The 243,262-nt window shown below is 41.2% G+C and overlaps 14 protein-coding genes across 23 annotated transcripts; 8 read left to right on the forward strand and 6 right to left on the reverse strand.

Moving 5' to 3' along the window:
* Nucleotides 1-10,515: 10,515 nt before the first annotated feature.
* On the reverse strand, nucleotides 10,516-18,316 carry tmem130 (transmembrane protein 130). The gene is made up of 8 exons (XM_018761668.1): nucleotides 18,115-18,316; nucleotides 17,563-17,699; nucleotides 17,293-17,464; nucleotides 16,952-17,094; nucleotides 16,539-16,623; nucleotides 15,506-15,708; nucleotides 13,759-13,874; nucleotides 10,516-11,156 (listed from the first exon to the last, which is right to left on the reverse strand). Exons 1-8 carry the CDS (start codon nucleotides 18,123-18,125, stop codon nucleotides 10,992-10,994), a joined length of 1,032 nt encoding a protein of 343 aa, XP_018617184.1. The 5' UTR covers nucleotides 18,126-18,316; the 3' UTR covers nucleotides 10,516-10,991.
* Nucleotides 18,317-20,873: 2,557 nt separating this feature from the next.
* On the forward strand, nucleotides 20,874-53,787 carry baiap2l1a (BAR/IMD domain containing adaptor protein 2 like 1a). Its single transcript, XM_018762041.2, has 14 exons — nucleotides 20,874-21,682; nucleotides 27,660-27,735; nucleotides 27,999-28,085; nucleotides 36,689-36,750; nucleotides 40,443-40,514; nucleotides 40,698-40,832; nucleotides 44,194-44,346; nucleotides 44,905-45,060; nucleotides 45,359-45,470; nucleotides 45,767-45,980; nucleotides 48,974-49,033; nucleotides 49,331-49,466; nucleotides 52,495-52,535; nucleotides 52,637-53,787. The coding sequence occupies exons 1-14, from the start codon at nucleotides 21,632-21,634 to the stop codon at nucleotides 52,707-52,709; spliced, it is 1,428 nt and encodes a 475-aa protein (XP_018617557.1). The 5' UTR covers nucleotides 20,874-21,631; the 3' UTR covers nucleotides 52,710-53,787.
* Nucleotides 53,788-54,638: 851 nt separating this feature from the next.
* On the reverse strand, nucleotides 54,639-58,501 carry bri3 (brain protein I3). The gene is made up of 4 exons (XM_018761612.2): nucleotides 58,374-58,501; nucleotides 57,861-58,119; nucleotides 55,716-55,830; nucleotides 54,639-55,188 (listed from the first exon to the last, which is right to left on the reverse strand). The coding sequence occupies exons 2-4, from the start codon at nucleotides 58,048-58,050 to the stop codon at nucleotides 55,056-55,058; spliced, it is 438 nt and encodes a 145-aa protein (XP_018617128.1). The 5' UTR covers nucleotides 58,051-58,119; nucleotides 58,374-58,501; the 3' UTR covers nucleotides 54,639-55,055.
* A 948-nt stretch (nucleotides 58,502-59,449) lies between these two features.
* On the forward strand, nucleotides 59,450-82,051 carry tecpr1a (tectonin beta-propeller repeat containing 1a). 2 transcript variants are annotated; one of them, XM_018762127.2, is made up of 25 exons: nucleotides 59,450-59,602; nucleotides 66,087-66,319; nucleotides 66,580-66,762; nucleotides 69,300-69,422; nucleotides 70,228-70,347; nucleotides 71,187-71,361; nucleotides 71,978-72,078; nucleotides 72,312-72,413; nucleotides 73,852-74,000; nucleotides 74,139-74,665; nucleotides 74,774-74,919; nucleotides 75,104-75,259; nucleotides 75,552-75,701; nucleotides 76,477-76,634; nucleotides 76,993-77,120; nucleotides 77,237-77,339; nucleotides 77,422-77,518; nucleotides 78,157-78,236; nucleotides 78,447-78,503; nucleotides 78,612-78,786; nucleotides 78,908-79,043; nucleotides 80,568-80,660; nucleotides 80,855-80,961; nucleotides 81,205-81,324; nucleotides 81,571-82,051. In XM_018762127.2, the coding sequence occupies exons 2-25, from the start codon at nucleotides 66,095-66,097 to the stop codon at nucleotides 81,730-81,732; spliced, it is 3,573 nt and encodes a 1,190-aa protein (XP_018617643.1). In that variant the 5' UTR covers nucleotides 59,450-59,602; nucleotides 66,087-66,094; the 3' UTR covers nucleotides 81,733-82,051. The 2 variants fall into 2 exon arrangements, with proteins under 2 accessions (XP_018617643.1, XP_018617644.1); XM_018762128.2 differs by lacking the exons at nucleotides 59,450-59,602; nucleotides 66,087-66,319; nucleotides 66,580-66,762 and having other exon boundaries at nucleotides 69,351-69,394.
* A 1,906-nt stretch (nucleotides 82,052-83,957) lies between these two features.
* Nucleotides 83,958-87,615, reverse strand: bhlha15 (basic helix-loop-helix family, member a15). The gene is made up of 2 exons (XM_029246791.1): nucleotides 87,590-87,615; nucleotides 83,958-86,451 (listed from the first exon to the last, which is right to left on the reverse strand). Exon 2 carries the CDS (start codon nucleotides 86,419-86,421, stop codon nucleotides 85,873-85,875), a length of 549 nt encoding a protein of 182 aa, XP_029102624.1. The 5' UTR covers nucleotides 86,422-86,451; nucleotides 87,590-87,615; the 3' UTR covers nucleotides 83,958-85,872.
* A 2,189-nt stretch (nucleotides 87,616-89,804) lies between these two features.
* On the reverse strand, nucleotides 89,805-138,976 carry lmtk2 (lemur tyrosine kinase 2). 2 transcript variants are annotated; one of them, XM_018761837.2, is made up of 14 exons: nucleotides 138,893-138,976; nucleotides 119,220-119,338; nucleotides 118,926-119,076; nucleotides 116,907-116,980; nucleotides 115,587-115,705; nucleotides 114,821-114,908; nucleotides 106,189-106,313; nucleotides 102,767-102,851; nucleotides 102,206-102,327; nucleotides 101,017-101,166; nucleotides 96,504-99,549; nucleotides 96,208-96,340; nucleotides 95,770-96,021; nucleotides 89,805-92,483 (listed from the first exon to the last, which is right to left on the reverse strand). In XM_018761837.2, exons 1-14 carry the CDS (start codon nucleotides 138,921-138,923, stop codon nucleotides 92,455-92,457), a joined length of 4,524 nt encoding a protein of 1,507 aa, XP_018617353.1. In that variant the 5' UTR covers nucleotides 138,924-138,976; the 3' UTR covers nucleotides 89,805-92,454. The 2 variants fall into 2 exon arrangements, with proteins under 2 accessions (XP_018617353.1, XP_018617352.1); XM_018761836.2 differs by lacking the exon at nucleotides 138,893-138,976 and adding an exon at nucleotides 122,410-122,618.
* On the forward strand, nucleotides 131,599-134,141 carry LOC108940041 (parvalbumin-2). Its single transcript, XM_018761840.1, has 5 exons — nucleotides 131,599-131,983; nucleotides 133,109-133,184; nucleotides 133,414-133,546; nucleotides 133,636-133,745; nucleotides 134,010-134,141. Exons 2-5 carry the CDS (start codon nucleotides 133,124-133,126, stop codon nucleotides 134,033-134,035), a joined length of 330 nt encoding a protein of 109 aa, XP_018617356.1. The 5' UTR covers nucleotides 131,599-131,983; nucleotides 133,109-133,123; the 3' UTR covers nucleotides 134,036-134,141.
* Nucleotides 138,977-139,181: 205 nt separating the features above from the next.
* On the forward strand, nucleotides 139,182-141,190 carry pvalb3 (parvalbumin 3). The gene is made up of 5 exons (XM_018761839.2): nucleotides 139,182-139,279; nucleotides 139,922-139,987; nucleotides 140,539-140,671; nucleotides 140,850-140,959; nucleotides 141,153-141,190. Exons 2-5 carry the CDS (start codon nucleotides 139,927-139,929, stop codon nucleotides 141,176-141,178), a joined length of 330 nt encoding a protein of 109 aa, XP_018617355.1. The 5' UTR covers nucleotides 139,182-139,279; nucleotides 139,922-139,926; the 3' UTR covers nucleotides 141,179-141,190.
* Nucleotides 141,191-148,452: 7,262 nt separating this feature from the next.
* On the forward strand, nucleotides 148,453-153,281 carry pvalb9 (parvalbumin 9). 3 transcript variants are annotated; one of them, XM_018761572.1, is made up of 5 exons: nucleotides 148,453-148,870; nucleotides 149,590-149,657; nucleotides 150,839-150,971; nucleotides 151,257-151,366; nucleotides 153,071-153,281. In XM_018761572.1, exons 2-5 carry the CDS (start codon nucleotides 149,597-149,599, stop codon nucleotides 153,094-153,096), a joined length of 330 nt encoding a protein of 109 aa, XP_018617088.1. In that variant the 5' UTR covers nucleotides 148,453-148,870; nucleotides 149,590-149,596; the 3' UTR covers nucleotides 153,097-153,281. The 3 variants fall into 3 exon arrangements, with proteins under 3 accessions (XP_018617088.1, XP_018617089.1, XP_018617087.1); XM_018761573.1 differs by having other exon boundaries at nucleotides 148,453-148,693; XM_018761571.1 differs by lacking the exon at nucleotides 148,453-148,870 and having other exon boundaries at nucleotides 149,529-149,657.
* Nucleotides 153,282-155,584: 2,303 nt separating this feature from the next.
* ccz1 (CCZ1 homolog, vacuolar protein trafficking and biogenesis associated) lies at nucleotides 155,585-170,934 on the forward strand. The gene is made up of 17 exons (XM_018762173.2): nucleotides 155,585-155,709; nucleotides 157,597-157,671; nucleotides 157,813-157,909; nucleotides 158,154-158,251; nucleotides 160,498-160,591; nucleotides 161,513-161,593; nucleotides 161,775-161,822; nucleotides 161,913-161,996; nucleotides 162,256-162,431; nucleotides 164,028-164,109; nucleotides 164,485-164,546; nucleotides 166,247-166,358; nucleotides 166,961-166,994; nucleotides 167,305-167,422; nucleotides 168,608-168,766; nucleotides 168,878-169,005; nucleotides 169,780-170,934. Exons 2-17 carry the CDS (start codon nucleotides 157,658-157,660, stop codon nucleotides 169,833-169,835), a joined length of 1,443 nt encoding a protein of 480 aa, XP_018617689.1. The 5' UTR covers nucleotides 155,585-155,709; nucleotides 157,597-157,657; the 3' UTR covers nucleotides 169,836-170,934.
* A 219-nt stretch (nucleotides 170,935-171,153) lies between these two features.
* rsph10b (radial spoke head 10 homolog B) lies at nucleotides 171,154-185,361 on the reverse strand. Of its 5 annotated transcripts, none has more exons than XM_029246991.1 (17): nucleotides 184,920-185,359; nucleotides 184,677-184,752; nucleotides 184,504-184,572; nucleotides 183,088-183,261; nucleotides 182,915-183,000; nucleotides 181,905-182,025; nucleotides 181,639-181,815; nucleotides 179,544-179,688; nucleotides 179,242-179,402; nucleotides 178,354-178,775; nucleotides 178,161-178,240; nucleotides 177,827-177,975; nucleotides 176,623-176,730; nucleotides 175,874-176,017; nucleotides 174,242-174,305; nucleotides 172,587-172,842; nucleotides 171,154-171,679 (listed from the first exon to the last, which is right to left on the reverse strand). In XM_029246991.1, the coding sequence occupies exons 1-17, from the start codon at nucleotides 185,201-185,203 to the stop codon at nucleotides 171,487-171,489; spliced, it is 2,709 nt and encodes a 902-aa protein (XP_029102824.1). In that variant the 5' UTR covers nucleotides 185,204-185,359; the 3' UTR covers nucleotides 171,154-171,486. The 5 variants fall into 5 exon arrangements, 4 of the variants coding, with proteins under 4 accessions (XP_029102824.1, XP_018617021.2, XP_029102826.1 ...); XM_018761505.2 differs by having other exon boundaries at nucleotides 179,242-179,369; nucleotides 184,920-185,358; XR_003797176.1 differs by having other exon boundaries at nucleotides 171,574-171,679; nucleotides 174,219-174,305; nucleotides 184,920-185,361.
* A 1,789-nt stretch (nucleotides 185,362-187,150) lies between these two features.
* Nucleotides 187,151-195,331, reverse strand: pms2 (PMS1 homolog 2, mismatch repair system component). Its single transcript, XM_029246994.1, has 15 exons — nucleotides 194,943-195,331; nucleotides 194,198-194,337; nucleotides 193,725-193,811; nucleotides 193,496-193,598; nucleotides 191,676-191,859; nucleotides 191,092-191,259; nucleotides 190,774-190,871; nucleotides 190,485-190,584; nucleotides 190,300-190,384; nucleotides 190,055-190,207; nucleotides 189,145-189,976; nucleotides 188,876-189,043; nucleotides 188,258-188,358; nucleotides 187,969-188,138; nucleotides 187,151-187,593 (listed from the first exon to the last, which is right to left on the reverse strand). The coding sequence occupies exons 1-15, from the start codon at nucleotides 194,963-194,965 to the stop codon at nucleotides 187,450-187,452; spliced, it is 2,556 nt and encodes an 851-aa protein (XP_029102827.1). The 5' UTR covers nucleotides 194,966-195,331; the 3' UTR covers nucleotides 187,151-187,449.
* Nucleotides 195,332-196,795: 1,464 nt separating this feature from the next.
* eif2ak1 (eukaryotic translation initiation factor 2-alpha kinase 1) lies at nucleotides 196,796-214,534 on the forward strand. Its single transcript, XM_018762111.2, has 15 exons — nucleotides 196,796-197,189; nucleotides 201,177-201,344; nucleotides 201,646-201,782; nucleotides 201,897-201,940; nucleotides 203,170-203,269; nucleotides 203,397-203,477; nucleotides 203,663-203,759; nucleotides 204,267-204,324; nucleotides 204,420-204,783; nucleotides 208,567-208,678; nucleotides 209,242-209,348; nucleotides 212,726-212,846; nucleotides 212,977-213,056; nucleotides 213,397-213,630; nucleotides 213,996-214,534. The coding sequence occupies exons 1-15, from the start codon at nucleotides 197,057-197,059 to the stop codon at nucleotides 214,101-214,103; spliced, it is 1,944 nt and encodes a 647-aa protein (XP_018617627.2). The 5' UTR covers nucleotides 196,796-197,056; the 3' UTR covers nucleotides 214,104-214,534.
* Nucleotides 214,535-215,311: 777 nt separating this feature from the next.
* usp42 (ubiquitin specific peptidase 42) lies at nucleotides 215,312-232,699 on the forward strand. 2 transcript variants are annotated; one of them, XM_029246872.1, is made up of 18 exons: nucleotides 215,312-215,832; nucleotides 220,977-221,223; nucleotides 221,698-221,907; nucleotides 221,990-222,100; nucleotides 222,214-222,313; nucleotides 222,756-222,823; nucleotides 223,121-223,191; nucleotides 223,626-223,708; nucleotides 224,372-224,483; nucleotides 225,005-225,145; nucleotides 225,557-225,657; nucleotides 226,155-226,308; nucleotides 226,753-227,457; nucleotides 227,617-227,744; nucleotides 227,882-228,961; nucleotides 230,340-230,605; nucleotides 230,976-231,101; nucleotides 231,426-232,699. In XM_029246872.1, exons 2-18 carry the CDS (start codon nucleotides 220,986-220,988, stop codon nucleotides 231,461-231,463), a joined length of 3,732 nt encoding a protein of 1,243 aa, XP_029102705.1. In that variant the 5' UTR covers nucleotides 215,312-215,832; nucleotides 220,977-220,985; the 3' UTR covers nucleotides 231,464-232,699. The 2 variants fall into 2 exon arrangements, with proteins under 2 accessions (XP_029102705.1, XP_018617022.2); XM_018761506.2 differs by lacking the exon at nucleotides 215,312-215,832 and adding an exon at nucleotides 215,905-216,674.
* The last annotated feature ends 10,563 nt before the right edge of the window (nucleotides 232,700-243,262 follow it).

Genomic DNA, 243,262 nt, shown 5'->3' on the forward strand with positions numbered 1-243,262 from the left:
AAAACAATGTTCTGTTCATTGCAGACTTGTCAGCTATTGCTTTTTTTATTGTACTATTTATGAAGAGGGCTTCTGCAAACATGTTTGTGTGGGACTGTGTGTATGCATGTGCGTATCTGTTTTCCTGGGATGATAATTAGTCATATTGATGAGCTGCAACAATCAACTAGAACTTTGATCTGAATGCTGGTTTCATTTGTTTTTTTTTTCTCATTTCATTATAGTAGTGCTAACTAGAAAGCATATCAAAAGGGACAATATTGCACTGATGATGTGTTTCCAATAACATATGACAACATGACTTATTGCATAATAAACTCCTTTTCCATCAAATGATTGTTGCAACCAAAGTTAAAAAATATATATCATCCGAAAGATTCATTATTTAAGAAGTTATACATACTATATGTACAATATGCCAGTGATTACTCTTGAAAAAGGATGATCATCTGAAAGCATATTTGAAATTTTTAATTGAGAAACATTCATTTATCATCAAACGCTGGCTTCTTTCAATGAATTTTTACTTTGCCAAAGAAAGATATTAATCAAAAAATGAAATATTTAGCACTTTATCTTTTCCTAATGTCCTGTTCTTGTAATGACATGTGGGATGAGTGCTTCAGGGAGCAGTTTCCTGTCCGCTCCTACTTGCGCTGCAGCAATTTTTTTTCTATTATTACGTTAAAAAACAGATGCTACCGCATTTAATTTTCTCTGTAAAACTGATATTCCTTCATTGTATTAGATTTTACCCACTGTGCTAGAGCTGAAATCAATACAACAAGGATTTGTGGTTTTGTGATGTGCCTGTGTTTTAAGGTGCTGACATTTGTAGTAGTTTGTCATTTTAATAAGCCCATGCTAAGTCTCTAATGAACTCTGCTCTGGTACACTGCTCCAGTGATGTCACCATGTACTCTGGTATAGCTGTGCTTGGGATTAGGACAGTGTCAGACTCCCATTTTTCTTCTGGTTGGACACAGCCCCTGCAGATTATGCTCCTCCAGAGTTAACCAGTATTCTCTAAGAGCTATTAAGATGGTTTTCACCACTAACTGAACATCCACACCTCGAGGGCACAATTTATTATTATTATTATTATTATTATTATTATTATTATTATTATTATTATTATTATTATTACTATTAGTAGTAAACATAACGTATGTGGTACATTGTATAGGGTCTTGAAAACACAGGGTGTGAGGTAGAGTATACCCTGGATGGGATGCTATTCCATGTCAGCTGCAGTCACACACACATTCACATTCTATAGACAGTTTGCAGTCAACAGTTCACCTGTCTTTGGACTGAGGAATAAGAAAGAGAAAATTACAGCATTGCCCCTCTATTTAATTTAAGTACTGACCCCAGATTTAAAGAGTTTTGTATGCAGAATGTACTGTCTGTAATGTGCATGAGTGTTCACGTACCGCGATGTATAGTTGATTCTTCTGTGCGCAAAGCCAACTGAGCAAAAATAGAAATATATGCTAATCCATTGGTCAAATTATATTTGGTGTGGCATTTTTTTCAACTCATATTCAGCATCATGTTACAAAGAGTATTACAGGGGATTTTCCAAAGGGAATCCAAAAACTGAAAATACAAAGCCACTCAGTTATTCCCTAACCAGATGTAAAGATGCCAAATAAGAAAATCATAATAACACTTCATAAAAATGCACTATTGATTTATGCCTCTACCCATATAACTTTCTGAACAAGTATTGCATGTGTTGTGTACTGGAACTTTCAATAATGCAATAGCATTTCCACGTGCTTCAACCTCTATTCTTTCCCTATCAGTGATTTCTACCAGAGAGTATTTGTGCACTTTAGTAAAACTGTGTCTCGTACTGCCTTGCCCAGACAAATACCAATTAGAAGCGCCGTGTCTTTGCTTGTAGTGCATTAAAGGGGCGCATGTCAGTAACACTCATGCATTTCACACAGCAACCAAGACAATCAAAGCAATAGCATAATAGCATCCATGGTCCAACTGGCTAATTCAAGTTATACTAACAGTTTGGCAATTACTTTCTCTGACCTAAGAGATCCTGAGGGTGTGAGCTGATTACAGCGTCAGGAGGGGGGTATGTGCATGGAGTAATCCTATCTCAAACAAGAGCTGATTAGGGCACATGTACAATTCTATTGTCAGTGGGAGGTACGGAGCACGTACTGTAGGCTCATCAAGGGAATCGCCACGTACCCCCTAAACCACCGCTGCTCATGTGTTACTACGATCACTGTAGAAGAACAAGTAAGGATCCACGTGACATCTTGAAACATCTCTTCATTTTGCCCTATTACTTCTCCTGACAGTTAAAGAGGTGACCAAGTAAATAATTTTTGCCACTTCAACACAGTGCAGTACACTGTTTTTTAGATCGCAACCGAAACAACTGAGAATATGATTTCATGCAGGTCAGCACTGTTCTTTGTGCTTTATACCACCATGTGCTCTTGTTACACAAACTATACATCAGAATCCTTATGCTAGACCCTAACCCTAATCTTAGACTTTGACTGCTCTTTACGCTTACTTTATAGACACCTCGTTCTCATTTTGAGGTTCATTTCACGCTCAGCACTCATTTTTCTCTGAATTTCTGTGATCAAATGAGATGTTTCTCATTAAAATTGTTTTGGTGGGAGGGTTTGTTGTTGTGTTCTTGCAACAGTAACCCAGGAAACACATGCAAAAAATGTATGTAATGCCTTCTAGCTCAAGGTCATTGCTGTCACTTATGTATTCCTCTTGTGTATACTTTGACCCAAAAAACGTGGTTGGCACAGATGGCTAATTCTCCTGATCACATTTATCATACTGCTAATGGCAGATGCCATTGATCATTCAGAGGTGATTCAGTACCTCACAAGCCCTATAATTCTTCAGAGGTCACTGTGGAATGCTTTCACTACTGCAGTCTCTTGTGTAGTAGCAAAACACTCACATATGTCGACATTGTTGAAGAGCATCTATGCTTTGTTTTATGGATTGTCTGTAATTTTTTATAAATCCCAACAGTTTTGTTTCTAGGCACTTAAATATTATGGTGGGATAGGAAATATTCTGCATGTATTTTGGTAAGTATACAGTGTTGATCTGGAAACGAATCATCCATAGTAACGGAATTGTTAATTTTTTTAATGGAAACTGACAGCATTTATATAGGCATTTAGACTACGCTCAGACCTGAAGGACAAAAATATGAAAAGATGCCTTTGAATTCTAACCTTCAGCATTTACCTTTTTTCTGGAAGAGGCTTTCTTCGATCTAAGGATTCATGTGAAGGTCATCACTGATAAAGCACGAGCAGCCTCGGTGAAGGTTTGCATGGGCCTGCTTTGTGGAGTGGTCCACAAGCTCTATGGGCCTCTCAGCCCTCTGCAGACAGCTCTGCCATACATCCTCCAGAAAGCTTCAACAAATGGAAAATAGCTTTATGACAGAGGGAAAATTTCAACTTTGACTTATCTAGGTCTACGGTTGTATTTTTTGTGCCAGCTGTAGGAACTAATAGAGATTGCTAAATGATATTGTTATAGGTTTGGCCTATTTGGCACACATAGATGAACAGATGTAAAGAGTGTTAAAGGGATTTGCTGGTGCAACATGAAAAAGAATTCAAAATGAATATAACACAAAAGGAAAATGAGTTGTCTTCTTTTAATCTGTGGAATTTTATAACAAATTTAATGCATTTAAAATTTCAAAGTAGCTTTGTGACAGAAGATTCGAGAAGTGCGTGTGGCAAATTACTGATTTCCATTTCAGAGGTAGCAAGTCAACCGCAACACCAAACTTTGAACAGACATTAAAAAAATTATTATTTAGCATAAATGTGAACGTGAATTGAGTTATCCTTTCTCGTAAAAGGTTTTAGGAGACATAGGTTAAAAATAAAGTGCAGTGCTTCAAGAAAAACAATGTTCCTGTAGGGCTCCTTACTAAACTTTAACATGACAAGATGAGTCCTCATCAAGTCTTCATTATTATGGCCAACAAGGCATACAGGGGCGTACGAGACAAAGTGGTCTCTATTGCACTGAAAGCTCTACTGTAACCTAAGAGCCACAATTTACTATTTGTGAATACAGCATTAAATGTGCCCCACAGGGTATCAGAGTATATATTGGGTTGTCACAACACGTAGAACTGGAATTAAGATAGTCTGGTAATTATTGCAATCATTTTAAATATGAGGCACAGTAAATGGCAAAGAGAAAATGTAAATAAAAATCAAACAACCACACACAGTGGGACACCTAAGGGTATAATTAGACGTAATAGAAATGTCAAAACTGTTCAACCACTTATGTGGCTTAGCTTGCTTTAACAGCCAAATTACAAGTGTTTAAAGATGGAAAAAGTTGTCAGGACATGAGCACTTTGTCATTCTTATGCAACAGTTATTCCAAAAGTAAATGTTTACCAGCAATAAGTCATTAGTATTCTCTTACTCGATTTGCTACAGAATTATCAAACATTTGTTTGAAACTTTCAGAAAAGGTGTGTTTTCACTTCTGCGTTTCAGAGCTGAAATCCTCGCTGGAACACATTTCGCCTCCAGCAACGAGGAGGCCCAGGCAGCAGAGGTTCGTTGTTTCTCCCTGGTGTGTGAAGGTGAGACATTCTCTCTCCCTGGTCGCCCACAGTCGGCCGGGCACCTAGACGGAATCGGGCAAAGACACGTGTGTTACGTTTCAGCCGTCAAGCCTGCCCCCCAAACTAAGGGGTGGCTCGCGGCATGAGTACTGGGGGATGTGTGCGCCAGCGTTCCCCGTCTCGAGATGCCACTGATGTCTTGTAAGGAGTAGTCATAAGAAGCGGCAAACCAGGCACAACTGAGAAATGAATGTACTATGAACAGTATGTCCTGATTTAACTGCAGCAAGAAGCAATAGTTTCTGATTCCCACATATAAACTCTGTTGAAAAAAACATTTTAAAAACCATCTTATGTAACATTCTATCCAATAAACAGCACCGTGGAGCCAAAGCTGGCTTTGAAGTATAAACATAAATCTTAAGTGTAATGTGGTTGATTTCCAAGCTGCCATCTGGACTAAAATGAGATTGTTCCCAAAGTTTTTTTTTTTTTTTTTTGCTTTTAAATGTCCATTTCAATTACACAACACTTTTGCATTTTAGATCTCAGAATACATATACGCATACAAACAGTCTGAAGCTGCTTGTCCCAAGCAGGGTCACGGCAAACTGGAGCCAAACCTGGCAACACAGGGAACGAGGCTGGAGGGGACACACCCAGGGAGGGACGCCAGTCCATCGCAAGGCACCCCAAGCAGGACTCGAACCCCGGACCCACCAGACAGCAGGACCCGGCCAAGCCAGGCTGCTCCACCACAGCCCCCAGGATGTAAGGGTATGAATGTAATATTTTTTAAAAAAATGAATGCGTGCAAAATATATCTAAAAGGTGGAAAAGCATTTCTTCAGACCTTGCCATGATGCAATAACAAATGGTGAGTATCAGAGGCCCACAAGCAGAACACATAATATCTATCAAGAGCTGCTAAACTGCTGCTGTGCTTCAGAGTTTGTGGTGTGTGCACCCTGAGGGGTACTTAATCTCATCAGAGCTATGAAAGGTATATTCTAAGGAACAAAATGTCTTATATTATGCAATTACCATAACTAGTAAATGTCACCATTGCGATGGAGCGTGCAGAGTATTGCTGTTGTGTATTTTGCATATTCCCTGCCTATGACACGTGTCACCGCGGTAATGAAGCATTATTTTTGCTTAGAAAAACACGTTAACAAAGGCTTAAAAATAGTTAATTTTTAAAAGTGTCTAACTCCCGCTCTGCTCCTTCCTTCTCCGTAAGTTCTTTGCTCTAATATCTTTGAGCAAGCTTCTCTCGAGAGATTTTCTCAGCGCTTCTGAAAGAGCCGGGAAGAGGGGCTCCCGTCGGCAGCCTCGCAACAAAGAGCACCGATGCTATCAGGGCTGAAAGAGCACAGCAGGCAGGCGGCGCACACAGTCACCTCTTCGAGAACGGGGACGGCCGCCGTGCCATCTCGCATCGGTAAGCTGCGTTCCTCGTAGTGTTTCGTGCGGCCAGATGTACGGGGGAGGGAGCAGGATGGCTGCTCTTACGGCCCGCTCCGTGCGTCAAGATCACCTCCCGGCAGTCGGCTCCGGGAGACAATTGCCCATCAGCACCATGCGAACAACCCGGGTTACATTGCGCTGCAGCCTGCCTGCCCCATCACTTGCGAGATGAAAAAAGGCTGAAGGAACAGTGCAGCCAGTAGCCCGTTGTCGTGGTGTGTGCAAAACGAGAGCAGTGATTATGGTGGACCAGACCACAGCTGGGCCTGCTGAGCCCACGCCGCTGCCCTCTTTCTTATCCATTACTTTCAAAGCTTTTCTTACTATAAAGTACTTGCTATTTATTTATTTATTTACTTGTTATATTCTGCTTGTTTTTCATGCGTGGATAGAATGCGGGCTCTGTTGATGCAAATTCCATGGTCTCATATGTCGTTCAGCACGTGGGCCATAGCCACCAAAACTGCTCTCACAAATTGCATTTGCCATTAAATTACATCTGTGATGCCAGTGGCATCTTGCTGATAGCCTCATATAGAAAACCTTCGTATACGATGCATTGAAGGGATTTTTAAATACTGCAGATGTGATAACTGTTCTAAACTGCAACTAATTTATGAAATAAGCGTATTCGTTTAAGTGCGCGGCGTATGAGATAGCACTTTGTGGACACAATGCCAACTGCACTTTTTCCATTTACAAAGAGGCGAGACTCAGAGACACTTTAAGCAGGGAGACACCAGCGTCTCCCAGTCTATACCTATTTTCATATCAGGCCATTCCCAGCTCCACCCACTCAATCTGTTAACTGTGCCAATACTTTACTGAAAGAGCTGCACGCAAAGTGTGACATTCATATGTGTGTGTGAGAGTCGTTGCTTTCTCCTCTATATGAACAAAAACACAAATGCATGATCCGTATATACAGTTGATGGAGGAGGCTGACAGAGGGTGGGGGGTGCAGTGGTGCAGTGGGTTTGACTGGCTCCTGCTCTCTGGTGGGTTTGGGGTTCAAGTTCTGCTTGGGGGTCCCTTGTGCAGGACTGGTATCCCGTCCTGGGGTGTGTCCCTGGCCCCTCCAGCCTTGTGCCCTGTGTTGCCAGGTTAGGCTCTGGTTCGCTGTGATTCTGCTTGGGACAAGTGGCTTCAGACTGTGTGTGTGTGTGGGCTGACACAGAAACTTGCACATACATGGCCTACAAGGAACTGAGTTTGACACCCACAGTGTATTTCGTCAGCTCATCTTAAATGGTCTGATACGTAATCAAAGATGTGCCTTCAAATACTGAATTCTTGGATCTGAGCAAATGGACAAAGTACTATTCACTCCCTCCAAAATTACACACACAATGGCTGAAGCTGCTCATCCTGGGGGGGGGTCACAGCAAGCCAAAGCCTAACCCAGCAACACAGGGCATGGGGCTGGAGATGGGGGACACACCCAGGACAGGACACCAGTCCATTGCAAGGCACCCCAAGCAGAACTCAAACCCCGGACCAACCAGAGAGCAGGCCCCGGCTAAACTCGCTGTGCTGCTGCACCACCACACCCTCTTCCCTCCAAAATCTTCCTCCTAAATCAGCTACACCATTGTTTGGTCATTGTGACTGTATTCACCGCAGTAAAAATAATCACCCTGCTGTTTTCAGCACTCATCTACTCTAGGTAAACGCCTCCTTCTGTAATTACGTAAGAAGCGGCATCATAATGAAATAAAGTAAACAAAGTACCTTGAATATGTTTCTTTTTTACGTTGGTGGCAAGGTTAGTATGTGTGGAAACACTTTTCAACACTGAAAGAGTACATAAGATGAAAATATAAAGGTGTCTGTCATGAAATGTATCAAACAAACCGAATAAATAGCAGAGTAATATTTTTAAAAATGCAGTTAAAAAAAAGAATAATATTAATCACCGGCACCGCCACAGTTTTCAAGGGACTGCTGATCTTCAGCATCTACCAACGGGATGCACGTTAATCACACATCAGTTGTTGTGGAATGACGGGGATTTAATAAACCAATTAGATTAAGGGGTGATTAGATGTCCATATTGAGAGAGCCAGATTGAGAACTTGTTTAGGTCACCGGGATTAAAACGCCTACTTCTCCACAAGTGTCTTTAGTGGCTGCAACAAATGGGACCCTTTAACGTTGCCCTGTGCATGGTATCAATAAACATTAGACACTTGTTAACTGTTAATAATTTACATTCCCCCTCCGTTCCTTGATTTAATGCTTCGCGTCAAGGGAATTAGGGCTGTCTGGCAGCATGTTTCGAAAGAACTGCTCACTTGCTGGGATTTTTAAAAATGTATGACTGAAAATGTCTGTGTAGAATTTGGGGGGAGAGCTAATACGAGCCACGGCCGCGTCCGTTGTGCCCACGTCATTTCGCTTCTTGTCCTCCGAAGGGTTCTAAAGATGCTTCATTGCATTGCATTTCTCCAGAGTCAGCCATTCCCACATAATAAGAACGCGGTGCCTGAAATCTTTCAGGGAATAAAATACGGAAAGAAAGAGAGAAAGAAAGAACTCAAAATAAGTTTCTTGCTGAACTTCATGATTTTTATTCCTTGCTTGCCGCTGGGCGAAAGGAGCTGCCCTTTTTGTGTTCCGCGTTTCTCGGTTTGTGAAGACGACAGCCGTTGAACAATGACACGGCCTTCTGCGGCACGCTACATCTTCCGGCCGAGGCGTCAGAGCGTTGCTCCCTCCCTCCCTCCCTCCGCGCAAAGGCGAACGCGCCGTACGCTCCGAAAGCACGGAGAGCAAGGCGCCGAGAGCCGTAACGCCGCCGCCCAAGAAGGTTAAAAGGTTTCCTTGACAAACCCTGTGGCCTTTTCAGGTGTCATTTTGGGCACCGAGAATAGTGACCAATTATAATGAGCTGCACCTTTCGCGTTCAGTTCTGTCCCTTTCGTTGTGAAAGTTTGGCCCTAACAGTCGAAGCAACGTGCGGTGAAAGACAAATAACTCAAATAACGCACCCCCCCCCCAAGGACTCTGATATTTACAAGTTTAAGAAACGTGTGCTGACATTTAAAACATACCGATGAGCAGCGTGCGCAGATTTCAAATGAGCTGCCAACCGACATATCACACGATTTTAATTTTGTTATGTGCATGAGATCCATTTAGATCTCAGTCTGGTGAAACAGGCAAAGGGTTATTTCATATCGCGGTGTTTGCAGAATCAAGATTCGTCCACTTGAATTAATCCTAAAGAGGGTTCGAGAAAGGCACTTCACCGTTTTCGGAATCTGAAAACCTGCGTAACACAGTTTAAAGTATTAAAATTGAACTCAGTCTAATACAAAAGGTTTAGCTACAAATTATCACCGTAGTATGTACAATTTAAAAAAAATCAAAGGTGTTGCTTTGCCAAGACAAGCGTTTTCTATAATCTGTCAGCACTATTTCAGACTATGTGAGTGAAGAAGGTCCAAGATAGCTTTCCGGAGTAACGGATCTATCCTTTATTTGTACTTATTTATTTATTTCGCTGGAGCCATTCTCCAAGGTGACTATGTCAGGACTGTAAAATAAATCAAGGTTTTTGAGAGTACGGTATAACTACGTGATGAAGTATACAGTACTGCGGTTAACACGTGATAAACATAAATGAGCAAGAAAATCAGAATGCAACAAAGTCAGTCTTTAACATTGTTTTATTTATGACAATGTAACAATTTATTAGTACAAGCAGTTATGAGCTGTTTTGTCTATTGAAATTACTCTGAAAATCTAAACTGCAACACCGCAATACAGTATACAAAAGAAATACGTAATAATAATTGCATCATTCAGACATTTTGAAAAATAACTGAAAACAGTTGCAAGCACGCAATTGAAGTTTCACAGTACAGTAATAGAAAAATTTGACAGTGCACATAAAGACAAATGTATAGGGTACATGTAATGTCTTAATACTTGAATATCATGGGAGAGACAATGTGCAGGGAAACATGGTAAATGTATCTTCTTATGTCCTGATGTCGCTGTTTGTTGCGTCGCACCCAGTGCACATCTGAGACACTTAACATTGATGCTTTCAAGGTTCAACTTTCTTATCAGGCATCACATGCACATTCTTTTCCTACTATGAAAATCCCTACAATGTAGATTTAACTATTTTACATATTTAGCAGACACTTTTCTCCAAAGCAACTTCCAATGAACTCTGTGTAGTGTTATGAGCCCACACACCTTATTCACCGCAGTGACTTGCACTGGGTCACTTGTCCATACATCAGTGGAACACACTCTCTCTCTCTCTGTCACTCACACACTATGGGGAACCTGAACAGCATGCCTTTGGACTGTGGGAGGAAACCAGAGCACCTGGTTGATACCAACACAGACAGAACATGCAAACTCCACACAGACTGAGGAGGGATCGAACCCACATCTTCTCATACCCCCCAGGCGCTGTGAGAGCAGCACTACTTGTTGTGCCACCGTGCTGCTGTAAATTTAATTTACGTTTAAACAGGCAATGCATAGTGTTGTGCCAATCCAGCTCAGCCAGTATTGAAAACAGAGGGCTCCAGAACAGGGAGGACAGACTGTGCAGCAGAAACAAGCGGCACTAGTGTGAAAAACGAGTGGTTTTTCACATGGCATCTGGTGACGAGGGTAGCTCACACCGCATCAACTCTTTGGTAAAACTGAATACTGCATATTTGTATTTCCTCTCTTAAACCATACTCGTGTTACCAAAGCTCATAATGAATTATTAATGTACAGTATGAAGCATAGAATAAACCTTAGCAATGATGTTGATTAAAGCAACTGCCTTAACATTAAAATTAATGGACGTTTAATGACCATCATCTCTCCGCATGCTTCTGTCTCGAAGGAGTGATGTCAGACCCAGCAGCTGTGGGGGAAAGGGAGAGGTTTACAGCTCCGAGACGCAGGTTGGGGAGGACGCTCCCTGAGAGCGGAGGAGAGGCTGGGACTCGCTTTTCCGCAAGGATGAGGGGGGAGGAAATCTCAGGGCACTCCGGGAATCAGGGTCCTTCATTTCCAGGTTAACATGGGGACAGAAGCAGAAATTTGCCACCTAGGGAGACACACAACGCTGGAATTTTACTAAGTTCTTTATTCGGAACTAAAGATTTGCAACTACGGCACAGTTTTGATGACAAGAATTATGAAGCTAAGACTTTTTGATCAATTCCCATCACCGCCCACATTCCCACCCTCAGCCAGTCTACTACGCATTATAGTTTGTGGCATTAGCTCTGTTACGTCAATCCAGCCCATCTGAGATCTCCGTTCAATTAAATTCTCTTTATTTCTCCTAGTACCTTTCCCCAAAGGATGTCTCACAGCGTTCCCTCCCTTCCACCATCCTCTTTAATCCACGTCCATCGCAGATGTCATGCTGTTTGCACCAACAGCACATGTAGAGAATGCCACCTGTACCTGGAGCTATCAATCAGTTTAGCAACGGTCACTGCTCAGCCCAGAAATGGTCACTTACCAGTCCAGACCAGTTCGACCTGCTTTGACAGGATCATAGTTCTCGTATTATACGGCATGTTTCACATTTGCTTTATACATTGTCAAATGCGTATTAGATTTTACAAAGTGCGCACGGTATAAATGAAGCCACGCTGAAGCTTTGTAGGACCTGCTAACTGCATACTTGCATTTCTTAAATCATATTCTTGTTGTCAGCACTCTGAAAGGACTATAAATACTCTATTAGAAGAACACCACAAAGCTGCTGATCAATGCCATTAAAATTCCTGGTTTAGGACAGACTAACCTCTATTTCTCTGAGTAATATGGTTGTTTCTAACTATAGACTTCAAAGCACATTTAAACATGTCCTTTAGAGCTACATAGCAGTACACACACACACACACACACACACACACACACACACACACACACACACACACACACACACACACACACAGAGTAGCCTTTCCATGATACTCGTCTGTCTCTGCGCTAATGTGCGGCTCTTGTGCGCCCCCTCCTGGCTACTGAGCAAATAACTTTAAAATGCTCAAGGAAAATTTTTTGATGCAAATGAAAAGTCTCATGTTTTTAAAATGTTCACTCACAGCTTAAAAAGCACAAGTTCTAAGGATGTCTGCTCTTGGAAATAAAATTAAGCTGTGCCACTTGCCAGATGATACCATATTTGCTTTAAGATAAAGACGGAGTTACAAAGGCAGCTGCTAGTGGAGTTCGCAGCATTTCGGGATTAAAAATCAATTTTAATAAGTGTTTCGTTTCCAATCGAGGAATGTGATATGGAAGTGATGTATGCAGTCTCAATTAAAGAGCAAAATTCTTATGAGTACTAATTTCTAAGGATAAGGGACAAATGAGGTATTGAATTTTTAATCCGGCTGTTGAGAAAATTAAAGTTTAATCACCAGTTAATGAGACACACTTCATTATTGGCTGGGTACTGCTGTCCAAGGAAGAAGGGATATGTAGGTCAGTATGCATCTCTACATGTGCATATTTCTCGTGAAGCACCATAACAATGTATAAAAAAATACTAAACAGTAAAAAGCATCGTGGTCTAGAGGTTTCAGATTTCACCAAACTCAACAATACTTTGAAAGATAAACTGACTACAAAATCCCTTAAAAATAGAAAAAAAAATAAAAAAACCTGCATTGGGAACTGAGCCGGGGGGGTGCAGTGGCACAGTGGGTTTGACCAGGGCCTGTTCTCCGGTGGGTCTGGGGTTCAAGTCCTGCTTGGGGTGCCTTATGACGGACTGATGTCCCATCCTGGGTGTGTCCCCTCCCCCTCCAGCCCTGCACCCTGTGTTGCCGGGTTAGGCTCTAGCTTGCCATGACCCTGCTTGGGACAAGCAGCTCCAGGCTGTGTGTGTGTGTGTGTGTGTGTGGAACTATTTCATTCACCAAGTGAGACTACATTTTTGCCAAAATGCAGTTTCCTTGGTGCCAAGATCCCCATGAAACTTACACAAGATGGCTTGGGCATCAGTATATAAATATAACTTTTCACCACATGGTCATTCTTTTAGAATAAGAAACATATGTTTTAAAAATCCTTCCTATCACATACTGTTTGGCAGTGCAATGCCGGCAGTTGGGTAATAAACACCCGAATGTGTTGGCAATGGTGAAATGTCTTGATCAATTAAATTTTAAATTCACACATACATATAGAGTATATAGGTGGTTATGGATTCACTCATATTATACGTAGGACTGGACAAAAGAAATTTTGCAACACTGCACTGAGTACACGTTTAGTTACTCTTCACGCAACAACTCCTGAAAAATAATACATAAATACCATGAATGCGCTTCCCGTGACCTTTGAAAATGTTCAAAATACGAAAATGATCGTGTTGTAAGATTCACGATGATTATTAGGAAAAAAACATGTTACGTTTTACTTTAGACAGCTTTCGTCCCAATGCAGAACTGCGTTCTTAGAAGTTTCCAGGACGTTATGGCAAAATGCCTCAGACAGCACCTTATAATATAGCTTATAAAGAACTTTTATTGGAAACACCTGATACTCTCATCACAAAAATTCTGAACATTATATTGTGAGTATATCTGTCTCTCTCTTTATGGACTGTATATATTTGGGGCCTTTTTGAACCGCCACACTGCAGGTCTGCTGTAAAAGGGGCCTTGGTGGCTAACGTCACGTACCTCCACCTCGGTCCTGACCGGTGGCCGGACAGGACGGCACACCATCACGCCGATGAAGACGAGAGTGGCCAGGATGAGGGCGGCACACGGCAAGATGAAGTACAGGTTACTACCGTCTATTCAATAGCAGAAAGAGACAAGATGGGTTACGCACGCATTAAAAATATGGAAATACCTCTTTTGAGAAGCAGCTCTTTACAGTCCCCTGCTCAGCCAAAACAGGGAAGTAACCCGCTTTTTTCGAACCTGTCAACGCATATTACAAGGCAATAAACATCACAGTAAAAATAAAACGCTTTTCTTATTTTTTTACAGCACAAGTGAAGTATGGGCTGTAAATCCTTTTATGACACACGCGCTAAATTTCACAGAGAGCATCCGTAGCCTTTATCGGTTTTGCTATATCCGGAGAATTTATTAAAAGAATTAAATAACAGATAGGTTGTTTTTTTTTCCTTCTAGAGAAAAGGCAGGAATTCACAAAGTGATGCTTCTTAAACTTCCCACTGTATTGCATCTGAGCTAAATTCACCCCACTGCTGTCACCGATATTTTACATAACCTTGTGTGTGTGCGTTTTGCATTGTGTATTCATACCGCATTTTTAGACAACAAAGCAACTGCCAGTCACAAAGTCTCTTGATAAATCGCCAGCCACACACAGCAGGCTGCAACAATACTGTAAGCTTCCTGCAATTGAATTAAAAGTAAATCTGCCTGAACTGACTTGCTAATTGCGTGTTTACAGGAAATTATTCAGACAGATCCTCAAAACCGTGATGCAACAGTTAACTGCATGTAACCGAGTAACCGAAAATATGCCCTTCTAAGCCCCTTATTATCTGAAACGATGTAATGAATTTTAACGTGAAAAGAGCAAAGCCAGAGAAAAACCTTAAACTAGAGTTCTTATGCATCTATGAAAGTGTAATTGTAGCAATTATATATTCTTACATGAACTAAATACATTTGTATGCATCAATGTGTTAGATTTTCTTCACCTACGTGGATAAATATGCAGTTACATACAAAGCTGTTTTTTTTTACTCTTCTAGAAATTTTGTTCAGTGTGCGTCGACTAAAAACTGGCTTTCTAAAACACCTTTAAAATGTCTTCAGTACTATTTAGCTCCTATATCCACTTATGAGTACACTTAGACAACGGTGTAACTCACATTGGATGGGATAAATTAATACTAAGAGTAAAATTATCCTCCGTATTTCTGGTTTTTGTTTTGGATCCGATACAAGCACATGGTGAAGTCTGCATTCATGCTTATAACAAGCCCAGCAACGTGACATAAATTGCAACAGACATGCCTTTGTCATCCGTTTTCTCTGACATTTTACTTTGATATGCATAAATTAAGTCACAAGATACATTGCAGAAATACATGCATGCCCTTAATTTGCTGGGAAAAATCAATTTAACAGCACATCTCTGGATGTTGAGCAATCTTTTTCTTCTTTTTGATTCATCGGGAACTCAATTCATATTCAAATGATTCATAACCTAATTCATATTCAGTAATTGAGCTCAATTACTTTCATTTACTGCTAACTTGTTGTGCTACAGCTGGCTCCCATTTGCACCACTAAAACTGGAGTACATGTGGCAGAAGGAAAGAAGTTCCCATTTACAGCAGTTAAATCATCACTTTATGGTTTAATGATTGTCCTTCATAATCTTGCCCAGGACCACCCTACTGATGAAATGATTTTCCTCGAAGGTTGTGATCAGACTTACAATCCCTGGTGACGAAGATGCTGTAGGATGTCTGTGCCACGCTGATGTTGTTCCGGAAGGAGAGGTTCAGGCAGTACCTGCCCTCAGAGGTGAAGGTGTAGTTCAGGCTGAACGTGTTCTTGTACAGCTCAACCATGTGGCAGGAAGCAGGGGAAGATGAATAACAATTGTGCTCCATCCTCCAGCACAGCAACATGGGAGTGCTGACCCCCCCCCCCCGGTGTGGAAGATCAGGGACAATAAGTCAGCTTAGCGAACAATGTTTATCGCTGAAAACTGACCAGGAATCTCTCACGCGCCTTACAGTTCTGAATATTATTTTAAAAATACTAAAAAAAAAAAAAAAAATTGCTGTAAAATTCTAACACTGCTTTACATTTACATCAGTCTTTACTGTAGGTAGTGTGCATCTACACACACACACACACACACACGCGCGCACACATCGTCTGAACCGCTTGTCCCATACGGCGTCGCGGGGAGCCGGAGCCTAACCCGGCAACACAGGGCGTAAGGCTGGAGGGGGAGGGGACACACCCAGGACGGGATGCCAGTCCATCACAAGGCACCCCAAGTGGGACTCAAACTCCAGACCCGCCAGCGAGCAGGACCCGACCAAGCCCGCTGCGGCACCACGCCCCCTTCAGTTCTAAATATTATTTTAAAAATACTAAAAAAAAAATTTGCTGTAGAATTCTAACACTGCTTTACGTTTACATCAATCTTTACTGTAGGTACTATGTATCTCGTCAATGTGTAAGTGAGGCACACTATTATGTGTGAACACACACACACACACACTGAAATCGCTTGTCCCAAGAGGGGTCATGGCGAACCGGAGCCTAACCCAGCAACACAGGGCATAAGGCTGGAGGGGGAGGAGACACACCCTGGACGGGACGCCAGTCCATCACAAGGCACCCCAATTGGGACTCGAACCCCAGACCCACCAGAGAGCAGGACCCGGCCAAACCCACTGTGCCACTGTGCCCCCTTGTGTGAATACAAGTATATAAATTCCTGTTACACTCACCTTCCACCAACAAAGAAGGACAGGCTGGTATTTTCAGCCACATAATAACGTGAAGGGCTGTTAAACTCAATGCCCTTGATGGCATCTGAAAAACATCAAGGGACAAATTTAAAAAATGAAAACCAGAGAGACACTAAAACGTAAATGCGCTGCAAATGAACTATCAATATATTCCTAAAACAACTGTCTAGAGCTACTAGTGGCAAACAAAAAGGTTTTTCATTACAATGCCAGTTTTAAGACGTATATTAAAAAACACGCTGTGAAAACGCAGCTGTATGGAAGTACTCAATGCACAAACATCTTATTCACTTGAACATCCCACCGTGCTCAAGTGACTAACATACGTAAGTATACCACAGCGGCATTACGTAGACCCTTCCAGAAGAGTTTAGGAGGCAACGAGGACATACCGAGGACTTCAAGGTCTACGCTGTAGGTCCTTGTTAGGTACGTGTGGCTGTCCCAGGTGACCCCCACTTCCAGCTTCAGAATGTAGTTCCCAGATGAGCTGTAATTGCATGTGACGTAGGACTCCGCGCCCGAGACCGCTTCTCTAAAGACAAACGTTGAGATGGGGGAACGAACAGAAAACGTTCATCATTCCAAGAAAACCTGCTGCTGATTATTCACTGTGTATTGCTCATTTGCATTTCATTTTGTGTGTGTGTGCGTACACTAAAGAGATCAGCAATTCTTTTCTGCCCCTCCTGGAGCCAGGTACTGTACCGTAGTGCAGCACTATGGTACGTACCCGTTGCCCAGATCCCAGGTGTACATAAAGGTGGCGGAACGGAAGCGACGCTGGGGGTCCAGCAGCTCGAAGACGGCCTCGGCCGGAATGTCCGAGGCCAGCTGCCCCCGGCTCCCTTCGTACGTGACGTTGTCCACCGTCTGGCGAAAGACGAGTCTTCCGGACACCTTGTCTGGACGGAGGCATTTTGGACAGGAGCTCTGTGAGTGACCAGAGCACTGAAAAACGAACCTCTGGATCCTGGTGGTGGGGGAGAAATTGTGGGTGTACCTGGTGGTACATTGGTGGAGACCTGTGGAGCTGCCGGAGCCGGCAGGGGCAGGAGGAGGGGCAGGAGGAGGGGCAGGAACCGGAGCAGGAGCTGGGGCAGCAGGGCGGGGAGGCGGCAGCGCCGCGCATCCTTAAGCCTGCATCAGAATTGCATGTCGGACTGCGTTCATTTAAAGACAAGAAGTTGCTCGGCAAAATAAATTACTGCTGCATCACTCGAAATGCGGTATTATATACTGTAAAAAAATGAACTGATATTAAATGTGTATATTTCTCGAGAAACTTTTTTTTGCGGGAGGGCCGACTAAGAACTGGCGGATCTTACTAACTAAGATACCACCATAATAATTGGCATAAAGTTACTAAAACGTTTTTACGTTGGTAACTTTAAAGAAACAAGCTGTAAGAATCACACGTCTACGACTTCGTTCTCAGACTCTTGTCACAATGAACGAATGCACAAATTTCTCTGAGATGACGTCGTACGTCGCTTTGAGAAAAGCGTCCGCTAATGAAAATGTAAATGTAAAAGGCAGCGAGAGAGACACTTACCGACACATCATGTGGACCCCCGAACTCCCCCGCCCCCCCCGGCCGGGTCACAGGAAGAGATCGGTCGATGCCGAGACTGAAGAACGGCTTCGGAGCGGCTGGAAGCAGAGAGAACGCAGTGAAGAACATGTCCTCGCGCCGAAGTGCACGCGCTGCATGAGGAGCGCTGCCACCGCCACGTGACAGACCCCCAATTGCGAGCGACGACAGTAACTCACTACGCCGCGCGTGGACATTCCTGCAGCGAGCGAGCAGCCGAATACGGGCTGGACGAAGCTAAACCTAAACAAGTCTCAATCATTACTAGAACCCTTATTGCTGTTTTTATTATTGATGATGATGATGATGATGATACCAATAATAATAATTGTTCACACAGCAAAAAACATTATACAAAACCATTTGTCAGGGACGAACACTGGAGTGGAGACAGGTAGGTGGATGACCCAAGTGCGGGTGAGTTTTTTATTCAAGCAACCAGGTTCAGGGACAAGGCAAAATCAAGGTCGGGGACAGGCGAAGGTCTGAGAGGCGCAAACGTCATAAACGGGGTAATCATAATCCAAGTCGTGGTCGAGGAGAGCAGGCAAAGGTCAGGACCAGGAAACAGGCAAGGCACTAATGTAATGGCAAGCCCGCTGAGACCGCAAAGCACGATGCGATTGCGAGAAGCCGCGCCCAAGTGTGGACGCGGAGCCCTTATGCCCGGTCTTCTTGAGTGGACGCAGGTGCGGCTGCCTGGCTCCTTCCCGGGGGCGGGACACCATCCATTCTGCTGAGAATATATATAAACGTGTAAAGCTCCAGTGTTAGAAAAATTGCAGGGTGTTGAGGAAACATTGGTTAGAGAAATGCATTAATGATTAAGTGGCAGGCGGTGGCGAGCAGCACAGTTCTTTCTGCTGACAACGTCCAGTGGGTCATATCCCCCAAGAAGAATCTGAACATTGTCAGAATCGTAATCCGATTTATTTGGCCAAGTATGCACACACATACAGCGAATTTGGCTTCGGTTCCCAATGGCTCCTAGTGTAGACAAATAAAAACACAACATACACAAACACACATAATATATAAACATACATACATACTCTCTTGTTTTCTGACAGATCTGGTCTGTACAGGAGTCCTCCATGGCACTGGACTGAGCCCTGTAATGTTCTCTGTGTATAAAAATACACACACACACACATTTTCGGAACCGCTTGTCCCATACGGGGTCGCGGGGAACCGGAGCCTACCCGGTAACACAGGGCGTAAGGCCGGAGGGGGAGGGGACACACCCAGGACGGGATGCCAGTCTGCCGCAAGGCACCCCAAGCGGGACTCGAACCCCAGACCCACCAGAGAACAGGACCCGGTCCAACCCACTGCACCCCCTGTATAAAAATATTTTGATCCAATCCCAGCAAGTCCCAGAACGTCACCATCAACAGTATGGTATTTGTGGAAAATATTCTTAAATTTCTAGTTCTTTTTCATAAACCATAACAGCACATGATCCCTCCTACCAAGCTATGACTTAGCAACTTGTTAGAGCCATTCAATCATTCCCACTGGCACTGCTGAAACTTCCTTCAGATTCTGTTTGTGTCGCCCAGTCAGGTTGCAGTACATCACCCTGTTATTAGTATGACTCTCTTAATGTTCCTATTGTGCTGATTTGTTGGTAACTTCATTATTCTGGTTCATCATACTAGCATCCAACTATAGCGCCGTTGCAGTGGATTGACCTGTACATTTACTAATTGTCATCTAAAGCAACCTGAAGAGTGACCTAATCAGGTTATTCCTGAATGGACACATCTAAGGAAAAATTACATTGTGGAAATAGTCCATGTTTGGATACTAATTTGTGAATTTAGCATCTGAGTCTGTTTATTACTTATGTCTACTTGATGTACGGACTGATTTTGATATTTTTGCATCTGCTGGGGGTTTGACATTTTGCGTTGTTCTGGGTATGTTGATATTTATGTTATATTGATTGTGTCCTAGTGCTGGTGTCTCACAGTGCATGGGTTGTGCAATCAGATGAGGGACATGGGTTCACATCTGTGTGGAATTTGCATGTTCCACATGTATGTATAAATTTCCCCGGGTGCTCCTGTTTCCTCCCACAGTCCAAAGACATATTCAGACGAATTGGTGACTTTAATGTGAGCATAGATTGTTAATATGCGAGAGAATGAGTGTGTTAGTATTGTGTCGCATCCATGATGTACCTTGTTTTCTGCCCAAAGTTTCAAGGACAGGCTTCATACCGCTGCAATCAAGCAGTGAAAAAGTAGTTGGTGACAGTTTTTGAATCTAATGTAATGAATGATTTTATTCTGGACAAGGATAAAACACTGCATTGTATATTTAAATAAAGAATGTAATGTTTTATTTTTTCACACCTTCCCAGAAAAGTTTTTTTTTTTTTTTTTGTCTGGTACATTTGACATGAAATGTCGCAAAGTTCTCTTGATACAAAAATCCTTTGCAAGAGCACATTCCATTTGATTTTAAGTGGAACGTTTTCCCTTCTCACGGAACGTTGCGATCCTTTTGCGTCAATGGGCTACTGATCCACTGGGAGACAGGCGTGGTGGCACTATGTCAACGAGAATGGCTGTGATCAATGTCGAGTTGCGCATCTTCTTCCGTAGTTCCATGTAAACACCTGCCCGTGATTGGCAATGGAAACAAAAACTGTGGTACCTGTAAATAAATTTAAAAAAAAAAAAAAAAAACCAGCTTTCCCAGCAACTTCCCCTGTATAAAAAATAAAGACTGGCAGATTGGGCATGACATGTATTGATCACAGCTGTACACGTGTGATCGATAAAAGACGATAGGGATTTAAATCACTGAAAGGTTCTGTAATACCGGAGGTACAAAATGTTCACAGGGGGGGAACGCTGTTTGAGGCAAATGACAAACATTTCGCTCACTGCATGTATTACTTATTCTGGCTACTTTTTTTTGTCTCATCGTGTGACTCGCTTTGTTAGACCATCAACGTTAGTGATGACACGGTAAGTACGTTATACCACAGCAGGAGTAGGATTCGAAGCAGGGAGCTTCAACTTGAAAGGCGACACAGCCCTAACCGCTACGCCCCCTGCTGCCTCGGTGTGTGGCTCTGATGTACTGGCTGGCTACATCGAAATTCAAATAGTTTTTTATGCCATATATTATATACGGCTAGCTCCACAAGGTTGAAACGAGGGTTTAGACTTACACGCGGACGCCTCTGGGGAGCGCTATTGGAAGGCTGGAGCGCAATCCCGAAAGTGCATTAGGAGCCCATGACGTCAGAGATCTCACCTTTTGTGCTCGCACACGCAGAAGTTTGACAGTTCGTGTCGCGCACCACTTCAGGGCCGCCTCAGCTGGCGACGTTAAGAACACTTACTTATATCAAGTCGGATATTGTGAATGGTCCTGACGTTTTATCGCTTAGTTTCCCCCCTCCCCAGCTGTCGTAAGGATAGGAGCACATTTCGGTAGTGGAAATTAACAGGATCCAGCGATGTCGAGAGATCCCGAAGAAGTGAACAAGCTCACCGAGAGCACTTACAAGGTAAGACACGCTCGAAAAGTGGCGTTTTTCTTCTTTTTCTTTCTGCCGGTTACGCTGTACTTGGGGAAAGTGCTTTCAAAGGTTGCCTTTCACGTTTGCCGTTTTAATTTCTTTGTTACTTATTTGTTTTCCCCGTTTGGAAACGTAGGTGCGTCCGGGTGGTTCGGGGCTGTTTAGCAGACGGTGGAACAGGAACCACTCAGGTGTTTGGCGTCGCGTCCCGCTGAACTTCAGCCTGAAGAACCCAAGACTCAGTCAAACGTGCCTCGGTTAAATCCCGAAAGACTTACTTGAATGCGCTTCCTCTAGGTATAACGGCCTGCTCGTGCGGTTCATAACAGAATAATGATAGCGAGACCTTTAGCTACTGAGGAAGACGCAGTTAAGGCCGCTGCGCAGCAGACGGACAGACGAAGCCGGCTTCGTGTCTCTCTCTCCCGGGGGAAGTTGTGGCCAAAGCTCGCGGTCCCGACGGCGCAGCCACGTCTGTACGGCGCGGAGACGTCCTATTATTAACATACCGCGGCAACACGTGCTCGTTTTTACCACACTTTTTTTTTTACGCGTAATTGGCGCGTTCTTGGTAGTTGTCCGGTGAAACTTTTCGGGTGTTGATGCGAGGAGGAATGAAGGGGAAGGCGGTTGAGGAAATGGAGGGAGTAACGTTCGCTCGCTCGCTCGCTCCCGCGCTGGGTGGGTGTAGGGCTCGCGCGCGACATACCTGGCGCGCGACATTGTTCGAAGAGGGTGTGTCCTGGGAACTGAAAGAGCGCCGGGGACGTGTCTGTCTGTCTGTCTGTCTGTCCGTCCGACCGACCCCCCCCCCCCACCCCGCCCCCTGTCTGTCTAGCACTGATACTTTGCATTTTTGATCACGTTTCTACGACCCTGACAGGCTGTTAAGCCCCTGGTTCCACGGAGCGCGTTTTCGCCTCCTGAGACACAGCTGGTAGCATAGCGGCTTAGAGCCGCTAGGTCGTAGGTTCGAATCTTCAAGTGTACTGTGTAGTACCCTGGCCTAGGCAAGATCTTTACCGTAGTAAAAATTACCCAGCTGTGCAAATCAAATGGGTGAGTAAATTGACAGTAACTCGATATTATTATTATTGTAAGTCGCTTTGGAGAAAACCGTCTGCTAAATAAATAAATGTAACTCGCAGAGAAGGACTTTGCTCTTAAAGAGCAACACGTAGTACGTGGGAAACAAAGCGGCGGGTTAATTATTAATGTCATATTGAGTGTGATATACTGGCACCCGAGTCGTCGTCTTAAAGTTGTTTACGATTCTTCCATTGATTTAAAAATAAACATTAGGATTGCTTGCAACATCAGACTCATAGACAGACAGTTAGAGGTGTTCTATAGCTTCAGTGCCTCCCAGATGGGGGGAATTAGTTTGTCTTGAAATGTGAAAATCAAATTTGACAAATACAGGCCCAAAATCATGGATCATGTTTGCAATCCGCAATGAATGTTTGTCACAAGCCTAAACATTCATCCCCTAGCGGATGGCGTTTCTCTTTAGTGGATTATTTTCTCACACTTTTCACGTGTTTCAGGTGAATGAGCCAAAGTGAGAAGAAACGGTGTGCACATGATCATGTGGTTTCGAGCTCGCTGTGAAACTCGTAGAAAGGCTGCCTATGGCTTTTAGATTTAAGGCGTTACGTAAGTATGTGATACGTAGTCTTTGAGAATGTAAATGTGTACTTTTTTTTTGTTTGAACTCTGCGTGTGGGCCATCAAGGCGTTCGAGTAAGGTGACCTGTGCCATGTCTAGAAGAACTGATATGCAGTTGTTGGAAGACCCTAGTGTTACGCACAATGTTTTAAGTTGTTTCCTTTTTTCCTTTTGTCTTTTCTCTGTAAAAAGGCACTTAGACTTGATTGTCTGTAGATGTGATCTGTGTTGGAACCAAACAAAATTCTGTTGAAGCGGAGACTGAAAGTAGATGACAAATGAGAGGTTGAAACCTGAAGATCCTGTCCAGACTTGTTTTCTGATCAGTGACCCCTGCCCCCGCTTCCTTGAAGCCGAGAATGTCGGCGCTGTTACCCTAAAGTTGTCTGTGAAATACCAGGTGCTCTTTCATTTCCCTGACCAGTGGCAAATACCTCAGTTACAAGTGCACGCCCCCCCTTTCAGGCATCAGCATTTTGCAGCTCTTGGTCTCCACTAAGATGGAACGTGGTTGCTTGCATTTAAGAATGGCACGGTGGCACAGCGAGCACCGCTGCTGTCTCAGAGCGCCTAGGTAGTGCGAGGGAGCGTGGGTTCGATCCCTGCTCAGTCTGTGTGGAGTTCGTATGTTCTCCCTATGTCTGTGTGGATTTCCTCTGGGTGCTCTGGTTTCCTCCCACAGTCCAAAGACATGCTGTTCAGGTTCAGCCTTAGTGGGAGTGTGTTCCACTGATGTCTGGATGAGTGACCCACTGTAAGTAGTGTATCTAGCAGTGTAAGTCACATTTGGCGAATAAGGTGTGTGGGCTCATAACACTACATGGCATCCATTTGTAAGTCGCTTTGGAGAAAAGCATCTGCTACATGAATAAATGTAATTGAAGAACCTGTCTGAGTATAAACTAAGCAAAAAATCCAAAGATTTCTCAGACATCTTAAACTTGGACTCAGTTGTATAACAAAGTGGAGTAGTGACTTTGCAGACGCTATCAAGAATTGAGAATGGATTCATGTGCAGCGTTTGACCTTCAGAGAAACCTCCCCCCCCCCCCCCCCAGCAGTTAGGACAGATTTCAGTAAAGTTCTACTGCAAGATGTTGCATTGTTCCAATAGGCAAAGTACTTGAAGCAGGCTCTTGTTGGAACCAGAGTTTAAGGGGGCTCACTGCTTGAAGGCAGCCTGAAGTGTGTGTCCTAAACTCAGAATGAGATTTGGTAATGTGATTTTCAAGGTCTTGACACAGCACAGTGGTTTGTCCTCTATCCAGATAATTTATGGCTTTCATATAGAACTGTGCTATATGACCTAATGTATTACAAAGTGTGGTACAAGTTATATAATTGCATTTTAAGTCCTTTCCCATCTTCTCTGAGCTCTGGGGCTGCTGATTCATTGTTAAGTAATTTCTCATCAGGCAGTTTCTGTGCCTCTTAAAGCAGTATATCTGCACCGAAAGAGCCACTTGCTGCTCAAGGGGCTTGTCAATTTCATGAAAAATGTTTCACAAAAAATTGATAGACCTTTACTGAGAGTTCCTGTAGGTGTTAACTGCTATGATTTAGAATTTTTTTTTTTTAAAGCTGTAACACTTTTTAACAAGGCCGCCCAGCTACATTTCCAAATAATTTGAGAACCACACTGGATATTCTAACTTAAATTGAACTGTCCCATTGTACCATTATTTTACATATCACTGAGAGATCTGCTTGTGAAAACCATCACATTTGAAATGTCTTGCACAGCACTGTGAGTGGTAACTAGCGAAATAATGCAAAAAAGTAGGGCCTTGTGCCTTCACATTTGAACAAAAGTATTGGTTCCTTTTCAAAATGTTAAACTGGCCTCATAATGTTGGCAGTAAAGTGTTTGACTTATGAACATTAAGCTTAGAAATCTACTGTGACATGAGCACAACTGTCCGTATGTCTGATATAAACAATCTTGGCTGTAGTATCACTAAATGGAATTTGTCAGCATTGCAGACTATCCCATCATTTTCATCATTGCCAGTCAAGGTAGCCCCATTCACACTTTTGTGAATTGGAAGTCATGTCACTCTCTTAATTTTGTTGTTTTGTGTTTAATAACCCAGTAGAACATGTATGAAAACTCCTGATAGTGTTTGCGACCCCACTTGGGACGAGTGGTTTCAGACTGTGTGTTGCCACTTGTTAATTTAGTGGACGCTTTTGTTCAAAGCAACTTGTGAATAACTTGCTATACACAACTAACATAAGTTATTTATTTACTTGACTGGAACAGTTTAGACTGAGTACCTTGCACAACAGTACTAAGGATCGAGATAGGATTCAAACCTCTGTATTTTAGTTGCAACCCAACAACTCAACACTCTGCTACCTTCTGCCTTTTACATTTCCACATTATTTGCAAATTAAATGAGGGTGAGTTCAGATCAGTGCATGATGACTGAGCTATCATAATTATTTTTGTTATCCTTGTATTTTTTTTATATATATTTTGTTAATCAGGTATACCAGTCAAAGTTTGCTGTCATGGTTGGTGGAATTACTGTTTCAAGTACCAGTACCCCTTACATGATCTGCAGGTTTTGCAGAAAGTAAAAAATATAAGTTTGTACCAGTTTTTGCTCATGGTCTTTGACTGCCACTGCAGTTGCTAAGGTAAGAGTTAAATATACCAAAATACAATGTATTTGTAATTTAAAATATTGTTAATAAATATTATTTTCCTGATTTGATCACAGGGGATTATTAGAGAATGGTGCTTGGTGAAAGTTTTGCTTGACTTCTTCATCAACAATGTAGTATGTGAGAACAAAGACAGGCAATTGCAGATTACAGACTTTGTCACTGTTGTATTCAGTGTTTTATTTTTCTCCCTTAGCCATACTCCTCCCTAAACTATGCTGGCTTCTGCAGAGACTGTAATGAAATTGCTCTTCACTACATCACTGAACAATGAGGCCATTGCCTTGCAAATTCAAGAGAAAGAATTGGGTCTGCGCTCACTGTGCAGTAGAGAAAGACTCTCATGCAGGCCTTTAGATATATGATACATGTAATGTAACTGATCCAGTTGTGCTTTTTGACTGGAGCTGATGTTACGTGTGTGTGTGTGTGTGTGTGTGTGTGTGTGTGTGTGTGTGTGTGTGGAGCCAGTTTTCTGGGCCTGAAAATGTACTAGCAGCGCTTCCTTACACTGAAGGATATCACCTCATACTGTCTTCATTTTCTCTTTTAATTTTCCCCTCTTGATTATTTCTGTCCCGTGTTCTCCGTTCATGCACCCCTCGTGCAGAAAGATCAGCTCTTCTGGTTTATAGAGGGCACTTGATGGACCTCCAGAATAGAGGTCATATAACCATGCAAATTCACATTTAGGATTGACTGTCTTGCACTTCGAGATTGTCCTTGATCATACTGGACTTTGGTGAATGTAGCTGAGCATATAGAGATTATTCTCAAAATATCTCCATGTGATATGTCAGAACTACTGACCCATTGCAGTCATTTGTCAGTGCACACAATGCAAATATTTTACTTGATGCAAACAATGCTTTATTTTTTTAAAAAGTGAAATCATGTATAACCATAAATCAGCATCATTGTGCATGTAATTATGACTACATTTAAGATCGAAAGTACTGCCAGCTCATTTATAAGGAGGACCAGCTTTTTGTGGCATTAGTAAAATATATCCATATTTCCACAATCTTTTTGGTGGCAGCTGATATCATAGTGGATAGATCTGCCGCCTTGAAGGTTCTAGGTTCGAATACCACCTACTTCTGTAGTACTCTGGAGCAAAGCACGTACCCTAAATTGCTGCAGTAATAATTACCCAGATGTTTAAACGGGTAAATATTGAAAATAGCCTACCATTGTAAGTCACTTTGGAGAAAAGCGTCAGCTAAATGAATAAATGTAAATATCTGTATCTGTGGGTAAAAGTATACTATTTTGTGTCCACGCTTGTAAGTTGCTTTAGCTGAGGCAGCTGCTGAGCAATGAAATTGACATTTTTGGGAAAGATTACATAGAATTTTTGTCTAGAGTTGTTCTGAAAATAAGTAGTGTGGGTTGCTTTTGACAAAGTTCCTCCAAATCTTTACTCAAGGCTTCATGCGAACAATGAATGTGTAACAAGACCCGTACAATAGATTTTGGGTTTACTCCATAGTGGGAATCTGCAGGTTTAACGCTGTCAGCAGCCCTCATCTGACATTTTAATGAATTCTGCTGCATTCACTTTGATGCGACTGCATGGTTCAGCTCTCGCTAACCACATTTCTTCACTTTCTTCCTCCTGCACAGAATGTCATGGAGCAGTTCAACCCGGGGCTGCGGAACCTGATTAACCTGGGCAAGAGTTACGAGAAGTCCGTGTCAGGTATGCGATCTCCCAGTTCCGTTCCCACATGTTAAACAGTGCATCCATGCTGCTCCCTAAAATCTGTCCAGCCAATATTATCTGTACATACAACATTACAGAAGTGAGCTCATGTTTTATTAGGCAATACAGAGCAGAATGAAGTAGTTTCAGAGAGTCTGGTGTCGGGTGTTTCGGGGAGGGAAAAAAAAAAACACTAAACAAAGAACACTGAAGTGGCAGCTCTCTGACACGTAAACACATGTTTATTTGTTCTGTTGCAGCGATGACCCTTGCTGGGAAGGTGTACTTTGATGCAGTTTCAAAGATAGGGGAAAATGCTGCAGTGTCACCAGTCTCCAGGGAACTAGGTGAGTCTTCGAAGGATTCATTAAATACACCCTAAAAATGCACTTACCCCTGCATCACGAACCAATATAAAACCATGGAGTAGTATAGGGTAGCATTTCTTTTCTTATTTTTTTAAACCTAAAATATCCAATGCAATTAAATGATTTTGATATGTTCTTCCGGTACTGATGTTTGCATTCAAGCTTAACTGGAGATGAATTACGGGCTGAGATTAGGCCCCTTTTTTTTCTTTAGTCATTACAAGGGCTTACGGAGTTTGCTTTGTTTTTTATCTGCTAGTTCTGATGCACTGAATCATATATACAAAGTATTTTTTTTCAAAAGCATTTCTGGTAAATTTTGTTATGCTTTTTGTTTGTGCTCCTCTGGGCTTTGCTGCTCACTTTTTTTTTTCCCCTCCCCCCAGACTGAATATTACAGTAGTTTTTGCATATATTTATGTTCCTTTCCCTCAAATTGGAACAAAGGGAAACGGGGAAGTAACATTTTAAAATGCCATCCCACCCCCCCCCCCCACCCCCCCATCCTGCCATTCTTAATCACCCAACTGAATCAGTCTCCTTAATTGAAGATGAACATCCTATTTATGGTGTGCCAAACATCTGTGTTTGGTACACAATGGATGATTAATTGAGAAAATGGATGATTCAGTTTAATGCCCTCAGAGACTAGATTTGATGCGTTGTTTTTATCAAGTTCCTACTGGCTCCTCATTGTTCTCTGTTATGGCTGGGCTGCAGTAATAATAAAGTGCAGCCGCACTGGGTTGGTGTCTGGCCATGGTGCCAGCAGGCCCGGGCTCTCCTGCCGCCTGCCCGCCAACAGGGATAACGCAGACGGTCACGGCACAGTGTGAATTCTCCAGTACGCAGCACAGCGGGCAGTGCGCACAAGCGCGCGCGCACAAAATGCACAGAGAACAGGCAGCCAGACAGAGCAGTGGTTCTCTTGCCCTCCATCTGCCACACTCAGCATGGCCTGTCTCCCTGTGCCAAATGTGGACAAGGCCTGCTCTCAGAACCAGAAACAGCAAAGTCTTGTGTGGAAGAGGTTTCCACCATTGATTATATGGGGTTATCTGTTTATCTTTGTCGGTGGAAGACTACTTTGTCCGTCAGCCTCAGGCACGGCGTGCTTTTTCACTAAGTGTACTTTATCCTAAGATAAACAAGGTTGTCAGTATAAAAATATAAACTTATATGCCATTTTTATATGAGCCAATATATATATCAGATCTATTTGTATTTGGACTTTGTCAGCTTTTTTATATATTTAAATGGCTGCAAATTTTTCTTATTTTTTGTGTAAATCAGTTTTAGCATGGTGTGGAAAAATGGATTATGTATTACTTCTCTCAAGTTACAGGTCTGAACTCATTTTTAAAATCAGTTTGGTCTTATAGATGTCACTTGGCACCAACCACTTGTTTCATTCAAACTAATATACATTTATCGTGGTATGATTTCATCTGACTTTGTATAAGCACAATAAAACATGAGTGGATAAAATTTTTATTTCCCCCCCCCACACACAGTAAGGAAGGTATCACATGATGTGCAGTGGCATTACAAAATGCTGTTATTTATCTTTTGGTGGAAAATTTGAAATTTTGTTTTAGGCTTTAGATTTTTGACTGCATAAGAAATTTATTGAAATAAGTTGGAAATAGAAACCTGATTGGATGTCTGCATACTCTGGTATACTGCATTAATGCACCTAGTGTTACTAAAGAGTGGCAGGAATGTAGTTAAGGTGCACTCCAGGTGTTATGGGCTTCCTGGAGCTATGACATCTTTGATTATCAGCATGTGCACTCTGTGTTGGCTTAGTGGTTTTCTAACAATGCATTATTGCCTTTAGTTCTTTATGACAAGTGACACTTTCCACAAAACAATATTTTACATGTTTTCTGCCCAAACACAGGATTGTCTTTGAATGAATTTTTAACTGTATATGAAAAAAAAACGGGTGTAACTGTAAACACACTATACTCGACACTTGCTTGACCGTAATAAACACTGAATTATTTTTGTTGTCATGACTCCCATTTGAGTTGTGGGATTGATAATCTGTTGAGCACAAAGTGACCTTGGCCTGGTACAGTCCTGCTGAGTGAGGGACCAAACTGTTTTATAGTTACAGTAGTTACGATTTAAGTATTGCACAGCAGGCAGTATAGTGGTTAGAGCTACTGTGCTACCCTAGACCAGGTGTTTACCATGAGCTGCTTCAGTAAATTGCACAGCTATATAAATGAGTCAGTTGTTGTAAATAGCTTGACACTGTACGCCACTTTTGAGAAAAGCGTCTGATAAACGCATGTAAATGTAAGTAGTTAATCACTTGGTTAGCATACTTGCTGTAAACAACACAAGCTAGTGCCCTTGGTTCAGTAAATGGTCAAATAAACTGCTTTTATTTATGGCTTGTTTATTCTATTGTCTTGCAAGTTTCCAATCATTCTGCTGTTTCCAGAACAGGTGTTTTAGCAGCTTTCTAGTTATTGTTAATACTAAAACATTAGGAAGTCTTGATCAGCCAATCGTATAACATTGTAACATTTATGTGCTGGCAGTTCTGTTCTTTAGTGCTACCCTGTCCTGTTAGAACAGGACCTGAGGAGTGTTCAAGCCATTGTCACAGCAACGTACACTAATGTAATTTAGCATTCCAAAGTACAGTAATGATGACAAAACTGTGTTTATGTACAAAATCAGCATTTGTCAAACAGTTTGCGAACCTAATTTCATCTTTTCCTAATGACATAATTTCTTGCAGCGGTTACATATAGATCTCCTCATACTTTTAACATTACATGTCAGTTATTGTTAAATATGTTGTATGACCACGGACCACTTCATCTGATTGGGTTACACATACTGATTATTAAAAAAATGGGAACGGCAGCAAATCTTGATGGCAAGGTACATGTTGTACTAAGTCATCTTTTTGTGATGTTTGAACTATCCAGATAAATGGAGTTTATGGGGTACAGTGAGATTTGACCACTTTTTATATAATATCTCGAGCCAGGATTGCCTCCATTGCCTTTTGTTGACCCAACAACTAAAGGCATTTGGTAATGCATGCTGCTTTGGCTGTTTGTTGTACATTTTGTGTTCGTGTCGTCTTTTCCTCCACGCCGAATAAATCTTTCAGACAGCTCAGTCTTCTAGAAGCATGAGGAAAGACCGGTCTCCCCAGCAAAGATAAAATGTGTGTGTGTGCGCCACAGTTTTTGATAGTAGGATTTAGATTTGTTGAGTAGCATTGCTGTCACCTTTCCATTATGTAAAGGGTTAAGGGTTGGGCTTTGCTTGCATTTAGATAAATATTTTTCAGTAGGTTAGACATTTGAAACTTTTTTTTTTTTTTTTTTTGGTAAATTTCTTTGGAGTATTTCCATGTGTGTTAAATGCTGGCGCATGCATCCATCCATTTATTTTTGTTTGCTGTTTTGTTCAGGCCTGCAGTAAAGTGGAGCCAATTCACACAGTTCTATTTAGTAAATGCACCTGTTAATTCAAAGAACAGTTCTTTTTGAAAGCCATTGTAAACAAGCATTGTGTTACATAGTGTTTCAGTAGCTTGCGTTAAATACGGATACAAATCATAATTTTTCTCATGGCACTTGAGGGTGTCTCTGATGATAGGCTGGATCCTTCAGCGTTTCCAGACCATGCATGCTGCAGGGGTTATAGGCTTATCTCACTTAAACTCTTGTGCTGTAACATTGAGAAATGCAAATAGCATTTCTGCTACATTGGTCATCTTATCTGGCATAGATAAGCTGCCTTTCACAAAAGCAACAAACTGTAAGATAACACATTAGCACCCTGAGGTTTTTTTTTTTTTAAGAATTGTTTAGGTTTTCTGACAAACGACAAGAAACTCATTTTCTCTAACCACTCTATTTGTTGTGGAGCCTTACTACCTGGGTCAGAATATTGCAATGTGAGGGTTAAGACCTCCCCTTTGCGGTGACACGAGGAGCCTGAGCCTTCCGCTGTCAGCATGTGCGGTCAGCAAAGATGCAAATGTCCTTCTGAGCCATGTGAACAAGGTACTGTGACCTGGCTTTACAAACAAACCTCAGAAAAATGGCAAGAGGAGGAGATCCCAGACCAGCCGTCTCCTTCCTGTCATTGAGGGTCCTAGAAAGCCCCCCCCCCCCAGGACTGTACTCTGTGCCCTTCTTGGCACATGCTGCTCTGTATAATAAAACTGGTGTCCAAGCAATCCTCAGCTGCTCTTAAGTGGATGAGCACAGCTCCTTGTTAGTCGTTCAAAATGAACACGGTCTGTATTGCAAACACTTGATTGCCTCATATATAACAGTAACAGCACGTACGTATATCATTGGTATTGCACTTTCGTTTAGGAGGGCAGAGAATTCCTTCTCAACACTGCCGAGCCCTCTTGCACAGCTGATAGTGTAATATAACTGCAGTATATCTCCATTCAGCTTCAACCCCTTCACCTTTTCTTAAGGCTGTTTTGATCACATACACCTAAACAATAACTGCAAAAAGAATGTGTTTTTCTTACTAGGGGGAAAAAACAATACTGTAGTTAAGGAAGGGGGGCTTCCTTTGATTGTGCTTCTAGTTTTGTTAAAGGCACTCTTTTTTTATTAGGAGTGTTATGTTGCTGATGCTGGGACTTTGCTTTCCTTCTTACCCCAGAAGGACTGTTCAGCAAGGCTGTCTGGGATGGAGATGTCCCACCGCTCCCACATACGGTCTCCCATAGCTTTTCTGTAGGTGTACACTATCAAGCAGCCTCTTCTTTGGTGGCATCAGCAATCACAGGATATACTTCTAAAGTGCAGCCGTAATGGGTTTTGCGTCTCGCCCTTCTTCCCAGCAGCTACAGTGTGGTACCCTTCCTCATCCCTGTCACAGCAACTACTGTGTAGGTGTCCCCATCCCTATTACTCTTCTGCTTGCTTTAACCAACTGTGTCACAATTAACTACCATAGCAACGACCCCAGTTATCCTGCTGTATTGCATGCGTTTAACCAGAAAATGTTCTTTGACTCATAAAATATTTGCATTCCTATTAATAAAATAACTACTTCAGTATTGAAAACCGCTTATCCTAAAGACAGGGTCGTGGCAAGTCCACATCCTCTTCATAGAGCATATGAACATTGGCTGATGGGGAAAATATTTTGTACAAGTGCAGTGATCTCTCAGGGAAAGTATTGTTTCATGGCTGACCTTTTTTCCTCATATTCAGCTTTTAAAATTTTTTTAATAAAGTGAATATTTTAAGTCCAGCTCTAACCAGTCTTGATGTCTGCATTGTGTTTTTGGCTTTTAATTTTCTTTTAAAGATGTAATAACTTCCAGTGATTACAAAGGATGAATTGCTACTTTTTTCCTTTTCACGGTTTTGTTCCTGTCTTTGTTTGGAGCAACACTGCTCTGGGTTATTCATCCAGTATTCAAAATGAGACACTGTAAACCAACCCTCTCAGCCAGGACACATTCAGGCAAGCCCAGGTAGATCCATCACTGCAGATGTTTCACAGTTGGACGTCACTCTTCTTTTTGGTGGAAAAGAATGCAGCCTGGTGAACTGTGTTTGTCCAGACAGCGATTTGTGCTTGTGGTGGCGGAAATGGGTAAGAGTCATTCCTCAGGTCTCAGGGTGTGGACACTGCAGGATCCTGTTCCCTGATGACAACACCCTTCCAAGAGTACAGCAGCCAGTGAGCTGGCTGTGTGTCACGGTGTTCACCTACAGATGGTTCTGTGTACTTAATCTCTCTCTCTCTCTCTCCGGGGAATTGGAACTGCAGTGTATTGTCTCAATTTATATTGGGTAGTTCCTTAGAGACATGATGAGAAATAGGATTACTATTATAATGGTTCTGCCTGGATGCATTAGTTGGCATTAAATAGATATGTATTTTAGTGTTTTGTTACAATGGGCAGGTACTGAATGTGAGCTTTGATTTTGGAGATGGTGTGTTAGGACCTTGCCATTATGAGTCATTGTAATGTAAAATTAACAGAAGCAATTCATCCATAGCAACCTAACAACACTAACAAGACTCCCTATCCTGCAAGTCATAGGGAGTGTAGTTTACTGTGTATAGTCTAACTCTGACGTGTTTCTGAAGGTGGGGCCATACTGGAGTTGGGTGTGTGTCGACAGAAACTCCTTCTGTGCAAATGCATGCAAAATTAACCACCATTCTAAAATAAGGACAAGACCTCCTAAAAAAAAAAAAACATTAATTGCTACTGAGATTAAATGCGTATATTGAGAAACAGTGGTGGGAATATACTCCGATCAACGAAACAATGAATATATACTGAAAACTTTGTATTTATTAACTTTTCTTTAAGGAAATAGAATGACTATATTGTCCTTATTTATACCATGAGCGTTGTGAGCATAAAGGAAGTACTTGCGCAATGGTTAGTCATACAATAGGAGATTTAATCAGCAAGACGTGTTTGAACTGAGTTTAGCACTATAGTATTAGTAGTTTTGGTTTAGGTTTTGACACGTTTCCTATTTATTTTCCTAACTTTGTCCAAGGATAGAGTTCTGTATAGGGACCTGTTGCTGACTCTCTATTTACAGTGTCATACTTTATTATTGAATAACTGGTTGAACACATGTATTCAAACCACAAATAATTTAATGTTAAATGTTGCGGGTTAGTCATAATTCAGTGCATGTTTTGAGAAAGATTTGATTTGCTATATTGGCATGAATTTTGCACTGTTTCTATGAAAGACAATCAACAGGGCTTTTCATGGATCCTGCTGGCTTTTTGCACACTGTAACCTTTATGGGTGTCCACACCCTCCAAATTGTTTCTAGTGCAGTGAAAACACACAATCCATGATCAGTGTTACACAAAGGCAGCATTTACCAGGATGTCCTGCTGACCTTTAGATAGTGGTCCTGCTTAAGCTGCAGCTGGTCAATTGCCAAACCTATACTTACACATGTGCGCTGTTTATTTATTTATTTATTTATTTATTTAAATATACTGGGTTAAATAGCAGTAGTAAAGAGAGAATGCTACATTTTAGATTTTTTTTATTTTATTTTTTAAAAAACATTGCCATAAATGATTGCTATGGGCAGTAAAGTCACTTCAATGTTTTTTTCACCACAGTACCAGAAATAAATTTCTGTATTCAGTTATTCAGCAGGTAGGATAGTGGGTGAAGCTGCCACCTTTGGAGGTACGAGTCCCACCTTATGCTGTAGTACCTGTGAGTAGGGTATTTACCCTCAATTGCTCATGTAAAAATTACAAACCTTTAATAAATTTTCTAGAAATGGATATAGCATTGCAAGTAGCTTAATGCTGTAAATTGCTTTGGAGAAAAATCTTCCAAATGAGTAAATTCTTGTTGACACTAGCAGTTAACGATAACATGAACTGAAATGATCTTTTGTATTTGCTAACATTGGTTTCTAAGAAATGGTTTTTACATTGTTTTACTATTGTTTCAAGAGGCAAGGCTTTTCCAATTGTGGTGTTTAAGGGTGGGGAAGCCTGCTAATCTATCTGAAATAGTCCATTAGGAAAACAGTGGCTCATTTTCATCTATGCACAACACTAGTCCTTTAAAATTTAAAACCAAAGCAATTACATGCTGAAATTTATGCAAGAAAACTAAGCCATTTAAAAACTTGATGAGTCACACCATCCCTGTAGCAATGATAATGGAGAGCCACTGGAATATTCCCTGTCCTTATAGCACATGAGCTTGTTGTTGTTCCTGCTGATGACACAGCAACACTGTTTGTCCAACTGGACATGAACTGTTGATCTGTGGATCTTCAACAGTCTCCCCCTACTCTCTGATCCTGTATTTGTATGGTCTTTTCTCTCAATTAATGGCTGCCTTTGCTGTTCTCTTTTCTTTTTATACGGTAGATGTTACACTCTAGGTGTTTTAGTGAACCAAAAAATAGAAGATCTGGATTCTGTTATTTTACTGATTTGGATTGTTAGGCAGATTCAAACATGTTCTACTTCCCAGAATTCCAACCAAGCGTTCAGACAGCAAAAGGAAAAGCCCAGAAGCCTGAGCAGCAGAACCAAAGGAAAGCGTAGCAAGGCAGGTTAGGGAATGCTTTTGAAGCCAGAGGTGCCTCATTAAGAGGTGCCCCGTGACGTTTCTCAGGAATGGCAGCGCAATAAGTACCGCAGCATTACAGTCCTAAAGGTCATCGTTTGGCTTTTTTCAGCCTTGCTCCATGTGGCATTTATTTTTTCATAATAAGGGTGAAACTGTTCAGTGTGTCTAACTGAACCTGAAGACCATACACACTTCTTTCAAGCCAAATCTCTTGTCAGGAGAGAGCAGTTTATCACAGGCCTGAAAATATATAAGGAAAAGGTCAGCATGACTTTTTTTTTTTTTTTTTGGTAACATCTGTTGAGCAGAGTTGGGGAAAAGCCCCGTATTAATAATAAGTTGAACTTAATTGAAGTTGAGATCTGCACTTTGTGGAAAATTGTAATGTTAGTGCAAAATAAGTAACAGACATGCAAGCTGAGACTGCAAATTTCAATTTTATTGCCATTTATGTCAGGACACACATGATCTGTCTCTCCAGGTGTGGTGCTGGCAGAGATTTCGGAGGTGCACAAGAAAATTTTCTTTGAGCTGGAGGAGAATGTAAGTATGCCCATGCTCCAATGTATAGGGTTTGCATATATCACTGCAACTGTTCCCTGTCCATTGTTCGTCTTGCTACCTTCCCCCAGAGCCCCAGAATTTAATTCCTGCAAAAACCCTTCAATAGCACAGTCAAAATGCAGTGGGTTGCTTGGTGTCTTCAGAATACTTTTTTTTTTTTTTTTTTTTTTTTTTTTTTTTGCTGTGTTGATTTGAGGTTTATGTGCTGCTTCGCTCTCATGGGAGGCATGGGAGCGGTGGTTGTTTTTCCGGTTGTGGAACGGGAAGGTGTCTAAGCATGCCCTTTGCTCTGGCACCTTGGGAACACACACGCAGCATAAAGTCACATGCACAGCACAGCTGAATCTCATGCCTGTCACTTGAAGTGCAAGTAATTTGCAATTAGAGACTCCGTGCTATGCACTTTATTTTTCTCTCTGCATGTCGGCTTATCAGCGTTGAAATGTGTGTTCTCCTTCAATGTTTTGTGCTGTTGCTGTGATACCAGTATTACCTTTTATCTGAGTCATGGATGAAGATATTGCTAAGCCTTTCCAGGAACGTACAGTATGTTTACATACTGATCCCCCACAGTGTGAAGAATTATGGAAAGTTTGTGAAATGTAAAACTTTGTCATATGTAAACCTGTAGATTCCTCAAATTGGAAAAAGTGCCAAGTTCCTCAAATTGTTGACCTTTCATCAAAATATTATTAGATGCCATGTTACAAGTAATGATTTTTCTCACGTTTGCATTCTACTTAATTTTCATGACTTCTAAGGCTCATTAGGGAAAAATCAGCAGAAAAAAGATGAAGAAAATAGCAGGCACATGGTAGAGCTGTAGTTGAAGAAATATGAGCCCCCATCTTCTATGAGTGCAAAGGCCCAGACCTGCCCTGCAATACATTACCTGAAATTGCACAGATAAAATACCATAGTGTAAAAATGGGTCAAATAATGTTAAATAAGATGCTTTTGGTGAAAACATTAATTGAGCAACAAGACTAATTATAATATTTCTGATGTTTGTGTTCATCAAGCAATTTTTGATCATGGTCTTTTGAGCCTGTGTTTATTTTCTTTTGTGCTTAACTTAATTGTCTTTGCCTAAAAGTCTGATAGAAAAAAAAATAATTCAAATCACAGTAAACTAAAGCCATTACATGAGGACTTACTAGACTTTGTACTCATAGAATAATACATAATGGTAAAAAGATGAGTAGTCAGTCTCTTAGTCAGTTGTCAGTATGCACCTTTTTGGTTTGAGTTAAATGGTCCTTTTTAAATTCTGTACCAAGTTAATCTGCTCTGTTTAATTAATGAGCTGCTAAAGGATAGATATTAGTAAAAATACACCTACAGTTTGATATTCTCTCTGTAAGGGGTATTTCTCCATATGAACTTTGCTTAACTCTTGAAAAGTTCTATACTAATGAATTACATTTTAAAGTGTGAAATGTGTTCAATGAATAGCTCGATAAAGACGAGGCAATTAACAGTTCAAATACAACAAAACCCAGCATGAAAAAAGCATTCACCAGTACCGAATGGAGAAAAACTGTGCTAATCCTTCATTACTGTATGAATCAAGGTAGCAGTGTGGTGATGGCACTCCCTGCTGATAATGAGTGTAATTCATTAGACTCATTCTTCAGTCTGTGCCTCATCATTGCTACATCCCAGTGAAATGCTTCAGTTTTGCCTAAAGAAGATGAAAGCCTGCTGTCAATGTGTATGTCAAGGATAAAAAAAAAAATACCTCTAAAATATGATAAACTGTTTCCTCATCTTGCATTTCATGGTATTTATTGGAACCATTTCCATGGTAGGGCAGGGCAGTGATGTATAGAAAATGAATGCATTAGTACCTCACAAATAAAAAAAGGTTTTATGAAATTGGTGTTTACATTTAGTCATTTAGCAGATGCTTTTTTCCAAAGCAATGTACATCTCAGAGAAACACAATTTGTGCATTACATTAGGAGAAAGGGAGACGTAGTTGCAGATGTATGATTCTTAAGTTAGTTTCTTTCCATTATATGCACCGATGTTCATTACATCACCTTCCTACAATTTTTTTTTTTTTTTTTTTTTTTTTAAATGTACATCAGCATTTATGTACAATACAGGAGTTGTGGCTGTGTAAAGGCTTATCTGAGCACGATCATAAAGTTATGGTGCATGAACATTTAGACCTTACATGACCTTAACAGATTGTGAGCGAAGTGAGTCTGGAAGAGGTGAGTTTTCAGACCCTTCTTAAATGTGAACAGAGTTTGAACAGTTCTGAGTGAGAGGGGGAGATCATTCCACCACAACGGGGCTAGAACTGAGAACCTCCGTGCTTTACTTTTTGTGCGTGGGACCGCCAAGTGGGCAGAAGGAGCGAAGCGGTCTGGTGGGGGTGTAGCAGTTGATCAAGTCTTGTAAATGGCTAAGAGCAGTTCTGTTGATGCATTTGTAGGCATTAACCAGGGTCTTTGATCTGGGCAGCTATAGGAAACCAGCACAGAGAAATGAGTAGAGGAGGATACATAGGAATGCTTTGGCAAGTCAAACACAACTCATACAGCAGCATTCTGTATCAGCAGCAGAGGTTTGATGGCAGTAGTGGGAAGGCCACACGAGAGACTAGCCCAAACGAGATGTCACCATGGCCTGGACAAGTAGTTGGGCAGAGTCAGTTGTGAAGTAAGGACAGATTCTGCGGATATTATGCAGGATATATCTGCATGTCCGGGTTGTGACTTTGATGTGCTGAGAGAAAGAAAGACTTGAGTCAATCATCAGTCCCAGACTCATAGCCAAGAAGGTAGGCAAAACGAGAAGAGTTGTCCAGTTTGATTGATAGATCGTGATAGGAAAACAGGCCAGCTGGGAGGTGAAGAATTTGTGTTTTGAAGAGGTTGAGTTGCAGGTGGTGATCAGACATCCATGTAGAGATGTCTGACAGGAAGGCAGCAATGCATGATGCAGAAATGTCTCATTCTCCAGGGGGAAAGGAGAGGAAGAGCAGGGTATCATCAGCGAGCAGTGATATTGGAATCCATGGGAGGTAATGAATGGACCGAGGGAGGAGGTGCAGATTGATAAGAGCAGAGGACCAAGTACCGAGCCCTGCGGGACACTGGTTGAGAGAGGCAGAGGAAAAGAACAGGAGCTCCGCCAGACCACTTGATAGTATCTGCTAGATAGGTAGGACTCAAACCATTGTAGTGCCATTCCTTTGATCCCAAGCTGACTGAGAGAGGAGAGTAGACAGTGTTAAGTGCTGTAGACAGATCAGAAGATGAGGACCGAGGAGAGGGAGGCGGCTCTAGCCGACTGGAGCGCATCAGACACTGCCAGAAGCGCTGTCTCCATGAAGTGAACAACTTTGAAATCAGATTGATATCCATTGAGGAGATGTTCTGGGTGAGGAATTCACAAAGTTGACCACAGGCCACCTGCTCTAGATGTAGACAGGAGGGAGCCGAGCAAGACTGGTTTGTAGTTTTGGACTGAGTTTGGATCCAGGGAGGGTTTCTTTAACAGGGTGAAATGAAAGCAGCCAGAGGAGAGTGAGGAGCTGATTTTAGTGATGAAGGTGGAGAGTTGTAGGGAGATGTTCTGTGTTTGCATGTTTTCAAGTCTATTTGTGGTTTAATCAGTGAGCTGTTTGTGGGGTGACACTTCATGTACTTTTGCAGTTCAAAAGATTTCACAAGGAGATCATAGCTGAACTGGAGCGCAAGACAGACATGGACGTGAAGTACATGACTGTGAGTAATGCTTAATGCTGTAGCCTGTGTGTATAACGTTAAGGAAATGAGTTGAATGAGCATCCTGTGATGCTCAACACATCACTAAAAAATGGTGAAACATTAATAAAATTATTATACTCATCAGTTTAAAAACACTTAATTTCAGATTACACACAACACATAAGGGTTTGTCTTGCACAGGCCACATTCAAGCGGTACCAGACGGAACACAAACTGAAACAGGACTCACTAGAGCGATCCCAGTCTGACCTGAAGAAACTGAGGAGGAAAAGTCAAGGCAAGAATGTCACCAAATATGAGGCCAAGGAAAATGAGGTGAGTCTGCCGATTCGTTGCTACACAACCACCACTCCATTAGAATAACATTTGCATTTGCTGCAGTACAGTGTTTGCATTCACATTATGAACTGTGTGACACAGAATATTCTTTTGAAATGTTGTGTGTATTGTGATCAGGAAGAGACCTTTTAAGATGTTGCCCTGTGAAAAGCAGACCTACCCAGTCCTGGGACAGTGTCCCCACTGTGGAACAGGCTCATACAAAGAGCCCAGAGCAGTGTTGGCCTTAAAATGTAGCACCCAAAGGATCCTGTGTTTCTGAGTATATAGTAGACACAAGGAGACTGTGTTTACAGTAGCTCTGTAAACAGTGTCACTCATCAGGGTGTGGCAAGCCAGAATCTAAAGCATTCCGTATGTTATGGTTCATTTAGTTAGTGTTAAGATTGTCGATTTAACAAAGCAGTTGCACCCTTGTGGATGTAAACCTCCAAAGTCAGAGGGTCAGCAGTTCCATTCCAAGGACCAAGGACCAAAAGTGGGTGTGTGCTGGTTTCAACATCAACGCTTAATGATCTTATTGTTTTGACAATAAGTCATCTCAAGTATAAATCGGTCACTAATTCAAAGGGGAATTCAGGTTAAACCAAACGATAAAGCTGTGGCCCTCTGAGATAGGCACTAGCCTTCTGCTGCTCTGGGGCAATTCGACAGCTTCTGATCCTACATTAAACGCTCAAGATTCATGACTACAAAGCAAATATGCCAGTAGCCCCTTGTTGGGCTTTACGGATTTTCACCTTCTAAAATAGCGAGCAGATGAATATGCTTTCCGACTGAAAAATTGATTAAAATTTTGAATGAGAGGCATGGGTTCCCACTGATTTCTTTCCATCTTGACAAGGGAATAGAAAGGAAACTTGTTTATGGAGTGGTAAGATGAATTGTGAGGAAAGAGTCTCCAGGAACAGTCTTGGCCTTCTCACTTGCTTATAGCTTAGAGATTACGTCAGGCCTGTATACCTGTGTGAACATGTCAGCCATTCTACTGATTGAGTAACTTTGTAAAACCCGGCCTGCGCTGCCACCTGTTGAGAACAAAAACATGTGTTGCTTTCTTTACTCTCCCCTGTTGCATTGTACATTATGTTAGAAGTCACTTTAGTAGCAGGAACTTGCTAAATTAAGATTAAGATAGTTTGTCATTGTGTACAGTACAATGAAATTTTGTGTGGCAACTCTCAGAAACCAGCAGCAGAAAGAATGGGAGGGGGTTAGAATAAAAGTTAGATTAAAATATACACGCATATAATATGTATTGCACATCCATACGATGAGGAAATCTACTGTGACAAAGTGCTTGGAGTGCATTAGCAGCAGTTAGAGGTGAATGTGCATGTTTGGCTTACTATATTTAATTTAATACTTATTTAATATTTGGCTTAATATGGATTTATACATTTAGTACTTTTCTTGACTTCAGCTTCATCCTTTAATTTTGTATGATTCCTAAGAAATGTTTATTGCTAGAGGTTTGCTTTTCACTTGGAGCATTTGAATAGACCCAAATCATCACGTGTTTAAATATTCATGACATGCCAAAATCCACAAACCACTTGCTAAATTGTTCTTGCATAAAGTAGGAAATGTGGTTAATTTTGAAATATAAATGCATTTGTAATTATTGAAGTTACTTAAATTTTTCAAAGGACACCAAATTTCAAACCGCTTCCATCGAACAATGTTAGAAAGTAAAAACACAAAAAAGTGAAAAGAATACTATCAACTGGCCCCACCTGTTTCCATCAGTCTTCTGTATGGTGAACATACGCACATTGTTCTTCCTCATTCAGGTTATTAAAACATCATAATAGCTGTACATTATACAAGCTTCTAAAAGGGATTTATGCCCTCCCAAAGTGACAGACCTATACTATCCTCACCTCTGCACAGTATTCCATCTAATTTATCACTTCTTAAAGGACAGTTTCAGTACTCGGTTACTTTACAGACCTAAGTAAAGCAGTTTTTAGACACACTGCTCATGCTGTAAACTATACATTTATCTTTTAATAAGAACAATTTTCTTAAGGTAAAATCACAGGGATATTATGAGCAGTTTTTCGACATTATGCATGCAAAATAACTTCATTGTCAACTGGTTTTAAACCATCTTGCTGTGCCTGTACTTTAGCATATGGTTGCACATGTATGTGTACGGAATATATGTTAGACTATGTATGCAGGTTTGTTGGGTTACATGGTATGACAGTGTTTTTCCCCACCTAAGTTTCTCATTTGCATGTAGAAAGGAGGCTCATTGTGACTGTTAGAATGCTGCAGATGGCCGCATTTGAAAAGACTTGTATCTCCAGCTGAAAGCAGATCCGCTGGAGTAGTCCAACACTCTAAAGGGGAAATTGACAGAGAGGCTGAACAATAGAGATTTACAATGATTCTTCCCCTAGAGTATCATGAATTGTTTTTATTGTCACATGTAGTACATCTATTCTGAAAAACAGCAACAGGGTCAGCCTCAGCTGTGCAATTCTACATATCTGGAGGCTTTAAGACTATCAAAACCATTACAAGAGTCTGGAAAACATTTAGTCTCACTCTTTGTTAAACTGAATCAAGGTGCTTGTGTCTAATTGGGGTTATAATTAAACACTCCTAAACAAATATATTTTAAGGACTCTGGATTAACAATATATTTACATTTCTTCATTTAGCTGATGCTTTTCTTCAAATTGACTTACACTGTTAATCTATCTACAACTATGTACCCATTGTACAGCTGAGTAATTTACTGGAGCAATTTAGGGTAAGTTCCTGGCTCAAGGGTACTACAGCCAGAGGTGGGATTTGAACCTGCAACCTTTGTGTCCAAAAGCTCTACTATTTTACCAGCTGTCCCTTGATTCATGGAAAAGTAGTAGAGACCACATGCTTCCTGTTTTATTATTTAGCTCACTGGGTGGTTGTTCTGCATTAATTAAAGCAACATGGGTTGTATATTAATGTTGATATAGGTGTGTCTCTTCAGAGGAGACAGCCGAGACATTGGTGTGGGGTGGGTTGAAACCGAAACCGCGGTGACAAATGACTTTTACGATCACCATGACAACCCTGCAGGAAAAAAGATGAGTGGAGACTGCCCAGCACTATATGCTTTGTTTGTTTCTTATGTGAGATATCTGATGGGTATTGGCTTCCTATTTAAGTTCAGATGTGCATCTGTGTGTGTCTCTAAAAATGCAGCCAGTATAATTACCACAATGTCTTTGACAGGTAAGGTATAAATTCAGAGTGATACGGTAATAAATCCATATTCAAAACAAACTGGCAATATCCCTTAACAGTCAGTGTGATGAAACTGTGTTACTGGACCCCACAGTGCCTTGAGGCAGTCACCACCCGTCAGATGGAAATACAGAAGTTTGTTGCGGACGGCTGCAGGGAGGCACTTCTGGAGGAGAAGAGGAGGTTCTGCTTCCTTGTGGACAAGCACTGCATCTTCTCCCATCAGATCAGCATGTTCCATGACAAGGTGATTTTGTAGGTCTCCTGCCCCATCCTGTAAACCCACAGACCTTATAAGTCTGGTGGGTGGTATTGCTCAAGCAATCTGCAAAGGGTTGATTTTATTTTGTATTATCTGCTTCTGTGTTTTTCATTCAGCTTTCTTTTCCTGGGCTAAAGCAATGATTTTCTTTTCTTAAACCTCCAAGGTGACTTTTTTTTTTATTTTTAAAATAAAAAGTTCCCCTAAGGACAAATGTCTTTGAAGTACATTGTGAAAACACTAGGTATAAATGTGCCGGAAGTGACTCATTATTAGTCCTTTATTCTGTCGGGTCGGTTAGTTTTAGCAGTTTTGCACTAAAGGTTCATGGACGTAACATGTCTTTTGCATGACTGTGTGCACTTCACATTTACAAATTGATATGCTTAATGTTTGTCACCAAAATTCAAGTGTCCAAGCTTTGTTTTAGTCGCGCCAGTTCTGTGAAACGGAGTGAGAAGAAAATAAGGCACTTTGAAAGGCTCTCCGTGCTAAAATGTTCTTGGCCCTTGTTTTATCCCTCCTTTGCCCTGTTGTGTGCAGGCCAAAGACATGCTTACCATGCAGCTGCCCAACTGGCAGGACAAGTGCAGCGATGCCACCAAGGTGCCTGACAGCGTGATGTCCATGATAGAGGGCTTGCGCACACCCGTGTCCATCACGCCTCAGCCTTCACCGCCCATGGACCGCTACAGCAGGGTGAGCTCGATCTCAGACTGCCATGGTTCCTGAGACCATGTGGTGAATTCTTTGATTTTTTTGAATGGCAGTGTTCAGTTCTAGGTTTTTTCAGCTAAAGTATAAAATAAACTTTAGACCGATATTTGGAAGTTTTGAAACATTTCACTTGTATTGGATCAGCTATTTTCAGTTCTAAATATAGGGCGTTCATCATCCTACTTCACCTGTCACCAGTGCTGTATCAGGTTAACACCTTTTTGTATGTTTTTTTATTTATTTATTTTTTTTTAATCCCTTGGATTGTTTTTAGACCAACACGGACACGGTGATCCCACCCCCTGCCCCACCACTGAAGGCCAACACCAGCCCTCTTGCCAACATGTTCTCTCAAGATGTTCCAAAGCCTATTACAGTACAGCAGATCTCAGGTGAGGACCATTGTGCCTTATAGTGGACATGGCTTGACATAACAACCATGCCAAGAGGTCTTGCCTTCATGATGAGGCATGCTGAGATTCTGCTAATGTTAACACCCCAATTTAAAAAACCATTGGTACACACATTCCTTTCATAGCCATGTAGGTTAATATTACAATGAACACAAGAATGTAATATCATTTGCTTTGTTAAATGCTGGGTCTGTGTCTCATGTCACTTCATTATCACACTTATCTATGTACTAATAAAGCAGTCTGCAGAGTAATGATCATTTTGTCACCAACAGATCACAACAGTGGTGAAGAGGGCAGCCTACCTAGATCTGTATCCGTGTCCACAGGGCTTAACATAGTCAAGAGGCCCAAGGTGCGAACAATCTTCCCCCACACAGCTGAGAGCAATGATACACTGCTGAGCTTTGATGAAGGAGACATCATCACACTCCTCATCCCCGAGGAGAAGGATGGATGGCTGTATGGGGAGCTGGAGAAATCAAAGCAGTAAGTTGGAAAGAGAGCGAGAGCCTAACCTAAAACTGAAAGGCAATGGCATTGAACAGTTTTTCACAATCTGCTTGACACTTCATAGCGTTGTGTCATGAACAAAACACTTTCTTCATCTTATGATAACAAACAGGTCTTTTCCCTTATTTAGAGATCCCTGTAGTTTTAGAACTCTTATTTCTAGATGCTTTAAGCAAACCTTGGGCCTTCCTGCATAAGACTTAACAGCAGCTGAAGTTTCTTTCAAATATTAGATCTCATGCAAGAACTTGCTCTTGAGTATTGATACTCCATTTTAACAATTAAAATTGTGTACATAAGCAACATAATACACCAGCATTTTCGAAGAAGGTTTTTTTAGTTAATTTGGCATTTAGAAAATACTTCAATGGACAAAAGAAAACACCAGATACAAATAGTCTCCTTAGATGTCACATTTCTTAAGAAGGCAAAACAATGTATAAGTTATATGCGTAATAAATGTTTGTCTGATTGTCAAGAAATGAACAAGGAAAAGTGAAGGTTTTTGTCATTGGAAAATATGACGACACTTGTCAGTGGGATTTTTGTTCTTGTGGAAGAAAAATTGAGTGGCAATGAAGAAGGATAACAGCAGGCTTTGCTACAGAGGCAGGTGGTGTCTAAAATACCCATGAACATCTGAAACATAAAATATGTATAGTTGCATATATATCTTATATTCTGCAAGTGTTACCTCTAGATGCATTATTCCTTTTATCATAAGATGCTTAGTTATATGGGTGCGGAGTTTCAAACAACTGGTATTTCTGTGCTGTGACTTTACAGAACTGAAAAAAAACTCTGCGGTCTTAGTCGTGAGCCATCACAGGAATCTCTCCCCAACATACTGGACTGTGTCGGGCTTAAATGTTAATGATTACTATGTGGTAGTAGATATGGCATCATGGCTCGTATATTACCAAAGTACCAAATGTCTTCCACAGCTGAATCAACATACACTGGATAAACATTTCTTGAATTAGACACTTTTTTTCAACAGCTCCTATTAATGTGTCACACTCTGGTTTCTATGCCATTTTGTTATCAGTGAATATTTCCTGATTAATGGCATGGCCATATAGTACTTCCTATTTTTAATTATTAATTTTTAAAAGCCTGATTTGATTTGCTTGCATTTTAGTTGGATATAATATGTAAGGATAGTAATTTCTTCCAATATGACAGTAAGGCTGGGCAAAGGAGAAAGCTGTTAGTGTAATTGTAGGGAAGGCAGTAACGAAATGATTGGATGAGGAGACTATTCAATGTTCAGATATTAAGAAAGTAGTTTCTTAAGCTTTGATTTTCTTTTTTTTGGACCTGAAAATTCTAGACAAAATGGTTAGCATGCAGCAAAAAATGTTCATAACCAGTATCATCTTTGAAAGTATAATTAAGGGAAAGTTGTCACCTTCGCTTATCGCATAACCCGATTTTTGGTTAATCATGCTATTACTAACGGGGATAATGAGAACATGTTCCAGAAAGAGATTCCTCCTTCAAAGTAAACATCTGCTGGCTCCAACATTTGTTTCTTAGCAACCAGCTCTTCTAGATGTTCCTCACTGAATTTTTAGTCTTTTTTTGTTCATTTCTATGCTCTTGTATTTCTGCAATTCCTATTTTACGAATTAATCATAAGAAGTTTTCATGTAAAGAACCCAGTACTTCAATTAGTATTTTTTTAGTCCTCCTACACTTCCTTCTTTGTGACATTCAGATTAAAGCATTCCTCCTTCTGCAGGACAGACGCACACCATACTGACACATCCACAGATATTTCAGGAAAAAAATACTTATTTTAAGATCATCTCTCCCCCCCCCAATGTCTATTTTTGTATTCAGTACTGCCGGTTGTTTGTTGATTTCCACTTCTGGACTTTGAGTGATCACCCACCATTCAATGCCCAACCCCCTTTATTTTTTGGCTGCATCACACAATCTGTGTCCAGCATTTCTGGTACCACCCCATAACCTTGTTTGATATTTGATTATTTTATTTTATTTATTCATTTATTTCCTTATTGAGATCAATGCCATTTAAAAATCTGGTGTGGTTAAGTAATGATCATTTCAGATTTGATAGTTTTCCATCCAGTTGACCACAGCACAAATCAGGAGGTGTAAATGTTTGCAGTACATCATATGTTCCATTTTGAGGAGTATGTATCATGACAGGGTTGCTCCTCAGTTTTGTGCTTTGGTACGGAGTTGCTGGATTTGTCAGGATTTCTCCTTAATTGCTTTACTATATTTTAATAACAGGCATTGTGTATGGCCTAAGGGAAAGAAAATGTGGATATTTTTAACCCACCAAAAACATTAGTGAAAATTTAATTCCAGTGGTTCCTAGAATCATACAATAAGAGCTATGTTTGTGTCGTGTAAGGTAGTGTTTCCGTACTGTTTGTTGTTGTGGGGGTGTTGAAAAGGGCTGTGCCAAACTGAGCGGGATTTGGTGCCTGGCATGGGGTCAGTGCTTTAATTAAAATGTTGACAATTTCACAGTCTAATGTTCCACTGGGCAGCTGACCTTCATTCAATATCCAGTTTTAATTACATCCTTTAGCTACACATACTGTGCAGAATATTACATGTTGTGTAAATGTGTAGAGGGGCGCGGTGGCGCAGCGGGTTTGGCCGGGTCCTGCTCTCTGGCGGGCCTAGGGTTCAAGTGCTGCTTGGGGTGCCTTGTGATGGACTGGCGTCCTGTCCTGGGTGTGCCCCCTCTCCCTTCAGCCCTGTGATGCCGGGTTAGGCTTCGGTTTGCTGCGACCCCACTTGGGACAAGAGGTTTCAGACTGTGTGTGTGTGTGTGTGTGTGTGTGTGTGTGTGTGTGTGTGTGTGTGTGTGTGTGTGTGTGTGTGTGTGTGTGTTGCCCAAGTAAAACCTCAATCCTAGACAGTATACTCTTCACATGATTTTGTCACTTTTTTTTTTTTTTTAAACGCATTGTCTATGTCTGCAGGCGTGGTTGGTTTCCATCTTCTTATTGCCGCCCTTATTCGGAGCCAGTGGTCAAAAACAGGTGAAATTTTTTTCTTTCTTTCTGGAAATGTCCATGATTGGGCCACATAATGCAGCAAGTCCAGTTTTAACTTATTCGTCATTTCCCCTCCCCTCAAATTCTGAGACTTTTCTGTTTTCAGTGAGTCAAATCTGAACATATTGCTGGAAACACATTGTGAGAATTACATTGCTTTGCAGTGCCAGCAGTCTGCTCACAACTCTGTCACTGTGTGTGTGTGTGTGTGTGTGTGTGTGTGTGTGTGTGTGTGTGTGTGTGTGTGTGTGTGTGTGTGTGTCCATGCATGTGTGCACACAGCGTGGGGACACCAGCGCGTAGCTTGAGCGTGGCCAATTTGGCAGAGCAGGAGCAGGCCGCCATGGATCTCCCGCCACCGGACTACAGCAACTCTCCCATCAAGAGTTCTCCGTCCACACCTTCCCCGGAGAATACGGTGAGCACACGGAGCCCTCGGACCCCACCTCTCCCGACCTTCATTTCACCTTTCGCTGTCCTGTCCTGTCCTGTCCAGCTAATTGCAGCCTTAAGCTTTGGTCCTGTCTCTCCTCTCCAAATTGTGATCATCTCTTTTCATGAGGAAAAACTACTCTTGTTTTCTCTGTGAGCAAAGCACAGAACTTAAATCGTAGGTGTAGTAAGAGGCCTAGTAGCCAGGGATATCATTATCCCTCACAAGATAGAATAGTGTACAAGAGTGACAGATTCAGATCAGGTCAGGACACGCATCTTGTGCAGTTCACAGGTAGCAGAGCTGAAAGCAGAAGTCAGTTAGCAGAAGCGCCATGAAAACTGCCAAGTTTGTACCTCTACACCAAGCTGTTTGCATATTGTGACCCCATGCATGCTTACAATTGCCCATCAAAAACACACCGCAGTGGAACTACAGGTCAGCTATGCACTGCAGACCTAGTAAAACAATCTCACAAAAAACAGAACTTAGTAACACATCAACAAGGAAAAAAAAAAAATCTAAGTTCTAGTATTAGATTGTTTGATATTAGGCCTGTGTTAATATCAGTTATGACGTTATGCACGTGTGTGTTCTGTATGTGCATTGCTGTTTCTTTTTACTGAGGACTGTTGTGTGGAGAGAGTACCTCCACAGTTCCCTACTGCATACTTCATGTTTGATCAATAGAAACCCACACAAACTATGCAGTCAGCTACATCAGGATAGCCAAAAACTTTGAAAAACAAGTCTCATTTTTCCAGTAGTTACTGGAGTTTCTTTGCTTTTTTTGGCACTACTAAAACTATTATTGCTTATCCATGTATATGCAAAAAAGCAGAACAGTCGTGCTGTATTCAAACTGATTTTAAACAAGGTAATTTATGAAATTATTTTTGTATGTTTATGTCACTGACTTATTAAACTTGCATATCTTTAAATTGTAAACCTAAAATCAGTGTACTATTTATTTTGCATCAGCAGTACTGTAAGAATATTGGTATAATTCATTTATATCCACCTGGGACAAGACATTGCCATTTTCAGCTATTTAATGCCTTAAGTTAGTCCGGAGTAAGTGGTGTAAATGTTTAGAAATGTACTGCTGAAGGAAAATCATAAGTCATCCCAATACAATATTTTTCTGCACAAGTAGTGTCACTTTCCCATTGATATGATATATAGCTGTTGCTTTTAACATGATTAGCTGCATCCCAGTGTGTGACTTCCCTGAGGATATGCGGTTAATGCTGATTATCCTCCCTCCTTGTTGCTGCACTAACAGTCATTGGAGGAGGCTCATTGACAGTGGAAGCCCACCAATTTTACCTTATACCTGCTTTGATTTATGGCATTTGCATTGGGAGCTCAGAGGACTTTGAGCCTAGAAAGACTATACCCACGCCCCGTGACGCAGTCTGAAATATTAATCAGTTCAGGGCAATCCTGTCCGCTACCACCCAGCGCTCCGGCCCGCTCACCTTACAGCAGCCAGAGGCCGAGTAGTCGGTGAATGCTTGAGGCACATGGCTAGAGTCACAGTACACGCAGGGTCGCTTGATGAGCAGTGTCATGACCTGTTAATCATGTTCAGGGAACACAAGCACAGTAACAGGTAAACCGTGTAGTTTCTGCACTGTGTGGCCTGGACAATGTGCTTTGTCACAAGTGCTCTTTACCTTGTCGTGGCCACGTGTTCTTACATAGGGTTTGTTCCTTCTCGGACGAGCTGTGCGCACGAGCACGTTTACTTTGACTTCCGCTCCCCGATGCCTACATTGCAAGCCATTGGCAGAGGAGGCCGTGAAATAAGGGGAATAACGATTAAGTTGCTGCTTTTCATACACATGTGGCCCACTGTAACACATACAAACGGTTAAATAAATAAAAAAATTTTTGCTCAGCAGATAGAAGAATCCTAGAAATGCTGTAGCTTGAGATGGTTTTCCACTAGTGTGATGTGCTAGTACAGCTAGGTACATGGAGGCACCAGAATTGTCATGGTTCTGGTCATGTTAGAGGGGAGAAAAATTTAAAAAAAAATGCCCCCAGCCTGGTTTAGTCCCTGGGAGGTATGAGCAAGAATGCATGTATTCAGTTCTCGTGCCTGCATGGCCAGAGAGGCAGCATGTCAGATGATTTTGCAGCAAAACAACTGGGCTCTGGGGAGAAGCCTGTTCCACCGATGGAACCTCCTTTGCCTGGAATTGCTATCTAAGGACTTTACAGAAGCACTGTTGTTTTGGGGGAAACATATCAGACCGAGGGGTGTGTGATGGCGCAGCAGGTTTGGTGGGTCTGGGGTTCGAGTCCCGTCTGTGGTGCCTTGTGACGGACTGGCGTTCCCTCCCGGGTGCGTCCCCTCCCCTTCCAGCCTTGCGCCCTGTGTTGCCGGGTTAGGCTCCGGCTTGCCGCGACCCCGCTTGGGGCAAGCGGTTTCAGACTGTGTGTGTGTGTGTATATATCAGACCGCAGAGCGGACTTGCCACGCATTCATGTGACGTGCCACAGGTGACCTGGTTCCCCAGGGGTTGTCTTATCACGGAGCTCAAGCTCCAGCAGCTGACAGTGTTTATGGGAGCGTTTGCCCTCTAGTGGCAGGTGGTGAACTCTGCACTTTTCAGGGTGGAGAAATGAACTTGTCAGTGCAGTTTTTTTGTGTGACATTTAGGTCTTTCAGAGGGATGGTGTCTTTCTTGATGGTTAATTTGACTTAGCTAATGTGTTGTGCTGCTGTCTCTCCCGAGTTACATTACAAACATGTTATTTTAACAGAAGGAAGTAACGGCTGCCATTTTTAGATGAACGTGCAAGCAGTTTTAAGTTAAAATGTTAAATATTCATATAAATTAAACACTTTTTAAAGTAATGTAGCTTTTTACAACCAAAGATCTCTAATTTTCCATATTCTCCTGACTTTCCAAGATGCTTTGAGTTGTTTCCCTTTTTGTAAGCTGTGTGAACCTGGTCTACTTTTTGATCTCTTAGAAATTAATGCAATTTTCTTTCGCAGGTATCCCAATTAAACGGTATTGCAAAGCCTCCTTTTCTTGGGTGAGTAACAAAGTAAAATGACCTTATGCATCATAAGTGTTGCTGAAGTCAATGGTGGCCTTTGTCTGTCCATAATACGCTACTTGTGCTTGCTGTCCCAGTGGAGGAAATCCCTTTGCCACCGTGAAGCTGCGGCCCACAGTCACTAACGACAGATCAGCTCCACTCATCTAACACACATCACATGTGTGCAACCCAGACGCATGTAATCTTCATCCAGCATCCGTCTTCTCTAAGAATCCTCAGCATTACCCCGTTTCGCGTGTGGAATCTGCAGACAAGAGGTGAGGTGCCGCTTAACTGGGAACGCCCGCGAAAAGGATCGCACTGGAGGATCTCTGGTACAGATGCTGTGTTCATCTCAAATATTTTAAGACTACTGATGCCCACACTAGCGTTGAGATGCAGACTATTTATGTGCTTTCAAAACAGATTCAGATTTATTTTAAACATTGTTTTGAATGACTGTACACTAGTTGCCTTAAAAGTAAGTGTTCAAAGATATGCATATTTTGTGTTTTAAATGGAAAATTTTGGGTTATTCAGTGAAATATCCTGCTAAACCCTTTTAATTTGCCATAGGATTATAGATGAAAGTATTGTATGGAATACAGGTTGGTCTGTTTTCATTACTTATTGTATGTTAAAGATGTTACTGTGAAGGTGCAGATGTTTAAGGTGAGAAGTCTGTGCTTCACTATTGCTGTTGTCACTAGTTAGACCTTCCAAGTAGGCTTACAGTATCCAGGCACACATTTGCTGTAAGAATACATAGGATTAGTGTCTAAGTATGCTTTACATACATTGTGCTTCATGAGGAAAAGGTAGCATAGGCATTGTAACTCAGATACATATACTTTGAGCATAACCCCAATTTCTGTTGATAGTACAATATGTGAATTTCACCTTGATACTGAATTTTGAGATGTCATTTTGACTGTTGGAGATTTAATTATGTAGTGCATTTTAAACATTAAGCATGTGTGGGGATTGCCTTAACTACATTTTTTTTCCCTTCAGCAAACTCTTTACTAAACTTCAGTAATCAGATTTTGGAACATGGAATACAATTCTGCACAAATGCTAGGTACCCTTGTTTTAGTGAATTTTTTTTTTCTTGCACAACTTTGAGTTTATGAACTTAGTTGTTGCTCATTGCTTTTCTGGGAATTTGGAAATATGTTACTCAACTGCATTTTTTTTCTACACCTTTTCTTACAGCTACCACCCCTCTTTGCAATATTCTTTGTCTCTTAGCATTATATATTTTGTGTATGAAACTTTTTTTTTTTTGTCCAAATAAATCTGTTGAGGAAGGTTGATATGTTCTGTAACTTTTAATTTTACCAGAATAAAACATGTTTAACCTGTCATATTGTAATGATTTGTAACAAATCTGGTTTGTCAATTTAAGCCTAGACCAACAGCATACATGTTTTTATTTACAATTCTCATATAAAAAACTTAAATCAGTGGCAAGTTTTAGTGTACTTCAAAGCCAGAAAAGCATTTTAAATAATTACATCTTGACATTAAAATGAAAGCAACACCAAGTAATACGCTTGATTGTCACAGAAAGAGGTCTTACTAGCAAGTGGAATTCTGCCCTGTATACTTAAGCCAGTACAGTTACTATTCAAATAAAGCTGACTACTTCCCTTCATTAAACAAATCCTCACATCTTCAGTGAACTGTTCAGTGATGAAATCACTTCCAAAATAATTGCAATCATCCAGTAGTTCCCAAGATCAAAACAGGTAGTCCTCTGCTTGCTAATGTATAAATGATCAATGCAGGGGGGGGGAGAACAAGAATCTGTAGAACCCAACAAGAGCTAGTACTAATTCCCACTGTCACTTTTGACCAGCAGTAATTGCAAAAATTCATGTTTCCATGAAAGAAATCCAGAGCAGGACAATGTAATACATGATCAATCTGATTACTCACACTGAAATCAAGTATTCCCTATCTTCAAGCGGAAATTAAATGGAATGTTAACCTCAACCGGAAGACACAACCTACTTTAAAATATTCAGCAGCAGACTTACCCCATTCTGGTGCTACTGCTTGACAGGACTGGACTCATTATAAAAAAAAAAAAAAAAAAAGATCACTATGTTCCTGGTTACAGTTCCTGAATGAATCAGCAGTTCATTGGCACTCAAGATTATCAACTGCACATTCATTCTGAAATTCTGGATCTTTAAATTCCTATCACTTGCATTACTTTCTAGAAGTGCTGTATTTCACACACCCCTCAATTTTTTTTTCCAAAGGCACCATTAACTAGCTAAGAGATCAATAAAAGATATTACCTTCAATCCATGCATGTGAAAGGGGAGGGGAATGAGATTTTCACATGCATCATTTTCATTGTTTGCCACAGTACACTTCAATCTTAAGCCATATGTAGGAAATGCATGGCATTATCTGTGTACTGAGTGATTTTGTAAAAAGAAGAGACAAAATAACAGTGAAGTAGAAACAGAGGTGGGCCTTTCCAGAGGCTGTTTGACCCCTCTACCCAAATGTGGCTCCACAGTTAGGGCAGCGCCTTTGACGCAGAGCTAGGCAGAAGAGGATCCCGATTGGGAAGAAGACAATGGCACAAAGGATTCCCAGGCAGGTGAAGTCATCCTCCAGCACCCCAACCCTAGGGAAGAACATCTGTTAGCTGTGGCACCATCACTGCCACCGCTAAAGCTCAGAGGCTCTACATAATTTTATGTCCAGTTTTAAAATTCCCTTGAAACAAAATTTGTAGGTGTAAAAGATAAATCTGCAAAACAAACATCTTAAGACGCTTTCTAAATATGTTAAAGTTGCTGTTTGAGTTCAACAGGATCAGTTATGCAATCAAGGAATTCTTTAATTCTGCATGTCATCCTTAAATTACAGATTACAGGCATCACGAGATGTCATTTACATTTCACATCACATTTTTTAACCATGAGAGGAAGCTATGAATCCCTAGAAACATGACTGTGTCCCATACAAAACAGTGTTACCGTGTGCAGAATTTATAAAGGAGTTATGTTTAATGCATTGCAACACCACAAGGATACAACAAAATATGACAATACCAAAAATATTTAAAATTGGACAGCACATATTAGATCGTAAACAAGCAAATATAACATTATCCTTCCCCCACCAGTCTGTATACAAAGAGATGCTCACCTACAGGCTGGGCAGCCTCCTACCACCACCACAGACGGCTGGATGATGGTGTACGTGCTCGCATAGTTTGGCTGCTGGGCAACAGCGGGTACTGAGGGGCAGGCCTGTGTATACCCTGCATGTAGGGGTGACATAGCAGCTATAAGTCTTGGCTGACATACCATCATATCATCTCTGGGGTACAGAATATAAATTACTTCTGTACAAGTCATAACTGTACCCATTCAACATATTCCTGTTATGATTATCTTAAGAGAATGCTATAGGCCTATATAGTTTACATTATTCATTTAGCAGATATTTTTCTCTCAAGTGACATACAGAGCAAACAGTATACAAGGACAGCATAACCATTTACAGCCAAGAAACATACTGATAAAACCCCATTATATTCAAACAATCAGATAAATAGTGCTACATACGTGCATAATCAACTGGAGCATTTGTACTTTTGATTAGTTTTTATGGGATGGGTTCAAACTTCAACCCTCTTCACACCAATGATATAAAGGAAGGTCACAGAAGCAGCTCCTATTGTGCTGTGACTATGTCAAAGACATCACCCGCATTTACTGCAGTCAGGCTCAAATCACCTTCCAGAACTTGACCTCAAATTCAAGTCAGACTAGACTGCCAAGGCAACATCAGCAAACCAGTGCAGTCCAATGGCTTTGCGCACAAAAAGAAAAAAAAAAAAATTAAACCACAAGCTTGGTAGTGTAGTGGGTAGTGCAGGGCTTATGGTGCTTTGGATGTGCAATCGACTGTGGGTTTCATCCCCCATCCTGTACAGTCTGCATGTTGTTTGTATATTCTCCCATATTTAGATGTGTTACATCCCACAGTCCCTAAGACATGCATTTCAGGTGAACTGGTGACTCTAAACTGCCTTTTTTGTTTATGTGACAGAAGTGTAGCTCTGGTGTGTAGATGTGTGAATGACTATAGGGAGTTTAGTGCAGTGTATCTAGGCACTGTAAGTCACCTTGGATAAAGGCTTCAGCTAAATACTAGTTAATCACTGTAAGTGGCTTTGGAGAAAACTGTCTGCTAAATGAAGAAATATAAGCTTGAAGTCGCTGGTTCAAAGAACTAAGCACTAGACAATTTCACATTTTAATCTGATATTCCTGAAACTGCAAGCGGTTCTGAAAATGTGTGTGAAATTTAAAACAGAAATATATAACAAATCAATAATTAATATATTAAAACCAATCTGCTCATTTCATACAATTATATGTCAAGCCACTCAGAGAAGACACTCTTCAAATTACATAGACTTACAGATTATGTCCCCACACAGCATTATAACATGTAACGCTGACACGCCAACATACATAGTATTCAACAAGTAATTAATACGGTGAAAACAGCTACGCTTTTGCTCTACTCCCATCACTGATGCTGCAATGTGTCAGCGTTTACATGTACATCACATGTTAGCTTCCTGAAAGGGGATTGAGGAACTGGTTTGGCAATATTTTTTCCCCTCACAAAACCAAAAAAAAAATTATAAAGTGTTAATTGATGATAAAATACAATTCTAAAGCTGTCTATGTTTACAAAAACACGTGTGAACAGCAAAAGCCTATGATCTGAGCAAATGCTTCAAAACAATTCAGATTCTTTGTTAATGAGCCACCAATATATCACACGGCAAATTAATAATCTGTGTCACAAATTCCTGTCAATCAATAGACTAGGTGATGACAAAACAATAGTTCAGAATGCACTTGATGTGTCCGCATACAGAAAGTCACTTTCTAACTTAATGCAGGCAACTGCTGCACAGCTGTTGTTCAAAGCTTGCAAGGATTTAACTCAATTTCAAACATGACCACCAACATCTGGCCTGCACACCATGTTCAAATAAAATTCACGGACACGGAGCCGATGGAATTGTGCGAATGCTCTGCGCTGGACCAGTGTCCCCTGACCCAAGCCCCCAGGATAGGCTGCGGACCACCACGACCCTGCACACAATCACAGTGAATGGATGGATGGATGAATGGATGGATGGAGGAAATGTTCACAAAACAAAAGTCACGCAGTGAGTGACTGAGCTACTGAGCGGTAAGTCAGAACGTGGCCGCGGAGCAGAGCTACGGCACAAAAAGACACAACCGAGACGTCACACGGTCCCACCTGGATCCCCCGGATAAGGGTAGGGAGGCGGCGGCGGCTGCTGCTGCTGGAGGGCCGGAGCCCCTGGCGCCGTGGGTGGGGGGCCCGCTGGAGGAATCGCCCCGTAGTTGTGCTGTGGTCCGTATTCATACGCCGCCGGGACGGCGTTGTAGGCGGGCGGTCTGCCCTGCAGGAGAGGTTTGCTGTCCATGACCGTCCGTCCCGTCCGACGTCGTGCTTCTAAAACGGAGCCACGAAGCTGGGGTGCGTCCTGGGTCCCCTGAGAACGACAGAGCTTTTGGTTAAGCGGCGAAAGAGAAACCCGGCGCTTCCCCGCCTTCAACTTCCTGACCGACGCGAGTCCGCGCCAAGAGACTCAGCTGAGGCGGCGGCGCTCCTGAAGCAACAGAAGCACAGCGCCGACATTGATTGATTCACACCTCCGCGAAACTTAAGTCTCCTTTTTTAATATCACCGTTTCCTCCCTTCCTCAACGTAGAGAAACATAACCTGCCCAAACGCTTCCTTACTTACTTCGTATTAGATCTCAGCAGCATTGACTTGAGGCAACTCGGTCAAGAACTCCCGAAAATTGTGTTTCTGCTCCTGATCCAGTCACGAGACAACAGTCATGTGAGACACTGCGGAGCGACTCCTCTTCCTCTCCGTCTGTCTTTTTTCTGGTCGAAGCGGACGCTGCAGCGGCGCGCCCTCGCCACCTAGTGGCGTGGAGGCGATTGTACAGCTTCGCCTTGGCCAATCAGGGGTCGCTAACAGGCGAGCCTCGGCGAGTTTGCTGGAAACGGTTTTCATGGATAAAGCTTACTTTCCTTTAAAAGAAAAATAGCCGTTCTTGAACAGGCTGACTGATCATATCAAGTTACAAAACCTGAACAAGTAATTCTACCTGCTGCTCAAAATATAACAATTTATTATCAAAGGAGGAAAAGGACTTTGATGGTGGTACAAATACTGTATACATGTATCATATAAAGTGACCCTTGCCACATAGCAAAGCATTATATGGCATAATATGTGTGAACTCATTCTAGCAACACAATATTTAGGACTGAATACGGAAAAGTAACCTGACAAGAAGAAAAATGATAATGACATTAGTTGCGTGCGTCTCAATAAGAGCAAGTTGCACTGGTAATAACAAAAACACACCATTAAAAATGTATAAAAGACGACAAATTAGACTTATTATTCTAAACACGACATATTTGGATAAAAGGTACAGGTAGATGACACCGGCCGAGAAGCGACAGCCGGGTTCAGAGAGGCGGCGATTAAGGATTTGATACGTCACAACCAAGAGGAGGAAAAAGGGGTGACTTCCGGTTGCGAGCAAGGACGCGACAAACCGTGAGACGAAATCTTGGGATAATTGTCGACAATTTTGAATTTTCCTTTTTAATACTAATTAGAACATAATTTCTAAAATAAATAATTATTTTGTATTTTCTTTGGGATCACCGGGGTGGCGAATTGTACAGGTTTTAATAGACAGCCTTAGGCTTTTATTTTGAAATCAAGTAACGAGCTTTCGCGCTTATTGGTGCTGATAATGAAGGGTTTTCACTTCCGGGGTCAGAGAGTCTGTCGGCGAACGCTGGATGAATGTACTTACTCGTGAGCGTGGAGCTACTGTAGTGCTGGAAAAGGAAAGAAGAGACAGTAGCAGCAGCGTTGTCGCTCAGCTGTGGTCACTCTTTTTTTTAATTAATTTATTTATTTAAATCGTGTATGAGAGGCAAAAGGTATGTATTTGACTTCCTTGCGCGTACCTTTCTTTGTTAATAGCTGTGTGTTGTTGTGGTGGTTTCGACCAGTGTGTACTCTGTGCGCGCGCGCGCGCGCGACAACCGCCCTCGTCGTTCGCATCGCAGATCGCTTCTGCGCGCTCCTCTTTCTTTGCGCCGTGGATGAGGTGTCTGCTCATCATCATCATGTCCCTCACCGCTGACAGTCACTCTCACACACCGGCGGCGTCGTTGTCTAGTAGTCAGTCGCCCCGCCGAGACCGGTTTTCTTCAGTTAGTTTTCACACCCGCCCTCCCTGCTGCTGCTGATGATGGGAACGCGTCGCAGTTGGAACTGCGCCCAGTAACCAGTTGTTTCACGATGGATCTACGCGAGGATGTTCGTCTCTAAGACTAAGAGTGATCACGATGCCGCTCTAGTTTAAAATGTCTTTTACAAAGAAAGAGGTCGCTGCCGTCGGTCGGAGAGTCGTGATCGGGCGTACCAGAAGTCTTCAGCTGTCCATAAGACATGAATTACCTTCATCTGTAGCCCCACCAACCAGTAAATACCATGTGAGAAATAACACCTGACAGAGACTCTCACTGTACATTCTTTTCTTCTTCACCCAAAAAAGTAAGTGAACACGCAGGAGCCTTTCTGTAATTCAGCAGAACCCCCTTTGACAGCAATAACTTAATTGTTCTGTATGACTTGGAGTGTCTTACCGCAAAGACACTAAATTAATCCCTAAAAGTGCTTCACCTCTTTGATTTTTTACATTCATTCATTTAGTGGATGCTTTTCTCCAAAGTGACTTACAATGTTAACTGTATGTTTGTAATAACTGTAACCTTATTTACCCATTTGTACAGCTGAGTCATTTTACTGGAGCAATTTAGGGTAAGTACCTTGTTCAAGGGTACTGCAGCCGGAGATCGAACCTGCAACCTTTGGGTCCGAAGGCTGTTTAGCTGTTTAAGGCACTTGTTTACATGCAGCTCTCGTGAGGGTTGCCATTCCATAAGCCACTTCTTTTCTTTTCCATCCATTCACTCATAGATCTACTGGTGTGCTTAAGGTCATCATCCTCTTGCATGAAAAGGTTTCAGCCAAAAATTAGCTGGCAGGTGGTTTCAAGTTTTCCACTGGAATGTGCTGGTATTGAGAGATAGTCATGAAGGACTCAATGGTCCCAGTCCTGTAAAGCAGCCCTGAAACATACCTTTCCACCCCCAGGCTTGGCAGTTGGTACGAGCTTTTTGAGTTGATACCATAGTGTTTGGATTTCACTGAACATGGCATTTGTATTACAACCAGGTAACTCATAAGTGATCTCACCTGTCCAGAGGACAGCGATGTAGCAGTGTTGTGGTTCATCCAGGTTCAGCTGGGCATATCTAAACCATTATATGATGATGTTCTTAAAGAGAAGGCATTTTCTCCAGGCTGTCCTAAGCCAAGACTTGTTCAGTCTTTTTTCAAAGAGGAAGTCATGAACTTTAACATTTATTTACTGTTGGCAGAGGCCTGTAGAGCCCTGGACACCCCTTTTGAGTTCTTTAATGTTTTTGTAAGCATTGTACTGTTTTTAATGCGGTGAATTTGCTGGGACACTCACTGCAGTCATTTGGCTCTAGTTTTGAATGTGCGGTGGTGCTTGAAAGTTTGTGAACCCTTTAAAATTTTCTGTTTCTGCACAGTATGACCTAAAATGTGATTAGATTTTCATGCAAGTCCTAAAACTAGGTAGAGAACCCCGTTAAACAAATGAGGCAAAAACATTACACTTCATTTACCGTATTCATGGAGGAAGATGATTCATGTTATATATCTGTGTGTGGCAAAAGTATGTGAACCTTTACTTTCAATAACTGGTGTGACCTCCCCACCCCCCCCCCCCCCCCCCCCCCCCCTTGTGCTGCAATATCTACAACTAAATGTTTCTGGTAACTGCTGATCAGTCCTGCACATCAGCTTGGAGGACTTTCAGTCCATTCCTCTTTAGAGAACAGGTTCAACTCCAGAGTGTTGGTGGGCTTCCTCACATGAACTACCCACTTCAGGTCCTTCCATAACATTTTTATAGGATTAAGGTCAGCACTTTGACTCAGCCTTTCCAAAACATTAACTTTCTTCTGCTTTAACAATTTTTTGGTAGAACGAATCGTATGTGTAGGTTCATTATTTTGCTACATGACCCAGCTTTTCTTGAGTTTCAGTTCACAGATGGATACACTGACATTATAGAATATGAATATAGAACTTGAGGCAGCTGGTAGCATAGTGGTTAGAACAGCTGCCTTTGGAGCCAAAGGTTTCAGGTTTGAGCCTCAAATCCAGTTGTAGTACCCTTGAGCAAGGTACTTACCTTAAAATTGCTCCAGTAAAATTACCCAGCTGTATAAATGGGTAAATAGTTGTAATTACCTTAACACTGTAAGTCACTTTGAAGAAAAGTGTCAGCTAAATGAATAAATGTAGAATTTGCTGGTACAATTCAGAATGCATAATTCCATCAATGATGGCAAGTTGTCCTAGTCCAGAAGCAACAAAACAGGCTCAAACCATGATCCTGCCACCACCATGTTTCATAGACGGGATAAGATTCTTATGCAGGAGTGCAGCATTTGCCTTTTGCCAAACATAACACTTCTTGTTCAAGACAAAAAGTTCTATTTTGGTCTCATCCATCCACAAAACCTTCTCCCAATAGCCTTCTGGCTTTTCCATGTGGTCTTTAGCAAACAGACAGGCAGCAATGTTCTTTTTGGAGAGTAATGGCCTTCTCCTTGCAACCCTGCCATGCACACCATTGTTGTTCAGTGTTCTCCTGATGGTGGATTCATGAACACTGACATTAGCCAATGCAACAGAGGCCTTTAGTTCCTTAGACATTACCCTGCGTTTCTTTGTGACCTCCCGGACCATTATACGCCTTGCTTTTGGTGTGATCTTTGTTGGTTGACCACTCCTGTACTGTATACAGAGAGTAGCAATGGTGTTGAATTTCCTCCATGTTTACATGATCTGTCTGACAATGGGCTGGTGGAGCCTAAATTCTTTAGAAATGATTTTATCTTTTCCAGCCTGGAGAGCATCAACAACTCTTTGCCAGAGTTTAAACTTTGACACACTTCCACAAACCTATGTTGTTAAGATCAGACTTTGATAGTGAAGCTCTAGATTTATGTTCTTTAAATAAGGCCACCAACCCCACCACCTGATTGTCACCCCATTGAGTGAAACACCCGACTCTAATTTCCCCTTCAAATTAATTGATAATCTTAGAGGTTCGCATACTGCTGCCGCACACAGATATGTAACAGTGGATTGTTTTCCATCAATAAATAAATGAACACATATAATGTTTTTGTCTCATTTGTTTAATTGGGTTCTAGTTAGTTTTAGGACTTGCATAAAAATCTGATCGTGTTTTGTTTCATACAGAAATAGAGAAAATTCTGAAGGGTTCAGAGTTTCAAGCACCACTGTACCTCATTTCTTCAAATAATCTTTTTGACTGAGGAATGATGGATGTCTTACTGTTTGGAGATAGGAAATGCAGTGCATTAGCCATTCCAGAAACCAGAGGTTAATGTGGTGCTTCACATGAGCTCTGCTCTCTCTTAGAAGAGGGTGTGCCACTGATTAACACATCTTCACGAAAGTCCTTCCTAATTCACTTTGCATCTCTCATAATAATGTATGTTTGTGCTCTTCATAAATTTGGACAGTTGCAGGCTAAGTCTAAAAGTCGATTGGAAGCTTAAGAAATTTTTTTTGGGTGCTGATAAACAAGGAGCTCATAACCGTAACCCTAAGACCAATACATTTTGTTGCCAACAGTAATATCAGTGTATATCGTGTTTTCATTTCTTTCACTGGCCACATGTCATTACAGTTACAATTTATTTCCCAAATTATATGCTCAGTGCTGTGACTGAGATGTATGGAACTCCTACAACCGTATCAATTCACCTGGTTGCCTTGTATAATAAGTTTGTATTCTAAATTATATTTCACTTTGCTACATTATATATTTTAACCCAACAATATGTTTTTCTATGAAATGCAATAAAAGCTATTTTTTTCCTTATTATTTCTGTTTTCATGTCTGTATGCATCCACAGGATTTGATTTGCTTTATGTCAACATGAAGTAAAACTCATAATTTGTAGAATTCAAGTGAAAAGCTGCTCAAGGTATTAATGAGGAAATATTGGTCTGCTCAGTCAGATGCCATGTTATGATCCACAATGAGTAATGCTAGGGACATCTTTTCATTCTCTACCCAGGTGATTGAATCTTGATTGCATCAGGTGCAAATTTCAAATATCCCAGTACTGTATCCTCATGTTCTTAGTGAGCATGCCTTGACTCAGCACCTCCTCGGCAAACTTAAAAAAGGATGGCCCCAAGACGTTCCAACAGGAAGGACTAAAAGTCCACCAGAAGGCTATCCAGGGCTGTCACATTACCATGGTGATTTTATCAAGCACTTTTTACAGCTTTCCTAAAATGATGGGGCTCTTTAAGCTGCCCATAGTGTCAACAGGAGGAAGTTCCTTTCCATCAGTTTCCTTAATGTTTAGAAGGTTTTTTTTTTTTTTTTTTTTTTTAAATTAAATGAAGAATAGTTGCAACCTGCAGCATCTGGGCTGTGTCTTTATCTTGCTGGTTCCATAGAAAGTTCAAACCTCTGACATTTTAATCACCTTATTAAAAAGTAGGAGGTGGACTTTTCCTTCTGCACCTCCTCAACTCTGACACCAAATGAAAAGGCTTTGGCCTGCTGCTCAGATACGTGCCTTAAGGAAGCCTTTACTTCTGCAGCCCTGTCATGATCAGAAACTGTTGTGTTGGCAAGAACAAATTCCTTGGGGTTCCTTGAGTGACCTGATATCATAATGCAGCAAAACAGCTTGTCAGATACAGTGCTTTTGATGGTGAAGATCTTGTTTTTCACCTTAACTTCATATCACCAATCAGCCACTGAGGTTTAGAAAAATGTGGATTCCTACTACAGAAGAAAATTCTCATGAAAAGTCTGTATACTTCTTTGGAGCCACCGTAGTGACAGTGAGTGACAGTGTTCAATAGCGGCATCATCTTTGCCTTCAAGAACAGTGCTAATCACCTCCTCTTATTTGGTGCCACTTTGTTGCACAGTAAGGCACCATTTTTTTTTCCCAGCAGGTCCATCCAGAACCTGGCCTCTATTAGAGCACAGAGAGAGACAGCTCCTATGTGCTGATCTCATCTCCCAAAGTTCACTACCAAAATTGTATCTGTATTATGTTCTCTCTGTATTTTCCTATGTATTATACATGGTCTTATGTTGCCTTCCCAAAATACCAGGGCAGCAGTTCAAATTGGGCCAATATACCTGTATGCTCAGGAAATTTGGATTTCAAATGAAAAAGGAAGATGAGACAAAAGCAACAAAGATCCTCTTTAATCTTTTGTTCAACTTCCTACATTTTAAATATCAATAAATATTGGAAAAAGCAGGTTTACTGATTTCTAATTACCTAGCTGCTTCAAATTCCAAACATTTTACGAACAAAAAAAAGCTGCGGAAGAACCAGGCATGGTTGGATTTTTTTTTCCACCCAGAACTCTTTTCACATGGAAAAATTGTTTAGTGAATGTGGAGACTAGAGGACAAATGCGGTGATTGACAAAAAAGGAAGTTTTTGTAATAAAAGAAAATGACCATTGAGGAAATTGATAAGACTCTTGACACTGAAAAAACAACAATTGTGGATTTTCTTGAAAAGGAAACTGGATAAGTCAAGTATAGGCTGAGAATAGGATGCTCAAAAAGACAAATGTAGTGGATGATGGGGAAAATATTTCTTAGAGAAACTGCCCAAAATTACTGTTAATGAACTAAAATAATCTCCGGAGCATGGGGTACAAGTCTCAATACCTCAATATGCAGAAGACATCACAAGATAAATTCAGAGGCTGAACTAACTGCACTTTGGAAAAACAACTGAGATGATGCATAGAGCTTCTCTAACAACAAACAGATGAGATGAAAATAAATACCTGCTGTAGTGATGGAAAGGTAACATCTAAAGTTCTATAATTCTTCAGTAATGCATGGTGGAGGAGTACCATCGCGTGGGAATATATGGATGCTTACATATTCTGTGGTCTCCATTAGATGGACATAATTGAATTCGGCAGCAGCAGGATGAATTCAGAGATTTGTAAACAAATCGTATATTTGTTTCTAGAACATTCTTTACTTCAGTTTCAATCTCAGGTCAGATCTTCGAGAGGAAGTCCTCTTACTTCAATGGCTGTGATGTTACTTGAACATTTTTCTTGTATCCCAGGCTTTCTTATCCTTTCTTTTCTTCCTGTGTTGTGAATCGCTGCCTGAGTGTGATTTAATTTGGCCGGGTACTACAGCCTTGTGGTGACTCCGTATGAGATGCTAGGACCTCAGCATGATATGGAGCTCACTCTGTGTCTGTTCTGTGGCAGAGCGCACCATGCCTAGCTCCCTCCTGTGGGCAGTGGACGTGTTCGGGAGGGTGTACAGCCTGTCAACCGCGGCCCAGCAGTGGGACCAGTGCAAGGAAGCACAGCTGGAATTCAAGCGCGTCACCGCTGTCCAACAGTGCTGCTGGGCCATTGCTTGTGACCACCAGATCTACTTAAATGTCCACGCCAGCGATGTGCCCATCCGTTATAAGGAGGAGACGTACGAGAATCAGGTGCGTCCAGCCAGATGTATTTAGATGCGTGCTCAATTATGTGTCTCAAGGCTCTTGTCATTGCGAAGTACGGTAGTATCAATGGAACATGCTGTGGCAGCAGCGGTTGTGATGGCCGTGCTTGATCTTTTGGGTGTGTCATATCCTTCTGTGTAGCTAATTGCACAGTATCGTGTGTCATCTCAGCATAAGAAAGAAACAATAGGATGTTGCATACCTGATCGTGTTCGTGACAAACAAAATCTTCTCAACTTGTTCAGCGGTGGAATCCAGTGGATGGTTTCTCAGATCGGCTCCTGCCCAGCGACCGCTGGCAATGGAGCGATATGACTGGGCTGAAGCACCAGCCACTTGACAGTTTCCAGCTGCCCTCAGAGAACTGGGAGTGGGAGGCAGACTGGTATGTGGACGAGAACTTTGGTGGAGAACCCACTGAGAAGGGGGTAAGTGTGGCACCCTAGCAGTGAGTTGATGTCGCTGAGGTTATCATCATTACAGCCAGACCCCTTTGTCCACACACCTGCTATCTGGATGTTCAGTTATCAGGGTCGAAGAGCTACACTAGCTCCTTATGGTACAAGTGGTCAAATTATGAATTTTCAAAGACACAGAAATTTCCTGCTTTATTTAATTTTACTTTTTTCAGAAATATATTTTGTAAAATTGCGATTTATTACAGAGAGGAAGTGGCCTGTATTGTGCTGAGAGAATGCGTTCATTATTATTTTTATTATGCATTATTGTATTATATTGTTATTCAAACATCAGGCCAGGAGATTTTCATCAGTGGCGTCTGAATACCAGGGTCTGGGTCTATTGTTTTTTGTTACCATCATCATGACTCTTTAGCTTGTTTACCTAAAGGTACTAACAATAATCCATTTAAACAGGTGGTATACATAAGGTGAATAATATCCACTCACTCAGGAGATCTTATTAAAGTTGAAAGGCCTGACATAATCAAAATAGCTCATCGATATCAATATCAAATACCAATATTTTACATCAACAAAAGCAAAATCTTCAATAAGAGTGTGTAGCCTCTTTCTATCCACCGTAGTTATATAAATTCTGATTTGGTAGTCTCTTAAAACGGTTGAAACGGTTTTGGAGCTACTTTTTGGTGCTGGAATCAGTCACTTTTTGGGTTAAAGGTCTGTGGCCTTAGCCCCTGTACATCTCCCTGTAGTTCAGGTCATCAGCATCCACTCATTGCTGTACAACGTCTCCTTAAATAATAAGTGAGAATCAGCTCATAATGCAAATTCACGTAAAACACACACACACACACACACACACACACACACACACACACACATTTTCAGAACCGCTTGTCCCATACGGGGTCACGGGGAACCGGAGCCTAACCCGGCAACTCAGGGCGTAAGGCCGGAGGGGGAGGGGACACACCCAGGACGGGACGCCAGTCCGTCGCAAGGCACCCCAAGCGGGACTCGAACCCCAGACCCACTGGAGAGCAGGACTGTGGTCCAACCCACTGCGCCACCGCACCCCTCAATCACGTAAAACATACTCTATTAATTTAAATGTGAAAGAAATCATTTGTTCCTCACCCACAAAAGTTCACTCTTTTTTTTTTTTTTTTTTTTTTTTTTTTTCTTCTCCCCCCCCCATCAAACAAAATTCCTGCTTATCTTTTAAACACAATGTAATTCAAAACTAGGTTGAGGTTATCAAAATTAATCTAGACTCCTTCACCCCCAGGCTTAAGACATATTCAAAATCTCTTATACACACATGTTTATCCTCTTTCATACCTTTTCCCTCTCATGTATCTTACTATTTACATTTACATTTATTCATTTAGCAGGCGCTTCTCCAAAGCGGCGTACATCTCATAGAAAATACAATTATACTATTATATTCTCATAGAAAATACGAATACTGTTATATTCGCTTTTTATTTTATTGTTTTATTCTGTTGCTCTTGGATGGTACGGTGGCAAAGGATGTAGCCCCAGTGCCTCACTGTTTCTGGACCGCATATTCCGATAAGGGTTTGTATTTTTTGTCTGTGCCTACAAGGGTTTCCTCCTGGTTTTGCAATTTCTTTTCACAAGCAAACATATGTTTCAAAAACAAAATTCTGCCTCTAAATTGGCTTTAGTGTGTGCATGTATGAGTGAATGAATGTGAATGTAATTGCCTTGCCATGAGAAAAAAATTGTTCAATTTAAATGTCTCTTTCTGCTAATGTAATGCACAAATTGTATCCTCTATAAAATGCACGTCGCTTTGGAGAAAAGCATCTGCTAAATGAGTAAATGTAAATGTTAAACAAGTGTTACTAAGTTTTAACTTGATTCATAGGCATATTTGAAAAATATCATTAAATTTAATGGTAAATCAAATCACACTAAGTCATTCCTAATAATATTGCCTTTCAAGAGAATCCTGTGCAATTTATAATTTAAAGTTTTAAACTGGTAGTTAAGGCTTTCCTTTGCTTTTTATGCTTCTTTTAGAACTTTCTGTAAAGCTTTTTTTTTTTTTTTTTTTTACTTTAGATAATGCGTTTACACAATAAAACAACTTCTTATGATTTCTGGTAGATGCTTTTCAACGGGCAAACTGTAGCTGAAATTAGATAACTGAGATGCACAGGAGAAGCTATAGGGGGGCATGGGGTGGTCTGCTTACCTTCAGTGATGCTCTGAGTTACCAGGGCTTGTATTTTGAATAGAAATTTCTGTTTTTGTGAAGTGTGTGTCAGTTCTTAGCTTATTATGTGAATTTTTGTGCACAAATGTGCTGATTCATAATGCATGGATGGGAAGTCTGTCACGATTGCTGAATGTAAAATGTTTATTAATTTATAAGAATAGCAAGAAAACAATTGATAAACACTTGTATGTTTTTTAATTTTATTCAACGTGCAGAAATGTTTGTACTAACATTTAGTCTGTGGAGCTGAATAAGTTGTTTACTATAGTAATGTAGGGTTTTTTTTTCTTACCAGGGCTGGACATATGCTATTGACTTTCCTGCCGCCTACACCAAAGACAAGAAGTGGAACTCCTGTGTCCGTCGCAGGCGATGGATTCGCTACAGGAGGTACAAGGCATGCAACACCTGGGCCAAGGTTCGTGAATAGATTACTAGAGAGCTGAGGGAAGCATCTGAATTGTAGTCAGAAGTTGTCATAGGTTGTAGAGTACAACTGTTATTAACTTAAATAGTTTTAATCTAAATGGATTTTTGGGTCGGCTAAGTGTTTAGAACCATTGTTTTGCTCCCAAAGGACCAGAGTTTGAATCCCTTGTTCAGCTGTAGTGTCCTTAGGCGAGGTAATTACCAGAAGTTGCTTCAAAAGTTACCCAACTGCATGAATGGATAAATACACACACACGCACACTGGCTGAAACCACTTGTCCCAAGCCGGGGTCGCGGCGAACCAGAGCCTGACTGGGCAACATAAGACGCAAGGCTGGAGGGGGAGGGGACACACCCAGGATGGGACACCAATCCATCACAAGGCACCTCAAACAGGACTCGAACCCCAGACCCAACAGAAAGCAGGACTCGGCCAAACCCGCTGCACCACCGTGCACCCCAATGTATAAATAGTAGTTATAAAATAATTATGCCGTTGTTATTGCACAGTTCTAACATTATAAGTTTCTTTGGGCTAAAGCATCTGCTGATTAATCCTTAAAAGTGATGATGAGTTGTGATAAATTATGACATGCTTTAGTTTAAATTTAATATTAAAAAAGGTAGTACACTATCATTCAAGAGTTTGGAATCACCCAGACATTTTCTTGTCTCTGAAAGAACTGATACTTTTTTTTTAATCAAGGTACCATTTGTTGGACTATTTATTTTTTACTTACTTACTTATTGGTTCTTTGACCAGACTTTTGGTGTTTATGTATGTTTTTGAGCAGGTCCCCTCTGAGCAGGCTGGACTCCCTGACCCTTTCAATGACATCAGCTGTGGGGGCTGGGAAATCAGCGATGAGCCCAGGGGTCAGATGTCCCTGTGGGCTGTCTCTCTGCAAGGAAAGGTAGAGACACCTTGAAACAGTGGCCAGGAAAATTGCAGTTTTAACACATGACCACTAGAGTTCAGTGTAACTTCATGGTAGTCTGTGGTCAAGCCTGCTGCAGTGGTGGAGGAACTTTTAGTGTAAAATTAACCAAACACCCGAGTAGTGCAGGTGCCTCACAGTGCCTAGACTGTGTGGTCAGCCATAGCTTTGGTCGCGGGTTGCGTGTTCTCCCCCAGTTCGTGTGGGTTTCCACTAGGTGCTCTGGTTTCCTCCCACAGTCTAAAGACATGTGTTTCAGGTTAATTGGTGACTCTGAGCTGCCTGTAGTATGTGAATGTGTGATTGACTATCATAGTCCGTAGCACAGGTTCTGGATCCCTGGGATCCTGTTTTAGGATCAATTGTTATTGTGAGTGTGTGAGTGCGTGAGTGAGTGAATGATAGACAGACAGACTGTGGCAGCTGGTAGCGTAGTGGTTAGAGCTGCTGCCGAAGGTCCCGGGTTTGAATCCCACCTTCAGCTGCAGTACCCTTGAACAAGGTACTTGCTCTGAATTGCTCCAGCAAAATTACCCAGCTGTATGAATGGGTAAATAACTTTAAGCAGGTTAACAACGTAAGTGGCTTTGGAGAAAAGCATCAAATAAATGAATAAATGTAGCGTAAATGTAGATAGATCAAAAATGTTTCGATAATTTTAGCCTGAAAATAATGCCAAAATAATATGAGTGTATTATAAATATTTTAGTCAACAGACAATTTTGCAGCTGATTTTCTTGTATTTCAGTGCAGGGATTTGGTATTTTAAGTACTTACATTAAATCTTTTCTTTCTTGCTGTGTGGGTTGACACAGGTGTGGTTCAGGGAGGACATCCATCACCTCAACCCAGAGGGCTCGTCTTGGGTGGAGGTGCAGGTCCCCGGGGAGGTGGTGCAGATCAGCTGTGGAGCAGGGGACCTGGTGTGGGCCGTGCTCTGGGAGGGACAGCTGCTGGTTCGCGAGGGTATCGGCAGGGATTGCCCCAAAGGTCAGCGGTGCCAGTCCCTTTTGCAGTGCTCTGCAAAATCACTCGGGCATCCCCTCTAGGAGCCTGAAAAAGCCCCCTGATCACTTTACCTCCGCTTGAGGCCCTGCTTCTCTCTGCTAGCATTAGTAGTATTGGGTAGCAGCTCTGGGGATTAGACCACATCACATATAGTGCCTTGAGATGTATATTGATTGATATTTAAATTAGATATCGCATTAATAAATTTATTTTAGTTTCTTCTTTTCATGAAGTATCCTGCATTAAGAGCTTTTATAATTTCCCTGCTCATAAAAATTAAGTGCAGCATTCAGGCACAGCAGTAGTTCTGCCAGTTCACACATCTTGGGTTCTGAGTTTGGACTTGGGGTTGAATTCAGCTCAGTCTGAGAGGATTTTGCACGTTTTCCTTGTGTTTTCTGTGTGATTCCTCTCACTGTTTTCTCCCACAGTGCAGACACATATCAGTTAAATCAAAATTTTCCATAATGTGTGACTGTGTGTTTCCGTAATCTGTGTCTCTTTAGAGTTCTAAAACAGATGAACAGTTTATTCTGATGTGTGAAATTTTGGCAGATGTGCTGGCAAATGATGTGTAGTAATAATCCCAAATCCCCAGGTTCCTCATGGGTGGTGGTGGAGTCCCCAAGCCCAGAAGTTGGAGCCATCCATGTAGCAGTGGGTGTAAATGTGGTGTGGGCTGTCACAAAGGATCATAAAGTAAGCAAGTATAAAGTCGAGTTCATCTTTTCGTCATGTTTGTGAATTCATCGTGTTCGTCTTTTGCGTGTATGTGTAGCGCATCAAAATTTTGCACGTCAAATTAAATGCTTGAGGAAGTGATGAGAGAAAGACTAATAATATCAATAAATTTCACCATTGCTTTGTCCAGTTCTGCATTTATAGAGTGTTGTTCCTGTAGCTAAATACACACGGCATAATATCATTGCCAGGTGTGGTTTAGGCGGGGCATAAATTCCCATAATCCTTGTGGCTCCGGCTGGATCGGCATGGTGGGAGAAATGGTGATGATCAATGTTGGACTCAGTGACCAGGTGAGAACATATAACAAGATTCCATAGTCATATTTCTCTTAAGATTCATCTTTTGTACTTTTTGTTTTGTATGGTTGTACTGTTTCATAATGAGAAAAGTCCTCTCCTGTTAGTTACACAATTCGAAATATTTGGGTTATGGCTTTGAAATGGGGCGAGTTGCACTGTTGTCTCACAGCACCTGGGTGGCGGCTACCCTGTGATCGACTGGTGTCCTGTCCAGAGTGTACCCCTCTCAGCTTTGAGCCCAGTGTGTCTGGGATAGGCTCCAATTCACCGCGACCCTGCCCAGGACAAGTCGTTACCGACATTTAAATTACTGGGGACAGCTGGTAACGTAGTGGTTAGAGCTGCTACGTTTGGATCCAAAGGTCGTAGGTTCGATTCCCACCTCCAGCTGTAATACCCTTGTTCAAGGTATTTACCCTTAAAAAATTGCTACAGTAAAATTACCCAAGTGCATAAACAGGTACATTATTTAATTTTAAGTATCTTTGCTTTGCAAGTAGCTTTGAGAGAAACGTCAGCTAAACTAATAAGTGTAAATAAATTTGATGGATGGATGGCTTTGAAATAAGTACAATATATATAGCATATATATCCAATATAAAAAGAGATAAAACTTAGTCCAGTATCACCGTTTCTGCTGCATATAGAATTAGAAAAGAACAGAATTACAGAACTGGTGAGCAGACCCTGGCCCGCTCTGTGTCGCATTCGACTAAAGAGCTTTTCAAGTAACGCGTCAAGTCTCGGTCCAAGTGAAGCTTGCAAGTAGGGGACCTGCTGTATTTTATGCGCCCTGTCAGAGTGCTCATACTGAGTGTGTGTCTGCACTATATAAAGCAGACAGGGCCGTCCCTGTGCTGAGTAGGACAGAAGCCAGTACTCCTGTTACGCTCTTGTTTGCCAATGTGACTTTGAAACTTGGGTCTTGCTAAATCCATCCTGCAGGCTACATGTCAGTGTGTTACTCCCCATCACCGGGTTAATTTCTGCATCAATTTTATTCATGTGCTGGCACACACAGGCAGGCAGCATCACATTACCCTGGGTGTGTGTTTCTCTGGATCTCCGATGCAGAGTCTCTGACTGGACTGGCAAAGGCTGCAGACGTCCTGCTGTCCAGCATGCTCCTGTTGAAACCCTAGCCAGAGTCTCGGTGTGACTGCTCGGCGGTGCCAGCACTTCGACTGGAAGCCTAATAAATAGACATCGTGGAGAAGTCCATACCCAATTTGGCTTGAAAACGTTAACATTGGTGCCACAGTATGCGTCCGAAATAACTTGAAAATATTATTTTGTCTCAACATCTCAGATGCCGTAATAGATGCTTGCGGTAAAAACTTGCCGTCGCCGAGTGAGGCCTGCCTGCATTTATGTAAAATGAACCACTGGCTGTTCAGTTCCGCTTCTGAGCGTTCCTGTGACGTCGCAGGTGTGGGGCATCGGTGCCGAGGACCGGGCCATATACATGCGGCAGGGTGTGACGGCTAACGAGCTCAGCGGCAAGGCCTGGAAGGCATTACCTTCGCTGCGGGACAGTGACCGTGCTCACTCCAGCGCCAGCGCGAGTAGCCTGCCCAGGTCAGTTGACTCAGTCGGTTAGTGGATTTGACCATGAAGCGGCAATAGCGTTCCCTGCACTATGCTTTAAATCACTGGCTGCCGTACCCAGACGGCGATGTTGGTAACAACAGGCGCTCTTGTGTGTGCCCTTTGCAGCGCTGGCTGTTTCTTCAGCGGCGAGGTCAGAGTGCAGTCGCGGGGCTCCGTAATCGGCGACATCGACGCAGGGCAAGAGGCTTCATGCGAAGCTGCACCGCTCCTCCACGGACAAGCAGACGCGCCCAAGCCCCTCATCCCAAAGGTCACGAGCGACAGCTTCATCTCGGAGTTGGTGTCCGACCGGGACAGGCGAGAGGGCGCAGTTTCGACCCCCATCCCGGAGGAGGACCAGGGGTCCGAGCAGGATGACAAGGCCCCTCCGGCCCTCGTTCTCTCACATAGCCCGTCTTGCGGGCCGGACCCCCAGTGGAGCAACGTGGACCTAGAAGAGGCACAGACGCACCTGGCTGTGGGTGCTGCTTCCGATGCAGCCGAAACTAGCAGCCTGTCATCTGTGGCCACCTACAACCTGGGGCTGGAGGAGCCCTACGGGCCCGATGAGCACCCGCTCTGGGCCTGGGTCAGTGGAGGTGGCTGTGCCGTGGATTCACACTCGCAGCTCAGCTGGTTCAACTCCTCAGCAGGCGAGTCCAGAGAGCGCAACGAACATCGCGCTACGAATGCGTTTTACTGCCAAATCAGAATTATTACAAAATTCCTATTTGACATGCTGCACTGTCCTTTTCCCTCAGGGATGTGCTCCTCCATGCAGTCCATGTCCTTGTCTGTTAGTCCTGCCCAGACGGCCGCCTGGCGCAAGCAGATCTTCGAGCAGCTCAGCGAGCGCTCCAAGAGGGAGATGGACAACTTTAGGCACTACGAACAAGCTATAGAGCAGGTTGCCACGTCTAGCTCGGTCGCTCCGTCAGATCTTCTCAGTCCTGCCATGCTGGCCATCCGATGTTTTGTTTGTTCACTGTCCCGTACGGTCATGCTGTTCGGGACTGTTCAGCTGAGGAGGAGAGCTGTGTTTGTCCACCCAACAGTGTCTCATCCCCCCCTTTCCTGGACTCTCATTCCAGACCGTGTGGGTGAAGAAGGGCACCATGCAGTGGTGGAGGGACTGGAAGCCCCACAAGTGGGTGGACGTGCGCTTTGCCCTAGAGCAGTACTGTGGCACTGATGGCAGTAAGGAGGGCATCCTTTTCATCTACTACACTTTCAATGAGGAGAAGAAGGTGAGTAGGACGTCAGGACCTTCTGCACCCCGTGCCCCTGACTGCAGTTACATCACTTATATTCATAAATGCTTAGTGTGGAATCAGTACTGTGTGAGGTCAGTCTGTGGATTAGAGCAGACATTTTTTACAGATTATGGATTTAAATTTACTGTGTGGGAGGCTGAAGTTGTCAGTAAGGGATAATGAACATTTTTTGAAACCAGTAGATCTGCTGTATATTGTCCACGTTAGTTCTAATTTAGTAGCTCATTTGAGTGCGTATGTTTTTATTTCTCCTGCTTTTCCACAGTACCTCCATGCTTTCATAAATGAGGTGACCATCCTGGTGCCTGTGCTCAGTGACTCCAAACACACCTTTGCAATCTACACTCCAGAGAGGACCAAGCAGAGGTGGCCCATTCGGCTGGCAGCATCCACGGAGCATGAGATGTTTGACTGGGTACGACTATTCCACGGCCCGATTCCTCTGCACTGCCGGCGTGCACGAGGCCAGTTGTTGTTTTACCGATAGCGATGCCACATGGGAGCCCTGGTGGCCTAAACCAAGTGCGGTGTGCACAAGCTGTTCAATTTTATCTCAGTTCTTGCCTCCATCAGAAATGTGCTCTTGCACTAGAGGACGGACAGGTGGTGTTCCGCTTGAGTTTTTGCTTAAAGTTGCTCAGGGGGATGGGGAAGGAGATAATTATGTGTATTCGTTGAGGAACACAAGTATTTTAAGTAGACATTATGTCATTTTATTTTAAAGCAATATGTCTAAAATGCTGATCTTTAAGTGTGGTTTCCTCCGAGATTAAGAAAGTTTTAAGATGACTTTCTGTGTAGTACGGTGTAGAACTTTGTAACCCGCTTGTCTAGACTGTGTGTTTTACGTCTGTGGTTCTGCTGTTCTAGTCCTTTAAATAGTGAGACAGTCAGTATTGCTGTACCCAAATGATATGGAAGACCACAATATGTAGTCGATTCAGCTACAGTGATTCCTGCTCACCCAGTAAACTGAGAAGCCGTGACCCCTCTAACCGATTTCAGCCAAAAAAGCCGCAGGTGTGTGCAAATCCAGAAGGTGCTTGCTGATTATTTTGGTCCGGTGTGTTAGTCCTAAATGAGGTATAAATGTTCAGGACCTGGATCAGACGAGTAGGGATGCTAAGAAACAGCACAGTCAGGCTGAATCTGACAGTGACACTCAGTGTTGGTGTCCTGGTTCCCTGCAGCTGGCACTACTCACTATGTCCTGCTGTGACTCCAGGGGCGTCCAGGGCCCCCCTTCCAAACAGGCCATCTGGTCTGTCACCTGCAAGGGGGACATCTTCGTCAGCGAGCCTTCGCCGAGCCTAGAGGCCTCACCCTACCCCATGTCATGTGATCAGATGTAAGGTGCTGCAGGATGCTCTTAGCCTATGGCTCATTTATTATCATTATCATTATTATTATCATTATTAAGAAATATATTCATAGTTGCTTAGCGGGCAATTTTATCAAACGTCAAACCTTTTAGTTACCCATCTCTTTCTTCTGCGCTGCCCGCAGCCCCACGTGCTGTTCTTCATGCAGTCAGTCCAGAAGGCAGTGGATTCTCTTTATGCGCTTTCCACTATATTTTGTGTACAATAATGAATTTCTAATAATATACGTTTGACTATACATCCCTTTGGCCTTGTTTTCTCTTGAAGAATCCTCGTTACATTTGTGGTATCTGTTCAGTATGAATGTTCTGCACTGTTCCCCAGGTTCTGGCATCAGATCGGGGGCCATCTTCGTACCATAGAATGCAACAGTTTGGGAGTGGTGTGGGGCATTGGCTGTGACCACACAGCCTGGGTCTACTCTGGGGGCTATGGAGGCGGCTTCTTCCAGGGTAAACTCCCCTCCTGCGTGACAGATGGCAGAGTCTGATAACCAGTATAATGCAAACGTGCACTTTACTGTGTTTTAGGCGAGCATTTCACAGTGTGTAAAATATGCTGTGTGCAGGGCTAGCCAGCAGTACAGACAACATCTATACGCAGACAGACGTAAAGAGCGTCTACATCTACGAGAATCAGCGCTGGAACCCCGTGACGGGATACACCAACAGGTGCAGAACCCCAGCCCAATAGGGACTAGTGTTTGTGACCTGTTGAGCTACATTCAGGTGACACACGACATCCCTTCTGCAGGGGCCTCCCCACGGACCGCTACATGTGGAGCGATGCGTCGGGACTGCAGGAATGTACTAAGGCCAACACCAAACCTCCTTCTCCACACTGGACCTGGGTGGGCGTACTAGGATACCTGATGATCCCTAGATCTTCACAAATTTATACAGCGCTGCTTGAAACTATATGATACCCTTGTACCCCTTAGCTTTGCCAGGAAATGGCTATTTAATGAGATTCAGTCTTTCTCATCTGACATAATAGGTGTGTAATAACATTCCATATGTTGCTTTAGAGGAAATCATGTGTGTAGTATAAAAACAGAAGTAATAAAGGTGCAAAAATAAGTGAACCCCAAGTTGCATTGGTTACACCAAGTAGAAAAGTAGAATCAGGTGTGTAAATCAATAAAAGTTTAAGATTTAGGTTTTGGAAGTTTATTTTAATATTTTGCACAGAATAATGGCCAATAATGACTGTAGGGTTCACATACTTTCAAGAAGCTCTCTGTTTACTGTACTTAACTTTGATCCCATCCAGAGAGTCAGAAATGTATTGCAGACTTAATTTTTTCCTTCTTTGATGCAGCAAAGGCAGTGCAATTCCACTGTTTCATTTGACTACTTCTGTAATTTTGACTTTTTTTTTTTCATATATATATATAATAAGGTTCCTCTCAAACTAGAAGCAAAGGCGGCATGCAGGCTCTGCTTCTGCTTCCTCACTCAGTTGTCCTTAACTGTTGTCTTCCGACAGGTCAGTGACTGGACCATTGACTACAATGTTTCTGGAGGGACGGATAGGGAGGGCTGGCAGTATGCAGCTGATTTCCCTGCGTACGTGTGCTCCATACTTCAAATTATGCTGTCTGTGTTTTGTGCTTTCTGAACAATTATTTTGCTTGCATATACAAAGCTTTGTTTTTGAAGTTCAGTTTAATAGTAGCAGTACAGCGCTGAACTAGATGATGTAGTAGTGTCAGTATTAGTAAAATAGTGTGCATCATATTTTTTAGCCCTACTTCTCCAAACTTTTACATCATGCAGGTCATACCATGGTTCAAAGACCTTGAAGGACTTTGTTAGACGGAGGCGTTGGGCCAGGTATTGTGCATTTATTTGTTTCTTCTTCTTCATGCGAACAACTCTTTCATTTGCCCATCTTCTGCAGCTCGTTTTGGGTAGTTTTTAGCTGCTCTTTTCCTTCCCCAGGAAATGCAAAATTACCACCACTGGTCCGTGGCAGGAGGTCCCACCCATCCCGCTGTGCGATGTCACCATCCTGCCCTGTATGGCGCAGAGCAAAGTGGAGCAGGTGCTGCTGTGGGCCATCAGCAACAAGGGGGATGTCCTGTGTCGCTTGGGTGTGACCCCAGAGACTCCCGCTGTGAGTATTTCTGCCATCATCGCTCCTTCATCCGCTCTCCGTACCCACTGTAGACAGGAACTTGCAGGAGCTGTGCTGGTGCGCAAACATGTCGCATGTTGAAGTTGTGCCATATTCTCAGGGAACCTCTTGGCTTCACGTGGGAACAGACCAACCTTTCAAGTCCATCTCCATAGGGGGCGCTCACCAGGTGTGGGCAATCGCCAGGGATGGCTCTGCTTTCTACCGGGGCTCTGTGTCCCAGCAGAACCCTGCAGGTGAGACATTATCCTGCCAAATGGAGGAGGGATGAACTCTAATGTCCGTGCAGCATTTGTGGCTTTTACATGCAAAGTTTGCACTGTTATCTTTCCATTCAGTTATGCCAGTTATGCATGTAGATCAAACAGTACTTGCTTGTTGCATATAAAAATTTGCTTTGTAGCCCCACTAATAAAGATTGGCAGGGAATTTTAACTGAGAGTAACCGGCTCATTCAAAAATGGCTGTGGGTACGAGTATCGCTGTCATTCCCAATGCTGTCGGTCTCTAAACTTCACCCAGAGACAAAGTTAAAATAAGTTTATCTAGTTATGATTATTAATAAACACCAATAAAAGCTACATGTTCACAGAAAGAACAGTTACAAAAGATTAAATATAAAAAACAAATTCAGATGTCAAAGCCAAGACTTCTGTAGGACTATGCGAACAGCACGTAACTGTTTATAGACTTCCTCAGTGGGGCCCAAAAAGTGGAGATATTTGGTTTTATTTTGCCCTTGTCGGGTAAAGGTAAAGGACAAGAGCAGTCCTTCAGACGCTTGAGGAGAACTCTCGTATTGCTGGCACTGCTCCTAGGAGAGCTGAGTTGAGAGCCCCAAAACTAGTTTGGTGACAAAACCCCGAAAGGTGACCCATCAAGTAACGAGGGATATGTCACGGTTGGCTGGGGGTTCACAAACGCCCCATGTGTCGGCCGTCAAGTTGATCCGCTCTCTTTACAGGTGTAATCATTTGTGCCAACACAAGAAACCCCGTGACCGTAACTCACACACATCATCTGAAATCGCTTGTCCCATACGGGGCCCGTGACCGTAACTTTCATAGCGAAATCAATATAGAAAGAATAGTGTTCATAAATAGTGTAAAGCCCAAACCATATTTCCAAAAATATTAACTAGTTAACTAATATTAATTACTTGACATTAATGTTAAATAATTCTGCTCTTATGATTTTAGGTATATATAATGCAATTATAAGACGGAACATTTTATTTCCATGGAGAAATAAGGGATGTGTCGCAGGTGTCGGCCTAGTCTGTGACTAAAAACTTAGAAATGTACGCAGGAGACCTAGTTTCGTGCTCACTAAGAGAGAGGGAGCGAACCACTTAAAGGAACAGCTTATCCTTCGCACAAAATGTGGTAAAGAAGAGCTCTAAAAACCGATAACACTTTTGTGTAAAGAAAAGGAAATTTGACTGGGGTTACAGTTTCTTATCTTTCAAGTTCACACAGCTGAATATCACAGTTTGCTGAAGTACGTGCTCTGATTAAGAGGCACTGAAATATTTAGATGTCTTCTGGATTTGAATTGTCAGAATCTTTGGTACAGTAGGACGGTAAAACAGAAGAGTTTCCTTCCAGGAATGAATTTGTTCGGGCTTCTTAATTGCTTTCCCTGTGACTAGCAGTGGTGTTTCTCAGTGCCCAAAATCCATGGTGTCATATGAAGACGAAATGGGTTTGCATCCTTGCGTTCACCACTCTCCTTTGCCATTGCCGTTGCGTCCCTTCCAGGTGATTGCTGGTACCACATTCCATCTCCTCCTCGTCAGAAGCTGAAACAGGTGTCAGTGGGAAGAACGTCTGTTTATGCAGTGGATGACAATGGTCAGTCCAGAAATCTGCACTATTTAAATGTGTATGTTTTTACTTGGGCCCTTGCTTGTAAGTTAGAACTGTTGTTACATTTCAGCAGTGATTTTATTATGGCACCTGTTTCATGTCACCACTTTAACAATTTATTACTAGTGCTTAAAAAATTTCCGAACAGCCTAAATGTCCTGCTCCGTCTCTCTGTGCAGGTAACCTGTGGTACCGACACGGGCTGACCCCCAGCTACCCACAAGGTACCACCTGGGAGCACATCTCCAACAATGTGCGCAAAGTGTCTGTTGGGCCACTGGATCAGGTCAGGATTTGCTGTCTTAGGAACATGCCTCTACTGATTTTGATGTTCATTTGGTCAAAGTAACAAGCATAATAAAAGTAATAAAAGTTACTGTATAGTTTTGCTGAATAGGATTTTTTCTTTTTCAGATCCAAACATGTGAGAAAGTGCAGAGCACTACAATAGCCATGTAGTGTTATTTCCATTGTTGTGCATCCTGTAGGTATTAATGTCAATATAATTGTGCTTTCTTTGCTGCTCCAGGTGTGGATCATTGCAGATAAGGTGCAAGGCAGCCATAGTCTGAGCTGTGGCACCGTCTGTCACCGGCTCGGCGTGCAGCCCATGGAGCCCAAGGGCCAGTCGTGGGACTATGGCATCGGGGTAGGCCTCCCTAAACTGAAAGACCAGTTTACAAGCTACAGACACCCTTAGAGCACCACTGCTTTAGCAAAACGAGTGATGTTGGGCAAGAAAACTGAGTTCAGATGAATTTTAGTATTTGGGTCAGATGGCTAAAAGCTGCCTCTGTGTGTGTGTGTGTGTGTGTGTGTGTGTGTGTGTGTGTGTGTGTGTGTGTGTGTGTGTGTGTGTGTGTGTGTGTGTGTGTACGCACGTGCTTGCTCCTAGGGCGGCTGGGACCACATCACTGTGAGGGGAAACTCCCTGGAGGCACCGCGTATTAGCATGGCCATGCTGTCGGACAGGCCTGTCCCAGCCAGCAGCACCCCCCACAGCCCCCTGCCGCTCAGGAACCCGGAGGGGATGAACGGGAACGTTGTCCAGTCGTAGACGCTGTCGGTGTCTCCGCTTATGACAGTGAGCGACTGTCCCCATCAAGCTACTCCTTTGTCCCTCGAACGTAGATTGATACTGTGCTGCCCTGGAAACGTGACAATATTCCTATTCCAGTTTGCTGTTCACTCTCCAGTCATTCGCTCTTTTGTTTTCTCTCTTCTCTCTTTTGTTTTCTCTCTTCCGGGATTGGCTTTTTGTGTTGGGCATTTCTAGGTATTTCTCAGTCGCTGTTTTAGTCTTTCCTGGAGTTGCTTTGTTTTTTTTCCCTCTGGTGTGGGTGTGTGGGTCTGTGTGTCTTTGGTTTTTTTGTGTTGTGTTAATATTTTTGTTGTTTTGTTATTGATGTTCATGACATTCCATTAAATTCCTTTTTTTTGTGAGTGAAATACATAGTTCAGCAGCTTGTGAGGTACCACAGGTAGGCATATGTGTATCCCAGCTCTACTTGGAAATTTATTTTTTTGTTTCGTACACAGTTTGGTTTTTCTTTTTTGTTGTTTTTGTTTTCACATGGCATTCATACGAATGCATGACTCTTTCTAAATTCTTTGTATCTTATGTTGAGTACAGGAAAACACATTTCAAATGACAAAAAACAAGCTGAACTGTTTGGTAAGAAAAGGTTTCTTTCCACTAAGAAATGGTGTTGGAGGGAAATGTAGTAAAAGCATTTAATGCCAGTTGCTGGCAACGGGTATCTTAGTTTTTATATTAGAAAAGATGTTGAAGAGGCACTTTATAAGGGGAATTATGGCGGCTGTGTAATATGGAAAAAGCTCATTTTATCTGTATCAGCTGAAAATATTTATGTCTGTTTTGTTGTGTTTCTCGGACTGAGTTTTGCACTTGAGCTTGGCATTCGTTACAAAAAGGGTATGAGGCTGAACTTCTGAGGAACAGTCCTTCTGTAGATACATAGGACCAGAAAAGTATAGCTTTTTAAAGGTAGACACTGGGGTTGTCGATGTTTATTTAACTTAAAGGTTTATCTGTAAAGTAGAACATAAATCATTCTCATGTGTAATATAATACACGCACACCATAACTGAGTACATGGCCAGAAACTGTAACAGTCATGTTCACTTAAATGTTTTCACAAGGATTATGTTTGCAGGTGTGTATCTGTGTTTATCTTTTTTTTGGGGGGGGGAGGGGGTGTTATAACTGAACAGTTTACATTTTAAAACTTGAGATCACTACTAATTTAAAGAATAGTTTCATAAGTATAATTTATTGAGCAAAATGAACACGAATGCCGAAAGGAAGCACAAAACAATCTGGGCCTGCTGGGGTCATAGGAATAAGAACAGAGGTACTGTATGAGCCACGTTTTAATTGAGGGATTATCTGAACAGGAAGCTGTCTTGTACCATCCTTTTACTCATGTTATCAAGGTTCACAAATAGGGCTAAAATTTGATGTAATCATCCCCATATAAGCTATCCGTTCTAGGTGAGGTTTCTGTTCTTCGGGGCATTAAATGCCAGTAGGCATTCCAGACTAAAATGTATATATGTTCTAGGTGTGGTCCTTATTTAAAATAAAGATTACACTGTACCACAGTCTGATGTATCATGACAAACCAGCCAATCTGGTATAACAGTACTGTAACACACCATACAAGTATAGGACCATGCGTTGTGTGTATTCCTCCCAATGTGCATGTTCAGTATATCCTAAATAAATGCTCTATTGATAATCTTCTAGTTGTTTCGTTGGCTTTTTCTTTGTTACTCCAAATGCATTGTCGTGGATCACCTCTAACTTAAGTCTAATATATGAGTGATGTCTTTATATGTTAAGGGCTTCTAAAATGTTTACTAGAGCTATTTACAGAGGAGTCATTATAGGGCGGACTCTTATAAATACTAAATAGTAGGAGTCCTTAATTGCAGCCCATGAACAATAATTCACACAAATAATTTATATGGTCGAAATAAGTCTGCCTGTTACATTTTGAACGTGATTATAAAAAGTGTTGTGTATGATCAAATTCTGCACAAGCAAATGTACAGCAGCATATTAAAGAGCCATGTTTTTTAAACTGTTTTGCTGATTAGTTAACCTGTAGAACCAACTTTTGTTGTTTATTGTACAGCTGCTCAAATGTTTCTCCTTTTTCTCTCAATTTTTATTGTTCAAACATGTTTTTACTTAATTCCATTTTTAAAAAATCAGTTATATTTTGTCAATTCATTTGGAATATCAGTATATCAAAGCTAGAACCTGCAATTTTTGTATTGAAATGTGCAGCACTACATTTCCAAAGCTTTTGTAAACTGTTTTGGTTCATTTTAGCCTGGACTTAAACAAAACATACAAGACTGACTAGAACTGACATTAAAATATTGTCTGATCTTGTACAAAACTTGTACACAATCTAAAATGATTTAGTGGTCCCACTGAAAACAGCCATATATTTCAGAAAAACCCAAATAACTTCAGTAACAAAATCCTTTGCGATGAGTTCCATCCAATACTGCAGAGCAGGGATCTGTTCTTTGCTGGTGGGGTTACGTGCATTTCGAGGACAACGTCTAATTGAAACCACCATCTCGACGTACAGTCATCTATTTGCTCTCAGCAATTGGGCTGTCAGTATGAGGAGATCTGAAGATCCGACTTGTATGAAACAAGGAAAAGTTCACGGACATGTTAGTGTGTCTGGATTACTGGTACCTTTTGTGTTTCTATTTAATGTATAAATGATTGAAATGAAAATGTTCAGATGAAATGTAAGAAGATGCACCAATATTGAAATACACACTAGAAATATTTTTTTACATTGTGGCTGGACAACAAACTTCCCCTTCTTACATCTGTCAGTTCATGTAGAAAATGCGGAAATCATTCGACTCCAGGAAAATCGTCACAAACTAGAGCAACACAAGCTGTGTCTGAAAATACATTGTTGCCCCTTTACCTGAACCGGGAGATGAGGGTCTGGATGTCAAGCAAGCCGTTTCCATTATTACACAAGTTCATTCTAAATATTATTATAAGCACTGATGCTTTTGTATTACCATTCTTCTTTGGTTCTCTTGTAAAGAGGGGTCTCCTTATCAAACTAGTTGTTCCTATTAAATAACGCGGTACTACCGGTGTAGTTTGACGCGACTAAAATGGTTTCATGGATTTTCTGCCAGCAGAGTGCAAGTTTCATCACAATTTTCACAGTTACAAAGAAACAGTAGTACAGGACTTTTTTTTAGCTTATTTGTTGGTTGTTCCAGGAATTTATGTGTAGTCTGCAATTTAAATGGAATGTCAAAGTGAAAAATGTAAAAAGAACAAATATAAAAGAAACAGTAGTTTATCAGGAGCCAGAGTGAAGACTTAACTATGATATAATTTGTTAAAAAGCGGGAAAACTCTTCTACAGCACTTTTCCCGGTAGATTGTAGTTAGCGCCAATTTTTTTGGTACTCTTTTGTGGGATTCGGTGTCCTTCAGCAATGAAAACACACAGAAGAATACAACGTAAGCAAGTAAACACAAACTACGACGGTATCGTACCCAGAATCCTCGGCTTGTACACGCAGCCATTTGAGTACTCATCTGCAGCGAACTGTTACTGATCTGAGCGTACAGTCTGTATGGACAGCGGTCACGGATTTGGTTAAAAAATAAAAAAAAAAATTAAAAAAGACTGAAAAGTCCATCCCTTCTACCGTGGTGAGCGGTACAAATTCTCGAAGTCCGGATATGTGGACGTCTCTTATATGTTTGTGTTTTCTGGGACTGGTGTGTCTTCATTGATATCGGTCTTCATATTAATGCTTTTTAAAAGGATTTAAGTACATCTACCTTCCACCGAAAAAACCTGAAGTAAGCATTACAGACATCGACAACAGTGAATTTGTTAAAGCACGTTACGGTATGTTCTCGAACCTCTTACTAGGTACATTAAGCAAAAAAAGACTTACGGCGAAACGAAAACGTCAAAACATGAGCTGGAGGAGTAGGCTCGTGTCCTTTCAGCTGAACCTGTTCCTTCCAGAACCTGCCGTGAAGGACTTTCAGATCCCTCAGCAAACAGCTCCTTCTCCATTTGTTTGGTTTCCGTCTCGTGATCTGGCTCCGGACCAGCACCAGACCTCGGTGAACGTGTGCGCCAGCGCACCGGTCCTCAGGCTAACTGCCTTTGCCGACGGTGTGGATCTGAGTCAGGTACCTGGACAGACTTTCTTCACCCTCCTCCTCCAGATGATGCTGGTAGCACTGCAGCAGTCTGGAGGCACTCACCTGAGCCTGGCCCTCACCATGTGGCAGGCAGCTGCCTGACATGCCCAAGACGATGGCGGTGAGGGCTTTGATGTAGTTCTTGGCCAGGGTGAGGGTCTCGATCTTGGAGAGCTTCTTGTCTGTCCTGACGTGCGGGATGGCCTCGCGGAGGGCCTGGAAGGCATTGTTCAGCTTGTGCATCCTCTGCCGCTCTCTCTCGTTGCTCTCCAGCCGCCGCACATTGCGCTCCTTCGCGCCGCCGCGTTGCCGCCGCCGCGCGGAGCCCGGCGCGCCACGGCCGCGTTCTCCGCGGACCGCCCTCCAGGACCGGCTCAGCTGCAAGGAAACCTCGGAGCCCTCGTGTTCGCTGGACCCCGGCTCCGTTTCCAGCGGGAAGTCGGGCTCCGGTTCGACCCAGCGCTGCCGGCTGTGTTTCGCGGCCTTCGCCTTGGATTTCATCCTTCAGCCGGCGCTGCTGAGGCCCTTGACCTGCAATCACAGCGGGGCAACGGCAGGGGGAGCGCTCCCGTCACAGCGGGCACATCATCGGGTCAAAGCACCTCCGCGGGGCCGTGACGTTATTTGTACGACTGTCCGCGTGTCAAGAGATCAATTATGTCAGGAAGGAGTTAAACTGCTTTAAGAGAGGAACGACGAAGAGCCGAGCGCAGCGAAAGGTCAAATCTATTCTTACATGCAGTACTGTAAATATTCTTCGAGACGTTGCCCCCCGCTTTTAAGCTTCATAACACAGGAAAGTTTTGCACCTGAAACGCTCATTAAGTGGAGGATATATTTACAGAGCGCAATGCACAACTGCACTATCTAATCAGTTTATGTGAGAAAAAGGCCCTAATCTGTATTCCTTATCCCGAGGCATTTGCGATAGTTGCCGCTTCAAGGTTATTTCCTCGCAGTTTCACAGACTCCGGGGACTCGGCCAGGATTCTCCGTGACTCCTGAAGGGGTTCGGCCTCGTGTTCCGCGCACTTCTGTCTGAACTTGGCGTTTTGGACTCAAAACATTTTTAAAACTGGATCTTATCCCTTTTAATTCAAAGACCTTACCAAATCACATAAGAATAAAGTTACTTTTTGTCCTTTAAGCACAACATAAACACAATCTGTAACGCACTTCCTTTATATATCTCTATCTATATAGTTATGAATAACAGATTATTATTAAGATATTAATATATTGATTATTTTTATCATTGATTATTTTTTATTATTTATATGTACACCATGATATATATGTATATATATATTGATATAAGTAACAGATTTCATCATAATTTATTTGTATTTCAGAAAACTCAGTTTAAGACATATTTTGATAAAACGCAATATCCAAAAGGAGACGGAAAAAACGAAACAAATTTACAACTACTAGTATTACATCATGGGGACAAATGGCTAACTCACTGTACACTCACTTGTCATTAAGTAGTCGAGTAGAAAAAATAACACATTTCAGAAATGATTTCTCTCTTTTTCCTCATCATGACGACAACGATCAAAACCATCCATCATCAATCTGCCAAGTATGTACATTTTAATTTTCTACTTGTAAGCCAAAGAAGAATAATTAATGTAATTAAATAATTAATATAATGCGCTATTCTTACCTGTAAAATGAAAGTTTTAATTTAAAATGAAGAAAAAAAAAAAAAAAAAAAAAAAAAACAACTGTAAAGGTCTATTTTACTCTTCTCCGGTCCGTAACAAACGCTCCTCAGTGGCAGAGAGTGTGAGAGCCCTAGAGCGCGCACACCTGTTGCCTCTGGATGTACACGTGGCTTTCGTTGGCCAATAGGGGGGCTCCAATCAGCCGCTGACGTCCCGTCGGCCTGTTTGCGTTCGAACGGTCCGCCGCTTTGTCAGAGGGAAGCCGCGTGGTCGCAGCTCGCGCCACGCAGCTCTCGTGTCCCTTACGTTCGCGCGAGCGTGACCGTGCGTTCACCACAGTCGGTTTTGTCACGTAAAGAACCGGTTTCCTTTTACTACTGGCCCACCGCCATTATTTCATCCATATATGTATGCAAGAGCAAAATATTGATGGGAGAAATTAAAATAGCCAGTTTTTTTGTGCATGGAAAAATTATAACAAGATGTGGAAAATGTTTAATAAACTTTACTGGAAAACTTAAGTCAGACATGTTGAAGAGACAGCCTTTCTGGAGGAGGGTTGTAATGAAATGAAAAATGAAGTGTAAATGTTTGATAGGGGATGGCGTCTCCTCACATGCTTGGTATTAGAACAGTTTTACAAGCCACTGTTTTTAGTTCAGGGCAATTCCTTAACTTTTTAAACATTATTAAGTAGTAGTATATAGTATTACTGGTCTACACAGGTACTTCGCCTGTCTTGACAACTTCAAGACGAGCGCAACCAGCTAAAATTTAAATATTTGCATGTTGGTATTTGCATTGCCACAGGGTGTTACTGCGCTGTATGTGTGTGTGTGGATTAGCTCCTTAATGTCCCTCAAACAGCTACCCAAAGACTAGTATAGCAGCATACCAGCCACAAATACACAAAACTGGGCAGGAAAATGTTACACAGCTGTGTACTTGTGCCAATAGGTCACAACAGTCAGTTTGCCGTTTTCATGGTAAACACCTCAACTGGTTTAACTAGTTGCATAGTAATTAAGTATTTTTCTACATTTTCCTATTTCCACTAAAAAAAAAAAAAGTAGTTTAAAAAATTTCAGCATGAAGCCTAGTTGGAGAAAATAAGGTAACGGTTGTTTGAAAGGGAAAAGTCATACCTGTTACTAGTACTACTCACATTTTTCCGCACGCACGCATCTTACAAAAAAGCTACGCATTGAACATGCTGCACTGTTGGCCCGAAGTGCACTGTCAGCATGAGAATTCATATCATTAAATAAATTAGTTATCACCATGACCCTCACCAGGATAAGTGGTTTTGAAAATATTTTATCACTGAAAACTTCACACGTACATGTCACACAAAATGGTAGACTACCACCATATGTGTAACTCAGTACTAAAATAATCATGCAAAACCTCAGTAACCTTAAGTAGATGCACCTTGGTAACAGGAAACAAAGAGAACCCTGCACCAGTAACAGCCTTCAAGTGAACTTTGAAGATTGGCACTTGTGTGCCATGAGCTCAAATAAAATGCAAAAAATGGGCCAAAAAATTGAGCGGAAATCAAAATTAATGTGACCAAATTTGGCCAAAATTCAAAAGAATGTGTACTTTTTATCTAAATTGGTTGTCAAATATTGTATGAAATTCCAAGAGGATGTCAATAAATTGAGGTTTGTGGAAACTGATATTGCATTGCATCTTCCTACCCACGTCACACCTTGGTTTTATATTCTTCAGTTTGAGAAATGAGATTGAAATCCAAAGTGTTAACCGATTACATGATTGAAATTTGCATTTACAGGAAAAACAGCATGGCAGTGAAAAATATTAGCAAGTTTCTCATAAGAAACACAGACAAACAGCTCCTTAAAAGGACTTCGATTTTCTCCTACATTTAGCCTGCTGACAATGTGCTTCCAGCACATAAAAATTACAGAAGTCATAAGATCAGCAAATAAACAATTGAATTAAAAACAACCTAATAACAGGCTACTCTTCGGCAAATAATGCAAAAGAAAACATGCTTAAATAAGCCTTAAAATTTCACACAACACAAAGTATATCTGCTTTAACTAGTTTATGTAGAAAACAAGACCATAAACAGAGATAAGGTTTACAGTATGAGAATAAAATACAAAAGACAATTTTTATTTATTCTGAATTTTAAATCACCGTAGTGTATTTAATTTAACAATTCATAGAATTACACTATGCATGAATCAGTGTGAAGTAAAAATCATTTTTAGAAATTTACAGCTTTGTTTTTCCTTCCGCAATATCGTTGTACTGTACTATACCATGTGTTCTTAACCATAAAATACTGCCGACTGGCAGCCATTCAGTTGAAACTTCCTATGATTTCATTACATCGCTCTTCATTTACAGACATATTAAACATTTATATACATTAGGACAATTTAACATTGTTACGCTCTGCAGATGTGCAAGGTTTAAACACGTGTATATAACTTAAAGGTCAAATAAAATTTCAAGTCTGACTGTAGCACAGGCTGCTGGTATTGCAGACATTTACAAGAGTACCTCTTCAACTACAATACTGACATAAAAAGGGATTTATGGATTGGGTGTTTATTAAAAATAAAAAAGAAAGAAAAAAAAAAAAAAAAAAAAAAAAAAAAGAAAAAACCCACACAGAACCAAGCTAAAGTGCAGTCAACTTCTACGACAATCTTTGGAATCCCTTCTTATGTTCACTGTGAGAGCACGGGCAACGACAAGCACCAGGTCACCTGCTCCTTTTCCCCTCCTGATTATTATTAATGGAGGTGACCATGTAGTTGTAGATATGAGACAGCCTGTGATTGTGGGCAAAATGTTGTAGCCAAATAACCAAAAATAACCACAAAATACTTTGTGTTGCTTAAACAGGTTCAACACCTCATCATTAAAGTCCTCTCGTCTCACTATGCTAAGTATTGTTACATTTGTTCTCATTACTTGCACATGAGGGGCATGGTAAAAACCCTGTACTTCCAGACTAATGGACTCAGCTAAAAGTATGTTACTCTGGAGTCTGAAACAGTATGCTGATAATGTACCAGCACATTATCAGTGTACTGTATCTGTCCACAAACATTATTTCCTAAAGCTTCTGTCTCTTACATAATTCAGTGTGCACAAAATTCAGGCAACCTTCATACAGAAATTAGACAAAAGAAAATATATCTTCATTGCACATGTTTCCTGATCATTGTGTCTAACTATAGTACATTCTGGCATTTAAATAATAAAAAAAAGCCCTGTCTTATATGTCACACAATACACCTTGTAAATTAAATCATGAAGGACAGAGGGAGTTAAGCAACCTCTCCGACAGTAAGAACCACAAGGTCGCTTGTTCCGTATTTTCTACATTATCTCTACAAAACACATGCAGATTTTGACAAAGATTGTGTTCGTGGGGAATCCTGACCAGTCTCTATAAATTTTCCATGGTTGTTTGAACCAAATACATCTAAATATTAGGAGACGATTCAAAGATACTGTAACAGGACCAAGTTTCTTCTTGCTGTTAATGCTTGGCGTTTCCATAGCAATGGTGATGAAAAGCTGAGCACATTGTGTTTTGTGTAGGACAACTCAATCTCCTACCTAAACACATCATACAAATGAATCTTGGGTCAATACCGAAAGTTTGCATGGCTAATTTTTCCAGTTCTACTACTGTTTTGTTTTTTTTTTTTACTCCTAGCAATACAAACACCAGATGCTTCTGGAAATTACATAATGTATCTTTGGTAGATTTTAAATATTTGACAGGATAATTTTCAGACAACAGGTACTGCTAGCAAAGCAGACATGTATCAATTAAGGGCTGGGACACAAAGAAAACACACTTCTACAGGTCTTTCAGGGTATGATTGCCCACCATTATTCTTAGTTTTATAATGAGAGGTCACCACAGACCAATTTCTGCTTCAGCTCTTGATTTATCAGTCGTTATTTAGTATTTCCATCATAAATAATGTAGTTATTAAAACCTATAAGACGACTGTTCTTGATTGAAGCTGGTCCTAACAAATACAGGAACTGGTCCTTTAAATTACTGATAGACTGAAATTTGGACTAATTCTCTCCATATGTAATATCATGGAGGGAAAGAAAAAAAAAATGACAATTTGTAAATCACTGATGTTATTATATCGATGTTTGCTACTGTACACGTACCTTGATCGTACCCATTTATTTATTTAAAAAAAATACAACAAACAACAAAAAAAAAACTGACAGGATCAAAGGTCTCTTTGTCCAGGTGCCTGTTGTCCAACCCAAATTAGGTTTTCCCCAATAAAAGAAACACTCAGATTATCTGTAATTTGCATGGACTACAAGAAAGCAAATAGTGCTTGCCTTTATCTCTCTCCTTTTGCAAGTGGATCAGCCCATACTGAGCAGACTCCATTTATTTTAAACAAATGCACTGTGTCCATTGAACTGAACCATATCTCCATTCAGCACTCAGTGCCTAAAAAGTATTACCTTGGGTGAATTTCAGTCATACTGACAGAAAGATTACAACTCCTCAATAACTGCTCAGCTAAGACCAAATCTACAGGTCCATCTTTACCAGGGAGACCTTGGAATAGAGCTGGCAGCATGTAAAAGCTAGTAAGAATCACAGTTAGTAAAAGAAAATATAAGCTGTAAAAACGAGAGTTCTTAGTGTACAAAGAGGGTTGGGGGGGTCATGGGTAACTATGGATGGTCAAACATCTACACTCTGTTTTCCAGTTTCATTGCACTCGCTATAAAGAAGCAGAAGCTCCATTTTCCGTCCAGTAAAATCTTCTTGAAAGCAGTGTGCCCTGCATTATAAACTCCAAGGTCTGTTTTGACCATGCTCTGCTCAGTCCTTTTCTCCATCTTCACTGCTCCCTGGAATAAAAACCAAAGCAAATATTATACACTGACAAAATTAAATATTAAGACCATTCTTAAGAAACAATTTAAAGACACCTCGTTGTAACGTAAATGTTTATATGCATCTTTTTTAATAAAACTGCTAGGAAGGTGATTAGGAATCAGCAATATTCTGGTAAAGTTTTATGCAGCTACTTGTGTGATGAACATCGGTGCATATGGCGAAGGAAACCAACTGTACTTAATCACACATCTGCAGCTATGTCTTTCTCCTAAGGTAATGCACAAACTATTTTTGAGAAAAGCATGTGCTAAATGAATAAATGTATAAAATCAAGTTATCAATAGGGGTAGACAAAATAAACACCACATGAAAGTTTAGTTTTGACAAAGCAACTAAATCAATAACACAGCTGCTAAGGTGAGCCATATTAGGACTATTGCCAATTAGCAGTGTGTGTCAGCTAGAGGCCTGACAACGATCACTGATATGACAGCATATGCAAAACATGGACAAACTACATCAAAGAGAAACAGTAGTTCCAAGCTGAAGCTCACCGACATGCATAGACAAATACTCCACAGGACAGCAGCTAAACGCTACATAAGTAAGGCCTCAGAAATTACCACAGAATTCAATTAGCACCTGTGTGACCCCTTATCAACAAAAACTGTATGTCATGATCTTCACAAAGCAGGAATTCATTGTGAGGTTGCCATTCAGAAACTGCTTGTATCAAAGGCTAATGCACAAAGATGCAAAACCTGGCATAGGAAGCACAAAACTCTCACTCCATTTCCTACATCTGGACAGGTCTGTTTGGAGAAAGCAAGAATGCCTTCTACCTAGAATGTCTGCTGTCAACTGCTAGGGTATCTGCAATGGTATAGGCAATTATCTTGTGGGGATCATTTGGTCAGATGACCCTTCTGTGTGGTCCTTCAATAGCCAAGGAATAGAAGGCAATTTTACAGGACCACATGCACCCTATGGTGCAAACACTGTTCCCTGATTACAGCATGATAATGCCCCCATGAATACCGGGATGAAGTCAAACGGCTTCCATGGCCTCACCAATTACAAGACCTAAAACATCACTGAACCTTTTAGCAATGTTCTGGAGCAGAGCGGGAAATAGATTTCCACCTCCTCAATCTCAAAGAACTGGATGCTTCTCTTATTGAAAAAATGGTGCAATATGCCACTAAAGACCGTTCAGAACTTGCATGAATGCTTTTCTACATGGTTTAGAGTTGTTCTAAAGGCAAAGGGTAGCCCTACTCCTTATTAGATCTTTTATATTAGTACATGATTATGAGTTTCCATTATTTTGTATGTATACAACACATTACTTAAGTTGACAGTTAGGAGGTGGAGGACTGAAGGTGGCCTCTGCCGGAGGTGTACTGGCCCATATATTCACACCTGAAGAGTTCCCCGAGAGCTGCAGAGAGGGACTGACTCCCACCTTGTCCTGATGTCCTTGGTATATTGTATGTTAACACCTTCACCAGGAGAATTTGACCTCCCTTCTCCAGCAGCTTGTATCTAATCAGCCTCAGCCATGCTGGACTGGATATGGAAATTTTCCTGCACCCCTCCATAGCTGGCTGGGTTCCTTCAGAATCCTCACCTGGTCATAGTACCATACAGGCACACGGGTTGAACACACAACTAACTGAAGCATTATGAACTTTCTGCATTTCTACACATTTCAAACCAATGCATGGGTTAAAGATTTTCTCACATACACTTCACTGAAACCACAGTATCAAGGATATCTTCTTACGCAGAATAATATTCCGTACATTATAAAAAAGAACCTGTGAAACGCAGAACCTTGCAAGTCTGTTAATATTTCCCCTTCTGTCTCTCTCAAAAAAATATGCACTTCGAATTAAGGTATAGAGCTTTACAAAAAAGGAAAAAAAAAAACCCACACACACAAATAAGTTTTTCTAGTTGTAACAATATTCAAAATGAGTTCCCTTATATTTTTGCGCTGCAAGTAAATAACCTGCTGTGAAAACAGGTTCAATGCAAACTGCTGAATTCAACACCCTAAAAAGATAAATGGGACCAAACTAGTTTACACATTGAGAATTACTCCAAACCTCCTTTACCATTTTTCCCATCAAACTGCTAGTACAAAAAAGACAAATACTCTATACACTGCTCACATACCCAAAAGCAGATATTTCAAAGTAAACAGATAAGTGTGACCCAAGGTCTGTGTAAAACTGCAGTTCAGTGCAGCTGCTCAAGTGGTGTCTCAAATGTTCCCTGTTCAAATGCAGCTGGAATCAAGGACACACCTCAAGACCAAAAATACTGTATGATTCCAACACCAAAATACAAAACTGAATCTACCTACAAGGACTTATTCCACACCTGCATGCTGTGTCTTAAATTTTACTCTGTACAGTTAGGAAAATACCTTATGATTACTTAATGATAATGGCATATCTCCAGAACTGCCTGATGTTTTTGATATGCTAATTTAAAGATGAAAATGCAATGATTCCCCAAATGGCGCATGAGTCGTTCATCCATTTGTGTTTTATTAACATGAAATGCTATTTCATCTAATAAAGCAAGTGACCTAAAGAGAGAATAAGGGCACCAAGAACCCTCCCCTTGCCAAGCACTATGACGTAATCAGTCCTGAGACACAGGCTAACAAAAACCAACAGATGTCTCAGGAGGGTCATATCTGGTGGAAAAAGGAGTCCAGTCCTATTCATCACACAGGCCATTAAGCACTGACTCATAGAGAAATCTTTTTTTTTTTTTTTTTTTTAAAAAAAAAAAAAAAAAAAAAGCCACAGTGCAAGTCACTGTTTCCATGAGCTCATGTCCAGCACTGTGAGAGGAAAACAAGCACAACATCCTGTGTCATTGTGGCAACAGAGCTACCCCATGATGGGGGGGCGGCACCTGGCTGGAACAATAGCAGTCAAGGTCCCCACTGCTACAACATCACAAATACTATCGCCATACTATGCAGATAATCAGGAAAAAAAAACTACTGGTGTAAAAGCTAAACTGTTACCATATCTGTGACAATCTCAAAAATTACTGCAAAAAAAAAAAAAAAAAGTGACTACATGTGTAAGAAAATTTTATAGTTTCTCACCAATAACATTTAAGATGTGTTACTGCAACTAAATATAAGCAAGATGTATGAAAGCCTCACAACTCAAGATGTTCGTGAAATTACAGCTGAGCTGTATCAAACACGTTTAGATGAGCAAAGATTGTCTGAGCAAGAATACATGTGTTTCTTTAGGTGCTACTTGCCTCCCTGTTCCATGTCAGAGTCGGTCAGGTGGGTAAGCGAGAAGCTGGCAATGCTGACAGGAGAAATGGAGAAGCGGGAGTAGGTGGAGGCATCAGTCCAGCTCTGCTCTGCAGTGCGCACAGCAGGTGGTGGGGGGAAGGAGCGAGAGGCTCCCGAAGGAGCCATCTTGGACGCTGAACGATTATTGGCTACCCTGTTGTGGAAGGAGGGCTCTGCCAAGGCAAAGTCATCATCCCACTCAAACCCACCACCTGTAGAAGAAACATACACCTTTTATAGCCTGCTTCCCTCAGTGAAAAAATACTTATTAGAAGTACTGATCCATGGGCGCAAACAGGTGTAATTATATATATATATATATATATATATATATATATATATATATATCAATGACATTTTCAAAAATAGGTGGTATTGTTTGGTGTATGCTGCCATACCTTCTTCATCAGTGGAACTCTCAGAGTTAGTGAATCTGCCAAGATAATTGAAGGGAGACACTGGAATGCTGGACTCAGGTACTGGCTCACTGGACTCCAACAAGTGGTCACTCAATTCCTTGGTGGGTGTATCCTGTGGATGCATATTACAGTGGGTTGGTTGGATATGAATGGTTATTTGTCCATGATTTAAAGTTCAACTTAATGGGTATACAGGATAAAACTCAACCAATGTAAACGAAAACTAGGAAATGTTACAGAATTAGCAACCTCAGTTACCGAACAACGAAACCAACCTGGTCAAAGAGGTAAACTGTGACATCATCAAAGAACGATACAGTCTTCATCTGTTGAACAGAGTTTCCACTTCCTAGGTGTGAGGGCTTGCCAGTGCATGCTGAGGTTTTCTTCAGCAAGCTTCTAAGACTGCAAACCTCACTGCTATCAGTAATGATGATGGGCACTCTATCAACAGTGTCATCCTCACTTTCTGAACTGCAGCTGTGCTGCCGGTAGACGCCCATGTCGTTCTCCCAGTCATCGCTATCATCATCATCTTCCTCATCAGCATCTGTATCATCTTCAAGTCTGCCTGGCACAGCCAGGTTGTCCAACTTGCCCAAGTACCTGCCCTCAACATCAGGTTCCTTTAATCTGGTTGATTCTCCTGCTGAAGACGATATCAATTTTGAGGGCGCTACATTATCCTCACTGGAGTTTGACATTGCAGATGAGATGGAATCCTTCGTTGACTCACACTCTGAGGTAGAATCATTCAAACGAGCAGTCAAGCCAGACCTGGTCTCTGAAAGTGCCACTTTCTTAGTGTCACTGATGGACAGTGAAGCTTCCTTGTCCCAGTTCTCCTCTATAACAAGGTCTGGTGCACCATTACTCTTTACAAGCATGGAATTAGATTCCTCTTGAACATATGTAGCTTCTGTAGACTCAGTCTGAACATCAGCAGGTACCTCTTCAAGCTGCTCCTCCTTCTCAACAACTCTGGTAAGAAGCATTGTAAGTGCAGGGGAACTACCAAACTCAAGAGTGGAGTCACTCAAGATCTTGTCAGGTTCCAAATCATTATCAGAGAAATAAGCAGAATCTCGGTAACTCTGGTTGCCCCCACAGTGGAGTTCAACATCAGATGGAATAAGAGGTTGCTCCTGGGCGACATCCACACCATTCTTCTGAGGGTCCTGCACACAATCCGCTACTGATACAACAATGTCTGGGGGAGACTGCATCACCATCAGTGGTTGTCCAAAGTCCTGAGTACTCCTTTCTGCGTGGGCATCCTGGAGAACAGTTTGGGAGTTCCATTCAGGAGACTCCAAGTTCTCAGTTTCATAGCCACTGTCTGCTGTTTTGTAAGAAATCTGAAGTCTCTGAGGCCCAGTGCTGCTGAGAGCCTCTGCTGGATGCACTGCTTCAGGCAAGTCCAGGGAATCTAGGGAGTCAGGAGTTCCCACTGTACTTCCAACACTCAAAGTGTTTGGCGTGCTGCTGTCAAGGTGATTGTCCTGACTTCTCTCGTTCAGTTGCGACTCAGAAATCTGTACTTCAGATTTATCAGAAGGCAAATATCTTGTAAGCCTCAAGAAAGGATCATCCACACTACTGTCATTAGTTTGTGGAACTTCAAATGATGCAGTGTCTGTACCATTAGAAACTTCCCTAAATGTATTGCTCACCAAATTATTAGTATGCTTTACATCACTGGCTAAAAGATCTTTCACATCTTTCAAAGGGGGGGATCCTTGCCTGTGGTTTTCAGAGGGTTTAACTCCTGCCCAGTACATATCCCCCTGGGATGTTTCAAGACTTTCTACCACATTAGAGGTTTTGGCAACTGTGCACACAATGTCTTTATTGGCACTATAACAAGATTCAGGGGACTGGTTATTTGTGGAACATACAGGGACTTCAGGGCTTTCAGGCAGTTGAGAGGTAGAAAAGTCATAAACAAAATCAATCCCAGATTCAGAGGAATGCAATAGAACATGATCTTCAGAGGAAGAGCAAACATTTAATTGTAGCTGGTCATTAAAGTTTTCTCCTGCAACCAGTGTACTTGAAGGCACCAGTGATTCACTTATTTCTAAATCATTTAAATCTAGATTCAGGAAGTTTAAGAGTTTGTCTTTTGGTGAAACTGAATTATCAGCAGATTCTAAAATGCTTACAGTCTTATGTTCACCTGAGACAATCTCATCTTTATCCCCACTAAATTTGTAGTGGTTTTCTGGACTGCTGCTCAAACCAGCTGCTGAAACATCTTCACCCAGATCCTGGTGTCCCTCTGATAAGCATGGGCCATCTTTCATCAGACTCTTCTCTTTGAGAAACAGGAAGTTGTCCATCAGTCTCTCTGTGCTGAGCAGATTCGTAGAATTTGAGTTCCTTTCTGTGTTCTCTGAATAAAAAGCCTCCAAGTCTTCACCCTGAAACAAACTGCTAAAGCTCTCCCTTTTCTGCAGGTCTCCCCTCTCTAAAGAATTTTCACCATCACTTGCCCAGCTTTTGGTACTGATATTTGGCAGTTCTAGAACACTCCTGCTCCAGGAGTCTGAATCATAATTCTTCGAGCTGGTCTCACAAAACAGACTAGTTCGATATGGGCTCTCCAGATCGCTAGAGGACCACTCCTGGCCCTCTTGTGCATTGGAATCCTTGGAGTCTACACTGCTGCGGAAGAAATCAATGTCAGTGCTGGACTCCCCCAGTCTACTGTTGTGTAGAACTAGATATTTTTGCTTATTCACATGAGAGAGTTCCAGTTTCTCACTGGGGTCTGGAATATCACCTGTGTCAGACACCTCTTTACCGTTCCCCTGCTCCTCCAACTGAATATAGTGTTCTTTTGTGGTGTCCAGCTCCTCAGCTTCAATCATGGACTGAATCCCAGGAACCCCCATGGAGACACTTTGATTGTCCACATCAGCACCAGGGCTTGACAGGACAGACTTGTTGTACTGTGAAACTGGAAAGAACATGCTGCGGTAGTTCAGCGTAGTGTCCTGGCCTGTGTGGCCCTGACCGTAATGGTCATGTTCAGCCGCCTCCCACACATATTCGAAGCTCAGGCCTTGGCTGGTCTCAGTCACCGTAAGCACCTCGTCCATTCCCCCATCTACAAACGGTTTGAGGATGGGGAAGTACGACTGGCTGGTGGTAGCTTGGCGATTTGCAGGATTGGGCTTGAGGGCATTCCAGCGCTGCTCAAAGTCTTCCTCCATGTCTCTCTGGCCCTGCATGCGGAGGTAGGTAAGCAGGCGGTGCACCTCCTCTGCTGTGGCCCGCCTGTCTGCTGGAAGCCAGCAGAACTGCAGCACCTCATACCTGTATAGTGAAGAGCACATATAAACCATCTTTAAAAAGAAAAAACGCATAAGCACTACCATGTAAATGTTAGTTTGATTAAAGTGGGTGAAATATGAAATACCCAAAAACATTAACTGATGAAAATTCCTGCTTTAAAAGAAAAAACATTGGCACTTAAACAGTATTTGTTATTATAGCTATACAGGTGGTCCTCAACTTACCATGGGGTTACATTCCGTGCAACCCATCGTAAGTTGAGAATATCCTAAGTCAAAAATGCTTCAATTCCCCCCAGCACACACCTCTGAGTGACAGACAGAGATGCAGATCACTGCCATTGCCCAGGATCGCGAGAGAGTATCGCACCGCATATTGCTTGCACGGGAAAAAAATTAAAATTCGAAGTACAGTTCCTACTGAATGTCTATCGCCAGCTCACCATCATAAAGTCGAAAAATGTCATAAGTCATGGACCACTTGTACAATATTGAAACTTACACACCAAATTCAGACAAATGAATGAGAACTTTATCCTCAAAGAAAACAGTACATTATTAACTAAAGTACAAGTATGTTTAAAAATACAAATGTGACTTTTCTCTGAGACGCACGGAACTGATAAAACATTCAACCGTCAACCTGCAATGGTACACACTATAATACAGGATGTGCAAAACAGATTACTAAGCACTTGTTTTCCATGCACAAGTAAACATTCACTCCATCATTACAGAATTTCTCTCCATTTTCACTTCCCCTCCTGCAGGTAGTTAAATAAATATTGAAACTGTGGTGGACATCAGTGCATACGCAAGAGGAACCATTCTCCTCTTCGGTCACTAAGCAACCTTAAAAGAGTGACTGAAGAAACGAACACAGAGACACTGACTCACTGATGCTGTGACGGGCACAGATTGCTCACTCATGCACAAAATGACAGAAACAGACAATGCTTATGGCTCCACGAGCTGAAGTTAAGTGAATTTAGCAAATGTACTAAATTCCAGCATTTAGTAGGTATCCTTCTTGTATATGGTCCCAGTAAAAATTATTTATATAGCAGACAATCTTTAGGACTGCATAATTGAACATGTTTGTGTTTTATTCAGAACATTAACGCCATGTTCAGTACTACTGCATGGCCAGTGTCTTTATGCAATCTGCTGGCAGGTGACTGCATTAGCTGAGGGGCAAATATTGCAGTCTAGTGCCAATACAGATAGCACAAAATTTAATTTGCAAGCAAGAATTCTGATTTAAACACTAAAAAAAAAAAAAAAGGAATAATTTGTTGATATTCTTCTTCCAGAGTCACCTAGGAGCTAGAATTCTTCTTATGTGTTGAAAACATTGACATGTAACCTCCATAATAAAGCATAAGAAGGTTGTACAAGCACAAGGGAACTTTGTTAAGGAGCCTTCTAATCCAACACATGCATGAAAACACACACACACAATTTGCCTATCCATTGAAAACAGGCTCACCATCTGTCAGAGTAGGGCAGCTCCAGCTGTGGCTCACTAAGTGTAACCTGCTGCTCCTTTATCACGTGGATTAGCACCTCTCTGTCCGACAGGTGTGCATAGGGCTGGGCAGCACTCGCAAGGAGCTCCCACAGCGTCACTCCCAGTGCCCTGCAAACACAGTGTTCACATTTTTTTCCATGCAAACCAATTGCAAACTAAACACAAGAGGTCCTTTACAGTCCAGACACAATGACACTCCAGAGTGACCTTAATCTGCCAAAATGGAGAATACATTCATTATGGTATTAAAAAGCTTTTTAAAAGACACTCCACAATCAGTATTCAAACAGCAAGTCTCCTAAACATACAGATGCATAAAAATGTTTACTTTATTTCACAGTCAAGCTATAGTTCACAAAACTCAACAGTAAAATTAAAAAGCACAGAACAAAAAAAGCCTAACTGCACATTCGTTACAGATTTACCTTTACTCTGAAGGCATTACCCTTCTATCTGTATTTCATTATATTTTCATAAAACTAAAATCAATTAGTGGTTTCCACACATAGACAGATTATCAGGTCAAGTCAACAGTAGCTTAATTGCAGTTCAGAGGCACCACCCTAGATGTATTCTTAGGGAGCCAAAAAAAAAAAAAACCCCCGAGCTGACTCTGATACACAAAGCAGGTGACTTCTGGAGACAAAATCATGTCTGCCACCTGCAGTGGTATCACGGGTATGCCGGTATGGCAGTGAGGAGCTAACTCTAACCTTGGCATGAGTGCTAGTGTTTACTCTACTCTGTCTTGCAAGACACTATGTCAGTTAGTAGCACTAAACTGAGTTCTGGTTTCAGTAATAGTCTTTTGTTTGAACAGATGAAAACTCAGTCATCCAACTGTCAGACGGAAATCCTCACTATCCACACCTATTTACATTTCGCAGTAGAGACGTTAAACAGTGCCTCTCATGCTGTAAAAGAGTAACCGCCAGAAACTCTGTGACACTCCTAAACTCACCGTTTTGATTCTTCACCAAAAGCAGCTTGACGACTCTGACTTTAAAACCTTTGCAACTGACGATTGTGAATACTGCACAGTCCTGAAGTCACAAGATTACTTCATATTCTACCCTAAATATTTCTAGTGGCTATTCAGAAATAATTCCCAAAAGCCACAGAACTGAGGATGCAAAAGGAAACCTACCAAACGTTTCCAGGCTTGGTTTGATCCTCTGTAATGAGAGCGCCATGCAGCTCTGAAACGAGTTCAGGAGCCATCCAGCGCAAAGGAACATAAATCTCTTCCTTTGTTGAAATATAGTCCTCCTGATAAAGAAGAACAAAAGCACAACAATGGGAGTTTAGACACATTCATATTGTCACTTTACCACTGAAAGCATTCCGGTTGTCGAGCAGATTTATAAATTATTATAACATAGTTCTCACATAAATTTGTTCCTTTTCTACCTGTGTGAACAGCTACGTGTAACACAGTAGACATTCAATGCGCTGCCAGATTTTCATATTGATGCTGTACGTTCGTTAAAACCTTATTTGCAGAAGACTTGGTGTTAAGGCAGACGAAGGCTTTCCAGACTTAACGCAGATCGCAACAGCTGCTTAACATCATAAATACTTCAAAAAAAGTGTACCTGGTGAACCTTGGACTCTGCAGAATTCAGTGTGTAAATCCAAACTACTGAGCAGCAGTAGGCAGAATCTCCACACCACAACAGCCCTATCAAAACCAACGTGAAAGTCGCACCTTGTATTTGGAAGGGCCGATTCCGTAGTCTCCGATTTTCACCGTGAGGTCTGCAGACACAAAGCAGTTCCGCAGTGCCAGGTCACTGAAAGAAGGTGAAGAGGGGAAAGATGGGATGAAATGCCCGTGCGTGAACCACTGTGACCTGGATGGACGTCGACAAGCCGCTGTCCTGACCATACAAGAAAAACAACTTGCTCTTCACAATTACGCAAATAAGTTACTGTAACTTGTACTTCACAAAATGCCTTGCTTGCATTAAAAACCATACATACTCATCCACAAACATAAAAACTTTCAAGGTGGTAGAGAAAGTGAACAGTACCGCTTGCTGTTTTTACTGACATACACCACCACCAAGTGGCCCTACAAGTGTATAACATTCCAACAGATACAGCATTTACATTTATTCTTTTAGCAGATGCTTTTTTCCCAAAGCCACTTACAATGGTAAACTACTTACAATAATTTACCCATTTATACAGTAAGGCAATTTTACTGGAGCAATTTAAGGTTAAGTACCTTGCAAAAGGGTACTACAGCTAGAGGTGGGATTCAAACCTGCCACCTTTTAATTCTAAAGGCAACAGCTCTAAGCGCTGCCCAGAATCAAATTTATACCAATTTTTTTTCAGTGCCTTTCTTCTCCTTAAACTTCCTAATTTATCTGACACATTTTGTGAACTCACTTTACAATGTTAAAGTTGCTTACATGCTTATTTATACAGCTATGAAATTGTTACTGCAATCTAAGGTGAACGCATTTCAGAAGGTAACCATTACACTACCTGCTGTCCCACAATACAGCCACCCATAACTGGACAGTTCAGCCACATTTATTCAGTGAATTCAAGCTTCGTTTACTTTGTTTAATTTGTTCACTTGTCACCAGCTACAGCCTAGATGCTAATGTGAGAGCAGATGCTAACATTATTACTGGGTATGAAATAAAGTGTACATATACCCTACAGAAGGTACAACGCAAAGTAGAAATGGACAATAAGTGGAAGTACAAAGTAATAAGCAATTTCCCCATTTCAAACATTGGTGAAATTAAATAAGTATCCTTCTGGAGATTCTTCCCTTTCTAGACTGCTTTTCACAATATAATTTGAATGGTGGTAGAAAAGACCGCCTCCACCCCTTGATGGCAAGGCAGGTTCAAGAAGAGCTGGGCATGACTGGGCAACGTACAGAGGTCAACTCCTTGACCACTCATTGTGTGTCAAGCTTCCCGGCCTTCTGCCTGCAACCGTTCCCTCTCTCCACCCTACACAAACAAGCCCTGACTGAGAGGGTGTCACCTGGAGCCAGAGGGACAGGGATTAGGATCCAGCAGCTTTCATTCGCCCCCTCGCAACAAAATCACTGATGCTGGAGCTTTTTCCCATTCCGCTCACGAAGCATCGGGATTTTGTTCCCAGGGAGGAACACAGTCATCACGTGGAGGGGTTCTACCAAGTTCTAGTTCAGGTTGGGCAGACGGGGGCGGGGAGACAGAAGAGGCAGGATGGGCAGGGCTGAGCAGATGGTGCATCATTCAGACAGCGGATGGGTGAGGATGGAGTTCAGGTTTCCCCTCTGGCTCTGTGGTGCTCTTCACCCTGGCCTTGAGGAGCACGTCCCTCTCCGGCAGCACAGCTGCCACTCAAGGGAGCTACTGTCAGGCCCGTAAGATAAATGCCCAGATATTTTTAACTCTTCCTACATTGCACTATACAGTATAGCCACAGTGAACCAGACCAGTCTTCTACCCCTACAAGGTAAAGTGAAGCCAGACTGGATGTGCAGGGCAAGATCTCTACTGTAGGACTATTTACTGAGCAGTGGGTGGAACTGGTGTTTGGGTTCAACGTGAGGAGAAAGGTGCAAACATATGTGTGATGTCTGTTCTTCAGACAACTGACAAACTATAGAGAAAAGCAATTAATTGTACTGCCTAAAAGTGCCAGACAATTCAGAGAGAAGTGTGGCATTATTTCTCTCCAAAATCTTATGTACCATAACAAATTGTAAACCCACAAGTGTTCAAAACATGTACCCCTGTAACAGTCCGAAGGGACCTCAAAACACACATCTTTTTCCTTTCTGTTTGAGTCTGCAGCTCATAGACTATCACTGATCATTTCAGCACTTCTCAAAACTTGAACAGAATTGCAGAATACCTCTCCTCCACTGCCCTACATGCTATTTTTCAACACATGTAACGGAAGTAAAACCTTTTTTACTGTGATTACCCCCTTGCTGCCTTTTTTTATAATCAACAAGCTAAAAATAGCATCTAGACACTGTCTTGGTTATAGTCCAGATGGCTGAAAGCAGTGCTACCACAAGGCATTGCTTCAGAGGGAGCACCAGTCCATGTGGAGCTACAGTGGGCGGACTGGAGGGTGGACTGTAAATCAACTCAATACCAAACCCGGACCACAGCACTCCTTTCATTGGACCGCTGTGATGTGCCGCCTTTTGGGTTGTACAGGGGGGAAGATGGGGGAGAAAAAAAAAAAAAGAAAAAAAAAGAAAAAAAACAGTGCAATAATATCCTTTTACATGAGAACTGCAGAATCATCATATCCCTCCAACAGACAGTAAGTGACACCCAGCAATCTGTGGGAGCTGTGCAATTTGACACCGTCAAGCTCATTTGAGCATGCAGAGCGGAGACGACACACTAAGCGCCCAGGTCACACTATACCTCCCTCCCTCCCTCATTCGACTGGATACCTATAGCTCTTGGGGTAAAAATGAATTTGAAATGGCCACTTCAGCGGCCGTATCCTTTTTTGGAAGTAGCAAGAAACCCATGAGTCTGATAGTCAAGAGGAACAAAACAATGAAGTAACAAATCTGGCCTAATTGGACAGCCTCTTGAACATGATTAAGTCATTATCCTCCATGTGCATTTTCCACCAAGTGTGTAGTTCTGACTCTGACTTCTATCTAGACTTCTTTCTCAAAGAGGATGATATCTTGTGTGCTACACAGGGGGCAATCGCATTGATTCACAATTCTACTAACAAACTCTCAATTGAAGACATACAAAGTACAGTACAGTACCCAACAGTATGGTCTACCTACTAAGTACTATTCCCAAAAAAAAAAAAAAAAAAAACCAACTGGCAGAGTAAGTTTTCAAAGCCCACCCAATAGCTGTCCATTTACAGAATAAAGAGGTTTACACATATTAAAAAATGGATTTATCACAATTATGCAAGGTACTCTGTACAAAAATAGTACATTTGAGTGAAATTATCAGCAGAACATACATCTCCAAAGGCATATCTAAGTTTGCAGGATTTTTAAAACAAATACTTTTGATAGAGAAACATTTTTCTAACTACAAAAACAAAACCTCATATGACAATACGACTGCACATGAGTGCTGGATGGCCTGGTATTGTTGCGATTTGAGTCATTATTACCTGTGTAGGAAGTTGTTCTTGTGGAGGTGGGTGACACCAGCAGCGATCTCACAGGCCATCTTCTGCAACAGGTCAGTGCTCAGAAGCATCCGGTCTTGCTGTACCAGGTAGCTCTTCAGGTCACCCTGCAACACGCCATAGACAGCTTTGCATCAGCTCACACTTGTGTTACACTCCATACAGTAACCTACAAGGCCACATATGCAGCCAACAAAGGCATCATTCCCACCTGTTCTATTTACTGGAATATACTCAAAAGTAAACCACAAAGTCAGCTGGTATAGTTTATGCCCCCAGTTTTCAGTGAGGAATCTTTAAAAATGTTTTCATATTCAAACATATACACAGACATCAGTGGTGATGAAATCAGACTGATTACTGTCCATTTCTATCAGAGTAAAGGAAGTGAAATGGAAAGAATGTTCAGGTGTTACCAGTTGCTATTAAATACATTTAACAGTCTACTATCCCTTGACATATGCATTTATAAAATGCACTATTAAACTAAAATGCAGAAATCATACCAGAGGCCCAATGTAACCATTTAAAGGGCAATGAGATTGGTGAGAGTGTCAGCACATGTTTCAAAAGTGATCCATGTATGAACTTGTAGTGTGTAGAAAGAGCCACAAGGGGGCAGTAGATGCTCTCTCAACAGAAGGAGTGTCAATCTCCCTCCATGACAGAAGATCAAAACCAAAGGGCAGCTTTACCACTCTAAATTGGGCCTTATATGGTAAAGGACATTAAATAGATTATGCTATATGCTGTGTCACTGCAATTTAAAAATAAGAGGGCCTGCCAGCCTGGCAGAGGCTGCAGTGCTACTGCAGCGAGTCAGGTTTCCTTGACCAGAGGGGCACAGACCCCAGTTTGGGTAAAGGAACTGCACACGCAACACATGGGCCCCTGAACTCACACTGGCCTGAGTGAGTCAAGTCAACCCAAGACAAGCAATACAGACAGGTAACAAATTTATAATGATGCGTGTATTCCGTCTCAGGCAACCTGTGTAGCAGCATAGTCATTAAGGCACTGGACTCCACTCCTGAAGGTTCAAGTAGGGATCCTGCTTTAGCACCCTCAGGGAAAGTATTTCATTTGACATGCTCATCAAAAATATTAAGCTACACCTGATAAAAGCTGAGAAGTTATTATAACTCAACTATGGTCTACATAGCACAACTGATTGTGTTACTCCATAAATGCTGGATCCTAATGAATGGCACTTTCAAATGTTCTGTAATCAAAGCACAGCTATCTACACTTAAGATTAAATATGTTTTCTTTTATCATCATCATCATGAATGCATCAGGTATGTAATGAAATTCAAAAAATATGCAGAATAAATTCAGGGTTACATTATGTTTATGCATTAAGTTACTGCCATTTTAATGCACACTGAGGAGTCATGTTGCTTTACACTAATATTTAAACTGGCAAACTATAAATCTTTTAAACTGACAAAGGTGTTTTGGAATAGCGGCTTATGAAGCAAAAGGTTTGTTGTGGCAAAGCAAAAGTGTAATCGATAACCGATAATCCAAGGGCACCACAGCCACTTCCTCCACCTGGCATAGGGAGGATGTTCTCAAATAATGATTAAGTAAGTTTCTAAGAGAACTACTCAAAACCCACATACCGTACCCAGGGTAATAGTGCTGTCACAGAAAAGGAAAATATTAGCATTAAGCAGCAGCCTGCTGTGCAAAGGGCACCGGTGGCTAAACATTGAAGGTGTAGTTTACCAAACAAGTGTTCCTTCACTTCCTGCCTCCTACTAGGCTAGAGAAACCGAGGGGGGGAAGGTTAGGGCAGAGGGTTTGAAATTCCAGCTGGCAATACTGACTGAAGAGGTCAGACCAGCAGTCTGAGCGTTTACTTGTAGTCTACAAGTTCAGGAAAAAAAAATACCCGCAAATTAAAACATTACAGTTAACATGGAAATAAGTTCCTATCGGAATGATACGCCGAAACATTTTAAGTGACCGTTATTCAAACACCAGTGACGGTTATCCCAACAAACATGTGCAGTGCAATCGCAACTTACATGCATTTGACTTGCTGGTTTCATAAAAAGGGTATTTTGTATGTGACCTCCCCTTCTCTTTTCATGAAAAGCAAACAAAAGTAGACTTCCACAAAGGAATAACACTTGAAGAAAGAAAACTATATGCCCAGCTCAAAGTCAACTTTGTCACTTCCACAATATGTTTAGAACATACATCTGAGTTAAACAGCGTTTCTCTTGGACCACGGTATGACACATAGGACAGCTCAGCTATCACCCCTCTCCAGGCAACCCACGGCAGCCCCAGCTACCCTCTCATGCATCTTGCTCCTTCCATGTTCTCCTATCAATGACTACCTCACAAATGAATTTCTCATAAGCATGCCTATTATATGTACTGTTTGGTGTAAGTGCAAACTGATGGCAGCACGACAACCTCCAAATCTCCATATATATCGTGACTCCAGTATACTTGTGCCAGAGGAGAAACCATTATGTTCCACAGCAATGAAAGTTCTCTCATCATAACAGCATGATTAATGACAGCACTCACATGAGTTACAGGAATGTAGAACTGATTAAAACGTTTGCATGCTCTCCTATCTAGTTACCAGATTAGTCACACAAGTGCATATGTAGCTGTCTAGTTATGTGTCAGCAACTCCAGCACTCGGCTACCTAATGACAGAAAGCCACAGAAAGCAGCAGATATGCTGCTACTAAGCCAGCGAGCTTCACTGACCATAACCTGAGCACAAATCTGACAAAAGAAACCCGGTGAGCCAAATCCTGTGATTACTGGTCCTGATCAAGGTGACCCCCATGAATAAACTGTTTACTGCAGAAACCAAAATCATTTGGTTGACAGCACAGCTAATGTAAGTGATCCTTATTGGATGATGCATCAGGTGAAACCAACTATCATCTGCTTTAGTGTTTGCAAAGATTTATGTTTCAGTGGTCTGTTGCTTTTTGTCTTTAACATGCAACACCACTGTACCTGCTTACTGTTCACTCAAGCCTCATCAGTTACAAAACTGGACATGCAAAACAGTACAGTATGCAGCTTGTGCACCCAGTCAGTCAGAAAAGGGTATTGATGAGTCAGTTTTCACAAAATATCTAAACATCCCCTACCCAAAAATGTTGTAATACTGCACATTCAAGTTTATTTACTAAATATGTACACCTTTACATACAAGGTACACAGCATCACATTACCCATTTTGCAAGTTTAACCCTCTCCACACAGACACCGCAAATTAGCATTCGGCTGGTACAGATTTTTCCTACTACTACTATTAATTTGGCCCCAGAGGGTTAAATAATTTGAGTCTCTTCTTTCAGGAGTAAACATAACCGTGTTACTGTTAGCTACAAGCAAAATACACACTCTGTTGCATTGAAAAGGGGTATATAAGCCATTGTAGTGTTTTTTTCACCGTACAGGACCCTGTTGTATGAGGTCTCAGTGTATATGTTACCTAATTAAGTAACAGTTCACAGCTATTGTGAGAGCTGCTACATACACAACCTCATAAAATCTGTGGCTCACACCAAGCCAGCCTTGTGCAGTGTTTGCAGGAGTGCCAAGCCTGACTCAGTAGTTTGAAAGCTGGTCCAAAAACAACCTGCTGCTTCTCGCCTAAATACACACAACAAATACAGTCTGCAGTACAGTGGCTGTGTAACAAAACTCTTGCGGGGTGGGGGGGAGCCTGGAGAGAAATTGCAATGCTGTTAGTGGGGATCCCAGGGCTCCTGCCCCATTGTTCCATGGACTTTGCCTCCTTTTAATACAAGAGCCCTTGTCAATACAGACCTGGAACCCCCCCCAGGCCACCACAGAAAAGCCCAAGCAGAAACCTGAGGTGGAGAGAAGTGTCAATCATTACCGTAGCAGCTGGCACCCAGTAGAGCTGCTCCAGTTGCATAGGGCAGCTATATTTCTGTCCAAAATGCAATGAGTCAGGGTTACCGCTAGTAACCAGTTCAACACATGAGGAAACAGAGGGCTACTGCCGTGCTCTCAGGGACGTTGTTGTTGCATCGACAACCTGCGGCACCACAACAACACTTTGGCACATCCATAATCGGGAAGAGAATGCCCGATGTCTAAAGTAATTAGAGTTCAATTACACCTGTGTCATGTTTGCCATTCAACAATTTGACGAGCACGCGATGGACCAATCTACCCGGAGATAGATTACAATTTCTATTTTCACACTCATGCCACAGCGTTAATCACTTTAAGTGCAGAGGATGTGTTGCTTCCGGGGAAATTAATTGTAAAACTGCAGTCAATTTCTTGTCTCAGATTCCAACGATGATGGGACAAACAAATAAAACTTGCACAAATACTTAAGATATTAAACACCTCAACTCATTAGTTCTACATTAATTACTATAAGAAGTTTCCATCGATAATGGTCTCCAAAATTAACAGCAACGATCAGAGTACAATCTGAGCTTCTAAGGCTGAGGTTCTTAACCTTTTCCAGGGCATGGACCCCATTTAGAAATGTGATGAAAACTAAATACCCCTCCAAGAAAAATGTCTAGAAATAATTTCAGAGAAACCACCCTCGGTTTATTGTACTGAAAATTGTCTACCTTCACACAGAATGTCTGTAATACCATGGTAACGTTGCTTACCCAATTTTTAAGTTTCACTTAGTTACTGTGTGCCATTTTCACATAAAGCCTGTTCTTCACAGACTCCCAGTAGCTCCATGTTAAAAATTCCTGTTCTAAATGTACCAAATAATTCAAGAAATTTCAGATAGACTCACAAAGTAATTTGTTAAGGCAGTGGAAACCCGAACTCTTAACACCCAATCCCTTGGGAGGGTTTAGAAGGCCCGATGAGTTATATCTTATATTCACACCATCTCCCTTGGGAAGAAGCCAGACCCTCTCACCATATCAGCAGTCTTAAAACGGTCAAAAGGAAAGGCTATGGCTGAAACTAGCAATGTACCGATATATATATTGGCTGTGTTTCAAAGATATCTGCCCCTAAAAGGCCAAAATGGTTGAAATTCATTTCTGAACTTCTGTACCACCTTTAACGCTGTCCCTCTGCCACACAGTCAATGAGTTCCACACGGTGAGAAGATAATCATCTCAGCAACTACTTCACATCAACAACTGGTGTCATGTAAGCTCCTTCCACAATCTTCTCGATACCTGGCAACTCGAAGTCCAAGAATGTCTTGGTCTAGGCAATGAGGTATAACATTCCTATAAACCCCTTTTTGAAATTAAAATTTGAGTGAACAGTTCATTTCATGTTTGATTTCTCAGGCCATCTACCTCATAAACAGCTAAAACCCCCCTAGAGAGTAAACCAGTGCAATACACAATGCTGTTTATATCTATTTATCACATCATATCTCTTACTCACATTCCCTTGCATTTGTATAGAAAATACCTGTACATACATATAATGTACCATGACTATTTTTGTATATTGTGTACTAAATATTTTTTTTTATCCTTTATTCACATATTCTATCTTCTCATCTGTGTCTTGTCACTGTAACCGAGACAAATTCCTTGTATGTGTGAACATACTTGGCAATAAAGATCGTTCTGATTTACATCATTTAATCAAACAGACACTTTTGTAACTCAAAGCAAAGAGAACTGCATTTCACAACGCAGCATTAGATATACACACATACACACGATTGTGAAAGTTAGTTTGATCCCACCACTCTATACAATTGCGCCAGACAGAAAACACAAAGGTGATTCTGAGAGTGTGATGCAAATTCATGAAGCTGTTTGGACAACAGGAGAAATGTATGTCTGAAAGACATGGGTTCTGAGATCTTTCATGAATGCTAAAAGGGATTCAGCAGTTCTGGGAGAGAGAGGGCGTTAATTTCATGCCATCAGATCTATTAAGAATAAGATGTAGCGTGTAAAAGTTGAAAATGCAGTCACTGGCACAAGTACCCAAAACATAGTTGGCGATATTTTGTTTTTAAATTACAATATGTGAAATTTGCAAAGAACGCTGTCCATGTGTAACCACATTTACAAAAAAACACTAAGAAATTAATTCTAATTTTGCCTAAATTTTAAAAAAAAAAAAAAAAGCAGGGTGATTCATTAAAATGAATATCAGCTACAGTTAAAATCTGCAAAAAAATAAACTCAGCAGCTGCTATATTCAAGCGTGCTGGAATTCACGAAAGCAGCTGCTGACAGAGGGCCGCAGAGGGAAACACAATCCACGACATAAGACGACCAGCTCAGTGGAACACTGCTACTGATAGTCCAGGTGGCGTTATGAAACATGCACACCGCTAGACAAGATCACCTTGAATGGTCCAACAGCAGCATACCATTGTCAACTACTGAAAGAGCTTCAGTCCAGACTGCACATTCAGCTGATCAACAATGCAGCCACTTACATTTTGGTTCTCACTTTCTAATTAAATAGGATTTGTGAAGTTAACTTGGTAAAGAAATTTTCTGGTAATACTTTAACCTGAAACAAACTGTAAACATAAAAAGAAAAAAAATGAAAACTTCTCTGTAAAGTTAAAGGTTAGGAGCAACAGTGAGTGAGTTTTGTTAATGGGAAAGAAAACTGAAAAAAGCATTGCTTCTTTCCTTTGAATATAAAGGAATCAACCAGCCCATTTTGTGCAATTTAATTTCAAGTGCTTAATTTTACATGTAACTAGTTGTCACTCTTCCTTTTTTCGAATTTTTTTTGTTACCTACGCAAAACGCAAAAAAAAAAAAGGTAATCCAAAACAACTTCAGTATCTTGAACTTCACAGCCACTCGTTCTTCCTCATTAACCCTAAATTTTCAAAACATGTCATAATTCATATCATAACTCTGATATTTTGCCAGCTACAGGGGTTAGCCAGCAAACATCGGTGCTAGGAAACCAAAGCATTTTGCTCGCTCCAACAGATGTAGCTGCTGAGCTTGACACCGGAAATGTTATTTTCCCCCCTCCTTTTGTCAGCTTACAGGGGACAAGTAATACCATTAAGTCCAATTAATGTTACTATAGTGTTATGGATAGTTTTTTTAATAGGGTTAGTTTTTTTAATGAAAGTACTATTCTGTTTCAATACGTTCCCGAACAGCATTTGTATTTTTTGTTCAGTTCAAGTATTTGTCATATGGATATTAGTGATTACTTAAATTATCAGTCTTCTAAAACAAGTTATGATCTTTCAGTTACTGTATCTACTCCTTTTGTAGTCATTTATGCCCCTTATATCTGTATCTGATGCCAGTATCCTTTAATCTGAGTATACCATATGAGAAGGGAAGGCACTGCCCACATAAAGACTTTTCATAGCTGGAATATGATGAGAAAAGTGTGATAGAGACTGTAGTACAGTGTAGACAATCAGTTTTAACAGTCAGAGCACAATTATCATTAGGAATGCCACACCTAATTCCATGACAGTGATTCATTTTTAAAATCATAATTAAAATTATGGTTACAACACAATTATGGAAACAGTAACAGAGGTCATTTGTAATTTTCCTGTTGGTATGATTAACTATAAATTTTATAATATCTTGTATGTCTTTTTGTTTATTACCTGCCTTCCTGAACTACAATATTTTCAAGTTAAATTGTTTGCCGTCGGAAAAGACAAACTTTACAGTTTTATTTGCCTGAAAAAATTCACCGAAAAAAAATCTGGTGCTACTGAAGGGAAAAGTAAATTTCTTAAAGTTAGTGTGGGGAAGAAATAAATATAAACATAACCCTGAACTCTACCATTTTGCGATATTCTAGATAAATATCCAGAAGCGGGCTGGGGAGACTCAAGAGCTTATAAAGTCACACTTAGGAGGCAGGGGGGAAAGAAAAAAAAAAAAAATCATAAAATCATAAACTCATACATTTGTGGGCAGGGATTGGTACTAATACAGGGTGTGTGAAGTGTTCTGTAAAAGAGGCCTGTTCCAGCTGAATCAGAGAGTACCATCTGCAGGCCTGCATCACAACCTGTCAGTTAGAAATAGATTCTAGTGTAACTGAGCCTGAGGGTACAGGGAGAACACTCGCCAATAAGATATTTAAAGAAAAAAGCACGGTCAGTATAACTACAAAAATATTCAGAAAGTTGCATGTTTTAACAATACACAGGGAGAGTTAAGTATTTTTGTTAATGGAGCTGGTGAGACAGCAATGGCACTGATATCATGGAAAACAGCAGAAACCTGATGAGGTGCCTGACTGACAGAAGAGGTAAGAAGAGCTTGCTTAGTTCTCTGAGATATTAGGCAATCTGAGAGCTCACTGCTGTAAACCCCACACAACTGAATGCTCCATAAGGACACTGAGAAACGACCAAAATAGACAAAAAAAAAAAATTCTGACAAGTACAACACATCCAACATAATGTAGGCCATCTTGACCCTTCAACACTTTATTGGAAGCAAAGCTTTCCTACTAAACCAAAGAAGTCAATGATTTTCCAAGATTATGACTATCAGCAAATAACCAAACATAGAACAGACACTACGTACAATTTAAAACACTATGCAATTTTTTAAAATACATACAATATATGTCTCATATACTCCAGCATGTATTAATGGATGGTTAATGAAATTCAAGCACTTACCAGCTCACAGTACTCGAAGACTGAGAGGAAAGGAATGGCCTCCATGCATTGTGCCAAACACTGCAGGATGTTGGGATGCTGCAGAACTCTGAAGGGCAGCAGTCCATGTGTTATAAACAGGCAACACACAAAGTCTCTGCCAAAATTCACATACCCAAGATGCACAATGAACACACTGAAACATTAAACATTGTCATTCATTAGTATTTAGCCCATGTCTTTGTCAATAGTCATATTCTAGACACACACACACACACACACTCCTATTCCCCTGAAACCTATCTTTTGACTGTGGGAGGAAACCTGAGTACCCAAAAGAAACCCCAGACAAACATGGAAAGAACATGCAAATTCTTCAGTCTGAGACAGATTTGCACCTATGTCTGAAAGTACAGCATAGGCACCATGAGGCACCACTATCGGCTGCACCAACACGTCATTCAGTTTTACTTTAGATACAATGAAAGGGTGCTGCTTAACAGCGTAGCAAGGAAACTTTTAAACTAAACATAACATATATAACTCAGAACAATGGAATCTGAGCTTCACACTTGCTACAGTTTGCAAAGCTAGTATGCCGTTAAGCAGGCTCCATATCACTCTAGTAACATGTGTGGTAAATTAACTACAATATTTGTTATTTAAATTTAAATATATTAGTTTCAGCTACAACATACAACTACTTTAAGGTGCTAAATATTCATAAAACTAAGTCCCAACCTCTCTCTCTTTACAGACACAGAGCCAGGTTTAACTTCTTACTCACCGATATGGGTCCGCTTGCTGTAGGAAGTCATTTTGCTCTTTGGCACAGGCATTAGCCTTTAGCTCCTTGACCACAACCCTGGCCACTCCTGGGTCTGAGTAGATCTCACCGAGCAGGACCTGGAGCAAAAGGCAAAAGAAGATTAATTAAAAAAAAAAATAAAAAGGAAAACAGGTGCAAGAAAGAAAACAGAACTTTTATACAACCGCTGCATCCACCCTTCCATCCCCTCCCTACCAGCAACTGCTTCACACAGGAAACACGGGCTTCCTGCAAACAAGCGCCAGCGTGTGGAAATGGACAAGGCCAGGGGACGGGTGCATGGGAGGATGTTTAGGCCACAGCTTGGGACCCCATCCTGCAGGGTCCAGAAAGGAGGGGTATGCAAGCCTCCATCCTGAGGAAGGAGCTCCAGGAAGGAAGCCCACATCACTCTGGTAATCAGTAATGACCTACAGGAGCAGCCGCTACAGACCAGCACGTGTGCATACAAGGACAAAGGCCATACACAAGCACACTGCACAAAAGCTACAACAATGAAAAAAAGCTCAGCTCCAAAACTTTCAAGGTCAACGTGTTCCTGCTCCTCTACTTTTGTGCTGATACTCATACAACTTCACAGCAAAAACAAATGAAGAGATGTGTGACCACCTTAAAGGAGAAAACATGACAGTCACAATACAGATTAACAAGCCGTCTAATATCAAAGCTTCTGGCCACCAGATGCACGACTGGATATATATATTAATAAACCTCAGCAACATTATGAAATACTTTTAATACTTAACTCACATCAAACTGTTTTGTCATTTACTGTGGATAACTTGAAGCCATCTAGATTTTTTGGATTTTTTATGGACAAATACAATAGTTCAAATAGAAAAATGACAAATTCTGTTTCAGTGTAAAAACAGAACTTAGTCACATGATAAGTCATGATGTTGGAGCCTGGTCTATATCCATTATTTAGTACTGAAACAAATTTGTTTGATCTATCAACCTAAAGGCTATGTTACATTTAAATAAATTTTTTTTTTTAAAAATTGAAAAAAAATTTTAAAAAACTAATGAGCTTACATCTGGCTTGAGAGTGAAAAGTGAGAAGTGAAAATGCCATGGGTTTTGTGCTTGCAGTAGAGAAGTTTATTATCTTACAAGCTGTGTCCTCAGCAAAAACGTGCAAAGTACATTGTAAACAATGACAACACATGTTCTATGATGGCTTTGAGACAATAAAGGCCCTTGACGCAGACATGGCTAAAATAAGGCGATCTGGAAACTAAATTCCAAGCAAAGCAGAGCCAGACAGGAAGTGCATACCTTGCCGAACCATCCGCTGCCGATTTCCTGGATGTAACTCAGACGGTGACGGGCCACCTGCAAGCCTGTGGCTTCTGAAATGAGAAGAGGCAGCGCTATGTTTCTCCATACTGTATAGACAGTAGGGCTGGCTCGTCCGCCACAATGAAGCTTCTCAGACATCACAGTTACACAAGCAAAGCTTTGATCAACTTTCACAGCAAGCTGTATATTTCAATGTCAAAATTCATATTAGGCATCTGTGCAAACTGTATCAGGAAACTGGCTCCTGAGAAAGAGTCAAACAGGGCCAACAAGACCTATTCATATTACTGGTGCAAGGGTACTCAGTATACTACAGTAAATCTGAGTTATCAAAATGACTGGAATGAGATCCTTGTATGTAAATTAATCATAAATTCAAAACACTGACAAAACCTGCAAGTAACTTATCACCGTTGGGGTTGGCACCCTTAACTCTTTAAAAGAATAAGCGAAGTCCATTTATAAGGTTCCTGCTGCTTCACAATGCTAGGGGGGGGGGAGAGAGAGGAGGGAAAAAAAAAAAAAAAATCCTTCTCCCAACTGGTCAGAAGAGTACAAATCTGATTATGAAAAAGCAGGCTCAGTAATAACAAAATACAAGCAGCCATTTATGAATTCTTATATTGACAAATTTGTTGCACTGAGGGGTGTCCCTATAACAGGATTGAGCTGAAAGTTTTGTAAATGATTCTATCATCTACATTACTGGGCTTGAATTTTAAATGAGGACAGCTTGTAAAATAGTCAACTGACATTTAAAGTAAGAGCCATTAAATTAAGTGTTTAAAACAAGCATACTCTTAAACCAAGATTATAGGTTCCACAATAAGTACAACTCTGCAGTTGCACACTGATATCCCAGCAGCCAGATGGGAAACCCCTGGAGCAACAGCCAAGCTAAAACAGGATGTTTACTGGAAAACTGAGCCAGGGATTGTCACTGAAAGGTTTTACATCTCTGTAAGGAAGCACATGAGCAAAGATGGAACCATGCAGTACATGTGCCTAAGCCAAATAAACCAGTTATTCTTTGGTCAACTGGCAACAGGCCAGTGTTCTTGCACTTTGTCCCCTGTTTAATGTCAACTCGGAGACAGAAACATATATGCACACAGAACTTTATTAGACCTGTATGTGCCAATGGAACATACAAACACTACTACAGAACTTCCTGTTCTTTCCACTGAAAATACACATACTTTAATGTCATTTTCCTGCACCAGTTAACAAGACATCCTTTCTATTGTTTATGCTTAAATGTTCTGCGTTTGTTGGCTGTCAGCTACACAACCAGTATCGAGTCCTGGTCCAGCCAACCCGCTGTGTATGCTGGTTTTTGTTTAACTTGGATTTGTAATTAACTTTGACTCAGCTTTCCAGTGAATGAATTTCACGAAGTAAACCACCTTACAATGGAATCTGAGTTTCACACTTGCTACAGTTTGCAAAGCTGATATGTTGTTAAGCAACTTCCATGTACTTCTAGTAATGTTAAAGGCATTTTTTGACATTTACATTAAATGTGTTTGTGTTTATATAGCTCAATTTTAACATGTGTTGACAAACAATTTGCTCGCAAGTACCTGGCAAGCAAAGTACTAAAACATTGCTTACATGCACAGTAAACACTATGCTACTCTGTTCTTTGTGGCACCATGGTCTCCGGAGAAAGGACATTTTGTTCCACTGTATACAAGCTACATGGAGGAATGACCATAAAATCCACTTGAACTTGAGCATGTCCGTCTTGTGCAGGGAACTGACAAACTGAAGATGATTTCTATACAATTAACCAATTTTTTGAAGTTTGATTATCTTAAGCTGAGTGTACTTTTTTTTTTTTTAAAATCAACTGCATCATACACATTTAAGCAAAAGTAGCACTACAATTCCAATAAAAAGTACTTCTGATCCTGAAAGAGCAGTTTAATATACAACCACTGCTTCTAGTAAAGAGCCAGGAAAATGTTTAATTTAACTGGGTTTTATGCTCACGTGTAGTTGTCAATAGCTGGAGGTGTGGTGGTCCAGGAAGTGCTATTGGGGGCACAGCCAAAGTGTAGACCTCAGCACTTGAGTGCATGGAGGGAGTGTCCTCAGCAGGGGGTGTGAAATCCAGGTCATCCTCAAAATGGTCTTCAAACTCCTAGGAAACAAAAATAAAAACTGAGACTAGTGCAAAACATATGAAGGAAAATACAGAAAACCAGATAGCAACACATATTGTGACTTAAAAGGATCAGAGGAGAACACAAAGAATATATGCATACATTTTTAAGAGACTCATACCTTGAAGTTGATCTCCTGGCCCTTGCAGCACGTAACACAACTGACCAGCAGAACCACCAAGGCCACCAAGATACATAGAGATACAGCCAGAGAAAGATACACCTCATATCCTGTTGCTCCTGAAAGGAAAAAACAGAAGTGTTGACCTAAATTATTCAAAGGTTTGAAGATTCATTTGTTACACATTCAAAAGTACAATCAACATTCAAATGTTGTACATATGCAGCTATATCAGCGACATATTAGCTAAACTGTTCATTGATGCACTTCCAGGGTAAGAGAAGTAAAAAAAAAAACAAATATTACATTAGAGATTTTAGAAATGTATACATTGTGATACCGGGAAAAGGATAAACAAATTTCACCAATGAATTCATTGTATGAGTGCTGTCAATAGAAAAGCATCTGCTTGGTGCTCCACCAAGAGGTCAATCACCCATGTAGAGTTAGTATACGGTAAACAAGCAAGTGAAGAAGAGGATTCTGGGGGAAAAAGAAACTGAGATTTGGCAGCACAGTGATCCTAAAAAGGTGACGTGCCCAGCTATGACAAGGCAAGGCAGAATAAAACTACTTATTTTACCAACCACTGAAAAAATGCAAGTCTCTTAGAACAGCAAAGGTTTTTCTTGAAGCAGTTTCCACTATATTTATACAAAATTTGCAACCCGAGCTTGTGAATGTTTTGGTTTTTAAAAGTCATCAGTTATGGTCCTTGTGGATTAAAGGATAAGCTTTTTCCGAGGAGAATACTGAAATTACTATATTTAGATTTTGACTAAAACGATTGCACTACTCATACCATATTAAAGTGTACAGACTAGCTGGCAAGTCCAAAAAGACTTCTACATGGCTTTAAAATCAACCTCAATTTTAGAAAAGTGAGCATCTGTATAAAAAGTTCCATTTATGTGCTCATGTGCAAAACCACAAAAGAAGAAATTAGCAATTTGTTAAAATGTATCAATCATTCAGCACTCAGAATTCCATGAGTGATAAGAACTTAAAAGGGTAAAGCAAAATGAAATCATTTTGACAGGCAAAAAAACAAAAACATCTTTACTAAAAATATACATTAGACTGCTTCTCCTCAACTGATATTAAAGGAATAATAACAAAGTTCAACTAATTCAGCTTTAAATGGTTTCATCATATGATATGTTCAAAGTCTCAATCAAGGTTGTACTTAAAAAAATAACATATAAAAATAATAATAAACGCTGCCACCCTCAGCAATGGACTGTACCACTGAACAGTGACTGTTACTATAGCCACCTTATGCACAGGGTTTTAAGCACTTCATAATTATCATGTCAGGCACTGACAGCTTCATTCAAAAAATTACATTAGTCATTCCCGATTAACCCTACCTAACACCGTTTCAATGACTTGTGTTATACAGTGCCTTAAGGATGTAACATATACAGCCGAAGCATCGCAAGAAAAGTGTTTTTATAACACAAGGTGAACACAAAATTTAGCCCATGATTTTTCAATCCACCAAAGAAATAACAGGAAATAAAGAAAGCAATGAGTGTTAAAAGTGTAGTTGTAACAGATATGGCATAAATTGTTATGAATTGCTGGAATAACACAAATTCTCTTTAGGAGATGCCTTAGGTGACATTACACACAGTTCGAGTTGAATTCCTCACCAATCAGATCTCATGTGAAACAGAGCATCGTCATGGGAGTGCAAGTCAGGAGAATAATGTGGGCACTGCCTTTTCTTTTTTTTTTTCCCCTTTTAATTTTTTTATTATAGCTGTACTTTTCTCACCATTGTTACAGGACCATGAGGTTAAGGAAGTTAACCAAGGATGTGAACTGAAAAAGCACATCCGCTGCTACAATGGGAATTACACAGCTTTCATTCACAACTTTTGTTTTGAAATTCAGTAGTTGTAAACATACGAGAACGAATAAGAAAAACTGCCCGCATGTCGACCACAGAGCCCTGAACTGACACTGAGAAGTGCAGCAATGTTTATTAACGTTTATCAAGCCTTTTCAGAGGTGCTTTCCTCCAAAGCGACATACAATTCAGAGGCAATTTAATAAAGCATGCTTTCCAAGACCTCGTTAAACTTATCCACTACATGTCATGTTAATGCACATAATGTTGTCAGTGACAGCAACGGAAGTTCAGTTTTCTTCTGGAAAAAGACACTATTCACAACCAAGAGTCTTCAGCTAAGGAGGTTAATATTTACTTTGTCCTGATGGTGCATGTGGTTTCGTATAAAAAAAATAATTAGCCAGTGCTTATGTCTAAAGGTCACAGGCTTGAATCCCACCTCCAGCTGTATTACCCCCCTTGTGCAGAGCACTTACCCTAAACTGCTCCAGTAAAATTACCCAGCTGTATGGGTAAATAATTGTAAGCAGCTTGACACTAAGTCACTTTGGAGAAAAGAGGCAACCAAATAAATATATGTAAATAATCTAGTTGGGTATAACTATAGGGTGCCAACACAAGCATCCTCAGGCTGACAGCAGGCAGCTGTAAAGTGTACCATTTCTCTGAGTGGCAGAAACACTGCAACAACACACCGTGATGCGCATAAACAGCACGAATAGCGAGAGCAAAGACCAAAAAGGCCCTTGACCCAATTCACAGATTCTACAGAAATCCATCAAAGCAGCATGGGAAGCATCACCGGCTGCGCTGAGGGAAACCAGGGCCCCGCATCATCAGCGTTGTTCATACCTGCGCTCGAAACACACATTCAGCGCCCGCGACACGCCCGCAAAACACACTTCCTGAAAGGCACCTTAAACAAAACATTTCTGATAAATAAAAAGCTTGATAAAAGGAAGCAAAAAAAATTAAAAAAAATTGTTTTCCTAAGTAACTCTCATCAGGTAGAGCCGCACCCCAAAAAGTCTTGCCCCATTTCCAAGTGAACTTTGTCTGCGGGTGAAATATGGCCTGACCACAGTTCTGTCAACCATAAAAGTGGCAAAGGACACAGCGGTGTGGACACCACGCAGCATATGCCAGGACAGACACAATGACAATGTGCTTTCCTTCAGGGGAAAGAAAGAAAACAAGAACAAAACAAAAACTCCCCTGTTTCACCACACACTCACTCAGCTGTCCAACAGAAACAGTTTCACCTGGTCGCGCCGACGACGCGGTGTGAGGAAACAGGTGTGTGAGCGCTGACGTCCTGCGGAGGAAACATACCTGCACGATCTGAATGCGGAAGCGGCGCACCTTGGACCAGCAGCAGCGGCGGAGTCCCGATGATGATAATGATCGCACACAGCAAAAGCCCATAACCGTTCTTCATCCTACCCGCCTGGCTAGCTGGCTAACAGCAGCTACTCACACTCATCGTCAGCAGGGCAGCGAAGAATCAACAATAAATAAGTCGCCTAGTAGCTGGGTGTGTGAGAAACTAAGTATAAACAACACAACCACCGCTCAGGGACCGGGAGTATGCGCATATTTTTCGTCCTTTCTTAATTAGTAATTACGACGTTGTATTCTACGTGGAAACGTTAACAGCTCGTTAGCCTGTTCTATAACAGCCAATAAGGTATAATAAGCCAGGTCACTGTTAGCCTCTGACTGATATGATAGCTTCAACTAGCTAACAGAATCCCGTCTCATCATCACATCATCATGATCATGTCCGAGTTCCTTCGTTCAAAATATAAATAAAAGACTCACTATCTACATTTAGTAGACTAACGTAGTTCTGCTCGTAATCTTTACCGACATTAAAATGCTCATAACAAACCTGACATAAAACGTAATGTTTATACAGGTCTGTTCTCCGGTTACACACAATCAGCCACCACCATTCCCTGACAGCGCCATGTTACGCTTGCGTCATCTGGGTAACACGTGATGAGTGAGGGCTCGTAACCGGCGGATCGGCGTTAAGAAGATCCAATAAGATGCCCCACTACTGATACGCGACACATGAGTGTCCAATCACAAGACGCTTTAATATTGGAACTACTGTATACCGGAGATCTGAACGAGGTGGAGCCGAACGAGAGAACGAGTTGTTTTTCTCCTCGTCGACATGCGTAGTCTCTTATCATTGGTTTAAATGAGTTGAGGTGCGCACATGTCAGCGACGTTGATTCATTTATTTATTAAACAGAAGCACAAAGCTTTTAATAACTGGTTTTCAGTTCTACACTGAATTCGAACAGTTTTGTTTTTTAACCTAAAGTGAGATTATAAGTATGGTTTTTAAATTACTGAATCAAATAGGCTACCTTAGACTTAGTGTACTAACACTGCTGTAACACGGTTTGTTCTACTAAATCTCGGTTTACCAACACCGCCGGCTGTCTGGTCGTACATCGACTGTTCGATCCAGACATTTTTATTACTAAATAATAATAAATAAAACCTTAATAACACAGACATCCCTTCATTCATTTGATGATTAGATTCTACAAAAATCTGATTAAGGTAATCCATTTGCTGAAAGTGATTTACAAAGATTGTCATACAACCCCTGCCTATTCCAAAAAGTTGGAGCAATGTGGATTATGCTAATAAAAACAAAAAGAAGTAATTTTTAAATCTACTTTGACTTGCATTAAAAGAAAAACAGTAAAGTCGTGGTATTTCATGTTTTGCCTAATCAGCTGCATTGTTTTTTGAAGATATACGTTTACTCCGAAATTGATGCCTGCAACACATTCCAAAAAAGTTGGGACGGGGTAGTTCAGGACTAATAACTTTGTGTCAAGTTGAAATAACAAGGTGATGTGAAACAGGTCATTTTAAACAGGTGAGGCATTTTTGTTACACTATATAAGGAGCCTCCAAAAAAGGATGCATTATGGAATAATCCTGCACTTCGAGAACAATGTTTCCCAAATACCAATCGGTAGGCCTTTGGGCTTTCCACTTCTGTAGAACAGAATACAGTATACTTTATTGTCCCATTTCTGGGAAATTTGTCTTGGACAACCATGACACAGCCAGTGCACAACATTGGACTCACATAAACAATACATGCCATATCATAGAATAAATAAGAAGAAATAAAACAACAATCAAAATATATTAAAAATCTACCAAATACCAATCTAAAATCTCAGTTTTGGAATTCTCTATTCTATTCTCAGTTTTGGAATTCTATTCATTTAACCGCAGATGGAACAAAACAATTTTTATAATGACTTGATTTACACATCAAAATCCTAAATCGTCGTCTCCCTGAGGGCAACAACCCTATGGTGCACAATATAATGACAAGATTCAAGGAATCCGGTCAAATCGTAAAGGGCAAGGTCAAAAACCACTTCTGAATGTGTGTGATCTCCGATCCCTCAGACATCACTGTCTTAAAAACAGTCATGTGCCTCTGATGGATATCATGACATGGGCTCGTGAATACTGCGGTAAACCTTTGTCAGTCAACACCATTTACAGTTGCATCCACAGATGCAAGTTAAGGCTTTACTTGCAAGTAAAAGCAGAAGCCATACATCAACACTGTACAGAAGCGTCCAATAACTTCTCAGGGCTCGGTCTCATCTAAAATGGACAGTACCACAGTGGAATCGTGTTTTATGGGCCGAGTGAACATTTCAAATAGTTTTTGGAAAAAAACAGCCATCATGTTCTACGGGCCAAAGAAGAAAAAGACCATCCGAGCTGTTATCAGCATTAGGTCCAAAAGCCGGTGTCTGTTATGTTGTGGGGGTGTGTCCGTGCCCATGGCACGGGTAACTTGCACGTCTGTAATGGCACCATTAATGCAGAAAGATATGTACAGATATGCTGCCATCCAGATGTCGTCTTTTCCAGAAACATTCCTGCATTTTCCAGCAGGATGACGTCAAACCACGTTATGCCCGGATTACAAGTGCATGGCTGCGTAAACTGAGATTCTGGGTACTAGACTGACCTCTCTGCAGTCCTGACCTGTGTCCGATTGAGAATGTGTGGAGCTTCACGAAGTGCAAAATACGCCAATGAAGGCCCTGTACAATTGCGCAGCTGAAGACTTGTATAATGGATGAATGCCAGAAAATTCCGCTTGCTAATCTTAGCCAGTTGGTGTCTTCAGTGCCCAAACGCTTCAGTGTTATTAACAGACATGGTGATATTACACAGTGGTAAACACTTGAATGTCCCAACTTTTTTTGGAATCTGTTGCAGGCATCAATTTTGGAATAAACAAAAAACAATTTGGTTAATCAGGTAAAATATGAAATACCTTGTCTTTATACTGATTTTGAATACAAGTGAAAATAAACTTACAAATCACTCTCTTTTGTTTTTATTAGCATTTTCATACTGTCCCAGCTGTTTTGGCATTGGGGTTGTAAAATGATGTATGAAGTGATACAGCTCGGTAACTTTTCACCAGAGTAGATTCAGAGTAAGTATGTTGCGCAGGAAGGATTTGAACTATACAACAATAATAAAGACTAATAAGTGTAAATTCTAACAAAAGCATGTAGTGGGAAATCATATAGCAGGGGACTCAACGTTTTCACTTGTAAATGCATAGATTCACTTTGACTTATTGAAAACACAACTTTCATTTTTAATTTGGTAAGAGGAGCACTTAACAGAAGTCCAGATAAATTTTGTTGATATTTAGAAGATGCTGGAAAGACAAAGGAAAGCTTTACTGAAAAGTTAACTTAGATGTGATAAAACGCACAGAATTCTCTTGAAAGGCAATACATCCACACATGTCTTTGTGTGACTTCATTTACTATTCATTTATTGCAACTTCTGCTTTACAAATAGTTTAGCAGAGAAGGATTATGCACATCATCAGTGATTACAGTAACTACAACAATTCCTCATTATGTAGTGTTCTAGTAAGGATAATCTCTATGTAGTGAATTTAAAAGTTCCTTCTCAAACTGCTAATAAAAACAACAATTTTGGGTTTCCACTCCAAAGAATAGAAATTTACTACAAATATTAGCATTTTAAAATGACAAAAATCAACGTGAATTTTGAGTGAACTGAATAAATCAACAAAATAAAAATAACAGAATCTAAAAAAATTACATCAATGAAAGAACAACAGAATCCATCCGTCTATTTAGAAATAAAAGCTTGTCCATCACAGGGTCTCAGGGATCCAGAGACTGTCTGGAAGCATAGGGGATGACACAAGGTACACCCTGGACAGGCTGTCAGTGTATCATAGGGCAGTCATTCACATTTATTCCTTGCACATACACACGAAGAGAAATTGAAACACCCATCACCCATTCACCTGCAACACATCTCTTCTCTTAAAGATGTGAAATACCAGTGCTAGCAACTGCATGACTGTGTCACCCAGTCATAAATAATTTGTGCCAAAAATCCAAGTTTACTAATATACAGTGCTGCTTGAAAGTATGTGAACCTCTTGTGCACCTTAGTTTTACCGCAAAATTGTTATTTAATTAGAACCAGTCTTTCTCTTCTGACATAATAGGTGTGTAATGACCAACTCCATATGTTACTTTAGAGGAAATCATGTGTAGTATAAAAACAGAAGTGGCACAGGTGCAAAAATAAGTGAACCCCAAGGTTTCATTGGTTAAACCAAGTAGGCAAGTAGAATCAGGAGTGTGAATCATTGTTACTGATTTATTTTATACATTTACGATTTAATATCTAGATTTTTTAAGTTTATTTTAATGTTTTATACAAGAATAATTATCATAGCGTTCACATATTTTCAAGCAGCACTGTATATGGAACTGTGGGAACTGTGGAAGAAGCAATCTTAAGAGGAAAGTTTTGTTCTTGGGAGCCTTATTTCATACATGGTTTAAAAAGTGTGACATTGGTTGGTCTGAATAAAGATACATATGACCATTCTTTGTGATCAGTAAGTTTATTAAAACTAGTGATGTTTTAAACTGTTTAATTATTTCACTGGATACAGCGCAATACAAATATCCACACTTTATAATATGTGAAACATGTATTTCAAGAACAACAGTAGTAAATTAAAGCCAAGACATTTAAAGTGCAGCAATCAGAGTTAGGCACTACTCTTCAATGGGCAGAGGCAGCAGCATCTGGCATCCAGCCTGGACAACTGCTGCAGGACTTGGACTGAGCAGCGACTCTGGCCCTGATCTCGTCTCAGACGTAGAGCCAGCCAGGGCCATCTAGACATCTAGCCCAAGAGCTCGACCAAAAATCAACCTTACCCTTGGCCATGGGACCTCCAGTAACACAGATTGGTTTTGAATCCATTTCTTTTTGTTCCACTCTGGGCTAGTTTAGAGCTACACTCCAGGTCTCCTGATGCCACATTCTTAACTATCTTAGAACCCAGTGTTCTCCTTCTCCCTGGCAAGAGGCATCAGTTCTGCTGGAAATGGTGGGATCATCAGAGTTCAAAGAGCATACTGAAGTTAAAGGACCCAGCCCTGATCTCGCTGACTCCAGCTTCTCAAACGTTGTTATGGTGCCTTTGACCAAGGCGTCAGCTAAATAAATAATAATAATCAAAAGTTAAGGACCCCAAACCAAACACTCTCCCCTATTTTGAGCTTTTCTGGACTCCTTCCTCCCCAGTGTCCTCAGGCGAGTTTACAGCTCTACCAAGCTGCAAAGGACTCTGGGCAACAGCACGTCTTAGCGCTGGCAGGAGTTTGGCTCAACTCATCCCACCTGTTGCTTGTGCTGCTACTCCAGCTCTTGCTGAAGGGTGACGAGGGCATTGATCCAAGGCATCAGGCATGTAACCATAAGGTGTTAATGCACAGTGCAGCAGGTGCACCATGTCATCTCTCCAATCCCATAACCTACTATTTTTTCTGGCAGTTGTACTGCATCCCACGCTTCCACTATGGTTCCCACCTTGCCAGGCTGGTCCACCTTACCATCCTTCTTCCAACACCCATAGGTCCCAGCCAAAAAGAACCCCAGGATCTTCAAAAAATTTCTTAAGTTTCTCCTATGATGCTTGTTTTCCTTATATTTGTGATCTTCAAAAGGGCAAAGAAAAAACAAGTGTCAAAATACAACAAAATAGTATGAAGAATATAAAAATAAAAATTAATTTCCCTGCTTTCACCTATTCAGGACTCTGGATACATTTTCCTCTAAGTTGTGACAGATTGTGGGGCAAAGGTAGCTACATATGTGGGTTAAAAAAATCAAAGAACAGGAGAACAGAAAAAAGGAGTGTATAAGAGGGATAATGCACTTTTAAGTGATATTAGTGGGGGAAACTGAAACCACCTGGTTAATAAAACTGTCTTAATAGCTCATTTAGAGGCAGTTTGCTTTCTTCCTCTAGAGGTTAGCACAGTGCAGGCTATACACATCCCACTCATGTGTAATGCTTGTTATTGGTAAATTAGAAACACTTCTGTATATAAATGTAATCTCAAATTGTTTTTATACTTATTAATCCATATATTTTCAGTAATCATATAATTTATTAATTTTCAATGCTATAGTTAACATTGAATTAAAAACCACAAATTGAATAAAAGTCATTACAAATTCCCAACCGACACAAATAATGACTGATAAAGGTATAAGGCTCTGTAAACTTAAAACAAACAAACCTGATTCATATAAAGTATAGTATAGGCCCTTTAAATTACAGTAAATCCTAAAACTCCACTGCCTCCAGGGGTATAACATCTTATCAGCTATTGTGAGGGGACCGAAATATATTAGTAAGAGTGCTCAAAGGAGTTATGCGCAAATATGTCGGGTGCAGTAGGTTTGCTTGAGCAACATGTTGCACAATTTTTATTGCCTCACTAAGCGTTGTCAGGGACTGGAAACAGATATAAGGCATAGAAATGTAATAGCTGTTCAAAGGTTACAGATTAGAGCACATAGCCTTTGGTCCATGATACTACAGTCTGTCAACTGTTAGGGTACGAGGTTACATCAGCTGAAGTCATTTATGCAACTGTACACATCCATGTATCAAGAGCCTATTCTGAAAGCATTAATATCATATGACAGTGTTGCTAAAATCAAATTAGGTTACAAACAAACTTCAGTGTTTCAATAACAAAATAAGAATTTTGCAATCCTAGATGAAAAATGTGATATACAGCACCATACATATCACACAAAAAAATGAATCAGCTATGAGTAAGTCTGGATGTACTGTATATCTGAAATGGAAGCAATTTTAATCAGGCTGTCTGCTGTAGCGTGTCTCTCTGAACCGATTCACCTTCTGCACGAATTCACCTTTGGCCTCTACCGACCCGCTAACAAAAAATTATCTAAATGTACAAGATACGAAGGAATCGTAAAGACCTAGTAAACAGACTGACAACGACTAACGCAACCAACAGGTGATATGAGCGGGCCATTGCAAAATGCATCATGCGTTGAATTTCATCTCCATTTTTGTAAAGCACCCATCATCTTGAATCTGGATTGCCACCAATTTACTGTTTGTCAAATAATCAAAAGAACCACAATTGAATACTGAACACCTTTGTATATATAAATGACAACATGCTAAGGTGCTGAAAGAAACTGGCTAGTTAAATATCATAGCTCCTTGTGGAGAGCTCTCATTATTAACCTCACTCTATGCAATCATGTCCACCTTCACTTTGAACCTGGAGCTCTCCAGATCAGCCCCATAACATCAATTAATTAGAACTCAGTTGGGCAGCTGGTACTGTAGTAGTTAGAGTTGCTGCCTTTGGACCCCAAGGTTGCAGGTTTGAGTTAAACCTCTAGCTGTAATACCCTTGAACAAGGTGCTTATCCTAAATTGCTCCAGTAGAAATTGTAGGTACATTAACATTCTAAGTCGCTTTGGGAACAAATGTCTGCTAAATGAATAAATGTAAGTCCTAGACCAGGCATGAGCATAATGCAATTCCAAAATTCTTACATCACTCACTCACTTTCCGTAACTGCTTGTCCTGGTCAGGGTCACAGCAGCCCAGAGCCTATCCCAGAATGAATGTGCACAGTGCTGGGGTACACCTTGGACAGGATACCAGTCCATCAGAGAGTAGTCACGCACAAGCACATGGTCACTCCTCCAGTCACAAAGTAAGGGCAATTTGGAGTGGTCAAGTTCAAATACACAGCATGTCTTTGGACGATGGAAGGAAACAGAGCATCCAGAGGAAATCCGCACAGCCAGAGAGAGAACATGCAAACTCCTCACATACACACATCATCTGAAACCGCTTGTCCCATATGGGGTTGCGGGGAGCCGGAGCCTGACCTGGCAACACAGGGCAAAAGGCTGGTGGGGGAGGGGACACACCCAGGACGGGACGCCAGTCCGTCGCAAGGCGCCCCATGCGGGACTCAAACCCCAGACCCACCGGAGAGCAGGACCCGGGCCAATCCATTGCGCCACCACACCCCTACATGCAAACTCCATATACGCTGAATTACTGGATTGTAATGCCCTATGCCCAAACAGCCCAATTCTCACATCAGTATCTGTAAAAAATGCAAAGCTGTTCTATTTCCATTAAGAAGTTTAGGTGCAGTATAGCTGACAGCAACACACCTAAAGTGTGAGCTTTCCTTCCAGCAAAGTGAAAACAGAGGAGCTGCTTCAGAGCACTCTGGCGTGGAGCCCCTTTATATAGTGTAGCGCCTCCGTTAACAGGAACTAAGTGCAATGGATATCCTATAGATGGTCGAGTGGGCAATGGAATGCCACATAAAATTTTATCACACTTTCTCCAGATACTCCAAAATCAAGTCAAACTCCCACATTAGCTAACATTATGAATTGCATTGTCCATCAAAGACTCAAAATTACAAGATGTGGTCAGTTTGGTCATCAACAATGTAATGCTGACAACAAAATATGTATGATGGCTGGCAGAATGCCCGCAAGTGAAAAATAAAGCCGTTGCTGTGCTCCTCGAATGGCCCCTATCCTTATTGGGTGGTCCTTGAGATTGCTTGCAAAGTAGACTCAATTACTTTTTAAATACATTCAGCTTGCTCATCTCTCACCAGAGCCACAGCCTATTCCCTTCCTTGCACTGTAGCAGAATTCTATATGATGCATACCTTCATGGAATTAAGATTCCTTATCCCCCCGTGTACGGATTGTAGTATATACTGTATACGAAAGGACTTCTTTATACAAAGTTGTCTAAACTTTAATCGCAATTTGGTTTTATTTGCATAATCATATATTTCATCACTAGTGTTGTCTTGGCTACAGGCCCGCTTTAACGGACATTCTGAGATGAAATTGCATGAAGCCTATGTTTTTATTTCCAAAAAAAAAAAATCCAGTGTTTTCCTTCTCAACAAATCTGAATAGCCTATATTTTAAATGTGATCATCACTTTCAGTGATACCAGTGATGAAACTTTTTAAGAGAAACTGTGTACTGGCCTTTTTGTCCTGTTATTGAGTTTAATAACACTTTAATAAACATTTTGAATCAATGGGCAATAATGCTGTTTAACATTAGAACTAAATCACTATATTAAGTGAAATAACACATTTTATTACAGTAGGCCTACCTGATGAGCACATAACAGATTTTTTTGCCTCATGCGTTCAAATTTCAAGTGGGTAAGGTGCTGTAGGGCCCCCCTCTAGTGTTACAACATATGGTTCTGAGCATCCTCGTGAGTGCAAAGATAAAAATAGCACAATTTCACAACTGGACACATTTTTTTCCCGAAACGAATCCTTGCCGATCCATAGGATATCGATTGCAGATAACTCCTGTGAGCGGCTGCAAAAACACTATATAAAGGGCCACGGCTGGGAGAGGTCTTCAAGCAGCTCCAGTCATTCTTCTGGTCTTCACTTGCCGCTGAGGTGGAAGAAGGTGAGTTGAGGGATGAGCGAAGGAGCCCACGGGAGTTCCAGCAGGTGGACCTTTCCGACTGCTTGCGCGGGAACTGCGCCTCCTTCAACAAAAAAAGCCCTTTTTTTCCTTTTTTAAATTCAGCAAGCGAAGACTTTGTTGGAATATGCTCGTTCTCGTGACTGGTGCACGAAGATGTTTCATTTGGACGTTTTGGAGTGGGAATTTAATGCGTGCTTTAGTTTACCGGCAACTGAGAAGCACTTTTTAACAAGTTGTGAAAAAAATGGCAAGACGTTGACGTGCGCTTACGCTTGCGCGCCACAGTGGACGTTTCACCAGAACCTTCGCGCTGTAACACTTAGGGTAACTGCACTCAGCTTTAGTTAACGGTACCGTCGGATCTTTTCAGTACACTTAAAATGGGGAGACCTTAACTTGGCGGCCGATAATCCAAAGAAAATGTTAAACGCAGTTTTGTCGAAAGTAATCAGTAACACCGCCTGGTCCCAAATGCTCACTAACTAAATGGTGTCTTTATCCAGGCTGGGCAGGTGACGCACCCTGTCCTCGTCACTTGTGCGCGGCGAAAATCACAGTAAACCCGTTGATGGTGCTCAGTTGTACATACTTGTGCAGAAAGTCTTCATCCTAAAAGCCAACTGCTATTTTGTTAGCAGTCTGACTAAAGGCTCGCTGCTTTGCCAGCACTCTTCTCACTGTGAAGCATTATTTCTCTGTCAAGTATTTAAGGCCCAGGGTCGTGAGGCTTCTTTTAAACTTAAGAGGGAAACTGTCTTCCCAAATTTCAAGTTTGTGCAATAATTTACTGGCAGCGGTCATGCACAAAAGTTTAATTGTCTGCTTTCCTTAGAACTTAGACCTAAAAATGAGTGCAAACATGGAATGTGTTGCAAAAATGCTAATTCTGCTGGATCACTTATTCAAACTTTAGAGGCTATTAAAAGTCAGATATGGTGATTCTATATCTAAAATAATAAAACTGACAATCTGTGGTATTAGCTTGTAGATTGGGCTTCAAAGGTGTCCTCAACTTTTGGGAACCCTCAGGGGAGGTCCTTAAACTGATTGCATGTCTACTGTTAGACAGCCTTGTCTATAACAGCAACATTTTCTCTCACACAGCTTGACAAGACAAAAATGGCCTTCACTGGTATCCTTAAGGATGAGGATGTGGCTGCTGCCATCAAGGATTGTCAAGGTAGTGTCTGCCATGAAAGATGACCTTTTACAAGCTGACAGTATATGGTGAAGCATCATAGTATTTCTCCATATCATTTGAATGGGCTGATGATACTGCAGTAACCTAATTCAGCTGGACAATTAAGGTGGTTACAAAGCAAAGCGCAACTGGAAAACTAAGGGATCTGCTGATGCCTGTGAGTCTCTGCTTTGATTTTCTTACAGTGATTTAAATGTTGTCCCCACAGCTGCAGACTCTTTCAACTACAAGAACTTCTTTGCCAAGACCGGCCTGAGCAGCAAGTCTGCCGATGACATCAAGAAGGCTTTCTACGTCATTGACCAGGACAAGAGTGGCTTCATTGAGGAGGATGAGCTGAAGTAAGGGGAATATTCCTAAGTTAATTCCTTTTTTTTTTTGTGGCTTCACGTTAGAACCATTCTAACTGTTTGTCTTCAACTGCCACCAGATTGTTCCTGCAGAACTTTGCTTCTGGTGCCAGAGCTCTGACTGATGCAGAGACCAAGGCTTTCCTCTCCGCTGGGGACAGCGATGGTGACGGCAAGATTGGAGTCGATGGTAAGCATATACCCATAGCATTCTGAAAAAGATTAAAAATGTTTGCTTTAAAGTGACTACTGTGAGGTTATGGAAATAATTAACTCAATGTTTCAAGCTAATGTGTAGCACTGAGGTGACTTAATCTTGAAATGAACATTGTAGAGCGCAGATGGCTGAGACAAAGAATCTGAATAGTTAAGCATTACATCTTGGGTCAAAAGTAGAACCGTAACTTTTATAACAAAATGGCAGCTGACACTTCTCTGGTTTTCTTTTTAACAGAGTTTGCTGTTCTTGTTAAGGCATAAACATTAAACTCTTCATGGGAACCACAAGACCTGCTTGCTGTTGAAAACCTCTTGGCTCTTTCAGCTGAACTAACCTGTAGATTTTTTATATTTTATTTATGAACTACCAACAGACTGTTTCTTGCTACAGAGCACAAGTACGCTGTCCTCAGAAGTATATTTACTGTTAATGTGCATAGATGCCTTATGTGTTCTAAACATGTTTTGTGCAAATGTAAAATCTTTTGTGCATTGTTGACAGGAATAAATATACTTTTGGAGTAAACTGTGTTGTGAATTCTTCTAATCTGATGGTCATAATTGAGACCATCTGAAGCTTGATCCTCTAGTTCAGTTAAAGACTTTTGCAGCAACGTCTGCTGAGTTCGAGATAGACTGGAGCTCAGACAAAAAAGGCACAACTACGAAACACTCACAGCTCATAAAGATTGTGTACAGACACAGGATCACATTCATTAACAGGTGCCCTGCTGCAAAAAGAACATCTGCCATCGTTACTCTCTGGGAACATTGGTATCTATGGGAAATGTGCCCAGAGCTGGCATGGACTCTGTAGCTGGAAATTCCAGGACATCCATGAGTTCCATTCATGGGGTTTGGCAGAGGATAGCTGACATATGTTGAATTAAAGACTTGTCACAGTACACTATTCAGTTTGCCAAGCAGTGATTTTTATGTAGCTCGATGCAGTTCCTAAACTGATTTTTAATTTCTTTGAAAGAAGCTAACATGGGACAAGTCTACATAATTGATCAATTGATTATTTTGATCAATTAGAAATGTTTCACCAAGCATGCAGTGTTCCAAGAAGTTAAGTGTTGCAATTACACTGACTACACAAAACTAGTAATCAGTCAATGTTTGCCTTGTTTTCAGATTCTTTACTACAGAACTCTACTGCGTTCTACTATAGAGCAGTACTGTATGTCAAGTGTTTTGTAATATCCTTGTTACTGCATTGCAATGGAAAAGTAATCATTGGCAATTTGTATTTCAGTGGAAAAACAGGAGCTCTGAAAGTAACATATCAACCAAGGAAGGATGGTTACAACTGCCATCCATTTGTCCTGGTCTTGTCTGTTTGTCCTGGTCAAGGTGGACCAGAATCTGTCCTGGAATCATTGTGCGGAAGGCTGGTGGGTACACCCTTGATGGGACATCAATCCATTGCACTACTTAGCCACACACACACACACACACACACACACACACACACAAAATTAGTCACATACTACAGGAAATTAAGTGTTGTCAATTTATGTGAACTGCATGTCTCTGGGAGAAAACCCATGCAAATACAGGGAGAACATGCAAACTTCACAGAGTGAGTCAGATTTGAACCTACACCCAGACAGCTCAGGTGCTGTGAGGCACCACCGCTGCCCATATCTTCTACATTTCAAAGTAATTTACGAGTAGCTTGCATTGAGCCAGCTTTAAGCCTGTTATATGTATTTATGTATAATGGGAACACTGAGAAATCTATAACATACATTACAAGATGTATTATTCTACAAATATTTATAAACAGCAGAAATTTAATGGTTTGAGTATTGTATTACTACCGAATCTGTATTTGGGCTGTATTTAAAAACATTTATTGATGATATCAGATTTATTGTGTGGTGGCTAGGGGGTGCGGTAGTGCAGTGGGTTGGACCAGGTCCTGCTCTCCAGTGGGTCTGGGGTTCGAGTCCCGCTTGGGGTGCTTTGCGACGGACTGGCGTCCCATCCTGTGTGTATCCCCTCCCACTCTGGCCTTATGCCCTGTGTTGCCGGGTAGGCTCTGGTTCCCTGCGACCCCGTATGGGACAAGCGGTTCAGAAAATGTGTGTGTGTGCCAAGGCTTTTTAATGGTCAGGTGGGGAAGTGATCATCCAAAGCACAGGCTAAGCCTAGTCAAGTAACCAGGCGTGGGGGGATGGCAGGGTCTGGATGACGAAGAGTTTCAATTAGGTAGGTTATGTCAGCTGGCTGTTGCATAAGTGCTTCGTCCCACATCTCTAGTACTATTTATGCTCTGTAGTGTGTAAGGAAAGCAACCGGCTTGGCAGAGGTTTTGTCAGATAAATACAGATCCAGGCAGCCTGGTGGGCATCATGGACAGTCATGTCCACATGTGACTAGAACCAATGTGCATTGTATTCAAGAATCTATTGCAAATATTTCCTTTTCAAAAATACCAATACTAGATTATTTTTGTATTTCAAAAGTAATTAGAGCCATAGAATTTAACAGAAATGTATAACAATCTGGGGGGTGCGGTGGCGCAGTGGGTTGGACCACGGTCCTGCTCTCCGGTGGGTCTGGGGTTCGGGTCCCGCTTGGGGTGCCTTGCGGCGGACTGGCGTCCCGTCCTGGGTGTGTCCCCTTCCCCCTCTGGCCTTGCGCCCTGTGTTACCGGGTAGGCTCCTGTTCTCCGCGACCCCGTATGGGACAAGCGGTTCTGAAAGTGTGTGTGTGTATAACAATCCATTTAATTTTTACTAAATATTTTGACAGCTGCTGTCTTGCAGTGCTAGTTTGATGTGTGAGGACGTGGCTTCGATCGCCGCTCAGTCCGTGTGGAGTTTGCATGTTCTCCCCGTGTCTGTGTGGGTTTCTTCCAGGTGCTCTGGTTTCTTCCCACAGTCCAAAGACATGCTGTTCAGGTGGACCGATGACTCTAAGTCACCTCTAGTGTGTGAGTGACAGAAAGAGTGTGTTTCACTGATGTATGGATGAGTGACCCAGTGTAAGTAGTGTGTCTAGCACTGTAAGTCACCTTGGTGAATAAGGCGTGTGGGCTGGTAACACTACAGAGAGTGTCTGGTAAATGTAGTACCGTAACTTCCAAAACGTAATGAACATTACGTAGTAGTGTCAGCCCACACTTTATTCTCCCAAGGTGATTTTTACAAATGTTAGATACACTACATACGATGAGTCACTCATCCATATGCCAATGAAACACACTTTCAGTCTGTCACTCACACAGATATACACATATATATCATGAGTGATTTTCTTTTTCACCAATCCCCCCATGTCTTTGAACAGTGGGAGGAAACCCACAGAGACACGGGGAGAACATGCAAAGGCCACACAGAATGAGCAGGATTTGAACCCACATTCCAGCATACCACCAAGGCACAGTGAGATGACAGCGCTACTCAGTGCCTACAACCTCCATGACAGCATTGTTGGTAGTGACTTGGTAGCTAGTTAGCTGCCAAGTACAATCTAGTATGCCAACAATATTTTGTACAACAATAGATGAATGGCAATATTTAATGACGGTCCTTTGCTTGTTTCATCCCACAAATAGATAAAACAAGAGGTACATGTAAGTACTGCCACCTGCTGTCCATGTCCCCATCTCCCATCGGGGTATTTGCTCCTGACTCAGTTCAGTGCACTTGAGTTTTTATCACACCATACGTGTTTTTGGGTCTGAGAAGAGCTTGATGTCCTTTAATTTCATCACTGAGATTTTGATATATGGGTGTATGTGAAATTTAACATAGCAGCTTAATGTATGTAAAAAAATTAGGAATATTTATTTTGTTCACCGAAATGTCGGTTTTCTTGGTAATTGACCTTGGAAAGGTTATTAATCAATTTTTAATAAAGAAAGTTTGAAAAACACATTAGCAGACATAATGTAGTTAAATCTTTCCCCAAAAGGCATCCAGGAGATACATCCACCACGCTTGTGAGTCAGGGTAAACTGCGCAGCCCTTGTGTTAACATGTGACTGAATGGGCCTCTCATCACGTTTAACTTTCGTAAACAGCGCTTCACATAACCACAGCGAGGCCTGCTTTGGCTGACATTGTGAAACATGAAAGTACCAGACAATTCATCCATTCACTATAATGAAAATTCAAAATTGCAGTTGTTGCCCTTCAAAGCATTACAAGTTAGGTAAGTGAAGTAAAATGCTTATGAGTCCCTGCATCCCTGTGTCAGCATTTATTCGTATATTTTGTATCACTCCTCACTGATGGATGCTGAATTCCTGCAGGTCTGAAGCCTTCACTTGCAGACCACCAGTGAAGTCCACCAGAGTGGACCATTGAGGAAGTGGCCTTGGCCACGCTCTCTGTGCAGTAATTCACAGGGACATATATAGCGATCATATTTTGTGTCATGGATAACCTAGCCAGTTTTCTCTTTTTTTCTTTTTTAGGATGTTTGCATTCTGCAATTAATTTTGTTACCTTTTCTTCCTACTTAATTTTAGGCTGAAAATTGTCGATAAAGAAAGATCTATGCGGATTCTATTTAGCAGCAAACAATTACATATATACATGATGTAACTTCTAGCTGGCATCTTGTCCCTGGCAACTTAGATAGCAATTTTGTCACGACTGATCAATTTATATAGGAGGGCTTCACGGTAAGCACCTAGATCAAGAGACTACTGCAGAAACATGTAGACTTGTATTATAGTTTTCCACACAGCAGAATATGAACCATTTATTTTCCAATGTTCTGCTACAGAAGGTACAAGTCACATATTCCACATATGAATTCAATGTTAATCTACAGAATAAATGCAGTGATGATTTGCGCACTGTCAGATGTTTATTAGGTGGAATCAGCTGCCCATAACCTACAAACAGTAAAATTTCACAGGCACAAGATCTGTACAACGAAATAAAAAGATAAGGCATTAAAAGGCATAACACATGCAACTCTATCTTTGTTTAAAACAGCACACAGATTTAAAGAGAATAAAGAGATAGAACTGAAGAGAGAAGAGAATGAAGGCAGAAAGAAAGAAGCAGAGAGGTTAGAAACAGTGTGATCAGCACTCCTCCTGGGACAAGATGGAAAGCTGCTGAACACCAAATGTTGATTTTTTGCTCTTACTTTCCCAAAGCACAGTCAATGCAGACCCCATCACTGGCAGCCAGGCTCCACATGAGCTTCATTACGTGCATTTTGCCGTATCAAAATCTGTATCGCAAGCAACTGGCGTTTCATCTATATCAGCAGCGTGTATTATTAGCATTGAAGGATATTAAGGACTTTTTCAAACACCCGCCTTTTAAGCATCTTCATTTATGTGGACAAAAATAGACTGTGTCTGGCTCCCGGACGCGTTTTCAAGCCACCGCTTTGCATCGGGTGTCCATTACATTATGCCTCATATTTCGGCCGTGTGAAGGTATATAAGCTGGAGGGGTCGGCCTTTGGAGTTACTGCAGTTGCTCGATTCATCTTTCTGAATCCACCCAAAAGCCTCAGACAACCAAGGTGAGTTTGCCTCCAAGCAGAGGGAAGAGCTGAAAACTCTGCGACTCACTGGCTCAACCAGCATTTTTTAAAAATAAGTATTCTGCCTCTGAAGCAGCACTAGAAGACAGTGGACCTTCAAGAACAGAAAACAACGGAAAAAAAGCTTGAACTGAGATTTGAGTTTTACCTTTGGACTTATCAGGAGAAAATGGATGGATATACACAACAAAATATTTCAGCAGTGATGGAAGGAGAGACCACTTTATGATATGCAGTCTAAAGATCTGGACTATCTTTTAATTATTTTGTAATTATTTATGTGAAGACATATGCTGGACTGTTAATTTAAAAAGGTTCTCAATGTGTTTTCCCAATGGGACGGGTCTATATGACTGGGGAAAACATGAGTGTTAAATGTGGTTGTGTCGAAGGGGTGGTTGTAAAGCGAAATGGATGTAATGGTTTACACAAGTGTGCTGATGTGGGAAGTTAAACTAGCCTACTCCACTGTATGATAGAGGTGACATCAAGATCATTTATTAGGCTGTGGAAGGAGACACAAGCTGAATGCTTTCTGTAAAGCAGATGATGGTTTATGACACTTCGTTTTGAGGTGTTCTTCTATTGAATTAACTTGACTGCTTTTGTTCTATCTTGCAGCCAAAATGGCATTCGCCGGTGTTCTGAAGGATGCTGATATCACTGCAGCCCTGCAGGCATGCCAAGGTAATATGGGACCTACTGGTACTGATTTTGTCACCAGGAATAAGATAAATGGAATCAGGGGTCCTTAACTGTTAAATCTGCTTGTAAAGCTACCAATATAAGAACTGCTCAGAGAACCACCACTAGAATGGAACAATAGTTCACTGATATACAGCATATCTGGGAAATAATGATGTAAGAAATGCATACTTAATCATGGGATAACTTTCCCACATTGTCAGAATTTGTCAAATGTATAAAATCTCAGCAAATCACCGCAGGTATCAATTTATAAAATGACAAACATATTCAGGCTATAGTAATTTTTAACTTAATTAGGGAGAGTAGGTGGGTAGATGCCTTGCTCAAGGGAAGTATAACAGAGACCTTAATCTTCATGTCCCAAGAGGAGTTCTACTACAGTCCATATCCATAACTGCTGCACTACCTGCTATGCTATTAATACATGTATGTGACAACAAATAAAAAATCATTATTTATTTATAATTTTGGTTTCTCATTTCCTGTAAACCTAAAGTAAACTCTTTTTGTTTAATATTTGTTATTTACAGCTGCCGACTCTTTTGACTACAAGAGCTTCTTTGCTAAGGTCGGTTTGACGAGCAAGTCCCCCGATGACATCAAGAAGGCTTTTGCCATCATTGACCAGGACAAGAGTGGCTTCATTGAGGAGGATGAGCTGAAGTAGGCTTCATTCTTTCTGTCAAAAACTTTATTCAGACTATCTAAGTGCTATTGAGGTGACATAGTAATAACTCAAATACAAAAAGGACAACTAAACTCTTGATTTTACCAAAGACTTTGCCATGCAAATCACTGACTGTAATTCTCCTTAATAAGTTTTTTCTTGCTTGTGTTTCAGACTGTTCCTGCAGAACTTCTCGGCCAGTGCTAGAGTCCTTACTGATAAAGAGACCAAGGCCTTCATGAAAGCTGGGGACACCGATGGTGATGGCAAGATTGGAGCTGATGGTAAAATTATTAATTTATTACCTATTAAATTACCATATTTTTACATAACATTACTTGTCATGAAGACATTCACCTGAATTCATTTTAAACTTAACAGCAATAATACAGAATTTAATTGGAGTTAGATTGCCCATTGTTAATTATTCAAATGATATAAAATACTAATCATGGTATTCTTTTCATAATTTTGCAGAGTTTACTGCCTTGGTTAAGCCATAAATAACAACTGACCAAGACCTCTTGCCTCAAAGGAACAACATTGCCTAAGACATCCCTCTTTCATCTGAATATAAATAATTTTTATACATTTGTCTGTGACATGCCTGCAGTTTCCTCCCATGCAACACACTGTCCAAAGTGAAGATTGTAAATGTAGCGTGGTTGTGTTCCATGTCTTAACTATGAAGTTCGCTTTCTGTAAAATCTATGATGCACTTTTCGGGAATGGACGATAACAAAAGAATAAATATTCTTTTTGCAATATAATTTTTGGTTGCACTTCCTTTATTTATGCCTTCACTTGCATGAAATACATAGAAATTTATAGTTATCAATTAGTTCAAAACTAATACTCTTCATATGCAGACCAGATTAATTTTAGTTTCATGTATGCAATGAGTTTGACATTCATCTTCATACAAAATACCTGAAACGAAATGCACTTTTTCAAAACTGATGATAATTCTAAAAAAATATAAAATATCAATTAACATAAATATTTTTTCTAATTACATTGAAAAATAAAGGTATCATCATGTTGGAAGTATATGAAGGTAAAGGTACCCACCCAGTGTGCAGGTTAAGTGCTCTTCCCCACGCTGCAGTCTGAGTCACTTTGAATGTCATCAACAAATTGGGAGGTCAAGTTTTACAGCAATGTTGCTGGCATCAATCCACTGGCATGGAGGACAGGTTGTCTGCTGCTAAGTGCGTGCCATAGGCCTATCAGATGCCTAGCAGCAGGAGACATTACGCTCCCTGTATTACACTGTGTGACTTATGTCAAAAATAGTCGTGGGCTGACTAGGGTGTTAATTGGAGAAGTCTACGCCCTCTTGTTCCAGTGCTACCTGCCGGCTACCAATCGATGTGGACAGAAAAGTGCGAGACTGGGGATTATAGATGAGTTTCATGGGGAGGAAAATCTTCATACCGTCTGAAAAAAAAACACTGTGATGCAATGCAAGTACATGTCACATAAGGCATAGAGGTGGAGCTATCGGTACAAACTGGTGGAGTTCTTCACTGTGTCCTACTGCCAGTGGATTTTAAACCTCTGTGGGAGTCTCCACAGGAAACTTTTGCTTGCCTGCTCAAGTAGAAGCAAACTGTGAAGGTGCTGTCAAGCTGGTGCCACATGGCCGCCATCATGTACGTCTGCATGGCCTCACAGTCTCCAAGGTATTCCGAAAGCTATCTAAAAACACAAATAGGTGCCAAGCTTAATTTTTTAAAAAATTGCCTAATTATCACCATAACATCAAGTAAAAATGCACCATCTAAACTGAAAAATGAAAATGGCTAAAGAAAATAATCAGCATGGCATTTTAACCTTCCGCTACCTCTATTAAATTCAACATTTTGAGATATGAACTGTCTATGGCTGATATTTCAAGAAAGCTGATAGCCATAAATTAATTTAGCCAAGTTTATAACCTCAGGGTTGCACTTAGAGTCTTATTATATTATGATAAATAATGACATTCAGACTCTGAGATGAAGAATTGTAAATGGTATCCAAAAGACAGTTCTGTCATTGGATGAAAATGTATACTTAATGCACTTCTGGAAAAGGCTAAGTTAAAGTGAATATTATTTGTTCAAGCAAGCCTAATGTACTAGTGATAATCTACGTTGATTCACCAATGCCAGACAAGTTGTTACATGAATGATTTCAAATGATTTTTTCATCTGCTATCTGCCCCTAGAGCTCTAACATAAAGACAAAATATTTGCTTTCAATATTATTTATTGTTTTAGTTCTATGGGAACACAGTGCAAATGACTGTTTTTGTGTCTAAGCAGCTGGAGTCCAAAGTGGACGTCCACACACGTTTGACTTCAGGTCCTAAGATCATGTGTAGAATAGGGATGTGAGGTCATTTGGATGTATAATAAATTGGGGTTTCCTATTAAGCATTAGCTGGGGGGCGCAGTGGCGCGGTGGGTTGGACCGCAGTCCTGCTCTCCGGTGGGTCTGGGGTTCGAGTCCCGCTTGGGGTGCCTTGCGACGGACTGGCGTCCCGTCCTGGGTATGTCCTCTCCCCCTCCGGCCTTACGCCCTGTGTTGCCGGGTAGGCTCCGGTTCCCCGTGACCCCGTATGGGACAAGCGGTTCTGAAAATGTGTGTGTGTGCGACTCGAACCCCAGACCCACCGGAGAGCAGGACTGCGGTCCAACCCACTGCGCCACCGCACCCCCTCGTGTATTAAGCATTACTTGTTAAAAGCACATTACACACTGCAGTGACCATCTAGTTTGACAGCCTTTTTGTGTTTGGTTGCAACAGGGAGGTCTTGCACCTTATTCACAAGTCTGTGAATAAAAGGGCTTGAGTTTACAGCCTGAGTGTAAAGCAAATAATCAAAATAAACAACCGAAACCAACAAATGATAATCAAAGAATTGAGCAACATTGTTTGCAGACCTTTTCCAATCCAACTAATGGTTAACTAGAACTCAGTATTTTAATCAACCCCATGTAGAGACAATGACCCACCAGAAGAGGTCACTTTTAACCATGCACTGGTGTAAGTTAGTAACTTACCATCAGAGTGCCACTACATAAGTTCATTCATTCATTCATTCATTCGTGCATTTGTTCGTTCATTTGTTCATTCATTCATTCTCAATAACAAATTTGTGGCGGTCTGGAGCTTTTCCTAGAGCATAGGGCAAAAAGCACAGTGCAGCCTGGATGGGACACCAGTGTGTCAAAAAGTAACACATTCACACAATATGTGCAATATTGAGTCACCAGCCACCTCAAGGGCCACCGTGCTGCTGCCCGCAACCATAAATACAAATCAATTTCAATACATTTCAAAATAGATTTCAACATAAACAATTTTTTTAAAGTTTCCTTTAACTGGTTAAGTGCCTGTTATTCCATCACTGAAAGTTCACTGATGGGTTAATAAGCGTAATAACGTCCTTCCTCCTTTAAGAATATTGCAATGAAATGCACTGCTTGGAGTAGCGGATGGTGTCCTGGTGCAAGCTGTTCACTTAGATACAATACTTTTACAGTAAATGGACATTACTTACTGTCCACTTTAGAAAACCGCATCGTTGAATTCCACCTCCTGCTGCAGTACCTTAACCGAGGTACTTACCTTGAATTGATAACATAAGAATGTTCTGCAGTACAAAACTTTAAATCATAGTATGTTGCTTAGCGTGCAAACACTTTTAGATGAGTTGCTTCAGATAATTAAAGAACACTAATATGGTTCAAATGAAATGTAGCGAAATCCGTGCGGCTCAGCTCGTACCCATGTCTGCGGAGGGTATGATTTTTTGGTCATGGTCTGAGAAGGTGGTCATGACAGGAGGTGATCTGGACGTTCTACTTAGAAACTTTTAGTGTGAATAGGAAAAAATCTAAATGCAAAGGCATTCCTGCTGTTAGGATGGCTAAGTAAATTGTTTGGAGAGACTAAAAGGCCTAACCAGGCACCATGGTTCTAAATACCTGCACTAACTTACCAGCACACAATAAAGTAAATGTAGAAAATTTCATACACACGTTTGGAATCGTTCAGTTGCCTCTGAGAAATTTATTCAGTAATGTGTTTTCTGTGAGATGTAACGTGCGTCGCTTTGGAGAAAAGCGTTTGCTAAATGAATAAATGAGGTTCAGCTTCTGAGAAGCGATCGTGTCGCCAGGGAACCACGAGGTGGCGCGTGAGCCATGTGACGTCAGCCTGTAGCGCTGAGCGCCGAAGAGCCCGAATGGCGCCGCACCGAGTTCCGCTACACGGTTGCTCGTTCATACAGTGCTCCCGTTTCTTCTGTCAAACTGTTTATTCCTCTTCATTGATCGCATTCTTACATGTTCCACAAATGTCGCAGGGGTTTGTTTCAATTACAAGGGAAACTTAATACAAAATAATTTTGGAAGGCAAAATTTAGCAAATACAGAAAAATGTGAACCACAATTGTTTTTGCTTTAAGCTCCACAAACTATAGTTTTAAACGTGACAAGCTACCGGATCAATTTTGACAGAGATCCTGCTGTTGTTTCTTGCAATAAAATACCGCATTATAAACCGTCCCCAGTTTCAATAATCATGCACCGAAAAGGCACAGCTCTGCATGTTCAATTCATACATAAGAAATGTGAGAGCCTGGCTGGGGTTCGAGGAGTGTTCTGAAGGTCTGAGCACTTCATTTTTGTCTTGCAGCCCACTTGGGGGTGGGGTGGGGGGACAACACCTGCTGTCAGGTGAGGTTCGCTCCCCATTAAGACTTTTTAACAGAAGATGTAAGTAAGGTGATGGATTGTGATACTATGACTGGGGAGGTTGTGTGGGGGTTTAAACACTATAACAACCCACATTGCTGTGGGTTTGAGCAGGAGAACACATCCATTGTAATTGGTTGAATATATACACACACACACATTTTCTAAACCGCTTGTCCCATACGGGGTCGCGGGGAAAAGGAGCCTACCCGGCAACACAGGGCATAAGGCCAGAGGGGGAGGGGACACACCCAGGACAGGACGCCAGTCTGCCACAAGGCACCCCAAGCGGGACTCAAACCCCAGACCCACTGGAAAGCAGGACCCGGTCCAACCCACTGCACCGCCGCGCCCCCCGGTTGAATATACATTTACATTTATTTAACAGATGCTTTTCTCCGAAACAACTTCCGAGTAATTGTGTGTAGTGCTACTAGCTCACACACCTTATTCAGCAAGATGACTTACACTGCTAGATACACTACTTACACTGGGTCACTCATCCATACATCAGTGGAACACACACACTCACTCTGTCACTCACACACTAAGTGAACCTGAACAGCATGTCTTTGGACTGTGGAAGGAAACCCACACAGACATGGGGAGAACATGGAAACTCCACACAGACTGAGCAGGGAATCGAACCCACATCCTCTCACACCACCCAGGTGCTGTGAGACAGTAGCGCTACTCATTGTGCCACCCCTATACAGTAAGGGGGGTGATTGCATCTGCCAGTGGTGGAGAAAGAGGAGAAAGCCTGAGGGGTGCTAAGCAGGCTGGTTTGGTGTGAAGGTCATTGAAGAAATGGGGTCCTTCGACCAAGAGCATTATTTCCTTGTGTGTCGGCATTCCAATAAACGTTCCTAACGAACGCTGCCTGTGCATTCTTCTTCGCCCCATCCGAACCCAGAGCACTGCACGCCACATTTCTTTTCTTGTAATGTACAGGGGTTGGCAAAAATTCTCTACCAAACTACTCCTTCATTCTTCAACAATGGATTGCATTAAATGAAAAAACTCAATGATTATATACATGTAATACAATGGGGTATGTACGACTGTGCCCTGGCACCTTTCAGTTTCAGGCATGGTTGTTAAGTGGTCAGTTTATTGCCCAGCAAATGCAAACTAGAGGCTCGGCTGCTCAGTCACAGAGCGGGAAGGACGAGACACTTGTAAAGAAATTAGTAAATGTGAATAAATAAATCATTGGGTTGTAACAGTATCGGTGGTGAAGTATCACTGTGCTGAGTGACATCAGCTTGGGAAAGTAAGGAGCACCATGGGCTCCAATGTCCATTCTCATCTGCCTCTTTCTACAAGCCGTACAGAAACTTATTTTCAAGAATTTTTTTCATTTGACTGTAAGTTGCCTTAGTTTTAAAATATTACATTTCAATAGAAAAACAAATACATTGCAAAGAAATTATTCCTCAAAAGAGGACTCAGCATGTACAGAGAAAACATCTATAGTAGTGAAGAGTACAGTACTGATGACATTTGCTGTATATTTACTGTTCCGCAGATAGGAACAAGCATACCAGACTAATATTTCCAATGAGCTGATCCATCTTTATATAAAGATACCAACAATTTAAATGAAAATTTTAAGAAAAAAAACAATAATTAAAATTGGGTCATCCCACACTTTATGCCTGAACAATCAGAATTTATGTGATATGTGGTATCGCCTCTAAGAATAATTTGATGTGTTCTATACCCAGTTCCACCCTTCAGAAATTTTTCTGAAATTAATTTCATGATTGTGAAGTGTTACGTTAATCGCTTAAATCAACCTCGGTGTGTTTGGTTGTGTTTCATTAACAAATGGCTTTGGATCAAGACATTGGTAACAGGAATATGTCCAAATTAATATTTTGTATGTCATTAAATGGTTTTGAGAATTTGATAAAGATATTTGAGAAACAAATTGTTGACCAAAATGATAAACACTGAATAATTCCATAGCCTGTCTGAGGTACATATTGAAGTGTATGTAACTCAGTTATTCACTCACGATTGTTAACCACTTGCCCAAGTCGTGGTTGTGGTGGTTCAGACCCTATCCTGGAATCACAGGGCACAATAGGGTACAAGACCATTTGTTGTGGTTAAACTCTGACTGTGGAATTGCCACTATAAAGTAAAAAAAGTGCCTTACCTTTAGATGTACTTTCTCCTTACACTTCATTTTTATTTAAGTATATGGTCCAGTTCAAAAGTTAAGGGTTGTGGGTTGTGCACTGTCATGGAATGTGTAGAACTCCAGTAAACAGACTGCAAATACATTTAATTTGACTATTTATACACTTTCAGTCTTAAAATAAACTGGAACATAACCTGTTCTTTTGTCTGTTTTTGCCTCTGAAAGATGGAAAGAAACGGTCATTTCAGTGGAGCTGCTATGTGATGCAGGCCTTCCTACAGAACGCTCATGCACTTTCAGAAAAAAAGGAGGTTCAGCTGTTCTGTCTCTTCTTTCTCTTCAACATTATGTACATGTTTATGAGCAAAATCATTGATTTCAATTTGTGTAATGGAGCTGGGGTTTGGCAGCACATCATGATCTCAGACATTTCTGAATTTAAGACAAAAAACAGAAGGTATATCCTTCTGCGGTCTGACAAATTAAGCCAAACTGTCTTGACATTCCTTCGTCAACAAATCCAGTTTTACCTTACTGGCATGGCAGGTAAGCCTGAGAACCTGGAGCTGGTCTGAGTCCATCTGCCGTGAATACAGAATCAGAACTGGAGTTCAAATTTATTTTAGCAACGCTGCAATGAGCATGTAAACTGTATTATTCTGGATTCATTCAAATAGAGAATGCATCTTGAGCTCATCTGAAATTGAACTGACCATGATGCCATGCAGCATATCTATGAATTTGTTCTTTCTTTCTTTCTTTCTTTCAAAAATGAGGAGCAGAAGATTCTTCTGGAGTGGTGTGATGTGGGTGGGGTAGTAGAAGAGAAAAAGCACTTGTTGTTACTTAATTTGCCACCTACAGGGGGTTTTGCAGATGCCCGCAGCCTGTGTGCTCCCGCCGGCTGCGGAGAATATAAATAGTAAAGGTTAATTAGTTAGGTAAGAAACTGGAGAGGCAGCAGCGCGCTACTCGAATTCGATACGCGCACAGGTAACTCAAGCGTTGCTCATTGTCTGCGGGGCCGGACCGTATATAAGGGCACTTTTGGCGCTCCGGCGGAAACCACTTAGCCTTACTTGTGTGTGGATCAGCGGCTCGGCGGACACGTCCACGCGGTAAGTACTGGCGATCCCGACACACGACACGACACGACACGACACTGTCCCGAGAGGGAGTGGGAGATGCGCCGCGCGCCGGGACCCCCCTGGGATGCCTGGATCGCGCGTGCCGTCGCAGCCCTAACGCAGCACTTTGTTCCGAGACGCGTAGCGTTTCGCGATCAAAACCTTATGGTAAGTTGCCTCAGCTTCACGAAATAATGATAGGGTGTCATGATAATATTTTTACTGGAATGCGCAGAGAAAATGACGGGCGATGAAGGCCTGTGTAGGTGATTTAACTGGAGTTTGGGTTCACTAGAATGACTTTATTCATGCTGGGTATCGGACAGTACGTTCCGTCCCGTCCGGCAGCGCAGTTAACATGTGAACTTTTAGACTTTGCTGTATTCGTAGAACTGCATCACCTGGGAAAATATGAATAAGATTAACTTTTAAGAGGTGAAAAGGTCTGATTTTTTTTTTTTTTTGGAGACTTCTGGAAGATTTGTTCAACTTTTCATCAGAGTTATTCAAACGTCTTATACTTGACTGATTTTAACTAAGAACACTAGTAGAAAAAAGGTAAAATAAGCTCAAGATCGGCATTTTCTTATTGTTAGGCAAAGCATTCTGATAGACATAATGATAATCAGTTCACTGCAGTATGTTACAGTGTATCCGATACCTTTAACCCCATGTTGCCCCCAGGTTTATGTGGCAACATTTAGTTTCTCAAACGACAGTATTTGGCAATTTCGATGCCTGGTGAAAAGGACTTTGCATGCATTTTTGGGTAATCTGGAACTTACCAATAACATTGCCTTATATCTTACAAATTTCTGAGTGGAAGTGCACAGATTGAACCTTTCAGGAGCAACTATGCTATATTTACAGTATTGTGCTTCCAACAGGATTAATATGTCACTCACTTCTATCCTTTCCGCTGAGGCCATTGAAAATGCTATTAAGGACTGCCAAGGTAAGTGTTACACATGAAAACAGTTTCAGTGCACAAATACAGTCTGCCTTGAGATGTTCTAGTTTATTTGGCAAAGATGGAACAAATGGGCCTACATTAAAAAAATAAGTTACTATGATGTCCTTATCTGTGGCAATGGGTAGCCTTATTGTTAAGGACAGGCATGTTTCATTCATTTGCATATTTAGGTAAAGCTTTTAACCAAAGCAACTTACCATTCACACATGTTTACAGCTATGCACTTTTTTCTTTTACCAGAGCAATTTTGAATAGGTGCCTTGCTCCAGATAATTACAGTAAGGAGTAGGATTCAAACAGGGGTCATTTAAGTACAAGGCAGCAGCTCTAAGCGCTGTGCTACCTTACAGTTCATCTTAAGATTGAAGTTTGCCTGCCCAGACCTCTACAACTGTAAAATCCTTGAGTAAGGTATCCCAAATTGCTCAGACTATAAAATATCTGTAAATAATCACTGAGAGCATAGAGTAAGGTCTATGGGTGGCGCAGTGAATAGTGCTGCTGTCTCACAGCACCTTGATGGTGTAAGAGGATGTGGGTTCGATCCCTACTCAGTGTGAGTGGAGGTTGCTTGTTCTCCCTGTGTCTGTGTGGGTTTCCTCCGAGTGCTCTGGTTTCCTTCCACAGTCCAAAGACATGCTGTTCAGGTTCCCCCTTAGTGTGTGAGTGGCACAGAGAGTGTGTGTGTGTGTGTGTTCCACTGATGTATGGATGAGTGACCCAGTGTAAGTAGTGTATCTAGCAGTGTAAGTCATCTTGGTGAATAAGGCTGATAACACTACATAGAGTTCATTGGAAGCTGCTTTGGAGAAAAGCATCTGCTAAACAAATAAATGTATTAAGGTGAACCTGGAACAGAGATTGAATGGGCTATACATAAACTTTCCATGTGTCTCATAGACTGCAGTATTGCAAAACCAGTGGTTGTATAATTTCTTTGACAGTTGTTATTTGTTGAAACTATTTTGTTATTCTGAAGCTCAACTCATTACACATCTAAATAAGAGATGTAGCTAGCTGTCTCCATTAAAATAGTGGTTATTGGTTGATTTAGACCTCCGTAATCTCATTTCACTAATATGAAGATCCTCAGTTGGTACTGAAAGGTCTTATTTTCCCTCATTTAAGCAATTCATCACATATTGTTGTTCTTGCCCTCCCAGCTCCAGACTCCTTTTGTTATAAAAAGTTTTTTCAGCTGTGCGGCTTGAGCAAAAAGAGCCCCAAGGAGGTGCAGGATGTTTTCCGTATCCTGGACGATGATGACAGTGGTTACATTGAGGAAGAAGAGCTCAAGTCAGTACATTCGTACGCTTGGTCTATTTTATGTACATTGAACATCTGTGACTTTTATTGTATTCACTTCTCACTTTTATATCAATGATCTGCAAAGCATTTTTTGATACACATATGATTTCTGTGGAGTCCTGCTTTCTGATTTTTTTCCTAAAATTGGTCCAAATTAGGAACAAATATAAAAGCTGGAAAAGGATGTAAATACCTAAACAGTTTTAGTTGTATGCATTTTTGTTTTATAGAGTTATCTATGATATCAATAAATGGTTGTTTTTTATTCGTTAGGTTCTTTCTTCAGAAGTTCTCCCCTGGTGCTCGCTTGCTGACTGAAAAAGAAGCCAAATCTTTACTGTCAGCTGGGGATGATGACAGTGATGGCAAGATTGGGGTGCAGGGTGAGAACTTCTTTTAATGCTCACACTAAGACTAGGCCTCGGTCATTAATGTAAGCATGTTAAAGACACCGAAATTCCAGGATAAAAGTGTATAAAATTAAGCTATATTGCTTTGATGAGCAGCTAGTATAACTTCACACACAGCATTTTGGTGAAATCTGCCCTACCCTACAGGATACGAAAACAGATTGCATCAGGGTTTCCAGATGTGTTTTTTTTTTTTTTTTTTTTTTCCTTTGAAAGCAATGGAGTCCTCAAGCTTTTAGCTGTATTTGACAAGCGGTTCTGAAAATGTGTGTGTGTGTGTGTGTGTGTGTGTGTGTGTGTGTGTGTGTGGCTACACTGTAAAACCGCGAACCAGGTTACATAAAAAATGTCAACGTACCCATTTCCTTCTTCCATGCTGAAAACTTAAATTTTGTGTTTTATGGAGAAGCTTTTAGAGATAATTACAAACAGTTTTATACCTAATTTGGAGATGGTGCTGTCAGTATTACTGATGCTACAACTATGTCTCTGGTTCAGATGTAAAGGCACTCAGTGGAATTAAGTTATAGCAAGTACTGCAGAACTTTCTCTTTACGGTTATTCTGACCTAAGATCTGCAATACTGTAATTTGAAATCTGGTGATCTGTTAAGCTCCTGTAATATATTTCCAAACACCTTTCAATAAATTTAAGCAAAGTTCCTATTTTCCACCATACCCTTGTTATGCAGCCTGTTTATAAATGTTAGATAATGGTAACTACCCTAAAACATTATTTCCTTTCAGTATCTAGGGTGATTAATTAAAATAATCAGATGCCTGGCAATAGATTTTTGGCCTATATTATCATATATATTTTACTTATTTAATTTATTTATTGTTGGAACGCTCATTTTAATTTTCCTTGCAATGGACTGGCATCCCATGCGGGGTCTACCCTGCCTTGCTTAATGCTCTGTAAGTGTAGGATAGGCTCCGGACCCCAGAAACCTCACCTGAACACGCAGTAAAGAATAGTGAATGAAAATTATTAGACACACACACACACTTTCAGAACCACTTGTCCCAGAGAACCAGAGCCTACCCGATAACATAGGCCATAAGGCCGGAGGGGGAGGGGACACACCCAAGACAGGACGCCAGTCCATCACAAGGCACCCCAAGCAGGACTCAAACCCCAGACCCACCAGAGAGCAGGACTGTGGTCCAACCCACTGCGTCACCGCACCCTTATTGAAAATTATTAAAGAAAGTCAAATCTAAAACAAGAAATTTAAAGTAGTCATTTTTTACCTTTTTATTACAGACAGTTAAGGACTTAAAGACAGTTGAAATAATCATGAATTTAATTCAATGTCAAAAAATTTCTAGAACAACCTAATATCGAATGTAATATTGGAAAAGAAAATGGTTTTAGGTATAAAATGCATTATTCTAATAGAAAAATAATTATCTAGGGTTAAACTGACGTTTCAAAGCATTTCTTCTTCTCCAAGATTCCTCATGTTCATAGCACTTTTCGGTCACTCAGAAACAGAACCGTCACATATAGTATATAATTCCATTTCTTTGTATTGAAAGGTTTTCTAGTACAAAGTTAATTGTATCGTTAAAATAATTTTAAAGGAATATACAGAGATAATTTGTTACTCTTCAATTCTGACACGCTATGTGCGTAAGATGGCTTTGCATTAATACCGTTGTTTTTCTCTCCCAGAGTTCCAGACTATGGTTCTATCCTGAAATAAACCAAAGAGGGTCCCTCTCCAGTCATGGAACATACTTTAGCTTCCATTTTATTTGCTTTGGATCTTTGATTGTTTTTTCAAACCACTCTCCAATGCATGCTCATGCTGATTAATTTTTATTTGTCTTTTGAACACATTTTAGAAATCTGTGATATAGTGCTACCCCAGTGTACCAATAAAAACCACTGCATAAATAAACAAATCCATTTTAATTATGAGTGTGTGTGGTGTTCTAATTTTAATGGTTGAATTTAAGAATTACTAACAACTCTTTAAGCTATTTTATAAATACAGAAATGTGATTTGTTCACTAATCACCGCAGCCTCTTTCTGATAACTCAAAAACTAGCATTAAAGTTTAATTATTTGACAAAAAAATTATCACTTTATGTACAGTAGAAATGCTCTTTACTGCACACTCCTTACTGCATTCAGATATTACACATATTTCAATCAGTGTCTTACCATAACGAAGTTTTATGTTTGCTAGTATAGCATAATAGTAGAAGTGGCAATGAAATGGTAATCATTTTAATGGATTTCTAACAGGTTTGATTGAGAGATTTATAAGTATGTAATTTTTTTTTTTTTAGTATTTTTAGATTCAAAACAGGCTGCTCCCTTCCTTTCTAAAACGTCAACCTAACAGGATAAAATATATGCCATGTGCTGCATTCTGTGATTCTTGCGATATTCTTTAAGAGCTCACTGCATTGAAAAAAAAAGCTTTTAAGAGAAAAATACTTCATTGTTAGTCTTTGCAACGAAAAGTAAATTTTAGATAGTGTGCTTAAGGTGCAGTGATTTATCTTGTGTTTAGTAGAATAAGCAGTGAGTTAAGTCCATGCCCTTAGCTGACATGTGACTGTCTCACCGGTTAAAAGGAAGCCTGGGTTGACATGAACACTAGGTACGCCATGTACAAACTTCTGGGCTCTCAGATAGCCACATTTGTTTTGCCATCACAGGGTTATGTCACTAGCCCATTGCAGCCTGGAATTTCTGTTTCAGTTGGACTGGCACATTTATGCCATGGAAGAAGGGATTACAGCACCTAGAGTTCCTCACCCGGCCTTGCATCAACACCCCCCACAGAGCTATGAGGCTCCTGTGTGTTGGCGGTGACCATTAGTGTGAGACATGGCTGCTGTGCTTCCCTCCAGCTTTGTACTGCCAGTGCTTCTCTGCATGTCACTGTGTGGCCAGCAAGCTGTGAAAAGGGCAATCAGCCTGGCGTGAAACCATGCTGGAGAAACTGATGGCTCTGGGACGTCAATAGAAGCTGTGTTGCTGAGCCTTATTCAAAACTAAAGACTGTCTGAAGTGATGAGAGAAAAGCTCAAAAACATTCCAACATAGTAAAGAGACACAAATAATTTTGCTTGGTCTTTAATTATAAAGCTGCCAACACAAAATTACACCGGACAGATTATTACATCCATTGTCAACAACCGCTTGCCCCGAGCGGGGTCGCGGTGAGCAGAAGCCTTACCTAGCAACAGAGGGCGCAGGGCTGAAAGGGGAGGGGACGCACCCAGGACAGGAGAGGACGTCAGTCTGTTGCAAGGCACCCCAAGCAGGGCTATAACCCCAGACCCGCCACACAACAGGCACCGGTCAAACTTGCCACGCCGCCATGCCAGACTGTTACAGCTAAAGGAAAATTTTGTCTGGAAGAGGATCTATGTTAATATTTTGAGAGCATATTATCCTTACATTACTTCATTTACCGGACGCTTTTCTGCAAAGGGACTTCCGATGAACACTGTGTAGTGTTATCACTCTACACCTTATTCACCGCGGTGACTTACACTGCTAGATACACTACTTACACTGGCTCACTCATCCATACATCAGTGGAACGCACTCTCTGTCACTCATACACTATGGGGGACCTGAACAGCATGTCTTTGGACTGTGGGAGGAAACCAGAGCACCCGGTGGAAACCCATGCAGAGATGGGGTAAACATGCAGACTCCACACAGACTAAGCGGGGATCAAACCCGCATCCTCTCGTACCCGGACACTGTGAGACAGCAGCTGTACTCGCTGTGGCACTGCACCGCCTTTTAACAATTAAGATCGGATGTGACTACCTTTCCTTTAGGGTTAAAGCATCTTGATTCATTTCTGAACCTGATTTACAGCATTAAACACGGCTGGATTTTTCTTATTGAACAAAAAGTATTATGGTTTAAACCAAAAATTCTCCAAATGTGCCTGACAAAAAAAAATCTAGAATTTAAACAGACAATTCTGTGCTTTGCCGAAGCAAAAATGTTTCAACATAAGCAATGGAAAAGGTTCAGAAGAAATTTGAGCTTCACAAAAGCCTGCCAGATAGAATGGAGGTTAAAGTTACAACGTGATAAGACTGCCTATTGCACGATAGCAGGACACAAACTGCAAGAGGGAGAGGCCGTCTTCCGGTACATGGGAACTACATTTCCGGAAGTTTGCGATATCCACCCGAGCTGCTCCAACTGCAACACGCAGCTGGCTGTTAGAAAAGCAGGAAGGATGTGCCTTTTTTTCACATGATTAGCTAGCTAACTGCACTCTGGTATATGTAAGACACCGGTTTCTTTACGTGATATGCGTTAAGAGGTAAGTTTGGTTTTATGAGAAATGCACGTGAACCATTCGTTTTAGAACCGGCGGCGGGAGGGCGAGGTATGAAGGACTGGTACACGGACGGACTGGGACTGGGACTGGCACTGGGAGACTCAGACTGCTGTCGAGTTTTCAGACAACACTGAAGCGTGTTTACTTCTAAAAATCTGTTGTTATGGTCCCTGCGTCTTCACACATGAATATAAATGTCTTTTTAGACTTCCTGAGCAACATATGTGGTAGAATTGCCAATTGGAGGGTACCGTCCCTACTGTACTGAGAGAGTCAGTCAGTGTTAACGGGCTGTTGCTAACAACCAGGCTGGTTGCCTGCAGCAGTGATTCTCTTGAGCAGCACAGCTCTATCCACACTAACTACAGCTCGGGTCTCTCTTTTTGTGCAAGAAACCTTCTTCTGCATAAGCATATCATATATGTATAATATGATCAATAACTGCGTTTTTTTTCTGTTTGACAGTTGGGCTGCAGTTACACAGTTTAAGGCAGTCGTGTTTTGCTTCTTTCAGTTTTCATGACGTTTCTTTGTTTTAAACCAAAACAGAAAATTTCATCTCTTAGCTGTGCATTCAAAGTGGTCCAGGTGTTGAGTATGATTTGTTTAATTTTTAGAAGTGTGAAAATAGTCGATCTGGAATAAAGTGAATATTAGAGTTTGTTTGGTGTAAATGCTGTTGACATAACTTTGCGCACACAAGAAAACACAAGCGGACCAGCTGAAAACAACCAGTGTCTGTAGTTCTATATTGTTTTTGCAGCATACCTTGGTAAAGTGGATGAATCCCCACTCTCAAGGTAAAGTGGAGTATTGTACACAAAAAGTGATGTGTGCTGTGCCTCAGTTTTGCCCCTATTCATGAATTCTCTCTGAAAGATTTATTATTAGTGCTTTGGTGGTTTTCACTGACCCATCAACAAATTGAGGGGCTGGCTAAGCACTCAGGGGTTGTGCTGATCATAAATAAGGTGGTGCTCACACATCAATGTCTCCTCTGCTACTCTCCGCATGATCAGAGACTGAGAGCAAAGTGTGGCTAGAGGACCCATCTGCTCATTAGTTTTACCCTAGTTTATCACAGTATTACAGTACTGTTTACTAAAGTGCTGTAATACTATCACTGGCATTTGGTAAAATACAGCTCTGGAAGTTGGATGAAGATCTCATGCACAAAGCACAACTAGTTTTTCAACAATACTGTATAGGGGGTTACAGCTGCAAAGTTGAATATAGTATCTGAAAGAAAGCGAGAGAGCACTGCAGCTTATCTGTTGAACAACTGCATGACACTGAATAATGTGAAGATGTTCTTAAGACTTTCGTTTGTGTTGCAATGCTGGAGAAATGCAGCCAGGATCAAGGTGTTATACTAATAATGCAGTTTTAGTATTAAATAGTTACTTAAAACTCATCTAGGGGTGAAGATTTAACTTCACGGTATTCTTGTGGTTTGCTGGTGTTGAGCAACATTCTTTTTTACTCTTAAGTGAAGTGGAAGAGAAATCAAAAGTAGCTGAGCAGTTCCTGAGAAATAAACTTTAATGAAATCTTTCTCCTGTTATAACAGGGCTGTTATGAAAAATAAAATGTTTTTAATCTGTATTTTGTTAAATGTACAGTTAGAATAGGCTCTGAACTAAGTTGTTGGTAAGGAATAAGTGATTGTATTAAATGGTAATTGACTGTATTTAACCCATTTCCTCAGGGAAAGTTATTATCTAGAGCTGTGGAGGTTTTCATTTAAAAATTATGAAATAATTCAGTTTAACATGTACACTAATGGAGTGTGTCTTCAATTGTGTTGACTGTCAGTAGTTTCATTTATGTTCTTTGTAGTTGAGGCATATTTATACTTTGTGTTTACAGGTGTATGGCATGACCTCAATGCTTTTGCAGAACAGAAAAATTTCAGAATAAAACTACACTAATGCTGATGATAAGGTAAATCGATTACAGCTTTGATAGAAGAAGTCGGCATAGGGACACCTGGGTGACATTTGTTGATCCAAGTGTTGTTTTTCAGTTTTATCAGTTTCAGTTTTGTTTTTCGGTTTCAGTTTTGTTCTACTCTTTCCTTTTCAGTCCAAGAATGGCTACAGGAATGCAAGAGAAACAGTACACTCCATCCTTGCTTAATTTTTTCATCTACAATCCCAAGTTTGGCCCACGAGAAGGAGAGGTGCAGTCCCCTTTTAGTTTTTTTTTGTTTTTTTTTTTTTTTTTTTTTTTTTTTTTTTTTTTAAGTATTAATCTTAAAATTATTATTTTTTTTAAAAAAAAAAATCTTAAACCCTTGTCTATGGTAAAAAGCAGTGCTGTGTGAAAAGATTCATGGTTAAGCTCACTTTCAGACACCTTCAATAAGGCTTACTTTGTCGTACAATTTTTAATTTCAGGTTTTTGTAATTCTTTGTTCTTTCTAGGAAGAGAAGAAAATCCTCTTTTACCATCCTAGTGATGTAGAAAAGAATGAGAAAATCCGCAATGTGGGATTGTGTGAAGCAATAGTACAGTTTACTAGGTAAGGAAGATGGATGGAAAACCTGTCATGTTGAAAGTGCAGTGCAATCTTTCTCCACATTACAAAGGTATTGCATTCCTAAAAGAGCCTTAGTCAGATGAATTGATTACTCATTTTTATTTGTTTCTGAGCCCCAGCATTGGCACCCATTTATGTTGGCATATCACCAAGTCCCATGAAAATGGGAACAATTCAAAAAATAATAATAATAAATCAGTTGTCATAATACCACATAACAAAGCAGCTTCCTTTCATTAATTACTCTTTAATAGTGTATGACTGTCAACCGGCAGTTGTAAGTTATGTGCTGTACACATAACAAAGACTTTCATCTGGGTTCTCCCATTTCCTTCCACAGTTCAAAAACATGCTTTTCAGTTTAATTGATTACTCGGAATTGCCCATTGTGTATAAATTTCTTCAGTTGTTCTACTGCTGACTCCCTGGTCAAAAGTTAACATACAGTGCTAAACATGTTTATATTGTAATTACTTAAAAAGAAAGTATAAAAAAACAAAAATATGCACAAAATAATTAAAATACATATAAATGTGCCATGAATAAATCCCCCCTCTTGAGTTTACATGGGTTTCCTGGCACAGTCCAAAAAAGTGTTTTTCAGGTTAATTGGTGACTCTTAATGGCCTGTTGTATGTTGCATTGTTCTGCTGTTTAAATGGGTGTGTGACTCTAGGGAGTTCAGTGCAGTGTATCTAGCATTGTAGTTCACTTTGAATAAAGCTAAATACTAGATAGTACTACAAGCAGTACTATCATTGTGCATAGCTTTGGAGAAAAGTGTATGCTAAATGAATAACTAACTAATGTCTTGTGCCACTCGGCTGTGGCGAGGTTGGTATAATCTAAATTAGATCCTTATAGGCATGAAGTCAAAGCAGGGGTATTATGTCTTCTTGTAACTCAATTGAATGTATCTGGTGGTATGGTTTTATCAGTGTTTTTTGTCTAATTCAGTTACTTAAAATTTGGTGTGCTGATTTTTGATCACATTCATAGTGTAAGCTTACCAGCATTATTTTCTGATTGGAAAAGTATTGGTTAAAGGAACAAATGGCAATGGTACATGCATAGTAAAATGGTTGTTCTTTTATCAAATATTATTCAATAGACAAACACTGATTTCTTGGATGCTTTTCTCCAAAGTGCCATACAACTCAGGGTTACTTCGTAGTTACCTTATAATGAATAACTTGCTTTTTTTTTTTTTTTAATTTGTAATAAAGGATGAGTTGTATTGTCAGTATGCCGGTGTCTTAACTAAATATACCTGTGTAAATTATTTGAACTGAGTTTGAACTTTATTTTACAACAGACGTCCTGGGTGTGTCCCCCTCCGGCCTTATGCCCTGTGTTGCCGGGTAGGCTCCGGTTCCCCGCGACCCCGTATGGGATAAGCGGTTCAAAAAATGTGTGTGTGTGTGTGTGTGTGTGTAAAATTAAACCTGTGTGTAGTGGGTTTCCATTGTTAGAGGGTCATCATGCTGGACATACTGATGCTCATAGTCCTGTTGAACCAACACCCTCACAAAATATTTAAAAGCCTGACCTTATGGTAGAAATGCACACCGTTGGCTCTATCAAACATTGAAAATGTAGTGTCTCGGCCTGAGAGTTAGCTTCAGTATCTTTTATGTATATTACTGTATACAGTACTGCCCCGAGATGTTTGTACTAGTCTAGACAAACATGCTTGCATGTCTAACCAAAAATCCACACCATTAACATACTGTTGACCAGTGCATAAGAGTCTGACATTTTACCAATATGGGAGACAAAAGTGGAAATGAGGAAATGGGTAGAACTAAGTGAATTGTGCTTCGTAAGATTTGCTATCATGTTAAAAATGGTTATGAATGAACATGATGTAAGAACATTGAGTTGTTTTCAGGCATCTGGTTTCATTCTTCAAAAATTCTGACAATTCAGGATTTTTTTTTTTTTTTTTTTTTTTTTTTTTTTGGACTGGGTCATGTGTCTCTTGTGACAGTCACATGGATGCCCTGGGCAAGAGGATATATGTAGACATCAGAAGGCCGTGGATGATGAATGCATTGTCTGTATTCTTTAAACATTATGGCCAGGGTGTAGAAATGATTCTAGCATGAGTATAGGGAAAAGTTACCATTTTGTTGATGGATTTGAGTGTGTGGCCAGCCCAATATAATTTTTTTTTTTTTTTAAATCCCTCTGATCATTCACTCTCCATCACTGTTGGTGTTTTACAGAACATTCTGTCCATCAAAACCAGCCAAGTCTCTACATACACAGAAGAACAGGCAATTCTTCTTTGAACCAGAAGAGAATTTCTGGATAGTCATGGTACTTTGCATGTTCATCTTGAACTATATTTGTGCTGAATTCATAGTACAGTAAGAAATAGACATTTTATTTACATACTGTAGTTAAGAACCACAGAAATGTTAAGTACTTGCTTCAGTAATCTACTTATGTAGTGTTTAAGCATTGATTCAAACAGTTATGGGTGGACTGCTATATAATTAATTATGTGTGTTAAGGGACTGTTAAAGGGAATTAAGTGTGATATATTAACAGTATATTGTTTGTGTCTTGTCTCTTTGCATTTGACATGTAGACTTGAACTGGGTGTGCAGGAAGATGGGTTATTTGCTGTTTTTGATTTGGAAACACATCTTAAAACAGTCCTATTAACTCTGCATATCTAAAGTTGAACTGCTAGTGATACAAGAAGTGATACAAAGAATGCTTTTTTTGCCTGAATTAAATGGTTTGAGGTTTTTTTTTTTTTTAAAAGAAAATCCAATCTACATGATTAGGAATTGTTGATATTTGGATAAAATTTTATGCAGCTACTTGTGTGACGTATGTTGGTTCATATGGTGGAAAGTAACAAATCAACTGTACTTTAGAATCACGTGTCTGCATCAAAGTCTCTCATTCTGCTAATGTAATGCAAACATTGTTTTTTCTATGAGATGTATGTCACTTTGGAGAAAAGCATCTGCTTAATGAAGAAATGTAAATGTGTGCATTACATTAGTTGATGTATTATGTATACTACAAGTGGGTAAAAGTTCAGCAATAATCACACACACACTTTTCAATAGTGTACAATCCATTAAGAACTTGAAATACTTGAGTCAGAATACTCAGCTTTATGAATGTAGTCAAGACAGTGTTCCCATGGTAGTTACAATGCTGTTTTGCAGCAATGTTTATGTCTGTCCATTGTTAGTAACAACATCGCTCTATTTACTGTAGGTGGTCCGAAACCCAATGGTAGAAAAACCAAATAAAGAGGGGAAACCACCAACTATAGAGTATCAGGAAGAAGAAATCTTAGTAAGTGGTTTTTTATATATAATATTTTATGTGTCATTGTGTAGACTGATAATCTGTCAAGAGGGTCATGATTTGGTTGGTGGCAGTTGGAACAAACTGAACACTGAATTTAAAAGATGTTCTTTTTTTTTCTCTCTCTCTTTTTCTCCTCCTCTCAACTTGTCTGGTAAATTGCTTTTAGGACACTGTGTATGGCGCTGTATTACAACAATGCTACAGCATGTACAAGGTAAGGCTTTTAAGGGGGGGTAAATCATGATCGAAATCTGCAATGTCATGCAAGTCCATGTTTGTTAACGTCTCCCTTGTCTTCTTTCAGCTCTTCAATGGCACATTTGCCAGAGCAATGGAGGCAGGTGGAGTCGAGCTCCTCACACAGAAGCTTGAGAAGTTCTTTTATAGGGTAATGCTGATCTTAAATAAAACTAGTGAAAACTCATTATATGGTTTTTCTTTAGTTTCACTATCTGAATTCAAAGCTCTCCCTAAAACAACCCTGTGCCTGAGGGAATGCTCTTATTGGATGAGATCCTAACATTACAACCAGTTCCCTTACTGTTAGGCTCTATATCCCATCTGTGAGAACCAAACCTGTCCTATTTGATCCATTTCACAGACACAGTATGTATTAGTAACTTTTTTTCCTTTCCATTTGTCTCCAGTATCTACAAACTCTACACCTTCAGTCTTGTGATCTTCTGGATGTCTTTGGTGGGATCAGTTTCTTCCCCTTAGACAAGATGACCTACTTGAAGATCCAGTCCTTTGTAAACAGAGTGGAGGAGAGTCTCAGTCTGATCAAGTACACAGCCTTCCTCTATAATGACCAGCTCATCTGGTATGGTTGGATTAAATACATTTTCATGGTTAAAAAAATAGTGGGGTTTGTGTAACATGCAGCACTTACAGAAGTTGGGCACATAAGACCAGGATGTAACGGCACAATTGAAAGTGCTCATTTCTAATGCAGAATGGATCTTGCTGTCTAGGTGAAGAGTCAAACCTGGGCTATGTAGTTAGCCAACATTTATCATATTCTGCATTGATAAAACGTAATTAGTACTATTTCATTATGCCAAGCTCTGACTTGACCAGTGTTTCTTAGCTAGCCACTGTATTTGTACTTCCAAAGAACATGTTTGCCACCTACAAGATGCCTGTTGTTTTCAGTAAGAGATTCGCAGCCACCTGCCTGTGTGAACTCGCCTGCACGTTGTTGTGTTGTTTGTGTTAAAAATGACGCAGGCTGAAATACAGCGGGGGGGATATGTACAGCCCTAAGACCCTGGCTTAGACCCACTTTAGCCTTCCCACATACAGGAGGTGTCATCCAAGCATAAGGTGAAGCTCCCAGGTACTGAGCTGAGACAAAGCAGTGGTTTGAAAATGAAGCTGCAGTGGAGTATTACAGTCAAGTTTTTGTCATAAGCAGTTATTTAATTTTATCTTTTTTTTAAAGCTTCAGAAATAAATGTGAAGGACTGATACTAAAGTTGCATGTCCGTTTGGGTGAAATGACTTAAATCAAGACTAAGTTCTGGTCTTGGTATTTGTGTCCCACTGGAATCTCCCAGAAGGACAGTTTGTCCTTATGGCTATGACCTTTCTAGCCTGCTACCTCCCTTTATTTTTATAATAATAAAAAATCTTCAGTGCTAAGTGTTGCTTCTGTTGCTCAGGTTAGAACTGCCACTTGCGTAAATCTGATTACTTCTCACTGTCTGCTCTCACACTAGCTTTAAATGATATTATTACATTTCTTCATTGCATTATCTTGTTGCTGTTAAGCAGATGCCTATAGGTGAAAGGTGAGTTTTATGACTTAAAGCTTTACGTGTTGCTTGTTTTTACTGCTTGATTATTGAAGTCATTTAGGATCATAGTTCATGTTTAACTGTACAACAGCATATCTGCACTTAAACTACTAGGCTGTGTGAGCTATTTTATGTGACATCCAAAATTTTATTTGTATGATCTATTTTATACTGTAGTGTAAACTAGTACTTCAACAGTATTGCTGTTCTTTAAGAAAAGAAATACTGACATGGGATGTATGTAGTCATAGAGGTACAGCTAGGTGAAGGACCAGGTGTAGTTTCTCGTCCTCTCGCTTACTTTCAGTAATATTTCTGATGAATTTGCAATAAGTGCCACATAATATTTAAAACGTTAAAAGGAAGCTGTAGAGTATTTCTCAGTAAGCAGTAATTGAAGCCTCTGAGGCAGAGAACTGCTGGATTTGCTTGTCCAAGCTAAGGTATTAAATTCAAGGGAGTGACAGCTCTCTGCCTATGTACAGAGATGTCAGCAACAGAAAATAGGCCTAAATTTTATTACTGTCAAATTGTTGTTTTAATATGCTGAATATTTGTGACAACAAATTCACGAATATGTTGACTTGAATACCCCCATGTGTATGTTTTTTGGGTTTCAGGAGCGGTTTGGAACAGGATGATATGCGGATTCTGTACAAGTATCTGACAACATCCTTATTTCCAAGGCATTCTGAGCCAGAGGTGAGAAACAGATGAGCTGTCAATACAGTGCAAGTACTAAAGCTACACTGTGAACTGTAATCTTCATGTGAGACTCTTCAGAAATGGTAGCTGTTAGTATTTGTCAGACTGCATTGCACTGGTAGGTAGACCAGTTCTGCTACTACTGGTGGAATAACGTGAAAGCTGAATTATATCATTTCAATTGAAATGAATGTCAGTGAAGCCAGTTCTTAATTTCATATTAAAAAAATTATATATTGTAAAAAAATAAATAAGTAAAATAAAGTCTAATAAGTTTCTTCAGTGTTTGAAAACCAGAATTGTTTTGAATTAGTATATACAAGAAGGGGAAAAGGGGGGTGTATTAACATGGCTGTTTTCTGTGTGGAATAGCTTGCGGGCAGAGACTCTCCTCTCAGGCCAGAGGTGGCTGGGAACCTGCTGCACTATGGGAGGTAAGATCTGATTGGCCTCTGCTTCACTGGAGCTTCAAGACACTGGCCCGCATCCCAGAAAAGAAGAATGTTAGAATATCCTCGGTTTAGCTCAACAGCTGTTTGCCCAGTGAAATTAAATTATACTCAAATGAGAGGACAGCACACAAGATGGACATACTGAGAGCACTAACAAAAATGATTAAAGGGCTTTAGTATGATATAACTGAATCGAAAATATTGTGCCACCAAAAAAAGCTCTTAGGATTCTTTATCTCCTGATAGATTCTTGATCTTTCAGTGCTTGTACCAGCACATGATGGTCTTATTCTAGGATTGTAATGAGCTTTGCAGGTTATTCTCAGATATGAAAGGGATTTTTTTAATTTTTTTTTCCTGTGTTTGCGCTTTGTGGACATGGCAGTACCAAGGCACTCTCTAGTCTGAATGTCAGACCCCAGCTCTGGATCTTCAAACCACTGGCAAAGGGCCTGGATGCCCAGTGGTGACACAGCGAGGAACACCTAAGTGGTGTAGGGGTGACCTATGACAGGGAGGAAATTGGACACAGTAAGCCTGAAATGACCCTCCTGGGCTGAATAACAGGATAAAGTAACGAGGAGATGATCTGTCTCAAGGGCAGCAGGGTGAGAGGAATAGTGACTGTGTGATTATTGAGACGCTTCACAGACACATGCGCCCCAGGGATGAGGACAGTACCCAGGGTTGTTTCAGGCCTCCCACTAAGCTTTCTGCAGGATTTCTGTAACCCAATGTACTTTTCCAGATCTGCTGTCACGCATATCTACAAATGTGTTGGCAGGTGCCCTTTGTAGCCTTTGATATGGATTATTATTAAGAAGATAGTGACAGCAGAGGTTATCTTTTATTGAATGTAATTGTCTTTGTTAATCTGTGCAGTATATAATATTCCAGATCATAAATTTTACATTTTCAGTTTTTATTTCTTTTGATTGCAGTTTTGGTCTCTTATATAACTCTGAGACAATCTTTCTTTGGAAAAGGAGAATGTTGCTGCCATGAATGATTGACATAAGGATGTTAGCCAAGAGCTGTGGTGAAGGGTGATTCAGCCACTTCATTCACAATGCTTATGTTACATCCAGACATCAATCTCCTCGTCTTTTCTAACAGACAGGTTTAATTGGCTACATAATAAAAGGGGAATCAGGTAGCTGCACTCCTCCAGAAACAGGTCATTAAGAAGCAGACCATATGTAACCCCAGCTAGAATACGACTCGAAATGTTCATTACGCGAAATAAGTTTTTAAAATTTTTTTTTTTTAATATATATAGTCCTTAAAGCACAAGTAGCTGGTCAGCTTACTTTATTGCTACAGTTAAGTGGAGGCTTTTCTTCATTTTTTCCACTATTAAGAAAGTTTCCTGTAGACAATAAATGTGCATTGCGTGGTTGGACATGTGTCCAATAGCCAAAGTATACTGAAAATATTTTTAGTACTGTTGTAACAAAGTAGTTTGGAATTGTAGCTGTAGTAGGTTTCCATTCTTTGTCCTTTAAAGGTGTTCTTAATCTAAATGAAAATGGTACATTTTAGTAGCAGTATACCTATTGTACATTTTACAAGTTATGCTAATTATCACTGATTAATTCTGGTCTGTTCCAGTCAATTCACTTTTTGGTTGATGTAACAATGGAAATGATGATATTGGTCATCCTCTGTCTTTGTTTCAAAAGGTTTCTGACGGGACCCTCCAACCTAAAGGATCCTGAAGCCAAGTTCAGATTCCCAAAAATATTTGTGAATACAGATGACAGCTATGAGGAGCTTCACTTAATTGTTTATAAGGTTTGACTTGCAGAACCCTTTAAGTAGTTACTTTTTCAGAGTCCTAGGAAGTTTACTCCAAAACACACAAAAGCAGGATTTTCTTTCCAATCTGTATTTACTACCTGTTGCTATTTTATAATCTAAATTATTTATTCATCTTCTTGCTACATTACTTGCAGGCTTTCCAGGCATCTAGTTTAAGTACACTGTAATGCAGTATTTTTTTTCTTGTGTTAGATATCTGCTGCTTGTTTCAGTTCTGTGTATATTTTCTTTTGAAAAATTTAAGCACCTATTTTAAATATAGGCATGGTTTTTGTTAAGGTCAGCAACAGGAGTATTTTAAGCAACAAATGTTGCTTGAACTGTACAGAAGTTTTCCCACAGTGACAACTTAGTCAATTAGTATCTATGAGTAAAGTACAAGTTTCAGGCAAATAAAAAGTGACCTATGAACCTTTACTTACTTGTTATTCTCCATTGTTCTAGTCTTGAAAACACCTCCGTAAACTGAATTCATATGAATTGCAATCTCAAAATGAAAATAACTTAAGGATATTTGTAGCCATGTTTTCAAAAGGAGTTGTCTGACACCAGCTATGTTCTGTTCCTTTCACCAGGCTATGAGTGCTGCTGTTTGTTTTATGATCAGTGGTAAGTGTGTAACAAATGTCACAGTATGCACAAATCCAAAAAGATACCCAGTTGCTGGTTTAAAAATTTTAAATCCTGCAGATGTTATGTTCTTTACCCATGGACTTTTAAGTGGTCCGCATCAAAAACTTTATACTACAGATACATAAGGGCATTCACATCTCCTCATGTGCGGCAGGGAGTGAGTCATACTCTTTCTTATAGACCTTAATGTACCCAAGTATTACTTTTTTGCCATATAGAACATTTTTCATGTTTAATTCTGGTTCAGTGAGAACATTCTTCATCAGTGACCTTTTCCTGTCCACAGCCTCAGAAGAGTTGGGCCGTGAGTTCTGCGAGCAGCTGGATGGGCTGGTGGGACCCCAGCTCACACTGCTGGCTTCAGACATATGCGAGCAGTACAACATCAATCGCCGGGTATCAGGGTCAGCGTTAATCCTGACTTGCTAAAATTACGGGATGTGTCACACCAATTAAATTGGTGTAATCTTTAAAAAAACACTATCAGGGTTTTCTCTTTAATTTGGCTAAAATTCTAAATGACAATGGAAAATATAAATGGCATAGTAATCAATTATTTTTTTGATGTCTCGGGAAAGTGTCATACAAATTCCTGCGTCATGCACATACAAAATGAGTGTAAAATAGGCTTGCTGCATGTCTTGATATAAGGCTTGGATGTGTACTTGCTGCATGTCTTGATACACGGCTAACATGTACTTTTGAAAGTGATTGTAGGAGACTATTAGGAACAGCCAAACAGCGAGTAGCTTTTTTTCTACAGCTCCATATAGGTAATGTTTAATTTTTGTTTGGCTTGCGAACAGCTGCAGATTGCAGCAGTTCTGCTGGATAGTTAATGTGATTATTCAGTGGCTGTTACTGATGCCTTTGTTTTGTTGTCACCAAGGCTCGTGGTTAAAGCAATGACAGGCTCGCCTTACGCATTAAGTCTGAGTGAAACTTTAATGTGCAAGGTGTACTCTGCTTGTGAGCAGCGGTGTCACCAAGGTGAAAAGACAACTTAGTTATGAGACACATGATGTCATTAACGTATTTACTAGTTTTGACATATTTAATAAGTAACTTTTCTAGTGAATGTTCTGTGTTGAAAGTACAAGATAATGGAAAACTTTCGGCTAAAACACTATATTAATGGCACTTGCATACAGGACATGTACTGCTCGTTTGTTCATTGGAAGAAAGATTAGCTTCACCTTCTCAGTATAGTTTCCACGGTTTTTAAAAGTATTCATCGTCTTAAGTTAATATTGCATACAATAAATGTTGGAGGAAAAAAGATTTTGTGGTAAATGATATACCAGTTTAGGTAGGAAAAAGTTGAATTTTAGATACAAAATTTGCAAAGCATATCGCATAAATACTACACATGTAGTATTGTGGTTAATATAGACAAAATGACATTTGACTAAAATCACAATGGATGGATGTCCACTGTAGTGTAGAGAGTAAATGTTTTGCCAAAGACCAAATCTTTTCTCAGACATAACCGGTTTTTAGATATTCACCTTATAAGTAAGTGAGCCTAGCTAATATTTACTGAGGTGATTGAAAGTATTACAGTGCTTTCGTGTCTTAAACATATGCAGGCCAGACAAGGAGCCTCAGTTTAAGTTCATCTACTTTAACCACATGAACCTGGCTGAGAAGAGCACCATCCACATGCGAAAGACTGCCAGCGTTTCTCTGACCTCCGTGCACCCTGACCTCATGAAGATCCTTGGGGATATCCATGCTGATTTCGTGCGGTGAGCAGTCACAGAAAAGTGGGTTTACAACTGGTCATCCGGGTTGCACGTTGGCGGACGTGGCCTTGTCCATTGAGCTCTCCTTTGAGTGTTCCTGTGCTGCTTTCTTAGGGTTGATGAGGATGAGGAAATTATCGTCAAAGCAATGACAGACTACTGGGTGGTTGGCAAGAAGTCCGATCAGAGAGAGCTCTACGTCATTTTAAATCAAAAGAATGCTAATTTGATCGAAGTGAATGGTAAGTCTACGTATTTTGTACTCATACCAAGGATTGGTAGTAAGGTTAAGAAATGATAAAATGTATGTGGGAGGGAAAAAAATTCTTGTTCTGTGACAGATGTGCCATGGTCTGTAGCTGACATAGCGGAGGCCTCTTTGCAAGTGTTTTGACATGTTAGAACGTCGTTATTACGGCGGCCCATGTTCCTTGGTGTTCGTTACCACTCTTCTTCCTACATGATTAAGAGGACTGCTACACCCAGTCAGATTACACCACTTCTCAGTTTTCGCTCCAGTCCAACTGTGGCCATAAGATCTTCTCATTATCCAACCGTGGCTCTATGGCAGCATTAGGGTCAGGTCACAGTTGAATTGAATGGGTGTGTTTTTAAGTTCCAGTTCAATGATTAAGAGTGGAAGTGTAACTGAAAGCTTAGGGAAGTAAACTGACTTGAATGTGACACTTGACATGAATGTAAAGAAAGTACTTCTCTATTGTTACTGGAGATGTAAAATTTTACTGCAAGCAGCTAAAGGTGGTTTGGGTGCCTGGTGATAAGTAACTAAAGATGATGTTTCATTTTAGCCACGGCACCTTTGAGGCGTGCTAAACAGGTTGGAGAGAATATTTTACTGATTAAGTCATTCTGTTCACAGCCCAGTATCAGTCAGAAATATAATTTATATCCAAATTCAATAACGTTTCAGTTGAGCTCAAAGGGTGGAACTGATGATGGTTGAAAAGAAAATATGCTGATATTCATTGTCGCGTCTCTGTTTTTGTGCCCAACAGAAGAGGTGAAGAGATTGTGTGCCACACAGTTCAATAATATCTTCTTTTTGGATTGAAAGAAGTTTGAAACTATGGACCCTTTCCTCTACACTATTAGTACAAAACTGGTGGATATGCTGGTAACAAAGACAGCATAATTTGTAATGCAATAATTGCATTGTAAAAATAATTCACATCAATTTTTTTAGATTTTATTTAACCAGTGGTTAAATATTCTTATTTAACCCAATGATAGTTCACTGTTGTAATTACCTGTAATATCAATTTTATCTTAAATTAAATTTATTTTTCAATGGAATGTAAATATTAAGTTACAATTAACAGTTATTTTTGTTCTATTTAGTTTTTCCTTTTTAAAAAGGTGTATTGTAACACGGCATTTAAATGGATATACACAAACTTTGTATTTGGCTTTAATTGTCTCATTACTTTGGAATGCCATCATCTGAACAGTATGTGGTTTGTAAACAGCCTAAAGTTTAAATAAACTAAAATTCTAATTTTCCTTGTTGACTTGGTTTCAGTGTTTCTTGTATTCATCTTTCTACATGTTAATAGCATTTAAAGTGAATGAACATTTTTCCAATTGGGCAATGAAAAATAAGCAGTGCACTGATGCTCTGTCCAAGAAATGCAGTACTGTGACAACCAAGTCAAACGTATAGCTGTATGCCATTAAGAGAAATTTACATTTTCATATGTTGTAACATTACACTGGCCAAATTTCCAGAAATAAACATTATCCAGTTTAGTTTTTTCTTCACTTGTCTATTTTGTAAAATCTCTGTTTGTAATGGAGTCAACGTGACCTGTGTTCACTCTCTAAGCCAGTACAGTGCAACCAAATAGAATGGGAGAGATCACCTTAATTCAACAGCGAGTGCAGCAGGGAGTGAGTCATACTCTTTCTTACATAGACCTTAATTTACCCAAGTATTACTTTTATACTTATATACAGTACTAACCCTAACCCTATGTCTGTTCCTGAGTGTCAGTGATCAATAAGATGGGGAATCCTGAGTATAATTAATGGGATAAGTGTCATTTCACATTGAATTGGAGTTTGTGGAGATAAGGTATTTTTCTATAATTCATTCATTAATATCAATAACTTGTCCTAATGCAGGGTTGCAGTGGCCCAATAGATATCCTGGCAGGATAAGACCCTGGATGTGATGTCAGCCCATTGCTGTCTACACATTCATTTTAAATTAGTTGTGATTGCAAGGGGAGGTGCGGTGGCGCAGCAGATTTGGCTGGGTCCTGCTCTCCGGTGGATCTGGGGTTCAAGTCCTGCTTGGGGTGCCCTGTGACAGACTGGCATCCCATCCTGGGTATATCCCCTTGCGCCCTGTGTTGCCAGGTTGGGCTCTGGCTTGTCGCGACCCCGCTCGGGTCAAGCGGCTTCAGACAATGTGTGTGAGTGATTGCAAGGGTTTTGAATCTCCTTCTGTGAACTTCAGCCAACATTGCGAAGTATGTTTACTGATTATAGCTATACTTTACAGAACCTAATTCCCAGATAAATAAGAAATCAGGATTACTAAGCTATTGTTTATGGTAACTGTAAGAGACTTTGGAGTTACAGACTTCCAGATTCAGCTGTGTTTGTAAAGAAGGAGTGTATTGTTTTGCGAGTAACTTCGTACTTCACCACACCAGAAGAACCACCCATTTTTGCTGCATAGATCAGAGGGATTCCTCATTCTACTTCTTCTTCCTTCTTCCGTTGACGGGGAATTGCTTGAGGCTGCCGACCGAGGTGGTCGAGGCCACAGGGCTGGGGAGTGCTGGGGACTGGATGCTGATCTCCTTGAGAACATCCACTTTTGCTGCCTCATCTGCCTCTTGCTCCATCTTTCGTCTCTGCACTTCCTCTGCTTCCCGTTGCTTTCTCAGCCTGACGGGAGTAGGCAAGAGCAGTAGCTGCATCACACTGCAGTCCTTCTGAGGGGCCCTCAGCAATACTCAAGCCATCCCACCTCTAGTCCTCCCCAAACTGGGTCTATGTCTGCAGCAAAGAAATTGTAGACAGGTCCCTGTAGTACAGAATTTCACAGGTTTGCTGATAAGAGCGGTTTTGCTTGGGGTCGCACTCTGTCCTTTTCATTGTGTCAGCACAGTAAAACGTGAATTCATCACAATGGCACAGAGGAGAGTCATCTGGATGCCAGAGACCTGAAATCTATACCTAAATCCCCAAGTCACCATGGCTTTAATACACTTATTTGTCAGTCAGTAATAAATGACAAATGTGACCCCAGTAAAGCTGCCATTTACTTTTCTTATACACATGTAATGAATGTCATTTTTTAGTTTTTTTATAGCAGAATTTTGCTTACAAACCTTTCTTTGGGCAGAATACACGCACACGCGCACACACAAACGCACATCGTCTGAAACCGCTCGTCCCATGCGGGGTCGCGGGGAGCCGGAGCCCAACCCGGCAACACAGGGCACAAGGCTGGAGGGGGAGGGGACACACCCAGGACGGGACGCCAGTCCATCGCAAGGCACCCCAAGCAGGACTCAAACCCCAGACCCACTGGAGAGCAGGACCCGGTCAAACCCACTGCACCTCTGCACCCCCTTGGGCAGAACAGTGGTGTTCTAATCTGGTTATGCAGTATGCTGTAGCTTTTAAGTGTTCACCTGAGCTAATGATCACCCTAAACAAATTAATCTCCTCTCTCAGTAAAAATCAGTTGTTCACTTTAACGCTGTAGAACAACAGTACTTTTAGTACCATAGTAAGGACTTGGAGTGAATCTCCATAGCAGTAGAGAAGATAAACACCACGCCAATACCTGGCTGTCTCTTTAGCCTTGGGACAGTTAACCCTGGTCTGTGCCTCCTTCCTGAGCCGCTCCTCCTTCCTGAGCCGCTCCTCATTCCTGAGCTGCTCCTCGTTCCTCAGCCGCTCCTCCTGCACCTCCTTCCTCAGCAACAGGCTGTACTCGTATGCTGGAAAGAAGATCTTGCAAAAGAATAGCTGGGTCCTTCTGACCCAGTGGTCCAGTTCTTCTGACTTTGGCTCTTCTTTGTCAGTAGGTAGCTTGACAACTATAAACCAGAAAATAAAACACAGCGATCAGTAATTAAACTGTCTTCTACAAATACATCATCACATCCCATTCCTTACAACTGCGCAAATATGGTGGTGTGCTGTCCTCTAGTGGGTGCTTATGTTGCATGTAACTGGTTGCGCTGTTTCAGTGGGGTTCTCCTGTCAGATTTTGTTTCTGCCAGTCATTTACTGACATACTAAATGTGGAAAATTACCATTTTGGGAAAAATCGAAAGAACCTGAATGGTTTGCATGACTCTAAAAGTGGCGGTCAGAGCATCACAGGTTGTTGCTTTAGCTCAGTGAAGTCAACAAGAGCCCAACCCTGTCAACTCCTTGCCTGGATTGGCAGTCATACCTTGTGTGGGTTCATTAGGAGGAAACAAGCACCAGGTGCAGCCAGTTCATGACAGCTGTTGCAGTACTGAATATGGATTTCAGAAAAGTTTCTTGAAGTTCTGCTGCTGGACTTGAAAGGTAGTCTGTCCATTTTATTGTTAAAGTCAAAAGACAGATTTTATGCTTTGACTGTAACAAAGAGAATTAGTTCCCACACATACTTTCTGAACCGCATGTCCCATATAGGGTCGCGGGGAGCCAGAGTCCATCGCAAGGCACCCCAAGCAGGACTTGAACCCCAGACCCACGGGAGAGCAGGACCTGGTCCAACCCACTGCGCCACCGCACCCCCCAGAGAAATAGTTGTAATTCATAATTATGGAGATGTATAATAAAGCCTTTTAGAAGTACAGCCAGTACTGCCCCATGTTTGGTCGTTCCTTGAACCCGGAACCCCCTGGTGTGTCACTCAGATGGATTATAATTTACCCAACTGTGTGGAAAGACTAGTTCAACAGCAGATTGAAATGTATTTTCTAAACTGTGCTGGATCCCAGCCCTCCAGGACGACAACTGCCCAACCAGGCTTTATGAAATATGTATTCTACTCAAACGGAATGCCTTTGTAATAATTGGCTGGATTACTGATTTCGAGTTTTAATAAAGCAAAATACTCTGTATACTAATAAGAGGGATGAGAACAGTTTAGAACTTTTTTGAGGCTTGATACAACTTGCAATGTGCATATTCCAAGAAAAATATTTTATATAAAGCATATTATACAAAAAAATGGAAGCGAGCTTTTTAGTTTTACTCTACACTGGATGACGGTTCATACTGTGTGTGTTATACTTGTTAATGGTTCCCTGGGCATGTGTTGCCTGTACTATACAGAAAAATGCATGACTGCTACACAAATATGCCAAGTGGCATTACCAAGGGTACGATGAAGCGCCGTTCATCTGGAAACTCGCAGAAATCCAAACGTGTCATTTAGGCCTACAGTTTATTACGTAACACAGCTTATTTGTACCTTAAAGGTGCCGAAGGACTCACCGCTGTCTCTCCAGTCAGTCACTTTGGATTTGGAGAGGTGCAGTGTCTCTCTCAATTTTGCACTCTTAAAAACAAAACACAAATGACCGGCCTGCAAAATGTATACAGCGCTCCAAAAACGAACAGCACCGCAGTGGGGAAAATGTCAACAATAAACAGGTTTCACTCTGTAGTCTCTCATCACCGCTTTCTAATGCGGACAAATCTGCCAATATCAGGAATGTCAGCGCTGGTATCACTAGTTCTAAGTATTTGGAATTTGTATTACAACAAATTAATGCATCTCCAAAGTACTGATATGCTACAACTATTACTGCTGCTAATGGGGTTCTGATGAGGCATTTGGAAAATGGCCAGTTTATTTGTGCATTTACTCCAATCTCACCTTTGTAAGATGCCATTTTTACCACTTTTTTCTTTGCAAAATTAAGATTCAAGATTCAAGAGGTTATTGTCATGTGTACAGTAAACAGTTCGTTACACCATACAATGAAATTCTTACTCTGTGAATCCTCCCAGCAGCCTATGACATAAATTATAAGGACATAAGTCTTAACACTGTCATTTAAATGTCAAAACATATATACAGCGGAACCTCGGAGCTCGAACGTTTCGGAACTCGAACGAGTTGTTCGGGACAAAATGTTTCGGAACTCGGACGAAATTTCGGAACTTAAGCCGATGAACCTTGGAGGCTAAAACCTGTCGGACACATGACGCGTCTTTTTTCCCGTAAAACGAAGGGTGCGTACGACGTGTATGACTCGGTAGGGGTTAGTCTTGCCTGAAAACTCGCGGAGTGAGCATCTCGCTGAATTGTGCCGTGAATTTCCACGCGTTTTTGTGTTTTCTAATATCTTACATTAAATAAGCCATCATGGGTCCTAAGAAGGTTACTAGTGAAAGCAATGAGCCAAAAAGGAAATAACTGAAAAACACGATAGAGGTGTTTGAGTGGCTGATCTGGCTGCACAGTATGGAATGTCTAAATCTAGGATTTGCGCTATACTGAAAAATAAAGAGACCATCAAAGCAGCTGATGTTGCTAAAGGTAAAGCTTATGTTCATGTATTAATGGGTTTTACACATTTTATTTATGGTTTTAGCATCAGGTATGTATGTACGCACACACATTTTCTGAACCGCTTGTCCCATACAGGGTTGCGGGGAGCCGGAGCCTAACCCGACAACACAGGGCACAAGGCTGGAGGGGGAGGGGACACACCCAGGATGGGACGCCAGTCCATCGCAAGGCACCCCAAGCGGGGCTCGAACCCCAGACCCAGCCGAGAGCAGGACCCAGTCCAACCCACTGCACCATCGCACCCCCCCCGGTATGTATGTATATGGGTTTAAATAGGCAATCATTTGGGGTCTGGAATGGATTAATACAATTTACAATATTTCTTATGGGAAAAATTGATTCAGAACTCAAACTTTTCAGAACTCGAACGCCATTTGGGAACGAATTAAGTTCGAGTTCCGAGGTCCCACTGTATAGTATTCTTTTAAGTAAGGAATTAGTACAAATACAACCCGAGAAAGATTTTGTGCAAATAATTCATAAATGTCAAGATATGACCAAGGACTAGAAGAGAAATGAAGAGAAATGGAGAGAAATGCAGAACCCACCAGGATGGACAGCCCTTGCTGGGGGGGAGAGTGGCTCTCCCAAAGCTTCTTTCCTGCCACGTCCCCTTCAGGAGGGATCACGACTGAACTGGTCTTCACCTCTGCGCAGCATAGCAAGGCCTCGAAGAACTCCAGGAAGTTCATCTATGGAAACATCCAGCGTTCAACGTGATCCATGATACCACCTCTGTATCGCCTGGGTAATTTAGCAATTTTATGTGCAGAACTGAAGTGGAGTAGTGGGTGCAGTGGTTTGGTGGCAGAGTGGATTGGACTAGGTCCTGCTCTCCGATGGCTCTGGGGTTCGAGTCCCGCTGGGGGTGCCTTGCAATGGACTGGCGTCCCGTCCTGGTTGTGTCCCCTCCAGCCTTACGCCCCGTGTTGCCGGGTTAGGCTCCCGCGACCCCGAATGGGACAAGCGGTTTCAGATGATGTATGTGTGAACTGAACTGGATGTACAGACCATTCTGTACATAATCAGTAGGTAACAGAGAAGGTGATGAAGGTTTCCGTGCAAATTCTGTGAAAGCCCATATACTTTTTATCTGGCAAATGGTACTAATCCTAGGCTATTCTGTGAAAATATCCACAAATATAACTGAGTAAAGTGTTAAATAATCTGAATAACTTCGCACACAATAATCCCTTATAACACCTTAACAGATGTACCCATTCCTATTTACTGCTTTTAAAAAAAAAAAAAAAAAAAAATTAATAAAATGAAGTGTAGACATGAGCGACAGACTTGCCTCCAGATCCAGACTGCAGAGGGAAACTTCTTCCATTGCTGGACTTTCAAAACACAGAATCTCGACAACCTTTCCTATGGTCAGCTCATTGTCAAACAGATCCAGATCCTGACCGCAGAGTCAGAGAAAGAGTTATTAATCGCAAATTTATTGAACATAACATCATTGCTTTTATTTAAAACAGACATTTTCTTTAACGGTTTTAAAACCCAGGGTTTTTGTCTACATTTTTAAAAGTTAATTTACGGGGATAACCGCTGTCAAATTAAGGAATACACACGCACACATATTCTCCAAAACCGCTTGTTCCAAGCGGGGTCACGGCGAACCGGAGCCTAACCCGGCAACGCAGGGACGGGACGCCAGTCCATCACAAGACACCCCAAGCAAGACTCGAACCCCAGACCTGCCAGAGGGCAGGACTCGGCCAAACCCACTGCGCCACTGTGCCCCCCCGGTAAATTAGGGAATACTCCTTCAAAACTGAAAATATCAAATCTACAGGACCAATGACAGATAAAAGTCTCTGGACAATTCCTTTTAAAGTGTGAATCTCAGCTGCCTGTAAACGTATATGTCCTTCAAAAGAGATTTTCGAAGAAGAAGAAAACTGGAGTGAGCAAAAAAAAACATTTTTATAACAGTAAAAAATCCAAACCACCACTTTGTAATTGTCTTTGCAAGTCTATACAAACCATATAAGACAGCTGTGTGTAATTCATGGCAGAGCTGATTGCCTAGTTACATTTTCAATGTTGTGTAGAACACAGTTATGAGACCCTCTATCTCCAACCAAGATTTACATTTATTCGATGCCTTTCTCCAAAGCAACTTACAATGTTAAGGTCACAACTATTACATGCTTACAATCATTTACCCATTTATACAACTGGGTACATTTTACTGGAGCAATTTAGGGTAAGTACCTTGCTCAAGGGTACTACAGCTAGAAGTGGGGATCAAACCTGCAACCTTTGGGTTCAAAGGCACTAGCTCTAACCACTACACTACCAACCGTCCCTATATAGAGGGACTACAGCATCAACAGACGCATGAATGGCCAAAGTTATGTTGATGGACTGACCATAAAAACCGTGCCACTGAAATACTACTCCCAAACACACTCATGCATCCTTCGCAGTGAGGGCTGGAGAAAGGTCTTCCCAACAGCTTTGATCTTCATCACTATGACCTGCGCAGATACCTTGAGCATCCAGACAAAATGCCTCATGGTCATGGTCCGGTCACGGGGGGGATCAGAATGGAGCCTGCAGAGGGCTTTATAGATCTCCCAGCACCGCTTCACATAGTTGGCAGCTACTGCGGTGCGAACCGGGTGGGAGAAAAACACACCTGCGGACATAAAGCAAAAGCAACGACATGTCAGGATAATTCCTAATTCAACCCACAACATTTTAAAACTTGCACTTGTGTGATTTATATAAAAACCGCCAGTAACTGAAAAACAGCCAAAATATTTTAAAGCACCAACGCTGAGTATAAAGCAAAGATATGGTCGTAGGTGTTGTTCCACGTACCTTTCACATTTGTTGCATTAGGAAGGATATTATTCCTCATGATCTTAGAAAAGCATCCTACAAGTACATTATTGCAGGATCTGGAATGGGAAGGAAGAAAAAGTTGAGGTGTGATAGGAGGAATAAATCAAGTCCGAGACAATTAACGTGAAAACATCACACATTTCCCCGCAGTTGGCATCGTGCCGCTTACTGAACGTCTCTGTGGTAGATGCGGTAGGCCAGGATCACAAGGCAGCTGAGGAACCTCCTAAATAAGAGAGTTCCAAATGGAGAGTGGACTTCCTCTGGGGAGCCCTCTTCTGAGGAAAAACATGGTAAAACACCACATCTAACATCGCGTGGTGAGAGGACTGAGTACGAAGGGCCAACCGTTAGTCCATAGTCAGGATAAAATCCACAATTGGCCAGCGTGGCGCACTTGCCCTGAAGGAGCCTGTCCACCCGGACCAGCGTGATCCCATGCCGCTGCACCTGACAGTCCTTGAGCAGGCGCCAGAGCTGCAAACGCGTCAGGAGGAAGGTGTTGTCCGGAGACTCCTCATTACCCAGGCTGCTGTAGAAGTTGTACGCGGTCCTCAGCTCTGCAATGTGCCTGAGCACCGCAAACTCCATCTGCCCAACAGATGCAAGAGAAATTTTTAGTTTACAACCTGCTTTTTGCTGTCACTCACTTTTACATTTGTAATGAACATGTACACAAGTTACATTTATTCACTTTTCTCCAAAGTAGCTTCCAATGAACTCTATAGTGTTATGAGCCCACACACCTTATTCACCAAGGTGATTTACACTGCTAGATACACTACTTACAATGGGTCACTCATCCATACGTCAGTAGAACACACTCTGGGGAATCTGAACAGCATGTCTTTAGACGGTGGGAGGAAACCAGAGCACCCGGAGAAAACCCACACAGATGCAACATGCAAACTCCACACAAGACTGAGCAGGGGATCAAACCCACATCCTCTCACACCACCACGTGCTGTGAGACAGCAGCGCTACTCACCGTGCCACCGTGCCTCCCGCTACTACTACCACAGACAGACATCTAACACATAATCCCGGTGATACCAACCTGTCTAAGCTCAGGGTCTCTCTGTTCCTCAGGGAAAGCAGCAAGCAGGGACTGGATGTCTAAAGCCATGTCGGGTCCTACCAATGAGCAACCGCTGGCTCTCCCCGTCATCCTCCTGGACGATTCACCTGAAGGACACATGCAGGCTGCTTCCAAAAACCCTACGCAAAAAAATATTGCCAGTGCTGCTTCCGGAAATCATTAACACGTCAACATCAGCCAACTTCTTTGGCTCCACGCGGGAAAGCGTACGCTTCCATCAAGGACGCAACGACAAAACATTTACGCAAGGTTTTACTTACTATCGCTGGAAGGAGGAGTTTGACTCCTTGTTCCGCTCAGCTCAGGGGTCTGCGCATCATCCGTCCAGAACGCTGGGAATTCAGGCACGCGATCGTCCACAAAATCCCCCTCGAAAACGCGCCCGTTCTTAAATATAAACGTTCCCTACAATTGAAGCAATATCTGGTTACATCGCTTCGTAGCGTCTGTATATACTTACTTTTCATTTACGTTTTTTCATTTTGCCCGTGCTTTTTATCCACAGCAATTTCAGTTTGCTGGGTTAGGACGTAAAGGTACAATAAGATTTTTATAATCAATAAAACAAAACAAAAAAAAGAAATCTCTGACAAAGAAGACTGAGTAGAGTAAACCAAGTGGTATAGAAATCAAACGCAGCAGGTGGCACAGTGTTTAGAACTGCTCCCGATGCTCGAAGGATCCAGGTACGAATACCACCACCTCCTACTTAGTGTCATTGGCACTTATGGTATTACAGAATGGTACGGAAACTCGACCATCCAGTCAAAATCAAAACTTGGGACGACTAGTACATACTGCTCTAAAAATTATAGGGTGGGAAGAGAAAAGACCCATACAGGAGTTGCACGAGGCATCTGTTTTAAAAGAAGCTAAAAAAAAAAATTGCGGCTGGTGACACGCATTTTACACGAGAATTTTAACATGTTGCCCTCTGGGAGACGATTTAGAATTTCGATGTGTAAATCAAATCGTTGTAAGAATTCTTTTGTGCCAGCTGCAGTTAAATTATTAAATAGGGAATTCCAAAACTGCGGTTTTAGTCTGGTATATAGAGGTTTTTAAACTTGTATGTTGTTTATTTTTTTTTTTTAATTTATTTTTTTTATTGTATGTTAGGGCATGTATTATTTTATGTGAGTCCAATGTTGTGCACTGACCATGTCATGGTGTCCAAGACAAATTTCCCTGGAGGGGACAATAAAGTATAGCATAGTATAGTATAGTATATTCTATTCTATTCTATTCTATGCGGTGCGGTGCGGTGCGGTTGGACTGCAGTCCTGCTGTCTGGTGGGTCTGGGGTTCGAGTCCTGCTTGGGGTGCCTTGTGATGGACTGGCGTCCCGTCCTGGGTGTGTCCCCTCCCCCTCTAGCCTTATGCCCTGTGTTGCCGGGTAGGCTCCGGTTCCCCGTGACCCCGTATGGGACAAGCGGTTCTGAAAATGTGTGTGTGTGTATTCTATTACCCTACACTGATACACTAAAATTACCCAGCTTTAACTTACAGGGGGTTCATTTTATTTACGGTGGGTTTTCGGACGATGCTGCAATTGAAGATAAGTCGTAGTGGAAAGTTGGGATAATATCTGCCCGGCGCTGGTAAATTACATGGTAACGGACAGATTTCTGGACAAGACATTTACATTTATACATTTAGCAGACACTTTTCTCCAAAGCAACATACAATGATTATTAACAATATATTAAGCGTGCGTGTGTAATTGGAATGTAAATGTATTATATAATAATATTAGCAATTAATGAAGGGAAACTACCTGGTCATGTTCTGTTATGAAAATGAATGTAAACTATTGAAGCAACGATGCCAATTTTAATGGTATTTAGTAATATTCTAGCATAAGTGGGTGTCAGTTTTGGGCTCAGCAACACATAAAAAATTGCATAATTGCAACTAATAATGGTAATTCCAACTTCACCACGCAAAGGGACTTGAAGGAACGCATTACCTTCGTAAGGTGGGGAAACAGAATATTGATTCTTACTCTGTACTGCTGTAAGCCAGCTGTGCTCTGTCACTAAGCAAATGAAAATGATAAATAAATACGTACATAAATATCCCGGCTGGGCGAATGGGTAAATCAGTGTAAAACATGTCAGCTAAGTAAATAAATGCAAAATCAGTAAGTAAACAAGCATGCACAGTAAATCAGGGGCTCATAAATCAGTATTTAAAGTAAAACACAATGTCAATTAGAATGTTCATTTACTGAGCATGTAAAATAAATCAGGAGATGGGGTACATTTACTGTAGCAGTATTTTATTTTCAGGCCATGGCAAAGCTAAAGTTATAGAGCGGAGAAAGCGTGGAACCATCCCGGCGAGTGGATTTACCTGGCCGTGTTTTTTGTCGCTCCGCCACCCTCCGCTGTAAACTGCCCCGCTGGCGTAGCAAAACCTGCCCTGTCCGTGACGTACGCCTTGCGCGAAATCCCCGGCGTACTCGTTCCTCAGAGCATACTGGGAACCGGGAACCCGTCTCAGGAACCAAGCGTGCGTCCCTCGTCCCTGCTGCAAAACCAGGGAGGCGAACGTCACGGATCGGCTTCGTCGGACGGAGAGAAACCGCGCGAGGACGCCGTCGTCGGGCTCGGCGCTACCTGGACGCCCTCCTCCCACTGGCCGGCGTACCGCTGACCGAGAGCCAGCCACTTCATAGTGCCTTCCCCGTGCCTGGCATTGTTCCTCCACTGGCCTTCGTACACATTTCCAGAAGGATAACTACACAAAGAAAAATGAAAAGAGGCTTCAGAGTTCTGGGGAAACTTCCACACACACCGTCTGAACCGCTCGTCCCGCACAGGGTTGCGGGGAGCCGGAGCCTAACCCGGCAACACAGGGCAAAGGGCTGGAGGGACACACCCAGGACGGGACGCCAATCCATCACAAGGCACCCCAAGCGGGACTTGAACCCCAGACCCACCAGGGAGCAGGACCCGGTCCAACCCACTGCGCCCTGGGGAAACTTCCTTCCCACAAAATTCTCCTTCCAGCAATAATGTGGTGCATAGAAAACGTCATAAACGCTGCGCAGTTTCAGAGCGCAAACATGTCATACAGGACACATCGGGTATGATGTTTGCCTCACTTGCACAAATTGCATTTTGTCATGTAGTATATGCATCTCACTTTTAGTTCTTTTAAACATTTTTGAATTTATTCTTGTTCGATGTTTTGTTTTTACAATTATTTACCCATCTGTACAGCTGTGTAATTCTTTTTTTACTAGAGCAATTTAGGGCAGGGAACAGTGGGTTTGACCGGGTCCTGCTCTCCGGTGGGTCTGGGGTTCGAGTCCCGCTTGGGGTGCCTTGCGATGGACTGGTGTCCCTCCCTGGGTGTGTCCCCTCCCCCTCCAGCCTTGCATCCCTTGTTGCCGGGTTAGGCTCCGGCTCCCCGCGACCCCGCATGAGACAAGTGGTTTCAGACAGTGTGTGTGAGTGTGAGTGAGCAATTTAGGGTAAGTACCTTGCTGAAGGTGAGACTCAAACCTGTAACCTTTGGGGCCAAAAGCAGCAGCTCTAAACACTATGGTACCAGCTGCCCCCACTAACTAACATCACCGCTTGGTTAATTTCCTCTGCTTTATCGCTTTGATATTGATACCTACCATCTCACTCCCCATCCGTCTTTGATATTGTTCACCCAGTCACCCTCATACCATGAGGTCATCTCCTTGTTGTAGTAAATTATCCCCTAAATGAAAAATTAGTATTACAAACAAATGAAAATTGCTTGATCAAGTGGACTATCGCGACAGCGAAGAATGGTTCGGCTCGATACCTTTCCCTGCCTCTTGCCCCGTTGCCACTGGCCCCTGTAGAAAACATCTTTGGTGCCACATCTGTAGGTCCCCACACCGTGCCGGATGCCGCTGACCACCTCACCTTCGTAGAAACTACCGTCGGGCCAGGTGTACGTCCCATGTCCCATTGGCACATTGAAAATGAACTGTCCCTGCAACGCATGGAGGTTGAGAACACTGTGCAATTAAAACGGAGCTGAGTTTTCAAAAACGTTTGAAAAGCCCAAATGTCTGGAAGGTCAATAATCCTTATCATTTAATCGTGAATGAATTTAATTTTTTTCCTCCCGTTGACAAACTAAATGCAAAAACAATTAAGTCACTTATGTTTACATACATGCTCAAATTTCAGATTCTCCATCAACCAGATGGTACATAAGTACAATAACACATGTTGATACAGCTGTGGATGATGATAATAATACTAATACTAATAATAATAATACCATGTAATGCACTTTAATTTTTTCTTCCCCCCCCCCCCATTTCAACCAATATCCTACCACTAGGGAGAAAAATGGCCAATGACACTGGTACAAATAATAGATAATTCCTTCCAGTTCTGCATTTTGAGAAAATATTTTATGAAGTATTTTATGCTTGAAAATCACAAATACTGGAAAATAATTTAAAACATATTATGGTGATGAACTGGACCATCGAATCAATATAACAAAACATTTCTCAACAAAATGCGGGAAGGATCAGAGTAACATAAGAGATGCTTTAGAGAGTCCCGTGATAAACAGACAGGAAGTAGCCGTCTCACAGCACCTGGCCGGCGTGAGAGGACGTGGGTTCGATCCCCCCTCAGCCTGTGTGGAGTTTGCATGATCTCCCCGTGTCTGTGTGGGTTTGCTCCAGGTGCTCTGGTTTCCTCCCACAGTCCAAAGGCATGATGTTCAGGTTCCCCCATAGTGTGTGAGTGACGGAGAGAGTTTGTGTGTTCCACTGATGTATGGATGAGTGACCCAGTGTAAGTAGTGTATCTAGCAGTGTAAGTCACTCTGGCGAATAAGGTGTGGGCTGGTAACACTACATAGAGTATTGGAAGTCGCTTTGGAGAAAAACATCTTCTCGATGAACGTAAAACGCTTCAAAACCCTGAACAACTCAACGGAAGCACACTTCTTTTCTGAGTTCACACACGCTCGACAACCTGAGCTTCGACTTTAAGTTACAGGGGCAGCAGGTAGCACAGCGGTTACTGGTTTGAATCCCAAATCCTGCTAGTACCCTGCCGGAGCAAGTGCGGGCAGCTCAACACTGCAAGTGCAAGTGACACTGAGAAGAGTCGCTTCCATGGATACACAACACGTGTCACGAAACGGGCGCCGAACTGCGACACTGCGGGCGGCGGAGTTTCCTCTGTCGTCAAGGGGCTGCGAACGCACCTCGTAGCGGATCCCATCCGCCCAGCTATACACACCGTGTCCGTGCATGTTTCCTTTGGAAAAGGCGCCCTGTAAGAGATGGAACAATGATCGATCGAGTGCATTCACTGACGAACGGACACAGCAGCAAACGCCCCAGCAGGACCAGGCAGGTGTCGCGCGCAGCCACTGACCTCATACACGTGACCTCCTTGGAAGTGCGCTGTACCTTTACCGTGAAACAGCCCGTCGCGCGTCTCTCCCTCGTACCTGCGAGCAACAGCATGTGATGTGTGTGTGTGTGTGTGTGTGTGTGTCGGTGCCGTTACTTATTGTTAACGACACCGGTCTGAGACACGTGGTGGTGGAGGCAAGAAGAGCCATTTGTTTCCTCTGCTCTGGCTTATTAATTATGGTAAAAACGAACGCTGCTTAACCTCAGGACAATGATGCTACGCAGATTATCGGGCTCTTCTTCGGACCGGCGTCTTCCACCGTTCCGCGCCGCCGCCCGGTGCCCGGGGACCCGGCGGCGTGGCCGCAGTGCCGAGGACGAGGCGGAGGCGGACCGCGCTCTCGGACCGGTACGTGCGGCGCTCAGCGGCCGCTCCGGCGCCACCACGTCACCGGCGGCGTCGACGGAACGGTTCGCCGGCAGCTTTCGAGACGACGCTTCCGCGGCGGGCTTCTCGTCCCCCGTTTTCCGGCCTTCTTGCACCATCCCCGCAGTTTCCCCAAATCGTCGCGGTTAACGTACACAACTTGGTCCTTCCATAGCAACCGTAGGACGCCAACCGCTGATAGGGCTCCGTGTACGGAGTCGCGAAAGAGTCACTAAAGACGAGTCCCGCGGCCCGGCGCCGCTCGACTCGCAGAACTGAGGTCCGCGCGACACGGCGGAAAGAGGCGATTTATAACAGCAGCCGGCAGCGGTTACAGTTGCTACAGTTGCTGCCTTGGCTTTAGACCCACAGGTTGCTGGTTCGAATCTCACCTCCAGCTGTAGTACCTTTAAGCAAGATCTTTACCCTAAATTGCTCGCGTAAAATTCGCCAGCTGTATAAAACTGGTAAGTAATTGAAAGTAACTTAACACTGTAACGTGTGTAAGTAAGTTGCTTGGGGAAAAAGCGTCAGTTAAATGAGTAAATGTTAACTGTACGGTGAATGTGAGCACTGTGGATGTGCTGAAAAGCATTGATGAAGACGTGTGGATTCCGATCTTGCTACTGGAGGGACCCTTGGGAAATTGGGAAATAGGAAAATATGCGCCACACTCTATAAATAATGCACTTTGTGCAAAAAAAGCACACTAATTTAACATAATACCGATAGCAAAGAGTTGTGTGAAAGGTGAAGCACGGAGGTTCTCAGTTCTGCCTTCATTGTGGTGGAATGACCTCCCTCTCTCACTCAGAACTGCTGAAGCTCTGTCCACATTTAAGAGGGATCTGAAAACTCACCTCTTCTGGACTCACTTCGCCCATGATCTCTCAAGCTCATGTAGGGTGTAAATGTTCATGCACCATAACTTTATGATCATGCCCAGATAAGCCTTTACACAGCCGCTACTCCGGTATTGTATGTAAATATTTGTGTGCCTTCAAAAAAAAAAATGTAGGAAGCTGATCAGGATTCATCTATCCTGCGTTTTACGCACCTACTCGAGCAACGAACATCGGTGCGTGAAGTGGAAAGAAACAAACTAGGTTTACTTAATCACACCTCTGCAACCATGTCTGTCTTTCTCCTAATGTAATGCACTAATTGTATTTTCTCCGAGGTGTATGCTGGAGAAAAGCGTCTGCTAAATTAATAAATGTAAATGGAGATCGGCAGAGATGTACAACACGTAATGCCTGGAGCATAAGAAATAATCATCCACATTTTGCATCTATCTCACCATTTTATGTAAATGTTACTGTACACTGAGCCCTCACACCAGTGGGCCCTGTACAATGACAAACTGCTACACTGAAACTGTTTGGAAACCCATACAGTTGCAACCTAAAATCAATGTAAGCATACTGACACACTCCCAGAAGTGCTGTATGAACGACATTCACTTCTATATACTGTATATTCTACTGCTTCAAGTTAAGAGTTCCGAATTTTGATAATTACAATGTGAAATAGGGTACCCGTAGATGGTTTCAGTGTGTAATGTTACGCCTTTCAAAATTGGCTAAAGACTACACCTTAATAAAAAAGGTTTACACATTTTAGAAATAATGTTCAGGTATTTCTTAAACATGCCTTTTGACTGTAGTGCTGGGAACTGACACACACACATTATCTGAACTGCTTGTCCCATACGGGGCCGCAGGGAGCCGGAGCCTAACCCGACAACACAGGGCGTAAGGCTGGAGGGGACACACCCAGGATGGGACGCCAGTCCATCGCAAGGCACCCCAAGTGGGACTCGAACCCCAGACCCACCGGAGAGCAGAACCCAGTCCAACCCACCGCACCCCCCTTGTGCTGGGAAATGATTTTTACAAATCATTTATTTGATGGCACATCCATTTGTTCCTGGTTTTTGTTATCTATCATTCACCCCAATGTATTCATTTACTGTTATTTGTGCAGAACAACTATAAGTTTAACAATATAAAGGTTAAGTCTAATTGAAAGCATTCCAATACTGAAACACTTGCTACAAAAAACATGGTAAATTTTATTAAACACAGAAAATATTTCAACTAGCTATTGTTAGTAGTCTGCTCAATTAACATGAGTGCATAAACTTTAAACATTTTTTCACTGGATCTGGGTAAAATCTATCAATTATATCAAAATAAAATGTAAGAAAAATATAAGCCTTGACTAGAAGTTTCAAGTATAGTTATAAGCCTTTTCACTGATTTAAAATGGAATAAAATCTTATAATTACCAGTTTGATATGACATTACACGTATCATTACAGAGAGTGGAGCCACTGCTTTCCGAGCGAGCGGGAGCGAATACTTCAGTCTTGTGAGAGGACATCCAAGTTAGCTAGGTGCCTTATTGTGGGTCTACCATGTGGACAATTCCACGGTTGCTCGATTTCACCCATGTGCGTTACCAGCTTCTTCATCTCAGTCCTATTCAGGGCAGTGCCAATCATCACCTAGAAGGGAATACGAGGACAATAAAATATTCCTTCATTCATTGTCTGGAACCACTCATCCAGTGCTGGGTCACAAGTTGTCTGGAGCCTACCCCAAAGGCACAGGGCATTAGGCAAGGTACACACAGGATGGGATGTCAGTTCATTACAGCACCATAGTCAAGACAGCAGAGATTTGATAAAAAGGTACTATATACTTTTCTGTTTTCAGGTTTTGTGCTTTAAGGTATGATAGCATTATACATAAGCCTGAGGCTGAAATGAGCACATAAAACAACTGATTAACAAGCTGTAATTACCGTTAACCACTGTAATTGCTCTCACATCCATTCTGATACAATTAATCAATATGATTATTTGAGAACCGTCCCTCACCGATTTACGACAAGCCCTCGAAGCAAACATCTGTCTGACGCGAGAGGGCCTGCACATGACCCCTGGGCTGTCGCTTAGCATGAAGATGAGCTCCTCAATATCACTTGGTCCAAATGTCCAGTTCTTACTTGTTGGGAGAGAGACCAATTTCACCCGCTCCATCACTTGAGCTTCAAAGATAAGCATCGCACAGAAACATGCAATGAAAAAAGTAGCCGTGGAAAAGGTGGAGAAAACAGTAAGAAGCTCGACTTTTTGACAGGATAGCATAAAATGTTGGAATAGATACCGTCTTCATCTATGAGAAAATCAAATCCATTTTTCCTGAAAATGTCCAGGTTTTCCATCAGAACAGTCTCACTAACTGCAGTAAGATTTAGTTTCTGTGGACTAAAAGCAAAAAACAATAAGATTACGATGATTAAATGAAACAGCTCAATTTGTCAACTGCTGTAGTATTTAGGTGGTCCTCAGTTCAAGCCCTGTCTACTTTCAGTCCAACTAAACTGAAGACTTTACTCATCTCACCTCTCCCAAACATTTCCTTCAAGATCTCTTTGCAAATATCTTTACGTTTTAATAGAAAAAAAACTATTGTTTTGTTTTTCAGAAAAATAGATATTTTCATTATGGCTAGTAATTTTAGTTTTAATGCTAATGACCACTAACCTCATTCTATTCCAAAGCTTAAATATTTTCATTTTGTATAGCTCAAATAAAACAAATTCAATTTAGAGAACAGATTACACTCTTTGGTGAGCATAAATGCACCATTATTAACACTTAATTTTTAGATATTTAGTAGATATGGTAAATGTTTAGTAACAACTCAAAGTGTCTACAGGAATCAAACAGACATGGAGTAAGTTAAAGGATGTATTTAATTAACAAGGACTGCATTACTTACACTATCAGTCTCTGCCCTTGCAGGACTGTGTGTTGCTGCAACATCTCAAAGTTGTACTTCTCATCTGTGGCATGTTGGTCTATTATGAAAATGTCAGATTTCAGCTTGGTGATGATGAAACCAAGGTTGAACTGGCCAATTATCTCCATCTCTTTAAACACATCTTTGCTGTGGAAATAAAAACACTGAAGTTTGAGGGTGTAGAGTTCAGCACTAATACTGGTTCAAGAAAAGGGTTCCATTAAGATGTTCCATGACAATAACAATACCTGATTTCCTTTTTCAGTTCATCCTCCGCATTTTGGTTCTCACCAGGACTGATCTTTGCCCTGAATCGCCGGTACTTCAGTCCCTCGTTCATTTTGTCCTCCCTCTGTTCTTGCAGCTTTCGCAAACGTTGCCCTAACTCAGGCAAAGAGAAGCGCAAAGGAACAATCTTTTTTAACACATTCACTGGGGTGTCCAGGTTCATCCCAGTGGAGGGAGCTTTATTTTCTGAGTTGAGGGTCTCTAACTTAGGTCTCTTATTCTGAGGACTCGGGGTGCCGGGCGCAACAAGCCGACTAGAAACGATTTCCGCTGCTTTACACTCTTTGTCTTCTTCATCTCTCTCTTCACAGAGATTCTCACTCTGAATACTTGTTTCAATTGCTATGCCATCAAGCGAGTTGGATTCTGATGTTGGTTTTTGTGGATTTTCTTCTTGCCCCATAGTTGCGGGCTGCTCTGAGAAAACACTCCCTCTTCCAGAGTCCATCGTATTGTCTGCTTTCAGGTTATTACCATCCTCTAGTCCAACAGGCATCTTCGCAGCTGAAAAGCATAATGGATCTGGCGTCGGTGTCTGTGCAGACCGAGATGGGACGGTGTTGTCTTTTCCAGGATTCCTGAAAAAGCTCTGCAACTTTTTCTGAGTTGGACCACATGTACTGACTTTTGTGCTGTTGCTCTGGTTCCTTGGACCTGCATCCTGATGCAACGAGAATGCAGCCCTTAGGCCACCTAGGTTCAGTGAAGACTTTGTGTTGGACAGAGGTTCTGGAGCATCTTCTGTTTCTGGAACATTTGCACTGGCAGAATGATCACCTCTCTTAAACAGACCTGTAAATACATAAATTATTTAAAAAAGAATGCAGAAATATGAAGGCGCTACTTAAGAGAAACAAGTTAGGCGCTTACTTGGTATCGGTAAGGTTGTCTGGCTGGAACTGATCCTATTCACACCAGACTCATACATGGCAATAAGGGAGCTCTTCAAGATGGCCAACAAAAGCTTTTCTTCTTGAAGGAAAATCTGACGCTTGTCAGGTGTGACATTCACATCAACACACTCTGAAAATCAACATTACAAAACCTATGTTGATTTTATTTAGAAAAAATAAACTTATCACACATATTTGCTTTTACAAGAGTTCCCAACCTACCTGATGCAACATGAATGTTAAGGGCAACAAATGGATACTGGTGCCTGTTGTACACATGATAAACTTCATTCACAAGTTTGGAAATCTACAACCAGGAAAAAAAAATAATGTAGTTCACAGTAACATATACAGAAACAAACAATTTGGAATTTTTATACACTTAATATCTCCATTGACTCATATACCTTAGCAGGATCACAGGGTCTATTGTTGATAAAGAAGAACTGTCTGTCAGTGGAGCTTCGGCCTACGCCATGATCTCCTTGTGAGACAAATCCAGAGATTCTGAAAAACAATCCATGAAAATACTATTTACTAATACTATTTAAGTTATTCACAATCTTTCAATTATGAAGGTGAAATAAGCTGATCTTTTCTCAAAGTCTAGATCAAAGATGAAGTAGTAACACCAATGCAAAGAACTACAACCATCACTACAATTCATAGGACACTTGATATGAGAAGCAGCCCAACTTACTCAAAATGTCCTTTGGTAAATCTGTGTCTAAACCATAGTCCTGCGTGATGTCCTCTGTAGGAGACTGCTGCTCAAACGGTAACACACTCTGGAGCTACACAATGGACAGATGAGATCAATTTCACAGTTGTTCAGGAATCAGACTTACGGATGGAGGCGAAAATAAATGGAGAGAGAACTAGGAGGACAACAAATCCGTAATTAGTGAAAACACCTATTTCTCAAAGCAAAAGCTGCAAACAGGAAGTAGCGAGAGCTGTTGGTGCTGATACCATAAAGGCAAAACAAACGAATTGCACACAGCAATGCAGCACCTGCTTAGGCCCGAACACCGCTCCGATGTTCTCCTTCATGCTTTGGCTGCCGCTGGTGCAGAGCACAGTGGTACGCTTCCCCTGGCCGGTCTGGTTGGTACAGGTGATGCGGACCCCTGTGGAGATGATGCAGTACGACTGCAGGACATGTATCATCTTGGCGTATTCCTGAGAAAAGACAGCGAACCATTTAGTTTTCACCCAATTATCAATATGAACAACGTAAATGATTTTACGAAACATACATACAATATTAATGTTTATTTTACACAATTTTTGTAACTTAAAAGGACCGTTCCTAACAAATAACGTGTATGAGCAGAACCAAACTATTGGCAGGAAGTTTGGTTCTGCACTTTTATTTAAACTCTTCTTTCTGGCAAGAAATTAAAAGTTGATTACCAGATAATTTATTGCTTACAACTGAAATTCAGAGCTCCCATTTGCAAGTCACCAGTATAAAATACATCATAAATACGGAGGTAATTCTTGTTTCAGTTCTAGGACCTGTATAACAGTTCGGGAAAATTAAAGTGATGTATTAAATGTCTAATTCGACCCCTTCGCGATGCCTCTGGCTTCACCTTCTTGATGTTCCGCTGAAACTCCTTGTGACGTACAGGTAGCGTGGAGAAGAGCTGCTGTAGACTAACTGTGGTCCCCCGCTGCCGAGGGTGGGGGCTGCGCTGGCAGAGTTGGCCATTGTGATCGAACACCAGGCGCGTGCCAACCTCAGTGGACTCATGGCACGTAACCACACTCAGATCACTGCGCATCAACAAAAATGTCCGCTGAGTAAGGCTGTTCACAAGCGGCAGGCGCACTACAGGACACCTGCACAAACGCGTATCTGCGAGATTTGCAGCTGTCGGTATTGCAAACAACACAAGTGACGCTGCAGAACCCAGAAAAAACTCAAGAGTGCACAGCAAAGCTCTATGTGCACGGTCGAGTCACATTATTATGACCGTCTCCTGCATCTGACGTCGGCAGCGCGTAGCCCATGAAGTACGTCACGTGTCGTGAGCTGACTTGGTGGGTATATAAGGTGTGCGATAGGCCGTCTGCCCACATATCACTCGTTGCTGTCATGGGTAAAAGGGGCAATTTATCAGAGTTGCAAAAAGGGATGATTTATCGGCTTTCGGGCCAAGGGTGGCAGTATTTCTGAAATGTCCGACAGTGGTTGGAAGAGCACGACCAAGACTTCCAAGTACTTCTCTGGCCCCCTAATTCCCCGGACTTGAACCCAACTGAGCATCTGTGGGACCACCTTCATCGTCGTGTTCGCTCTATGGATCCTCCGCCATGCACCCTCCGGCAGCTGTGGGATGCACTGTAGTCATCATGGCTCCAGACACCTGTGACAACCTACCAGCACCTTATTGACTCACTCCCAGCCCGTCTAGCTGCTGTCCGTGCTGCACATGGCGGTTACTCTGGATATTAGCTGGTAGTCATAATAATGTGACTCGACCGTATATATGTATGTTTGTGTATATATTGTGTTGAGGAGCTCTGGCTGTCTGGTAATTTACTAAAGTATATGTGTGTCGGTTACACCTTCCACTCACTACCAGGTTATTGTGCAAAGCAACCCATCCATCCATCTTCCTCCGCTTTTATCCGGGGCCGGGTCGCGGGGGCAGCAGTCCGAGCAGAGTACTCCAGACCTCCCTCTCCCCGCACACCTCCTCCAGTTCCTCTGGGGGAACCCCAAGGCGTTCCCAGGCCAGCCGGGAGACATAGTCTCTCCAACGTGTCCTGGGTCTGCCCCGAGGCCTCCTCCCAGTGGGACAAGCCCGGAGCACCTCCCCAGGGAGGCGTCCAGGAGGCATCCGGAACAGATGCCCGAGCCACCTCAACTGGCTCCTCTCGATGCGGAGGAGCAGCGGCTCTACTCCGAGCTCCTCCCGGGTGACTGAGCTCCTCACCCTATCCCTAAGGGTGCGCCCAGCCACTCTGCGGAGGAAACTCATTTCTGCCGCTTGTATCCGCGATCTCATTCTTTCGGTCATGATCCAGAGTTCATGACCATAGGTGAGGGTAGGAACGTAGATCGACCGGTAAATTGAGAGCTTCGCCTTACGACTCAGCTCCCTCTTCACCACAACAGACCGGTACAATGACCGCATTACTGCAGACGCCGCACCGATCCGTCTGTCGACCTGCCGCTCCATTTTTCCCTCACTCGTGGTGCAAAGCAACCCTTCCATTAAATGTTTTCCCCATGACGACGGGGGCATCAAATGGAAGAACTTGAAAGATATTAACTTTATGGACTAAATATGTATTCTGACAATATAGTTATGTTACAAATACTAACTGCCATAGTTTCCATGCAAACATGTGATTGGTGTCCCTTGAAAGATTGGTACGATGCATAACGCATACACATCTATACCTGAGGGCACATAGCGAGCTGAGCGCTTCCCCTCGGAACCCGAACGTTTCCACATGAATGAGGTCGGAGAAGTCTTGGAGTTTGGATGTATGGTGCTTCAGGGCTGCGAACAAATAAAGCACCAGCACAAGCGCTTCACTGTGAGGTCTTCAGTGCAGCTTTTCTTACCGTCAACGCACACACACCCAAACGCAGAGCGTTTAAACACTGTTTGACTTCTGTAACTCACTCAGTCCTTCAAAATTGGATTCTTCCACTCCTATTCCGTTGTCCGATACCTCCACCAGCTCCGCTCCATACTCTTTCAGTCGGATTTCTGTGAAGTATGATCCAATATAATCCGACAGCTAGCAAAAGCGTCTGGCCCAAAGAGCAGAGCAGATGCAGTTCTATCTTTCAAGATAGTATTACTTAAACTATTCGAAACAATATATTTAGAAAACTGATTACTCAGTAACAATATCCAAACCATACTCATTTTACTATTGATTAAGTTGACATCTTTGTTCACGGCAGCTTCCAATGTTAGGAAAATTTAACCGCGATTTCCCCATTTTTACAACAGGACATAATTATTCTATTTATTCACGGTAGGTACTTTGACCAAGGGTACTAAAGCATGGGGATTCAAACCAACAACCCTCAGAGCACAAGGGGTGAGCCTTAATAGTTCCAGCAAAGGTGGTCACAAAAACAACTTACCGACACTGGTGGCTCCTGCATCTATGCTGTTCTCCACGAGCTCCTTGACAGCCGTCGCCAGGCTCAGCACCACCTGGCCGGAGCAGATCTGGTGCACCGAGTGTCGGTCTATGGGCCGGATTGATCGGGCCGCTTCCGAACTGCATACGACACAATCGGCACAAAAAAAAAAAAGGCAGATGAAGTCATCAGCAGCAACAACTATTATAAAGGGCAGCACTCACAGGGCAGGATCATAGTACTTTGGAAATTAAATATGATTTGTCCAGTGGAGCAAGAGCCACTTTTCGCATAACAGTGCAGTGGTTCCTCAGCTTAGGAAAACAAAAGGTACCCGGACGTCTGTAACTCAGCATGTTCAGAACTCCAGAGAGTCACTTTTTCACTACTTCACAATCTGTAAAAGGTTAGCAGCACTGATATTCCTTGATTTGTTCACTGCTCGGGTTCTGTAAAAAAGTGATCAAATAACGACATGTGTTCTACTGCCCCCTATCGGCTGGCCACTGAAATGCAGGTGTTTCTCGGTCTCCAACAGACGAAAATATTAGTAATTAGAACAGGTAATTGAAAAAATGCTGTTTAAAACAAAAAAAAAATAATACATCGAAGAGGAAACCTTCGCATATTCGGAAATCGGTAACTCTGACGTTCCTAGGAGAAAATACCAGTGCAGTGAGTTAATAATTTGCAGAGAAATTACTGCCGCTGCTGTCAATCAGAGACAGACAGTACTGATACTCACCAGCCGTCTGTCATTTCGTCCATACTTAATAACCAAGCGCCTAAATTGTTACTGCATTTAATTACAAACAAAAGGATATTACAGCATCCACTCTGCCATGTATGCTGGAAAAAAATCTTTGAATTTAAGAAGCAGCAGAATTCCGGAGCATGACCTAAGCACTTTTGCTTTAAAATAATTTTTAAGTCTAATCATGTAGTGACACAAATAGACTAAGAACGCACACAGCTGTGCCTTTTCGGTTTTCCTACAAAAGTTGCGCAGAAAACGCGTCTACGGCGCCGTTCTGAGGAGCTACACGCTACGTGAAGTCAGCCGTACTCCGACTTACAGGAAGTACTTCCTATGTCGCCCCGGAGTGATTTTTTTCAAAATAAAAGTTGCCTCCCGTTTATTCTCCCCCGTTCGTTGACACGCAGTTGCGTCATTTAAAAGTATTTTGTCGGATTCTGTCTGTTGGAATGTTTCTCAGGATGAAATGGGTAACCGTTATTTCTGTACAGTTTCTTTTCTCTCCATTTTTGCTATTCAATTAAATGTGTGTGGTTTTTTTTTTTTTACTAGTATTGCTGAAGTCCCTACAACAAGTCATCCGCAAAAATACTTTTCTGGTTAAATTTTAAGGTGTACAGTTTCGCAATCCTATAATTATTTATACATAATTCATTCAACCAGTGGCACTAAACCTAAGTATTCGTATAAATAAAATAAACAAATGAAAGCAAAATTTCAGAGTAATCTGATGTGCATTTTGCTGTTATCGCGAGGTCTGTAGCGCTGTTTTTGCATTTAAAAAAAAAAAACCTCAAAACAAGAAAACTTAAAAGAACACTACACTGCTAATAGGCAGAACTTGGCTTTTTGAGCACCAGGAACAACTCCCGGTTAGTTAACACTACTTAGAGAAAAATTCATTCAAAGCATCTACTAAATGAATAAATGTAAATGTAGATATTAAAAAATATAATAGCCATGAGTCAAAATACCTATTGTAGTGTGATACATGCTGCAATGTTTTACCTCACATTTCATCATCTCTTACAAGTGCCAAAGATCTTTTATGAACACAGGATCATCTGCTTGAGAAGCTGGTTCATTTTCACTGGTCCATGACCTTGTTTTCCACTAAAATACTGTCAGTTCTGAGGGTTTCTCTTTCCAGGTGGGCAGGGAGCCTGGAGAAAGTTGTACATTTTGTAAACAAACGCAATGAAGAATTTACACTAACACTATTCTGTATATTTACGATTACTAACTAAATTTTAATAACTGCACCATTGCAGTATTATGGATGTATTTAGAAAAGACGTTCCTCTTGTGAAGCTTTTTTTTGATGCCCTAAGACCCATAAACTGTAATTCTTCCAGAGAAAAGCAGTTCTAAATCCAGTCACTTAAGATTTCTTAGTCACACAACCATCTTTGCCCCAACTGTCGCCATTTTTTTTTTGCCTTACTTACATTAGGGACTGTGTAAAACTACGAAAAAAATTAAAAGCGTCAACGGGACCAGTTTGTTTTACCGACTGAATTATAAACGCAAATTCAAAACGTTTGCGCTTAACCAGTCAGTTTGGAACTCAAATTGAGTCTTAAAGATAGTAGTCAATTTGAGGTTAACGTAAACATCAAGACAAGAGTGCTAGCAATCTTAGCTATCAGAGTCAGTTTCAAAATTTTCGATGAGAATGCTATTTAGGAACAGTGAATAGTTTAAATACGCAAACAGCTCCTAAAACATTACGTAATTCGGAGACTGTCGTTGTATGTTGATGAAATGAACATACACATGTACCTTTCCGTTTTGATAAACTATGGTAACTTCCTTTGAGCCCTTACTACACGTGAGCGGTAAACATGGCCGCCACGAGGTTGAACGGCAGCTACTGTTTTTGTTCAGGTCGTTACTAGTAGTTACCTCACCAGTGGACTGGTAAAACAGGAGACGGCTTAGCTCGTCAATAACGAATTAACCATGTTCGTACGCCGAAGACGTGCAGTGTAAATGATACCGTTTTGGAGAGTGACAGTGAGTTAAGTACTAGGAAAGGCGAACTGCCAGCTGCCTGGGGGGGCTAACAGACACACTGACTGACTGGACCAGAGAGACACGCGATGTGGGACGCGGAGGAAAGTTCGAGCAGTGACTACAGGCTCGTGCGGCGTCCCGCGGCAAGCAGGAGCCACACGGTCGACGCGAACGGCTTTGAGTTCCCAAAGGAGGACGACGAAAGTGTCCAGTTCGACAGTAGGTAGACAGCTGCGTTGAATCGCTGTGGCCTCGAATTTCGTCTCCCATAATGTAGCGCGTCGGTACAGCCTTGACGTTGACGTCATTTCGAAGTTACTTCCTCTTGTGTGCCTGAAAACGCCGTCGGATACGACGTACTTGCACTTACGCACCTGTCAATCAGAACCTTGACCCCACCCCCTCAAGCATTCACCTTCATTCACGTGGGGAAAACATAACGCTCAAGTTTCACCTTCTTATTCACCAGTTCTCCCTCAAGATTAGGTGAAGATTAATCGGTCATTCCACAGAATATGTTAGGTCAAGATTCCCCTACTTTTATTAAAGTTCTCTTTCTCTCAGTGGCCATTCTTCTATAAAATTATTGTTTCAACTTGTAGATCACACACCACTCTTCTTAGCTTTGCAGAAATACCTTCACACCCTAAAGTATCAAGTTTTGTGATATTCTTGAATGCTTATGCTTGTGCTAAATTTTGGTTATCTTAATTTTTGTTGGCGCTCTGTATATACATGTTTTTACACAGGAATGCCAGTCCCAGGTATGGATCAGTCTTCGTTGGGGGGGGTGGGGGGCAAAAATAAAGATATAATTCATGCATACGTACGATAAAACGGATGGCATCTATCCTGATTCTTACTGTAATCAACAACAGAATCAAAGCTGTTAGGATCATGATTTTGTGATTTATTCAAAATGCCAAGCAAAGGATAATCTCTCACCCAAGTTTTTTCCATAAGGAAAAGAACTGAGTTATTAGAGCGACATCTGAAACTAGACTGAAAAAACAAAGTTTACAAAAAATCAAAGATCTGAATAACATTTACTAAAATTCTTTATTGCAAAAATAAAATCGATATCAAACATTTTTGTTTTGACTAAGCAAAGATTTGAATTACAGTTCCTGAAATTCTTTTTTTAATTAAACAAAATACAGTTAACCTCTTGAAACTTGACATTTTTGGGCTTGGTAAAAATCAGCTCTTGCAGATTACTTTATAGGTATAAATTGCCATGATGTAATAAAACTTAAGCCATTTTGAGTTATGTGAGATTTACTTGTATTATAAATTTGTCTATTAGTAACTGGCAAACATTAACTTTGATAGATAATTATAAAAATACAAACAAATATTCTATTTCTCAGTATATAATGTTAATTTTCTAATTTAAAATAAAGTCAATAAAATTGACTTAATATCTTAACAGAAAATAAATACAAATATAATTGATTCATTTATAAGTTTAGTGTTGTTGTTTTTCGTTTAATTTTTCGATTTCTTGCATCTAGCAGCAATTCCAGCTCTTTTGAGCCTTTCAGAAATAAACAAATTGAATTTGAATTAGAAACTAACCAATCGCACAGCACGTTGCACCCAGGCCTAGCTGCCACTTACTTGGTCACATGTTCCGACCATCTGTGACTTGCACAATGTTGAATCCGCATGGATGATGTACGGTTATGACAAGTTTTTTTAATAGTGAAAATCGGTTTGCTTCTGAATAGTTTCCTGTTAAAGGCCAAAACTGCTTTGTTTTTGTAGTGAGCGCAAAGGGTTGTCTATAGTATCGTTTGTTCACGTTTTGATGGAAATTTGTTTCCTTGTAAACCTTGTTTGTCAAAATAATCTTTAGAAAAACTTGAAAAGGTCAAGATTTATTTTGCTTGTACAATTCCTCAGTGAAGATTCGGCGTCAAGTTGACATCGAATCCATGTCGGTGTTTGCGGGGGTTGGGTTCAACGTTTGGATTGATACAGTGAAAGGCCCTGTTGTACAAAAGGGTAAATCATTGTGCAGCTGGGTATCTAACTGTAACACTGATCAGTAAATGATATTGTAGTGTGCTGTGCTCCAATGGGACGAAGAATGACTTATGGACAGCATTCATTGCGAATGTCTGTTGGAGCACCAGGAGACAGCGAGATGTATCGGCGAGAGGACCCCTTTTTCTCGAGGATCTGCACCTCAAACCACCTGCCCCAGCCTGCTTAGCACCTCACAGGCTTTCCTTTTTCTTTAATTAGCCACCAGACAGACAACCACAGTGGTTGAACACAATTCTGTTTTACCCACAATCCAACTGTTTACAATTAAACCATTTTCCCGCTCAAACTCCCAGTAACATGGGTTGTTATAATATAATATAGTTCCAAACGCTGGACTCCAGTGGTGCATACAGTTCTCTAGCGTAATTGAGTAATATTTGTCCTCTTCTGGAACACTGTGATTTTTGAACAGTGATTTGAAGTGATTTTTCTGGTTCTTACGAAGCCACTGCCTTAAACATAAAGGTTATTTCTCTTTTTGATAAAATCAATGGATCTTCCCTTTTGCCAATGTCCTGCAGTTATTTCAGAGATGTGCCACAAGAGGCCTTTGTATGTTTGCGTTTGGGCAGTTGTGTTGTGTACTAGTGTGCAGCAGGTGGCACAATAGTTAGAGCTGCCATCTTGATCCCAGGTTTAAATTCCACCTCCTGCTATAGCACTAGTGAGCACAGTACTTACCACACAAGTTAAATCATTGTAAGCCCCCCTGGAGAAAACCTCACCTAAGTGAATGAACAAATTTACATTAACAATTATTGTAAAGTGTTAATTTTTTTGCAAAAATTAATGTGATTGAAATGTTCTTTTGAAGAAATCTATTTTTCCAGCAAATGCACGAAGCCATAAGTGCTTGTTGATTGAATAATTAAATACTGTAAGTCTACTACTTTCTGTCTGTCAGGGATACAGGAACATGTAGTTTGTAAGGTATTGTATCTGTGTTGAGTTGGCACATTGCTGTGTTGTTTAAAATTATTTATCTGCCCTTGTCCTTAGCTTCTTAGGACCCTAGTGTCCTTAGGTCTTTGTCTGGGTACTTACATGGTTACAGGATGGCAATCATATGATGACATTTAAAGGTTAAGTAATGTCCATAAGAAACTCATCCTACGGTGTAACAGATATGCATACATTTATAACAATATCAAACGGTACATTTGCTTTAGTTAAGGATAGTACGTAGAATAGTGGTTAGGATTTTTGCTTTGCTTTGGAAGGTTTCTGATTCAAATCCTGCTTCTGCTTAAGTACACTTTAGGTATTTGTTTTGAACTAATACAGTAAGGATATTCTGCTGTATAAATCGGTACAGTTAATCATTGTAAAGTTGAGTTGCTGACACTGTATATCCCTTTGGACAAAAAGTGACAGCTAAATAATGGTTAATAATGTTGGATTTCAATTTGAGTATAAACACCAAATGAGTATAAACACTGCAGTCTGGAAATGTGTGGCTTTAATGTTTAAAAAAAAAAAAAATTCTTTCCCAGTGAATATCAATTTTTTTTGGCTACTTTAGACATCAGACTACTGTTTGTAGCAATTGTCAGTCTGTGAAATGGAACAGCACTTGTCTAGTATTTAAGTAGGTTCCATACATTTCAGTGGATCTCTTAGGTTCCTGTGTTTGTCAAAGTTTTTCTGCAGCTCTTCGAGTCAGTGTGGGGGAGTGATCTGCTTCTAATGTTTTTGACTGATAAGCCTTACTGATGAACACGCCTTCAGCATAAAGTGGAGACATAATTTGAAAGTAGTTTGAATGTTCAGGTGGGTCTGAATCCTCTTAAAACGCATTTTTTTATTACAAAATATGGAGCAAGAGAATAAAGACATTTTTCAGTTAATTGCAAAAGTTATTTCTGAAGGTAAGACTTGGTTTTCTCCGTTCAAGACACCGAATTTGAAATACAACACTAAAATAGGTTTGGTACAGGGTTTTGTTTCCTTTGCAATTGAAACTATATAGTCACATGTATAATGGGTATAACATTTAGATTGTTCTTTTCATCTTCTGCTCATATTTGTCATGCAGCACTTCTAATGAGGTGGTATTTTTAACACACTTGAGTAAACTACTTTGCGAATCAGGCAAAATGAAATGAAATTCCAGTATTGAACCTGCTCCCATCTGTTGTGCTCTTTCATAAATAGCTTCTGATGCTGCTGAAAACGGTGAGGTTCTGAAGGCTGCCAAACAGTACCCATCCATTCAGGAGTTTGCTTCTGCTATTCCCAACCATCTGCTTCTGGGATCTCTACTAGAACACTTGTGTTGTGTCTATGAAAAAGATCCTCATCGCTCACGTACACTCTTCAAGGGTGTGTACCCAACTGTCGTCTTTTATTATGTTAAGGGTTTTTATAGGTAATTTCTTTTCCTGTGGAGTAAGTTTTGATTTGATACAGATTATTTGCTGTCTTTTAATTCAGAGTGATGCTGTATTAAATTTAATTGTAGATGTGGTGCACCATTTTGGCACAGCAGTTGTTTGCGTGTTTCATATCCACTTATATGTATAGGAGTACAAATTCAGGTTGCAGTCTTGCAGTTAATATAAAAATATCTGAATGTTTTGCTGTATTTCACCATCTCTTTTTTGTTCTCTTTGTGCCTCTCCAGTGATCGGTCAGCGGCTGGCAGCAATGAACCTGCTGTCTCCACTGGCCATTAGTGATGAGTTCAGCACAGTGCGACTGCAGCACAACAGGGCCTTCACAGAACTCTTGCATGCAGCCAGTACCTCCCTCTTCCCCCAGGTGAAGAATGGCTGATGCATGCCCAATCAATAAAAACAAAGCATAATCTCTATCATATTTGACACAAAATCCCACTGTTTTTTCTAACATACAGACTTTTGTTTATTGTTATAGGATCATAAATACTTAAATTCAGATGCCCAGGGCCTTAAAATGAGGTAAGTATGTTTCTGTAGTTTTACTGATTAAACCATTTTGAATGTGATTTTTGTATTTATGAAGTGTTTAGAAGTGCTCCACTGTACATTTGAAATTTATCTGAATGATTTGAGTTCGGGTGCGGCGGTGCAGTGGGTTGGACCGGGTCCTGCTCTCCAGTGGGTCTGGGGTTTGAGTCCCGCTTGGGGTGCCTTGCGACGGACTGGCGTCCCGTCCTGGTTGTGTCCCCTCCCCCTCCGGCCTTACGCCCTGTGTTACCGGGTAGGCTCCGGTTCCCCGTGACCCCATATGGGACAAGCGGTTCAGAAAGTGTGTGTGTGTGTGTGTGTGTGTGTGTGTGTGTGTGTGAGATTTGAGTTCAGGAATGACAATATATGAAGTTGGCAAAATTACATATAGTCTTCTCCCACCTTACAAAGGTATGTGCTCCGGAAGAACCCGTCATAAACTGAATTCCCATCACTTGAAGACATAATTACAAATAAATTTCAATTTAAATAATTTAATAATTTCAATTTATATGTTCCTGAGCCCCAAAATTGGCACGCATTTACTATAGCGGTTAAGACTAGTTACCATAACACAACACAACAAGGCAGTTTGCCTTTGCTAATTATGCTGTAACACTGTATGGTTGTCTTCCTCGACTTGTTCAACACACACACACTTTCAGAACCAAAGCACATGTAATTATGATACTACATAGTGTTCATGTATTTATTCAATATTTTATGCAAAAAACAGAACATTAAACACAAATATCGGTGAAAACACCCTCTCACTCACTTCTGATATAAATTCATACTCGCTGAACAAGTTTACATGGTGCCTCACAGTACCTGGGCTATGCTATTCCGCATTTTCAATCCCTGCTCAGTGTGTGTTGAGTTTGCATGTTCTCTCCATGCTCGTATGAATTTCCTCCCACAGTCAAAACGTGTTTCAGGTGAATTGGTGACCCTAAATTGGCCCGTGTGTGTGTTTGTATTTGTGAATGTGTTACATTGTTCTGCTGTGTAGATGGGTGAAAGATTCTCAGGAGATTCAGTCCAGTGTATCTAACATTGTAAGTCACCTAGGATAAAAGAGTCAACTAAATGCTATTCAGTAAATGTAAATAGTAGTCATTTCATGTTGCTTTGGAGAAGAGCATCTGCTTAATAAATAAATAAATGTAAAAGTGAATGTCTCATATATATATCATATATTTATTTTTGCATTAATGTAGATCAAAAGATGGCCTTTTCCAAGCACAGACCTCTCGTTACCTCAGTGAATTTGAGGAAATCTGTAGACTTGGCAAAGGATCTTATGGAAAAGTTTTCAAGGTAATGTACATTTAAAGTACCACTGTGATTATTATCAAGATATAACAGTTGTACAATGAGTTAATCAAACTAATCTCATCTAAGTTTTCCGAAGGTGCATTTTTATTCTTTTTTTGTGTCCCTTTAGGTAATAAACAAACTGGATGGCCAGAATTATGCAGTGAAGAAAATTTTGATCAAGAATGTTACAAGAGAGGACTGTATGAAGGTGTGGTTGTGCTTCTGCAGCAAACAAGTTCTTCATGGTAGAATTTCATGGAGATACCAACATCCTAGTAACAGGGTGGTTGGTCACATTTAAGGACAAAAGCTCATGAACAATGCACAAACATGGTAATATGTTGCCAGACCATGTAGTTAAATTATTATGAAATTGTCTCACTTTCATTACAGGTTTTGAGGGAAGTAAAGGTGCTTTCCAGCCTGCAGCATGCCAACATTGTGGGCTATCACACTGCCTGGATGGAGCATGTGCAGCCTGCAGTCAATAGTATGTCACTGGTTTCTTTTTGCATTATCATGAGAGCTTTGTTTTACATTCACATGCAGCCTATGTTACTATTTGCATAATAATTATCTCCTGTAAGGAGGCAGAGATGTTCCAAAATGTAAAAAAACTCTTATTCTTCCTTACCTGGTGTAATGTTTAAATCTACTGCTGTGTTTTCTGATCATGATGATCAGTAGTTGTTGTTTTGTATTAATTTTGCTGATAAGAAAATTATTATCTTATGCAGTTTTTCGTATTTATGAATCATATTATGAATTCTGTCTTTGATATTTTTTAAAAGGCAATATTGATGGTGATCTTTTGATACCATTAATTATTTTGTATTATCGGAAGTCAACATCAATACTGATATTAGTCCCAAAGGACTACGCAGTAAAATTGCACTTACTGCCCCTGTGGATTTATATCAAATATTAAGAGCAAGTGTATTCATTTTACAGTCATAAGCAAGTGTATTCATTTTACAGTCTTAATTTTCTTTTGCAGGCCAAAAATTTGTCAGCTCTAATCTCCCAGCCTTAAAAACATCATCTTTAAGAGAAAAGTAAGTTGTTCTTTGTATTTTTAATGTGAGTGGTAAAATATTTACAAATTTATTTTAACGGTAGAAAATTTCATAGCCTCTTAATGTCTCCACAGCCATGATGAAATGAGCGTGGGCAGTAGTAGTGGATCATCAATAGTCTTTGAAGGCTCAGACTGTCAAAAGAGTAAGACACAATGTACAGTGGCAGAGTTGAAACAAATGGATTCATCTAAAAAAGCATCAGAAACCACACCAGGTAAAAGCCAAGTGATGTGCCAAAAAGGCAGGCCCAACCTAGAAGACTTTGTCCCCTGTGTTTTTTTGGGAACATCACGCACGGCAGCAGCTGCCAGAGCGGGCTGCTGCCCCATGCCCAGCTGGGAGAGCTCCATGCTCACTGAGGATGACTCAAGCAGGAGCAATCTGGAGTTAAACAACTCCTGCTTCCGAATGGATGGCCACCGAAATAACAGGGAGGTATGACAGACAGCTGCTATATGACATACTGGTCCTAATCTATGTAGTTTAAATCAGCACACTTGAAAAAATTGCTTTCATAATAAACCTGTTTGCTTATGGAAGATTACAAACATCTCAGTAGCACTCATGTTGCTGATCATTTGAATAACATCTCTGACTTCAGAGTCTTGTTCTTTTAGTGTCTGCAGTATACAATTGTTTTAATTATTGATTTAAAATTGTAGTGGAGTGCACTCAGAGTTCCCATTTATTTTAAGAAAAGACTTAGAAGAGCGTACTTTCTTTTAGACAGAATTAGTGCAGAATTTAATATACACTGGCTCCTCATGTCATGAATATTTTAGGTAACTTTTGAAGGTACAAGCATCATTTTTTTTTGTAACACATTCACTAAAATCTACTCTAAATTTTTTTTTGTGTGTGTGTTCCACCTCCTGTTGTTAGTTGGCAGCAAAATGTGCTCAAACAGAAAGAGCATGGGTGGGTGGCATTGGTGGCAGAGCGAGTAGCGTTGCAGTCTCCCAGTGCCTGGGTGGTGCAAGAGGACGTGGGCTTGATCCCCGCTTAGTCTGTGTGGAGTTTGCATCTTCTCTCCGTGTCTGTGTGGGTTTCCTCCCATGGTCCAAAGACATGTTGTTCTGGTGGATTGGTGACTCTGAGTCACCCATGGTGTGTTTCACTGGTGTATGGATGAGTGACCCGTTGTAAGTAGTATATATAGCCGTGTAAGTCACCTTGGTGCATAAAGTGTGGGCTGATAACACTACACGGTGTTCATTGGAAGTTGCTTTGGAGGAAATTGTCTGTTAACTAAATGTAGTAATGTAAATGTGTGCGTTAGTTCAATTCATGTCTCATGTTTGTGAGTGTTGATAACAATTGATCGATAACCCTGGTCAATAACAATTGAATGAACTGATGAAAAATTTCCTTTAAACTGAAGTTTGTGGAGAGATGGTATTTTTATTTTCCATCATTTAAATTTGTTGGAATTTAAAAAAAATGTTAAGGGCAGTGGACAAAATAAACATCTGACAATATATTGGACCACCCTTTGCTTTCAGAGCAGCTTCATTCCTTATTGAAATTCTATAAAGTCTTGAACCCTTTGTATTGGGATATTGCACTGTTCCTTAAGAAGAAAAACTTCCTGTTCTTTGACGATCAAAGGCGGTGGAAATCTGATTTACACTCTGCGCTCCAGGTCCTACAATAAAGGATCAATGATTTTAAGATCTGGTGATTAGGGAGGCTGTGGAAGCCTGTGACTTCATCTTGGCATTCACAAAATCACTGTTGACTTTGTTTAGCTGTGTGCATGGGGACATTATTATTCTGGAATATGGGAACATTGTGAAAGAACAGTGTTTGCACTGGTCCTGTAAAATGCCCTCATGCTCCTTGGCCGTTATACAACCATACAGAGCAATCACCTGACCTGATGACTCCCACGAGACGGCTGCCCAAACTATTTCAGATCCCCCACCATGTTTAACACTTGACGAAAGACATCGTGAGTTGAAGGCATCCTTTGCCTTTTATCAGGTGTAAACTTGTCTGGATGTAGGAAATCGGGTAAAGTATGACTAATCAGACAATATTACTTTTCTGTGTTGTACAGGGGTCCAGGTTTTGAGCTTCTTATACCAGGTTATGCATCTTTGTTCATTAGCCTTGGATGTTAGCCCTGCAATGAATATCAGCTTTGTGAAACTCATAACATACAGTTTTTGTTGATACTGGGTCACAGAGCTGCTGATTCAATTCTATCATAAATTTTAAGTCTGTGCTTGAGTTGGAAACTATTTTGTGCAGTTTCCCTTTATCCCGATGGGTAAGCTTCAATTTGTGAGAACTGTTCCTCTTTGTCAGTGCAGTTTGTTCATGTTTCGCATATGGTGTTACTGTTTTTGAGACTCTTCCGTTAAACCCATATACACACACACACACATTTTCAGAACCGCTTGTCCCATACGGGGTCACGGGGAACCGGAGCCTACCCGGCAACACAGGGCGTAAGGCCGGAGGGGGAAGGGGACACACCCAGGACGGGACGCCAGTCCGCCGCAAGGCACCCCAAGCGGGACTTGAACCCCAGACCCACCGGAGAGCAGGACTGCGGTCCAACCCACTGCGCCACCGCACCCCCTAAACCCATATAATTTACATTTATTCATTTAACGGACACTTTTCTCCAAAATGACACATATCTGCAAGAGCAATACAAAAAGTACATTATACCAACACAAGGAGAAGTGGTAGTTCATTTCTCATTTTGCATTTTTCTGAACCAGTAATTTGGGCACAAACTATTCCTCTTCAGAACTCTGTTAATTGCTACAATTTGCTCTGAAAACTCGTGTATCGAAGTATTCATTCTAAGACTTATTTTATAACTGACACACACTGCTAATGAGCAGTCACCTTAATGTGACTGACCTTTGCAGCTGTGATGTATTTGTGATTATTATTTAAAAATTACTCCTTATTCATGTGGACTTTGTGTTATTTTGTCCACCCCAGTAAGTCTTGGGGTGTATAAAGTTATTTGTATATAATAATGTATTTTTATATACTGGCTTTGTCTAAGAACTTTGTAGAACCTAACTAGTAAATACATCAAGGGATGTCTCTGTTAAGCTTTCAGTGATAGTGTGGATAATAAGGGAAGTGGTGAGAAACTGATATATTAACACATTCCCATGGGATTGATAAGGAGGCTGTTAAAATAGCATTCTTTAATTTTAAATTGGTTTCAATTTTAGTATGATTTAAAGTGAAACTGTTTTACAGAGTATTTTTATTTCAGCTTTTTCTGAGGTTTTTACTAAACCAAACAAGTAAATATATACAGGGAAGCCTGTATTGTTAAGCTTTCTCTCATTCTCACTTTGTGGTAAAAGGGACTTTGATTTTATGAAGAAATTTTACAAGTGGCTATCCAGTCTCTCGTGCTCACAAGCTGAGGAGCCAGTGTATGTAACTTTGTTTCAAAAAAGACATTTGTACAACTAAATTATCCAGGCAAATTCTTTATTATATAGTCTATACTTTGAATGTATATTCTTTCATACTTTCATTCAGTTTAAAGAACACAAACTACATGTATTTGTAAATTATTGTTTGTGTGGTGTCATTTGTAATAACATTAGTTCTTTAAAATATACATATATATTTACTCAGCACATTTCACCAAAAGGACATTTAGAGAATGGTCACTGTGCAGTATTTGTCTGACACTTTTATCCAAGCAGCAGAGGTTGGACTTGCGATCAAGAAAGAGTAACAAGGCAGTTTTCTCCAGACGCAGTTCACAGTGTTAGATACTCTGCGCTTAACTCCCTGTAGTCATTCCCCCATCTACGCACCATAGTGTAGCGCACACACAGTACATACGTACGTACACCCTATGAGAAGTTTAGTCACCAGTCCTGCTGAAACGCGTCTCTTTGGACTTGGGGGAGTTACCTGGTGGAAACCCACACCAATACTGGAAGAACATTCAGACTCCACGCAGGCTAAGCGGGGATCAAATGCTTGTCAAATCATACTGGAAGACACTAGACACTGTGTCCCTGTGCTGCTTTTAAAATAATCCAAAATGTCATCGATTTAGTTTTAGTGTGTTCTTACAGATATGTTTTGTAGTGTAGATTTAATACTACAATTTCAGGAGTGATGCATTTAAAATACAATTTTCTCGTCAAGTGTTCTTCACAACATTGTGACAGTGTTGTGCTATGTCAGCTTGTTGCTGTAATTCCTCACCGTGCTGTACAGGTGCAGTTCCACCTCATGCTCTATATCCAGATGCAGCTGTGTGAGCTCTCTCTGAGGGACTGGATCTTGGAACGAAACAGCAGGTTCAGAGAGGAGCAGGCATCTTCAGCTGGTGAGCACATTAGCCCCTGGTCCTCTTTGCTTAGATGCTTTTTAATCCATTTAAATTTTTTTAATCTGCTCATGTAGCCACAGAATTCTGACTTTTGGAGACCGCTATTTCCAGCTACCTACACTATTAATAAAGTTTTGTATGTCAGGCCACATGCTCATTTTTAGTGAGGCAATTTATAAAAATTGTGAAGTATCATGCTACAGTATTACCACAGATTGAGTGTTTTGTCATGGAGGGGAAAAGTGATAAGTGTAGCAGCTGGAGTTGCTAATTTCAGATGGAGAATGTTTAAAAGTATATGGAGAAAAAGACAGAGATAATGATGGAATTAAGATCCACAGAAACAATTTTATTTGACATTTTAACAGGCAACAGAATGTTAGATCTTTATATACATTAAGAAGGTTTAATTATCAATTTACCAGTCTGACCCTAGTTCAATCCAAAAAGTACTATGTCCTTTGTTTATTGTCCTTTTAAAGTTACATTTTCTCATAACTTGAAAATTATCCATATTCATTTATAGACATTTAAAAAATATATATTTTTTTTACTGGTAGATTCCTTCATGTGTGTGAATACAGAAAAAACGTTCAAAATTTTTCGGTCAATACTGGAAGGAGTGCAGTATATACACTCCAGAGGAATAATGCACAGAGACCTTAAGGTAAGTTCTTCACCTGTCATTTGGACTGTTTTAGTGAAATGGCTTGAAACTTTAAGAGTTTAAAAATTCTAAGTCATACATTTTTGTGCTATATGCAGTATAACCCATTTAAACATTATTCAGAATTATGTATAGGTTTCATTTGTGGTCATTTGGTAACCATATCCAAAGAATGATATTTCTGATGTACAATCTCTATAGCTGTAGACAAAGTTAAATAATCGGTCAGGTAGTAAGTCCTTCAGGGTTTCTCTTTGCCCTTTCCCATATTGCTGGCGTATGTAGATTCTACATATGTCAAGAAGACTGAGGGGCTGTTGTGAAAGGTGCAGTAACAGATCCCTCTGGAAGTCATGCTTAGGCATCAGTAGTACACTGGGAAGGAGGCCCTCTTTGTCGGTGATAGTGAAAGGGTAGGTCAAACTGAGAAGTTTCCTCAGCAGTGTTGTGCAGCACAGGTTGGACTTTCGATCAAGAAAGAGGAACAGGCAGTTTTCTCCAGACGCAGTGCGCATGTTCACATTAGCATTGTACTGCAGGAGCATGTCTACTACCTCCTCCCGGCCCCCCTGGCAGGCCTCATGAAGGGGTGTTCGACCTGCTATGTTTTGGCTGTCTGGTAAGGCACCATGTGACAGTAGTTCTGAGATGCATTGCAGGTCAGTGACTGTTGTTTTCCCAGCCTTACTGACTGCAGCCGAAATAGCCATGTGGAGGGCTGTGGAGCCTGATTGGCGCATAGCCTTGTTGACATCAGCTCCAGCCCAAATGAGGCTTGTGGTCATGCAGGGGTCTAGAACACCAGCAGCCATGTGCAAGGGCACCATGCCAAACTGGTCAGTGGCATTGATGTTGGCTCCATGGCCAGCCAGAATGGCAACAGCTGATGGGGCACCATGACGCACAGCCAGATGTAAAGGAGTCTGTTGACAGCCATTGGCCACTGGGCTGTTGACGTTGGCCCCAAATCTACACAGCACCCTCAGGCAAGCCTCTGCACGCTGTTGCATGGCAATCATGGCACGCTGGAACTTGGTCCATGGCTTGGGCCAGGGACCACGGATGCTAGGCCAGTGAGTAATCACCAGATGAAGAGCAGTGTGGCCAAAGTGATCCCTGGGTGAACACAACAGTAGTTGCTATTCAGTCTTCATGTAGTTGTGGGTTATTGTAATGTACCAAATGGTGATGCTTATTATAACTATTTATATGCTGTGCATGTTCTGGAATATTTCAGTATACTTTGTTCTCAAAATGTCAGTAGAGATCATTCCAATATCTGTTTAAACAATCTGTAAATAAGCAAGCTACTGCCTGGTGCAACCTCAGAAGACAATGCACCCAGTTTTGTTCATATTTATCGTTGAAGAATTATAACAACTGATACCATCGAAAAGCTCGTCTCCAGACAACTTGATACTGTATTTTATGTAAAGCTTTCTTCCTCATCCATCTATTTCATTCTAACAAACATACTCCTCAGCTCTCTTTCAAAATGTTCATTTTGAGAATAATTAAAAAACACCTATTTATATTAGACAAGGGTAGTAAAAAGGGATGCTTACCTTATCTCAGGGTCAGCCCCAGAATACAAGAGGGTCTCCAGACTCTCTGTTTTCCTGTATATTGCAGCTAGATGAATGGGGAGAATGGAATGGTTCTGGAGAAGAAAATTTTAAGATTATTTAAACTAATGGAAAGACTTAATGGATATTAACTTTGCTATGTGTAATGCAAGGAAAGTTTATCGAGTGAGTAAATGTTATTTTTTGTCACAAAGGTAAAATTTTACAATTTTATATAAATTATATTCCTTCAAATGCCCATATTGTAGGTTTTAAAGAGGTATGCAGTATACTTATTTAGCTCCTTCAAAGATCAAAGTTGCCAAAATGTCTAATTTTGTATTAAATTTTTAGGATTGCAGGAAAATTAGGTACCTGTGAAGACATGTTCTTGAGACCATACATTTTCCATTTGGTGAGAAGAAAACTGGCATTGTTGATTTTCAGAGCATCATCTGGAGTCCTTCTGTTTTCATCTTCTGTCCGAATTGCTTCATGTACACCACTGCATAAAACTTTCTGACACGTCTTGAAGTGCGAATGATCGATGCAGTCATTTGAGGTTGAATTACTTAGATAAGATTTTGATTGCTTATAATGAACATTAATCGGTATATACAAACTGAGTAAGAATTCTAATGCTGCCCTTGAGTAATATATCTAGTTCTTCCAGCAACCACAACTAAGAAGCATCTGATGTGCTACCACACCCTTTTATCTTTTACTTGCAGTTGAGCTTCAGCTTTTTCCCCAAGTCATGTTTACTCAAATAGGTGTTTAACTTTATTAGAAGGCTAAACATTTTAAATATTTTAATAAAGTATATATTTTTGAATAGAGAACTTAAACACTGTTCCTATTACATATTTTTGAAATACAGTGCACAAATTTTGTCTTCCTTACATGAGTACATTTATTTGCAGTCTGGTGTTAGAAGCTTAATGGGGATTTACACTTTTAACTTTCAACATAACCTTTATAGTGTAATTTTGTGATTGTGATGTCCTGAGCAGATGCTAATCTTTTTTGGTTTTCTAGTTTCTTACAGTACATACAACATAAAAATATGATGCACACTGAATATTACCCATCCAAAAAGCCTTTGTAACTATATTTAATGTCAAGAATAAAACACTGTGTATCGTTTGTCTTGAACTATTTCAAAAAGCCCTCAGCAATAGTGCCAAAGGCAAAATGCTTGACTGTTCAGATGTGGCCAGCAATGAGTCTAAATCTAAATCTCTCTGTGGAGTGATCTGGAAACAGCAGCTTGGAGAAGGTACCCTTAAAATCTTGGGAGTGCTGGAGCAGTTTGCACAAGACAGGTTGGCCCACTCTTCATTGCAGAGATGCAGGAAGATCATTGATGCCTATATGGAGTGCTTGGCTGCAGTTATTCTGAGCAATAGCTGTATTACGAAAAATTAAGTCTGGGCTACCATTTTTGCCAGTGTAATTCCTTTTTATTTTCTGATTTAAGTTTAGTTTCTCTAATAACAGTGAAATAAAGAGTTGGTACTTTGCTTTCAACTTTTTAGGTAAAATTGTGGGTTATTTGCAAGGGTGCCAATATTTTGGGCCACTACTGTATAATCAGTCAAAACATAACTATAATATAATTTCAAGTAAACATCAAGTGTTTGATTTCATGCCTTTAACCAAGCCTCATGATGTAGAAGGCTACAAATCAATTGATACCCAGTGAAGAACCTAGAAACAAATAAGTAGTCCTTTAAAGTTGTCATTTAAATCAAATACCATTCATATTCCATTACATGAGGAGCTTAATTTTTATACTTCTGTCTTTTGCAGCCTAGAAACATTTTCCTTCATGGACTTGACTGTCATGTAAAGATTGGAGACTTTGGTCTTGCTTGCAAAGATATAATTGTGGATGCTATCGAGCATAAACCTCACTGCTCACAGAACTCTGGTAAGAACTCATTTTGAGATTTCCCATAATATAATCTGTTGGTTGGGTTTTCTTCTCCCTAAATTTCTACTTTTTTTTTTCTTTTTTTTTTTTTTTCTTCTTTCTTTTCCCTCCCCTCCCCTCCCTTCAGGTTCATCCCATACTACTGGAGTAGGAACATTTGTCTATGCTGCACCAGAACAGCTAGAGGGCTCTCATTATGATTCAAAGGTACTGCATCCGTATGTTAAACTGCAGTGGCAGAAAGTAATTACCAATGTTATGAATGCAATCAAATTCAAAATTATTTTCTTATGTATGTATGCCTATAGCTGAGAATTTGGAGTTTTCCTATATTTCAGGATAAAATCTTCTTTTCCTACCATAGACTAATTTTAAAAGAATTTAAAACTTGCAGTCTTCTGTTTCTGAATTGTTACACAATATTAAGAAGAAACCATATAAAGTGTATTTGTTTACGATGAACACTGATGCCATTATTCCTACCCAGTTCCCATATACTGTCAGAAACATGATTTTTTTTTTTTTTTTTTTTGGTTTACTTTTGAAGTCTGATATGTACAGTGTGGGGATGGTTGCATTGGAGCTCTTCCAGCCATTTTGGACGGAGATGGAACGTGTAAAGACACTTGGGGAGCTGCGCAAGGGGAAGGTCCCAGATACCTTGACCCAGCGCTGGCCTGTTCTCAGTCATTACATCTGCCTGCTCACCAGCCCAGACCCTTCACTTCGGCCTACTGCAGCCCACCTGCTGCAAAGCAAGCTCTTCAATAATACAGAGGAGGTACGGTCGGCCTTCAAGCATTGTCTTAAGCAAAGGTCCATTGCTCTCTTGTAATATGGTGTTTTTTGGGACTATGCCTCTATTCCTATAGCCACTCTTAATGTATCACTTTAATTCATGACATTTCAGTACAACATTGGAGTAACAGTGTTCTAGTGGTTTCCCCCTACAATTAAAATAGCATTACATAAATTGTCTTGGCTAGGTATAACCCACCATTTTTGGACAAGGGATTATAGTAGCTGTCAGATAAGGTGGTAGAATGAATACAACCAAATATTTTTTTAAATTTAGTTTGCAGTAACTGGATACAGCATTGTGAGAAATTTTTTTTTTTTTTTTTCTCTTCTACTTTTCCCTTGAAGGTTGTCTATAGCTTGCAGAGAAAAGTTGAGGAGCAGGAGGAAGAAATTGTGCAACTGAAGAGGCAAATTAGTGAACTGCAGGAGCACAGCAAGAGCACGGTGGTTTAGACTTTACCACAACTTGAAAAGAAGTGTGCTGAATTCAGACCAGTTGTAAATGTAAATAACTAAGTTTAAATGGTTACATGTAGCAGAATGACATTCTCTGTATTAACTGTGCCAAATTGCCTTTTTAAAGTGTAAAATAAATATTTAAACTTGATCTTATGTATCTCAACGTTTACTTTTTTTAATCAAAGTTTTTAACATCTTGAAAATGGGTACAAATCAAAACTATATTCCATAGAGTTCTTCTTGTTGTTTTATGTCTTTCAAACATGAAGGAATGGAATGTGAATTGCATGTGAAGGATTTCATGAAGAGGCTGCCAACAGAATTGCTAAAGGGTGTTCCCTGGGAACTGTGTAATAAAGATATGAAACGGCTAGTGGTGAAGACTAACCTTTGGATCACTTATACAGACTTCCAAACTGAAATAAAGTAAATCTAAAACTGAGAGACAGTGCCTATCCACTGTTTTAATTCCATACCAGTGTTTGTTTATATTGCAGTTTTGGTTTGAATTTGATAAATAAAATGTGTGGAATTACACATAAAAGTCATTTTCACCAGTGGTACAGTTTATTTTGGGTTTTCCAGTAACATCAATCTCAATAAGTGATGTCAACACATTGTCTAAATAGTCTGTGTCTAAGTTTTTTTAAGCAGACTTCAAACAGCAACTTTTGTACTGAATCTAGACAAATATGCAAGATTACATGATTAACTAAGCTCACATTTACCTCCAAAGCGACTTATTGGTGTTCTTCAGTAATTCAAGGTATGTACTTTGCTCTCAAACTTCCTAGGAATACAAGACAGCGCTAACCAATAAACTGCTGCCGTTTTTATTCAATGTTTCATCAGAAACTTGTTTATCCTCCAGGGAGAGTGGTGAGCTATAGTCTCTCAAGAAGGACAGTTTTACCAGGGTGTCAGTCTTTTCGTTCAGTATAATATGCATCCCAAGTACAGTACCAGTTCAAGTATAACAGACATGTATAGTAAAATGCAATTTGGAAACTGCAGCATTCCAAGACTTATTTCTTATGGAATTTTTTTAATTTTTTTTTTTAATTTTTACACTTTCAGTTCACTTTGAGCACGTAATGTCGTAAACAGAAAATCACTGCAACAGGAACTGCTTACATACAGTATTAATGGAAATTAAGACCTGCAGTTTTAAAAATGCCCCCCTAGTGTCTGTTCTGTACAACTGAGATCATTTTAAACTGCAGCATCCAAAACCAAACTTTTTTTTTAAAAAAAAAAAAGCTCGTTTACAGTTAATGGGTTTTAAGCATTCTTGAATGAATTTTAATGTTAATAAATCTTGTCCCAGAGTCTTCAGAGCCGCCGTGTTTGTAACCAAATTCCGATACGCTGCCATCCGTGTGGCTGAATGTGGAGTTGCGCTTCTGCTGGAATGTAAATGTTGAACATCTTCTTCGTTTAAACTGACTGCTGCTCGACCCGTGCAATGGCCACTCTGCACTGTACTCTGTGTGGGTCTGTATACGTCCATATATGCGACCCGAAGCACCACGCAGTACGAGCCATTCTGTAACTTCCCCGTCCTACCCACAGTCTTTCCTCGTTCGGAATAGAATGCCGTCGAACGTCGCCGGTACCCGGATGTACCACAGGGAATGTACGTCATTGTTCACCGCCGGACGCCCGCTGGATAAGGGGATGGACGGACACGGCTACAATAACTGATGCTTTTTAACAATATCAGGTAATTTGCTTTGTTTACTGAAAAATTCTAATGACTTTATTTCACTTGTAAATACACAGCTTCGTGCCTAGGTTTGATGAATGTGTGTATTTCCTTAAGAGTCTGCCCAGGCTTTCTGTGGATAGTCAGTCATCCGCTCCCTCCACTCGCTAGAGTGGCTCACACGAATGTACGTGCTCACCGGTGAATTTAAAATTCCGGGCCCCTCCTTCTCGAAACCTTCCGTCGACGTCCGCGCACATTCCCCCCCCCCCTATATTACCAAGCGCGAGTAACGAATTTATATTATTTCTCAATCTGAAGCCCCTGGTCCTTTCCTTGAGTTTGTCGCCGTGTTTCGTGTCGCACTTGGTGTTCAGTTGTCGACGGTTTTTCCGCGGACGAGCCGGCCGGTTCCTCGCGCCGCCTCTGCGTGCGATGTCCGTCGTGTCACCGCCACGAGCCCCGTCTCTTGGCGTTCTCCTTCCGTCCGCCCGTTACCATGGCGTTAGCGAACGCCCAAGCGCAACTGCACGCATGCAGCAACGTGTACTCTGACCGTGTGACTAGTATCGCCGCGACTGTATAGCCACAGTTTAACATTGGCTCGATCGTTACCACTTCAATTTCGGTGCTTCGGTCGTCGACCCAGCTCTTCCATTTCCTGCGAGCACCAGTCTTTTACATATCGTAAGCGAGCCGGCGGCGGACTCGAGGCCTAGTGCGGCTTTCAAATGGGGCAGACGAGTGACTGAGATGGGGAGCGTTGTGCGGCTCTACAAATCACACGCCACATCACACATCATCAAACGTTACGTATTTACACGGCAAGACCCCCCGCGTTGTTACGTGAGAGAATTCAGGTGAGATACGCGCAATTGCTGTCATTGTATTCTACAAGTTGATCAGCTTCATGTTGGATCATCATCATCATGTGCGCCTGTTTACCGAAGTGGCCTGGAGTGATTGCAGATGAGTAGGAAGATACAGCTCTATTAATTATTATAAATTATATGAATTGAACCGCGGCTTTCTGAAGCGTCTTGTGCACAGGCAGACATGCATGATTTATAACACGTGTACGGGCTAAAGTGTAATTTTCCCCTTTTTGTCTTAAGTTTCGTTTTGAATTTGAACGCTTCCTGTATGTCACGTGTCCCATCAATTATTAAGTGAGACGGGAATAAAGAGACGTTGCGTCCGTCATTAGTTGTGTGCAAAATCATGACCAAAGTACGTGGTTATATGAGAGCATTCTCTTATTTCACTCACTGAATTCGTGGGCTCTGAATAAGAGTAAGGGAGCTGCACTGGAGGCCAAAAGTTTGGTGATACTTTTCTAAAGCTGTAAAATATATGTGAGAAAATAAAGGTTCCCCTGTACTGGGTTCCAGTGACACTCACTGGACATGTCTTTCAGAATTTGGACTCCTGCTCAGGCTGCTGACAGTGCCTTCCTATTTTTTTGGCCTTTGGTTCACATAGTAAGTCATCCTCACACGCTTAGTTTCAGTTCTGTTCAAATCAGTGAAGAGGTTTGCCTGAAATTGTTTATTCTCTTTAAACTTGTTTATTTTTAAGAAATGCAAGTTTAGGAAGGTGAGGAGTCCAGTATTTAGTTTTCAGTTGTTTAGGTGTAATTTTTTTTTTTATCATGAGTGACTAATAATATTCGAACTGAATATATTTGTGCAGCTTTATTTTTTTTTTTATTTGTTGTATAACCTGAAATATTTTTAAAACAGCTGTTATGCAGCTGTTGATTTGATCTGTGAGTATAATTCTCTGTAAATATTGGAAACAAAATAAAATTGCTTAAAATCTAAAGGATATGACATAAATGGGAAACATAGTGTGGCATTTCATTAGCTGAAAGTTGTGAAACAGATCATATTTATTTTGATACTGATTGTGATGTTAGTGCTTAATGTTAATTCTGCAGCCACCGGTTAACCTCAGGTGAGAAATGGGTTTGAACAGTAGTAATCAGTGATGTCTAATATACAGATTTTTAAGTTGAGATGTCACTTCTAGATGTTTGATTGTGGTTCTGAGCCCTTTAGCTGCTATGACTTTTCACTCCAGAATTTGCAGAATTATACTTTATTTTAATGGCTATAGTACTCAGCATGAATGTCATCAAGCAGTGTCTTGGATTGGGTAAAGTTTAAATGTTTAGTACATACACACACACACACATTTTCAGAACCGCTTGTCCCTTACGGGGTCACGGGGAACCAGAGCCTACCCGGCAACACAGGGCGTAAGGCCGGAGGGGGAGGGGACACACCCATGGACGGGACGCCAGTCCGCCGCAAGGCACCCCAAGCGGGACTTGAACCCCAGACCCACCGGAGAGCAGGACTGCGGTCCAACCCACTGCGCCACCGCACCCCCGTCTGTTTAGTACATATTTAAATTTTATTTAATGACCATGTTAGTGTATATTTTTGTGTAATTTTTCACATTTAGTGATAGTTTTACATAGAGGGGGCTTAAAGAACAAGTACCTGCCTGTTTGACTTGAAACTGTCAAAGGCTTTACACATGCAGAGGAAAAACTTGGGTGTATGATTTTGCCGTCTATCTTATTTTGAAATATTCTTCAGTCTTGCTCTAGTTCCATGGAAAGTTGTCAAAGACAATTACAGTATCGTTACTAATATAATGCTCAAAGTATAGCCATTCTTCAAGATAAGGCCATCCAAGTTAAGAGTTCAACTTTAAAAGGAGTTTAATTTTAATAATTGTCTCATGAGAAATTTCTTTGGATTTACAAGGATTGAATTTGGATTTTTGCATGCCTCCCAACAGCAGCTGAGATGACACATTTACATTTATTCATTTAGCAGACATTTTCTCCAAATCCAAGTACAATGATTGTGTAATCTTTAGCTGACACCTTTATCAAAGGTGACTTTTGATACTAGATATGCTACACTGAATTCGTTACAATCATTTGCACATTTATACAGTGCAGCAGTATAATGCACACATGCACACAGTGGGCAACTTTAAGTTACCAGTTCATCTATTTATTGTAACATTTCCCATAAGGTTTAGGCTGGCGGTCCAAGTGCCCCCAGCTTGATGTACGAAGTTATTTGTGCGAGCCTAATGTCAAAGTTTGAGCATTTCCCCACATAACAATGGAACAAGTAAATCAGGATCATAACTAGTTTGACTTTGTTGCTCAGATGTAGTAGTCAGACTGTATCAAGTACAGATAAAATCACAATAGTTGGAAACCTTGCTAATAGATGTTTTCTGTATTAAGATAAACCAATATTATATTTTGTTTTTTAACATTATATCCTATAGATTGTTTTTTCCACATTTACATGTCAAAATTTAAAACTCATTCACACTATATGTTTATAATTGGTTCATGGGTCCAGATATTTCCTGTTTGAAATGTTTGGTCAAAGGAAAGCTGAATGGGAGAAAATTTTTGTGCTTGTTTGCAATGTCAGTTTGCATAACTAAAGAAAGCAGCATAAGCAGTTTTTGGGAATGTATCCCTCACACATAATAGGGTCTCATAATGAAATCTCAAGCCATTGCAGTGGGTTAATGTAAACAGCTAGTCCCCTACTTACAAACTTAATTGGTACCAAGAATTGGCTGATTACTTGAAGTGCATAAATTGGAGGTGACACAGACTAGGGCTCATCATCAATTCTATGTGCGGCTACTTTTGTAATTTGTGCCAGCAAAAACTGTGGTATTTGACCAAGTGATTGTACTTAAAGAATTGCACGTCTGTATGTGTATCTCTCCGTTCATTGGTGAAATGCAATTTTGTTTACTCTTGAGGTATACAGCTGCTGGAGAAAGCAAACTGAGAAAAAACGTCTGCTTAATGAATAAATGCGATGTAAAGATCAGCAATCTGGACAGCTCTGCAAGGATGCCGGGCTTTTCAAACGGGCACAGAGTAGCACCATGGACTGGTTGTCACTGTCTGTCCCTCTGCCTGGTGAGCCAGGGTGGGTTGTGCACGTGCCTGGGCATTTGAGTCTTTTTTTCGACACATAGTGCGTAAGAAAGCACAATAAAGAACTGAATGCAGAGGAAGAGCAAGGTGTTTGTGCTTCTCTGCAATCTCCCCCCTCCTTTTAACACCTCAAACCCTGCACATCACACAAAATAAGCCAGTAATCCAATACAAGCATAAAAATAACCAAAAACGAATAAATAATTTTTAAAAATATCTAATAGTTAAGTTGTATGTTTTTCTTGTACATCAACTTGGAGCTGGAGATATTACACAGAGGTGCAGGATGATGTACAGGTGGCACTTCACTTAAAGACTCAACTGTAGAAGGCACAGGATCATTTACAGATTGTTCAGACAGTTTTGTGGGGGAAATATTTTGATGATTAACGGAAAATATGTGTTCTATTGGAGATCAGGGTTTGAGAATCTGAAACTTGTGTACCTTTATTGGTGTGATTTACATACACAGTGACAAGTGAGGGACTTCTTCCAGGGGGATGGCTGGATTCTGTCTGGCAGGGTTTTGCACCCTTGAGCCTCCTTAGAAATAATGGGTGAACTATTGAGCACCTCTAATATGGTGTCTACCTGCTTTGCAGAGTTCTTGGGAAATATCTTGGATCTTTCTTTCTTTGAGGGGGGTGCAGTGGCATGGCGGGCTTGGCCGGGTCCCGCTCTCTGGTGGGTCTGGGGTTCGAGTCCTGCTTGGGGTGCCTTGCGACGGACTGGTGTCCCGTCCTGGGTGTGTCCCCTCCCCCTCCAGCCCTGCGCCCTGTGTTGCTGGGTTAGGCTCCGGCTCGCCACGACCCTGCTTGGGACAAACGGTTTCAGTCAAATTATGAAAGAGACACACACACATTTTCTGAGTGTGTGGAGGCTGGAGGGGGAGGACTCGAACCCCAGACCCGCCAGAGAGTGGGACCCGTCCAAGCCCACTGTGCCTCCTCCTCCATGAAAACATGTTATGTAAATAAAAGTAAATGTAATGCAGTAATAAAGAAGGTCGTACAGATGTAAATGGAAACAGTTTACACTTGTAAATCAAGAAATGGCTTTATGAAGTTGAGTAAGGTAAATTTGGCCACGTAATGGAATCAGGCAGATGTTGAAGATTTAAGCTGAGCATTTTATCCTATTAATCCCCCTTTCTTGTTTAATTTTGCAGCAATGAACAATGACCATAGTTGACAAGCCATCAGAACACTCTGACTCTGAGTCAGGTCGGCCCAGGGGTTGCGGGTCTCTGCCCTCGTTTGCCACTGGAGACATGGATGGTGACTCTGCCAGCTGGAGTGTGGGTTCCTCAACTCACGACACCTCCAAAGCTAATGCCTCTTGTGTGGGACTGACCCCCGTAGCCCCACTCTTCAGTGGCACTTCAGCAGCTTCAGGAGAGAAGCCAAAGGAGCAAGGTATGGCTTTTGTTCCCTTTTGAGGACCCAAAATGCATTTTAATAATTGCATTAGTGTTACTAAGAATGTAAGGTTAACAGAATTCAGAGGTAACGGAGTAGATTGGTAGACCTGGAAAATTTGATTCTGTGGCGCATACCGGGCTGAGTGGTTTATTTGCCGTCAGGTGGTCAATAGCAAAGGGTTAATATCAGCGACAATATCACCTATGGCAACCCACCTATCAGGGTCACCTGATAGCACATATAAACACACTTTTTACTCTACTCCTTTTCTCAATTTGTGTTGATGATGGTAGATTGATTCTGAAATTTTTGCAAATAAACCACTCAGAATTTGCATCATTAGCAAGTCTTTTATCCCCACTTCATTAATTAAAAGTCCCACTGGATGCCTAAAGATATCTGAAGTCCTTCCAAAAATGCCCCTGGTTAGTAAAAATGGTATAAATGATCTTTGTTTTTCTTCCTCAGTGGTTATGACAAGTGGGGACGGCATCGCTCTCCCACAGAAGGTCCTTTTCCCAGCAGATCGAATCAGTCTGAAGTGGAACCAGGTCCATCGCATTGGAGCAGGACTCCATAACTTGGGCAACACTTGCTTCCTCAACTCGGCTCTCCAGTGTCTCACCTACACACCACCACTGGCCAACTACATGCTGTCCCGGGAGCATTCCAAAACTTGTACGTGGGACTTATACGAGACTTGCTTGGTGTTTGATGTATATGACGGTCATTGTACTACTGTATTGTAATCAATCCTCAGGTCATGAGCCTGGCTTCTGCATGATGTGCACCATGCAGAACCATGTGACGCAAGTCTTCGCCAACTCTGGAAATGTCATAAAACCTATTGGTGTTCTAAATGAGCTAAAACGTAAGTGTCCTTGCTGTGCAGGAGTCTTTAGGAGCACAATTTAAAATGATTCTCCCATAATTTTTAATAACTTTCTGTGCCTCATTTTTCACTGTTTTTGGTTTTGGTTGCAGGAATTGCAAAACATTTTCGCTTTGGAAGCCAGGAAGATGCCCATGAGTTTCTACGGTACACAGTTGATGCTATGCAAAAGTCCTGCCTACCTGGAAATAAGTATGTTTTTCTCTACATTTTTAGCAAAGTCAAATGTTTTCTTTTCATATCTAAACACTTAATTTTTTTTATAAAGCAGCTTTGGTTAAGATCCCTTCGTTAAGAAAACGGTGCCTTCAGGAAGGAATTAAAACTTCTACATTTGGGTCATAAGTCAGTCTCTGTTTTTGAAGATATAGCAGCCTTGATATTTAAATGTTTATATGTACCATTAAAATTAAAATGGCCAGAATTAATTTAAAGATTATTACAGATGGCTGAAAAAAAAACTTTTTCTTTTCCTTCTTCAAAGTATTGGAGTTTCATAAATGCAAAAAATCTGCAAAAAAAAAAAAAAAGTTTTTTTTTTTTTTTTTTTTTTTTTTTCTGGCTTTGAGTATGGTTGACACAGTTCTTAAGTACAGACTGACTTTGGAATCACTAACACATCCTTGTTTAATAGATTAGACAGGCAAACCCAGGCAACTACATTTGTCCATCAAGTCTTTGGAGGCTACTTAAGATCAAGAGGTAGGTTCAACATTTTTAAATGACCTTAAAACTGTTACCATGATGGTATGTTGGTTTGGGGAAAAGGATTTACTAAATTAATTAATGTAAATGAAAACCAGTTAAACTATTATAGTCTAAAAGGGTAGTTTTTGTAATAAAACAATTTGTTGTATGTCTAAATATTTGTCAATAGAACATAAGCCTATTAAGAAGATAATAGGAGAGTGATATATATCTTAAGTTTGCTGAAATTCTTTGCTGTTGTATTTGTTTTGATGGATTTTGTTAAGGTAACACACTGTTCCCCTCTTCCAGTGAAATGCCTAAACTGCAAAGCGGTATCTGATACATTTGATCCTTTCCTGGATGTAGCTTTGGAAATAAAGGTAACACCTATCTACTATAAGAAAATAAAACTGAAGAATTTTTGTGGCGTCGTAGCAAGCTACAAACTTGAAAGATCGGAAAATAGAACCTGAACGCTGTTACGACATTCTTCAAAGTGCACTGCATAGTGGTTCAGTGTTTAGTGCTGCCACTACACAGTTTCAGGGTTGCATTTTCATACACTTATGCTCACTTGGGTTTCTTTCCATGATTGAAAGGCTTGCTAAGGTGTCGGATAATATATGTGTGACACAGATTGGTCACTGGAAATGAGTGAGCTCTCACTTAATCAGTGAAATGTTATAAAAGTCTATGGGGAGTTGTGCTGCACTGTTAATGTTTTGTATGGATGCTGAAGTGTGTGTGTGGTTTTTTTTTTTTTTTTTTCCCTCCCTTCTTCTTCTCTCCTTCCCCCTCCTCTGTAAATCTGAAGACTGCTCCAAACATCATCAAAGCTCTTGAGCAATTTGTTAAACCAGAACAGCTGGATGGAGAGAATGCCTATAAGTGTACAAAGTAAGCCTTGACTGTTTTTACATATGTGTTCAAATGAAAACACATTATCAGAAAACTGCCTAATGAGTAATTTCATATAATTGTTGTAATCCCTTGTAACCCCTCTCTGTTTGTGAAGTAAGGGATAATTGAGTAGTAAATCAGAATGTACATTTAATTGCTCTTCAGTTGGCTAATGCCCTTTCCAGGATGTAACATACCTTGTGCCCTGTTCCAGCAGAGACCCTAGACCATACAACCCTGCACTAGGCAAGCAGTTAATGATGGATGAATGAACAGTAAATCACATCACCTGGGTGCCTTGATCTTGACACAGCCTTTAACGTAGAATCACCAACAACAGATTCTGCAGTTTTTTGGACTTTTAATACCATTAAGACTGATATTTTGCATTGAAGTTTCTGTTCTTATAAGTGTGAGTTCATAGCTCATTTTGCAAATTTTACTTTACAGGTACTCATAAGTGTGAGGGATTGTACTGTTTGTTTATTATGCGTGGGAAGACAGCATAGTGCTGTGATTTTTTTTTAAAAAAATGCAACTTAGAAGTTGACAGACCTACTAGATGGTTCAGAGTAATAGCTAGTCCTGTCTGATTGGATTTTATGTTAATTTTATATATATACTGAGGTATGCTAAATGTTTTTCTAATTTTTGCTGTAGGTGTAAGAAAATGGTACCTGCCTCGAAGAGATTCACAATTCACCGCAGCTCCAATGTCCTGACTATTTCTTTGAAGCGCTTTGCAAACTACAATGGAGGAAAAATTGCAAAAGTAGGACCACTCTGCCTTGTTTTCTTGAGAAAGTATTCCATACAAAAATGTTTCATTTGTAAAATGTATCGCTCAGGTAATCCTGGACAGAAGTGTAATACATGCAGACAAACTTCTGAGGTAGAGTCTTGCACACAGGGCCAAGTCTGATGACTAATAAAACAAAATTTGATTTAGAGACTGTCTTTTATTATTTTATTCTTTTCTCCTACATAAAACTTGCATTGTGTTTAAAATCTCCTTTTTCAGTTACAAGTTCAATCATCATCCAAAGTGGTTGTCTTCTACAGTGACATTTTAAATGTGAAATTGATTGCTTATAAGAATTCTTAAAATCTTCTCCAATTTAGTCTCTCTATTGTTCTTTACAATTCTTCTGCTAGAGATGCTAGTAAAGATGAGGGAGCTGAAACGTATGCACAGTTCACAGGCTGTGGGTTCTAGAGAGTTAAGATGTGAAATTTAACCTGTCCAGATTTTATATATATCATGCAAACTTGCCATTTTTTTGTCTTCCCCAGGATGTTAGATACCCTGAGTACTTGGACATACGTCCATTCATGTCCCAGTCTCACGGAGAGCCCCTGCACTACCTCCTGTATGCCGTGCTAGTTCACTCGGGATTCAGTTGCCATGCTGGACACTACTACTGTTACATCAAGGTTAAATTGATTGATTCATACATTAAGTGTAGATTCTTTCTTAAGATGAAAGATGTTGACATTCACACACCTCTCTTAGTACATTAGGTTTATGTATCTGACTAACCTCAGTACAGACGTACTGGCACAACAAACTTCTGAATTATGTACAATGGATGTGAAATGTTTAGAGTGTAGAAAATAGTAGTGAATGATTTAAAAAACATACCTGTCCCCAAAATTCAAAATTATTCTTTTTTTAAACTGTAAAGTCATTCTTTTATAAGAAATTAAAAGCACCATAACTTATGCTTATGTAGGTGTAATACGTTTTGTTATGGGTGTATTCAAAATAGTTTTTCAATTAGAACCCACAGTGAAAGGTTTGCTTATGTCTGAATGTTAACGTAATATTTTGATCCTATTTTTCAGGCCAGCAATGGACAGTGGTATCAGATGAATGATGCCTCTGTCACTATCAGTGATATAAGAACAGTTCTAAACCAGCAAGCCTATGTTCTCTTTTATATCAGGTGAGGTCTTCCTAATTTTTTCGAACAAGTCAGCCACTCCTCTGACATTTTACATATCATAATTTACAAACTTGTTTCATGAAATGCAGAGTAGTCACATGCTTTGGAATACGTCAAGTGTAGGATTGTTTCTTGAGATGTTCTGCTCACAGCAATGGTCACCAAACCTCATTGTGGCAATCCACATTGCATGTGAGCTTTTGTTTAAGTCTTAATCAAAGAACTGCACTAAGGCATTTAATTTCTTTGCTGAGAATGCAAGGCAAATATCAAAGGCTACAAAACCAAGTAAAAGCTACAGAATTGTGATCAAAATGCAGTAATTTTCAAATGCATTTCCAAGACATTTAAATAAAGCAGATGATGGAATGAAAGCCACATACTCTGGCAATCAGAATACTCCTGCACTGGACTTACGGATTATTGCTTTTAAAGCAATTAAGATATGGTTATAAGGAGCAAGAGGATGTCATTCAAGGACTGTTGGCTTCTTGCAGGTCCCCTGATGTGAAAAACGGAGGGGAGTACAACCATTCCAATCGAACGCCAGGTCAGACCTCTCCACACCCTGTCCTCAACCCTCGGCAGGGTGGGCTTCGCAACCCCACTACAGGCTTCATTGGGCCACAGCTACCACCCCACATGGCCAAGGTACACTCATTTGCTATCTTTGCTTTGTCTCATTGGATTGCTTGGAACAGTGTGGGAGGATTTCCGTAAGTTGTTGGTTCCAAACAGCAATTAGGGCAAGCTTGACGTCAACAGCAGTTGTAAATTTTTCTTTTTGGATGCTATTTTTTTTTTTTTTTTTAATTTTCATCACTGAAGAAACAAATTGTAATATACACCCACTTACAAGACCTCAGTTTATGAGAATATGCTTCAAAGGGCAAGTCAGTTTTGTACCTTAACTTGCATGCTCTGTATCCTCATAGTTGTGGAGAAAAGTATAACACAAATCAGTCTCCTTAGCATAATGATTGCAAGCAATATCAGAGCCTCAAATCAGGGCAAGAGTTTATTAATGTCAGACATTTGATTATTATGGTTTTTTCATTATAATTTAAAACAGTCCATTGGATGTGTGTATTGCAGAACCATCCCCACATTAATGGGAACAGCTCCTTGAAGGGACTGTCTTCTGGCTCCAAACCTGGTGGCAGCACAGGCCTTATCAACAGAACAGTCTCCAGCCTCTCCTCTAGCTCCATTACCTCGCAGCTTCTCAGCCGCCCTACTGGGATCCCGGAGGCTGCTAAAAGGCAGAAATTGAGCTTCCTCATTGGCCAGGGAAAAACGGTCCGACTCTCTCAAAACCACCCCACGCTTCATTATAAACACAGCTGCTCATCATCTGTGACCTCCCACCTACAGTCCCAAACCTCCACTTCTGTTGCTTCTTCCTCTATCACTACTTGCACATCCTCCTCCTCCTCCTCCTCACAGTCTACCTCAGAATATCTGCCAGCAACAGTATCCCGGCCCAGCCTTCCTTCTGGCTCCAATGCTCCTCATGTCAATGGCACATCTCTCAACCACTGTGCCACTCTCCTGGTGCCTTATGGTCAGGAGTCCTCTGAAGAGTCTGACCAGGAGGGTGGCAGCCTGGAGAATGGCTTTGATGAGCTTCATGGCCCCCCTGCATTAAATGGGAAGAACATGCAGAACATTTCTCCCTATACACATAACGGTTCCGTGGCAAAGGAGTCCCATGTCCAAGAGAATGGTTCAGGAGTTTCTCAGCATGTCTTTGGACCAAGCCAGAATGGGTTATATAATGGCATCAAACCCATTGAGAAGGTATTTGAAACACATTTTCTTGCATTTTCACTTTAAACGATTAGAAAGGAAGATTTCAAAGTTATTAATGCAGTTTCTGTGGGTCTCTGTAAGCAATGCTGTTAGAAAATGTTATTAGTTTCAAGATTCGTTTGACCAGTGACATCTCTGTGGTTGTAGGTCTCTTCCACAGTGTTGGGCACAGACAGTGTTGAGCACCTATCACCTAGCATTGACAAAGATGGGGATGTCACCACCAGTGTTGTGGAGACACTGACCACAGATTCTGCTTTAGACAGCCAGCCTGGGTGAGTAAAGCATGAATTTCTTTAGGGTTGTATTCATTTTGACCCCCACACCCCCAGCTCTGTAAATTATTTTCAGTCTGCACAATAAATACGCAGGGTATAAAATAATGTTATTTTTTTGTTACCTTTTTTCCTAGCAATGAAACATTGTTTCCCACAGTCCCTTCATCCCACATACATGATTCTACACTGAGAGGCAGCCACAAACCTGCTTTGGAGTGCCAGGTCTCCACTCAAGGCAAAAGGGCTAAATCTCACATGGATGACCTCACTCAGCTTGCTCCTGCTTTATCTGCTAACCTTTGTTATATGTCTAGTGTGAGTGACCTGAAAGAAGTCCCAACTAAGCTATCCAGTATGGTCTCCGAGACTCCTAGAGTCATCCGCACAGTCTATCACAGTGATGCTGTATCCTCAACGTCCTTCAGCTGCAGCCCCAATAACAATATTTTGGTAAACCATGGTCTGTCTGGCCCTGGGTGTGTTTCTGGAGCAGCTCCTAGGGTACAGGAGTCTACAGACTTGTCTGGATTAAAGACCTCGGAACTGAGGAGTACTTCAGAAAGTGATGGACAGCTTTCCACACTGGAGGGCAAAGATGAGTTTAAGGAGTCCAACCCAGTCAAGCAAAAAATGAAAGATCAGGAAGTACATCAGACTACAGACTGTGACCACCTGTCTACATCTCCTGCAAAGAGGTGGGACAAGGGTCCTGAGAAACACAGGAACCACAGGTACAGGGACAGTTATAGTAGAAAGAGTATGGACAAGGTCAGGAGAAGAGACCGAAGTAAGAGCAAGGATAGGAGAAGGGACAGGAGTAAGAGCAGGGATAGGAGAAGAGATAAGTCAGGCCACAAGAATGTCATACGCCACCATACTCAAAGGGAAAGGACCTACAGGGAGAGGGAGGCAGAGCGCCAGTGGGAGCGCTATGGGCACCACTGCAGGCACCACTGGCACAGTGAGCATGTTGAGGACAGGCGCCCAGGCTGCTGTCGACAGGCAGAAGAGGACCGAGGGAAGGGACACCGCAATCAGGACGGCAGCCACTCAAGAGCCAGGCACTCACCTCAGAGCACCCTGCTCCGTGAGCGCCACCATAGGGACAACTCTGACAGGAGACTTCTCAAGTGGGATAGGTCCTCTCAGGAGAGAAAGGCCAAAAAACACAAGTCCAAGAAGAAGAAGGAGAGGAGCAAGCATAGTGATCGCTGGTGAGACTCCATAGATCTGATTTAAACCTTTTTTTTTTTTTTTACAAAATGAAAACTTTTACTCTACTGGCTACTTGTTACTACTATTATTAGTTTTGTGTGATGATAGTAATTTGACCCTCTTACAATGGGAATATAGTTAACGAAGTGATTCCACAGAACAGATGAACCCCATTATTTGTGGGAAGGGTGTGCTCTTTCCATGTGACAAACTCCCAAGCTGTTGTCTACTGCAGGCCTGAATTACAAACGAGTTCTGTGTCCTCGGTCCGTCTTTAAGTTGAATTTTGATGCAAGTCAGAATAGTTAGGTATGGTGGGTATTTAATGCTAGTCAAATGTTTGACTTAGTATATTGTGTACCTTTTCTCTGCATAAAAACATTAAACACTTTGGATACACTAAAATATCTTTAATATAACAATACAGTAATAATAATATGATGTAATGATGATAATTTGAGATGTACGTTGCTTTGGAGAGGAATGAGTAAATGTAATAATAACTACAGTATTTATAATAGAGGGAGACATAGAGATGATAAATGTTACTACTGTGATGATGAACAGGAGACATGGAGGAGGCTGGACCCAAGTGCAAGATCGTTTATTAAGAGTCAAATGACTAGACGTGTTCTCGTGGTCAAGGACAGGCGCATGGTTGGCCAATTGGTCAGCAAACTGACCAGAGGCGAGGATTTGAAATCATGGTCGAGGGACGATGCAGGCAGTCGTTATCAAAGAGACATGGAACGGGACTGGGGAACAATGAGAGACAGGACTTTAGCAGAGCAAGGGAGGTTTGAGAACGTGCACGGGGGGTTGGTGTCTGGAGTAAAATTCCGCAACCCGGAAGAAGTGTCTTCTGTAGCCGAGTGCTCTCTCACAGAGACTGTGTGTGTGCATGAAAAACATTTAAAAAAAACTTTAATGTTCACTTTTTCCATTGTTCATTGGCATTTCATCTTTCACTTTACTCTTAGTTTCAGTCATGATCTTTTTCCCTGATGCATCACATTTACCCTTTGGTGCTATGGTTAGGAGGGTAAAAACAAAGATTAAAGCCAAATACAGTAACACAAGACACTGTTAACAGGAAAAGAAGGAAGTCTATCCTACCTCGGGCTCATAACGCCCTGCCCACGAGCCGCCAAACCACTCTAGACGTGCTATATTTTGATGCTCTTCGCAAAGTAGCACCCATTTCTTATTATGAACCGTTGTATATACAGTAACTCAAATTTTTAATATAATAGGCTTAATTATGAAGTTTTCATTTGATTGTTACTTAAGGGTGACAAAAAAAATCAACTTCCGTCAGTACGGGTTGTACATAAATCGGATGTTCTTAACTTGGGGACTGCCTGTATATCTGTCAAGGAGCTCAGAGCGGGACACAGCTGAGAGGAACTCGGATGACAGCTCTAGAAGACACAAAAAAAAGAAGAAGAAAAAGAAGAGGAGGAGGAGACATGATAGCACTCATTCCTCACCTAATAACAGCTCTGGTCCAAGTGCCAAGGAGTGGCGGTGTAGTGACGACTACAGGTCAAGCCACAAGCGACACCACCATGACGGAGAACAGTCTCCACACCCAGGGAAACGCTGTCGGTCTGAAACTGACCCTCATCTGCCCAGCCACCCAGGTACTGCAACAGATGTGATGGCGTTCAATGTTACAGAGCATTCATATACCTTCATCAGTTTTTGCTGCATAGTATGATACAATATGCCCAAGCTTGTGTCATTATTGCCTTTGTTATATCCTGCTTTTGCTTAGTTTTATGTTTTAAGCTAATACATCAACCCTTTACATCACACACATTTTATACCTTTTTGCATATCATAACTTCTTAAAATCCTTGAATTTTATTCATCTGGCCCTGGTTCTTTTGAAACTTGTGGATTTTAAAAATGTGTTCTGCCTCTTGCCACATGGGGCAGCATTGTGTCAGTTTTCAATGTCTGTACCACGCGTTAACTCGTTTATATGTAAATTGTCTTTTTTTTGTGCAGGGAATGAGGCATCTCAGTTGGGTGAAATTGCTCACAAATGCTTGGTGAATGGCCTAAATGTTGACAGAAACTATAAACACTTGAACAGTGAAGTGTCTTCATCTCACAGTGTTGGACAAAATACGGGTAAGTAGGACCAATCTAATGGGCTCTGCTTTGTTCTGCATAAAACCTCTGTGTTGCATTATAAATTTTCTAAACAATGTTCAATAAATTAATTTTATGTTATTAGAAATCACTGATTGTATTATTTTTGGGACTAGACAGAAACAAGTTATTAGTATTTTTAAAATGCTAAATGAATTGATTTCTGGTTCCCTGCTGTGTAATATTTTCTAAATGTGTAGGTAAGTTGGCTATAGTTTTACTAAAAAATGTAATTGAGTTTAGACCTCTGTATGCCTGACATTTTTGTCTTTTCCTTTTTTTTTTTTTTCTTTTCCCCCCCAGACCTTGGCTGTTCTAAACAGCTTCCTCAAAAGACGTGAATCTCAGACAGGAAATGAATAGAGTCCTGAATACTGAAAGTGGTGCTTTAATAATTGGGAATACATACTGTATTTTTTACCACAGAAGATGTTTTAGATATTCTTTTTTACACTTTTTAATTTAATCTTCGGTGGTGAAAACTAGCATGTCGGATATCTAAAGAACAGAACTCAAATATATTTAATATTAAAGTAATCAGAGGCCTGGAGCTTAACATCTCTACTGCTGCTCAGTCACAGACTCAGGACTTTCTCACTTCTTTAAACAAGACTACTTCTCTTTAGGATTTACTCCCGGGATGAATGAAGACCCAGGCAGGTTTCATTAAAGGGACTATACTGCTTTGTCATCCGGCTATTTGTGAAGTACCTGTATCCACTGAAAAGGATATCTGAAACTGACTGAACTGTTGTGTTACACTTACACAGCAGTGGCAAACCTGGACAGACTTGAGCATTTCTCACCTTTGTACTTTATTAAGGCCTAAGCTTGTAGCATCCTGGCACTGGAAAAGGTCTGTTGGCACTCATCTCACAGAAGTCACATTTTCTTCAAGGAACTAGATATTTTGCTTTCTAAAGTATAACTCCGGTTGCGTTTCTAGCTTCAGAAAGAATACTGTGAATTGCATATGTGAACTGCATTTAAACTGTACTATCAGTTATTTTTTTATACATAAACATTCCTGTATCAGGAATATCAATTGAAATGTTTTGTTTTAATAAATTTCCACTACATAGTTTGGAGCCTACACTATGGGCATGTCTCAAAGTTGATATGGTTTGTTTTTCTTAATCCAAACAACAGTTAATATTCAACCCCTAGTTCTACTGTAGCATGAAAAACTTTTACAATGTAAAATGTATATACATATAAAAGCCTTAAATACACAATTCTTGGAAATTTCCTTTTTATAATAGTATGATGTGTCATGAAGATAAATGTGGAAGCCTCAGTATGTACTTATTGAAGAATTTCTGCCATTGTAAAAGGTATACTCATGGCTGCTATTTTGTTGTGTGAATTCTGTGTATAAATACTTCAATCTACCATGAAAATTTTAAATAATGTCCAGCACTGGTACTTGCAAATCTTAGGGGTTTTGTTCTGTTTTTGCTTGTATTTGGTTACTGTATTTAGAGGTATATTCAATACACTAATTACTACAGGGTCTTATTTTATATCCTACTATTGTAGAAAGCTTGCTGTACCGCAAAGCACTGTTTCTGAAGATTCTGCCCTTTCGTTTTCAATTCCATGTAAAACACTGAAGGCTCTAATTGGTCATTGGTCTTGATCATTGTTTTTAATCTTTTTCTGATATCTTAATGTTTTTGGTACCTTTTGCTGCTAAACAATTTTTCTTGATGCAAACAAGAGCCATTAGGTTTCACACGTAATTTAACTCCCAAAAATGTGTAAAATTGAGTGTATATGTAATACTAATTATGTCTGGTATAGTTAGGGTTCAGGGCACTGGCTGGATTTTTTCTTTTTTTTTTTTTTTGAATTCTGACAAATTTACAATTAAGGCAGCCAGTGTAATGTTCTCTAGGGACAGGAAAAAGTTCATTCTTCTCTCTACACAGGGTAGTTAATTCTGAAACGGTAGAAGTAACCTGTTAGAATCATACTGCATTTTGAGATGGCTATTTCCCATCGGGAAATTCTGCTAATGCATCATTTGTTGTTGCCAGCTGTCTTTTTTTAATCAGGACAGCACAATAGCTAATGCTCTTTTTACAAGCTATTTCACCACCTGAAAGTGGCTTTCCCTGAGGGCTGAAATATCACTGACTTCCATTTTTTTTGAAGGGTTTATGCAGCAGCCTGTGACCCACGCATTGCTCCAAAAGGCTGAGTGAGTCAACCGAAGTTTCTGTTACCAGTAATGAACTTAAGGTCGAAACGATGACTTGCTAGTTTGGTGACCAAGTTCTCTCCAGTTCAGATTTTTATAAGTCCTCATTGTGCATGTCCCTTCAGTCAGTAACTGAATTTATCAAAATACTTACAATCTCAAGGCAAAGAAATTGACAAACAGGGTTATGAAAGCTATAGGTCTAGGCTTGCTTTCATCAGTATTGTGTGGGACAGGAGTGCTATCCAGAAGCACAGCTGTTGACAGCTGAAAGGGCCCAGTAGGCTTAGTAAACAGTAGTACAGTGTTAACCAGGGATGACTTTTCAAAGGCCTGCTGGTGCTTATCTTCCCAAATACAGGCAGAAAGCATCTGATATTGTAGCCTGCAAATGTGAACTTTCTCATCTTTCATTTTATTCTGACCAGATAAGTGGAACCAGGGGTCTGTCTGATAAAGTAATTTAGTAGGAAATGTTAGGTCTTTTGAGGGGGTGTGGTGGCGCAGTGGGTTGGAGCACGGTCCTGCTCTCCGGTGGGTCTGGGGTTCGAGTCCCGCTTAGGGGTGCCTTGCAACGGACTGGCGTCCCGTCCTGGGTGTGTCCCCTCCCCCTCCGGCCTTACGCCCTGTGTTACCGGGTAGGCTCTGGTTCCCCACGACCCCGTGTGGGACAAGCGGTTCTGAAAATGTGTGTGTGTGTGTGTGTGTGTGTGTGTGTGTTAGGTCTTTCCTCAGTTTGGTTAATTACTAACAAATTGGTGTGAAGTAGTTAGCCCATCTGACTCAAATGCCTCAACTTTACTAGGGTCAGTCACAATGGTCTTGTACACAAAATGGCCAAGGAATGTGACTGACTTTCTAAGGACTTCAGATTAAGGAAACCTGTTGAACACCATTTCCAAGAATTTAATTCAAACTCTGGATGTAGAACCCAGCAGAACAGCCAGATGGCATTGCAGGTTGAGGAAGTTCAGAGAAGATGCAGTTCATTATTCTTGTGGAACCAGGAAAGCTTTTGTGAAATCTAAAGCAAGTAATTGTATTCAAGGAGCTCAAAGGTTCCTGTGAACCCTGCAAACTCAGTGATGTCATTATGGAGGCATATTATAGACCCTTGTGTAATTTTCATGAAGTCAAATACTGCAGAATTCACACAAGCTTTTATATGAATGAACTCGCTTCACTCGTGAGCTTAATGAGAGAGGATGTCTTATTCATCCAGGAGAAATTCATACAGACGTGGAGGTCACCATAGTCCTTTGGGGTAATAATAGAGGCGAGGCAAATCTGGTGGTAGACTTTGACCATACCCTTTTCCTGTCTCAGATGCTGAGACTAATCCGGAGATAACCTGCATTGTGGAAACTAGAGTGTTATATATCTTTTTGTACAAGGAGTGAAAGATGGCCTTTTCGTTGGGTTTATATTTAACTAGATGTTTTATGCATACAGCACTGTTTATTTCTGCTTCTGGCTGCTGCTCTATACATTAGCAATGGTGTCCAGCTCCTCCGGGGGATCCCCAGGTATTCCTTAGCCAGTCGAGAGATATAATCCCTCAATCGTGTCCTAGGTCTGTCCTGAGATTTTTTATCAATGGTACTAGCTTCGTATAATTTGAGAGATCCTTCTTATGGTATTCCCAAACAATCTCAACTGACTCATAATGTGGAGGAACAGCAACTCTCTACTCTTGAGATTCTCCCATAATTGCCAGACTCTTCACAATCACGGATTGCAACATCTTGCTGAGAAACCTAGTTCTGGTCACTTGCATCCACAATTTTCTTTCCCTCACTGCCTAAAGCGCACTGCCACAGGGACGTAGACCGACCAGTAAACTGAGGCCTTTGTTCAAAATTCAGTTCTTGCTTTACCACCGTAGATTGCCCCCATGCCCAAAGGACTGCTGGTGTTGTGGCAATATGTCTTTAAATTTCCTCTTTACCTCTTCCATCACTTGTGAATAAGACCCTGAGATACTCAGAACCCCTTCACTACAGGCAGTTAGTTCCTTCTTACCCGGAGGCAGCTGTGCTGTTTTTCCCCAGAGAGGACCGTAAACTGTTTAGGAGGTGATGATTTTCATATGCCCATCCCTTTCATCGCTCAATACTTGGCTGAAAATCCCTGTAATGTAGGTCAGTTGGATGAGGCCGAAAGACAATCGCCCTCCATCCCCTCAACTGGGTACTCAGAGCCTCAGCTACACCTTGATACCTCTTTTATGAAAATCACAAATGAATGGAGACAAAAGGACATAACCCTCACCGCATTCATATAGGGACAGGTGGTCAATTGAAAGCTCTGCCCTCTTTTGGCTAGACTATTAAGAGACAACCCCAAAGTTGATTAACTTATGAACCAAGCTGTTCTATATTACGTATACTTATGAAACTATTTTTTCGAATATGATGTTTAAAGTAGGGGGGCGCAGTGACGCAGTGGGTTGGACCGGGTCCTGCTCTCCAGTGGGTCTGGGGTTCGAGTCCCGCTTGGGGTGCCTTGCGAGGGACTGGCGTCCCGTCCTGGGTGTGTCCCCTCCCTCTCTGGCCTTATGCCCTGTGTTGCCGGGTAGGCTCCGGTTCCCCGCGACCCCATATGGGACTAGCGGTTCTGAAAATCTGTGTGTGTGTGTGTGTGTGTGTGTGTGTGTGTGTGTTTTAAAGTCAGTCCATGACTTGGGCACAGTTCAGTAACAATTCATTCCTTACATTTCAGATGCTCCAAGCCACTCTTCCCAACACCTAACCAGGTATCGCCATAATTACAAACATGAGGATGGAAGTTCCACAAAAGGACTACAGAGTCTATAGGTTTCACGGTCCAGAAAATTGTCAACCATCTCTAAAAAAGGTTAAATTCTCTGAACAGCAGTTCAGTTAATATGCACAAACAACCATTTTCTGTTCTGAGACTCATAACCACATTGAGGTATCCCTGTCATCTATGCTTGTTAACCTCCATACTATATAATGATGGTTTTGTATATCATGTTGGAGAAAAACGTCTGCTAGCTGAATGAATGCACCACTCAGCTGTCAGGAGGCACTTGAAATCCAAATTCGGTCCTCATAAATGCCTAATAATCCAAAGTAGGGGTATTAAGCGAAACTCAGTTTAAAACTGAATTCTTTAATCAAGTAAGTATATCTTGGGGTATGACTATTTAAAATGGCAAAAATGTCCACTTACTGTACTTATTTTTCCTGTTAGGGAAAATAAAACTCCTGTTAGGCTCACTCAGGACAGAAGGATGAAGACAGAGATGCCAGATTAAATGTATTAACCCCAGAGAATAATAAACTTCATGAGCAATATAAGTGGATGTTGGTGGGGAGTTATCACTTTCACTGACAATGGCAAAAACATCAGCTGATGCTGTGTAGAAGAAGGCACCTGGAAACCCTTCCACACTCTTCCTAAAAAATCATGAGTAGATGCACTAGAATGAACCCAAGTTTAGTACTGGAAGACCCTTACGTTGGAAGGCAGCATACTATTGAGAGCCAAGGATAATTCCAAGTGATGCTGGTATTTATGACAAGACTGGAATAAACCAACATGTATATCCATTTTGCCATGCAGAAGTTGGAAAGATAAAATTACAACGGAAACATGCAATGTGCAAAGTATGACGCAAGGGAAACGACATAATCAACAATGAATTGAAAGGGTGAAAAGTTAATGCAATAATGACTTATGAAGATGATGTTGAAAGGTTCTGAGAGTGACTTCAAGTCAAAATTGACACTGGTGAAACAATACAGTTTGTCTATGCCATTCGAAGAACATCTACATTTATTTAGCAGACATTTTTCTCCAAAGCAACTTACAAGACACTACATAGTGTTACCAGCCCACACCTTAGTCACCAAGGTGACTTACACTGCATCACTCATCCATACATCAGTGGAACACTCTCTCTCTGTCACTCACACAATATGGGTGAACCTGAACAGCATGTCTTCAGACTGTGGGAGGAAACCCACACAGACACAGGGAGAACATGCAACCTCCACACAGACTGAGTAGGGATCAAACCCACATCCTCTTGCACCACCCAGGCAATATGAGACAGCAGCACTACTTGCTGAGCCACCTGTTTTTCAATATTCTTGTTTCACTAAGATGAGCCATTCCCTGCACAGAAAAGTGATGCTGATTTGTCCCTTCTTTTTCTTGAGCCGACTGGACCCACCAGAGTCCTTCTTGTCTGTGTCCTGTTCCAGGTTCCTAAAGATACACGGTACACAGAACAGGATATCAGTATTTCTATTACAAAGATGTACTTCATTATCCTGTTGTAAAAGTCTGAAGTGTTTTTTTGCTATACTTTGCTTCATTATCTTGTAATCTTATAAAAAAGAAATTACAGACAATCTTGAGTATACTGTACCATGTGTTTTGTAACAAATAAACTTTGCGATGAAGTTACTGTGTAAATTCTCTGTAACATCGGAGGGAATCCTGGCTGTCACAATACCTGCATGGCTGGAGGTTATTCTCGAACCCGTAGCTTTTATTTGGGTGTGGAGACTCTTCCCCATTACGGTGCTGTCTCTCGGGGCTGAAGCTGTTGTCGCCGCTGCTCTGACTGGAGCAACTGCCGCAAGCGGAGCGTGCATCCTCACGCCTCCTACTCTTCCTTTTCTTGTGCCTCCAGGAGCCATCTGAGCACTTCTTGGTTGCGTCCTGTACCGTGTTTCTACAGAGGAGGGGTGCACAGTACAGGGAATAGAGTTTTCTACAGAAATGCAGCGTCACCAAAACATAAGCACAACACCATTGCAAACACTGACAGGTGCTGACAACACTAACTATTGTGCTTATTAACTTATTACTTGGCTCACGCTTTTATTGAAAACGTACCTCTTCCTGATATCTCTCTCTGTGCTCCCGTTCCTGTACCCTTCCCTTCTCCCGCTACCATCCCTGTCTCTCCTCCTCTCCCTGTGAGTCTCCCTTCTTCTACTTCTGCCTCTGTATGTTTCCTTTTCCCAGCTCCTGTACGTGTTCCCACTGCTACCGCTGCTGCTGCTGCTGTCCCTTTTCCCGTCCCTTTCCTTTCTTTCCCTCTCTTTCTTCCCGCGTCTGTTCCTCCACATCGTCCTGCCCCTGTTCATCTCTCTGGTTCTGCTCCTGTCCCGTTCCTCTTCCCTGATCCTGCTGCCATCCATTTCTTTGTAAGGGACCTCTTTGCTGAAAACAAGGAGTTACATTTCAATGAATACTCTGTCCATTTATTTAAAAACAAAAACAGGCTCTAAAAACTTACTCGGTGATGAAGCTGGCTTTCTGGCTCTCAGCAGCCTTTAACACCTCAGTGTTGCAGCTAAGGCACTGCGAGGTGGTGGAGCTGGGCGAGAGGCTGGCGGCCGTTATGATGATGCTGTAAGCCTTGGAGCATGAGGACATTTTCCACGAGCTGCCATCACTGATGTGGGGCTGATTTTGAAACATACCCACATTACAGACTGAACTAGCAGAAACGGTGTATCCCCTTCTTCCAATAATATCATGCTAATTCAGCAAAGTCACACAAGCTAAAACTCTTGTTTAGAGAGACTAATGCACCGTCACATAGTTATTCAAGGCCTGAGACACAAGAATGTTACTTGCAGACTCGGTGTTTGCCTTTGCATCATTCAATATGATTTTTGAGTTGTAATGTCTTTGCCGGTGGGATTATACCGCTGTGATTTCGAGGAGGTTCTGTGGCCCAGATGAGCCCGAAACGGAATTGTGGAGTACAGGCTGCAGGGGGGTGACATCAGGGTGTGAATCTGACTGCCCAGCTGTTTCACAGGAAGGGTTGTACTCCTCTCGGTTTTTCACATCAGGTGACCTGCCCACCAGAATGTTGAATTACACTCTACTGTTCCTTGTGCTCACATTTTTACAACAGTTTTTACCTGCTTGAATTCTAGCTCAAGTGGCTGGCTGGTTAAGAAGCTAGTAATAAGGTAATCTCACCTGATATAAAACAGAATATAGGCTTGCTGATTCAGGACTGTTCTTATGTCACTGATGGTGACTGATGCATCATTCATCTGATACCACTGTCCATCACTGGCCTGAGAAATAAGATCAACACTTAACCATAAAATTCATGCATAAAGAGATTTTTCATTGTGGGGATTTAATTGAAATAACTTCTGCTGAATAGAACCTCAGCAAAACAATAAAACCTTAAAAAAGTGTGTTGCTTCTTTAAAAAAGGCAAATGAGTCTTTGACCTGAGTTTTGACTTCTGCACTGTGGACATTTCCCATACTTTCTACATGTGGTCATACAGAGGTTCTTGGGACTAGTGCCTCTGCACTGAGGTCACACATAGTCACTTCAATCCAGTGCAGTGAGCGAAGTGTGTGAACGTAACCTTCACATAACAATAGTAGTGTCCAGAGTAGCAGTTTGACCCTGTGTGAACCAGCACGGCATACAGGAGGTAGTGCAGGGGCTCTCCATCACACTGGGACATGAATGGACGTATGTCCAAGTACTCGGGGTATCTAACATCCTGGGGAAGAGTGAAAAAAAACAGCATTTATACGCACACACACACACACACACACACACACAGTGTCTGAAACTGCTTGTCCCATGCGGGGTTGTGGGGAGCCGGAGCCTAACCTGGCAACACAGGGCGAGAGGCTGGAGGGGGAGGGGACACACCCAGGACGGGACGCCAGTCCGTTACAAGGCACCCCAAGCGGGATTCAAGCCCCAGACCCGCCAGAGAGCAGGACCTGGCCAAACCTGCTGCGACACTGCTCCCCCTCTTTTATATATATATAACAGTATATATATAAAATCAATTTATATAGATTCACACACACACACACACACACACACACACACACACACACACACACACATTTTCAGAACCGCTTGTCCCTTACGGGGTCACGGGGAACCGGAGCCTACCCGGCAACACAGGGCGAGAGGCTGGAGGGGGAGGGGACACACCCAGGACGGGACGCCAGTCCGTCGCAAGGCACCCCAAGCAGGACTTGAACCCCAGACCCACCGGAGAGCAGGACTGCGGTCCAACCCACTGCGCCACCGCACCCCTTTATATAGATTCATTTAAACTAAATTAAACTAAAATACCATAGTTTAAGACACATGATTATGCTCAGAAACATGAAAACCAAAGTTTCATATAAAACGAGAATTTTAGAAAGATAAACAAGCACAGTTGTTTCTTAACTGAATTTTGATACCCATTTATTACGTATATTGTTTCCTTTGAGCTCATTCAGAGGACTCATATCTGAGCCAATATTGTTTAACGAACAATACATCAGTGATGTCACAACCACATTCTTTCATTTTTAAAAGTTAGACTAGTGGAAGAAAGCAGAGAACAGCCCTACCTTTGTAATTTTATCCCCATAGTAGTTTGCAAAGCGGTTCAGAAAAATGGTCAGAACATTGGAGCTGCGGTGGATTGTGAATCTCTTCAAGGCTGGTACCATTTTGTTACATCTACAGCAGAAATCAAAGCGCAAACCGTTTCGCATACCTCGCTATATACCTGAATGCAATTTAAAACCCAGTCACACAAAACAATTACTCCGCACCAGTGTTACGCAGCACAGACAGGCCTTGTTGTATATTTCTGGATCCTCTCGCAAATTTACCATTCTCAGAAATCTTAGAATGCCGAAAGTGAATGTATCTGTGAGCTGTACCATTACTTTGTCAATTACTGCTATTACTGAGGTTTCAAAGACCTGTTCAAAAACGAGTTATATTATATAGTTATACATAGTGACAGATATGTTACACCGTTTAAGCCTTACTTAATACACTTATAGGCATTCTCTCCATCCAGCTGCTCTAGCTTCACAAACTGCTTGAGAGCTGCAATTATACTTGGGGCAGTCTTCAAATTTGAAAAAAAAAAAAACAAATTTCAATCATGGGTGCAAAATATGCTGCAGAAAACCAGAAGGTAACATCCCCCATTCGTGAAAATCTGTACGAATCTGTCGCACATGTATTATACCACACTTCAGCAAGGAGGGCCGTGCAGGGGCACCATGCGGTGTAGTAGTTATAACCATTTTCTTGAGCTCAGAGTAGCCAGGTTTGAGTCCCACCTGTTGCTGTAGTACCACTGAGCGATGTACTCAGGATTGCTACAGTAAATGTGGGTTTACACATCTGTGTACCGGGGTAGGGGGCATGGTGGGTTTGGCCTGGTCCTGCTCTCTAGCGGGTCTGGGGTTCTAGCCCTGCTTGGGGTGCCTTGCAATGGACTGGTGTCCTGTCCTGGGTGTGTCCCTGCACCCTGTGTTGCTAGGTTAGGCTCTGGTTCACCACAACCCCACTTGGGATAAGCAGTTTCAGCCTGTGTGCGTACAGGGGTACAATATTGTAAGCAGCTTCATGTATCCACTGAAAATTATAAGTTGCTTTGGGGAAAAGTGTCAGCTGAATAAATAAGTATTGTAGTCTACTGAACACAGCAAATAGAGGCTGTTTTCCATCCTTTTCAGTGACCCGCTTGCCATGACTCCATGTAAGGCCTTCAGTTCCATTTTCTTACAGTAGAAGAGTCACCTTAATTTCCAAAGCTACATCCAGGAAGGGATCGAAGGTGTCGAAAACAGCTTTGCACTTCAGGCATTTCACTGAGAAGAATTGGACCGAGTGTTATTTTTGAACAAAAGACACAAAAATGAACAAAACCGGATGGAATGTGAAATGAAGCTTAATGTCATACCTACTGAGAAACTAACATTTAAGATATTTCAAATGAAACACGTGTAACTTTTCAGGATTTGATAATAACACTCTGGCCAGAGGCATGAGAGAAACGTGAACCAACCTCTTGACCTTAAGCAGCCACCAAACACTTGATGGACAAATGCAGCTGCCTGGACTGGACTGTTTACTCTGTTAAAAAGAAAAATACCAACTATCCTCAAATCATACTGAGCTGATGGTATAAACTTTACATTGGAAGAAAGACTGTGGCTGGCAGGGTTTTTCACAGTTACCAAACTATGCAGGTGTTTCTTTGGAAAAAAGTTTTTAGGTGATTAGGTATCATGAATGCATGCTATTATATTTAAAAAAACTATATTATCTTATATTTGACGTAAAATGTTAAAACTATTGGTATAAAGCAGTCTTTCTTGCTTTGTTTGCAAACCCTTTCAAAATTTTGTTGGAGTTCATGTTTTTTGTCTGATCACGTTGCAAGGATGATATTGGAAGGCTGTTGAGTCTTCGTTGAAACAACCTTGACATTAGGTAAGGTTTAATTTAGGAAAGCTCCTTTGCACTGATGCTCTGTGCCCCTCTTCCCTTTCCTCAACCTCCTCTGCAGAGCCTTCCTTATTTTTCAGAGCTGGAGGTGGTAACCCTAGTGGGGGTCCTCTGAGGGCACAGCCCCCCCCATTGGATCAAATAGGTTCAAGTGGCCAAGGGTTGGCCCTGCCTCCAGACACAGCAAGAGTCTGTCTTGTGACCAAATTGTGCAAGTTTCAAATCCTTCCCCGAGCTACCGCTGTATTTTAAGTGGAGTAGACTTAATCTGTATTGCTTCGCAAATTAAACAAAGGATCAGATGTAGATGCAGTAGAGAAATGGTTTTGTAACACAACAGAGTTTAGTTCACATACTCATTTGCAGGGAGGCAGCACTTAAGCATAGCCTCAAGTGTGCATCGAAGGAACTCATGGGCATCTTCCTGGCTCCCGTATTCAAAATGCTCTGCAATTCCTGCACCCGAAGGAGTGGATATTGAATAATAATGTAAATAAATGTGACAGTTAACATGGAAAATATCATACGAAGTCATATTTGTCCTGCACAATCCTCCACAGGGATTAAACTTACGCTTTAGTTCACTGAGAACACCAGTAGGTCTTACAACTTTTCCAGAGTTGGCAAAGACGTGTGTGATATGGTCTTGCAT

The sequence above is a fragment of the Scleropages formosus genome, chromosome 20 (genome assembly GCF_900964775.1).
Source record: "Scleropages formosus chromosome 20, fSclFor1.1, whole genome shotgun sequence".
In the NCBI taxonomy this organism is placed as follows: Eukaryota; Metazoa; Chordata; class Actinopteri; order Osteoglossiformes; family Osteoglossidae; genus Scleropages; species Scleropages formosus.

Excerpts from the sequence above, each read along its gene's own strand:
- tmem130 (XM_018761668.1), bottom strand. Across the intron at positions 17,095-17,292 it reads ACCTGGGATCTGGGCAACGG|AGAAGCGGTCTCGGGCGCGG; the intron begins GTACGTACCATA and ends GTTTGTCTTTAG. Across the intron at positions 16,624-16,951 it reads CGTAGACCTTGAAGTCCTCG|ATGCCATCAAGGGCATTGAG; the intron begins GTATGTCCTCGT and ends GATGTTTTTCAG.
- baiap2l1a (XM_018762041.2), top strand. The coding sequence starts at position 21,632 with ATGTCGAGAGATCCCGAAGAAGTGAACAAGCTCACCGAGAGCACTTAC. Across the intron at positions 27,736-27,998 it reads TTACGAGAAGTCCGTGTCAG|CGATGACCCTTGCTGGGAAG; the intron begins GTATGCGATCTC and ends GTTCTGTTGCAG. Across the intron at positions 44,347-44,904 it reads TCAGCATGTTCCATGACAAG|GCCAAAGACATGCTTACCAT; the intron begins GTGATTTTGTAG and ends TGTTGTGTGCAG.
- bri3 (XM_018761612.2), bottom strand. The coding sequence starts at position 58,050 with ATGGACAGCAAACCTCTCCTGCAGGGCAGACCGCCCGCCTACAACGCC. Across the intron at positions 55,831-57,860 it reads CCCTTATCCGGGGGATCCAG|GGTATACACAGGCCTGCCCC; the intron begins GTGGGACCGTGT and ends CCCTACATGCAG. Across the intron at positions 55,189-55,715 it reads GGAGGCTGCCCAGCCTGTAG|GGTTGGGGTGCTGGAGGATG; the intron begins GTGAGCATCTCT and ends GTTCTTCCCTAG.
- tecpr1a (XM_018762127.2), top strand. The coding sequence starts at position 66,095 with ATGCCTAGCTCCCTCCTGTGGGCAGTGGACGTGTTCGGGAGGGTGTAC. Across the intron at positions 74,001-74,138 it reads AGCGCGAGTAGCCTGCCCAG|CGCTGGCTGTTTCTTCAGCG; the intron begins GTCAGTTGACTC and ends TGCCCTTTGCAG. Across the intron at positions 80,661-80,854 it reads TTATGCAGTGGATGACAATG|GTAACCTGTGGTACCGACAC; the intron begins GTCAGTCCAGAA and ends CTCTCTGTGCAG.
- bhlha15 (XM_029246791.1), bottom strand. The coding sequence starts at position 86,421 with ATGAAATCCAAGGCGAAGGCCGCGAAACACAGCCGGCAGCGCTGGGTC.
- lmtk2 (XM_018761836.2), bottom strand. The coding sequence starts at position 122,515 with ATGAAGAACGGTTATGGGCTTTTGCTGTGTGCGATCATTATCATCATC. Across the intron at positions 106,314-114,820 it reads TCTTCGAGTACTGTGAGCTG|GGTGACCTGAAGAGCTACCT; the intron begins GTAAGTGCTTGA and ends GGCGTGTTGCAG. Across the intron at positions 99,550-101,016 it reads CTGCCCTACTCTGACAGATG|GTATGAGGTGCTGCAGTTCT; the intron begins GTGAGCCTGTTT and ends TTCACTATACAG.
- LOC108940041 (XM_018761840.1), top strand. The coding sequence starts at position 133,124 with ATGGCCTTCACTGGTATCCTTAAGGATGAGGATGTGGCTGCTGCCATC. Across the intron at positions 133,185-133,413 it reads TGCCATCAAGGATTGTCAAG|CTGCAGACTCTTTCAACTAC; the intron begins GTAGTGTCTGCC and ends TTGTCCCCACAG. Across the intron at positions 133,547-133,635 it reads ATTGAGGAGGATGAGCTGAA|ATTGTTCCTGCAGAACTTTG; the intron begins GTAAGGGGAATA and ends AACTGCCACCAG.
- pvalb3 (XM_018761839.2), top strand. The coding sequence starts at position 139,927 with ATGGCATTCGCCGGTGTTCTGAAGGATGCTGATATCACTGCAGCCCTG. Across the intron at positions 140,672-140,849 it reads ATTGAGGAGGATGAGCTGAA|ACTGTTCCTGCAGAACTTCT; the intron begins GTAGGCTTCATT and ends CTTGTGTTTCAG. Across the intron at positions 140,960-141,152 it reads TGGCAAGATTGGAGCTGATG|AGTTTACTGCCTTGGTTAAG; the intron begins GTAAAATTATTA and ends ATAATTTTGCAG.
- pvalb9 (XM_018761571.1), top strand. The coding sequence starts at position 149,558 with ATGCTATATTTACAGTATTGTGCTTCCAACAGGATTAATATGTCACTC. Across the intron at positions 150,972-151,256 it reads ATTGAGGAAGAAGAGCTCAA|GTTCTTTCTTCAGAAGTTCT; the intron begins GTCAGTACATTC and ends TTTATTCGTTAG. Across the intron at positions 151,367-153,070 it reads TGGCAAGATTGGGGTGCAGG|AGTTCCAGACTATGGTTCTA; the intron begins GTGAGAACTTCT and ends TTTCTCTCCCAG.
- ccz1 (XM_018762173.2), top strand. Across the intron at positions 168,767-168,877 it reads ATCCATGCTGATTTCGTGCG|GGTTGATGAGGATGAGGAAA; the intron begins GTGAGCAGTCAC and ends CTGCTTTCTTAG. Across the intron at positions 169,006-169,779 it reads TAATTTGATCGAAGTGAATG|AAGAGGTGAAGAGATTGTGT; the intron begins GTAAGTCTACGT and ends TGTGCCCAACAG.
- rsph10b (XM_029246991.1), bottom strand. The coding sequence starts at position 185,203 with ATGGTGCAAGAAGGCCGGAAAACGGGGGACGAGAAGCCCGCCGCGGAA. Across the intron at positions 181,816-181,904 it reads AGTGGGAGGAGGGCGTCCAG|CAGGGACGAGGGACGCACGC; the intron begins GTAGCGCCGAGC and ends CTGGTTTTGCAG. Across the intron at positions 177,976-178,160 it reads TAATGCAACAAATGTGAAAG|GTGTGTTTTTCTCCCACCCG; the intron begins GTACGTGGAACA and ends TTATGTCCGCAG.
- pms2 (XM_029246994.1), bottom strand. The coding sequence starts at position 194,965 with ATGGACGAAATGACAGACGGCTG. Across the intron at positions 189,044-189,144 it reads GAACTGAAAAAGGAAATCAG|CAAAGATGTGTTTAAAGAGA; the intron begins GTATTGTTATTG and ends TTATTTCCACAG. Across the intron at positions 187,594-187,968 it reads CGAGGGCTTGTCGTAAATCG|GTGATGATTGGCACTGCCCT; the intron begins GTGAGGGACGGT and ends ATTCCCTTCTAG.
- eif2ak1 (XM_018762111.2), top strand. The coding sequence starts at position 197,057 with ATGTGGGACGCGGAGGAAAGTTCGAGCAGTGACTACAGGCTCGTGCGG. Across the intron at positions 201,345-201,645 it reads CTCACGTACACTCTTCAAGG|TGATCGGTCAGCGGCTGGCA; the intron begins GTGTGTACCCAA and ends GTGCCTCTCCAG. Across the intron at positions 201,941-203,169 it reads GCCCAGGGCCTTAAAATGAG|ATCAAAAGATGGCCTTTTCC; the intron begins GTAAGTATGTTT and ends GCATTAATGTAG.
- usp42 (XM_029246872.1), top strand. The coding sequence starts at position 220,986 with ATGACCATAGTTGACAAGCCATCAGAACACTCTGACTCTGAGTCAGGT. Across the intron at positions 223,192-223,625 it reads ATGTAGCTTTGGAAATAAAG|ACTGCTCCAAACATCATCAA; the intron begins GTAACACCTATC and ends GTAAATCTGAAG. Across the intron at positions 225,658-226,154 it reads TATGTTCTCTTTTATATCAG|GTCCCCTGATGTGAAAAACG; the intron begins GTGAGGTCTTCC and ends GGCTTCTTGCAG.